This window comes from Anomaloglossus baeobatrachus, chromosome 12 (genome assembly GCF_048569485.1).
Source record: "Anomaloglossus baeobatrachus isolate aAnoBae1 chromosome 12, aAnoBae1.hap1, whole genome shotgun sequence".
In the NCBI taxonomy this organism is placed as follows: domain Eukaryota; kingdom Metazoa; phylum Chordata; class Amphibia; order Anura; family Aromobatidae; genus Anomaloglossus; species Anomaloglossus baeobatrachus.
Window position 1 is genome coordinate 28,593,142 of NC_134364.1, and position 288,358 is coordinate 28,881,499.

The 288,358-nt window shown below is 45.8% G+C and overlaps 1 protein-coding gene across 1 annotated transcript; it reads right to left on the reverse strand.

The window, feature by feature from the left end:
* Positions 1-18,456: 18,456 nt before the first annotated feature.
* Positions 18,457-218,778, reverse strand: GALNT16 (polypeptide N-acetylgalactosaminyltransferase 16). Its single transcript, XM_075330467.1, has 15 exons — positions 218,376-218,778; positions 116,334-116,509; positions 114,769-114,867; positions 102,739-102,806; positions 88,655-88,720; positions 77,305-77,426; positions 72,992-73,079; positions 68,447-68,531; positions 67,082-67,185; positions 54,394-54,520; positions 49,314-49,406; positions 33,364-33,447; positions 30,884-31,025; positions 26,692-26,808; positions 18,457-18,803 (listed from the first exon to the last, which is right to left on the reverse strand). The coding sequence occupies exons 1-15, from the start codon at positions 218,553-218,555 to the stop codon at positions 18,666-18,668; spliced, it is 1,689 nt and encodes a 562-aa protein (XP_075186582.1). The 5' UTR covers positions 218,556-218,778; the 3' UTR covers positions 18,457-18,665.
* Between the last annotated feature and the right edge of the window lie 69,580 nt (positions 218,779-288,358).

Sequence of the window (288,358 nt, forward strand, 5' to 3'; positions counted from 1 at the left end):
GTACTTCCAAGGAGCCCAGCTCCTGACCTCCTCTCTACTTCACTTCCAACACTACTCTGGCCTACTGCTGACCTCCCCTTAACCAACCCCCCACGTGGGCGACCCTATTCCACTCAGGCCATCCACTGGTGTGTCTGGAGGGTGTGGTGCAGAGTGTTCCTAGGATTTTGATTAGCTGGTTTGGGGACCCGTAACCAAGGAGGAGGTGGATATTGCACAGAAGGGCAGATTGCACAATACCCTGTGACGACCTGATAGGCCAGGGCGTCACAAATCCATAGGGCAGGCAACATTCAGGCATTGGTGAACTGCTAATGGCAGCACACCACCCAGCGATATAGGGCTCATGAGTCTGGGGACCCGGCTGATGCCGGCACTGGGTTCCATGCCTGTTGGCAGCACATGTTTTATGGTGTTTGCGTTGTGGGTGCAGATACCATTGAATACAGTGACGGAATTGCGTTTTTACATGCATTTTTTCCAGGCTCCCGGCACCGTTCAATATCATCTTTAAGTGAACATAAGTTTTCATTCAATCACATCCATTTTCCTTGGACAGATGTTTTGCATGAAAAAAAGGTAAAAAAATGCAGTATTTCTGCAATATGGAAACACAGACTAAGAAAAATATCTCGGGATAAATAAATTGTCTCTCCAGGAAAGGAGACAAACTCTAGCGCCACCTAATGGAAGTAGCGATCCTAAAAGTCAAAAGTGGCCTTTTAACAAGCCTTTTCATGACCTAGGATATATATATGCCAGATCAGAATCCCAATTTGCAGACACGGTGTTTTGGGGTGATTGCCCCTCGTCAGTGCAAAGTGTGGGTAACTGAAAAGACTGGCGTTTCCTGAAGGAGTTTCTGCTGGAGAAAGTTTGTACATCTAGACCAACAAAAAAAATAAACACACAGTGTGAACGTACCCTTATGTGTCTTCACAGTGACTTTTTTAACATAGATATTTCTGGCACTGTAAGCTGAAAATGTAAAAAAAACCACGCTTTTTCATACATTGTTGTGTGCGTGTGTTTGGGGTAGTTGCTTCAGTGGGCAAATTTGGTGTATTTTAGTGAAAATCCTCAAGAATTGACATGGAGTGATTTTTTTTTTTCTTTTTACACCTTGAAAAAAAATGCATGTTTGAAAAATATTTCTGTTTCACTACAAATTTATTTTTTCATTGGAATCAATATGGAGCCTGATTAATGCACATTTTTGGTGGAATGTTCTCCAAAATCCATGCAATCATTGTCTTTTAAAACACTTTTAGGCCCCCTTCACACGTCCGTGAAAAACACGCACGTGTGTTACGGGCCGTGTGCCGGACATGGAGGGCTTTTTCGGGCTGATTAAAGTGGTGAACCAGGGTATATGTGTGTGTTTTTTATTTCTAATAAAGGATTTTTTCTGGTGTGTGTGTTTATTTACTGTAATTTACAGATTAATCATGGAAGGTATCTCGGTGAGACGCCTGACATGATTAATCTAGGATTTAGTGGCAGCTATGGGCTGCTGCCATTAACTCCTTATTACCCCAATTTGCCAAAGCACCAGGGCAAATCGGGAAGAGCCGGGTACAGCCCCAGAACTGTCGCATATAATGTATGCGGCAATTCTGGGCGGCTGCTGACTGATATTGTTAGGGTGGGGGGCTCCCCATAACGTGGAGCTCCCCATCCTGAGAATACCAGCCTTCAGCCGTATGGCTTTATCTGGCTGGCATTAAAATTGAGGGGGACCGCACGCCGTTTTTTTAAATTATTTATTTATTTATTTTACTGCACAGTATAGACACGCCCACCGGCTGCTGTGATTGGGTGCAGTGAGGCACCTGTCACTCAGTGTGGGGGCGTGTCTCACTGCAACCAATCATAGGCGCTGGTGGGCGGGGAAAGCAGGGAATAGGAGATTGTTTAATGAGCGGCCGGCTTTTTCAAAATAGTAAAAGCCGCCGCAGCAGTGTGACTGCCGTGCAGCGCCGCGCCGGGGATCGAGGAACGGTGAGTATGAGAGAGGGGGGGAAACTTCAGTCACTCGGGGGATTAGCGGTCACCGGTGAATCCTTCACAGGTGACCGCTAATCAGTACTCGACACAGACAGAGCCGCGGTATGAGGATAAAGTCGGGTGAAGTTCACCCGAGTTCATTCTCATCGCGCAACTCTGTCTGCTGTCAGCCGACATTTATAAACGACATTGTGCATCACACACACGGACATTCCACACGGACATTCCACGTACACATACACGTTAATTCCACACGCACACACGGACGTTCTACACACAAACACGGCTAGCATACGCAATTCACACAGGTGCCACACGGACCATAAAAACGGACACAAAAACGGGACACGGACCCGAAAAACGGCCCGTAACACACGTGCGTGTTTTTCACGAACGTGTGAAGGGGGCCTTAGGCTGTGTGTCCACGTTGCGTTTTTACATGCTTTTCTGCAGCGTTTTCAACTGCACCTTTTTAATGCCAAAATGAATGCGTTGTGATTTCCCAGCAAAGAGAAATAGGGATTTCTTGTGCCCACCACGCAGTGCAAAACTCTGCGTTTAATTTGCATAATTTTGGGCAAAAACTCAGCGTTTAAACAAGCAGCATGTAATTGTTTTTGCCATTTGAGTTGCGTTTTGATAACATGGAAGTCAATGAGAAGTTGCAAAAAGGAACAAACATCAAAATTCTTGCTTTTTACCTGCTTTTTAGGTGCAGAAAACATGCTTTTTGGACTAACAAAACGCATGATTTTTGGACATCAAAATAAAGATTTGATATGTCCCTTTACACACACACATAGTCCGACAATTAAATTAATGAAAAATATCAATTTATTGCTATTTTACCGCTAAATAGTATATAACCGCTAGAATTATATGAAATATAACTATTTTCTTTTTTTTTTAATAAATTATATATGTGTTCCTTTTTTTTCTCTTTTTTTCATTATGTTTGACTGTGTAATCTTTATTTAGCAGTGTCTTGATGTTCAAAACACATCTGTCAAAACGCTATTGAAAAGCATGTAAAAAACGCACCTAAAACGCGGTAAATACGCATGCGTTTTTATCGCTATTTTATGGTAAAAAGCAACTTTGGCAAAATCAATTACTGCCAGAGGGTGCGTTTAGAACTGCACCTAGCTCCACACATCGTGGACACATAGCCTATAGCATGTCTATCAATTTGCATTTGTGGATATTTGTGTCTTTCTGCTAACCAGTGCAGCACATTGCTTGAACTGTAATCTAATTGTCTGTGCAGTATGGTGCAGTATTACTATCCCACATTTGCCTTAGTTCTGCCCTTATTTTGGGAAGAATAGATTTGGGGTGTGTTATTTATTTATTTTTTTGTGTATTATACTAGAATAAAGTTTGTCATTTATAGATCATTTTCAGTGGCGTAACTAGAGTTTGATAGGCCCTGGTGCAAAGTTTGGACCTAGCCCCCCCCCAACCATACATTGACAGTCTGGGTACAGGATAATGACGCTGACACTCGGGATAATGACGCTGACACTTGGGTACTGAGGGAAAGAGCTAAGTATCAGCCACACTATCCCGTACCCCATGTTTCCCATGATCTGAAATCCCTCTTTCTATCAGCACCCAGCTTTTCGATGTTCTAATATCCATCTTGTCCTCAGCACCCACCTTCCCCCTGCTCTGCTGTACATCTTTCCTTCAGCACCCAGCTTTCCCGTGATAGCAGAGGATGAGAAAGCTGGATGCTGTGGGAAAGATGTATAGCGAGCGGAGCATGGGAAAGCTGGGTGCTAAGGGAAAGATGTATAACAGAGCATGGGGAAGATGTATAGAAGAGCATTGGAAAGCTGGGTGCTGAGGGAAAGGAGCCTCTTTTCCTCAGCACAAACCTTTCCCATCCCATGCTTGAATCTTTGTCCCTCTTTGTATATAGCTCTCCAAATACTATAATAGCCCCACATATCATTCCATATAGTATAATGGGTCCCACACAACCCTTCATATGATAGAATGCAACCCCCATAGTCCTCCATGTATTATATTGCACCTCCCATACTCTTCCATGTATTGTAATTCACCCCATAGTCCTCCATATATTATAATGCAGCCCCCATAGTCCTTCATATTTTATAATGCAACTCATGGTCCTTCATATTGTATTATGCAGCCCACATACCATTTAATGTACACCCATAGTCCTCTATATATTATAATGCAGCCCCATATTCCTCCATGTTTTATAATACAGCCCCATAGACCTTCATATTATATTATGCAGCCCCCATACCATTCAATGCACCCCTTAGGCCTCCCGCCCTGAACCTGTCTTTGCACATTTGCAAACACCATCGACAACCACGTCCACTTCCTTGTCCCAGAGCAGCGTCCAGCTGTCTCTACCCCAGGCTTTGGAACACAAGTGGAAATATGCAGCCACCCACAGGCCCAAAGACTAAAAGCCACATTGCCAGACTGCTTTCTCTGGAAATGTTGCAGTTTAGGATTGTGGAGACTGATGCTTTCCGCAACCTAAAGGCAGCGGCTTTCCGTCAGTACTCTGTTCCCAACCATAACTATTTCTCCTGATGTGCCTTCTCTGCCTTACACAAGCACATGTCCCATAACATCAGCTGTGCCCTCACCAACGCAGTTACTGGGAAGGTCCACTTAACCACCAACACATGGTCAAGCGCTTGTGGCCAGGGAACCTACATTTTCCTGATGGTACACTGAGTTAAGCGTGTGGAGGCGGGAACAGCACACGTGGTACTGACATCTAGAATTGCTGGCCCTAGTTCTGTGGCGCCCCTGAGGCTTCAGTCGCCAAAGTGTATTGCACCTGATTTAAGGTATAATGCTGAATCCAGATCCTGAAGAGGTCGGTACCGGTTTCATCACTTACACACTCAAATACATAACCAGGTTGCCCTCCCCAATGGGGACCAGGATAGGGTAGGGTCTTAAGGTTGCTTTCAAAGATGGGGGGCACCACCCACTAGTGACAAGGACCCGGGGAGAGGCGGACACTTGGGGGGAGTTAGTTAGGAGCCAACACAACAGTTAGGAGTTCTCTGGCAAGAGAGGACGGGAGCAGACGTGTCTTACAGGTGCTCTGGTGGAACGCAGGAGTTCATTCGGTTGCCGAGGGGAGAGCGTTATTGCTCCCTTGGAATCGGTGCCACGTAGGGTGCAGGACCCTAGGGTAGATCAGTCTTTGTTGGTTTTCTAGATTCTGCCAGGACAGGGAGGTTTCAAGCTTCCCTGGCCACAAAGAGCCCGAAAGCACTGTGCCAAGATAGGATCTGGGGCCTTGGACAGCACCAGGCCCTGCACATAGGGACAAGAGTACTACTCGAGACGAACTGGGGTCCCCAAGTAGCTTTAAGCCACGGGGATCCAACACACACGGCTCTAGGAGGAAGGAACTCACCGAGCACCACACCGGACTCACCTTTGAAAGGATCCGGGTTCGACGGAGCAGGTGACCGGTATTACCCGGGCAAGCGGCACTAAAGACTGAGTAAATCACCTGGAACCACAGCAACTGGTTTGGACTCTTTGTTACCGATGCCGGCACCCTGCGTCTCGGCGCTGAAGGCCATAACTACTCCCCTCATCATCCTCCCCGGGGCCTGCTCCACCTGTGCGAAGCGATTTCATCTCTGACTGCTACTACCATGAGCCCCGGAGGACAGCGACAGCATTGGCGGCTAATCCCTGGCCACATACCGCAGGTGGCGTCACGACATTCACCTACTACTACCCCCATCATCTTCCCTCCTTATTGGTGTACACCTCGGGGCATGAAACCGGGCAGGCCACCGCGACATACCAAATCATTACACCAGCTCGGTGACGAGTAACGCAGGTACGAGATTCCCCGTGCCTGCTCACCCCTGCCCTCTGGGTGCTACAGTTCCATCAAGGGTTCCCCCACCTCCTACGCCAGTTCCTGCATCCCTCTTCGTCCTCCTCATCATCCATCTCCGCATTGTTGTTCCTATCGCCAGCTGGAAGCACTGCAGCACTGTCTAGGTGAAGCGAAAACAGGCTGTGCTGAAACTAATATCTTTAGGGGACAAATAGCACACCACTGAGCACACTACCGCATGGTTGTTGACAGGTCTAACAGACCATATAGATCTATAGCTTTCTCCGCTGACCCTACACCCAGGAATGGTCATGTCTGATAATGTCCGTATACTGGTTGCGACTCTGAAGCTTGGGAAGCTGATACACATATCATGTTTGGCCCATGTGTGCAACTTAGTTATTCAGCGCTTTCGTAAAACGTACCCAGATTTACCTGAGCTACTTATGAAGCTGTGCCACATCTGTGCCCATTTCCACAAATCAGCTACAGCTGCTACAGTGCTTGCTAGTGCCATCTCACTGACTGATTTGCAACTTGCCCATGCACAAACTCAACATTACAGATGTTGGAAAGGCTTTGTGAGCAGCAGAGGTCCATAGTTGAATACCTAAGAGTGAAGATATTTTTAAACACACAAATGCCCCATCCCACACCTCTTTCGAGTTTATTGCTTACACTGATTAACTTCAGTAAACTGGATTTGAGACTAAAAAGCTGTTTTACACCTCCCAAGAACAGTCCGCCTGTAGAAAGCTTTATTTCCTTTAAGAGAGGGAAAAGTGTCATATTTCCATAGAGACTTCACATCAGGTAAATAAGGGGGTGAGCAGTTGTCATTATGGACCACACGGTCTACAATGATGAGATCATATCACAACTCTGTAAATTGGGAGATTTATTTTCTATTACCACATAATCCTGTATCCAATGTATAGCAAAAAATACAATCTGTACTTCACCATGCACGAACATCATTGATGACAAAACCTCCACGTTCCTTTCCTCATCACACCGGTCTTTCATGTTCTTCTGAAGATTCATAAAAGACTGGATAGACCAACGGGCAGCCCGATTGTAGCATCTACAGAATCCATTCTCTTTTCCCTGTCTATTGTGTTTGAAAAATATCTTACCCCTTTGATCAAAGATACCCCATCTTTCATTTTGGACACAGGAGCATTAATTAATCTCATTAAGAATTTTAGCCAGTTACCCAAAATCATCATACTGGTGACTCCAGATGTCAATAATTAATATACTTCCATACAACACCATAAAGGTATGAGAGCAGCAAAGCAGTAACTAGATATGTCTGACATGGAACCACCAGCTGCCAATTTTTTTTACGGAACTCCTCAAACTAGTACTGACTGAGAATTATTTTTTATACAAAGATACATTTTATTTACAGATTCAAGGAACAGCCAGAGGGTCTAATGTAGCACCACCATACGCGAACTGCTACATGTCCTGGTTTGAGGAGATGTAAGTTTATACTAACACTTTGTATCTGTTACACGGTCTGTTCTGGTGTCGATACGTAGACGACATTTTCTGTCTATGGAATGGCACTAACGTACAAGTCAGCTGTTTTTTTTGACCAACTTAACTCTGTATGGCCGAAATTGTAATTTACAATAAATACAGTGATCCACAACAGATCAATTTCTTAGATTTGTCAAAAGTACTGACAGAAACAATCTTTTACACTATGAAAGTTGTCATCCAACAGCAGTGAAAAAAGCAATTCCTAACTCACAATTTAATCATCAACAGAATAGTTAACCAGTCAGATGTTCGCAACAAATGACTGGATGAAATGGAAATCAAGTTCACATAAAGGGGTTACCCATTATCTGCACCTAGACAATGCAGACAACACACAATCATGCCAACCTCAAGACACTGCTTATGGGATCTCATCTGTTCACACGTCTTATCAGTTTTTATACAAGTTACATCAACAAATCTGTAAACACTGGCCATTACTACAAAAAAGTACAGTTCCTCCATACACAAAAAAAGGGGACTACAGTGTGCAAAGTGCACAAACGTCCAAAAATGAGACGAGAATTTTTATTCATTAACAGGGATTGGCATTCCGATTCAGGGATTTTTCAACTGCAAATCAAAATTCGTAGTGTGTATATATGTGCTATTAAATGTCGTTGTGGTAAAAGTATACAGAGGGGAGACGACAAACTGTGAAGGATTGCATATCCCAACATAACAACCGATTCAAAGAAAATAGCCAAAGACAATATATAATAAAATTAACATTTCTTTATTAACAATATATTAAAATTGTACAAATAAATAAGCAAGGAAATGGTGAGAAAAACAAGGCTGGCAATACAGTACTGAGTACCAAAATGGTAGAATGTAATCTCAATAACGTGCAAAGGTGCAGTTACATTTACAAGGCCACCAGATGGCAGAGTGGGGAAGACTGTGAATGGGCACAAGCAGACACCAAATCACCATGAATGGTAATGTGAATAATACAATTAAATAATGCATATGGTAGACCAATAATTATCAAAGCTTAAAGTGCTATCAAGATGGTCAACAATAGAATGCATAATAATAATAAGCCACTATGATGATAAGTATCAGCAAGCGCCCACCCACAAATCACACCAACAGTGCCACTGGAGATAAAATCCATCAATTAAATTAACAACATAATGTTTTAGATAACATAGACCCAAAGTGTAACAGCAGGGATAAACAACAAAGGTTAAATATAGATGGATATACCTGAGGCCATCAGCAATTCTGTGTGTAGGCAGCCTCCACCCTACACGTGTTTCGGCGTACCTTTGTCACTACCCCTGATGAAGGTACGCCGAAACACGTGTAGGGTGGAGGCTGCCTACACACAGAATTGCTGATGGCCTCAGGTATATCCATCGATATTTAACCTTTGTTGTTTATCCCTACTGTTATACTTTGGGTCTATGTTATCTAAAACATTATGTTGTTAATTTAATTGATGGATTTTATCTCCAGTGGCACTGTTGGTGTGATTTGTGGGTGGGCGCTTGCTGATACTTATCATCATGGTGGCTTATTATTATTATGCATTCTATTGTTGACCATCTTGATAGCACTTTAAGCTTTGATAATTATTGGTCTACCATATGCATTATTTAATTATATTATTCACATTACCATTCACGGTGATTTGGTCTCTGCTTGTGCCCATTCACAGTCTTCCCCACTCTGCCATCTGGTGGCCTTGTATATGTAACTGCACCTTTGCACTTTATTGAGATTACATTCTACCATTTGGGTACTCAGTACTGTGTTGCCAGCCTTCTTTTTCTCACCATTTCCTTGCTTATTTATTTGTACAATTTTAATATATTGTTAATAAAGAAATGTTAATTTTATTATATATTGTCTTTGGCTATTTTCTTTGAATCGGTTGTTGTATCTACATGATAGCCTTTTTGTAATTTTGTGGAGTATTCTAATATTTAGTGGTGATAGTTATTTTAACACACCACTTCACTCCCATATTTGGCATTAATCGGTGTAACATATCCCAACATAAATCTGACATTAGGTGCGAAAGGGACAATCTACCTATCACCCACCACTTCCACACAGCTGGCCACATCATCGCACAATTAACGCCCCTTTAGACACAGACTTTCTAGCGTTCCCACCAGCAATCTTCTAGCTACGAAACAAAGTCTCTAAAGGCCCCTTTATACACAGACTATCTAGCGTTCCCACCAGCGATCTCGACCTGGCTGGGATCGCTGGAAAGTCTCTAACAGTCGCTGATGAGCTGTCAAACAGGCAGATCTGGCCAATGACGCAGCGGCGATACAGACCTGCAGAACGACCTCTCTGGAAAGGAAACGCTAGCACGCCTACGGGCTGGGTCGCTAACGATGTTGTTGTAACGGTGTCACACACACCGATACATGCTGTGCAGCGGGAAACAAAGGACCAAAGAATGGTCCTGAACGATTTGTAGCGATCAGCGACCTCACAGCGGGGGCCAGGTCGCTGATGCGGGTCACACACTGCAATGTTGCTGGGGAGGTCGCTATTACGTCACAAAACCGGTGACGTTACAGCGATAATCGCTAGCCATGTTGCAGTGTGTAAAGGGGCCTTTACTCTATGAGGTCCTTGAGCAATCAGATCAAACTACTTAAATACAGGGAGGCTTTTTGGATTCACAATTTACAAAGCTTTGACCTATGAATTTGAACTGAGATTATGACATGATGAGTTTCTGTTAAATTATAACAATTTTACACATTTCCTTTCTCCACAGCACCAAAATTATACCCACACATCAGAGGGGTATTTATGACTAGGCTCTTCCATTCTTTTTTTTTCTATGCTCATTTCATTTACTTATGCTTACTTCTAAATCTGCCTTAAAAATATTATTTGTGCAATTTTTGTCTTACTGACACATTGGCCTGTTGTCATTCTCTACTTCTCGTGGGACCCTTATTACTTACTTTTATTTACATTTTTTAATTTATTTTCGTTTTTATTTCTTATTCTCATATTCCTTTCCACTCTTAATTTCTTACTTTACCTTCATTTAGGTTTCATTTAGTTTTATCTTTTCATCCCTTCTTTGTATCCCTCCAATTATGTCCACACTATTTTATTAACCATATCTTGTTCCACAGATTCGCTAACACTGTGATGATTTCTTTTTTCCTGATGAAGGAGACGGAGATGTCTCTGAAACGCGTAGACTTGTAAAAATAAAAAAGGAATTCTTTTTATCTACTGCATCTGTGGTTTTTAGCGCGCTGCAAAACTTATTTTCTCCATTTATTTTATACAGATTTGCTAAGGAAGACCACAGCCACATCCTCCAGCACATCCCCACTGTGTTCCACCAGACGAGACCGCACTCTTCATAATGAGCCGTGCATTCCACCATTGTGTTTCAACGGAAGCAACCTCCCTTCCGGGCAGATCATCCTTATGTGTTCCAGCGAGCATCATGTCACTCCTGGTATCGGCCAGCGTCACAGCCATCGCTCTAGCCTGTCTCTTGCACATCTTTCATATAAAAACACACACTGATGAACCTCATGTGGCGCAATATCACTGGGCATCACACCTGGCAGTCTGGTAAGAACACTTGGTTTTAACTTACCTGTGCATTCCTCTACTGTTCTATCTCCTTTATTCTCTCCTTTTCATCCTATCATGTCTAATCTTTTCATTTCTTCTTTTTTCTTTCTCTCTATTCTTCCTTTTTCATTTTACTGTTTCTTCATTGTTTTCTCTGCTTTTTCTTTATTGTTCTTGCTCCATCAGACAAACTTTAAGCCCATTACACTGCATTACTCCCTTCTAGTGGTTATTTGTTGCATGGCAGTTAGTATCCAAAATATAACTATTACATTATGACCCATTTAGCATAACTCATTTGTGACTGATCCTTTGGACTTTAGTCTAACAACTTGGAGATGATTGCCCAACAGGGAACTTTGTTCTGAGCACAACAGTGCATTACTTGTTTTATCTGTTATTTTAGTTTATTTTTCATTTTCATATCAGAATATCTACTTTATCGGTATTTTAGTCTGAAGAAGGGCTATATTGCAGACCGAAACGTTACTTTATTGATTGCCATCACCAATAAATGAAGTAAACTTATTTATTATGTTGCACACTGTGGACATAGGAAATCAATATCTATGGAGATGGACTTGTAACCTTGATATTATTCATCAATTTTTGTTCTCGGGTCCTCAAACAGAACTCTTCTTTCTGTTCTTCATGCTTAGTGTGGCACACAGACACACAGTGCAATCAATGAGTCAACTTCTCCCATTTTTATCTGGTTTCAGCTGTGATTTTCATATTGCCCACACCTGTTACTTGCCATGAATGAGCATTACATGCTGGAAATGCTGGAAACAAAGTTGGTTACCCACAATTTTGGAAAGGTGGCAACAATTTTGTCCAATTTACCTTTCTTTCTCAATTTTCTAGTGTTGTCTCAAAGATGTAATTGCAATTATTTTCTGTAAGAAATACTTAATTTTGTGTAACAATTTCAGGGGTGCATGACAGTGTGTATGTGTGTATATACAGTATACTGCTCAAAAAAATAAAGGGAATACTTAAGAAACAGAATGGTATTTTAGTGTTCCCATTTTATTTTGAGCAGTGTGTATATATATATATATATACATATATATATATATATATATATATATATATATATATATATATATAATATACAATATACTATTTAGGGCTGGAATGTAAAGTCTCCGAAAAGGAAATGTATATTAAGCGATGGCACAGTATCTCCTACATATTTTGAAACATGGCAGCCCATGAATTTTAGTTTAAAGACTGTCTTAACATTACTTGTTTTATCTGTTATTTTAGTTTTATTTTTAATTTTCATATCAGAATATCTACTTTATCGGTATTTCTAGTCTGAAGAAGGGCTATATTGCAGACTGAAGCGTTACTTTGTTGATTGCCATCACCAATAAATTAAGTTTCTATCACAATTTCCCAAGGAGTGCTAGATTTATAGTTTACTTTACAAATAAGGAGTGATATCCTATCTCCAGAACCCAATGTTAGATGGAGTGACGTCTACCCTATCACATCATTGAATACAGCTCCAATATGCCTGTTGGTATTCCAGTCAACCTCTGCACATAAGAACCGATAAGTGGCTATGTATGTCTGACATCTGTGTGGTTCTCCAAAACTTTGAGGAATCAACCAAGATGGTGAGCGGCGATGTGATTGTGACCTGATGAAGGTGATGGTAGCTCTGAAACTCATAGTCTAATAAATCACCTTAAAGACACATCATACTTGACTTGTCTATCTCTCCATGGCATTGCGGCATTAACCCTTCTGTCACCGCTTTACAGTCAACATCCTCGTGGAGCTGCAGCAGACGTTGGCTATTTACGCTTTCAAGTGGTTGTGACTCACAACCCTACAAGGTGAGCTCCTGCAATATTTCACCCATTGTCTCCCACCCTGATAAGACCCTATTTGTGATTCCTGGTCATCCAGTTATTGTTAGCTTAATCTACTGTAGTCATAGGAGACGTGGAAATACAGTGAGCGATTGCCCAACTATCAAGGCTACGAGACGTTGCATTTTTGCAGCATTTTTTTGGTAGACTTTTTAATGAGTTTGATGCAAACTAAAAGCTGATTTTACAGTCCCGGCAAAAGTGATGAGATTTAATAATCTAATGCACATGTCATAGTTTATTTTTCCTGACTGAAATGCATTTTCGTAAGAACGCTAAGTGTGATCATAGCCTAAGCGGTGGAGGAGGCAGTTCATATTTCTCTTTTATGAATTTTCCTTAGATAAATTGTATTATACATGAAAGAATGTTTCCTAACATTTATCTTTTAAAATCAATTTTATCTTGGATTTTGTAGGTTTTATTATCAGTCCATAAAAGTGGGGTAATACTATGACATTGTTTTCAGCCGTGACCTGGGAGTCTGAGGTATCCAGGTGTCTTCATCATGATGTTCCCTTTCTATTTCAGCGGTACTCCGATCCATTTCAGTGATTTTCAGGCACCCCTTCCATTTTAGCATTGTTCCCATCCATTTCAGTGATTTTTCAGGCACTCGCTCCATTTCCTCGGTGTTCCCATCCATTTCAGTCATTTTCAGGCACCCCTTCCACTTCAGCGGTGTTCCCATCCATTTCAGTCATTTTCAGGCACCCCCTCCATTTCAGCAGTGTTCCCATCCATTTCAGTGATTTTCAGGCACTCCCTCCATTTCAGCGGTGTTCCCATCCATTTCAGTGATTTTCAGTCACCCCCTCCATTTCAGTGATTTTCAGACACTCCCTCCATGTCAGCGGTGTTCACATCCATTTCAGTGATTTTCAGACACTCCCTCCATTTCAGCGGTGTTCCCATCCATTTCAGTGATTTTCAGGCACTCCCTCCATTTCAGCGGTGTTCCCATCCATTTCAGTGATTTTCAGGCACCCCTTCCATTTCAGCATTGTTCCCATCCATTTCAGTGATTTTCAGGCACCCCTTCCACTTCAGCGGTGTTCCCATCCATTTCAGTGATTTTCAGGCACTCCCTCCATTTCAGCGGTGTTCCCATCCATTTCAGTGATTTTCAGACACTCCCTCCATTTCAGCATTGTTCCCATCCATTTCAGTGATTTTCTGGCACCCCTTCCATTTCAGCGGTGTTCCCATCCATTTCAGTGATTTTCTGGCACCCCTTCCATTTCAGCGGTGTTCCCATCCATTTCAGTAATTTTCAGGTACCCCTTCCATTTCAGCATTGTTCCCATCCATTTCAGTGATTTTCAGGCACCCCTTCCATTTCAGCGGTGTTCCCATCCATTTCAGTGATTTTCAGGCACCCCTTCCATTTCAGCATTGTTCCCATCCATTTCAGTGATTTTCAGGCACCCCTTCCATTTCAGCATTGTTCCCATCCATTTCAGTGATTTTCAGGCACCCCTTCCATTTCAGCGGTGTTCCCATCCATTTCAGTGATTTTCAGGCACTCCCTCCATTTCAGCGATGTTCCCATCCATTTCAGTGATTTTTCAGGCCCTCGCTCCATTTCCTCGGTGTTCCCATCCATTTCAGTGATTTTCAGGTACCCCTTCCACTTCAGCGGTGTTCCCATCCATTCCAGTGATTTTCAGGTACCCCCTCCATTTCAGTAATTTTCAGACACTCCCTCCATTTCAGCAGTGTTCCCATCCATTTCAGTGATTTTCAGGCACTCCCTCCATTTCAGCGGTGTTCCCATCCATTTCAGTGATTTTCTGGCACCCCTTCCATTTCAGCAGTGTTCCCATCCATTTCAGTAATTTTCAGGTACCCCTTCCATTTCAGCATTGTTCCCATCCATTTCAGTGATTTTCAGGCACTCCCTCCATTTCAGCGGTGTTCCCATCCATTTCAGTGATTTTCAGGCACTCCCTCCATTTCAGCGGTGTTCCCATCCATTTCAGTGATTTTCTGGCACCCCTTCCATTTCAGCGGTGTTCCCATCCATTTCAGTGATTTTCAGGCACCCCTTCCATTTCAGCATTGTTCCCATCCATTTCAGTGATTTTCAGGCACTCCCTCCATTTCAGCTGTGTTCCCATCCATTTCAGTGATTTTCAGGCACTCCCTCCATTTCAGCGTTGTTCCCATCCATTTCAGTGATTTTCAGGCACTCCCTCCATTTCAGCAGTGTTCCCATCCATTCCAGTGATTTTCAGGCACCCCTTCCATTTCAGCGGTGTTCCCATCCATTCCAATGATTTTCAGGCACCCCTTCCATTTCAGCGATGTTCCCATCGATTTCAGTGATTTTCAGGCACCCCTCCATTTCAGCAGTGTTCCCATCCATTTTAGTGATTTTCAGGCACCCCCTCTGTTTCAGTGATTTTCAGGCACTCCCTCCATTTCAGCGGTGTTCAGACACTCCCTCCATGTCAGCGGTGTTAACATCCATTTCAGTGATTTTCAGACACTCCCTCCATTTCGGCGGTGTTCCCATCCATTTCAGTGATTTTCTGGCACCCCTTCCATTTCAGCGGTGTTCCCATTCATTTCAGTAATTTTCAGGTACCCCTTCTATTTCAGCATTGTTCCCATCCATTTCAGTGATTTTCAGGCACTCCCTCCATTTCAGCGGTGTTCCCATCCATTTCAGTGATTTTCAGGCACTCCCTCCATTTCAGCGGTGTTCCCATCCATTTCAGTGATTTTTCTGGCACCCCTTCCATTTCAGCGGTGTTCCCATCCCTTTCAGTGATTTTCAGGCACCCCTTCCATTTCAGCATTGTTCCCATCCATTTCAGTGATTTTCAGGCACCCCTTCCATTTCAGCGGTGTTCCCATCCATTTCAGTGATTTTCAGGCACCCCTTCCATTTCAGCGGTGTTCCCATCCATTTCAGTGATTTTCAGGCACCCCTTCCATTTCAGCGGTGTTCCCATCCATTTCAGTGATTTTCAGGCACCCCTCCATTTCAGCGGTGTTCCCATCCATTCCAGTGATTTTCAGGCACCCCTTCCATTTCAGCGATGTTCCCATCGATTTCAATGATTTTCAGGCACCCCTCCATTTCAGCAGTGTTCCCATACATTTCAGTGATTTTCAGTCACCCCCTCTATTTCAGTGATTTTCAGGCACTCCCTCCATTTCCATTTCAACGGTATTCCCATCCATTCCAGTGATTTTCAGGCACCCCCTCCAGAGATCCTGGGGGGGTCTGCCGGAAAAATGCTTGCTTTTCCCATTGACTCATTACTTGAGACGAGCACCTGAGCATTTTAGTGCTCGCTGATCACTACTTATCACGTAGACTTGTCCATCTAACCTATAATAAGTAGCTCCGCTTTTCTTTTCGTATATTTTGTCCCATGAGGTTAGAAGTATAGATCATAAATACAGACGACAGACTATATAGCCAGATTCTCAGTGCGCTGGTATTGAATGGTCTGTGTGTAGACTAGCAGATTACATCTTTTGCTGAAGGCATGATTATAATAACACATTATTCAATTGTTAATTAAAAAGTTTGATTTTTCTTGTAAACTCATATTGAATAGTAGAAATATGAGCCACATAATTCAGAATATCTAACATATAAAGCTGAGTGTATATGTATGTGTGTGTGTGTGTGTGTGTGTGTGTGTGTGTGTGCATGTGTGTGTGTGTGTGTGTGTGTGTGTGTGTGTGTGTGTGTCCGCTAAAGGAATCTGCACCGTCGCATTTACAATCACGAAATTTTGCACAGACACCCCATGTGACTCAGGGAACGTCATAGACTATGTTTGGAAGGGAAAATGTAACCCCGCGCTTTACAATTAGTCTCAAATCCTGCCTCCATTAATCTGAATGGAGGTGGGAGATACGGGCTATTAATAGCAACTGTCAGTGGTTGCTATAGGAACAAAATAAACTGTTAGTATAAGAAGCTTATGTGTGAGGTAATAAGATGTCGGTCGGTGGGGAGACGGGTAGAGAGAGACACAGAAAGACAGACAGAAACAGACGGGAAAAGAGACAGAGAGATAGAGACAGAGACAGCCGGGCAAAGAACCGGACCTGGAAAGAGACGGACCTGGAAAGAGACGGACCTGGAAAGAGACGGACCTGGAAAGAGACGGACCTGGGAAGAGACGGACCTGGAAAGAGACGGACCTGGAAAGAGACGGACCTGGAAAGAGACGGACCTGGGAAGAGACGGACCTGGGAAGAGACGGACCTGGGAAGAGACGGACCTGGGAAGAGACGGACCTGGGAAGAGACGGACCTGGGAAGAGACGGACGGGCACAGAGACGGACGGGCACAGAGACGGACGGACGGACGGGCACAGAGACGGACGGGCAGAGAGAAAGAGAGAGCTACTGAGATAGAGACACAGAGATAGACAGAGAGACTGATACAGAGACAAGCAGAGAAACTGATACAGACAGAGACAGACACACAGAGACAGACAGAAACTCGAAGAGAGATAGTTACTATCCCGGGCAACGCGCGGGTACTACAGCTAGTAAATTATAATCTGTAAACCATCTTTAACAAACACAATGACATTTCAAAATTTTAGCTAAAATTATATATATTTCAATATTTTTTTTTATTTTTTTGTGAGCACTGCTATTCCCATGCACCCTTGACTTCATGGATAATGAGCTCAATGATTCCAGCCATAAAGTCAATATTGCAGAGGAATCGCTTACAATAAGTTAACATTAGCTTAGTACAAAATACTGTTGTCTTTCAGGTACAGTTTCCATCGAAAAGGAACGCAAATGAAATATATTTAACTTCTCAGACAATCAGCTCGGTCGTATACACAGTAACACAAAACTATTAAAGCTAGAGCTACAACTCCCCCATGTTTTATTGACATGCAGAGCCAAGTATCAGTGGGTTGGATGTGTGAGCCTCTAAAATTCAGAATTACATGTATGATGAACCCCAGCAGAGCTTGGACATACGGAAAGGCCATTTGTTTCACATCGTCAAAAGACAACTTCTATGCAGCTTTAGAGTTTAGATCTAGAGTTGAGCGAGTACCTAACTATTCATTCTGGCTACACTCCTAACGATACTGTCTAATAGTTGCGTATTCATTCCGAATAGCATGCGCAATGCAAGTCAATGGGGAAAAATTTGAAAAGTAACGAGGGTTACTCATTACATTGCGAGTTTTTCCCCATTGACTTGCATTGCGCTCACTATTCGGAATGAATATTAGACGGTACTCGTTATGAGTATAGAGAGTACGAATAGTTAGGTATTCGCTCAACTCTATTTAGATCCATTCACATGGCCTCTAACACACAAAATATTAAGTATCACCTCCCGGGCTATTTCAAAGTATTAAAAAAGTTAGATGGTCGGTAACACATATCACTTACTACACGTCAAGAAGTAACATGGTTATATCCCGGTAGCCTTAAATAACAAAATTGGTTTTAAGAACATCACATCTGAACTTACTGTGCAAAGAATAAGTAAACTTGCTGAAAACATAAAAGTAAAGAACCAAAATACCAAATATGATACTAGGTAAATTTCAAAATGTATGGTGTCTGCCACATCCAAAAGCAAATGGTCACTTTTAAAAAAAAAACCAAAAAAAAAACAAAAACATGACGATATCATGTATTGCCACCCATTGTCTGGCAGTGTCCAGCCACGTACAAAGAGTTTGTATTTGATGTTTAGAACTGGGTGGTCCATACAATGTTCCAGTGTCCCCTCCTCATGGATCATGTCCATGCAAGATTGTGATTATAAGCACTCAGGTTGCCTGAAGTAACTCCCACTGCTGACTTGTTAGATCGGACTGGCAAGGGTTAATCAGGACCCTGGACGAATGAGTATCCAAACACATTGCGCTGCTCAGATGCTGCAAGAAGTGTCCTTTCAACTTCCATTTCTGAAAAAAAAAAAAAATTAAGAATCAAAGTCAACACCATATACCAGTAAGACTACCATAGTTTAAAAGAAATCTTAATAGCAGCAAATTGGACAAGTTAGATTATAAAAGGATCATAAAGTTTGCGATGTTACGGGTGCGTCACGCATGACAGATAGTCCTGTAGCTTCTGGCTGTAGAAGGTCGCAGCGCTTGGCTAGGCAAGCTGCTGTCTGACTGTCTTTTTTTCCCTGCTTTGAGTTTATCCCTTTCTCTTTAGGACCCTGCAAATTTCCTCACCTTTTCTGCTGTTAATCATCAGCACTTCCCTTTGTGTCTTTAACACCTTAAAGGTGCATGCCCACGATCAGTTTTTTTGCAGCGTTTTGGATGCAGCGTGTTTGCACTGCGTCCAAAAGCCTGTGTTTGTACAGTACAAGCACAGCAAATGGGATTTCTAAAAATACCGTGTTCACTGTGCTTGTTTTTCCCGCAGCAAAAACTGACCTGCGGTGCGGCTTCCCGAGCTGCAGCATTTCAATTGTTTGCTGTGGAGTTGCAAGCGTCCTCCGCAGGGAGAACAGAAGAGAGACCGCAGCTGCCCGAGCCTGGATTGTGGACACGAGCAGCTGTGGTCTCTTGCGGAGGAGACTTGCAGACCCGCAGGTCAGGATCCACCGCCTCCAGGACGCAGCAGTTACTGATAGTGAACATGTACCCTTAAGGCCACTTTACACGCAGCGACATCGCTAGCGATGACGCTGCCGATCGCACCCACCCCCGTCGGTTGTGTGTCACGGGCAAATCGCTGCCCGTGACGCACAATATTGTTAGTCCCCGTCACACATAATTACCTGCCTAGCGACGTCGCTGTGCCCGGCAAACTGCCTCCTTTCTAAGGGAGCGGTTCGTGCAGCATCACAGCGACTTCACACGACAGCTGTCCAATAGAAGCGGAGGGTTGGAGAGCAGCCGAAAGAAAAACACGCCCACCTCGTTGCCGGAGGACGCAGGTACGGTGTTGTTTCTCGTTCCTGGGGTGTCACACGTAGCGATGTGTGCTGCCTCAGGAACGATGAACAACCTGCGTCCTGCAACAGCAACGATATTTGGGATTAGAACGACGTGTCAACGATTAGGTGAATAATTTTGATCGTTAGCGGTCGCTCGTAAGTTTCACATGCGACGACGTCGCTAACAAGGCCGGAAGAACGGCGCAAATTCCATGACCCCCACGACATCTCGTTAGCGATGTCGTTGCGTGTAAAGCCCCCTTTACTCTGTACTGGTGATAGGTCTATACCCTTAACAAGTCCTCAGTGCAAGCAGTTGGCTTGTATTTGTCTGGAGAAACTTTGTTGTTGCAGTTTCTCTCCCTGGGTCATCTGGAGATAACTTATTTGTTTACTTTCCCCCTGTTTGTGATCCCTGTGTATTCTTAAGAGCTTAGTGAGGTTGAATTTACGCTCATCTCATCCGTTCCCTACCTATTTGTCTTAGGATTCCTTGTTCACTTGGTCTTTCTGCTTTTGCATTTAATTTTTATAGATTATTTACTCTTTCCTCTTGCTATATAAAATTTTTGGAATACAATGAAACCTCTTTGCAAAAATAGAAAATATTTTTATTTATTATTTTATTTTTCTGATCATGGCCCTCGTTACATTTTCCCCTGTTCTCTCTTTGGTTGCTATTTCAGATATCCGGCTCGAACCTATCTAGGGTGGTGAAGAGAACCAGGGATCAGCAGTAAGTTTGGTTGGGGTCATCATCTCCCCCTTCCCTAGACACAGGGTTTATTTTCCCTTTCACTTGATACTTTCCTGTACCTAGTTTAACAAGAGATGCAAAAAGAAAGGAATTCATAGTGGGGGTCCCTAGAGAAGACATACCAGGGGGACGTCATCCTGGGATGAAGAGATCTAGAAAAAATGATGTTTGTGTACAGGATTCAAAACAATCTAGACAATAGACATTTGATAAGATTCTACTTCATAGTGTGATCTCAAAACGCAACACATTTCGGGGAACAGAAGCCCTTTTTTCAAGTGACAGATACATAAACACGAGGCATCATAAGGTTGGTTAAATATAAGATATACCGTATTTTTCGGACTATAAGACACACCGGACTATAAGGCTATGTGCGCACTTACCGGATTTTTCGCGGATTTTGCCGCGGATTTGCTGCATGTTTCGCTGCAGAAAATGTTCATAACATCTCTGCAGTGAATCACCAGCAAATCCTATGGAGAAAAAAAATCCTGTGCGCACTGGGCGGAATTTGACAGCTGCATGTTTTGCTGCGGGAATCCCGCAGCAAAAACAAGTGCATGTCACTTCTTTTCCGCACATCGCTGCGGGATTTCACTCCATTGACTCAATGTTAATCATGAAATCCCGCAGGGAATAACGCAGGCAGCAAATTCTGTGCGGTTCACTGCGTTTTCCTGCGTTATTCCCTGCGGTATTTTGCGGTTTACTTCCGGTAATGTGCATCACTTGCTTGCGGTTTTGCAGGGAAGTGATGTCATTACAGGAAGAGGAAGTCGTGCAGAGTAAACACACACACATCACAGACATAGAACACATCACAGACACATAGAACACATAGACACAGACACATAGACACACATAGAAAGAAAACGGAAATATAGGGAAAAAAGAACGTGGGCTCCGCTGCATATTTACCTTCCAGCCGAGGTAAGCACACAGCGGCGGCCCGGTATTCTCAGGCTGGGGAGGGAGAGGGGCAGGGGTAATGTCCCCCGCCTCACTCCCCCTCCGGCAGCCGAGAATATCAGCCGCAGCTGCCCCGGCACTGTCGCATGCATTATGCGGCACTACCGGCGTGTCCTCGGCTCTTCTTGCCACCGTGTAGCAGTGGTGGCAAGGTAATACAAGGGGTTAATGATGGTGGGGGACCACCGCCATTAACCCCAGGCTTGATCATGGCAGCGTCTATGTGACAGCTGACATGATCAACCCGTAAGTAAAGTGAAAAAAACACAGACACCAAAAATCCTTTATTTTAAATAAAACCAACAAGCCTCGTTCACCATTTTATTAACCCCTCCCAAACAAAGCTCCGGCGTAATCCACACAGCTCCGGCTCCTGCGTCCTGCGCTGCTTCCATCCAGCCGCGACTGTCACAGACACAGCGCTGAATGAAAGCAGCAGACAGCAGAGGTAATTACCGGTCATTTCCCACGACCGGTAATGTGAACTCACTGCCGACCGTGGGAAATGCAGCGATCTGTCTATCCCTCTATCTATCTATCCCTCTGTCTGTCTATCTATCTATCCCTCTGTCTGTCTATCTATCCCTCTATCTATCCCTCTACCTACTATCAGAATTAAATGTATTTTTTTTTTTTTTTTTTTCTTCAATGTGCTTTATTGCATTGAATGCAATAAAGCACATCCCAACCCGCACGCGGCAAAACCGCGGCAATACCGCGAACAATACCGCGGTAAAGCCGCGGCAAACCGCGGCAAACCGCATGCGGTTTTCGGGTGCGGTTTCCTGCGGTTTTTTACCGCGGGTGCGGTAATCTTTGAGAGGATGCGGAATTTTCTCAAGAAAATTCCATTTCCCAGTGCGCACAGAGCCTAAGACGCACCCTGGTTTTAGAGGAGGAAAATAGGAAAAATAAAACTTTAAGCAAAAAAATGTGGTCATGACACACTGTTATGGGGCGAGGATCTGCTGCTGACACTGTTATGGGGGTAATGTCCCCAAATTCTCTACTAAGGTACCCCATCCTGGTAATGATCCTCCTGCCTTGTATATGATCCTGCTATAAACCCCCATCCTGCTTATATACCAGCATCCTGCTCATATTCCCCCATCCTATTCATATACCCCATCCTGTTCATATACCCCCATCCTGTTCATATACCCCCATCTTGTTCATATACCCCCATCTTGTTCATATACCCCCATCCTGTTCATATAGCCCCCATCCATCCTGTTCATATAGCCCCCATCCTGTTCATATACCCCCATCCTGTTCATATACCCCCCATCCTGTTCATATACCCCCCATCCTGTTCATATACCCCCCATCCGGTTCATATACCCCCCATCCTGTTCATATACCCCCCATCCTGTTCATATACCCCCCATCCGTCCTGCTCATATACTCCCATCCTGTTCATATACCCCCATCCTGTTCATATACCCCCATCCTGTTCATATACCCCCCATCCATCCTGCTCATATACTCCCATCCTGTTCTTATACCCCCATCCTGTTCATATACCCCCATCCTGTTCATATACCCCCATCCTGCTCATATACCCCCATCCTGTTCTTATACCCCCATCCTGTTCATATACCCCCATCCTGTTCATATACCCCCCATCCATCCTGTTCATATACTTCCATCCTGTTCATATACCCCCTATCCATCCTGTTCATATACCCCCATCCTGTTCATATACTTCCATCCTGTTCATATACCCCCCATCCCTCCTGCTCATATACTCCCATCCTGCTATATGCCCCCATCGTGCTCATATACCATCCTGGTATATGGCCTGTATCCTATAGCACAGAGAAAAAAAACAAACGTTTATACTCACCTTTTCCTCACTCCCTCCAGCACCGATCATCTTCCTCTCTGCGCCGCTGACCTGCGTGTGTGGAGCCGTTCCCCTGCAGCACGCGATGTCTTCCTGTCTGTGCCGATCAGCTGATCAGCACAGATCAGCTGACCGGCACAGACAGGAAGACATCTCGTGCTGCGGGGGAACGGCTCCACACACGGGGACGGGTGAGTGTACTGATTCACTGCACCCCGCGCTGATAATGGGCCGGCTTCTGCGCTGAGAAATGAGCGGGAGGATGGGCGTGCATATGTAATGAGCGGGCACACGTGATCACGGCAGGCTGCTATAGTAGCCTGCTCGTGCCCCCGATGACCCGCTCCACCGCAGCACCCTCATTCCCCGCAGCCACAGTCAGACCATAAGACGCACCCCCAACTTTCCCCCAACATTTGGGGGAAAAAAAGTGCGTCTTATGGTCCGAAAAATACGGTAAGTGGCATAAAAAAAACCATCAAAAACAGATTATAAAGTCCTGTTGTTACATCAGATCATTCTCATTTGAATTCTTTACCTGTTTGAATAACATTCATTTTCTAAGTAAAAAAAACACCAAAAAACTGAGCTGTAACAAAAAAACCCAGTAAACATGCAACGTTCTAAGCATCTAAATGGTAGCCTCTAGACAAGAAAAAAAACAAAGAGAAAAATTGTATGAAAAAATACCCTGAATAATAATGAATAAAATGCAAGTGCTTAATAACAGGGTACTTAGTATATACATTTTTGCAAAAAGGTAAGAAGCCATCCCACCTCGTCAAGGTGTACCCATCTGGGACGGTCCCTAACCAACCAAAGTTAAAACCATTATATATACCTGACTTGTGTCTATCAAAACTCCAATGTGAATGGTATAAGTAAAAAAAAATAATTTCTCTTTGTTTTTATTCTTGTCTAGAGGCTGCCATTTACATGCTTAGAACGTTGCATGTTTACTGGGGTTTTTTGTTACAGCTCAGTTTTTTGGTGTTTTTTGTCTGCTATCTTGCTTTATTGCAAGTTGAGGGGCGCAGCCCTCCTTATACTGAGGCTGAACTGTGACGCCCTGGACAAGCGAGGTAGTCACAGGTAGGCCCTTGCACAAACACCCGTCCCCTAAAAAGGTGTCACCAGCCAACCTTTAAAACCCTAGTCACCTCCCTCAGGCTTTGATCTTCACACCAGGGGGCATAGCCAGGCGGTTGGACACGCCCACCAAGGAGTTCACAGGTCCTGAGGCAGGAAAAACCAGTTAGTCTTAGGGGTACTTTTCACACGACGACATCGCAAGCCGATGCTATCGATGCCGAGCACGATAGTCCCTGCCCCCGTCGCACATACGATATTGTGTTATAGCTGCCGTAGGGAACATTATCGCTACGGCAGCTTCACATGCACTTACCTGCCCTGCGACGTCGCTCTGGCCGCCGAACCGCCTCCTTCGTAAGGGGGCGGGTCGTGCAGCATCACAGCAATGTCACACGGCAGGCGGCCAATAGAAGCAGAGGGGCGGAGATGAGCGGGACGTAAACATCCCGCCCACCTCCTTCCTTCTCATTGCAGGTGGGACGCAGGTTAGGAGATGTTCCTCGCTCCTGCGGCTTCACACACAGCGATGTGTGCTGCCGCAGGAACGAGGAACAATATCGTACCTGTCTTCAATGGAGACTCACCAAAAGGTGAGCCCCCCCACCAATACATTTATTTTACTTTTGTCGTTGCTTATTTACCCCATGTGCACCTTCTGTTTTTGTTTTGTTTTTTTTAGCTACCTCCTATCTATTTCTCTTTGGACCAAAGAGAGCCATTCCGAGAGAACTATACTATGATATGACATCTTAGATTTTTACGAGGGAACTGGACCATTTTTCTGCAGAAACTGACTGGAGACACACACCCGATTTGTATGAAGGTTTCCTTTCGAATAACTATGTCATTATTGAAATAACTAAGCTTAACAGTAAGCTGTCATCATAATCATGGTAATTATGGCTATTTCCTGATGAAGAGGCAAGTGTGCCTTGAAGCACTTAGACAGAAAGCATACAGTGTGTCTACCCATATCTTGTCCACCGCCATTAACTTGAGAACGGCGGCAGCTATAGGCATAGAAGTGGTGTCTAGGTATAGTAAAGTAGCCATGAACTACGCAATGAAACCACCTATAGCGCCACCTGGTGGAAAACAACAGAGTTAGCATTTTTATCTCGAAAACGAAACGGAATAGAGAAAAAAAGTGAATTACAAAGTTGTAGGGCATCATCAATTCAATACGAATCGACACCTTGCTTACAGAAATGCTATGATTAGAACGTGTAAAACTCACAAGGCTGCGGACGTGAAGCGATACCTCATGGAGACCTTCCTACAAGTCATTGGGTATGGTGGCTGTGTGGAGTGGCCTCCACGCTCACCTGACCCCATTCGACTTCTTTCTGTGAGGTCACATCAAACAGCAGGTGTATGCGACCCCTCCACCAACATTGCAGGACCTACGACGACGTATCACAGATGCTTGTGCAAACGTGTCCCCTACCATATTGCACAACGTGCAGCAAGATACAGTATGCTGTGCAGAGCCCAGATGTGCATTGCAGCTGACGGGGGACACTTTGAGCATCAAAGTTAAATGAGTGCCATATGCGTGACCAGCATTCAATGTTTTGGGGGGGGGTCATGGGTTTCATATCATAGCATTTCTGTATGCAAGGTGTCGATTCGTATTGAATTTTGATGCCCTACAATTTTTTAATTCACTTTCTTATCTATCTCGTTCCGTTTTCGAGATAAAAATGCTAACTCCGTTGTTTTCCACCAGGTGGCGCTATAGGTGGTTTCATTGCGTAGAGCATGGCTACTTTACTATACCTAGACACCACCTCTATGCCTATAGCTGCTGCCGTTCTCAAGTTAATGGTGGTGGACAGGATATGGGTGGGCACACTGTATATTCTTTCAAGACCTTTTGGACTCCATTATCTGGTTATTTGCAGGAGCACAGAGGAAATTCTCATCACTCCATTCATCTCTATTTGGTGGCTTCACCCGTGGGTCTGCAGCACCCTTTTCATGCTCGTCAGTAGTTGTCACACACAACTATCTTAGGTGAGGAGTTACCCTCATCTCCTTCAACCCGGTTAACCAGTTGAAACCCTGTTGCGCTTTTTATTTTTTCTGCACTAGTTTCTCCCCTTTTACCCTCATGCTGAACAACACAGTACTAAGACCACCAGGGATGGTATGAACTATGCTTCTATTTTCTGCTGTGTAAACTTTGGGTATGCTGTGCAACATGGTTAATACTAGCAGTATAGTCACCTGTCTGCTGTCTTTCTGGTTACATGGTTCAAGCATGACCAAGGCGCCTGTTGAAAACGAGGTGATGGACAGACATTTATCTTGCTGTCGGATCAAGGTGTCACTGAGCGCCCACTCCTGGAATATAAACAGATCAAAAATTAAAGGTAGAACGTCTGTATATATGGCACCAACTTCCTTGGCATCTAAAATGTTCCCATGTTCAAAGTCACTCATCACATTTCTTTTCCTTTCCAGTATTTTGACTTGAACAAAAACTAAAATTTCGGACCACGTCTTTGTGCGCGGAATTGATGCAACATAATTGGTTGATATATTTCTTTAACAAGGAGTATAGCTGTACCTAAGGCCTCCTTCACACGTCCGTGCCTCCGGTGCGTGTATGGTCAGTTTTCTCACGTACCGGAGACACGGGCACACGTAGACCCATTAAAATCAATGGGTCTGCGTTCACATGCGTATTCTGCCATGGACCGTGTGTACGTGTGGAGCATACGTGTGCCCGTGTGCGCCACACGTAGACATGTCCCCGTTTTCTCCGGCATCACGGGTGCCACACGCAACGCAAACGGGTCACACGTAACACAAACAGACCACACGGATGTGTTTTCCGTGTGACACGCACCGGAGAAAACACATGTACCTGAGAGAAAAAAAAACAACTTTACTCACCTTCTCCAGCCCTGCAGTCTCTGCCGCTGCTGTCACTTGCTTCCGACCGCCGCTCATTATGCTCATAGAATATTCACTTCACTGCGGCCGGAAGCAGCAGCAGCTGGGAGTCGGCAGTACCGGAGACCGAAGATCAGCCCCACGGACAGTGAAGCCAGGGACAGGTGAGTAGAAAGTTCCCGTTCTCCGTGTGTTATCACGGATAACACACGGAGAACACACGTAGCCCATAAACATGGCTCACGGAGGGCAAAACGCACCTTTGACAGGTCCGTGAAAAACGTGCGTGGTTTTTCAAGGACGTGTGAAAGAGGCCTAACATAGCAGCCAAGGAGGGCACTTTAAAGTGAACTGACCCATCTGGCTTTGTCAGGAAATCATGGATAAAATCCAGCAGCTTGATCCAAGAATTTTAAAAAATATTATTTTTATTGAAATATAATTAAAAAGTCCAGAAGTCACATGGAGTGAATAAATCAGACAGAGACTGAGACTGAATAAGAACTAGACGTTCGAAACGCGTCCTCTGTCTGATTTATTCACTCCATGTGACTTCTGGACTTTTTAATTATATTTCAATAAAAATAATATTTTTTAAAATTCTTGGATCAAGCTGCTGGATTTTTTCCATGATTTCCTGATCTAGGTTTGCCGACTTTTCATCCCTGCACGGTCCAATGTTGGTGTCTCCTAAACAGGTAAACTGGAACATACTTTTGTTTTTGTCCATCTGGCTTTGTGTATGTCCCTTATAGACATTGCTGCAGCCTATTAATGATTGCAGAAGAATATCATATTCCGTAACCATCATGTCAATGTGTGTGTGAAAAATTCAAAAAGGTTTCCAGCCATGAAAATATTTAGAAAAAAAAGAATCCAGAATGCTGTAAATCAAACAAGGCTTACCTTACCAATCCTCCAGTTCCAATTTTGCCCAGGTCTACCCCTTGCTTGTCTTTGGTTCAGGCAGATCTGTGACTGCCAAAGAAACTTGGGGGACCCAAGAAATGTTGGAACAGGAAAAACAGATGTCGATAAGGCGAGTATTTTTTTTTATTATTATATATATTTTATTTATTATACAGGTCTGGCATAAATTAAGAGACTACTGCAAAATTGTCAGTTTTTCTCATTTTTCTCTTTATATTCTCCGAATTTCCAAGCAATAAATTTTGTATTTATTTTCTGAAAATGAGAAATGGTCAATATAACAAAACAAAATGCATTGCTTTCAGACCTCCAATAATGCAAAGAAAACAAGTTCATAATCATTTAGAAACAATAATACTAATGTCTTATCGCAGGAAGATTTAGAAATCAATAATTTTGTGGAATAACCAAGATTTCTCCCGTGCATCCCCCATACTCTGGAACGCTCTACCTCAGCACATCAGACTCTCCCCTACCGTGGAAAGCTTCAAGAGGAAACTCAAGACCCACCTCTTCCTACAAGCCTACAACCTACAATAGCCCTCAGTCCAGTACACCACTGCGCAACCAGCTATGTCCATACCTATTGTACCATCACCCATTCCCTGTAGACTGTGAGCCCTCGCGGGCAGGGTCCTCTCTCCTCCTATACCAGTCTGTTTTGTACTGTTAATGATTGTTGTACGTATACCCTCTTTCACTTGTAAAGCGCCATGGAATAAATGGCGCTATAATAATAAATAATAATAACTATGATTTCTAATCCCAGCTTTCCTGCGTCTTGGCTGCTTTCCACCAGTCTTTTACACTGCTATTGGGTGACCCTATGCCACTCCTGGTGCAAAAATTTAAGAAGTTCTTCTTTGTTTGATGGCTTGTGACTATCCATCTTCCTCTTGATTACATTCCAGAGGTTTTCAATGAGGTTCAGGTCTGGAGATTGTGCTGGCCATGACAGGGTTTTGATGTGGTGGTCCTTCATCCACACATTGATTGACCTAGCTGTGTGGCATGGCACATTGTCCTGCTGGAAAAAAACAGACCTTAGAGTTGGGGAACATTGCCTGAGCAGAAAGAAGCAACTGTTTTTCCAGGATAACCTTGTATGCGGCTTGATTCATACGTCTTTCGCAAAGTTTAATCTGCCCACTTTCTAGAGTAAAGTAATCTTCTCTGATGAGTCTAATTTTCAGCTTTGCCCAACATCTGGTCGTCTAATGGTTAGATGGAGACCTGGAGAAGCATACAAGCCACAGTGTCTTTCATCCACTGTGAAATTTGATGGAGTATTGGTGGTGATATGCAGATGCTTCAGCAAGGCTTGAATTGGGCAGATTAAACTTTGCAAAGGACGTATGAATCAAGCCGCATACAAGGTTATCCTGGATAAAAAGTTGATTCCTTCTACTCAGGTAATGTTCCCCAACTCTTCAGGACTGTTTTTTGCAGCAGGACAATGCACCATGCCACACAGCTAGGTCAATCAATGTGTTGATGAAGGACCACCACATCAAACCCCGTCAAGGCCAGCCCAATCTCCAGACCTGAACCTCATTGAAAACCTCTGAAATGTAATCAAGAGGAAGATGGATAGTCACTCACAAGCCATTAAAGAAGAACTGCTTACATTTTTGCACCAATCAAAAAGCTGTGGCGAGAAAAGCGCACATAGGGTCTTATCTGATAAACACTGCAGGTATAGAGAATAGGACAGGTGCTCACCTGTGGAAGTTGTGACAGGCACAACTCCTATGAAGGCAAAAATAGAATGTAGAAATTGGTCAAGCAGCAGCCCCGATAAAGCAATGGAGAAATATAGAGGTAGATAGAGAAGTCGGGTTCAATACTGCGCTAAAACCATGAAGCCAGACGATATGATGGATTCTTTTCTTTATTTAGGACAGGTCAACGTGTTTCAAAAGCATGTCCGCCTTCTTCATCAGGACAAGATTATGCTGTTTTTTTCTTGTCCTGATGAAAAAGGCGGACATGCTTTTGAAACGCGTTGACCTGTCCTAAATAAAGAAAAGAATCCATCATATCGTCTGGCTTCATGGTTTTAGCGCAGTATTGAACCCGACTTCTCTATCTACCTCTATATTTCTACATTTTTGCACCAGGAGTGGCATAAGGTCACCCAAAAGCAGTGTGAAAGACTGGTGGAAAGCAGCCAAGACGCCTGAAAGCTGGGATTAAAAATCATGGTTATTCCACAAAATATTGATTTCTGAACTCTTCCTGAGTCAAAACATTATTAGTATTGTTGTTTCTAAATGATTATGAGCTTGTTTTCTTTGCATTGTTTGAGGTCTGAAAGCAATGCATTTTTTGTTGTTATTTTGACCATTTCTCATTTTCAGAAAATAAATACAAAATGTATTGCTTGGAAATTTGGAGACATGTTGCCAGTAGTTTATAGAATAAAAAACATTTTACATTTTACTCAAAAATCTAAAGAGAAAAATCAGAAAAACTGACAATTTTTTCAGTTTTTTTAAATTTTTGCCAGAGCTGTATATAATATAGTAAACCATTTCAGGATCAGGACATCCCCTTTAAATCTCTGCACTTGGATCACTTTCTTCATTACCTGTGTGGCCGGTGCAGTGCTCGCAGTTCCCTTGCAGCTTCCAACCCCGGCCAACGTATTTCCCGCTGTGTCTGGTCCCTGGGATTCCAAACAGTTTCCTCCCTGCTTTATAATCCCTGTGATCACTTCCTTCTCGGGGATCCTATTTTACATAACAAATATATAAAAATGTGTGTGACACCGTTTATGGTCTATTTTATGTTACTTCTACATATGATGGCTACAATAGAAACAAAAATACAATAAAGAAAAATTATACCAAGGTCCGATTTTGTATAAGAAAGCGGAGACTATCACTACATAAAGTCTACTTAAAGGGGTATTCCAGCATCACTTGCTTCCTCAATGGGTGGTGTCAGGTGTTGATGACATTGCATCCCCACTTCATAACTACAAAACACAGCTGCACACTAAAATGTTAACAATGAATAAGGGAACTCTGGTATTGCATTACTTGTATAGGAATGTTTGAAAACAAGAGATAATTACCTTATGTATTGGCCAATGAATATGAGCCCGGTTACCACGGCAAGGTAATCTCTGTATACCGGGAACCTAAATATATCTCTTTTTTTTCCATATTTCATAAATATTTCTCTTTTTGTATATTTATAGTGCATCTCTTTCTGATTGAGCACTCCGCCCTATAGCCAGGCTGTGTTCACTCCCCTTTATAGCTGGAATCTAGCTGACCAAATATAGAGGTTTTTAACACAGAGGCTTCAGGTTAGGTACCCGGTATATAAAGATTATCTTGCCACGCTTACTGGGCTTACATGCATTGCCCAATACATATGCTAAATATCTCTCTTTTTTTTTTTCTTCAAATATTCCTATAGCAGTAATGCAATGTCAGAGTTCCCTTATTAATTGTTAGCATTTTAGAGTGCAGCTGTATGTATTTTTGTAGTTATGTGTTTTCAGCTACCAGCTGTTCACACCTGTTGGATGTGCGGGTCAGTCTTTTTGTATATTTATATTGCATCCCCACATGTCAGTATGCTTGTACACTGCCCCCACGTCAGCAGCCGGGCTGCTCGGATCCTTGTCCGCTGTGCCTCAAGGGGCGTCCGGAGCCGGGGGGTCGTGCGGCCACTCAAATAAAGGGGGTACTTACAGGGGATTGTAAATTTAAAGTTCATGACGGCACCCGCGGTGTGTGGTAAGGTGGATTACCACCGCTGCAGCTGGGAGTACCCGGGGGCGAAGAAGTGGGCAGCTAGGTGTTTTAACCCCTCCACGTGTAGGGGGGATGCCCCGGGACTCGGTGATGGTGTTGGGGAGTGCCGTTGGGGGAGAAAGGGTCACTTGTGTACTCACTCTGTCCATAAAGCTGACACCGACAACTTTGTAAACCAAAGTTCTGGACACCGCTGCCGCTGAGGGGAGCTAGTTTGGGTCCTGTCCCCACTGGTGTTGCCTGGTGATCCGTGACCTTCCTCCTGGCACTAAGTTCACTTGTCAGTTGGTCCCGGTAGTATGGAACTAGTCGGGTCCCGCTCCCCAGTGTGGCTAACTAAGGGAACTTGCTCTCATTGTTCACTCTTGGGATTTCTTGGACCGTTTTTGTGGAAAGTCATATCCCCCTCATTGCGCTAGTACCCCGATTTTGGAGAGGGTGGAGAGCGGATCTTGAAGGCTCTGTTCTTGTCGTGTCAATTGTCAGGTTGCCTGAAGCTACTCCCTGACCTAGGGTCCACGTACCCCGTCGTGCCCTGGTCCCAACCCAGTGATGGTAAAAAGCCGCCGTCTGTCCTCCTCGACAGTTCCGTGCCCCTTGTCACGATCCCCTGTGACCGGGGGTCCAGCTCCTACTAGGCCCAGACCACCATCTGCTACCTAGTTGCTTCCAAGAAGCCAGACTCCTGACCTCCTCTCTCCTTCTCTGACTCTCACTGACTCCTGACACTCCTGACCTCCCCCTACCAATCCCCCAAGTGGGCGAGCCTATTCCACTCAGGCCGTCCACTGGTGTGTCTGATGGGTGTGGTGCAGCGTGTACCTAGGATTTTGATTGGCTGATGTTGGCTACACCATTAGTTGGGGACCCATAACCAAGGAGGAGGTGGATATTGCACAGAAGGGCAGATTGCACAATACCCTGTGACGACCTGATAGTCCAGGGCGTCACAGTTGCACAATTGGCCGCCATCGTTCACATCCTGTTCCAATGGATAGGTCAGGTGCATAATACCTGCTGTGCATGCCCAAGTGGTCTAGGGGGATAAAACATTGGCCCAATAGCCTCCCAATACAAAATGAGCAGCACCAAAATACCCCTTTAAGTAAACTTTGTGTGTACTTGGCTATAAGAAAGCATTGCGTGATATTTGTCTTTTGCCTGACTCACAAAGATGCACCAGAAAAAAAAAAAAGAAAACTAAATATGAAGGAGGCCTAATGCGCCTCTATGACAAAGCAGAGCAGTAATAGAGCCGAGTGTATGGACCCCACACAGCGACCCCTGGTCTGGTACTCACTTCAGTTCTGGGTAGACGTTCTGGAGGTACCACTGGAATGTCTTACAGCTCATCTTCTTCCTCAGCTCCAGTCTGTCAGACACACTGCACACAGAGACAAATATTGTTGGTTAATGAAGAATGTTAGATTTCTCTAGAAAAAAACTGAAAAAAAAAATCCAAGGTAGAGATTTCTGCCATTGTATCAACAATGAAGAGAGAAATTGTGTAGTGAGATTAACTTAAAGTTCATTATTTAAAATTCAAACATTTAAACATGTGTGGCATGTTCATAGAATGGTAGAGTTGGAAGGGACCTCAAGTTCCATCGGGTCCAACCCCCTGCGATTGCAGGCTTTCCTAAGTCATTCCAGCTATATTTTTATCCAGCTTCCACTTGAAGATTTCCATTGATGGAGAGCTAAGTACCTCCCGTGGTCGCCTATTCCACTCTCTGACTACCCTCACTATTTCCCTTGGTAGCCTATTCCTTTCTCTGACTGCCCTCACTACCTCCTGTGGTCGCCTATTCCACTCTCTGACTGCCCTCACTACCTCTTATGGTCACCTATTTCACTCTCTGACTGCCCTCACTACCTCCCCTGGTAGCCTGTTTCACTCTCTGACTGCCCTCACCCCCTCCCGTGGTCGGCTGTTCCACTCTCTGACTGCTCTCACTACCTCCCGTAGTCACCTGTTCCACTCTGATTCCCTCACTACCTCCTGTGGTCACCTGTTCCACTTTCTGACTGCCCTCACTACCTCCCATGGCTGCCTGTTCCACTCTCTGACTGCCCTCACTACCTCCTGTGGTCGCCTATTCCACTCTCTGACTGCCCTCACTACCTCTTATGGTCACCTATTTCACTCTCTGACTGCCCTCACTACCTCCCCTGGTAGCCTGTTTCACTCTCTGACTGCCCTCACCACCTCCCGTGGTCGGCTGTTCCACTCTCTGACTGCTCTCACTACCTCCCGTAGTCACCTGTTCCACTCTGATTCCCTCACTACCTCCTGTGGTCACCTGTTCCACTTTCTGACTGCCCTCACTACCTCCCATGGCTGCCTGTTCCACTCTCTGACTGCCCTCACTACCTCCCATGGCTGCCTGTTCCACTCTCTGACTGCCCTCACTACCTCCCATGGCTGCCTGTTCCACTCTCTGACTGCCCTCACTACCTCCCATGGCTGCCTGTTCAACTCTCTGAATCCCTCACTACCTCCTATGGTAGCCTGTTCCTCTCTCTGACTGCCCTCACTACCTCCCATGGTCGCCTGTTCCACTCTCTGACTGCCCTCACTACCTCCCGTGGTTGCCTGTTCCACTCTCTGACTGCCCTCACTACCTCCCGTGGTTGCCTGTTCCACTCTCTGACTGCCCTCACTACCTCCCATGGTCGCCTGTTCCACTCTCTGACTGCCCTCACTACCTCCTGTGGTCACCTGTTCCACTTTCTGACTGCCCTCACTACCTCCCATGGTCGCCTGTTCCACTCTCTGACTGCCCTCACTACCTCCTGTGGTCACCTGTTCCACTTTCTGACTGCCCTCACTACCTCCCATGGTCGCCTGTTCCACTCTCTGACTGCCCTCACTGTCAGAAAGTTTTTCCTAATGTCTAAACTGAATTTCCTTCCTTTTAGCTTCCTCCCATTGCTTCTTGTACTGCCTTGTACCAATGAAAATAGGGTGGTTCCCTCTAGACTGTGACTACCTTTCCGATATTTGTAGACCGCTATTAAGTCTCCTCTCACATGGGTTCCATTTATTGTGGATAATTTGTGCTGCAATCTAAATAATCTGCAGAGGAATCCACATAAAACTGTGCAGATTCTGTTGTGGATATAAGTCCACATTTCGTTTGTGAACTGTGTCGAGGACATACGCTCAAAAGGTGTACACTCAACGATGGCTACTGTCAGGCCGGATGCTAACAAAACACACTTTTAGCTTATTTTGGCTATGGTGCAGCACTGTTACTTTGCATCGCTGGAGTCCTGGGTTCAAATCCCATGAAAGACAACATTTGCAAGGAGTTTGAATGTTCTCCTCATGTTTGTGTGGGTTTTCTCCCACACTACAAAAGACCTACTGATAGGAAATTTAGATTTAGGGAGAAAAAAAGAAGAAAAAAAAAAAACGGCTGCAGTAAGGGTCCTCAGATGTACCCTTTAATTCTACTAAAGCACTATTACAGATAATGTCTACGTCTACACTTCAGGCCATCAAAAAAAGGATATGCCCCCTCAAAAACTGCACCGCGACATGTTCCCCAATAGACCATGCAGTCTCTAGACCTCCGGAATAACTCAAGACACATGCCACCAATGTCACTCCAGGCTCCTACTGACAAGTATTGCCCGATGTAGGAATTCACTTTGCTGTAAGGTGCTGCCACCTGCTGGCCACATTGGTTATGTTCATTTTACACACTAAAGCTTGTTGAGTTGAATATTTGCAGTCGAAGCAATATTGTGATTGTGGTGGCTGATAACATCAGACTCCCAAGACAATGGCATGAATAATGTAAGTCATTTTTCTGACAATCAAACTGATACATAACGACTGCACTTTCAATACTAGATTCTTATCCTTCTCATGCCATACAAACACATTGTAGAGTTCATATAAAAAACATAACGAGTGTATTATGTACAAAGAGATAACAGGCTGGTGATATATAACTGTATCTCTTCAGAAGATGAGAAGGAGGGGGAGGGAGGTGAGCAAATAACTGCTGTATAGAAATCAATGGGCTGCAGAGAGCTGACTGGGATGTCAAGAGTCAACTCCTGTCCTGGAAAGTAATTACTGTGCACTCTGGTCAGGATCTTGAGGCCGAGCTCTATGAAAAACAAACTGCATACTATAAAAAAAACAACTGACATTTGATGCAGAAGGACAGCAGAGAGAAAAAGCAAGTCAATTGCAAACTTGCTTATTTTCATCCGGTCTAACTAAGTAACAAAACAGATTCCCTTTAATTAATCTGAGTAAAATAATATAAGGCGCAAGACCCTGATTCAAGGGATGTGTCACCACTTGGGCTGTGTTTTGTACTTTTAATACAAATCAGTATTTTATCAGTACAAGATCATCACTGAGACAAGATCTCACACCGGGCATGACCGTAAGTGATACATAGGTGGAATCAGACTTTCTTGCCAGATGTTATGTGTTTCTCAGATTACAGAAGAACAACCCTCTAACAGATTCCCTTTAAAGCAATTTAAGAACTTGAGAACACCCCATAAATAGTTTTATATTAACATCAAGTTGTCATTTACCTGAATGACAAACATTTCCAAACGACAATTCACCCATGTGAGTCACAATTGCACCATCTCAGGTCACCAATTGCAGTGGAGGCTATGACCCAAAGCAAGGTCAATCTTTGGGACCATCTGATTCACAGGTCGAAATCTAAATTATTCCAATCATCACTCAATACAACAGACAGGTAATTTCAATAAGGTAATCCATCCATAAATTTTGGCCTGTCCTGAAATGGCCCCGGATTGGAGAATTATTATTATTATTATTATTATTATAGCGCCATCAATTCATTCGCTTTACATGTGAAAGGGGTATACATAATAGGGACAAGTACAATAATCATAAACAATACAAGGCACAGACGGGTACAGGAGGAGAGCGGTCCCTGCCCGTGAGGGCTCACAGTCTACAAGGGATGGATGAGGATACAGGAGGATAGAGGTCCCTGCCCGCGAGGGCTCACGGTCTACAAGGGATGGATGAGGATACAGGAGGATAGAGGTCCCTGCCCGCGAGGGCTCACAGTCTACAAGGGATAGGTGAGGATACAGGAGGAGAGAGGTCCCTGCCCGCGAGGGCTCACGGTCTACAAGGGATAGGTGAGGATACAGTAGGTGAGGGTAGAGCTGGTTGTGCGGCGCTATATCAGACTGAGGGTTACGGCAGGTTGTAGGCTTGTCAGAAGAGGTGGGTCTTCAGGTTCCTTTTGAAGCTTGTCAAGGTAGGCGAGAGTCTGATGTGTTGTGGCAGATCATTCCAGAGTATGGGGGTGGTGCGGGAGATATCTTGGATGTGATGGTGGGAAGAGGAGATGAGAGGGGAGTAGAGAAGGAGATCTTGTGAGGATCGAAGGTTGCGTGCAGGTAGGTACCAGGAGACTAGGTTACAGATGTAGGGAGGAGACAGGTTGTGGATGGCTTTGTAAGTCATGGTTAGGGTTTTGAACTGGAGTCGTTGGGCAATGGGAAGCCAGTGAAGGAATTGGCAGAGGAGAGAGGTCGGGGAGTAGCGGGGGGACAGGTGGATGAGCCGGGCAGTGTAGTTTAGAATAGATTGTAGGGGTGCGAGACTGTTAGAAGGGAGGCCACAGAGCAGGAGGTTGCAATAATCCAGGCGGGAAATAATAAGGGCATGTACTAGGGTTTTTGAAGCTTCTTGGGAGAGGAATGTACGGATCCGGGAAATATTTTTGAGTTGGAGGCGGCAGGAGGTGAAGAGGGCTTGGATGTGTGGCTTGAAAGAGAGATCAGAGTCTAGGATTACTCCCAGGCAGCGAGCACGTGGCACTGGGGAAAGTGAGCAGCCATTGACATTGATGGATAGGTCAGGTGGGGGGGTTGAGTGAGGAGGAATGAAAGTTGTGTTCCGTGAAGCCCCCATAAAAAGCTACTTTACAGCACCTACAGTTAAAATATCATTGTGGATGCTAGTCTGAAAAGTCCATAAAACTAGAAATAATAGAAATATATACAATTTGCATAGGAATTATATGGCCATGTGGAGGATGTTACAGGTGCAAAAACAGTGCTGATAATTAAAAATCTCTTAATATATTTTTTCCTTCTGAGGGAATAAATTGTTTTGCCAACAAGCATTTTATCACTTGCAACACCAAAGACGTTATTTATGCTATAAAATGCTTATGTAATAAAATCTACATTGGTCACACAAAAGGAACCTTTGTCCAAGCATGAAAGGGAGTATTTTCGTAAATTATAAAGCCTTTTAAAGTTACCACTAGTGATGGGCGGAATAACCGGATTTTAAAAAAAATCTGGTTCCGGCCCGGGATTGATCCCGGATATCTGGGATAAGTCTTTGGAAACCAGAATCCGGTGATAAAAAATGGTGGTAAAATGGATAGGGGGATAGGAGCAAGCGCGCAGTACTTACCAAGTCTGCGATGCGGCTGTAACTGCTCCCGCAGCAGCCCATTCACTTCTGGGGCCGCTCATTACCTTCATTGCATAGGCACTGCTTTCACCATCCACCGGCATCTGTGATTGGTTGCAGTCAGATGCTCCCCCACCCTGTGTGTCAGCATGTCGGCTGACTGCTTCCAATCACAGACGCTGTGTGTGCCTCTAATGTGTTAAAAAAATAATTAAATAAAATATTTGGCGTATTGTCCCCCCATATTTTGATACCTAGCACAGATAAAGCATACGGCTACAGGCTGCATCCCCCAGTTGTGTGCTTATCTTGGCTGTGTATCAAAATAAGAGGAACTGCATACGTTGTGTTTTTTGTTTTTTTAAAAAATGTAAATAAATAATAAAAAAAACGGCATGCAATCCCCCCCTCCCCAATTTTTTTGATACCCAGCCATAACAAAGCCCCACAGCTGGGGGCTGATATTCTCATGCTGGGGAGATCCGTGGTTATTGGGCTCCCCAGCCTAAACATAGCAGCCACCCAGAATTCTCACATCCATCAGATGCGACAATCCCAGCACTTTACTCGTCTCTTTCCGATTGCCCTGGTGCGGTGGCAGTCTGGGTAATGAGGGTTTCATGGCAGCTCACTGCTGTCACTAAGCCCTAGATTAGTAATGGGAGGAGTCTGACCCCCCATTACTAATCTGTTAATGAAAGTAACTAAACACACAAACTTTTTTTTTTTAAATAAAATACAAAAAAACGCACCCTCTTTCACCACTTTATGAACCCCAAAAAAAACCTTGCAGGTCTGACGTAATCCACACGAGGTCCCATGACTATTCCAGCTCTGCTACATCTGAAGCGCACAGTGAGCGCCATAGAACATGACCGCCCACTGTGAGTTTCAGGCAGGGAATGTCTAAGCCGCACGATCAGTGGCGACGTCACTCGGATAAATTGCAGTCACAGCTGGAGGTTTCTACAGCCCTCCACCTGTGACCGCAGGTAACCTTTTTTTTTTTGTTGGAAACAAACAATCACGGGAAACTATCCAGATTGTTCTTAGATGTATCTGATTGCATAGAACCTGGTTAGTATATCAATGATAGAAAAAAAAATCTCATACAGACGACCCCTCAAGGTAAATAATAACAGTACATGTCAAATATTGCTCAATTATAATTCAAAAACACATACACATAAGGTGCGAAGTACTCAATATATTTTGCCTCTCTGTGCTTACAGATATTTACCCTCAATGGGCCAGAGTGAAAACTTTGTTCCTTATTTTTAAAATAAATTATAAAATAAATTATTTGTACTCATGAGCCATGTGTGGATAGAGAGAAAAGGCTGGTTGTTCTCTAATGAAGCCATGCAAGAGCTTAATATTGTCCGGTCAAGCAATGCAAAACATAGTCATTTGACAATAATAAAGTGCCTGTGCTGATATCTATATATATAATTGCCTTATTCTGTCTGTCTGTCTGTCTGTCTGTCTGTCTGTCTGTCTGTCTGTCTGTCTGTCTGTCTGTCTGTCTGTCATGCTCCGAAATTGTGTCCTTACGGTGACACAAAGCTGATTGGCCGCTGGGCTCGCCATGGCCCCGCCCCCCCACACGGATTGGCCTCTCGCCCCGGCTCTCTGCAGGCCCCGCCCCCCTCACGCAATGCACGCTCGCTCTAGCCCAACTGACACGGGGCTCCGATTCCCAGGTGAGTACACACACATCAGATCACACTCACTCTCACACACACCTCACACACACCTCACACATCACAACATGCTGGGATATCGCTTGCTTCTACACCGGCTCCGTCAGGATCCCAGCAGCGCCAGACATAACCTTGCGATGCTGGGATCTTAACGGAGGCCGTGAAAGCTGGTAACCATTATACACATCGGGTAACTAAGGTCCCTTAGTTACCCGATGTGTATCATAGTTACCAGTGTACAGCGGCTCACACTCACACACACATCACACACACATCACATCGCATCCACACATCAAGGTCCTGCAGCTGCGGAACATACATAACATAACAGCACACACACACACACGTACACACACAAATCAGATCACACTCACACACACCTCACACATCACATCGCATCCAAATACTCACAACATCCTGGGATATCGCTTGCTTCTCGGCGGCGATATTGTGCTGTGAGCTTCCAGGACCTGACGGAGGATCACATGGCCAGAAGCATGTGATATCCCCGGATGTTGTGAGTATCAGCACGTATGTGCAATATCGTCAGTGTCTGTGTGTGTGAGTGTATGCGATCGGGTGTGTGTGAGTGTATGCGATCGGGTGTGTGTGAGTGGATGCGATCGGTTGTGTGTGTGAGTGGATGCGATCGGGTGTGTGTGAGTGGATGCGATCGGGTGTGTGTGAGTGGATGCGATCGGGTGTGTGCGTGAGTGGATGCGATCGGTTGTGTGGGTGAGTGGATGCGATCGGGTGTGGGTGAGTGTCGGCAGAGGAGCACGGCGTGCTGGAAGAGGCTGGGAGCAGAGAGGCTGATCTTGGGGAAGGCTGGGAGGGGGAGGCTGATGCTGAGGGAGGCTGGAAGGAGAGAGGCTGAGCAAACGTGCTCCATCCGCCATACTGCGCACTCCCCATCGTGCTGCATCCCCCATGCTGCGCACTCCCAAACGTGCTCCATCCGCCATGCTGCGCACTCCCCATCGTGCTCTATCCGCCATGCTGCACACTCCCAAACGTGCTCCATCCCCCATGCTGCGCACTCCCAAACGTGCTCCATCCGCCATGCTGCGCACTCCCCATCGTGCTCTATCCGCCATGCTGCACACTCCCAAAAGTGCTCCGTCCGCCATACTGCGCACTCCCAAACGTGCTCCATCCGCCATGCTGCGCACCCCCCATCATGCTCCATCCGCCATGCTGCGCACTCCCAAACGTGCTCCATCCGCCATGCTGCGCACTCCCAAACGTGCTCCATCCGCCATGCTGCGCACTCCCAAACGTGGTCCATCCGCCATGCTGCGCACTCCCAAACGTGATCCATCCGCCATGCTGCGCACTCCCAAACGTGGTCCATCCGCCATGCTGCGCACTCCCAAACGTGCTCCATCCGCCATACTGCGCACTCCCAAACGTGCTCCATCCGCCATACTGCGCACTCCCCATCGTGCACCATCCGGCATGCTGCGCACTCCCAAGCGGATGGAGCATGATGGGGGGTGCGCAGCATGGCGGATGGAGCACGTTTGGGAGTGCGCAGCATGGCGGATGGAGCACGTTTGGGAGTGCGCAGCATGACGGATGGAGCACGTTTGGGAGTGCGCAGCATGACGGATGGAGCACGTTTGGGAGTGCGCAGCATGCCGGATGGTGCACGATGGGGAGTGCGCAGTATGGCGGATGGAGCACGTTTGGGAGTGCGCAGTATGGCGGATGGAGCACGTTTGGGAGTGCGCAGCATGGCGGATGGAGCACGTTTGGGAGTGCGCAGCATGGCGGATGGACCACGTTTGGGAGTGCGCAGCATGGCGGATGGAGCACGTTTGGGAGTGCGCAGCATGGCGGATGGAGCACGTTTGGGAGTGCGCAGCATGGCGGATGGAGCACGTTTGGGAGTGCGCAGCATGGCGGATGGAGCACGTTTGGGAGTGCGCAGCATGCCGGATGGTGCACGATGGGGAGTGCGCAGTATGGCGGATGGAGCACGTTTGGGAGTGCGCAGCATGGCGGATGGAGCACGTTTGGGAGTGCGCAGCATGGCGGATGGACCATGTTTGGGAGTGCGCAGCATGGCGGATGGAGCACGTTTGGGAGTGCGCAGCATGGCGGATGGAGCACGTTTGGGAGTGCGCAGCATGGCGGGTGGAGCACGTTTGGGAGTGCGCAGCATGGCGGATGGAGCATGATAGGGGGTGCGCAGCATGGCGGATGGAGCACGTTTGGGAGTGCGCAGCATGGCGGATGGAGCACGTTTGGGAGTGTGCAGCATGGCGGATAGAGCACGATGGGGAGTGCGCAGCATGGCGGATGGAGCACGTTTGGGAGTGCGCAGCATGGGGGATGCAGCACGATGGGGAGTGCGCAGTATGGCGGATGGAGCACGTTTGGGAGTGCGCAGCATGACGGATGGACCACGTTTGGGAGTGCGCAGCATGGCGGATGGAGCACGTTTGGGAGTGCGCAGCATGGGGGATGCAGCACGATGGGGGGTGCGCAGCATGGGGGATAGAGCACGATGGGAGGTGCACACCTCCCCCCAACACACACACGCACGCGCACTGCACAACACACACACACTAGGAATCACAAACAACGCCCTACACAGACACCCACACACACAGACAACGCTGCACACACAAATATACGCACATACTGCACAACACACACATTGCTCAAAACATACCTCCCCCCAAAACACACCACACACACACAAACTGCACAACACACACACACACACAACGCTACAGACACACAGCGCTCCACAAACAACGCAACACACGCAACACACATACAACACCGCTCTCACCCCCCACGACACTCAGAACATGTACAGCGCCCTACACAAACACTTGGTAACTACACACAACAACATCTATATATATATATATATATATATATATATATATAACAAAAATCATACATGAACTACACAATACGTAAATTCTAGAATACCCGATGCGTAGAATCGGGCCACCTTCTAGTAGTATAATAAAGGTCTAGTGCTCAATGTCAGAAGCAACCACTAGATGGCAACCTTAGCTGGATAAGGCTAATTTCACATGTCCAGTAATCATCTGTTAGAGCGGATCCTGTAGAGATCTATTGAAAAATAAGTTCTGCAAACACAACTTTTTTGTCTTTTGTTAAAAAAAAACCAAAAAACTGATCCGGCAGACATCAGTAGTTTAAAGGGAACCTGTCACCACTTTTTTTGGCGTATAAGCTGCGGCCACCACCACCAGGCTCTTATATGCAGCATTCTAACATGCTGTATATAAGAGCCCAGGCCGGGGGTATAACATAAAAAACACTGTATAATACTTACCTAACGGTTGCTCTGCGGTGGATGAGGGCCTAATGGGTGTCTGCGTTGTCTAGTGCTGGCGCCTCCCCTTTCGGCCATCTTCGTCCTCTTTCTGAAGCCTGGGTGCATGATGCGGCTACGTCATACACACTCGCCGGTCCTGCGCAGGCGCACTACAATACATTAATCTGCCCTGCTCAGGACCTGAATGCGGCGAGTGTGGATGACGTCGGACCCGTCATGCACCGCGGCTTTAGAAGAAGGAGAACAAAGATGGCTGAAAAAGGCGGCTCCGGCACCGGACAACGGAGACGCCCATTAGACCCTCATCCACCGTAGCGCGACCGTTAGGTAAGTGTTATAAAGTGTTTTTTATGTTGTCACAGCGGCCTGGGCTTTTATATACAGCATGTTAGAATGCTGTATATAAGAGCCCGGTGGTGGCGGCCACAGCTTGTACTTCAGTGTTAAAAAAAAATGGATCCGACAGAAAGTACTTTGCTGAGGGATCTCTGCAGGATCCGTTCTAACGGATGATTACAGGACACGTGAACGCTGCCTTACAGGAAACCTATGCTCCTGGATCACTACATCCCATGGGATCTGGCTGATCTGAATAGCACCGTGCTTAATCACACTCACAAATATTAGACTCGTTAAGTAGACACTCTAATACATCTAAGAACAATATGGATATTTTTTCGAGGAGTGTTTGTTTCTTCAGTTGCACCTTTTAAAAGCGGTGTAATGTGTTTGATTACTAAAGAAATATGGTTTTTCATAACACTTGTTAAAAGTCTGTGTTTCCCTATTGGATTTGCTGCTTGTATAACGTGTTGCCCCGGCGCAGACCGGGGTGCTCGGATCCGGGATGGTCGTGGCTCGAGGGGTCCGGACCCGGGCTCGGCAGACACTCTGATCCTTGAAAGGGGATTATTTACAGGGGAGAAGTTTGTGACGCCACCTGCGGGTTGCTGTAATGGGAGTACCGCCGCTGCTGGAAGGAGTACCGGGGCAGATGGAGTGGAGCAGCAAGGTGTCAGTCCCTCCGCAGGTAGGGAAGGCCCCGGCCTCTGGGGTTTTGATGGGGTATTTGGGAGCGCAGGGTGCAGGGGACCAGGGTACTCACTGTGGTAGTCGTGGTGCAGGATGAGGATTATAAAGCAGACACTCACACTGAAGATAAACCAAAGTCTCTGTGCCTCACAGTCTCTACGGGGGAGCCCGTCCAGGTGTCCGCTCCCACCGGTGTCACTTGGTAATCCGGATCCGCCTCCATGCACAATTTAGTTGTCTGTTTGTGGCCCCTTGGCTTGAAGCTGTTGAGGCCTCGCTCACTATATTTCTAGTGTAGCTGTGCTCTTGATGGCTGGCACTTGGGATTTTAATGGGCCACTTTACTGGAAAGCCCTATCCCCCGCGGCGTGCTGTCGGCTTCAATCTCTAAGCTCCTAGGGAAGTTCATGAAGATACTCTCCCTCCCAGGTTAATTATCAGGACGTTGAATCGGCTCCTGACCTAGGGTCCAGTACCCAGTCGTGCTTGGTACCGGTCAGTTCTTTTGGGTTTCTGATGCCGACAGTCCTCCTAGACTATGTCCGTTGCACCCTTCCAATGTCTCTGTCAACGGTCCCCGACTCCTCTGGTCCCGGACCACCGTCTGCGGACCAACCTTGGTCTAGCTCCCCGCGAGCTACTACTCCAGCTCCTCACTCTTTCAGGGCTCTTTCTCAACTCTCTTACTTCCCTCCCACCAGACTGCCTGACCCCTAGGTGGGTGGCCTTATTCAGCTTAACCAACCCACTGGTGTCTCTGACAGGTCATGATGTGAGGTGTGAATTTGGAATTTGTGGTGCTAATGGTAGTGACACCAGTTTCTTAGGAACCTGGAACCATGGGGGGGGTAGGCCCTGCACCCTGGATGAGGATTGCAGTACCCTGTGGCACCCTGATATACTCAGGGGCGCCACAATAAGACTGTTCAATATAGATAATTTTTTGATTTTAACATTTAACAGCAGAAGATTATGACTAGCAGAGTAGCAATCCATCTGCCATGACTGATTGGCAGCTTACACTGTGCATAGGCAGAAAGCTGCCAATCGGTACTGTGGGAACTGGTAAATGTGTAGCAGAGAAAACCGTTTTAATCAAAACTGCAGCAAGCAGCCCAGTAAGTGATACATCAGGGTCTCTGCCCCTACATCATTCTGCTCTCAGATCGGGTAGGAAAAACCTGGTTCCTTTTAAAACCGTTCTTTTTTATCTAATATATCGATCATTTTGTTAACACTTGTTTTACATAAAGCAGCCATAGACCGTTACATAAGTAGAAAAAAGCCCCTGGTCCATCTAGTTCAACCTTTCTCCACCAATTATACATTTTGTCATTTATAACCAACAATGTTGTGTGTACTGAGGAAATCATCCAGCCCTGATATAAAAGCTGTTATAGTATCTGCCATTACTACCTCTTGTGGTCGGCATTCCACAGTCTGACTGCTCTAACTGTAAAGAACCCTTCCTATTTAGCTGCCGGAATCGCTTTCCTTCCACTCGTAGTCGAAGACCATGTAGGGACATATAGGACTTCTAGTCAAGTTCCAAGCGGGTATCTAATATTGGTAAATCAGCCTGGTTGGATGTATTTCCTTCTGTAAAGCCTGCTTTACACGTTACGATTCTGCATATGATATCGTATGCGATTTGCAACACCCCCACGTTCAATTTGTTGAAGATGCCACACAAACGATTAACCCCCCCGTCACACGTACTTACCCGTCCATACGACCTCGATGTGGGCGGCGAACGTCCACTTCCTGGAGTGGGAGGGACGTTTGGCGTCACATCAAAGTCACTCGGCAGCCGGCCAATAGAAGCGGAGGGGTGGAGCTGAGCGGGATGTAAACATCCCGCCCACCTCCTTCCTTCAGCATTGCTGGCCGGGAGCCGCAGGAGGCAGGTGAGATCTGTTCATCGTTCCCGTGGTGTCACACACAGCAATGTGTGCTACCCCGGGTACGATGAACAACCCGACGTGCAATTCGTCAGGAATGAAAGACGTGCATGCGATGAACGGTTTTTCGTTCAATCGCAATTGCACGTCGCTGTCACATGCTACAACATACCTTACAATGCCGGATGTGCGTCACTTACGACGTGACCCCGCCGACACATCGTAAGATATCTTGTAGCGTGTAAAGCGGGCTTTAGAAACAGAGATTTTCCAGAAACACGAGGATATTGGACCTTACAAGGAACCAACGTGAAAGTGGTGTGACGACATTCCCAGAATTTATACATGTGGTAAATAGGGACACTACTGGCCAATGTCCTGTAGAGAAACTTACATTCAGCCGTCCTCAAGGAACCTGAAACATTGCTTATTTTTTGACTTGCGTTGGGATTACTACCTTTTGAATTAAACCTCATTTTGCCAAACTTATCAGGACAGAATCTCACATTATATAAAAATGACTAATTGAAACTAGCACCTTCAGCAGCTCCTGTGCTGCATTGTATAAGGGTGCATGTTCTCCCCTGACTCCACCTGCAGACCCCACAAATACCTTTATAAAATCTCCCACCATGTATGTTAATCGTTGGGTCCGGTCCGATGGGCGGTCTATTTTGCGGCTCTTGTCTTTCCTTTCAGCGCTGATCACCATTCTCCTTTGATGATTGACGTGGATGACGCCTTCGGCACCATCCATGTAGCCAGCAAAATCTCGCACCTGCGCAGAGATATTGCTGGCTTGCGTAGGCACATCAATGTTTTCAGAATAGGTCAGAGCAAAGTGCACCTGCGCAAGCCAGCAATGCCTCTACGCAGGTGCAAGATTTTGCCCTGCGCCATCCAAGTGAATGATCAAATGAGGATGGCGATAAGCGCCGAACAGTTGGACAAGAGCCGCAAAATGGGATGCCCATTGGACCGGCCCCAATGATTAGCATACATTGTGGGAGATTTTATAAAAGGTACTTGTGGGGTGTACGGGGGGATTCAGGCGAGAACATGCACCTTTTACAGAATGCAGCACATGTGCTGCTTAAGGTCCTACCATAGTTATGGTTTAGAACTCAAAAAATCTGGTGACGATTCCCTTTAACACAACTATTCTAAACTGTTTATTTGCTAATAAGGTTATGCCGGCGTCACACGGTACGATATGTCGGGCAATATGTCATCGGGGTCACGTCATTAGTGACGTACATCCGGCATCGTTTGACTATCGTAGCGTGTGACAGCTACGAGCGACGGTGAACGAGCAAAAATACTCACCTTATCGTTGCTCATTGACACGTCGTTCATTTTCAAAATATCGGTCCTCCTTCTGTGCTCTGGTTGTTCATCGTTCCCGAGGCAGCACACATCGCTCCGTGTGACACCCCGGGAGCGATGAAGAAAGATTACTTGCATCCCGCCGGCAATGCGGAAGGAAGGAGGTGGGCGGGATGTTACCTCCTACTCATCTCCGCCCCTCCGCTTCTATTGGCCGGCCGCTGTGTGACGTCGCTGTGACGCCGAACGTTCCTCCCCCTTCAGGAAGAGGATGTTCGCCGCCCACAGCGAGGTCGTCCGGGAGGTAAGTACATGTGACAGGGGTTAAACGACTTTGTGCGCCATGGGCAACTAATTGCCCGTGACGCACAAACGACAGGGGTGGGTATGATCGCACGATAGCTTGTCCCGTGTGACGCCGGCCTTACTTCTAATACTGAGAGAGAGGGGAGCCAGCACGATCTGAAAATGGCATGCATCATATAGAAAGTGCAAATTCAAAGATTTATTCCAACTGTGCTATAATATAAATTGACATTTTTAACAAATAATTGATCAATTCTTTGAGCCACCCCTGCCAACGTCACGGCAAATCTCAATAGGGGGGTCCTACACTATATTCTGTATTTCATGTGCCATGCGGCCTCCTAGATAAAGTTAGAAGCAGAACCATAATGGAGCACACATACCTGTAACCTGTATATAGCCGCTTCCATGTTGCAAAAGAGGCAATTGTGGATAGAGGCCAGCCCAGGTCCCAGCATGTGGAGAAAGCTCTACACATACCAGGACTAATTGATCAATTCTTTGAGCCACCCCTGCCAATGTCACGGCAAATCTCAATAGGGGGGTCCTACTCTATATTCTGTATTTCATGTGCCATGAGGCCTCCTAGATAAAGTTAAAAGCAGAACCATAATGGAGCACACATACCTGTAACCTGTATATAGCCGCTTCCATGTTGCAAAAGAGGCAATTGTGGATAGAGACCAGCCCAGGTCCCAGCATGTGGAGGAAGCTCTACACATACCAGGACTAATTGATCAATTATTTGCTAAAAATCTCATTTTTTTTATTATAGTACAGTTGGAATAAATCTGTGAATTTGCACTTTTTATATGATGCATGCCACTCTCAGATCGTGCTGGCTCCTTTTTCTCTTTTACTTCTAATACTGCAGTCAGCATTGCCCACATCCATGCTTTTGGTTGTTCGGTGAAAAAGGTATGGGAGCCTGGGTACAACAGAAGGAAGCCGCCCGCTGTCTCCATGCCAGTCTACGGGAGCAGGCCTTCTAGATATCAGACACCATTGCCAGGTAAACGGGACCAAAATTATGTAATCCAACTATATGCAAGGCAAATCAGGTTTAAGAAAGCGAAAAAACTAAAAATGAGCATTATTGGTCTTTCCGGAAAGGACACCCAAGATCTGCTAAGTAGCATGTAAAGTAAACAGACAGTTCCCGCATTTCTTAAATTACAAAGACCATTGTGTCTAAAACAATCTACTCACCTTCCAAAGGATTTTCCTATGGCAGAAGGTCTGGCCTGGTAATAATACTGTTTATATTCATCCATCCAAACCTCCGCTGTACGTTTAGTGTTTCTGAAGGAGAAACAAAATGCAATTTTAGGCTTAAAACACGTATCCTGTACACACGGAAGTACTCAAAATTGATCAGTAGTCCCTTCTCTTGAAGGAAATGTGCTATCAGAAAATTAAAGGGAACCGGTCACCACTTTTTCGGCCTATCAGCTGCGGCCACCACCACCGGGCTCTTATATTCAGCATTCTAACATGCTGTATATAAGAGCCCAGGCCGGGGGTATAACATAAAAAACACTTTATAATACTTACCTAACGGTCGCGCGGTTGGCCTTATGGGCGTCTCCGTTGTCTGGTGCCGACGCCTCCTCTTTCGGCCATCTTTGTCCTCTTTCTGAAGCCGCAGTGCATGATGCGTCTACGTCATACACACTCGCCGGTCCTGCGCAGGCGCACTACAATACTTTGATCTGCCCTGCTCAGGACCTGAATGCCGGCGAGTGTGGATGACGTCGGACCCGTCATGCACCGCGGCTAGAGAAGGAGGAGAACAAAGATGGCCAAAAGAGGCGGCACCGGACAATGGAGACGCCCATTAGGCCCTCATCCACTGCAGAGCGACCGTTAGGTAAGTATTATAAAGTGTTTTTTATGTTATACCCCCAGCCTGGGCTCTTATATACAGCATTCTAACATGCTGTATATAAGAGCCCGGTGGTGGTGGCCGCAGCTTATAGGCCAAAAAAGTGGCGACAGGTTCCCTTTAACTTTTCATTAAAAGGTTTTATGCTAATTTTTTTTAAAAATTGAATTGGATTTTTTTCCCATGCCACCATCTATACTACTGTAATACTAAATACTTTCAATTCTCATTCTAGCTTCTACGCCTAATATTTCCAGTTATGTAAAGATCACTGATCAGCAGTCTTACCACTTCAAGAGGACATCAATGACAGATTCCACATCTATATGCTAGATAACAAGGTCTCTACCTTTCACAATAGGCAATGTCACAGCGTCCCTCCTTCCCCTTCCTGCACAAATACCTCTTCATATGTCTAAAAACATGCCTAGAAAGCTCACCTATGCAAGCTAATGAGTCTGAGTCAGCTCAGCACACTGCCTCTTCCTTCCTTGCAGTACAACATTATGGGAATTGATAGGTTTTTGTAGCAACTGAAGTCCAAAAGTTTGGACACACCTCATTCAAAGAGTATTCTTTATTTTCATGACTTTGAAAATTGTAGATTCACATTGAAGGCATCAAAACTATGAATTAACACATGTGGAATGAAATACTGAACAAAAAAGTGTGAAACAACTGAAAATATGTCTTATATTCTAGGTTCTTCAAAGTAGCCACCTTTTGCTTTGATTACTACTTTGCACACTCTTGGCATTCTCTTGATGAGCTTCAAGAGGTAGTCACCGGAAATGGTTTTCCAACAGTCTTGAAGGAGTTCCCAGAGATGCTTAGAACTAGTTGGCCCTTTTACCTTCACTCTGCGGTCCAGCTCACCCCAAACCATCTCGATTGGGTTCAGGTCTGGTGACTGTTGTTTCACACTTTTTTTGTTAAGTATTTCATTCCACGTGTGTTGATTCAAAGTTTTGATGCCTTCAGAGTCATGAAAATAAAGAAAACTCTTTGAATGAGAAGGTGTGTCCAAACTTTTGGTCTGTACTGTATATCCCAAAATGCTCCCAATAAAAACTACATTTCTTTATCAAAAAAAAAAAAAAACAAGTCCTTGCAAACTCTGTAAACAGAAAAAGGAAAAAGTTATGTCTCTCTATGAAGACCAAAATATACTTTTTAAAAAGTGATTTTCTTATCCAAAAGTAGTAAAACATAAAAAAGATACATTTGGTAAAATTGCAGACATCACATCTATGGTGTTTTTTTTTTATGGTTTCTCGTCATTCCTCCTGCACAACAAAAAAAGTAATAAAAAATAGTAGTAGTTAAAAACTTGCATGTGCCCAAAAGTGAAAAACTACAGATTGTTCTGTTTACAAAAAAAAAAAAAGTTGTGGGTCTCATAATATGCCAACTCCAAAAAATTACTGCAAAAGAAGTAAAACACAAAAGGAAAACACATGTAATTGCGTTAACAACTGTCTCAGTGATAGAAAATAGAAAGTGGTCACAAACTGATTGGGTCACAGTTAACCGTGGGGTACCACAGGGGTCAGTATTGGGCCATCTTCTTTTTAAATTATATTAATGACCTTGTACAGAGCATACAGAGAAGAATTTCAAAATTTGCAGATGATACTAAATTCTACAAGGTAATCAACACAGAAAAGGATTATTCATTATTACAGAAGGATTTATGTAAGCTGCAGGCTTGGGCTGAGAAATGGCAATTGAATTTTAATGTGAATAAATGTCAGGTCATGGACTTCGGCTGAGAAAATAAAAATATAATTATGCAGTAACTGGTAAAATATTGGATAAAACTTTCACTGAAAAAGACTTTGGTGTATGGGTGGACTCCGTTTTAATGACCAATGCCAGGCAGCTGCTGCCAAGGCAAATACAATCATAACATGAATTAGAAGAGACATAGATGCTCATGACAAGAACATAGTTTTATACAAGTCACAGTGCGTTCTGCTGCCAGACACCTCTTCTTTCTCCCCTGCCCATTGAAAGAAAAGAGGTGCACATGACTGATCCAAAAGATCTTATAGATAAGGCCTGATGAAAAAAACAACCCATAAATTAAATGGTTAAATAGTATATGAGGTTGTAATTTTCAGCTTGTAAAGGAGTGTTGCCATTTCTTGGTACAGACTCATTACAGAGCAGATTTTACAGGCTACATTAAAGCATTTATTATAAAGGCATAAGTCAGATTTAATTGATCAGCAAATGTTTTTCAGATTTTGGCATCTGCTAATGCCCTCGCTTCTATCAGCGTAGCCATTAATAACATTTGATTACACGGTTTATGGATTTCCCTTCTAGTTTTCTTAAAACAGATATCTGTTTAACTGACAGCATTTATTTCATGTTTGTACCAACTGTTAAGGCCACTTTACACGCAACGACATCGTTAACGAGATATCGCTGGGGTCACGGAATTCGTGACGCACATCCGGCCTCGTTAGCGACGTCGTTGCGTGTGACACGTACGAGGCGCGACCACTAACGATCTCACTTCAATATCGTTGATCGTTGACACGTCGTTCATTTTCCAAATGTCGTTGAACTTCTGGGACGCAGGTTGTTCGTCGTTCCTGAGGCAGCACATATCTCTATGTGTGACACCCTGGGAACGACGACCAACAGCGTTCCTGCGTCCTCCGGCAACGAGGTGGGCATGTCGATAATGCGGCTGCTCTTCTCCCCTCCGCTTCTATTGGTGGGCCACTGCGTGACGTCGCTGTGACGCCACACGAACTTCCCCCTTAGAAAAGAGGTTGTTCGCTGGCCACAGCGACGTCGTTAGTAAGGTATGTCCGTGTGACGCGCAGTACCGATATTGTCCATCACGGGGGCAGGCGCTATCGCTAGCGATGTCGCTGCATGTAAAGCGGCCTTTACTCTACCAATACCATGTCCCAATACTAATTTTATATGAATTCTCAGACAAAATGAAAGCTACCTTATGCCGGCTTCCTCTTCTGTATTTTACGGTCTGTGCCTAGAAGTAATTTCTGGACCTAGTGTGGTTTTCATAACTCAGAACTAACAGCCTGTAACCATTTATTCTGTGCAATGCCGGTCTGGGATGTCCAGAAAAGCAGTACATACTCTGCTGATGGATGTCCTGGAAACCAATGCACACAATCCTGTTGTGTCTAGAACATATAGGACGCTAGGAGAATCTAGCTTTAACTCCAAATGATTCTTAGAATATATATCCCTTACATTAAGACCAAACAGAACTTCTTTAAAAAGTCTCAGAACCCCACAAAACCCAACACTTTTCAAATGCTATTTTTTGTATCACCTCCCCAAGTCTCAGCATAATGTGGTCCACTCACGACTAGAGATGAGCAGACCCAAAATTTCAAGTTCAGTGTTCGTACCAAACACAGACTTTTCAAAAAAAGTGACTTCCAATGAGGTTCAGGTCAAGTCTGGGTCCAGAACAGAACTTTATCTAAAGCCGGCTCAATCAGCAGAACCCAAATTTCCACAAGTCTGTTCATCTCTACTCACGAGACCTAAACCAACTCCGAGGCATCAACTCAAGGCCAAGGGGCATCACCGGCTGTCCTACAATAGACAAAAAGGGTGATGATCTGCGTTACTTAGGACATTGCTTTCATTGGGAACCACTGTTATAGACCAATAGTACAGAAGACAACGCAACAGGATCTTTAAGTATTGTCATTCTGTAACCCTTTAAAAGGTTACATAAATCCCTCTGTAATAGTACATTATCCTTTTCTGTGTTGGTTACCTTGCAGAGTTTAATATTATCTACTAATCTAATATTGAAATTTTTCTCTGTATGCTCTGTACAGGGTCATTAATATCATTAAAAAGAAGATGGCCCAATACTGACCCCTGTGTTATCCCTTGGTTAACTGTGACCCAATTCATTTGTGTTAAATTAATGACCACTTTCTATCACTGAGACAGTTGTTAACGCAATTACATGTTGTTGTCTACTGGTCATGGCCTAGGTTAAAAGACAGTTCTAAGCAAGGATCCCAAAGGTTCTAAGTGCTTTGTTATAGAGCTTGTAAGCACAGCTCTGAAGCTGGCCAGATCCATGCAACTGCACTCTTCTGATGCTGCCATTGCTTGCAGAATCGGGAGAGCACAATTCAGGTCATCAGCACAACCATGCTGCCGGTTCCAAGCTGTCAATCAGAAGTAATGCTCCCCTTATCAAGCATGAAAGTCCAAGGCAGAGGAGCAGTGAGCTCCTGATCTGCAATATTGAGACATTAATTAAGTCAATATAGCAATGGTAAAACATTAAAAATACAGTATATCATTTACACTAGAACGTTTTCCCCTCTACCTGATTGGCATTAATATATGAACTAAATACTCAAATATAAATCATGTGTTACCACATACTTGATATAGGTCAGAGCATTGCCGTCAGGAAATTCATAGGGGTGGCGCTTCCGAAAGACATGGCCAACGCGGCTGCAGGGAACAATTTCTAGGCTACCGCCACACATCCAGACCCGGAAAGACAGTTCTGCAATACAACAGGTCATGACATCTCAAAAGATGAACAGAATTGTTTAGACAGTAAGTACATTAGGTTTTGACTTTCATCCAATCCATTAAGAGGTTGTCAAAGAGGACAAGAAAAGAACGAGGTTTTTGAACAGAACTAATACAGAAATCAGATTTGAACAAAAGGAATTTCTCATTTTGTGAATTTTTAGCAAGTACAAGTGCATCTCAATAAATTAGAATATCATCAAAAACTTAATTTATTTCAGTAATTCAATACAAAAAGGGAAAGACATATTATATAGAGTCATTACACAAAGAGGGATCTATTCCTATATATTATATAGAGTCATTACACAAAGAGGGATCTATTTTACGTGTATATTATATAGATTCATTACACACAGAGGGATCTATTCCTATATAATATAAAACCCAGAAAGAAGAGTCTTTAAATTTGCCAGATATAAGAGACACTCAGACAAGCCGTAATTATAAATGTATAAAACATTTTATTTAAGTAATGCTGTGGATGTGTCAATAATTTAATCAAAGTGATATAGAAAGGGACCAAAGAGAATGGGTGCTGAAAGGGAGAACACCCCACGTGTCCCGGAAGAAAATAGGGGAGAAAAGTCTCCAAAGGATCCAAACACCCTCCCAGGGTAGTAGGTAACCACACAGAAGGTGACAGCCCAAAGGTCTAGTATAACCTAATGAATCAAGTGAATCTAAGTAAAGCCCAAAGGGCAATGCACCTACCACAGTGATGGATCACAAAGAACCGGGGTAGCACGTGGGGACCGACGTCCCAACACGTGTTTCGCTTAATATACTTCGTCGGGGGCTTTACTTAGATTCACTTGATTCATTAGGTTATACTAGACCTTTGGGCTGTCACCTTCTGTGTAGTTACCTACTACCCTGGGAGGGTGTTTGGATCCTTTGGAGACTTTTCTCCCCTATTTTCTTCCGGGACACGTGGGGTGTTCTCCCTTTCAGCACCCATTCTCTTTGGTCCCTTTCTATATCACTTTGATTAAATTATTGACACATCCACAGCATTACTTAAATAAAATGTTTTATACATTTATAATTACGGCTTGTCTGAGTGTCTCTTATATCTGGCAAATTTAAAGACTCTTCTTTCTGGGTTTTATTATTATTGAGTTGATGCCAATAATATTTTTATGTGGCTCTTTTTTGTTCATATTCCTATATATTATATAGAGTCATTACACACAGAGGGATCTATTCCTATATATTATATAGAGTCATTACACACAGAGGGATCTATTCCTATATATTATATAGAGTCATTACACACAGAGGGATCTATTCCTTTATATTATATAGAGTCATTACACACAGAGGGATCTATTCCTATATATTATATAGAGTCATTACACACAGAGGGATCTATTCCTATATATTATATAGAGTCATTACACACAAACTGATCTATTCCTTTATATTATATAGAGTCATTACACACAGAGGGATCTATTCCTATATATTATATAGAGTCATTACACACAGAGGGATCTATTCCTTTATATTATATAGAGTCATTACACACAGAGGGATCTATTCCTATATATTATATAGAGTCATTACACACAGAGGGATCTATTCCTATATATTATATAGAGTCATTACACACAAACTGATCTATTCCTTTATATTATATAGAGTCATTACACACAGAGGGATCTATTCCTATATATTATATAGAGTCATTACACACAGAGGGATCTATTCCTATATATTATATAGAGTCATTACACAGAGAGGGATCTATTTCTATATATTATATAGAGTCATTACACACAGAGGGATCTATTTTACGTGTATATTATATAGAGTCATTACACACAGAGGGATCTATTTCAAGTGTTTATTTCTGCTAATGTTGATGATTATGGCTTACAGCCAATGAAAACCCAAAAGTCATTATCTCAGAAAATTAGATTATATAAGACTAACTGATAAAATTATTTTACACTCAGAAATATTGTCGCCTACTGAAACATCTGTACAGTAAATGCCTCAATACTTGGTCGGGCTCCTTTTGCATGGATTACTACTGCATCAATGCGGCAATGTAGCATGGAGGCGATCAGCCTGTGGCACTGCTGAGGTGTTATGGAAGCCCAGCTTGCTTTGATAGCCGCCTTCAGCTTGTCTGCATTGTTGGGTCTGGTGTCTCTCATAGATTCTCTATGGGGTTTAGGTCAGGCGAGTTTGCTGGACAATCAAGCACAGTGATACTGTGGTTAGTAAACCTGGTATTGGCACTTTTGGCAGTGTGGACAGGGGCCAAGTCCTGCTGGAAAATGACATTTCCATCTCCAATAAGCTTGTCATCAGAGGGAAGCATGAAGGGCTGTAAAATTTCCTGGTAGACGGCTGCGCTGACTTTGGCCTTGATAAAACACAGTGTTTCTACACCAGCAGATGACATGGCTCCCCAAACCATCACTGATTGTGGAGTCTTCACACTAGACCTCAGCAGCTTGGATTGTGGCCTCTCCACTCTTCCTCCAGACTCTGGGACCGCGATTTCCAAATGAAATGCAAAATTTACTTTCATCTGAAAACAAAACCTTGGACACTGAGAACAGTCCAGGTCTTTTTCTCCTTGGTCCAGGTAAGACGCTTCTGGTGTTGTCTATTGGTCATGAGTGGCCTGACACAAGGAATGTGACACTTGTAGCCCATGTCCTGGATACGTCTGTGTGTGGTGGCTCTTGAAGCACTGACTCCAGCAGCAGTACACTGCTTGTGAATCTCCCCCAAATTTTTGAGTGGCCTTTTCTTAACAATCCTATCAAGGCTGCAGTTATCCCGGTTGCTTGTGCACCATTTTCTACCACACTTTTTCTTTCCACTCAACCTGCCATTAATATACTTGGATACAGCACTGTGTGAACAGCCAGCTTCTTTAGCAATGACCTTTTGTGGCTTACCCTCCTTGTGGAGTGTGTTAATGACTGCCTTTGGGACATCTGTCAAGTCAGCAGTCTTCCCCATGATTGTGTAACCTACTGAACCAGACTAAGGGACCATTTTAAATGCTTAGGAAACATTTTCAGGTGTATTGTGGTAATTCATGTTTTCTGAGATAATGATGTTTGGGTTTTCATTGGCTGTAAGCCATAATCAGCAACATTAATAGAAATAAATACTTGAACTAGATCCCTCTGTGTGTAATGACTCTATATAATATATAGGAATAGATCCCTATGTGTGTAATGACTCTATATAATATATAGGAATTTGTGTAATGACTCTATATAATATATAGGAATAGATCACTCTGTGTGTAATGACTATATAATATGTAGGAATAGATCGCTCTGTGTGTAATGACTCTATATAATATATAGGAATAGATCCCTCTGTGTGTAATGACTCTATATAATATATAGGAATAGATCCCTCTGTGTGTAATGACTCTATATAATATATAGGAATAGATCACTCTGTGTGTAATGACTCTATATAATATATATGAATTTGTGTAATGACTCTATATAATATATAGGAATAGATCACTCTGTGTGTAATGACTATATAATATGTAGGAATAGATCGCTCTGTGAGTAATGACTCTATATAATATATAGGAATAGATCCCTCTGTGTGTAATGACTCTATATAATATATAGGAATAGATCACTCTGTGTGTAATGACTCTATATAATATATAGGAATAGATCACTCTGTGTGTAATGACTATATAATATATAGGAATAGATCCCTCTGTGTGTAATGACTCTATATAATATATAGGAATAGATCCCTCTGTGTGTAATGACTCTATATAATACGGTATATGCTTTTGCTTTTTTGTTTTGAATTACTGAAACAAATTAATTTTTTGATGATATTCTAATTTATTCAGGTGCACTTGTAGATACGAATCCCAAAAATGGGATGTACACTGATAGAGAGGACAGGAATCCTGCAACCACCATTGACTAATTCACTGAAGTTTGGAGCAACTGTTGTCTTTCGTTGCAATCAAAGTGGAGCATCAAACAGTTTGAACACCTTCTTTAATGGGAATCTTGCAGCAGACTTTTGCTATGCAATCTGAGAGCAGCGTGATGTAGGGGCTGAGACCCTGATTCCAGTGATGTATCACTTATTAGGCTATGAGTTAATGTTTCAATAAAATCACAGTTTTAGGAGATTATCACCTTATGACTAGGTGTTGCATGCTTACTAGTCAACTGATCTATTTAACCACACCCTCATCAATTGTTGGCAGCTTTCTGCCTATGCACAGTGTATACAGAAAGTTGCCAATCAGTGGTGTGGGTGGATTATACAGGGCTCCATATTCCAAGCTCTGCTAGATCTGCAGCAGAGAAAACTATAATTTTAGCACATGTGTTGCACCCAGTAAACTAAGTGACCCAGCTGGAATCATTGGAAAATTACTATTATCAAAAACAGCCGCTGTAGTGAGGGGTTTGGACTATTGTGTAGGCACGGCGCTCTAATATTAAGGCAGACATCTCGTTCAAAGCCACACTAAACAGAATCGCAGCAAGGTATTTTTAGAGAGACTAATAACATTTATTAGATAGTGAGGATGTAGACGGATCGGCTCAATAGAAAAAGAATTAGGAATAGTAGCTTGTGGTTAATGCGTACTTTATGGGCTTGTAAATTAAGACTCCTAGTGATTGCTAGAATCGAGGGAGAGATTCCTGAGCAGACCGCTAACAGCGATCCTATAGACATAGGGTGCATTTACTCGATTATTGAGTATGAGCACTCATAGGAGCAATCATCCATAAGCTGCCGATCACCCGACAAATGAAAATTAATGTTCTCGGCAGCACATTCACCTATTATTATTCTTATTATTTATTATTATAGCGCCATTTATTCCATGGCGCTTTACAAGTGAAAGCGGGTATACGTACAACAATCATTAACAGTACAAAACAAACTGGTATAGGAGGAGAGAGGACCCTGCCCGCGAGGGCTCACAGTCTACAGGAGGAGAGAGGACCCTGCCCGCGAGGGCTCACAGTCTACAGGAGGAGAGAGGACCCTGCCCGCGAGGGCTCACAGTCTACAGGGAATGGGTGATGGTACAGGAGGAGAGAGGACCCTGCCCGCGAGGGCTCACAGTCTACAGGGAATGGGTGATGGTACAGGAGAAGAGAGGACCCTGCCCGCGAGTGCTCACAGTCTACAGGGAATGGGTGATGGTACAGGAGGAGAGGGGACCCTGCCCGCGAGGGCTCACAGTCTACAGGGAATGGGTGATGGTACAGGAGGAGAGAGGACCCTGCCCGCGAGTGCTCACAGTCTACAGGGAATGGGTGATGGTACAGGAAGAGAGAGGACCCTGCCCGCGAGTGCTCACAGTCTACAGGGAATGGGTGATGGTACAGGAGGAGAGGGGACCCTGCCCGCGAGGGCTCACAGTCTACAGGGAATGGGTGATGGTACAGGAGGAGAGGGGACCCTGCCCGCGAGGGCTCACAGTCTACAGGGAATGGGTGATGGTACAGGAGGAGAGAGGACCCTGCCCGCGAGTGCTCACAGTCTACAGGGAATGGGTGATGGTACAGGAGGAGAGGGGACCCTGCCCGTGAGGGCTCACAGTCTACAGGGAATGGGTGATGGTACAGGAGGAGAGGGGACCCTGCCCGCGAGTGCTCACAGTCTACAGGGGATGGGTGATGGTACAATAGGTGAGGACAGAGCTGGTTGCGCAGTGGTGTACTGGACTGAGGGCTATTGTAGGTTGTAGGCTTGTTGGAAGAGGTGGGTCTTGAGGTTCCTCTTGAAGCTTTCCACGGTAGGGGAGAGTCTGATGTGCTGAGGTAGAGCGTTCCAGAGTATGGGGGAGGCGCGGGAGAAATCTTGTACACGATTCTGGGAAGAGGAGTTAAGAGAGGAGCAGAGAAGGAGATCTTGTGAGGATCTGAGGTTGCGTGCAGGTAGGTACCGGGAGACTAGGTCACAGATGTAGGGAGGAGACAGGTTGTGGATGGCTTTGTATGTCATGGTTAATGTTTTGAACTGGAGTTGTTGGGTGATGGGAAGCCAGTGAAAGGATTGGCAGAGTGGCGAGGCTGGGGAGTAGCGAGGGGAGAGGTGGATTAAGCGGGCCGCAGAGTTTAGGATAGATTGGAGGGGTGCAAGAGTGTTGGAAGGGAGGCCAGAGAGCAGGAGGTTGCAGTAGTCAAGGCGGGAGATGATGAGGGCATGCACTAATGTTTTTGCTGATTCTTGGTTAAGGAATGTACGGATCCGGGAGATATTTTTGAGTTGTAGTCGGCATGAGGTGAAGAGGGCTTGGATGTGTGGCTTGAAGGATAGATCAGAGTCGGGGGTTACTCCAAGGCAACGAGCTTGTGAGACTGGGGAGAGTGAGCAACCATCGAGTTTGATGGAAAGACTTGTTGGATGAGATGTGCTGCCAAGAACAATGATACTCTATGGACACAGAACAATCAAATTACCGAAAGTGTGGTCGGACTGTTAAATGACCAATCAGCTTGTATCTAGCCAATTGGCGGTCGCTAAACAGTCGCATTCTTAAATGAGGCTGCAGTACACCGTGCCCTTGATATCAATGCATTATTCTTGTAATATAGGACGCATACAGTCACTAGCGGACACAGACAGAAGAGGGCCCTGTGCAAGAACAGTATATGGGCCAAGAGATCATCAAAATGCACAACTCCACCTGCTTTGGGGGTAGAAATGGGCCCCCAATCTCTTGGGCCCCAGTGCAGCTGCACAGACTGCACCAATGATGTGTCTACAAATATTTAAAAAAAACTGACCCGCACATCCTACAAATGTGAATAGGTGCCAGCTAAAAAAACATAGTAAATATAAGATGCATACAGCTGCACACTAAAATGCCAACAATGTATAAGGGAACTCTGGTACTGCATTACTGCTATATGAAAAAATGAGATTTTTAGTTTATGAATTGGCCAATGCATGTAAGCCCAGACACCAACGGCAAGGTAATCTCAACAATCCGGGTACCTAACTAAAATGCCACTATCGAGGTTAAAAACATCCGTGTCTGGACAGCTAGACTTAAAAAAAAACCTGACCCCCCCTTATATATTAATAGCATTTTAGTGTGCAGCTGTATGCATTTTGTATTTACCCCAGCATACAGTCCCACAGCCCATGAACAAATAAAGCATTCCCAACAAATGGCATACTTCCACTTATTTCCGCAGTAAGCTTTGATGATGTAACTACTTTCCATATACCCTATTAAGGGGTTATATGCAATAAACCAAATAAAAAAAAAGGGGAAGCTCACCACACTGTATATAGCAGTTTCAGTCCATGAGATGGGAGATGGGAAATGGGTGTCAGCTCCTCTGGTAAGGCATTGACCAGAATAAGAGAAATGAAGTGGAAGAACAACATCTTTCAAGGAGCGATGAGTAAAATCAAAAAACCTCTTTAAAGTTTTTTTTTTTAATTTTACTTATCGCTCCGTGGAAGATGCTGTTTCTTCACTCCTTCATTTCTATTAAGGGATGTGAAAGAAAGCCAGGCTATGGCTCCAATGAGGTTGCCCACTACTAGGGCAAGTCCTTGTACTCACCTCCTGTGCCGCAGCTCTCACTTCCTGTTGATTAACTCAGATGTCCAAAGGCAGAGAGAGAAGCCGGCGGCAATTGTGCATGGGTCTTGTGTCACACCACAAGCTCATGTGACCCTGGGAATGCAAGCTCTGAAACCGCTGGACCAGGGAGGGGAGGGGGAGTATATGCCTTTCCCCCAAATAAAATAAAAAGGCATGTGACGCCCTGGACTATAAGGTCGTCACAGGGTATTGTGCAATCTGCCCCTCTGTGCAATATCCACCTCCTCCTTGGTTATGGGTCCCCAACTACATGGTGTTGCCGACAACAACTAATAAAATCCTTGGAAGCAACTAGGTAGCAGACGGTGGTCTGGGCCTAGTAGGAGCTGGACCCCCGGTCGCAGGGGATCATGACAAGGGGTACGGAACTGTCGAGGAGGACAGCCAGTGGCCTTGTACCACCACCGGGCTGGGACCAGGGTAAGACGGAGTAGCTTCAGGCAACCTGACAATTTCCCAACGAGAATGGAGCCTTCAAGATCCGCTCTCCACCTGCTCCAGATTCGGGGTACTAGTGCAACGAGGGGGATAGGACTTTCCACTAAAATGGTCCAGAAAATCGCAAGCATGAAGCCTGAGAGCAAGCTCCCACAGTTAGCCATACTGGGGAGCGGGACCCGACTAGTTCTATACTACCGGGACCAACTGACAAGTGAACTTAGTGCCAGGAGGAAGGTCACGGATCACCAGGCAGCACCATTGGGGACGGGACTCGAACTAGCTCCCCTCAGCGGCAGCGGTGTCCAGAACTTTGGTTTATCCAGTTGTCGGTGTCAGCTTTATGGACTGAGTGAGTACGCAATTGACCCCTTCACTCCCAACAGCACTCCCCAAACACCATCACCGAGTCCTGGGGCATCCCCCCTACCCGTGGAGGGTCCCAACACCTGGCTGTCCCACTCCATCGCCCCCGGGTACTCCCAACTACAGTGGTGGTACGCCACCTTACCACACACCCCCGGTGGTGTCACAAACTCTAAACACAATCCCCTGTAAATACCCCCTTTATTTGAGTGGCCGCACGACCCCTGGGTCTGGACACCCATCGAGCCACTGCGGATCCGGATCCGAGCAGCCCGGCTGCTGACACGGGGGTGGCACACATACACTCCCCCTCCACACCCTGGTCCAGTAGTTTCGGAGCTCGCATTCCGAGGGTCACATTTGGTTGTGGTGTGACACAAGACCCATGCACAATTGCCGCCGGTTTCTCTCTCCGCCTTCGAACATATGAGCTATGAGGAAGTGAGAGCTGCGGCACGGGAGGTGAGTATAAGGACTTGCCCTAGTAGTGGACAACCTCTTTAAGCTGGAGCCATAACTTGGCTTTCTTTCACATGAGGAAATGGTTGAGTTTGCAGCCATAGCCATGCATCTACATACCCCGGATGGTACTGCTACTCTGTACCTGGCGCACACACTCCACATGCCCCTTCACTCCCTTCCCTAGCTACACTAATTTTGATCGGGTCAGCCCTATACCAATGCTACCCATTAAGAGTTCCACTCTGGGGCGGACAGATCATTGATGCAACCTGTACAGCCACCCAGGGGCCCAAGAGGTCCGGGGGCCCAATTCTACCTCCAAAGCAGGTAGAATGGTAGAATTGTGTATTATGATGAGCTCATTGGTCTGGTTCGGTTCATTACATTGGTCTGTATAGAGCCCATATACTGTTCTTGCACAGGGGCCTCTTCTGTGTCCACCAGTGGTTCCACTGAAATGCGAACGTGGCACTGTTGCTCATAAAACCAGTTTCATCTACAGCTTACATTTTCTAATGCAGGAAATACAATAAATACTCCGCTTGCTATAGGTATCCAGACTCCGGATACATTAATCTTTTATACATATAGGGTTAACTGTTTTATGGCCCATCATCTATATAAACAGCGCACATTTACTATTCTGCAGTATATGGAGCTTTAAATCCATCCTTTTTTTTCGCCAAGTTAATAAAGTCTAATAAAAATCACAGACGTACACAGGAGGCAGCAGCTTCACCCACACATTTGCTACAAATCATAAGATTTATGGGGAGACTCGGGCAGATAAATAGCTGGAAGAATGATTCATCCTTATTTTATGGTGCAAGAGATAAATGGGTCCAAAACTAGCAAATGTATACAGAGTTTACTTTTACATCAGTGCGGCTTTAGTGATTACTCATCAGTGCCCAATACAAGGGAATATGACAAATGCGTGAAAATGATCATTTACTCTCCATCTGTTATAGTCACGAGAACAACCAACACTTTCAGCCCAGAGAAAACAGGCGGCGAGAAAAACAGCGTTGTGCTCATTATATACAGAGGCTTCAAGATTCACTGCAGGAAAAAAAAAATGTTAGTGCGCACAGGTTGTAATAAATGTTTGTTCCCTTATAAATTTAATGGGAAAAAAAAAGTAAATCAAAATCTGATAATCAGGAGCTAAAATTCTGAATATTGTAAGAGGGTGCTAGGCCCGTGTGCCCCACCCTGAAGACACTGATCGTCGTTACAGAATAATAATGCGGTTATGTTTTACTATGTGAATGTGGCCAGGCCATCTAGTGGCGTCTTGGTAGGTGTTCAGGTGTTGCCTAAGGACAGGGACAGTGAGGAAGCAAACACTTAGAGGGGTTGTCCACTATTTTGACATTGGTGGCCTATTCTTAAGGCTGCTTTACACACAACGATCTCTTTAGCGATGTGACACGCCCAGATCATTGTTACGATTTGCCGAGATCGCACATAGGTCATTTAGTAGCGGTCACACGTACACATCTCACAAACGACGCTACATTGTTCAGCGATATATTGCTTGACCAAGGCGGTCGTGTGGATGTTGTTCGTCGTTGGCAGGGTGCCAAACGTAGCAATATGTCTGCTGCGTTCCAAACGACAAACAATATTTTGAAACTGAACGACGTGTCAACAATCAACGATTTTCACCCTATTTGCGATCGTTCGGAGTTGCTCGTAGGTGTCACACGCAACGACGTCGCTAACGATGATGGAAGTGCGTCACGAAAACCATGACCCCGACGACATATCGTCAGATAAATCGTAGCGTGTAAAGCGGCTTTTAGGATAGGTCATCAATATCTGATCGGCAGGGGTCCAACACGCCGCACCCCCACTGATCAACTGATCTCAATCCCGCAGCAGGCGGTCGTAAACGCTCAGTTCCAGCGCTGCTTCATCTTCAGATAGTGACTGTGGCCAGGTACTGCACATCCGCCTCCCATTCTAATCAATAGGAGGATGTGCAGAGCCCAGCTGCTATCAGAAGATGGAGCAGCGCTGGAACTAAGCATTTCCAGCCATCTGCTGCCGCTGCTAGGACCAAAAACAGTTGATCGGTGGGAGTATGGCATGTTGGACCCCGGCCAATCAGCCATTGATGACCTATCCTAAGGATAGGCCATCAATATCAAAGTAGTGGACAACCCCTTTCAAGTGCTATGGGAAGCCCACAGTGGCAGGAGCCAGTTGCAGGGTACCGCCGGGCCCGATCCAAGATTTAGTTAGGTTAGTGAAGTGAAAAGTACAAGTGAAGAAGTAGTGCAAGCTACAGGCATGCAAGCCAGCTAGATATCTGAGGCCAAGGAGAGTGGGTGACTGTGGCCAATGCACGTGGGAAGGACTCCATCGTAAGACTGGACAATGGATCATCCCTATTTTGCCGTAGTGAGTACCAGGTCTGAATCAGAGTTCCCTGATAGTGACTGACTCCAGTGGTACCAGTCCTAGAGCGGAGGTCTGGCATACACGTGGGTGAACAGGTCGACACAGAAACCCCAGTAAACTAACTGTGTCCAACAGTGGTCGAAACCATTAATAGTATTGGATCCCTGCGGGTGGGATGCGACTATGGCCGTGTGGGACTCTGTGGTGTTATTAATTGGAGCTGTGGAGTCATACAGTGAGAAGGAGGACTTTTATACAAGAGCAGGAGTACCAGGAACTATGGAGCAGTCTTCAGTAAAAGTGAGCCTTGAAGTCGAATGTACTGTACAAAAAATGTTCAAGTGTTGTGCCTACAGTAATGATGTGACTGAAATACTGTGCGTAATCATGAGTAAAAGCCTGTTAACAAAGAAACAAGAATCTGTGTGTGTAAATCCTCGATGGGAAAATCTTGGTCTGCACAAGGGCCTAAGTACAGGTATGGCTTGCACAGACAAAGTCCACACACCCCACCAGGAACACCACCAATAACCCCTTCCCTCTTGCTCTCTGGAGCGGGCCAAAGAGAGAGGACTGCTGAGCCGAAGCACTACAATGACGACGACAATGGCGCGCCCATGCCCTCCGCTAACCCTATATAGCATTACCAGCAAAATCATTTTACAATCTGATCAGGAACAGGCATAGAGAGAAGAGGCCCCGGTGCAATGTCCACCCCTTGATTGGACCCTTATCTGGTAAAGAAAAAAGCCATCTTTCTACAAAAAAATCTTATCAGAAGACCCAAAATGAATGACTATGGAACCAGGCGGACTGAGCTCTTGTGATGTGTAAGGGCCATACAAGCATCCAAAACATCTGTGGATTATCGGCCAGTGTAAATGGGGCCTTGTCTTTCGACTTTACTGAGGAACACAAAGTGATCTATTCTGCTTTGCCTTTATTTGATGTTATGCCCAGTTTGGGAATCTCATTAGTCTTCTGAAGATGAATTCCCCCTGAAGGGCTCCAAAAAAACAACATGGTCTGTTTGGTCTCTTTATGCAACAAAACATCTCCTGATAAATATAAATCACATATGACACTTTATTAAAAGGCTGTGATCAGCAGTGATACTTTTACGCCTACACGACTACCGTGGCTCTCTGTAATAAATACCCAGCTGCACAAATTCGCTTACGCTGCCAAGCGCCTTCACACCTACTGGAGAACATGTTCCCTGCAGAAGACATACAAGTAAAAGAAACTCACCAAAGTTTTCTCCTCCCCATATGTCCATCTGAGTATCGTACTTTCCTAACTGGTTGAACCATGACTTGTCAATCACAAATATACCTCCAGCAATTACAGGAGTCCTGAAAAATAAAAAGGCAAAAAATACAAGATAACTGTAATTGGCAAGGATCACTAGATACTTTCTACACTCGGGCCAGGATCCTGTTTCGGTCAGAAAATCCACTGCGTTTCAAAGTTCAAGTAAAATGTAAGCGACATCATGAAAACCTACACCGTCAGTTCAAAGAAGACGTAGATCCAAAGAAAAATCAGCACCATAGGTATAATGATCACAAAGATCGCAACCGCCCGACGGCCCAGCGCCTGTTTCAGCTGGATGTGCATAGGAGGGTGCGCATCCAGCTGAAATACATTGCAGCTCAGAGACCGGTCTGGTCCCTGCACTGCAATGTGCCGGCCGTCGACTAAGGCTTTGAATATTCACTGCTCCCTATGCCCATAATCCAGGGCATTGGGAACAGAGAATATGCCGGCACTCGGCAGCTGACTGTGCTGTAAGTGGGTGCGCCGTGAATGACAGTGACGTTGCGGCATGCCAATATCGGTGTAGGACACCAGGGGATTTGGGAGACGGTGAGTATAATCATTTATTTTGTTTACTGTGTGCGGCGCCCAGGGGTATAATATGTACCAGGATGCAGCCAGGAAAGGGACATAAAACTGGCTGGGACCATGTATACAAGGATGGGACCATTATGGGGACATATAAGGATGATGCCATTATGGGGACATATATACAAGGAAGGAGCCATTATTGGGACATATATACCAATATGAGGCCATTATGGGGACATATATGCCAAGATGGGGCCATTATGGGGACATATCTACCAGGATTGGGCCATATCTACCAGGATGGGGCTATTATGGGGACATATATACCAGGATGGGGCTATTATGGGGACATCTATACCAGGATGGGGATATTATGGGGACATCTATACCAGGATGGGGCCGGATGTGGACATACACCAGGATGGGCCATGATGAGGACATATATACCATGATATAGCCATGATGGTGTCATGCAGCAGGATGTGGTCATGATAGGGAAACATATACCATGATGAGGCTATATATATGTGTATATATATTATATATATATATATATATATATATAAAAAAAGGATGGGCTATGATGGGGACATATGTACCAGGATGGGGCCATGGTGGGGACATAAATACCAGCATGGGGCAATATATTCCAGGATACAGCCATGATGTGGTCATACACCAGGGTGGGTCATACACCAGTAAAGCATAGGAGTCCTAACACATTTAAAGGAGAATATTATTGTGCAGAAGAGAAGCAAGGCTCACCGTATTGAAGATGTTGGATCTGTGCGCGACATCTTTTGTTCTATAGGAATCTGTTCCCACTTGAAATGTAGACTCCAGTCAAAACCTAATAAATCAGGATAAACCGCAAAACCATGAGCTGTGTGCATTGTTTGTTGTCTTATGTTGCATATCAGTGTGCAAAATTAGTGATTAGGACCAGAACAAAAAAAATATAAAGAAACTTATGCTCATACTGCAAAGCACAGACAGTATCTCAGAAATAAATACAAGCCAGTGTCTTCTTATTGTAAGATAATGAGCAACATCATACATTAGACGTTTTAGCTGATGTAGACCTTTGGTTTATACAGTGCCTACAAGTAGTATTCAACCCCCTGCAGATTTAGCAGGTTTGATAAGATGCAAATAAGTTAGAGCCTGCAAACTTCAAACAAGAGCAGGATTTATTAACAGATGCATAAATCTTACAAACCAACAAGTTATGTTGCTCAGTTAAATTTTAATACATTTTCAACATAAAAGTGTGGGTCAATTATTATTCAACCCCTAGGTTTAATATTTTGTGGAATAACCCTTGTTTGCAATTACAGCTAATAATCGTCTTTTATAAGACCTGATCAGGCCGGCACAGGTCTCTGGAGTAATCTTGGCCCACTCCTCCATGCAGATCTTCTCCAAGTTATCTAGGTTCTTTGGGTGTCTCATGTGGACTTTAATCTTGAGCTCCTTCCACAAGTTTTCAATTGGGTTAAGGTCAGGAGACTAACTAGGCCACTGCAACACCTTGATTTTTTCCCTCTTGAACCAGGCCTTGGTTTTCTTGGCTGTGTGCTTTGGGTCGTTGTCTTGTTGGAAGATGAAATGATGACCCATCTTAAGATCCTTGATGGAGGAGCAGAGGTTCTTGGCCAAAATCTCCAGGTAGGCCGTGCTATCCATCTTCCCATGGATGCGGACCAGATGGCCAGGCCCCTTGGCTGAGAAACAGCCCCACAGCATGATGCTGCCATCACCATGCTTGACTGTAGGGATGGTATTCTTGGGGTCGTATGCAGTGCCATCCAGTCTCTAAACGTCACGTGTGTGGTTGGCACCAAAGATCTCAATCTTGGTCTCATCAGACCAGAGAACCTTGAACCAGTCTGTCTCAGAGTCCTCCAAGTGATCATTAGCAAACTGTAGACGAGCCTTGACATGACGCTTTGAAAGTAAAGGTACCTTACGGGCTCGTCTGGAACGGAGACCATTGCGGTGGAGTACGTTACTTATGGTATTGACTGAAACCAATGTCCCCACTGCCATGAGATCTTCCCGGAGCTCCTTCCTTGTTGTCCTTGGGTTAGCCTTGACTCTTCGGACAAGCCTGGCCTCGGCACGGGTGGAAACTTTCAAAGGCTGTCCAGGCCGTGGAAGGCTAACAGTAGTTCCATAAGCCTTCCACTTCCGGATGATGCTCCCAACAGTGGAGACAGGTAGGCCCAACTCCATGGAAAGGGTTTTGTACCCCTTGCCAGCCTTGTGACTCTCCACGATCTTGTCTCTGATGGCCTTGGAATGCTCCTTTCTCTTTCCCATGTTGACCAAGTATGAGTGCTGTTCACAAGTTTGGGGAGGGTCTAAATTAGTCATAAAAGGCTGGAAAAAGAGATAATTAATCCAAACATGTGAAGCTCATTGTTCTTTGTGCCTGAAATACTTCTTAATACTTTAGGGGAACCAAACAGAATTCTTGTGGTTTGAGGGGTTGAATAATAAATGACCCTCTGAATAAACTTTTAACAATTTAAAAAAAAAATTAAAAAGAAATAACATTCTTTTTTGCTGCAATGCATTTCACACTTCCAGGCTGATCTACAGTCCAAATGTCACAATGCCAAGTTAATTCCGAATGTGTAAACCTGCTAAATCTGCAGGGGGTTGAATACTACTTGTAGGCACTGTACATAGGTCCCTAGAAAACCAGCATAATCAAAAAGAGTGCCTTTTAGCCAAAAATTTGGCCAGGTTGCATCATTTAAAATTGTCATGTAGGAAAGCAAAGTCAATGGGTACACTGACAAGCAAAAGGGTAACAATGTTTTGAACGTTTGACTTCCAGACTCCATATCTCACCATCCACTACAGCTTTGAGCATGAGACTATCTTCATTTTATAGACAATCATCTTGGCTATCTCATACATAAATTTGGCTTGCCACTAATTACCGCTATCATCTTCCACAGCATTTTACAGACATGATCATCACTGTCCCCATTGGGGTGTGGGAGGAAATCAAAGAACCTGGAGGAAACCCACACAATCATGGGAAGAAAAGTTGCATCCATTGTCCTCCTGAAGGCCCCGTTACACGCAATGACATCGCTAACGAGATGTCGTTGGGGGTCACGGAATTTGTGACGCACATCCGGCCTAGTTAGTGACGTCGTTGTGTGTGACACGTACGAGCGACCGCTAACAATGCAAAATACTTACCAAATTGTTGATTGTTGATTGTTGACACAACAAATAGCACTTGCCCAAGATTTCACCAAACTTTCTAAATCTGACCATATGAAATGAATATGACGATATTTTTGAGGCCCAAGTTTTTTTTAGGTAGCTGTTTTTATTCATAGACACTAATCTGAACACTGTCAGCTGCACCTCCTCTAAAGGCCCATTTACACACTACGATATCGCTAGCAAGCGTACCCGCCTCCGTCGTTTGTGCGCCACGGGCAAATCGCTGCCCGTGGCGCACAATATCGCTATCACCCGTCACACATACTTACATTCCCTAGCAATGTTGTTGTGGGTGGCAAACAGCCTCTTTGTTAAGGGGGAGGTTCGTGCGCCGTCACAGTGATGTCACACAGCGGCAGCCCAATAGTAGCGGAGGGGCGGAGACCAGCCGTATTATAGACACTCCCACCTCGTTGCCGGAGGATGCAGGTAAGCTGTTGTTCGTTGTTCCCGGGGTGTCACACGTAGCGATGTGTGCTGCCTCAGGAACGACGAACAACCTACGTCCACAACGACCAACGAGATTTTGAAAATGAACGACGTGTCAACAATCAACGATTAGGTGAGTATTTTTGATCATTAACACTCGCTCAGAGCTGTTACACGCAACAACGTCGCTAACAAGGCCGGATGTGCGTCAAGAATTCCGTGACCCCGATGACATATCGTTAGCGATATCGTTGTGTGTAAATGGGCCTTAAGGCTAGGTTCACATTTCCGTTGTTTTGCATCAGTCACATGAGTTGCTTGACGCTTTTGACTGATGCGTTGTACAACGGATGACAAGAATTGGAATTCATTGTCATGAGAAAGCGGATTCCATTGTAAAACGTGAGAGAGAGAACGATCAGCTGATCGTTCACAATAGCCGGCAGCCGGCTTTTGAAAGCGATCAGCTGATCTCCCGGCCGCCGGCTTTTGAGAGCGATCAGCTGTTCTCCCGGCCGCCGGCTTTTGAGAGCGATCAGCTGATCTCCTGGCCACCGGCTTTTGAGAGTGATCAGATGATCTCCCAGCGGCCGGCTATTGTGAACGATCAGCTGATCGCTATCATTAGCTGGCGGTGGGGAGATCAGCTGATCGCTCTCATTAGCCGGCGTCCGGGAGATCAGCTGATCGCTCACAGAAGCCGGTGGCCGGGAGATCAGCTGATCGCTCACAGCAGCCGGCCGCCGGGAGATCAGCTGATCGCTCTCAAAAGCCGGCGGTCGGGAAATCAGCTGATCGCTCTCAAAATCCGTCAGCCAGGAGATCAGCTGATCACTCTCAGAAGCCGGCTGCCGGGTGATCAGTTGATCGCTCACAGAAGCCAGCGGCCGGGAGATCAGCTGATCGCTCTCAAAAGCCGGCGGCCGGGAGAACAGCTGATCGCTCTCAAAATCCGTCAGCCGGGTGATCAGCTGATCACTCTCAGAAGCCGGCTGCCGGGTGATCAGATAATCACTCACAGAAGGCGGCTGCCGGGCGATTAGCTGATCGTTCGGCCGCCAAGAGAGAGCATGTGCAGCGAAATCAAAATGATTCAGCTGTTCAAAAAACGTTACACTCTGCATTCCTGCCACCCGACGGTCAGTCGTTCCACGATTGATCAGTCGGGCAGCGGATGCAACGCAGTATCATCAGTCACAATCCGCAGCTCATACAAGTCTATGGGAAACAACGGAATCCGCCAAACGGATTGCGTTGTTTATCAGAGCGGCGGATTATGACTGATCATAAACAATGGAAATGTGAACCGTCCTAGCCTAGTGTTAGTGTTGCAGAGATCAGACACAAATTTGATAAACCCACTCCTCACATGTGAGTTCAACATGAGGTCAAAAAGTTTCTCCCAGAGTCAGCATGTTTTGTGATTTGGTGAGAGGCAGTAGGTGCAGACCTTGTAGGATTACAGGCAATAATATTACTACAACCTCTGCAGTATCAGTAACAGCAAAGAAATAACCAAATTCAGCAAGTTATAGCAAAAGTAAAAGGTTAGAGGCAAAACTAAAAATCACAAAGTAATTAAAATTCAGACATCATGGCATAAAGTATTACAGAAATGGAAATCTTACTCACCGCCCCTGAGATCTGCGGACGCTGCCAGATAAGCGAAGTTGTCCAGACTGATGACATCAATAATTGGACTAACAACACGGGTGTGATCCTATGTAAAACATGAAATAGAAAAACAAATACAGTTTAGTCTACGAAACGTCTGCTAGTAAAACACATTAAGTAGTGGAAAACCCCTTGAAATTCCTAAAGGAAATCTGTCAGGAGGTTTTTGCTACCTCATCTGAGAGCAGCATGATGTAGGCAAAGAGATGCTGAATCCAACAATGTATCACTTCCTGGGGGGGCCCCAATATCCATGGGTACTCCCCAGCCTGAGAATACTATCCCCCAGCTGTCGGGCTTTATCGTGGCTGGGTATCAAAATTGAGGGAGACCACACACTGTTTTTTAAAATTATGTAATTTATTTATTTATTTTTAAAAACCCACATGCGGTTTTTCTTATGTTGATACACAGCCAAGGTAAGCGCAGGACTAGGGGCTGCAGCCTGTATCCGTAGGCTTTATCTGTGCTGGGTATGATAATATGGGGTACCGTATGCCAAATATTTCATTTATTTTTTTACCACGATAGACACAGTCAGATTGGAAGAAGTCAAACACACTGTCACTCAGGGTGGGGTCGCATCTGACTGCAACCAATCACAGATACTGGTGGATGGGGAATGCAGTGCATATGCGATAGTGGTAATGAGCGGCCCCAGAAGTGGATGTGTGCCGCCCCCGTGCCAGCAGCCGCCGCTGCTTGCATCCGGACCCACTGTGTGTGTACGTGGCTCAAGGGAATCTTCCGGACCCAGGGGTCACGCGGACACGCCGAATAAAAGGGAGGACGTAGATGTACGGGCTTGGCCGTATTAAGTTCGTGACGCCACCCACGGTGTGTGGTGAAGTGGGACACCACCGCTGCTGTTGTGGGACACCCGGCGGAGATGTAGTGGCAGCTGGATGTTAACCCCTCCGTGGGCAGGGATGGTTGCCCCGGGGCCCAGTGTCTCTGTGCAAGGTATGGCGTTGGCAGAGGCAGGTGCGCCCGGACGTGCGGGGAAATGTTCTGTTACTCACAGTCAATGAATCACATGAGTCTTTTGGTAAACCAAGTTGCTGGTGGCCGGCCGCCGCGGCCGGCCGGTTGCATGCAGGTCCCCCACCCGGGCTGGTGGTCGCTGTCCTTTTTCCTCTGCACTGACTTTGTAGATTGTGGACTGCCTGGTCTGGAACTCAGGTGTCCGCTCCCGGCTGGATGTGGGCCTAAGGAGCCATGCCCGTCTGACGCTGACCTGTTGGATCTATGGGCCCTGGCGGTGGCCTTATCCCTCTCTGTGGGTGGTTGTCTACTTTTCGGGACTTAGGTTGGGACAGCACCTGTAATCCTGCCCTCAATCGGTTAATTAGCTAGGCCGTTGATTCCGGTCCTGGCTTCAGGGTCCGAGTACCCCCTCTGTGCTACGGTTTCCGGGTCAGTTCTCCGTGTCGGTACCAGCGGGCTACAACCCTGTCCTGGTCCACCTCGGATCTGCCGAGCCATCGTCCCGTCTCTTGCTGACGGAGACCACCGTCTGCCACCTAGCCAAAGGCACCAGGGCTCCAACCCTGGCACCGTTCAATTTGAGCTTCTCCTGCTGGGACTACACCTAGCGCCAGCTCACTCCTCTCAACTTGAACTCAGAACTTTAACTAACTGTTTTCCCGCCCCGGGCTGTCTAGACCCCTAGGTGGGCGTTTCCTACCACCTGGTCCCGCCCACTGGTGTGCCTATCTTTCCCTAAGGTGGGGTAACTAGGGTTTCAGGTCGGCTGTATGTTACCTAGGCGAGGGATGGTGTTATGCGGGGGCCTATGTGTGACTACCTGGTTTTGCCAGGGTGTCACAGATGAGCATCCTGAAAGCAGTGTACAGCTGCGCTAGAGCCTTGCTGATCACAGCACGCCTGCTCCTATCATCCTATCTCTTCTACCATCATTTTCACTTGCCGGATTCTGGCCCCCATAGACTTATATGGGCACCAATGTCCGACCAGATATCTGGAATCAATGCCAGGCTGGAACAGTTGATTTTTTTTTTAACCCGGTTAGGCCCGCCGGTCCCGGTTATCTGAGAGTCCACCCATCGCTATTCAAGAACAATCTCTTACACAGCTTTCAGTGCATCTGCGTGCGGTCAACCAGGGTAAACAGGCTACTTATCAGCTAACATGATTGCAGATCAGCAATCGTTTATCACTCCACATTTTTTGTGGATATTTTTAGAGTGATGACTTATACTAAGGTCACCAACATCAGACAGGTGGTGTTGTAGCGCCCCTGAAGCCATCAGGGAGCTACAAAGTTCTGCATCCCCACCAGGATGCATGGCCTACCCCCTAGGGCCCCGGAAGACTAGTGGCGGTAACACACAAACACTCCAGGTAATCCCAGTTTTCCCCAACAATCCCCCATACAATGGTGCAAAGCTAGGGTCGGACCAATGGATGGCTGCCTAGAGGTGGAGCCAGTCCAGTCCACTAGGTGACTAGGTGGGAGGAGTAAGCTGTGGACAGTAGTCAGACAGAGTAAGAGGAGAGTGAAGGTGGACGTGAGGAGACGCACTAACAAGGAGTGGACAGTAACCTGGTGCCCAGGAGGGTAGTTGCCGGTGGAGTACGGTGGACTACTCCCGGAACAACACACCAACGGGGTACAGGACCCTAGGTCAGGCATAAAGCTCCAGGCAGGCCTGATAACACCTGCACAGCGAGGGGACCATCAAGGACCTCACTGACCCTAAAAGTCCGAGACTCAGTAGCAAAGAGAGAGCCGGGGACAGGACCAGAGACTCCAACCCCATAGGGTTCACGCTACCGTCATACGGACAGTAGTGGAAAATCCACTGGACCGGGACCCCAAGTTGCTCTACGCCATGGGGACCCACTATCCACTATCCAGAGACAGGTTCAGGGGAAGAAGGTACCAGATTACTACACTGGCACTGGAACAAAGGGGACCTGGAGGTGAAACCAGACGGCTTCGGGTGACCAGTTATCACCAGAAAGTGAGTAAAGAACCAGTTGCACTGAACCCCTTGTGTGGACTACCTTCTTCCGACACCCGTCATTACACCTACCATTTGGGGCCCGGCCCTACTTGCGGAGGGTCTAACATCCAAGCTGCCATTAACACCAGCCTCAGTAGTGGACATTGTGCAGCGGCGGCTCCATCTACATAGCCGCAACACCGCAAGTGGCGTCACGTGTGAACACTAACCTAATCCCCTGTAAATATATCCCCTTTACAAAAAGGGCCCAGGGCACGGAACCGGGCAACGGCCACCAAAGTGACATTCCCCAGTTATACACCGCCCGGGAACGAGTACCCCATAACCCAGTGTCCAGCTCACAGCTTCCCCACAATCAGCTGGCATCAACCCTGCTACTGCATGGATGGTACAGAGCTCCAGCTACTAAAACAACAAAAAAGTAGTGCCAGCTGACATTTCACGATACATATGTACAGAAGTGGTGTTGGCCAGCGCTCCTTTTTTGTCTCTTCTGTAGCTTGGATGCTGATCACGGCGTCCGTCTGCAGGGTGTCTGGTCTGGAACTGCAGGCCGACCCAACGCACTAGAAGCTCCATTATGTGAGTAGTTTTGTGCCACTCTCAGAATGTAAACTCTCCTGCTTCTTTTTTTGGTTGTTTTATGCCACTCACAGAATGTAAGCTCTCCTGCTTCTTTTTTTGGTTGTTTTATGCCACTCTCAGAATGTAAACTCTCCTGCTTCTTTTTTTGGTTGTTTTATGCCACTCTCAGAATGTAAACTCTCCTGCTTCTTTTTTTGGTTGTTTTATGCCACTCTCAGAACGTAAACTCTCCTGCTTTTTTTTTTTTGGTTGCGTTTTTTTTTCTCATATAACTGTTTTTTTCATGTCTGATTGATAACACTGGGATACAGCCCTTGTTTTTCTGTTGTTTCTTTTTCTGCATGGCCCATACTAGAACACCACATCTCCGTCATGCTGTCAGTGGCATCGTGGGGACACTGTAAAATAGCTCAAATTCTCATTAATCGAATTTGAGCTGTAGCACCCCCCAGAGCCCACAAAACATTGTACAGAGATGTGGTGTTCTGCTCTATGCAAAGTTTACACCCGGCCAACAAAAAATACCAAATGTGGGTGACGGAAAAACAAAAAGGCAAAAAAGTGAAGGTAGCAACATTTTTAACAAATGAAAAGTTTTTGTTTTTTTTTTAGAAGATCCGTCTTTTTTAATAGGACTTTTGAGGACAAACCCTTGATAATTTAGCAGCGAGAGATAACACCCAAGTGGAAACTAACCTCCTTGACTCTCTGAAGCAGAGGCTGAAGCCACTCATTGTTGACCTCACAATGACTGTCCAAAAAAGTCAGAATTCCAGCGACTGCCGCCTCAGCTCCTCGAACACGAGAACGGATAAGACCTAAAAACAAATAAAAACAAAAAAATAAATAAATTAAGATTTTAACCATTTTTACCGTGACCTTGTCCTAATAAAGGTAGTATGCAAGTTGGAACTTTAGTTCTGGCAAATTATTAGCGAAAGGTCAAACCTTTGGCGTAGAGCCCACCATAAACATGTCAACATGGCCTCATGTTTACATGCTCCATCAGATGCTGTATTTATGGAGGAAAGGTCCCTGAGAAGCCATACTTCTATGTGAGAAGTGCGGTTTCATGCAGTTTCTGCGCTATACACCAGCAGTTTTGAACGCATAATTAGCCAATAAGGGAAGAAGTGGTCATTTACCGTTTCTCCATCCACTATTTTAGAAGAGTCCATATTTTTTGTTGCGTATAATATATATACTATTCCTTCATTCTAATCACATGGGTACTATCTCTTCACTGTGTCCATGCACTGAGCGGCAGGACCACTGCATATATAGACACCTGGGTATCTACCGCAAGTGCCGGGACTGGAAATTACTCCAATTCGAGCATTTTAAGTCTTTCAGTGATTAAGTAAATCACAGCCATGGTATCTGAGGTGTTCCAACAGAGAGGATATACTGCTCTAATCAATATATTTTTCAGTCACAGTTGTATTGCATAGCTGACACCATACAGCATCAGCCCCGACCAGTGTTAGAACAGATTGTGGCCAATTAACTCCTAAAACTGCTGTCAATCGCAACAGTGACATCCAAGTGGTTAAAAGGGGGTTAAAAGATCCTCTTTGACAGCATCAACCTCCCCCAGATTGTAATTGCGGATGACACTGGTTGCCATGGCACCCCAAAGTCATCTGATGACCCCAGGATATGGTGGCCTGTTAGATACTGCTATAGGCCTCTTTCACACGTTCGACGTTTTTCATGGACGTGTTAGAGGTGTGTTTAGCCCTCCGTGAGCCGTGTTTATGGCCTACGTGTGTTCTCCGTGTGTTATCCGTGAAAACACACGGAGAACGGGAACTTTATGCTCACCTGTCCCTGGCATCGCTGTCCGTGGTGCTGATCTTCGGTCTCCGGTCCTGTCGACTCTCCGATGCTGCAGCTTCCGGCCGCAGTAAAGTGAATAGTCAATGAGCATAATGAGCGGTGGTCAGAAGCAAGTGACAGCAGCGGCAGAGACAGGAGGGCTGGAGAAGGACCCGTAGAAGCACACAAGGTGCGAAACGGCCGTCGTCATTGGGGGGCCTGCACCCGTCTCTCTCTTCCCCGCTATTTTATCTGCACGCTAGATGGAATAAAAGCACTTTCTGGATCTTGGATGATGTATGCCATGGTTTTCTACTTTATGGACTTCTGTTCTGGATATCTCCTCTCCTCGTCCACGTGCACCCATTACCATTTCTTCTAAAAGGAGGACTGAGGCTGTTCTAAGGTCTTCGGTGTAAGGTATTGCACGGTTTAGTGCGGAACCATTTCTGTTTATTACATTCACATTTATTACATTCACATATAACCTTCAATGACCTCACTGCTTCACCACCGTGCGGAGCTGCAGCCCAACCTACACCCCACCTACTGTCTCCTCCCCAAAATCCTTTAGAATGTAAGCCCGCAAGGGCAGGGCCCTCTTCCCTCTTTACTAGTCTGTCTACTGTAACTTGTATATGTATTCTGTATGTAACCCCTTCTCATGTACAGCACCATGGAATCAATGGTGCTCTATAAATAAATAAATAATAATAATAAAAAAAAAAAAAATTGTCCTGTGCTTCCGCTCAGTGTTTAAGTTGAGGTTTCCGTTTAAACTCCAAAAACCTTGCTTCATACAAAACCCATGATGGAATCACTAACTATAATGAGGCAGATGGAGATACTTTGGACTCCATCTGGTCTCTGTTCTGCCAATGTTCCATCATTTTAGGCGTCTTTTTAGCGCATAAATGTAGACCACAGCTCTGTTCATGCGTAAAAAGATGGACAACAGCAAAACATTCACCAAATGGAATCCAAAGTGTGTCAGTAGCGGGAAGGATTCCATCGAGGGTTTAGTCTGAATAACAATTTTGTGGGATTTTCGGAGAAAGTCCTGTTACGTCACCATTGGAGTCCGCTCCAGCGACTTCTACTCCGATCGCCAGGTGATGCCATGTTCCTGCCGTGGATGGTGCTGGTGATGGGAGAGGAGTCGATGCCAGCGGCACTGGTGGGCGCAGGCTCCGATCATCCACTGGGCTGGGTTATCTTGGGATCTGCAGTTCCACTGGCTGACTATAGGTGGCATGTGTCTTCCAGCTGAAGTTACCCTCATTCAGCTATAGGCAATGGGAAGACACCACACCCTTCTTAATTCCCCTCCTGTCTGCTGACCTCTGCCAGAGATAGTTCTGATATTCTGGTTCCTGTTTTGTTTTGTGATTCTGGTGTTGTGACTTTTGCTTGTGTTCTGACTACCCTCCTGCCTGCTGTTTATGTACCGCACTGCCCGATCCGGATTTGACCTCTGCTTAGTTTGCTGATTACGTCCTTGCCTGCAGATTCTGTCCCTGTTCCGCAATTCCTGTTTTGACCCTGCCTGACGACTACTCTCTCAGACTGCAGCCTTCCACAGGTAGTGATCTCCAGGGCCCTGTGTAATTCCAAATCCCTGTATAGGTGTTAAAGGGTTTCAGGGTTCTGGGGGTCCTGCTTGGTGAGTGGCTTCCCTCGATCCTGTCCATTACAGCCCGTCTGAGTCTGTGGATCCAGGCAGGCGTCACAAGTCCTCAGTGTAGAAGACAAAAATGTGATCCCAGCTTTTTACTGAAAGCAATGAAAAATGTCATGTACCCCATCTCTTTTGCAAAGAGATGCATATTTGGTGCTGATATTTATACACCATATTTTTGCACCCAGCAGCAGCAGCCGAAAATGCCAGTTCCGGAGCTGCTCCGTCTTCTGATAGTGGCTACGGCGGGGCTACTGGACGGCCGCCTCCTATTGATTAGAATGGGAGGCAGATGTGCAGTACCTGGCCACGGCCCGTATCAAAAGCTGCAGAACTGAGCATTTCTGGCTGCTGGGTCCGAAAACAGCTGATCGGCGGGAGTGATGGGTGTCGGACCCCAGCCGATTAGACATTGATGACCTATCCTAAGGATAGGCCATCATGTGAAAGTAGTGGACAACTCTTTAAGGATTAGTGATAGCTGAGCACTAAAATGCGAGAATATTGTTTTATTCCTCGGGCTAGCAATTGAGAGACCGCAAATGGCTCTTACTGGGGTGCCTGCTCCCATCATGCAGTGAATCAAGCCTATGCGCTGTGGTCATTGTTTCATGGGTGACACATCTAAGCACCCGCGATACTCAGCCGAGCTCCGCGAGTACCCGAGCACCCCGATGCTTCGTCGAGTACTTAGCAGTGCCAAGCACGCTCGCTCAACACCATTAAGGATATAAAAATTAAAAATTAAAAGTTTGATTATTTCTAAATTTTTGCCCAAATGCTGATATTTTTAGCAATAAACTCAAAAAAACATAGACCTAAGTTTACCACTAACATAAAATACAATGTGTTATGAAAACAACAATCTCAAAACCACTGGGATACGTTGAAACGTTCCAGAGTTGTTACCACAAAGTGACTCTGGTCAGATTTAAAAAATTTAGCTTGGTCATTAAGATCAAAATTGCCTCGGTCACTAAGTGGTTAAAGGGAATCTGTCACCAGGTTTTTGCTCCCCGATCTGAGAGCAGCATAATTTAGAGACAGAGACCCTAATTCCAGTGATGTGTCACTTACTGAGCTGTCTGCTGTCACTTAGATAAAACAATGTTTTCTCTGCTGCAGATCTAGCAGTTATATAGAGCTCATGAATATGCGGGACTACCTGCAGCATGCCAAGTAGTCCTGTAATGATAATGTACTGTTGATTCATCAATGATTTTATCAAAACTACACTAAGAGCCCAGTAAGCGGCACATCGCAGGAATCAGGGTCTCTGTCTCTACAATATGCTGCTCTTTGATTACACATCAAATAACTGGGAACAGATTCACTTTAATCTTAACCCTTTCATAGTAAAACCACTAAGAAACCATAACAACAAAAAGAGGACCAACCACCAGGATTTTCCTATATAAACTAAATCCAGTGCTATACCGGCGCTATCATGCGGATTCTATACATACTTTTAGTTGTGAGATCGGATGTATAGTTTCTGAAATACAGGCAAGTAAAGTTTGTGACATTCACTGTTATTTGATTGATAGATGCTACAGAATATCTAATAGGTGGGTTGGGTTTTGCTGATTATTCCCGCTCCTGTCTGCTGCCTGTCCTTCCTCCTCCGTCCTTCCTCCCTCCTTCCTCCCCCTGTAATAACAGAGACAGGGCGAGGAAGGACAGGCAACAGACAGGGGCGGGATTAACTAGTTAAACTTACAAACCTATTAGATATTCTGTAGCACCTATCAATCAAATAACAGTGCATTTAACAAACTTTACTTGCCTATATTTCAGGCCTCTTTCACACGTATGTGCCTCCGGTACGTGTCTGGTGCGTACACACGTAGACCTATGTTTTCAAATGGAGTTGGACACACGTATGCATTTACGCACGGACCGTGTGTCCGTTCCGTACATACGTGTGTTTCTCACGGCAACATGTCTGTCTTTCTCCGGCATCACGGGTGTCACATGGAATGCAAACGGACCACATGGAGATGTTCCGTGTGACACGCGCCGGAGAAAACACATGTGTTTGAGAAAAAAAAAACTACTCCCCTTCTCCAGCCCTCCTGTCTCTGCCGCTGCTGTCACTTGCTGCTGACTGCCGCTCATTATGCTAATTGAATATCCACTTCACTGCAGCCAGAAGCAGCAGCAGCGGGGAGGCGGCAGGACCGGAGACCGAAGATCAGCACCACGGACGGCGACGCCAGGGACAGGTGAGCAGAAAGTTCCCGTTCTCCGTGTGTTATCACGGCTAACACACGGAGAACACACATAGGCCATAAACAGGTTTTAACGGAGGGCAAAACGTACCTCTGACACGTTCGTGAAAAATGTGCGTGGTTTTTCACGAACGTGTGAAAGAGGTCTCAGAAAGTATACATCCGATCTCACAACTACAGGTATGTATAGAATCAGCATGATAGCACCAGTATAGCACTGGCTTTAGTTTATATAAGAAAATCCGGGTGGTTGGTCCTCTTAAACCCCTTCACAACCCATGACGAATATATCCGTCATGGATCATGTGAGGTTAATCCCCGCCCCCTGCCGTGGACAGGTCGCGGCGATCCGCGCACATATCAGCTGTTTTTAACAGCTGTCATGTGCGCCTGCAAGTTACAAGTGGAATCGATTCCACCTGCAACTTTTAACCCCTTACATTTCTCTGCCAAAGTCTGGCAGCGAGATGTATAGGCGCGGCCATTACTTTCACTTACCGCCGCACCCACCGGAAGTCACGTGCGTGATCACGTGACTTTCGGTAGTTGCCATGGTACCACAGGGTAATGTGATGACTCCTGTAGCTGGCATGAATTACTTTCGGTTTCACTTGGCCCGGAGCTGAGTGAAGCAGAAAGTGAGCGTGTCTGCTGTTTACAGCTGTGTAGCTGTGATCAGCAGATAGGGCAGAGCGATCGGATTGTTGATCCATATAGCCCCCTAGGGGGACTAGTAAAATAAAAAAAAAGTTTAAAAAAAAAAACAACCTAAAAGTTCAAATCACCCCCCTTTCACCCCAATAATAATTAAAGGGTTAAAAAAATAAAAAATATTCACATATTTGGTATCGCCGCGTTCAGAAATACCCAATCTATCAAAATATAAAATCAATTAATCTGGATTAGTAAATGGCGTAGTGGCAAAAAAATTCCAAACGCCAAAATTACATTTTTTGGTCGCCGCAAGTTTTGCGCAAAATGCAATAACAGGCGATCAAAACGTAGCATCGGCACAAAAATGGTACCATTAAAAATGTCAGCTCGAGATGCAAAAAATAAGCCATCACTGAGCCATAGATACTGAAAAATGAAAATGCTACGGGTTCGGAAAATGGCGCACAACGTACACCACTTTTATTGGACATGCTTGTGAAATTTTTTTAACCCGTTAGATACAAGTAAACCTATACATGTTTGGTGTCTACAAACTCGCACCGACCTGAGGCATCACACCGACACATCAGTGTGACCATATAGTAAACATGGTGAATAAAATATCCCAAAAACTATTGCGCGATCACACTTTTTTTTTGCAGTTTTTCCACACTTGGAATTTTTTTGCTGTTTTCCAGTACACTATATGGTAAAACTTATGGTTTCATTTAAAAGTACAGCTCGTCCCGCAAAAAACAAGCCCTCACATGGCAAGATTGATGGAAAAATAAAAAAAACTTACGGCTCTCGGAAGAAGGGGAGCAAAAAAGAAAACCGGAAAGCGCCCGGGGGCTGAAGGGGTTAAGAGCTTTAAGATTTTGCTAATCGTTAAGACATTAAGATAAGAAAAATCCTGGAAAGGGTTCCATTGAGAATCAGACCCAACACAACATCACGTGTCACGCTATTAACCTGTTCATTGATGGTATCCGTGCGTCATGCATACTTTATGATGCACGCAGCTTCTATAGTCTATGCTTCATCACGTTTTTCTACATGCAAAGTATATCGGGATGTATTTTCACAGAACATTGAGTCTGCGCTAATGGAACACAAAATTCGATCAAAATGCAATCACCTGGAGAAATTGGAACAATTACAAGCACGATTCAGCCAGAAGCCCAGGACAGGTCTATAGGTGGCTCAACTTTTTGTGAATTTCTTGTTCCTTAATGCACAATTGTGGAGAGAGACGTTTTTATGTCTATTTGAGGACAAACAACCCTTTTCTGTACGAAAAACCCTGCGAGGAGCCGAACACGGGAACTTCATCAGTACACGGCTCTTGGCACTAGAGGATTAGCTTGTGAAGAGATTACATTACAGGTCCATTTCTATTTCTTTCTATGGCTTGTAATACTTTCTCTCCTTATTCAGAGAAAACAACCATACACATCATGGTAATGTAACTGCAGTCAGCTCCCGGGGGAAATACCAGCCATCAACGGAGAACTGATGGCCCATTAATATAGAGAGGATATTAAACCTAAACTCTCATTTTCACTTGCTGTGAAGTTTAATGCAACCTGTACCATTCCTACTGCTATGTAAAGGCCCCATACACGAGGCCTACATCGGCTGAAGCGGCAGAGGACGGGTTAGGCCAACAATCTAATGTGTATAGTGGCCCCAACTACTATTGGGGGGGGGTGAAAGATCTGGTGTGTCCGATTTAGGACCACCAATCATTTTGTTCTCCATGATATACAGTACAGACCAAACGTTTGGACACATCTTCTCATCTCTAGAACAACTGTTAAGAGGAGACTTTGTGCAGCAGCCTTCATGGTAAAGTAGCTGCTAGGAAACCACTGCTAAGGACAGGCAACAAGCAGAAGAGACTTGTGTGGGCTAAAGAACACAAGGAATGGACATTAGACCAGTGGAAATCTGTGCGTCTGATGAGTCCAAATTTGAGATCTTTGGATCCAACCACCATGTCTTTGTAGAAAAGGTGAACAGATGGACTTTACATGCCTGGTTCCCACCGTGAAGCATGGAGGAGGAGGTGTGATGGTGTGGGGGTGCTTTACTGGTGATACTGTTGGGGATTTATTCAATATTGAAGGCATACAGAACCAGCATGGCTACCACAGCATCTTGCAGCGGCGTGCTATTCCATCCGGTTTGCGTTTAGTTGGACCATCATTTATTTTTCAACCCCAAACACACCTCCAGGCTGTGTAAGGGCTATTTGACTAAGAAGGAGAGTGATGGAGTGCTACGCCAGGTGACCTGGCCTCTACAGTCACCAGACCTGAACCCAATCGAGATGGTTTGGGGTGAGCTGGACCGCAAAGTGAAGGCAAAAGGGCCAACAAGTGTTAAGCATCTCTGGGAACTCCTTCAAGACTGTTGGAAGACCATTTCCAGTGACCACCTCTTGAAGCTCATCAAGAGAATGCCAAGAGTATGCAAAGCAGTAATCAAAGCAAAAGGTGGCTACTTTGAAGAACCTAGAATATAAGACATATTTTTAGTTGTTTCACAATTTTTTAAGTATTTTATTCCACATGTGTTAATTCATAGTTTTGATGCCTTCAATGTGAATCTACAATTTTCAGAGTCATGAAAATAAAGAAAACTCATTGAATGAGAACGTGTGTCCAAACTTTTGGTCTGTACTGTAATCCACCACCAGGGATGCCTGACATCAACAGAGAACGCAGGAGAGCTGGGCTGAGTGCGCATTACTGTGTAAGGGCTCATTCAGACTCAATGGTTATCTCATACGAGGAAATTGGCCAGCGTTTCATCAGTGTTTTTATCAAAGTTTCATCAGTTTTTCTGACTCAAGAAAAACGGACGTCTAAATGAACCCTAAGGGAGATGAATCACGTTCAGATGGCAGCCATCTAATGTGGATAGGAGGCTTAAAGGGGTACTCCCATCTCCATGATCCTATCCCAATATGTCGTAGGTGTAATAATAATATTAGCAAATATCTCCAGTTAGAAATGTAGTATAGTTTTCCTGATATAGCCACGTCTCTTACCTCATGTGCAGGGCATTGCAGCTTAGGTGTCCATGGTTACGTCCACTCGTATAGTGACAATTAGTGAGTCAGTTAGTTGCTCGTAGTCATAACCATAGATACCTAAACTGAAATGCCCTGCCTGTGAGGCTAGAGACATGGCTATATCAGGAGAACTTGTCACAGTTGACAGACAAAGCTGTGGTGCCCGGCTGCAGAAGGTCGCTGTGTTTTGCTGCATACACTGCTTGTTGATATTCCATTCTTTGTTTCTTGGTGTGAATGGAGTTCTATGTATCTTCCCTGTTAAGGTTAACTAATTTCCCTTTTTTGACTCTTAACAGTTTAGCTGCAAATCCTTATCCCCACTCCCTGTTTCTATATATACCTGCATCTCTCCTTGGTTTGTCGCCGGTGATAGAGTTTAATCCTATGCTGTCCAGAAGCAAGCAGTCGACTTGAAATCTCCTGTTGAAACATGTTGTTGTATGATGCTGTCATTCTCCCAAAGTCATCTTGCAGATAACGTGTTCATTTGCATTCCCCTGTGTGTTCTTTAGGTCTTAGTGGGGTTGACTAGTGCTCATCCCATCCGATCACTACCTAGGGCCTATTTCAGGGTCAGCCAGGGCCTAGGTACCCTGGTCGGCGTATAGGCACGGAACCTATCTAGGGACATCAGGGGAGCCAGAGGTAGATTTTAGTAAGGGTCACCATCTTCCCCCTTCCCTAGAGACAGGGTTTCCATGCCCCCCTTTTGCTGTTCGTCTGGTATTCTCCCTTACCAAGTGTGACAGAGCTATGCTACATGTCGAATTGGAGGTATTTGATAATATTATTACACCTACTACATAATGGTATACCAACTTGGAGATGGGAATACCCCTTTAAGGCTTTAAAGAAGTTGACTGTAGTGGTTTAATATAGGATTACTGAGTGATCGTGCTGAACATTACCTGACCTGATCACTACTTTATCCACCACCACTACCATAGAAGAGCCTCGACTGGAGAGCTAGTGCAAAATCTGGACCATGGTGCTGAGCTGCTCCTCGCCAAGAGAAACTGTTGAGATGGGACAGTCTTTATAAGGTCCATTTAGCTCAAAGATTTTGGAAACCTATTTTATGGAGGCTACGGTTAAGGGTACCTTCACACTTTAGCGACGCAGCAGCGATCCCACCAGCGATCTGACCTGGTCAGGATCGCTGCTGCATTGCTACATGGTCGCTGGTGAGCTGTCAAACAGGCAGATCTCACCAGCGACCAGTGACCAGCCCCCAGCCAGCAGCGACGTGCAAGCGGCGCTGCGCTTGCACGGAGCCGGCGTCTGGAAGCTGCAGACACTGGTAACTAAGGTAAACATCGGGTATGGTTACCCGATGTTTACCTTAGTTACCAGCTCACACCGCTTAGCTTAGCGTGTGCAGGGAGCAGGAGTCGGCACTGGCAGCGTGAGAGCTGCGGAGGCTGGTAACGAAGGTAAATATCGGGTAACCACCTTGGTTACCCGATGTTTACCTTGGTTACAGCTTACCGCAGGCTGTCAGATGCCGGCTCCTGCTCCCTGCACAGTCAGGATTGTTGCTCTCTCGCTGTCACACACAGCGATGTGTGCTTATCAGCGGGAGAGCAACAATAAAAAAACGAACCAGGGCTGTGTGTAACGAGCAGCGATCTCACAGCAGGGGCCAGATCACTGCTCAGTGTCACACACAGCGAGATCGCTAATGAGGTCACAAAAAACGTGACTCAGCAGCGATCTCAGTAGCGATCTCGCTGTGTGTGAAGTACCCCTAACCGCAATCTGCTATCAGTGTGCAAAGTGCCGGAGAACGTTTGATTTCTAATAAACACCATTAAGAAGAACTGGACCACAAGACAGACAAGTAAAGGGGGATTTACACGCAACGACATCGCTAACGAGATGTCGTTGGGGGTCACGGAATTTGTGACACACATCCGGCCTCGTTAGCGACGTCATTGCATGTGAAACGCACGAGCGACCGCTAACGAACAAAATTACTCACCTAATCGTTGATTGTTGACACGTCGTTCTAATCCCAAATGTCGTTGCTGGTGCAGGACGCAGGTTGTTGGTCGTTCCTGAGGCAGCACACATCGCTACGTGTGACACCCCGGGAATGACAAACAACACCGTACCTGCGTCCTCTGGCAACGAGGTGGGCGTCACTTTCCTGCGGCTGCTCTCCGCCCCTCCGCTTCTATTGGATGGCTGCCGTGTGACGTCGCTGTGACGCCGCACGATCCGCCCCCTTAGAAAGGAGGCGGTTCACCGGCCAAAGCGACGTCGCTAGGCAGGTAAGTATAGTGTGATGGGGCCTAGTGATGTTGTGCGCCATGGGCAGCGATTTGCTTGTGACGCACAAACAACGGGGGCGGGTGCTTTCACCAACGACATCGCTATGTCGCTGTGTGTAAAGAGGCCTTTAGGGCTAATTTCAATTGTGCCACATGGCACCTAGCTCTTCTGCCCGGCAGCAATGCAGAGGAGCAAAATCAGCTACATACGGACACAACCATGTCTGCAATTTGCCGGCGAATTTCCACTATTGACTGTGATACAAATTTCAATAATAATTATGCATCATAAATACTTTTTATTTCGCACCTTCTCTCCGGCTGTTTCTCAAGCATTTAACCTTGGGTATCTTTGTGAGGAGCTGGCAGTCATCGGCTGTGAAAAGAAGAGAAGAAACAAACAATTGGCACGTTGTAATTATGACTCGCCGAAAAAAAAATAAAAGAGAACTCCCCAGAGTGTTTCCATAGGAAGAATCTGCTTTCACTTATTATCGTATTAATCAGACTGACAGCCCTAATCCTCTCAGCTAAAGTGCACTCATGCTCATCTGCTCAGATAGAAACCTCTTCACATGGTGAACGCCTTCATCTCTCCTCATCAGGCCATTCACGCAGAAACCACACTCAATTACAGATACATCTAATGCACAACTTGTCTGCAAACAGATCTGGGCAGCAAGCAGCTACAAAGAGATGCCGTCCTGTAAGCGCGAAACATTAATAATGGGAACTTGTCATTAGATCCATGCTGCTCAAACTGCGGGCAGCATGAATCAGAGCCTGGCTGCACGATTGCAGACAGCCATGCTCTTCACTGAAATGATAACGTTGTTCAGATTTGAACAGTTGGTACTGGGCACACTACTACAAGGATGTGCACAAAGGTACTGGGCACACTACTACAAGGATGGGCACAAAGGTACTGGGCACACTACTACAAGGATGGGCACAAAGGTACTGGGCACACTACTACAAGGATGGGCACAAAGGTACTGGGCACACTACTACAAGGATGGGCACAAAGGTACTGGGCACACTACTACAAGGATGGGCACAAAGGTACTGGGCACACTACTACAAGGATGGGCACAAAGGTACTGGGCACACTACTACAAGGATGGGCACAAACGTACTGGGTGCAATATTACAAGGAGGGCACAAAAGTACTGGTCACACTACTACAAGGATGGGCACAAAGGTACTGGGCATAATACTACAAGGATGGGCACAATATTAAAAGGATGGGCACAAAACTACTAGGCACAATACTACAAGGATGGACACAAAAGTACTGGGCACACTGCTACAAGGATGGGCACAAAGGTACTGGGCATAATACTACAAGGATGGGCACAATATTAAAAGGATGGGCACAAAACTACTAGGCACAATACTACAAGGATGGACACAAAAGTACTGGGCACACTGCTACAAGGATGGGCACAAAGGTACTGGGCACACTACTACAAGGATGGGCACAAAGGTACTGGGCACACTACTACAAGGATGGGCACAAAGGTACTGGGCACATTACTACAAGGATGGGCACAAAGGTACTGGGCACACTACTACAAGGATGGGCACAAAGGTACTGGGCACACTACTACAAGGATGGGCACAAAGGTACTGGGCACACTACTACAAGGATGGGCACAAAGGTACTAGGCACAAAATTATAAGAATGGGCACAAAGGTACTTGGCACACTACTACAAGGATGGGCACAAAGGTACTAGGCACAAAATTATAAGAATGGGCACAAAATACTGGGCACACTACTACAAGGAGGGCACAAAAGTACTGGGCACACTACTACAAGGAGGGCACAAACGTACTGGGTGCAATATTACAAGGATGGGCACAAAAGTACTGGGAACAATATTACAAGGAGGGCACAAAAGTACTGGGCACACTACTACAAGGATGGGCACCAAGGTACTGGGCACAATACTAGAAGGATGGGCACAAAACTGCTGGGCACACTACTACAATGATGGACACAATACTACAAGGATGGGCACAAAAGTACTGGTCACACTACTACAAGGAAGGGCACAAAGGTACTGGTCACACTACTACAAGGATGGGCACAAAGGTACTGGGCATAATACTACAAGGATGGGCACAATATTAAAAGGATGGGCACAAAACTACTAGGCACAATACTACAAGGATGAGCACAAAAGTACTGGGCCTACTACAAGGATGGGCACAAAAGTACTGGCACAATACCACAAGGATGAGCCCAATACTACTGGGCACATTACCACAAGGATGGGCACAATACTACAGGGCACACAGATGGGCACAATACTACTGGGCACAATACCACAAGGATGGGCACAATACTACAGTACACAAGGATGGCCACAATACTAAAGGGCACAATACCACAAGAATGAGCACAATACTACAGGGCACAAGGATGGGCACAATACTACTGGGCACAATATCACAAGGATGGGCACAATATTACAGGGCACACTGATGGGCACAATACCACTGGGCACAATATTACAAGGATGAGCACAATACTACTGGGCACAATAAAACAGGGCACGAGGATTGGCACAATACTACTGGGCTAAATACTACAGGTCGCAAGGATTGGCACAATACTACAGGGCACACGGATGGACACAATACCACAAGGATGGGCACAATACTGCTGGGCACAATACCACATGGATGAGCACCTTACTACAGGGCACACGGATGGGGGACATTACTACAGCATGGGGAGATTACTACAAGATGTTGGTCGAGATTACTATCTGATGCTGCTTATTGTAAAACAATATTACAAGGTGATAAAATGTAAAAAAAAAATTCAAAATAAAGCATGAAAATTATTTTTTTGCCAATTAAAAATGCTTTTTTTTATATATATATACAGTATATATAAACTTAACTAAACAAAACAAATGCAGGTTTGTTATAATAAAGAAGCAAAGAATTTTCAAAAAAGTAATCCAGAAGGTGTACAGAAAAAAAACATGGAATCAGTAAAAATGTCACATTGTCCTGCAAAGAATGCTGCCCCTCTCAATTTTTTTTTTCTATATGCGGCCCATTCAACACAACTGAGTTTGAGACCCTTGAGGTAGGGGATGGATGTAAACATCAGAGCTGCTGCTAGCAGACACCAAGTGATGTTGTCTGCATGATAAAAGGTTTACATTACTATTATAGCATGCATGCATTTAGTGGCATATAATAGTACGATAATGAATAAAAAATGAAATGAGTTAGGGTTGTGGATAACTTTATTAAGAGATCGCTCCCATGTGTGTACATCGCTAGAGAGTATGAACACGGCACTCCTGTGTTAGATTCCAAAAAAGGATCCTATCCCTTAAATAATTGTAAATAGCACTTTGCATCTATAAAGAATTTTGAGTGGCATTTATTAAGTGCAAGCAATCCAAAATATAAATGTAGACGTTTCGATCAACACAGCACCTTCATCAGTAGCACATGCTGCAGCAGGGAGTAGCACAACACAATCCACAGCATCTGATGAAGGTCATATGTTGACCGAAACATCTACATTTATATTTTGGATTGCTTACACTTAATAAATTGCATCTATGCAGACTTTTGAGTGCCAAGTTCTATGTGCATAGGTAGAGATGTATCAATTAACTGGAGCAGGATGGGGAAAACTTAGCTGGGGCCGCCCCAGACTAATCAGGTCTTTCCCTATAGTCACTGGACGGTTTTTCAAACTACGCTGCCGCGTTTCGGATCAACACCATGCCTGGCTGTAGTCACACCACCAGGATCTGATTGATGCTGCCAGTGGTTCAGGCATTATTAATCACAAGGTATAGATTATTATTATTTTTTTAACTCAAAGAATTCATAATTTTCCATCACTTTATACACCATCTTAGTTTTACTAAATAGCACTTGTTTGCTATACATTTAAAGAATAAATCAGATCCACTTAATCCATAGATTAATCACATGGTAGACTACTACGCCTTACAAGAACTGCTGTAAAGAAATGACTGTGCATTCATTAGCTTGCCACTGCCTACAAGAAAGAAAGCTTTGTATTCTTGCAATTGCCAGCCGTCTGTAGGGAACAACCGTCCCAATTCATGTCGCTTAATTTGCCCTTTTATGAACTCGCGTCTATAACGCCGAGCAGAAACTGACACGTTTCGATTGTTTACGGAATAATACGTTATTTCAGGTAGGCACGGGATGTGTGTGGCTGCAGCAATATTCCCTGGTTATTTGAAAGGGTTACAGAATTTAGACCCTCTGAAGTTTTCATTTTCAACAGCGGTTGTCCTAATGAAAAATCCCTTTAAGCCGTCTCTGACAGTGCTTGCACGTTCCTATTATTTCTCATTTGCTGATTTCTTTTTTCCCTATCAGCCGGTTCCACCATCTGATCTCATGCAGTTGGTCCAGGACAAAGCAAAGTTTTCAGCAACCATTAGCAATTAGTGTTCTGTAAAATACACATGTCCTGACCTCTCGATTTCAGCACTGACTGCAGTACCTGACCTTGGGCTGCCAGATCATCCTCCATTAGTTTCATATTTATTTATTTATAAAGCTGGGTAAAGCGACAGAATTGGCACATCTAATGTATGCGCCAATTCTGGGGTGGCTACGGGCTACTATTTTCAGGCTGGGAGGGGCCCATATCCATGGCTCTTCCCACAATGATAATAGCAATCCCCTGCGGTCAGCTTTACCTTGGATGGTTATAAAAAATAGGGAGCACACGCCGTTTTTTCAAATTATCAAAATAATAAAAAAACAAACAACCACTGTGGGATTCCCCTCTATTTTTGATAATTAGCCACGTACAGCGTAGGCTTGCAGCCCATAGCCATCTGTTTTACCTGAGCTGGTTATCACAGATAGGGCGAGAGCCCACGTTATTTTTTTTGAATTATGTTTTTCTTTTTACACTACCATACACCAAACTGATCTGCAATCAATCACGGATGCCGACACAGGGGGCATGTATAGCAGTCTTCAACCAATCACAAATGCTGGCACAGAGGGTGGGCGGGGGAAGCAGTGAATGTTCATGAAGTTTAATGAGCAGGACCAGAAAACAGTCTGACTACTTTTGTTATCTTCTGGGAAACACGGTATGTATAACTATCCTGCTCTTACCCCCATTTTGCTTCCTTTTGTAGCCCCCTACTCCATACTGCAACCATTTTACAGCACAAAACTTCTCGTCCTCATTGAAATGTATGGGGTTCAATGTCCGGGGTCAAGTTCAGGTCCCGAACCAACATTTTTTTCCAAGTCCATGCAAACCCAAATATGCAAGCATCTGCTCATCTCTAGTTATCTTTCCACCTGAATACTCAAATAACAGGATAATTGTGGCGCCCTGGACAAGCCAGGGGCCACAGGTAACAACACACACACCCCCACCCTCAGCAGTTCACAGCAGTCATCCCCAGTGAGACCTGATTTCTTCCTCGGGTTCAGACAGACACACCAGGTGGGCAGAGTCAGGCAGATGGGCACGCCCACCGAGGAGTTTAGATGGCCTGAGGCAGGAAACAAGCCCAGACAAGTCCAGGCAGAGGAAGAGAGAGGAAGTCTGCAGAGAGGCAGACGCAGACTGGGGCCTAGGTTGGAGCCTAGGGCCCTCGTGTAGCAGTCAGGCAGACGGTAGTGGCCGTCTGCGAGAGCCGGGAAGACAGTCTGGTGGAACCGTAGGTAGCCGGGGCTGGGCGGTGGCCCACCGGTACTGAACCGGGGAGCCAGCTGGAAACCGGAGCGCAGGAGGAGCGTACGGAAGGTGCAGGAAAGGACTTACATTACCAACCTGGGGTCAGGGGAAAAACACCGCAGCCGTCTGTGGGACCCGTCCATCCAGCCATGTGTTTCATCAGAGACTCCGTGTGTGTTACTGGCTGAGTGAGTACCACCGTGCCGTGCGGCACAGCAGTGCCCCCGCGACCCTGCACCTCACCAGGCCCCGTAACCCTCCTGCCATCCATCCCTACCCCATCACCGGGACAACCAACCCCCTACCCACGGAGGGGAGAATTAACATCCAGGCTGCTCCCTGTCATCGCACCCAGGATCCCCGTCCAGAGCAGCGGTGGTGTCACCAATCTCACCACGACCGTGGGTGGCGTCACGGACAATATCAAATCCCCACAATCAAACCCCCCTTTTCACACACGGGCGAGGAGCGCCGCTCGAGTCCCCGGGATCCGGCCCACCGCTCGAGCCACCACCGAGCAGCAGCAGCAGCAGCAGCCGGACCCGAGCAGTGGGAGAGCGCAGCGTTCCCTCCTCCGCCCGCGACATAATCATGAAGTGTATAAACTATCATGTATACTTCTAATCTGACATACTATGAAAGAACAAAACAAAAGTATTAAATATTACATTTTTGGCCAGCTCATCCAACACTACCCTTGAGCATTTAATCCACTACCCCCACTGTTTCCCAAATTTTGTTGTAGCACCCCTTTTTATATAGACCCGTTTTTCCATTAGAATGGTGCTGTTTAGACATCCTACTACCATTTCTATTGAAAGAGCATTATTTGCCAACCAATGCCTAGCTATAGTCTTTCTAGTTTGAAGTAAAATTTGGCCATTTCCAATTGTACAGGAGATGAAGCTCCAATCCCCCACATACCACAACACACACAGCGCGGAAACTAGTGAACTACGGATATTAAATACCTCTGAGATCAAATTGCCAACATCTTCCCATAGCCCAGATAGAGGAGTACAGGACCAATACATATGAAACAAATCAGCCCTTTCCTCCCCACACCGTGTACACCGATCATCTGACCTAATGCCCATTGTATATAATATTCTAGGAGTTCTATAGGCTCTGTGTATAAAAAATAGTTGAGATCTTCTTTGGGCCGTGTTTATAGATACTTTCTCTGGTGACTCCAGAATGTCCTCCCACTCCTCCTGAGTAACTAATCCAGTTGAGGAGAGCCATAAGATGAAATACTTAATTAACCTCTGGACATAGAGCACTGTGAGAAGTGTGTTCAATTAAATCAATTCTCTATACATAAGCCAGTCAGTCTTCAGAGGAACCCAAGATGGCCCCCGATGACATCACAGACCCTACCATCAGCATGGATCCACCAGATGACGTCCCTCCTGTCACCATCACCATGGATCCATTCAATGACGTCATAGACCCGCCTACGATGAAGCCCACTAACAAGCTCATGGATTAACACATTGTTCAACCCACTGACCAATGAACACATCCGGACATGCCCCTTTCCAAGGTTATATCAGGACATGCTTCAGTTGAAATAAAGCAGAGCCTGGGCCGACTTTTGTTGAGGAAAGATGAATATCCGACTGTATGTCTGATCTCATTTTTCAAGGATGCACTCGATCCACACCAATTAGGCCAGGAAGTAGGCAACAAGTGATCTCTGATTAAGAGTTCACCCTAACATTAATGGCGCCCAACGTGGGGCGCCATTAATGTTAAGGTGAACTCTTAACCAGAGATCACTAGTTGCCTACTGCCTGGCCTAATTGGTGTGGATCAAGTGCATGCGTAAAGAAATCACGCCAGACACAGTCGGATGTGAAATCTCTTCTTGATCACAGTAAAGATGGCACTGAACAGACCGAACAGAAGCCTGTGGCCTCTGATATAGGCTAGGGGCGTACACAAATTCGGATATGCCCATTTAGTGGGACAGTTAATTGGCTAGCCAATGGGGAGATCCGTGTTGCTGTTGATGGGCGGGTCTGACGTCAGTGGATGAATCCATGGTGTCATCTGATCTGTGGGTTGGTCCTCTAGCTTGGCCAGTGGATCATTTCCTTACAAGATGGTCTTCTTACATCTGGACATTCCTTGTATTCCAGGCAAGGTGTGGAGAACAGGAAATGGCAGCCATCCTTAAATCTGTGTCATGTGTATGATTTGAGAGCTGAATTATGTAAGGCAAATTGACATATTTCCCACAATCCCCTGTCAAGAGGTTGATTAAGTATTTAATTCAATGGCTCTCCTCAACAATCCCACATTCCTCTCCCATTCAGGATTTATCGTAGCCATAGGGTCTCCCAAGATGTTTTATAACAACAAATTGTACATCATAGAGATAAGAGCTTTAGTGCTCTTTGCAGTTATTACGGAGTCTAAAATTCCATTAAGTGACATGGTCAAATCTGAGATAGATTCCTCAGCTCTTACAACATGCCGCAATTGTAAAAATCTACAAAATTCAGGTTACCCAGATTAAAAGTTTGCTTATTAGTTCCTGATTTAGTTAATTTTAGTACCACCATGCTTGAGACCTTCCATAAAATTAAGATTCATGTATGATCAGACTTACATTGACAAGCAAAAGAGTAACAATGTTTTGAACTTTTGATTTTCAGGCTCCATATCTCACCATGCACTACAGCTTCAAACATGAGACTACCTTCATTTTATAGACAATCATCTTGGCTATCTCATACATAAATTTGACTTTCAACAATTTACTATATGATTAGTTATGCAAATTCTTGTAATGTGATGGCATTGTTACTGTTTTGCTCCTGGTGATGGAAAAGTCTTTTCTTTCTGTATTCCACAAATTACAACCTGTTCTCACATTCCCTAATAGCTTAGTGTGTTATTAGGTTGAATCCCAAGTGAAAGTCACTCTTTTGAACTGAGGAGCAGCCATGAAGAAGATTTCCCAAGAAAAGAGAAATATCATCATCCAGATCATCGACAACAGTGTTTCGGCCATGATAATTGCCAAACTGCATCATGTAAGGCCATGACAATTGGAAGAATACTAAATGAAGTCCATCCATCAAATCAAAAGCCAAGAGGTGGACGTTCAGGCAAAATATTGGAGTCAACAAGTCGGCTCATCACAAGGTCTATCAGTTGTGGCGCGACAAATACGGCAGTGGCAGTGACTCAAATGCTTCGTAATACTCAGATCACAGACGTTCATGCAAGCTCTTTGTGACGCACATTACATATGTCTGGAATGGTGGCCCGAAAAAGGTGAGGAAACCTTAACTTCAATATCGTCATAAGAAGCATTGGCTCAAGTTGGAAAAAAATACAACAAAATGGAGAGTAGTAGATTGGAAATTAAAGATTTGGAGCAATGAAACAAAAGTCAATAAACTAGGCACTGATGGGTGCAAATGGGTCTGGAAGAAACCAGGAAAAAGGGGCTATCAGATCAAAAAATTGAAGTAACTGTGAAATTTGGTGGAAGAAGCCTGATGATTTGGGGGTGTTTCACAGCCAAAGGTGTTGGGTATTGACCAGGATTGATGGTGATCTGAATGCTGAGCTATATGTGAGTATCCTACAAGATGAGTTACTTTGTACACTCGAGTACTGTGGGTATGAAAAGGACGACATAGTGTTCTAGCAGGACAACGACTCGAAGCATAAGTCAAGATTGGTGAAGAAATGGTTCAATGGCAATTTAGTAGAGGTGCTGGATTGGTTGCCAGACCTCAACCCAAACACTTGTGAGTAGAGTTGAGGAAAAAGCTGTATACATACCCAAGTGAGGGGAACAGTATACACCAACATTGGGAATGTGTAGAAGAGATCTGAGATCAGATTTCGATCGAGACATGCTTCAATCTTATAGAGAGCCCAGAAAGATTCAGGCAGTATTGAAAGCCAAAAGGTAGATTTTCAAAATACTAATAAAATAATACAAATTAAAATATACAATTTTAGTAGCAAAACAGTAACAATGCAGTGACATGACAACAATCTGCATAACTAATCATATGCTAAATAATTGCAAGTCAAATTTATATATGAGATAGCCAAGATGATGGTCTACAAAATGAAGGTAGTCGCATGTTCAAAGCTGTAGTGTACGATGAGATACCGAGCCTGAAAGTAAAAAAGTTAAAAGATTGTTACCCTTTTGCTCTCCAGTATATTTTAATGATTGGAAGAGAATAAGCCCATGCGTTCTGCCAGAAATCCATTCCTCGGATAATAAGTAGAATGTAGGATGTTATTTTTCACCGTGTACTAGGCATATCTAAGGTATGTTATTTCACTTTTCTGTCCAATTTCATAACTTGATGTCTGTCTAACTATTAAAGTACATTTTTGGCACAAAAAAATGAGTGGATTTACTAAGTGATACATTTATTTTCTGTCATCTAGTAAAGCAGTTTTTCCATTGTAGTAAATGTAGCACTCAAGTAAATTTACAAAAAGACATTAATTAATTCTGCTTCTTCGTGAGTTTATCATGAAATAGAACGAACTCTACATTTTGTGGCAACTTTGGTAACCAATGATAATATTTATCACGTTTAGGGGAATATTGGTAACGGGTGCAGGAGTTGTGCTTGCAACCGGGAGCGTATGTGAGGCCAAAATGTCTTTTTCGCACTTACAAAAAGACCGATACTATTAAAGACATATAATAGTTGGGGATTCTGTTTTGGATTTTGTATGGAACCCACTAGCTCCAAGAGGGAACCTGTCAGGCCCCTATGCACCCAGGACCACGAGCAGTTCTGGGTGTATATTGCTAATCCCTGCCTAACTGTCCCTGTATACACTAGCATAGATAAAGAGATCTTTAGAAAAAGTATTTGTAAAGATTCTTTATGATATGCTAATGAGCAAGGGGCCTAGTCACAAGGGCATTAGTTCCTGCGCTCATTCCACCCACTTAGCATGTTAGCACACCCACAGGGGTGTGCTAACATGCTATTCAATGCCCATTGCCCAGCATCATCGGGGGTGACGCGTGTACCTGTGTCCATTGTCACCACCTCTCAGACACTGGTCTTAGGGTCAGTGCACTTGATCAAAAGTCCCCGTCACTTTCCATCATGCGCACTAGACCTTTGAAGATGGGACACATACACCCGCCTTCATAGTGTGCGTGACCAGAAGTGCTGTGACTTCTGATCATGTGCACTGACCCTAAGCCCGGCATCCGAGAGGTGGTGACAATGGACACAGGTACGCGCATCACCAGCGATGACGCTGGGCAATGGGCATTGAGTAGCATGTGGGCGTGCCATAAGCTAAGAGGGTGGAATGAGCGCAGGAACTAACTCCCTTGTGACTAGTCCCTGGCCTCATTAGCATCTCATAAAGGATCTTTACAAATATTTTTTCTAAAGATCTCTTTATCTATGCTACTAGATACAGGGGCGGTTAGGCAGGGATTAGCAATATACACCCAGAACTGCTCGTGGTTCTAAGTGCATATTGCGCCTGACAGGTTCCCTTTAAACCTTTATATATGAAGTGAAAGCTGCACAGCAAATTCAGAGAAATATGAACAAGCATAACTGCTTTATAGTACATAAGGAATGAAAAACACAATTAGCCATATGAAAAATTGAAAAAATTGAAATGTGACATTGCATGACTGCTGAGGATTATTTGAAAAAAGAGATATTTAGCTAATGTATTGATCAATTAATTACTGCCCCATTACCAACATCACGGTAATCTCTTATTTATGGGGTCCCTAACCAAATGTTACCTCTATGTGCGGTTAAAACCAGCTTGTGTGTATGGGTACCTAACCAAATGTTACCTCTATATGCGGTTAAAACCTGCTTGTGAATGGGAAGCAAGGGACCTGGCTATATGGGAAATTGAATAAACATGGCTAAAGGGCGGGACTGGGTTCTCAGACAGAAAAAACTGCATAACAATCAAAAAGACTGCTGTAACACCATTGTAAATGTGAACGGGGTTCTAGCCAACATGTTTAAAGTCAGTGTTTGCCTATGGAGACCGCATGCTTGTGTGAATGATTTTCAAACCTGTCTGCATTGGTGTGACAAAAATAAACAGGTTAGCTCCATTCACTTCTGTACCTACCAGGAGGAGAGCAGGGCCGTGATGCAAAGTCTACAGATGTCCGCCAGCTCATCTAAGCAGCTGGCATTGCACTTCTGTCCAAGTCTCACATACAACGGCGCACCGGAAGGCGAGCAAAGACATCATTAGAATCAGACAGGTGCGCGGCACTTGCTGCTCACGTGACCCGGTATTCATTTGTAGATGTGATGTCATCTCCGATACGAAAGTGAGTGAAGTTGAATTACCCCTTTAAGTTGTTTCAGCCAAATATATTATATGCCTGTAATACATTGAAACTTGTCTAATAATTAGATCCCCAACATAAAGAAGTCGCCTTGCCGCTGGCTGTTGGGCTCACATAAAACTGGCCATTTTGTGTGCCAAGTATCTCAATTTTTGAATGTTTTTCATAGCAGTAATGCATGTCTATATTCCCATATTCATTGTCCCACATATCTTAGCACTTTCTCCTTTGTGTTACTATGTTTCATGTTCAGTTTGCACCTGTTCACATTAGAAAGGTAGGATGTGCCATCAGTCTTTTTCTTACTTTTGATCTTATGCATGAAATAGTACCCTGCATTATAGCAAGCTGTCGCTAACACTAGGAGAAATATACAGGCTAAAGAACATTGCATTGTTTAACTTGATAGCTGTTACATAGTTACTAAGGTTGAAAAAAGACCTAGGTCCATCTAGCTCCCCCTTCCTCCACCAGTTCTACACCTGGTCACCAAGTCATTTATAACCAACAATGTTGTGTGTAGTGAGGAAATCATCCAGCCCTTTTTTAAAAGCTGTTACAGTATCTGCCATTACTACCTCTTGTGGTCGGTATTCCACAGTCTGACTGCTCTAACTATAAAGAACCCTTTCCTATTTAGCTGCCGGAATCGCTTTTCTTCCACTCGCAGTGAGTGCCCCCTGGTCCTTAGTACTGTCTTTGGAAGGAATAAGTCATGAGCCAGTCCTTTATATTGACCACACATGTATTTATACATATAAATGAGATCTCCTCTGAGACGTCTTTTTTCTAGGCTAAACATATCTAACTTTTCCAACCTGTCATCATATGGGCGGCCTCCATTCCTCATCATATGGGCGGCCTCCATTCCTCATCATATGGGCGGCCTCAATTCCTTGTAGTAGTCTAGTTGCCGCCTTTGAACTGATTCTAACTTCTGAATGTCCTTTTTAAAATGTGGAGCCCAAAACTGGACCCCATATTCCAGATGTGGCCTTACAAGTGGTTTATAGAGGGGTAACAATACGTTGGGATCACGGGATCTAATCTCTCTTTTTATACACCCTAGAATCTTGTTTGCTTTTGCAGCTGCTGCCTGACATTGAGTGCTGCTGCTCAGCTTATTTGTAATGAGAATACCCAAGTCCTTCTCCTGTTCTGTAGTCCCGAGTTTACTTCCATTTAATGTGTACGCAGCTATAGGATTACTCCGTCCTAGGTGCATTACTTTACATTTATCAACATTAGATCTCATTTGACAAGTATCTGCCCATTCTGACATCTTATCCAGATCTTTCTGTAATATTTTACTATCAAGGTCAGTTTTTAATATCCTACATAGTTTGGTGTCCTCAGCAAAGACTGACACTTTACTATCAATCCCATCCACAAGATCATTAAGAAAGAGATTAAATAGAATCGGTCCTAGCACAGATCCCTGCGGCCCCCCCCCCACTGCTGATTCTTAAAGGAGTTTGGCCACGACAAAATTCAGTTTACTCAGTAGCTCTTGGAATAAATACAAGTTCTACAATTGGATGTGATTTAACATTTTTTTTCCTGTGCTGAGATAATCTTATAAATGTGCCCCTGCTATATTCTGTGTAATGGCCGTGTCTGACCGTACAGGGGCATGGTCTGATCATACCATATCTCCTGGGTCGGGGAGGAAACCCCCCCCCAGTATTTAAACATTACAGTATGGGATTAAAAATTATTCTTTCTTTGAGGTAAAACACTGCTTACAAAACAGGCAGGAAAATGTTTTACCTCACAATAAGAACCAGCTGTGATTCCATGCTGTAATGTCTGTATATTCTTTTGTATCCTCCCCTGCCCAGGAGCTGTGGTATGATCAGACCATGTCCCTGTGCGGTCAGACATGGCCATTACACAGCACATAGCCGGATCACATTGGATAGGAACAGGATTACAGGAGTACAAACTGGAAAAAAAAAACGACTAATGTAAAGTTTGCCGAGGATTCATCTCATCACTGCAGGGTCGGAGGATTTTAAAGTAGGCGCCTGATTTTTGTCAGAGGGCATTGCAGGAATGACAATTGGGGACAGGAATAGACTGTCATCATGGGATGCGCTCAGCCACACGACGGACAATGGATCCTGTCTCGCCATCTACGCAATCGGAATCTGTGTAGGATTCAAACTCTCAAAGTCTACAGGAGCCATAAATAGATCCCATCTGCCGTACAGAATAGCACCTTCTGTACTCACGGCAGAATTAGCTCCTCTCCCTCACGCTGCACCAGACATCACTGCAGAAAAGAGGATCAAAGCAGACATATTACAACTGAAAGAAGTACTCACCATCAGCGCTGTAGTCATCCACTAAAATAATCTCCTGTATTAAGTTTGGAGGGCTTCGGATTAAAACGCTGTCAGAGAAAGGAGATACAGAATCATGAGTGATACGCTGCGTCATAGAGGATGAACACAAAGTCTACCATGTACCCGATATCCACATGTAACACCCCGCACAGAATACCGGCCGAGACGTCCCACACCGGAAGAGATTCAGTGATTAAAATTGCAACCGAGATTTTGGGTTCCTTCTTTTTCAGTTTGACTGTAAAATCAGATTTCTTTCTTTATCCCCTGTACATTCCAATGGCAGAACAGTAACCTCTTAGAACCGTGACTTTCTTAAATGCCACTGTCAATTTTGACATCCACTGGCATCTTCTCGAGATAGAGAATGCCAATAGGTCAGCATGGCAGCCAGGGGCCTACCGAGGGCCCCCATGTCACTATATCTATATATATATATATAATATATATGGTAATGCCATATCTATATATATATATATATATAAAAAAAAAAAAAATATATATATATATATATATATATATATATATATATACAGTACAGACCAAAAGTTTGGAGACACCTTCTCATCTCTAGAACAACTGTTAATAGGAGGCTTTGTGCAGCAGGCCTTCATGGTAAAATAGCTGCTAGGAAACCACTGCTAATCGCAGGCAACAAGCAGAAAAGACTTGTTTGGGCTAAAGAACACAAGGAATGGACATTAGACCAGTGGAAATCTGTGCTTTGGTCTGATGAGTCCAAATTTGAGATCTTTGGATCCAACCACCGTGTCTTTGTAGAAAAGGTGAGCGGATGGACTCTACATGGCTGGTTCCCACCGTGAAGCATGGAGGAGGAGGTGTGATGGTGTGGGGGTGCTTTGCTGGTGACACTGTTGGGGATTTATTCAAAATTGAAGGCATACAGAACCAGCATGGCTACCACAGCATCTTGCAGCGGCGTGCTATTCCGTCCGGTTTGCGTTTAGTTGGACCATCATTTATTTTTCAACAGGACAATGACCCCAAACACACCTCCAGGCTGTGTAAGGGCTATTTGACTAAGAGGGAGAGTGATGGTGTGGCGCCCCTGACCTGGTCAGGCACCACTGAGTACTGCACCCATGCTGGGGACAGTACAACACAGGTAATCCAGAAGGCTGACTGGGGTGTGGTACACAGGAGCATAGTGACCAGGTCTCACACATGTACCTATGAGAGGACCCCTGGGGATCCCAGGAGGGGGAAAAGCCTTGACCTTCACTGGAATAGTGGAGGGGGCCAAAAGCCTCCATCTCCTCTCAAGGGGTGTGGTGGAGAGTCTGGTTGCTAGGTGGCGTAGACAAGAACAGGAGAGGAGGAGCAGTGAGTCAGTTAGAAGAGAACTCCAGAGGGCTCAGTGAGGAGCAGACCTGTGGGGTTGATGCTGTCTAACAGCGCCCGCGCAGTGGCTACTGACGGGGGAGAACGGTCAACTAGGAGTGCTACCTGAAAGCCAGCTTCAGCTAGAGAGAAAGCACGGAGTGGGAAGTAAGGGGACTGCTAGAGAGCACCAGGCCCAACCGGGCGGCAGATCCCGAAGCGAAGATAGATCCAGCTTTCTTCTGCTAAACCTGCCGGTGTGGGGCTCTCAAAGCCCACACCACAACACCACAAAAGCCGCAGCCACGTAACCGCAGTGAGGGCCCATAGGTCACAGGAGGCAAGCAGCTGGAGTGGCCTGGTCCGGGGAACAAGCAAACGGCAAACAAAAGGGGGAGAGAGGCTGCAGCATCTTCCCTGGGTGACCCCCTAGGGACTCAAAGTCGGGGTCACCCCAAACCACCAAGGGCTAAGGAAGGCGAGTCAGTAGTCACCCTCATAAAGTTAGCCTGAAGGATACCTGGTTCCCACCTGGTTCATCCCAGCTACGCCCGGGCTACTCACCCTGCCATCAAATGTGAGTAAAGCCCTTGAAAGACATTTCTGCCTGTTTGAGTTATTCTGCGACTTGTGGTACTACAAACCTACACAGGGCCCTGGGGCTTGCCTCACTCTCAGGAGGCTACTACATCCGACTGCACCCACCATCAGCCCCAGGCGTCCCCTAACCTGCAGTGGCGGTCCCCACTGACCGCAATACTGAGAGTGGCGTCACGATCAAAACCGAAGATTCCCTACCTGTGACCAGCACCAGCTACGTGGAGTCCCTGAAGGTATGCACCGATACAACACCTGTGGGGCTTCACATCTGGCGTCACGAACAGGATAAGGACTAGACCTGTTCAGACAGGTGACCATGTGCCTGGGCGGTCCGCTTGAAAAATTGGAAGCGCCGCCATATTGCCACCATGAAAAGCGCGCTGAAAAACAACAGCAGCCCGCGCTGGGAGAAGTTACCGCCCACGAAGAGGTGTGGCTACCCAGAGATCCCCTGGAGAGTTCTGAGCTTGCCAGCGAAGAGAGCGGAAGCGTCCGGAGACGGCGGAGCAGAAGAGAAGCCAGCAGCTTGCTAATGAAGATGGCGTCTGAGTGCAGAGACCCAGAGCCAGGCTCCGCTGCCTGGTGGTGTCGGGAGCTCGCCGAGTTCTGCGATCAACTGGAAGCCAGGGTCGGAAGGCTGATCCGAGAGGGACGCGAGGAGTTTCTATGGATGACCGCGGCGGTTCGGGCCTACGAGGAGAGAGCCGCGCACCGAGTGCCAGATCGGGCGGTGACAACTCAGACCCCGATGCTGCCAACGGAGGGTGAGTCGAGTGATGCCCCGGCTAGCGCCAGTGCCCCGACCCCTGCTGCCACGTCCGCGGTCCCTGAAGAGGCGCCCGGCGCGGCGACGCTGAGCCAGGCCGCAGCCACGCCAGGTGCGGCCCGCCAAGCCCAGGCCGCCGCAGCGATGCCCTGCCCGGCCCGCCAAGCCCCGGCCGCCGCAGCGATGCCCTGCCCGGCCCGCACAGAGCCCCCTGCGACAACGACACTGATCCAGGCCGCCGCCATGCCAGGCGCGGCCCGCCAAGACCAGGCCGCCGCCATGCCAGGCGCGGCCCGCCAAGACCAGGCCGCCGCCATGCCAGGCGCGGCCCGCCAAGACCAGGCCGCCGCCATGCCAGGCGCGGCCCGCCAAGACCAGGCCGCCGCCATGCCAGGCGCGGCCCGCCAAGACCAGGCCGCCGCCATGCCAGGCACGGCCCGCCAAGACCAGGCCGCCGCCATGCCAGGCGCGGCCCGCCAAGACAAGGCTGACGTACCATTTACCCCGGCCTGCAAGGCCAGAGCAGACAAGGCTCCCCAGGTTCAGGAAGTCCCTGCTAGGCAATCCCTGGTAGGTGAGGACTCCGCATACTGGCAGCTAAAAGCCGACCTGGAAGCTAAGTTCCCACGGGAGATGGTGGAGCGGTACATGCTCCCTCCGCACACCCCAAAGAGTATCCCGACAACTCCTGCAGCAACCACGGCAAAGAGTTCCCCACCTGGGCCGGCAAAACGAAGTCCATCCCCAGCACTGCTACCCAAGGAGTGCCAGGAAGAACTAAGGGGGGGAGGAGGCCAGGAGGTTGAGAGGCTGACTCCAGAGCCATACCCAGAGCCCGAGATGCTGCCTTATTCTCGCTGGGATGAGGAAGACCCGATACCCTCGGCTGAGGAAGAACTGCCCAAAAGCCTTACCTGGGAGTTTGTGAGCTGCACCCTACAGAATCCAGCTCGTAAGACACACCGCAACAGAACGCAACTATCCCCTGCACCGTCATCCCCAGAGCAGCGGGAAGTCACCGCCAGAGACCTGCAAGAAAAACGAGCCCTGAGAAGGTCCAAAGCCCAGGCCAGAGGACCCCTTTTCAGAGGAGTAGTGGAGGATTTTAATCTGAGAAGTGGATATGGATTCATCGTAGCACCTGGTATCAAGGATGGGATATTTGTCAACAGAAGAGATGTGAAAGCTCATCTGCCTAGAGGACACCCTGGCAGAAATCTAAAGATGGGAGATTCAGTCCAGTTTACTATGCATCAAGGCGAAAGAGGATTGTATGCTCTGGACGTAACACAAAGTCCTAAAGAAAGAGAAGGAAGACAAAGCAGAGAAAAAGAACCTACAGATGAAACGACCACAGACGACGACAAAGAGCAAGAAAGCAACAGGTGCCGCAGCCCAGCAGGCCCAAGCCCTGGTAAAGAGGAGTAGAGTAAAAGAAAAGTAAGAAGAGAAGTTACTGTTTTGACCAGTTTGTTTTGCAACGTTCTCAAGTTTAAGCATGTGCCCACAAAAACTATTGTGAGAAAACCATAAACCTTAAGGCTATGAACTGGCTATAGCCACAAACTCTCGCAGTGTAAATAGTTACACCAGAGGGCACCACCACCACCAGAGTCAGCCTGTTTAGGGGCTTGGCTCGTCTGCAACCAGGAGGAGCCCGTCCGTATATAGGGCCTTGGCTCGCCTGCAACCAGAGAGCACGCCTGTTTATGGGGCCTTGGCTCACCACCACAAAGAGGGTACCTGGTCAGCACCAACTGTGGAGGCCGCATCTGCATCCTGCCAGAAGAGGCTGAAGGCGCGGATCCACCAGGCCAGGTATACCCTGAAGACCACCAGCCCATGAAAGCCGCCTCTACATCCTGCCAGAAGTGGCTGAAGTCGCGGCCAACGTGAAAGGGTTTATGGGTGGGTTAACGGACTTGTGGGTGGAGGGGAGTGATGTATGGTACCTGGTGCTTTTAAATGTTTTACATGTTTTAATGTTTTATGCATTTTAAAAATGTTGTCTTGCAGCCCGAGGACGTGCTGGTGATAACTAAGGGGGAATGTGGCGCCCCTGACCTGGTCAGGCACCACTGAGTACTGCACCCATGCTGGGGACAGTACAACACAGGTAATCCAGAAGGCTGACTGGGGTGTGGTACACAGGCGCATAGTGACCAGGTCTCACACATGTACCTATGAGAGGACCCCTGGGGATCCCAGGAGGGGGAAAAGCCTTGACCTTCACTGGAATAGTGGAGGGGGCCAAAAGCCTCCATCTCCTCTCAAGGGGTGTGGTGGAGAGTCTGGTTGCTAGGTGGCGTAGACAAGAACAGGAGAGGAGGAGCAGTGAGTCAGTTAGAAGAGAACTCCAGAGGGCTCAGTGAGGAGCAGACCTGTGGGGTTGATGCTGTCTAACAGCGCCCGCGCAGTGGCTACTGACGGGGGAGAACGGTCAACTAGGAGTGCTACCTGAAAGCCAGCTTCAGCTAGAGAGAAAGCACGGAGTGGGAAGTAAGGGGACTGCTAGAGAGCACCAGGCCCAACCGGGCGGCAGATCCCGAAGCGAAGATAGATCCAGCTTTCTTCTGCTAAACCTGCCGGTGTGGGGCTCTCAAAGCCCACACCACAACACCACAAAAGCCGCAGCCACGTAACCGCAGTGAGGGCCCATAGGTCACAGGAGGCAAGCAGCTGGAGTGGCCTGGTCCGGGGAACAAGCAAACGGCAAACAAAAGGGGGAGAGAGGCTGCAGCATCTTCCCTGGGTGACCCCCTAGGGACTCAAAGTCGGGGTCACCCCAAACCACCAAGGGCTAAGGAAGGCGAGTCAGTAGTCACCCTCATAAAGTTAGCCTGAAGGATACCTGGTTCCCACCTGGTTCATCCCAGCTACGCCCGGGCTACTCACCCTGCCATCAAATGTGAGTAAAGCCCTTGAAAGACATTTCTGCCTGTTTGAGTTATTCTGCGACTTGTGGTACTACAAACCTACACAGGGCCCTGGGGCTTGCCTCACTCTCAGGAGGCTACTACATCCGACTGCACCCACCATCAGCCCCAGGCGTCCCCTAACCTGCAGTGGCGGTCCCCACTGACCGCAATACTGAGAGTGGCGTCACGATCAAAACCGAAGATTCCCTACCTGTGACCAGCACCAGCTACGTGGAGTCCCTGAAGGTATGCACCGATACAACACCTGTGGGGCTTCACATCGGGGTGCTACGCCAGATAACCTGGCCTCCACAGTCACCAGACCTGAACCCAATCGAGATGGTTTGGAGTGAGCTGGACCGCAGAGTGAAGGCAAAAGGGCCAACAAGTGCTAAGCATCTCTGGGAACTCCTTCAAGACTGTTGGAAGACCATTTCCGGTGACTACCTCTTGAAGCTCATCAAGATAATGCCAAGCGTGTGCAAAGCAGTAATCAAAGCAAAAGGTGGCTACTTTGAAGAACCTAGAATATAAGACATATTTTCAGTTGTTTCACACTTTTTTAAGTATTTCATTCCACATGTTTTACCGTATTTTGCGGTCCATAAGACACACTTTTTTTCCCCCAAATGTTGGTGGAAAGTGGGGGGTGCGTCTTATGGTCTGAATATAGGGCTGCGGGGAATGAGGGTGCTGCGGTGGAGCGGGTCATCAGTGGCACGAGCAGGCTGTAGCAGCCTGCCGTGACCATGTGGACCCGCTCATTTCATATGCACACCCATCCTCCCGCCCATGTCTCAGCACTGACAGGTGGGCGGGATGATGGGCGAGGGATAAACAGCCGGCCCGCATGACGACCCCTGGCAACTGCAGGGGTCGCAACCTGCTGCGAGTGATCATGTGCGGCTGTATTCACTGCCCCCCGAACATCATCATCAGTGCAGGGAGCAGTGAATCAGTGCACATTACTCACCGTTCCCCTGCAGCATCACGATCTCCTCCTAGTGGCGCGCACAGCGATGACATCATCGCTGTGCGCACGTGTCCACATGCAGCCGCCGGGACAGACAGGAGGACATCGCGATGCTGCAGGGGAACGGGGACGGCTCCACTCAGTGGCGCTGCCGCTGACAAAGACGGTAAAAGGAGCGGTGCTGCAGGGAGTGAGGTGAGGTAAGGTGAGTATGAATGTTTATTTTTTTTATGTGCCACAGGATGCGGCCATACACCAGCATGATGGGGGTATATGAGCAGGATAGGGGTTTATTATGAGCAGCATGGGGAGTATATGAGCAGCATGGGGAGTATATGAGCAGCATGGGGAGTATATGAGCAGCATGGGGAGTATATGAGCAGCATGGGGAGTATATGAGCAGGCTGGGGAGTATATGAGCAGCATGGGGAGTATATGAGCAGCATGGGGAGTATATGAGTAGGCTGGGGACTATATGAGTAGGCTGGGGAGTATATGAGCAGGCTGGGGAGTATATCAGCAGGCTGGGGAGTATATGAGCAGGCTGGGGAGTATATGAGCAGGACATTACCCCATAACAGTGTCAGCAGCAGATCCTCGCCCCATAAGTGTGTCATGACCACATTTTTTGCTTAAAATTTTATTTTCCTATTTTCCTCCTCTAAAACAAGGGTGAGTTTTATGGTCAGGTGCGTCTTATAGTCCGAAAAATACGGTAATTCATAGTTTTGATGCCTTCAATGGGAATCTCCAATTTTCAGAGTCCTGAAAATAAAGAAAACTCTTTGAATGAGAAGGTGTGTCCAAACTTTTGGTCTGTACTGTGTGTGTGTATATATATATATATATATATATATTATATCTATAATTATAATATTTTATACCCAGTACAGTACAGTATTTGTAGGTGATCAAGTGCTCAGAGGTGCAATTTCTCTAAAAAAAACTAATTAAAAATGCAAAAGCATTAAAGATATATTTTTAAAACTTAAAAAAATCACAAGTTTTAAATCGCCCCCTTTTCCCTCAAATGTAAAAGGAGAAATCTTAAGTAAAATAAATTAAAATATATATTTTATTTACATATTTAATATTCCTTAATTGTCCAAACTAAAATATAAATGGCAGATTCTGTAGGAGTTTTTCATTATTTTGTTTTCAAATTTTTGTCGATGAAAAGAGATCACAGATTCTTATGGACTCCAAAATGCTATTAATAAATACTACATTTTATTCCGCAGAAAAAAATAAAACAATATTATATCTCTCTGGTTAGATAGACGATAGACAAATAGATAGACAGATAGATATATGATAGAGGATAGATAGACGATAGATAGATAGATAGATAGATAGATAGATAGATAGATAATGGATAGATAGATAGAGGATAGACAGAGGATAGAGGATAGATAGAGGAAATATAGTTGATAGATTCATAGGTAGAGAATATATAGTAGATAGATAGATAGATAGATAGATCAATACATAGAAAGATAGAGTATAGACAGAGGATAGATAGATGATAGATAGAGGATAGATTGATAGATAGATAGATAGATATAGTTGATATAGTTGATAGATAAAGGCTATATAGTTAATAGATAGATAGATCAATACATAGATAGATAGAGTATAGACAGAGGATAGATACAGTAGATGATAGATAGATAGATAGATAGAGGATAGACAGAGGATAGAGGATAGATAGAGGATATATAGTTGATAGATAAATAGGTAGAGGATATATAGTTGATAGATAGATAGATGACAGAGATCAATAGATAGAGTATAAACAGAGGATAGATAGATGATAGATATGATAGATAGAGGATATATATATTGATAGATAGAGGATAGACAGAGGATAGATAGATAGATAGATAGATAGAGGATAGATAGTGGATACATAGTTGATAGTGGATGTATAGTTAATAGATAGATAGATCAATACATAGATAGGGTATAGACAGAGGATAGATAGAGATTAGACAGAGGATAGAGGATAGATAGATAAGATGTCAGAGAATAGATAAATAGATAGGAGAGAAAATGATCGGACATTTTTAATCAGTCATATGCACAGATGCTTCATTTACTGTGTTAGGTGTATAGCAAGTGTCCTGTAACAATATATAACGTCTTTATAGAGCTGAGAATGGTGCAGTAAGAAGCACAGACGTGGCGTATATACAGGGCGATTATTATTGATGCTGATAGTTTCCTAAACACAATGTAACTCCAATCCGGGAGTGAGAATAGTAACAGTGAATGGACGTGGAGCAATCGCCGGCACTAGGCTTTATGCTCAGATGTAGAAGCTGGAGCGATCTGTACATATTAGTAATGAGTTATTTCTATAAGGTAGAGTGCAATGTATGACAAACAAGCTGGTAATGGAGTGTAGGCTGTGGAGGTTAATCTGCCATATTGGTGGAACAAGGGCAACACTTCCCCGGAAGCGTCTGGCACGCACGCGTTTCCTTATCTTAACACCAATAAGGTGCAGATAGAGTCGGTATTTTTGCAGACATGAGCTAATCCACAGGAAAGGAATGTAAACTGAATTCCAAGGCAAACATTTTAGAGCGATTTCAGCTCATTTATACTGTAGTTGTCACATTTCCAACGTTCCAGGGAGCGCTCTGCAATTAAAGGGCATCAGCTGAGAAATATTAAATATAGAGATCAACGCTAATGCTTAAAACAACAAATTAAGCATTACTTCCCCATACAGTGCCCTCCGTCACATCCCTCCGGCACACCCCTCCGGCACACCCCTCCGGCACACCCCTCCGGCACACCCCTCCTGCACACCCCTCCGGCACACCCCTCCTGCACACCCCTCCTGCACACCCCTCCTGCACACCCCTCCGGCACACCCCTCCGGCACACCCCTCCTGCACACCCCTCCTGCACACCCCTCCGGCACACCCCTCCTGCACACCCCTCCGGCACACCCCTCCGGCACACCCCTCCGGCACACCCCTCCGCGGCTCCAGGCCATCCTTTGCTTACCGGGCTGCAGGGGGTGACAGTCCATTTACAGCACATGGCTGATGCAGGAATTCAGTGGGCTCAGAGGACTCGTGCCACCTACTTCGGAATCACCGGGTACAATGGTCATATGTTGTAGATGGGATGTCACGCCACAGTGACGGTGCCATGCTCCATTTCTCCTTTAGAGGTCTGGAGTAATTTGCCAAGGGTTTCTCTGTGACGGGTTTATGGTCATGTAACAGAGCGTGATCGTCCAAAGCAGACAACCCCTTTAATTTGCATATTTTTATAGTTTCCAGTCTTGCATTTTATTTATTTATTTATTTTTTTAAATAGTGGACATGTATGTTACTGTCATGTGGTTTCTGGGAATAGAAGGTCACGGCATCTGGCTGCGCAGAATGCTCCATGACTTTCCACTGTTCTTGCTGTTTGTATTCATTGGTTTAGGTAGTTTGCTGCTGGATTAATCATTCTCCCTTTTGGACCCAGCAGGAGCTCGACTTCCACCCAGCTGTTGATTGTCACTATACTGTTGGGGTTTAAATACCGCTTCCTTCCTTTGGACTGCTGCTGGTGATATTTTCAGTTCCTTCAAGCTGAGGTTGCAAGCAGGTGGCTTTTACTCATCTGTGGTATCGTTGCTGAAAGCTCTGCTGAACTTATACCGGAGTCATCTAATGATAAGTAGTTCATTCTTTTCCCCTGTGTGTCCCCCTTGTGTCATCTATAGTGTTTAGCGCAGTTGACGAAGAGCTCATCCCATCACTATTTAGGGCCCAGCACTAGGGATAACTAGGGTCAGGTATCCTGCTCGGCGCATAGGTGTGGAACCTATCTAGGGTGGTGAGGCACCCCAGGGACCAGCGGTAGGCTTGGTCAAGGATCACCATCTTCCCTCTCTGTAGACACAGGGTTTCCCTTGCCTTTCACTGTGTGCGTGGTACTTCCCCATACCTAGCATGATAGTTACATGGCTGATGAGGGCGAGTAGAAAACATATCCTAGTGATCATAGAGTATTTTGAAGTGGTGTGTGATTTATAGCATTTAGGGGAAGTTTCTTACCAAAACAGAGCATACCCAGAAATGACTCTTTTGTAAATTATGTGAGTTAACTCCTACAAAGAACCTCAGAAGTTTTGTTCCATCAATATGATATTAGATCGGAGTCAATGCTCCCTGTTTGTTAAATGTGATGGACACCAAAACGATGTAGATGTAGTCCCACCACTCCAATAACCCGCCATCATCACCTGAAAATATGGCTATTGTGTGCCGCCCTGGCAAAACCAGGGTGGCACAGAGGACTGCATCCACCAAAAGGGGTGCAGGACTCACTCCTCCATGGTAAATCTACCTGATCCCACACTGGTACAATCAAACAGCCAAGGACAGTAGGGATGCCCATTCAGGGGTTATGAAGTGTCTGGGGAGGGTACAAGGTTAGTTGGAGGAGGGAGGCAGAGCAGAGCAGACGGGTGTTGGAGCTCCTGGGCTGCTGTAGAAGTGTGAAGTGCAAGCCAAGTTCTGGGAGCTGAAGTGAGGCGTAAGCTCAGAGAACTGAAGTAAAAGTGGAAGTGGGCTCTGGGACCGCTGGAACAAGTTGAGCTGTAAGAAGGAACCCGAAGTGAACCGGGGCAGGGTAGTGGCCCCCCGGTATTGTAAGCGGGAATCTGGACTAGTGCAGGGAAGTGGACTTCCCCGTTCCAAGCAGAGGAGTTAAAGTGACTTTCAACTGTAAAGCAGGAGAGAGGGCACTGCTCCATTGTACCAGGTGTGGGATCCGACCACCACCCACCAAAGGCCCACGGACACTGGCAGTTTCTGGTTTACCACTGGACTTGTGTGAGATTACTGAACTGTGAGTACACCATTGACCCCTGGTCCAATCCGGCACGCCACCTCCAGCAGCCATTACTCCCGTGTACCGACCACGGGCCCCGGAACTACAACTCCTCTACCCGTGGAGGGGATCCCATCTTGCTGCCCCGCTACACCAGCCCCGGGCGCCCAATCACCAGGCAGAGGCGGTGCTACCATCCCTCACCGCAACCCACGGGTGGCGTCACCGACACAACACATCCCCTGTAAATATCCCCGGGTCCGGTCACCACTCGAGCCGCAGCAGCAACCTGGATCCAAGCGGCCCCAGAAGAGGCAGCGGCCCCCACCCGCAACAATAGCAGAACATGTATTCAATGCCTACGTAAGACATTGTCACAATGGCCTCCGTCATGAATACTTCCTGATTACCAGAAAAAACGAAATGATTTAATGACACCCAATCACCACTCTTTATACATTGCACAATAAGGCCGTCATTACTCAAACATTAGAAATGTAGGAGAAGACCATCATTCATCACATAGTCTATTAAACAAAGGTATATTATCCAGAATTGGCACCAACCTTTTAATGGTTCGCAGCAGAGTAGACCGCGCTTCATTATGGAAAGTAATGATAACACTGGTGGAGGGGAGGTCGTTGTCATAATGTACCGAGGTGCATCTGGGGAGAAAGAAACAAGGAGAAGTCATAACAGTCTGAAGGATCGCTAATGTCTACAAGTCACATGGCGTATAACGGCGTATTTTTGAAAATGTAGGTAATTGATCACCACCATTTATTAGGAGATTATTTGCAAATGGTGATTACTACAAAACTAATGTAATTTCTAGAGCAAATTTGCTCATTCTGAAAATATTTGAAATAAACATAAAAGATAATACACATCCTCCCCCTACACCGGTATTTCTCATCTCAAGTATGAGGGCACCTCCGACAGCCTTCACACATTGTGTATGCAAAAACAATACGGATGGAAAGAATGCTGCATTTTTTTTTAAAAAAATGTATGAACATAGTCTAAGGTCTTTTTCAGACAAGTGTAATACAAGTGCATTTCTGCGCCCATAATACAAGCCTAGGCCTAGCTTCAAGTCTAATATTCAGAACTTACACCGTCAAAGATCTACAATATTAATATTCAGAACTTACACCGTCAAAGATCTACAATATTTTTTGTTTTATAAGACGCGTCTTATAAAATAAAAAATCAGACGCATCCCAAATTTGGAGGAAAAAGGGAAAAAATAATTTTCACTGTAAAAATGAAAGTCAGTCCTAAAATCCTAGTGCCTCTTATATTAGCCCACCGGGGGAGGGAGTGGCTCAGGAAGGTCACAGGAGGCAGGGTAAGCGATGCTGCGGGCTTGGAGGAGGGGGTGTTACGGCTCAGGGGGGTCAGTGTGCGGAGGGTCGACGATACTGTGGGTTCGTGTTGTGTCACGGTGGCGGGCGTCATTGATCTGCTGATAGGCTCGAAGGAGGGGGTGTCGCAGCTTAAGAAGGTCAGTGATACTACAGGCTTGTGGGGTGTCGTGGCAGTGAGCGCCATTGAACTGCGGGTTCCATTGAATCGCCAGCCGTTGACGTAATGGACTTCAAGAAAATGGCCGCGGATGCAGCGCTTGCGTAGATTGGCCTCCGCGGCCATTTTCTTGAAGTCCATCACGTCAACCACCGGTGATTCAAAGCAGCCCACAAATCAATGGCGCCCATGGCCGCAACACCTCATGAGCCAGCAGTATTGCCTACCCTCAGCTGCTGCACACTGACTCTCTTAAGCCGCGACACCCCCCACTCCAAGCCCACCGGCAGATCAATAGCGCCCGCTACCGTGACATCCCACGAACCCGCAGTATCGTCGACCGTCCACTGCCGCACACTGACCCTCCCAAACTGCTCCACTGCAGTGACACCCCCTACGAGCACTCCGTATCACTAACCCTGCACCACCACTGCCACCCTGGTAAGCCATATGCGGTTTCTAAGACGCACCCCCATTTTTCACCTAGTTTTTGGGGAAGAAAAGTGCATCTTACAAACCAGAAAATACGGTATATACTGTAGATTAATGGCCATAAATGAATACAGAAACATCATAACATAAAATCTTATTGTACTCAATTTACCTGTAATGTCTTGTGTCCCGAATGGGCCGGTCACTGCTCAGCTTGTCACTCTCCAGCTGGTTGAAGGCATGTTGTCGGTAAGGATCCTCTCCGGCCTTTAGAAACTTTAAGGATAGATACAACTTCTCATCAAAGCCACTCAGCTTCCCCTTCTCCGTCTGTAAGGCTGACGTCACCTGGAACAAAACCCATCTCATGAAACGTGCGTTGACTGCATTGTAGCCGGCAAATCCCTATACAATTCTCCACACTCGGATATTTCTGGCAGATGTAGAAAGGTGAAGTTTGAGCAGCGCAGATACAGACTGTCTGTGACATTCTGTGCTAAGTCAGATTCGGAAAGCATCTGCTATTGTACAATTTCTTACTTTTCATCCAAATACTCAACAATTCCACATTTATGACAAAGAAAACGCAGAAGAAAAAGTTGCGAAATCTCAAAAATTCAACATAATCACTTTGCCCATCTCTAGTAATAACAGGTCTTGCAAGAATTGTAAATCAACTAGTTTCTACGCATATAATTTGTATGAATCGAAAGAACATCATTCTGCCAATAGACGAGATCAATCAATATAACATTTCCAACAAGTACTGGTTGCATTTAGGATTCTCCCTGTAATGAGAGGTGCAGTGAATTTCACAGCGCAATATTGTAGATTGTAGATCTCCTCCGATATTTGCTCCCATCATGACCATTACAGATTGGTGGTCACATTTGTATTTAGTAGCATATGTACCGTATACTTGCAAAAGAACAGAAAATCACAAATACCCTGTGTGCAGATCAGAGGTCATGGGATGTATTAATCACCTAGGCAGGTTAATGATGCAACAATTTTTATTTACAATAGTCCCAATGCTCCTTCAGATGACGGATATCAACAATAGTCCTTAGGATAGTCCCTCAAATCCCAACGACAGATATCATTACGGTAGCAAGTGTATCCAGCTCCAATCTCTATAGTCCATTCATGGGCTCCAGGACTTGGCCACAGCAACAGGTCCGCACCCCTCCACGTCACAGCACCAACTCATTAACCAAAGATGTCACTTTTTTCTCTCCCCCTTATGAGATCAGCCCCCTGGATGGGCAAAAGTGCTCATCACACCCACCCCCTTCGACATTTTTTTTCATGAAACTTCAAGTATGAAGGAGGGAAGTCGCAGACTTCTCTGCATTAGGGTGGCTTTACATGCTGCGATATCCGGCCCGATATCGCTAGCATGACACCCACCCGCCCCCATCGTTTGTGCGTGACGGGCATATCGCTGCCTGTCGCGCACAAAATCGCGCACCCCCGTCACACATACTTACCTGTCCTTCGACGTCGCTGTGACCGGCGAACCGCCTCCTTTCTAAGGGGGCGGTCCGTTTGGCGTCACAGTGACGTCACTAAGCGGGCGCCCAATGTAAGCGGAGGGGCGGAGATGAGCGGGACGTAACATCCCGCCCACCTCCTTCCTTCCGCATTGTGGCCGGAGGCAGGTAAGGAGATGATCCTCGTTCTTGCGGCGTCACACGGAGCGATGCGTGCTGCCGCAGGGACGAGGATCAGCTTTGCCCCAGCGACAGCAGCGATAACTGGCAGCGGACCCCCATGCAACGATCCAAAATCGCTCCTAGGAGTCACACGCTACGACATCGCTACAGCGGCCGGATGTGCGTCACAAAATCCGTGACCCCAACGAGATCGCTGTAGCGAAATCGTAGCGTGTAAAGCCCGCTTTAATGTGTATCAGGGGCCCACAAAGAGGGGAGCAATAGACACCAGATGCAGGATAATTAGTTCTATTGCAGGCCTGATTACATTAGAGACCATGGAGGCCGACTAGACTACACACATTTAAAACCCCTTCCCCCTTCAAATTGTGTACCTGAAACTAACGAGCAAGCAACCTCAAATATATAACACAACAATAACATAACTGGCACTCTGTGTCATAAATAGTTAAAATCCCTTAGAGCTGTCGGATCCGCTCTTTATCCATTGATCCAATAGTCTTTAGTCCACAGCCAGATCCTCACACCCAGATGTCTGTGTCTCACTGTCGCACATACAAGAGGCATGGGGTAAAGTTAAACTGTTTGCGGACTTTATAAAAAAAACAAAGAAAAAGTGAACAACTCCTTTAGGCCTGCAACACACATCCGTGCCGCCGGTACATGTTTGGGACTTTTTGACACGTACCGGCGGCACGAACACATGGGCACCAATGTTACCCTATTGTAACAGGCACACACATGTAAAGCCACATGGAACGTGTGTCTGTGTGGTTTGTACGTGTGTGCGTTATTAAACACGGCTTACATGTCCGCGTTTCTCCGGCCTCACGCAGACACGGACCCGCTAAAGTCAATGGGTCCTTGTCTGCACGTACGTGACACGGACACGGACTACGTACGTGTGCTTTCCGTACGGTCTGTGTGTGTTTTTTGTTTTTTTTAATGGTGAAACGGCTCAAGACACACAGACTGCACACGGACTGCACACGGACATGACACGTACGTATCTCACGCATACACGGACATTCAACACGCACGCATGGCAAGCTTACGCCATCACACTGATGTCACACGTACTGGAGAAACGGACATCCAAAACAGAACACGGACCCGTAAAACGGACCGCGAAACACGCACATGTTTTTTGCGGACGTGTGTTTCAGGCCTTAAATTGTGTATCCTGAAATAACACTCCCCATCTAGCAATGTGAATATAGGGGGAAAGAGTTGGCTGAGATCTGGTCTGCTAGGAAAGCGCAGACTCCATACAAAGGAAACTGTGTTGAGTTCTATATGTAATTGTCTGAGCAATGGCACAAAAAACAGAGATTTTCATTAGGGCACAAAATAAACTAATAATTTAATATACTCTCTGCTATTGACAGTGCTGTCAAGGTATATTTTGCAGTAAGTACCTTAAATAGACAGAGCAGTGATTTTGCAGGCGCAGGAGCTGGGCCTGCACCATCTCTAGTGGGTTTCAGCTATATATTACAGAGAGTTCAGTTACATCAGTGAGTCCCTTAGACTTTGAAATGAGAGGCAAAGGGCACAGGAAAAACTTGGTGTCACATTTACAAGGTAGATATTATTACTGCTTATAGAAATCTAGGAAAAATTGAGATATTTAGCATACAAAAATGGCCATTTTTAATCTGCTCAGTAGCCACATCAAGGCATATCTTGTATACTGCGTACCTACTCTAACGGCTCTCTCTGGGTTAAAAACCTCCATGTGTATGGGCACGTAGGAACCTGCCACTAGAGAATAAAATCACCTGTGGCTAATGGGGGAGGGGTCAGAAGGCATAACCCTATAATCTAGATAAAAAGACTGACGACACTCCCAAAATGCAGCCTGAACATGTGCAAAACTGAACATGACATAGAATAACAAAGCATGCATGTTGGGAGTGCCGGCAGTTTTTTTGTGTAGACTATGGGGCCCTCTGACACCCCTATTATCCACAGGTTATTTTATTCTCTAGTAGCAGGTTCTTAAGGAGGCTTTACATGCTAGCGATATCGGTACCGATATCGCTAGCGTGTGTACCCGCCCCCATCGTTTGTGCGACACAGGCATATCGCTGCCGTTGCGCACAAAATCGTGCTCCCCCGTCACACGGCTTAGCTGCCCTGTGATGTCACTCTGGCCGGTGATCCGCCTCCTTCCTAAGGGGGAGGGTCGTTCGGCGTCACAGCAACGTCACACGGCAGGCGTCCAATAGAAGCGGAGGGGCGGAGATGAGCAGGACGTAACATCCCGCCCACCTCCTTCCTTCTGCATTGGCGGTGGAGGCAGGTAAGGAGATGTTCCTCGCTCCTGCGGTGTCACACACAGCGATGTGTGCTGCCGCAGGAACGAGGAACAACATCGCTAATGAGAGGTAAACGATTTTTTGTTTTAGGACGACCTCTCCGCGGCAAACAATTTTTGCCGCTTTTGCGATCGTTATAGGTCGCACATAAGTGTCACACGCTGCGATATCGTTAATGACGCCGGATGTGTGTCACTAATGACGTGACCCCGACGATAAAACATTAACGATATCGTAGCGTGTAAAGCCCCCTTTACTCCCTCATACACAGGTTTTATACCCAGAGAGAGGCGTTAGAGTAGGTACCCAGTATACAAGATATGCTTTGACACGGCTACTGGGCACATATAAAAATGGCCATTTTTGTATGCTAAATATCTCAATTTTTTCTTAGATTTCCTTAGCAGTAATGCAAATCTATATTCTTACATTCATGGTTTGCATGCTTTAGCATTTCAGAGTGCAACTGTCTCTTTTTATATGTCATGTTCAGGTTTACACCTGTTTAAACTGCATCTTGGGAGTACGGTCAGTTTTTTGTCTAGATTATGGGGTCATGCCCTCTTACTGTGCACTTATCCCCCATTAGCCACAGGTGATTTTATTCTCTAGTATCAGGTTCCTACTTACCCATACACATGGCGGTTTTTAAAAACAGAGAGAGGCATTAGAGTAGATACCCAGTTTACGAGAGATGCTTCGACGCGGCTATTGGGCAAAGGTAGACATTATGTAGTTTGCACCAAGTGCCATAAATGTACAGCACTAAAGACGTGTGTCCTTCCCATCTGCAGCAAGTGTCGGCTTTATGGGATACCCGGTATACAGCATTTCGCTATCTCCATCATGCACTAAGATTTTTAATAAAGCAGCATAATAGATCCGAGACCCCACACTCTAAGGCCCGTTTCACACGTCAGTGAAAAACACAGACGTTCTTCACTGACGTGTAAAACACGCACATGTCCCTGCGTGTGCCGTGATTCACGGCACACATTGGTTGTCTATGTGCAATCCGGGCTCCGTTCTCTGTGGCCCGTCATTGCACATAGAGATCAACTCACCTGTGCGCGCTCCCGCTCTCCATGGGGCTGATCGCTCCCGTGGTGCAGCATCCGGCCGGCGCTGACCCCCGCAGGAGCTGCTTCTGGGTCGGCTGTGTCGTGCATCATGAATATGCGCGACAGTAATGAGCCGGCTCAGAAGCAGCAGACAGCAGAACAGGCTGCAGAGAGCGTCGCTGGACGCCGGGTGAGTAAAAATGATTTTTATTTTAGAAACACGTTTTTTTCTGGCACGTGTTTCATGGATCACACCACTGCGTGGTCCGTGGAACATCAGTTATGCCAGAAAAAAACGGACATGTCTCCGTGCGGCAATCCCGGATACGCATGTACGCCGCACGGAGACACGTTCAGTGAAAAATCCCTGATGTGTGCACACACCCATTGATTATAATGGGTCTGCGTATGTCAGTGATTCTGGTACGTAGAAAAAAAAGCACAAACGTACCAGAATCACTGACGTGTGAAAGGGGCCTAAACAGAGGAAAGAACCCTGCTGTCATAATTGGAGGGGGGTCCAGCGATGGGATCCTCATTGATGGGCAACTTAGAACCTATCCACATGGAAACATAGTGCCATTCCAATCCCATAGATACAATCTATAATTCTTACCCTATGCTAGTTGGCTCAGTTATATTTACTGTTTTTTTTAAGCTCCTTAATTCTACAAGACCAATGCTTTCTTAAAAAAAGAAAAAAAAGAAAGAAAAAAGTGTTTAGAAACTACATTTTACTATAAAAAGCTGCAGTTTTGAGATTTGGAAATTGACTAAGAATTGGCAAAAACGACCATGTACAATATAACCCGTTGAACCCATATATCATGGGGCAAGCTCATGAAAGGGAGATGGGGTTGGGAATTGTACCATTATATGATAGCCAGATGAATGGTGGCATATGTGTCTTATATATATATAGAGCTTTCCTCGTGCATATGCCAAATACAGGCCGCTAGCATAAATGCACCCAAACTGTCATATGATGCGTGGATACTTTTGACATAGACATATGCCCAAGGCGAGTTACAACACAAACTTTTTGGCAGGTGTCATCAGGGTCTGCCAACAGTCTAATATTAGTGGCAGCCCGAAGTCTGCTGTTGGAAGAACTGAGGTTAATGGTATAGCTCGTTTTAGCCTGACATACTTGATCTGTTGCTTAAAGGGTTATTCCTAAAAATCATGTTATTGCCTTTTTCATAATTTTGCAGCCCTGTCCGGAGTGAGGTGCGCATGTACTGAGGACGAGCATGTGCAGAAGATGAGCATGTGCAGAGGATGAGCACGTGCAGAGTGTGCAGAAGACGAGCATGTACAGAGGATGAGCACGTGCAGAGTGTGCAGAAGACGAGCATGTGCAGAGGATGAGCACGTGCAGAGGACAAGCATGTGCTGAGGACGAGCATGTGCAGAAAATGAGCATGTGCAGAAGACGAGCATGTGCAGAGGACGAGCATGTGCAGAGGACGAGCATGTGCAGAGGACGAGCATGTGCAGAGGACGAGCATGTGCAGAGGACGAGCATGTGCAGAGGTCGAGCATGTGCAGAGGACGAGCATGTGCAGAGGAAAACGGATCCATTAACTGATTGCTTTTCAGCCATCCATTATTTTTGAATTTGTAAAGGATCCATATTTTTTTTTTTCTGGATCAGTTTCAAATTGAAGATAAATAGTAATCCATTAACAGATGTTTTTCATAGACTCCCATGCTAAAAAAACGGATCCTGCAAAAATGTTTGTTTTTATTTTTTTTTAAAACGGACAAGAATGTTGTAGTAATAGCCATATTGGCATCCACACGCTGTCCTGCACCCCTCCCCCAGCATGGACACCGGCTCTCTCACCTTTCCGGCTGTCCAGCGGTGGCTGCCCCGTCCCCAGTCCATGCTGCTGTTCCCCAGGGCCTCTGTACAGAGACTCTGCACAGGCCTAATGGGTATGACCGTTCGGTGTGCATCTGGCCACTCCACTTTTCTTAAACAGTCAGTACTCCCTGACCCGGAAGTGACCTCTCAGTTTGCGTTTGCTGAGAGGCTGTAGGTATTTAAGGCACCTTCCCCTTAAGGAAAGTACCTAGGCAACGAGTTCCTAATGTTGCTAGTTCTCAGGTTCCATTGTGCTGCTGCTATCACTGTGATGTATTCTGCTGCTGATTTATGTCTGTGTTTCAGTGTATTATCAGACCACTGCTGCTGCAATCATCCACACTGGCCACCTACCACGATACCCGCTGCCGCAAGTATCCTCATCGGCTGCTGCTACTGCAGCCATCTATCCATACAGGCCGAATCCACGACACTAGCTGCTGCTGTTACTACAACTAGAGACTACATTGAAATTATGGCGCTAGCTGTCAAGGTACCGCAGATCCCGTGGGGTGGCTCTCTGCCGGCCGCTTACCAGCGTGAGTGCCTCTCACGACCTCCGGTGGCAGTAGTGATGATTCGGCGGTAGGGCAACTTTGTTCCTCCAGGGCAATGAACGGTGCTTTCGGTCCAGTGGACCCAGTGAAGGTGTGCTCGTCCGAGCATAACAGTTGTGTATGCAGAACTTTTTTGACAATGGATTGCTGCTGGATTCGTTCTACTGGACTTGTGAACTTAGCCTAATAAATATATTAGCGCTTAATCTCTGCCACAGATCTAATGCATGGTAAAGGTCAGCAGTGGCCTGATATCTGAGTGACATTAGGGGGGTGGTTTGTTACATATTTGACACTAAAACCTCTGAAGACTTATTTCCAGCCAGCGTTAGCCCCAGACCTCATGGATTATGGAAGAACACATTTCCATATAAAGTAAGGATGTTCTTCATTCTCTGTAGACTAATAATATATTTTACAAAAAATAAATACGGTAAAACACAGAAGGAAAGTCATTCAACACATGGAAAAAATATACCATATTAGATGTAGTTTCCATGAAGTTTCAAGTCCTCTTTAATCTGTTCTACAAATCAGAGGTTTTAAGGCCACCAGACACGGTAGATGTTGACTGACAGTTATCTACGCTGGCTTTCCATAAACCGGAGCACATGTTCGGCCGAGCGCTCCAGTATCCTTTATGACAAAGCAGTCACCAGACACATCCTTGTTGTTCCCCAGAAATAAGGCACAAGTTGGCAGTTCTAAATCAGACATGTCGGATCGATAATTCCATCAAAAAACATTTGTCAAGGCTCCCATACACTGTAGATTGTTGGCTGAACGTGTCGATATCGGCTTACATTATCAGATGTGTACGGGGGGACTAAAGGCCACTTACACGGTACGATTTATCTGACGATATGTCGTCGGGGTCATGGTTTCCGTGACGCACGTCCGTCATCGTTAGCGACGTCGTTGCGTGTGACACCTACGTGCGACTCCGAACAATCGCTAATAGGTTGAAAATCGTTGATCGTTGACACGTCGTTCAGTTTCAAAATATTGTTCATCGTTTGGAACGCAGCAGACATATTGGTACGTCTGACACCCTGCCAACGATGAACAACATCCACACGACCGCCTTGTCAAACAATATATCGCTGAACGATGTTACGTCGTTTGTGAGAGGTGTACGTGTGACCGCTAATAAACGACCTATGAGCGATCTCGGCAAATCCTAACAATGATCCGGCCGTGTCACATCGGTACTGAGATCGTCAGATAAATCGTAGCGTGTAACGGGGCCTTTAAGCTGTTCAATTGGTGACTTTCAGATCACTAGATCTTGAGGACATAGAAACTGTTTCTTACACGCCTGATAATGGCACAATCTAACAACTGGAATGTAGATTATATTTGACATTGTAATGAATCTCTACTCTGAATCCATTGGGGTGCTGTCCTCTTCTGTTTCACCATCGTCTACATACCTATTAATATTAAAGAGGCTGACTAATACTTTAACATTGATGGCCTATCTAGGATAGGTCATCAATGTCTGATCGGCTGGGGTCCAAAACCCCACACCCTCTGATCAGCTGCTCTCTGTTCCAGAGCTGCCGGGTGATGTTACGCTCGCCGGGTGTAGCAAGCATGGCAAGGTTTGTTCAGACCTATATGCGTCTGAAACACAAGGAAAACACAAGAAAAGGGGGCACTGGGGGACACAAAGTACAGGAGGCCCCGGAACTAGTGAGAGGGGTAGGTGGGCACCTCCTAACCTCACCTGCAACTGTCCCTTTTCTAATCACCAGTTCCTGTACAGTTTCTGCAACTGTCACCGAACAGGAACCTGGGATCCTAAAAAAGGCCCTATAGTAACCCTGACTAGTGAGGGGCAGGTGTGATTCACTAGACCACCGCTGCACTAACAACACGCCAGGGAAGTAAAGACAAACAGGGAAAACAACAACCGAAAGGATGTTGCCTGAGCACAGGAACTAAACTAGCAGAATCTTCTTCACAGGTGGCCAGGACACAAATGAGTTTGTATATCAAAAAGTTACCCCGGCATAGAGTAAAGAAAGATGAACAGTCCAGGTATGCTTGTGTTATTTTATTACTTCATATATAGACGGTTCAATATATGAAATAATAAAATAACACAAGCATACCACTATACCTGGACTGTTCATCTTTCTTTACTGTGGGCCGGGGTAACTTTTTGATAGTTGGACTGTTTTCTCCCGAGCACCAGGACCATAGCGGTTGAGCACAACTTATCCTTCATTTTTTACAAATGAGTTTGTATCTTCAGCAGGGAATGCTGGGATACACAACTATGTGAAGCTGAAAGGAGTGAGAACTTAGTAAGTGCAGCTGATCACTCAGCAAGGAACTGCAAAAGCTCCAGTCCAAAGGCTGTCACAGGTCTCAACATTCAGGGAGATGATCGTGACATGAGAACTGATAGCGGTCATGATCGGGTACTGCACATCCGTCCTTTGATTTGAATAGGAGGTGGATGTGCAGTACCCGGCTGCGGCCACTATCAGAAGATGAAGCAGATCCGGAACTGAGCGTTTTCAGCTGCCTGCACAGAGAACAGCTGGCCGGTGGGGGGGTTTGGGGTGTTGGACCTCGGTCGATCAGACATTGATGACCTATCCCAAGGTTAGATCATAAATGTAAAAGTAGTGGACAACCTCTTTAATCTACTTCAGGGATATGGGTTGCTTCAGTAGCTTTGTTCTCTCTCCTTATGAATTATTGTATTCATTACTATAAACTTATAGTGCATCGCTGCGGAAAATGTTGGCTCTTTACAGTACAATTCTCTCCCCAAGAACGCTCAGTACATTATGAAGAATCTTTCCTGAATGTTAATCACATAGAATTGCACAACATGAAAACGTCATGGCTGTACAGTCACAGGCTAATTAAAACGCATCGCTTATTTTTCTTCTGGCCAAATAGTTTCTTGGTTATATCACGGTGGACGGAGCTATTATTCTTACAAGCAGATGTTCTTTTGTGGGGTATCGGAGCTCACAGCAGTGCGAAAGCCCGTCTACTCCAAAAGCCGACAAAGAACATATTGCAGTTTTCTGTAACACCCACATCACTGGCCAAAGAGATGACCAAACTGATAACTGCTGCCAATAAAATAGTGGGGGGGTTCAAGATTTTGCACAGGCAATCAAGTTGTGAGTAACTGAAGAAAGTACAGTGGGACGTAAGATGCACTTTTTTAACAATTCATCTCTTAGCAGACAAAGCCACGTTTACAAGTAAAATATAAGTGGTCTGTAATCTGAAAGCAGCTGTGCCCATTACTATGAAATTATTATAAAATAATTATTACAAAAATAACCTGAAAAGACACATTTACACCAATCACCCATAACATTGAAGCCAGCTGCCCAACATGGTGCACATTACTCTCATGCCGCCAAAACAGCTCTGATCCATAGAGGCACAGACTTCTCAAGACCTATGAAGGCATCTTGTTGTGTGATCTGGCACCAGGTTGTCCTGTAAGTCGAAAGTTGCGGCCTCAAGGAATAGGACGCACGTCCTCTGACCTGAATTCAGCAGCCTAGAAATATATGGGGCTGTCGATTTCGGACTGCAAAACGGCTGCAATGTGTGAATCTGGCCCATCATCCACACATATGCCAAGACCCAAGATTTGACATTTGAATGTTATCCAGATCACTTCCCTGGCTGGCTTTCCTTTTTTTTCAATGTATCCTGCAGCCACCTCTTACTCAAGAAATTGATGTACACATACCTGGTTGCAAACATAATGTAAAAGAAAACAAGAAGATCATTCAGAGAAAACAAGAAGATCCATCAGAGAAAACAAGAAGATCCATCAGAGAAAACAAGAAGATCCATCAGAGAAAACAAGAAGATCCATCAGAGAAAAATGAAGATCCATCAGAGAAAAAAAGAAGATCCATCAGAGAGAAAACAAGAAGATCCATTAGACCTGGCTTTCTTCCACTGCTCCATGGTCATGTTCTGGTGTTCACAAACTGCCTATTCAGAGAGTAGAGTTTGTACTGTCCTATGGTATCAGACCAGATAAGCTAATCTTCACTCAGTACACATTAATCAGTCTTGGGTAGGTAGCTAAGGGCTCTGCTCCCGATTCACAAATTGTCCTTCATTGGCTCATATTTAGGTAGATACTATCTACTGAAACACAGGAACACTCAAGATCAGCTAGTGTAGAAATGTTCTGACCAATTAATCACAATCTGATCCATGTAAAAAATCATTCAAAACCATTATAGACTTTTTTCTTACTTTTATTACATCAGCTAAAATACTCACTGGTCACCTCCTACTTAATATACACCGACGAGCAAAAGGGTGAAATGTTTTGAATTTTTGACTTTCAGGTTCCATATCTCACCATCCACTACAGCTTCGAACGTGAGCGCATCATCATTTTATATACCATCATCTTGGCTATCTTATACATACATTTGACTTGCAATTATTTAGCATATGTTTAGTTATGCAGATAATTGTCATGTTACTGCATTGTTACTGTTTTGCTCCTAAAATTCTAAATTTCAATTTTTATCATTTTCTTAGTATTTTGGATTCAACACTGCCTGAATCGTTCTGAGCATAGTGTGGATGAGATTCAAGCTTGTCTGAACTGAAATCTGATATCTGGTCTCTTCTACATGTTCCCAATGTTGGTGTACAAGTATATTGGTCGGCTCACTTGGGTATGTATACAGCTTTTTCATCAACGCTATCCACAAGTGTTTAATTAGGTTGAGGTCTGGGGACTGTGGGGATAATCCAGAATCCAGCACCTCTACTTCATTGTCACTGGACCATTTCTTTGCCAATCGCAGCGTATGCTTCATGTCGTTGTCCTGCTTGAACACTATGTCGTCCTTTTCATACCCATAGTACTCAAGTATATGGAGTAACTCGTCTTATAGGATACTCACCTACAGCTCAGCATTGAGACCACCATCTATCCTGGTCACGTATCCAACACCTTTGGCTGGAAAACAACATATCAATAGGCTTCCTCCACCAAACTCGACAGTTCCTTCAATTTCTTGATCTGTTAGCCCCTTTGTCCCTTGTTTCTTCCAGACCTATTTGCACCCATCATGGAATAATTTATTGTCTTTCATCTCATCGCTCCATGTCACCAGTTTCCCATATTCTTCTGTTCACTTTTCATACTTTTTTTTCAAACTCGAGCCAACACTTATGACAATATGAAAGTCGAATCTTCCTCACCTTTTTTTGGGCCACCATTTCATACTTATGTAACGTGCATCGCCCAATGCTTGCATAGACGTCTGTGATCTCACTATTATGAAGTATACGAGTCATCTCCACTGTCGTGTTTGTCGTACCAGAACTGATAGATCTTGTGATGAGCCAACTTGTTGACTCTGATATTTCTGGACATCACCTCTTGGCTTTTAAATGGATGGACAGACTTCATTTTGTCTTCTCCCAACTGTCATGGCCTCACATGATGCAGTTTGGCAATTCTCTTGGCCAAGAGACCGCAACCGATGAGCTGGATGAATCAGTTTCTCGTTTTTTGGGAAATCTTCATGTCTGCTCCTTGATTCAAACCATTGACCTTTCACTTGGGAATCAACCAAATAACCCACTGAGCAATTAGGGAATGTGAGAACAGGTTGTAATTTGTAGTATACAGTAAAAAAAAGATTTTTCTATCACCAGGGGCAAAACAGTAACAATGCAGTGACATGACAATAATCTGCATAACTAATCATCTATTGCATAGTTGCAAGTCAAATTTACATAGGAGATAGCCAAAATTATTGTTTATAAAATTAGGCTTAAAGCTGTAGGGGATGGTGAGATATGGAGCCTGAAAGTCAAAAGTTCAAAACATTGTTACCCTTTTGCTTGTGAGTGTATACAAGCAGATAATTAAAATAAATTAATGCATAACAGATCCTAGGGAGAGACCCATTTATAAACCATAAAACTGCAAGATTTCAAGATTTTTTTTTATCATTATCAACATAAATAATATGGAAAATTAGGAAAAAACACCCCCACAAATGTATAGCTAAGACTAGTTTAACCAATAGATAATTTTCGGAAGATATAATCCCTTTAACCCGAATTCTGACAGTTGAGATTGAATATGAGTTCACAAGCATATTTAGGAAGTAATGAAAAAATATTTTTCTTTACAACATTATTTATGTTTTATTGCAATGATTTTTTGTGCATTTGTTACAGAAACGCCATCAGTTTCCTTTCAATTTAAGATACAATACTCTACCCTCAGTATCTGTACAGATTGTAGGATTGTAGTGGGTCCTTCAGTAATCAGGATCCAGCACAATCAAGGAATATATCAAGTATAAAAAAAGATGCATTTCTTCCTCAACTTCAGAAAATAATGGCAAAAATACAGATCGATTGCATAATGTGAGCATATACTTAAAGGGGTTGTCCAGGGTTGGCACGAATGCAGACTTGGGAATTCTTACAATGTGCGATGCCAGGATTGTCCAGTGCCGGTGGTAAAAACGAGCGGTGATGTGATCGGAAGTATGTGATATGCATATTTCCAACCACATTCCAACTAAACGTGTGCCACATCGCTGAATAGGAGTTAACTGAGCGAGGAAATGCAAGTCTAGTCGGAATGTGGTCAGAAGTTTGAATATCACATACTTGTGATGACATAACTTCCTGCTATTCATGCCGACATCGAAGAATCCTGACTGCACACTGCGAAGATTCAAAAATCAGCAGTAATATAGAGTAACTGCAGACCTTTTTGCCGAACCTGGATAACCTCTTGAAGTTTTAGGCTTCAGGCCGCTTTACACTCAACGACATCGCTAACGAAATGTCGTTGAGGTCACAGAATTCGTGACGCACATCCGGCCTCGTTAGCGACGTCGTTGCGTGTGACACGTACAAGTGACCACTAACGATCCAAAATACTCACCTACATCGTTGATCTTTGACACGTCGTTCATTTTCAAAATGTCGTTGATCTTCTGGGATGCAGGTTGTTCGCTACGTGTGACACCCTGGGAACGACGAACAACAGCGTACCTGCATCCTCCGGCAACGAGGTAGGAGTGACCTTCATCCGGCTGCTCTCCGCTTTTATTGGATGCCTGCCGTGTAACGTCGCTGTGACACCGCACGAACCGCCCCCTTAGAAAAGAGGTTGTTCGCCGGCGACAGCGACGTCGTTAGGAAGGTATGTGTGACGCGTACCTCCGGTATTGTTCACCACGGGCAGTGATTTGCCCGTGACGCACAAACGACGGGGGCGGGTGCGATCGCTAGCAATGTCGCAGCGTGTAAAGCGCCCTTTAGTTACAATAGAGAGAATCTATAGAGTAATGTCTATTTACTCCATTAGGCATGTATCAGCCACTGACTGTATGAAATTAGCCAGGTATGTTTGACTCTGAAACGCAGCCTACGTAAGCGTATAGGCAAAGGATAGTCAATTTAGGTTAGTAGATGGGAAGAAGCTACCGGTGACCCACCTGTCCCTACTAGTCTCCACTGCAGCTCAGTACACATCAAAAATTATGTTTTTCTCTGCAACAGCATTTCAAAGTTGAACATGCAGCCAATTGGTTGATACATGTTGCCCAAGGATTGGGCAGCATGTATCTACTATCAGGTTCACTTTAAAGAGAACCTGTCACTTGCTAAAAAAAAAATTGAGTATACACCATGTAAAAATTCCCAATTTTCTCTGGTCCTGCTTCTCTTTTCTGTTTTGTTCAGCAACACTCAATTGCAAAGATATTTACATTTGTTGCTTTTGGAGCTCAGTAGGTGAAATCTCTATTTTGCACTCCAACAGGGTTTTTCTGCAAAGTCTTACCTGGGGGTGTGCACTTTTACCCCTCTTCACCATACTCTGCCAATCACAGCTCAGCAGAGTCTGAGGCTGATAGACTGCTAGATCTGTGATTGGCAGCATCGAAGATGGGTGAAAGTGCAAGTCCCCATAAAAGACTCAAAGAAAAATCCTGTTGAACTACTAGCAACGATTTCACACACACACACACACACACACACACGTATATATATATACCTACGCCACACTGATGAGGGGCAAATACCCCGAAACGGCTGTCTGTGGATGGATACCATGTTTGGCATAGGTGGTCTCCTTGACTGGAGACTGCCCTTCCCGTGGTTGTTCCTTCCCGGTGAAAGACCTGGCTAGTTTCCTGCCAGGGTTGAGAAACATGTGATGGTTTCTCCGCGGCATTCTTGCTTTGAATATTTCCCAGGGGGCATTGCTCTAGAATCACTGCGTTGAGAAACACGTGATGGTGTCTCCGCAGTGGTGGATGTTGATCTTCCTAAGGTCAACCATCCTTACTCACATAGTCTTTTACTAGGCAATGCTCCCACTAGCCAGATTCCTACTCCACACTGATGAGGGGCAAATACCCCGAAATGGCTGTCTGTGGATGGATACCATGTTTGGCATAGGTGGTCTCCTTGACTGGAGACTGCCCTTCCCGTGGTTGTTCCTTCCCGGTGAAAGACATGGCTAGTTTCCTGCCAGCATTGAGAAACATGTGATGGTGTCTCCGCAGGCCTTCTTGCTTTATATATATATATATATATATATATATATATACAGTGTCAGACTGGCTACCGGAGGAATCTCCAGTAATGCCAGGCCTGGATTCAGGTACCTGCATTGGACTCCAGAGCTTTCACCTGAGCTCCGGAGTGCAGCCGAGACTGTACCGCGAGCGCCGAGTGATTGATTACCTGGCACTTGTAGTTCAGTTCATGACAGCTGCAAACATCCCGGGTTGATCTCCGGAGTTCAGGTGAGAGCACCAGAGATCACCCTGGCCTGTCTGCAGCTGTCATGAACTGAACCGCAAGCGTCGGGGAATCAATCACTCGGCGCTCACGGTACAGTCTCGGCTGCACTCCGGAGCTCAGGTGAAAGCTCCGGAGTGCAATGCAGGTACCTGAATCCAGGCCTGGCATTACTCGAGATTCCTCCAGTAGCCAGTCCGATGCTGTATATATATATATATATATATATATATATATATATATATATATAGCGCAAGTGAAAGGTCCTCCAAGTCTTACAAAATGTAAAGTCACTGGTAATTCACTTTTTGCAACTATATTGGGTATGTAAGAGACTGCCTATAGTGAAGACCTCCAGACATATAGGTACGCAAGTGAATATTAGCTTTTTTTTACATGTTACCATATTAACAGGGTATAGAAACTGCTATTTAGTGGTTTAGGGAACCCAAAAAATGTCTAGCCTACCATCATATGTGCTACATGGTGGGGGCACAGTTCTCCACTCCTGCTTAATACAGCCTTCAGTTTGCATTGAATAGATCATTGTTCATCATGGTTGCATGGTTTACGGAAAGTAAGACACACCTGTAATTTTCCTCACATTAATGGTGGTCTTGTAGGCTCCTTTCCTGTTACGTGCCATAGATCGGGAGAGGTTCAGAGTCTAAAATCCTAATGCAGATGCCATTGTGCCGCACCTCCCAATGTATGAATTATGTATGTTATACCGGGTGATGAGGTCAGACATACTAAGCAGTTTGCCCAGAAAAGGTTTACATTAAACGGCATCTCTGGGACTAGTTAGAGAAGATTTAACAGTGCACAGAATTCCTCCACGCTCCGTAAAACAGTCTGCAATTTGATTTGTTTTCTTTTCATTGAAGGGGATGATCCAGCAGGATATTACATAAAGATTATCATTAACGTGCACTTATTTACTGTGTTGATGCAATGTCTGTTCACGGCTACTAGAGTCAATAGGCCCATGTAGGTTGTGTACTAAGTACATGCATAATGACCTTTAAAATTCATGTTGCGATTGTTTTGTGCACAAGTAGGCCTTATAGGGAACAATAATGATGGTTAGTAATTAGGGATGATCGAATACTTTGATTATTTGGCTTCGCGAATATTTTCCGAATACTTCGCCGCTATTCGAATATTCGCAATGTGCAATGTAAGTCTATGGGAAACTCGAATAACAACTATTCGGGCTTCCCATAGACTTACATTGCGCATCGAATACTCGAATAGCGGCGAGGTATTCGGAAAATATTCGCGAAGCCGAATATTTGAGGTGTTCTATCATCCCTATTAGTAATGTATGCGGACACAGAGGCTCCGGTAGGGTTATATTATTTAAAGAGTTAAAGTGGTCACCGGTCAACAGGAGAAGGTAACAGGTTGTACACCACAATCCATAAGATATCACCAATCCTATCCATGAATAATCACCTTAAATATTGGGAATAATCCTTTGAGATTGGAGTGTCATATGGAGACAGACAGGGTAAGGGTATGTGATGGAGTAAATGGAAGAAGGGTATGTGATGGAGTTAATCCGCGCTGCCAGAAGGAGGTCATTGAATATTGATGGAGGTTATAACATCTGATTTTATTGTTCTACACATTTCAGAGTCATAAGACTCCTTCAGGATAAAAAACAATAATGTACATTATTGATTTTGATCCTGAAGAAGGAGTCGTACGACTCCGAAACACGTGGTCCTATCCAGTATTGTACAGCACAGCATTTTGGACGCCTCGGATACACGATGTGTCCAAATCGCTGCTATTACTGATCATGGGCACATACCCTTCATACCCTTAGAATAGAAATAAATCTAAAGGTTTATAAATCCAGCTGACCCCAATCCACAGGAAGCCATGATATTCAGACAGTGCAAGGACGACAGAGTAGCAGTCAATTCATAAGGTTTAAGGAGAAGGGAGGTCGAGCAACAACATTTAAAAAAAAAAATCCTTAAAAATTTAAGTTTATTTCAATCCATTAAAATAAAAAAATCAATAAAAACTGTTGACAGGAAGCGTTTGAGAACTATCTCCTTATTCACAGATTGTGAATATGGACATAGTTCTGAAACGCGTCCTTTCTTGATTGTTTTAATGGATTGAAACAAACATATTTTTAAGGATTTCTTTTTGGGATGTTGTTGCTCGACCTCCCTTCTCCTTAATCCTTTATGGCCTTAGTCTGTTTGAGAAGGCGTGAAGCAAGGACCTTTCTTTCGGCCTGCCAGCATACGCTTGTATCCAGCCTGATTGTTTTCTGAACACTTCCAGCATTCTCCTGAAAAATCCAGGCCCAGTGGTTGAAAATGAACTCTCAGCACAGTCTATAGTATATTGTGTGAGTTAATGCACAGGTCCTTGAATGCAGTTGTATTCATAGTGGGTAGAAGACCTGTCTGCAAATGCAAACAGAGACAGATCCCAGACCATAGTATGCCCATTGTAATTTAAGTAATTGGGTATCCGCCAATAAACTAAAGAAAAAATGGTTTGGTACAGTGTCAGCCAGTTGAAAGAAGTGTTTTTGCTCTCAGTAAGGCTAGATTCACACTTCCGAAACTCACATTCCTAGTGTGAACCAATATGACCATGGATCTTCTGACTCTAAGGCGGGCTTTGCACACTACGACATCGCAGGTGCGATGTCGGTGGGGTCAAATTGAAAATGACGTACTTCTGGCATCGCATCCGACATCGTAGTGTGTAAAGGTTCTATGATACGATTAACGAGCGCAAAAGCGTCGTAATCGTATCATCGGTGCAGCATCGGCGTAATCCATAATTACGCTGACGCGACGGTCCGATGTTGTTCCTCGCTCCTGCGGCAACACACATCGCTGTGTGTGAAGTCGCAGGAGCGAGGAACATCTCCTACCGGCGTCACCGCGGCTTCCGTAGGATATGCGGAAGGAAGGAGGTGGGCGGGATGTTTACATCCCGCTCATCTCCGCCCCTCCGCTCCTATTGGCCGCCTGCCGTGTGACGTCGCTGTGACGCCGCACGACCCGCCCCCTTAATAAGGAGGCGGGTCGCCGGCCAGAGCGACATCCCAGGACAGGTGAGTCCATGTGAAGCTGCCGTAGCGATAATGTTCGCTACGGCAGCTATCACAAGATATCGCTGCTGCGACGGGGGCGGGTACTATCGCGCTCGGCATCGCAGCATCGGCTTGCGATGTCGCAGCGTGCAAAGTACCCCTAAGGCCAAACACACTGATATCTATGGGTTTGCCAATCTGTCCCATGTCTATGGGTGCCTCGGACAATATTTTGATCCGAAAGGTCTGATTAAGGACTGCTGATCACATTGTCTCCAGGAGATAAGCTGCTGTCAAACACTTCTAGCAGCAGCTCTTTCATAGAGAACACAGGAGCGTTCAACCGTATACACTCCTTTGTATGGCAGAGCCGCCCGAACCATGGTTTCGTTGACGGCCATGAAATGTGTATTGCAACCCTAACTCAACAGCAACTGATATGCCTATATGGCTATGGAGCCTGGGTCAGTAGACCACTGACGTTCTGGATACTGGGGTCTTCAATTAAATAGTGAATGTCAGAAGTGTGAAACTAGTCCTATAAAAACAAATTATACAATGCCTGATGAAGAGACCCAAGTAGTCCAGAAAGCTTGCTTTGTAACATATAATATTACTTTTCTTAGTTATTGTAATCTACAAAATTATTTTCTCTCGCTTACGGTGAACGCCATAAGACTGTAATGGCCAATCCTTTCTGCTATATACAGTAGCCAAGCCTAAAATCATTGCTTGAAACCGGTATGCTCTGTTCCCCAGCCATGGTAAAGTTGTGTTTTGTGTTATTTTTGCACACATTTCATGTATTTGCTCTAAAGGGGTTGTCCATTACTTTTACATTGATGGCCTATGCTTAAGATAGGCCATCATGTCTGATCGGCCGTCCGACACACCGCACCCTGCCAATCAGCTGTTTTCGGTGCCGATAGCAGGCAGTCAGAAATGCTCAGTACTGGAGCTGCCCAGTCAACTGATAGTGGCTGTGGAGGGGCACTGTACATCCGCCTCCTATTGATTTGAAGGAGAGGAAGATGTGCACTACCCGGCCTCAGCCACAATCAGCTGACGGACCAGTTTTGGGACTGAACATTTTTGGATGCCTGCTGCTACCACCAGCAGCTGATCAGTAGGGGTGCGGGGTGTTGGACCCTGGTCAATCAGACAGTGATGACCTATCCTAAGGATAGTGTCATAGGAAATGAAGTAACTGGACTGGGACACCTAAGCTGAGCTTCAGACTGGGGACCTTGCCCTGTTCCTTAGCTCAGAGCTACCCTAGATGGTTGTGAGGTCTGAGTCACCAGCGTGTCCTTAACTACTGTACAAGCCCTGATGTAACTCCCCTCCCCCACCTCCATCCAAGAGGTGATCCGGGACTGCAGTTACAAACCCCACAACTAGAGATGATAGGGGAAAAACAAAAACACAAAGAAGCGACTAAATGTGCACGTGGGAAAACATCAAAGGGAGGAAGTAAACTAACTACCGGGAAACTTCCACACTGTACAATAAGCACACCACGGACTGCTGCATTTTTGACGCCCTGGTAAAACCAGGTAGTCACAGATGAGTGTACCCCCACCAAGGGTACAGGAATCACTTCCTCCTTGGGATTACACCCCCACACCTCCACATGGTGCATATGAGAAGCCGCCCCTCCCCCCCCCAGTGTAGGAGCTGAAAAGAGCAGCAGGGGAGGAGTTGAGTCAGTCGGAGGAGAGAAGCAGAACAGTCAGGAGTGTGTCTCCTGGGCTGCAGAGAAAGGAGCAGAGCGGTCAGGGGTTGGAGCCTCTGAACTGCGGGAACAAGTCAGGCACTAGGAGGGGACCCAAAGTGGACCGGGGCAGGGTAGTGGTCCGCCGGCATCGTGAACGGGAACCCGGAATAGTGAAGGAAGTGGACTTCCCCGTTCCAACCAGAGGAGCCAAGCAGACTACAAGGTGCAGTGCAACAAAAGAGGGCTCCTGCCCATTGCACCGTGTGTGGGACCAGCACACCCCTCCAAAAGGCTCCCGGTCACCGGCAAGTTGGTTTACAAAGGACTCTGTGTTTTATGACCACACACATCAGCCTAGCTTCATCCAACACCAGGACAAACGAACTGTGAGTTTCCTGCAATCCCTGTCACCACCACAACTCCCAATTGGGCCACAGGACTACACCTCCCCTACCCGTGAAGGGGATTCCACCTTGCTGCCCTACTCCATCAGTCCCGGGCATGGTCCCCAGAGGCAGCGGCGGTGCCACCATCTCATCACTGCAACCCACGGGTGGTGTCACAGACAATCTCCCTTACCTAATCCCCTTTTTGTTGTGGAACCTGGGATCACAGACCGGGTCACGCCACCGTGATACCTACAGAAGTGACCCCTTGGCCCGTTTCTGAGTAACCCCTATCCTTGGGCGACACACATTTAGCACCAAGATTGCATCCAACACAGCAACTCGCTGAGAGGGCTCCACCACTAGCGCCCTACACCTTCAGGCCAAGCATTCAAATGAATGAGATCAGAGAATAATCAGCACCCTCTAGTGGGTGCAGAGGGTATATATAGGGACTGGGAGTGGTCCAAACCGGAAACACCTGAGAAGGTGCTAAGAATGCTTGCTGGCAGTGAATACAGACGTTAACCTTCTCTTCCCCAAAGGAAAGGTAATACATTAAAATTGCAGGGTCTCAAAGCAAAGACACTCTGGCCGAGAACCTGTCATTAGTCTCTACAATGCAGAGGCCACAATGTAAACGTAGTGGATAACCTCCAAGTCTGTCAATTTTATTTGGAAGTTGTTTCCTAGCATTTTCCAGGTTTTAGCCTTATGTAGCGCTTGTAACTTTTTTTTTTTAAGTCACAAACTCATTCTTGTAAGGGATTGTCGTAAAAAAGGTGAACTAACATTTACAGATAGAAGTGTAATATCTTAAAGGCAACCTATCACCAGATTTGGCGACTATAAGCTGCAGCCACCACCAGTGGGCTCTTATATACAATATTCTAACATGCTGTATATAAGAGAACATAAAAATCACTTTATAATACTCTCCTAAGGGGTGGGGCGGTGCAGACTGGTCAGATGGGCGTCTCCGGTACTGGGGCCTCCTCTTTCGGCCATCTTTGTCCTTCTTCTGACACCTGTGTGCATGACGCGTCCTACGTAATCCACACTTGCTGGCATTGAGGTTCTGCGTAGGTACACTATGATCTGCCGTGAGCAGGGCAGCTCAAAGTATTGTAGTATGCATGCGCAAGACCTCAATTCCGGCAAGTGTGGATGACGTAGGATGTGTGAGGCACCCAGGCTTCAGAAAAAGGACAAAGATGGCCGAAAGAGGAGGCACCAGTACCGGAGAACGGAGACACCCATCCGACCAGTCTGCACTGAACCGCTCTTTAGGTGAGTATTATAAAATGATTTTTACGTTCTACACAATGGCCTGGGCTCTTATATACAGCATGTTAAGGGGGCTTTACATGCAGCGACATTGCTAACGATGTCGCTCGTGAAAGCACCCGTCCCCGTCGTTTCTGCGTCACGGGCAAATCACTGCCCATGCGTACATAATCGATAGTACCCGTCAAACATACTTACCTTCCTAGCTACGTCGATATGGCCGGCGAACAACATGTTTTATAAGGGGGCGGTTCGTGCGGCGTCATAACGACGTCACATGGCAGGCGTCCAATGGAAGCGGAGGGGCGGAGAGCAGCCGCATGAAAGTCACGCCCACCTCGTTGCCGGAGGACGCAGGTACGGTGTTGTTCGTCGTTCCTGGGGTGTCACACATAGCAATGTGTGCTGCCTCAGGAACGACGAACAACCTGCGTCCAGCACCAGCAACGATATTTTGGAAATGGACGACGTGTCAACAATCAACGATTTGGTAAGTATTTTGCATTGTTAGCTGTCGTTTGTACGTGTCACACGCAACGACGTCGCTAACGAGGCCGGATGTGCGTCACGAATTCCGTGACCCCGAACGACATCTCGTTAGCGATGTCGTTGCGTGTAACCTTTCGAATGCTGTGTATAAGAGCCCGCTGATGGTGGCAGCAACTTATAGTCGCTAAATCTGGTGACAGGTTCCCTTTAAGATCCGCAAAATTTATCAAACATCACGCGACCCTTCGATAAATTTATAAATTTGGCAAATAATGGCAACGCAGCCAAAAGCAAAACACTTAAAAAAATTCCTCTGGTAATAGATTCCCCGCTAGTACGGATCTGAGCCTAAACTGAGTGAAAGAAACATATTACATGAGAAGAAACTTGACCCTCAGAGGAGCATCCCTGGGGGCATTGTGCAGTCTGGCAAGAGGTCAGAATCCCACAATCCTGCGCTAATGCAACTTTCAGATGTACTTGTCTTGGTCCATGGAGAACAGATATGAGGTTGGTCACATAGCAAAGGTGGAAAAAATATACATGGATTTTTTTTCCTATGTTTAAATCGAAGAGGAAGAGGGAGAGGAAACCCTAGTAGAGAACGCCTGCTGCTTTTATAAATTCACATATGATTTGTGAGTGTAAAACATAATTGTTTAAATGAATCCAGACGTGTGACTGGCAGCTCCAGCACCACGATCCTCCGGGACATCAGCCCCGCACATTGCAGATCATTATCCCAGCGCTGCTTTCCATCTCTGCCGCACATATGAAATCATATCTATCCCACTTGATTTGTCTCTGTAGTGCTGCCGATAACATTTAATCCCTTCGAGATGCTGCCAACTTTCATTTTTGGGTTTTCATTTTTTCCTCCTCTTCTTATCAGAGCCATAACTTAAGCGGGCTTTACACGCTACGATATATCTAACGAGATGTCGGCGGGGTCATGTCGTAAGTGACGCACATCCGGCATCGTTAGTGATATCGTAGCGTGTGACAGCTATGAACGAGCAGAAATACTCACCTTCTCGTTCATCGTTGACACGTCGCTTATTTTCTAAAAATCGAACGTCCTGTTGTTCATTGTTCCCGAGGCAGCACACATCGCTTCGTGTAACACCCCGGGAACGATGAACTGCAGCTTACCTGCGGCCGCCGGCAATGCTGAAGGAAGGAGGTGGGCGGGATGTTTACATCCCGCTCATCTCCGCCCCTCCGCTTCTATTGGCCGGCCGCTGTGTGACATCGCTGTGACGCCAAATGTCCCTCCCCCTTCAGGAAGTGAATGTTCACCGCCCACAGCGAGGTCGTTTGGAAGGTAAGTACGTGTGACGGGGGGGTTACAACATTGTGCGACACGGGCAACAAATTGCCCGTGCCGCACAAACGATGGGGGCGGGTGCGATTGCAAATGCGATCGCACGATAAATTGTAACGTGTAAAGCAGGCTTTACAGTGGGTACGGAAAGTATTCAAACCCCTTTAAATTTTTCACTCTTTGCTTCATTGCAGCCATTTGGTAAATTCAAAAAAGTTCATTTTTTCCCCATTAATGTACACTCTGCACCCCATCCCCCATCTTGTCAGAAAAAAAAACCAGAAATGTGGAAATTTTTGCACATTTTTTAAACAAGAAAAACTAAAATATCACATGGTCATAAATATTCAAACCCTTTGCTCAGACACTCATATTTAAGTCACATGCTGTCCATTTCCTTGTGATCCTCCTTGAGATGGTTCTGCTCCTTAATGGGAGTCCAGCTGTGTTTAATTAAACTGATAGGACTTGATTTGGAAAGGCGCACACCTGTCTATATAAGACCTCACAGCTCACACTGCATGTCAGATAAAATGAGAATCATGAGGTCAAAGGACCTACCCAAGGAGCTCAGAGACAGAATTGTGTAAAGGCACAGATCTGGCCAAGATTACAAAAGAATTTCTGCAGTATTTAAGGTTCCTAAGAGCACAGCGGCTTCCATAATCCTTAAATGGAAGAAGTTTGGGACCACCAGAACTCTTCCTAGAAATGGCCGCCCAGCCAAACTGAGTAATCATGGGAGAAGAGCCTTGATGAGAGAGGTAAAGAAGAACCCCAAGATCACATGGCTGAACTCCAGAGATGCAGTAGGGAGATGGGAGAAAGTTCCACAAAGTCAACTATCACTGCAGCCCTCCACCAGTCAAGCCTTTATGGCAGAGTGGCCTGACGGAAGCCTCTTCTTAGTGTAAGACATATGAAAGCACTCATAGAGTTTGCAAAAAAAACACATGAAGGACTCCCAGACTGTGAGAAATAAGATTCTCTAATCTGATGAGATGAAGATAGAACTTTTTGATGATAATTCTAAGCGGTATGTGTGGAGAAAACCAGGCAATGCTCATCACCTGTCCAATACAATCCCAACAGTGAAACATGGTGGTGGCAGCATCAAGTTATGGGGTGTTTTTCAGCTGCAGGGACAGGACGACTGGTTGCACTTGAAGGAAAGATGAATGTGGCCAAGTACAGAGATATCCTGGAAGAAAACCTCTTCCAGAGTGCTCTGGACCTCAGACTTGGCTGAAGGTTCACCTTCTAACAAGACAATGGCCCTAAGCACACACCTAAACTAACAAAGGAGTGGCTTCAGAACAACTCTGTGACCATTCTTGACTGGCCCAGCCAAAGCCCTGACCTAAACCCAATTGAGCATCTCTGGAGAGACCTGAAAATGGCTGTCCTCCAACATTCACCATCCAACCTGATGGAACTGGAGAGGATCTGCAAGGAAGAATAGTAGAAGATCCCCAAATCCAGGTGTGAAAAACTTGTTGCATCATTTCCAAGAAGACTCATGGCTGTACTAGCTCAAAAGGAGGGTGCACTCAATACTGAGCAAAGGGTCTGAATACCTATGACCATGTGATATTTCAGTTTTTCTTTTTTAATAAACTTGCAAAAATGTTTACATTTCAGTTTTTTTCCTGTGAAGATGGGGTGCAGAGTGTACACTAATGAGAAAAAAACTGAACTTTTTTGAATTTACCAAATTCCCTGGAAAACAGGGAAAAAAATCCAAATGGGGAAAAATTGTGAAAAAATGAATATTGGGAATTATTTTTACGGTGTACATTTTGTGGTAAAAACCTCGCAATAAGATTCTCCTCATCAGTACGATTACGGCGATGCCAAACACGTCCAGCTTTGTTTTTATGATTTTAGTTATTGACAAAAAAAATCAGACGTTTGCAAGAAAAATTTGGGGGGTTGTGTCACCATTTTCTAAGATCCGTAATGTTTTTATTTTTCGGTCGTTGGACCTATGTAATGGCTTATTTTTTGCATAGTGAGACGATGTTTTTATTGATACCATTTAGGGATAGATATGACGTTTTGAACGCTTGTTACAGCATTTTTTGTGGTATTGCAGTGACCCAAAAAAATTTGAATGTTATCGTTTTTTAATTTTTGTTTACTGATTGTGTTAATTATTTTTATATCTTGATAGATTTGAATTTCCTAAACTTGATGATACCGAATATGTGCATATTTTTTATTACTTTTTTTAATTGGGGAAAAGGAGGGTGATTTCAATTTAAGTTTTTTATAAATTGTCAGGAGGGATGAATCGGGTGTTAAGCAGCGCTATCACCAAACAAAGTGATGTTGATTGACTATTCCATGTATTTTATTCTTTGTACAGGTCAACGCATTTCGGAGATCATAGTCTCCTTCCTCAGGACATCAAAGACAGAAAATCAATCAAGAGATTGTTGATTATCTGTCTTTGATGTCCTGAGGAAGGAGACTGCAATCTCTGAAACGTGTTGACCTGTACAAAGAATAAAATACCGTACATGGTATAATCAATCAACATCGATTCTTTTGGTGATAGCACGACTTATCCCCCGAATCATCCCTCCCGACGATTTATTGATTCTCTTCGGGGCTGCAGCTTTTCGCCTTTATACTACGTGATTGCAGGAGTTGTGACTATCACAACCCCTCTAGGTAGAGGTATCCACGTACACTTGCCCTTTGCCCCACCTGATAAGACCCTATTGCGCTTTTAGTCTACAGCCTTATCCGTGGAACTTAGGTTTTTTAAAAGTTTTAAAACTTTTTTTTTTCATTTTCACTGTTTTAATTAGTCCACTTAGGGCACTATAAGCTGCAATCATCTGATCGTTTGTCTATATTCAGCAGTGCCACAGCATATTGTGATAATCACTGTCTCCTTTGAAGCCACAGCCAGGCAGGAGCGCTGCTATGACAAGCATGGAGTTCTTCAGCAGACCTCTGATGTTAAGCAACCCATCGGCGACCCACGATTATGTCACAAGTGCACCGATGAAAAAGTTTGGGTACCGTGTTAGCCAGTTGAAAAATGATTGATTGTTCTCAGTGAGAGAAACAAAATTATAATTTTGTAGTTGTAATACCTTTTAATGGCTATCAAAAATAAAATAAAATGGTGTTACAAAGCAAGCTTTCAAGACATCTCAGGTCCCTTCATCAGGCATGGTATGACAAAATATCTGAAGAAACAAAAATATATACACAAACAGAGCAGAGGGATGGCATAATAAAAGACATTTAAATAAACACTGAGCTTAGAGAGTGAATCCTTAATTAGCTTTGATTAGTGGTGTGAAAGGTTTATTGTCCCAATATCCATGTAGGATCAGAGGCATGGTGCCCTAGCAGTTTCTGGAACAGACTCCTCAGATTTTGTAGTGGGTCATAAATCCTCCTGACAGGGTGAGTCCTGTGTCCACAGAGTTAAACATTTTAATGAATTTGTATTCCCAGACCCTTCAATGATTTTGTGATCTGAAGTTGCCTTTTAATATGATGACTTTCATGTGGTTTATGTTGTGTCCTGAAGTACAGAAATGTTTGGCCACAGGTAAATTGTTTTTTTGTCTGTTATTGTGTGCCGGTGAGATCTCATTCTTGCTCTCAGTCTCTGTCCTGTTTCTCCAAAATAGAGGCCCCCAATAGGACATATAGTGCACAGGATTAAGTACACCACGTTAGATGAGTAACATGTGAATGTCGTAGGAATCTTATAGTCCTTCTGTGTGTTAGGGATTTGTATCCAGTCTTTGGTCTCTACATGACTGCAGGTTTTGCAGCTCTTTACATTGCAGGGATACGTTCCACTTGGTGTGTCTGAGGGCATAGAAACATTTCTGTATTTCAGGACACAACATAAACCACATGAAAGTCGTCATATTAAAAGGCAACTTCAGCTCACAAAATCATTGAAGGGTCTGGGATCAATCAATCAAGTGCGCCGATGGCATCATAAAATGGCGTGCCCCCATGCCACCATGTGTTAAATGCCTCTGTAAAAGTTTGACAGCGGCATTTAACAGGTTAACGATTGTGGTCGAACCTTTTCTCCACCCGCAATTGTTAGAGGCAGGTCCCCGCGGTAATACATAGCCATTACCTGCTGAGTATAGGGTGAGCTCACCCAGTGAGTCCGCTCCACACACCCGCTTCCGACTTGTGCCATACATGTACGTCAGTTGTCATTACTGGGTTAAACTGCGTATGTTTCTCAATCGCATTTTCTCTATTTGTTTTTGGAGCATCATCATAAAAATACAATCTTATGTCTGGATCATCACATATGTGGCAACTAGTAGCAACCCTGCTCTTTATAATATTTTGTCCAGATGCAATATATAGGAGTCATGGGCAGCGATTTCCAAAGTCTTATCTACAGGGGAAACGCTTCAAAATGATCCCTATCCTTGGGGACTGAGATCTCACGAAACCCTGTGAGCATTAATGTCCCCTACACACTAGATGGTTATTGGCCAATTATTCGAACGGCCAACTCGTTTGTTTTTCTCAAACATAGAAGTGCTCATTCAACTCAGAGCTTCTGTGTTCTTTATGAAAACTCCTCTCAGAGACGTCTCTGCAGGCAGCGCATCTCCAGATGAACAATGTGATCAACAATCGTAAATCAAACATCTCTCCCAACAATTGGAGATCTGGTGCCCTCATACACAATAGAGTGTTGGCCGAACTGGTCGATATTGGCAGGTAGAGACAACATTAGTCTAATGTACATTGGGGGGGGGCTCTACACAAGATATTCAGCCAAGGAGTGATGACATATTTTAGGAGGCCAATGTCAACTAGCCAATGCCATTCATACTGGTAAAGTGACATTTTTAGCCATAGCTATAATTTAGTAAACAGGTTTTCAGCTTCAAAATATCTTTTATATAATAGTGTTAAAATAGTGTTTATTGACTATATATATATAATAATAAATTGAGGAAGACAAAAAACGCACATAGGGTCTTACCTGAGTAGAGCAGTGGATATGAAGGGATCAACAAGACTCACTACCGGTAGTAGTAGCAGCTGTGAAAGACATAACCACTGTATAAACATGTACCAACGGCTAGTGCATCTACCCAGTGGAAAATGATAGGTGCAGATCAAGGAAAGGGTTAAACACCACTCTGTCGTTGAAGAAAATCCAAGACCAAATAGATAGGAATTGTGATCTTTGTTCGTCTACGCATTCCAGGGATTATTCTCCTTCTTCAGGACCAAAAATCATATTGGGATCCCAATGTCATTTTTGTCCTGAAGTAGGAGAATAATCTCTGAAATGTGTAGATGAATAAAAATTACAAGTCCTAACTATTTGGTCTTGGATTTTCCTCAACGGCAGTGTGGCGATTAACCTTTTCCCTGATATGCACCTATCATAATTGACTAAAATATATATATATATATATATATATATATATATATATATATATATATATATATATATATATATATATACGAAATTGTCGCTTGTTTAATGACCCTTCTCTCATGGGCCGACACTGTATGGTAACTAAACAAAAATGAATACGATCATTCTGTCTACATAGAGGTTGCATGTTGTGAGTTGCACATCCCTCTGTTTACATGGGACAATGCGCTGCCAACAACGAGGATTTTTTATTCCGACATAAGCAACCCAATTAGCCAACAGATGAGTGTTTTGCTTGTTTCTTGGCTGATCGGCAACGTTCACAAGATTTTTTATAAACACTCATTTACCGTTTTTTTTTTTTTTTTTAAATAAATAGACCCCAATGCTCAACTGCTCCCATCCCAAAGCTTTTCTAGTCCCCCACTTGTTTCTGTATTTATCAACCTTAAGCAACGTTGTGTCATCACAACATGTGACTTCTGCAGTCAATCACTGGTTGCAGCGGTGTCAACAAACCATAAGATTAGTAGAGCTCGGTAAACAGATGCCAGATTAGGTCCAAGAAACAGTCAGAGTGGGAACTATAGAGGGATTAAAGTAAAACTAATTTGGTACAATTTACCCCTATAAATTGTTTGGCCTACAATGGTGTAATCCCTTTAAATCCCTGTCAAGATTACATGGATCTGTACGTAATAAACACCAAACAACTGCACCTACATATATACTTTATTAAAATAGATTGTTCATTGATTTGGCAATGATAGATTTCCCAACCTAGAATGAGGGTGATCTACCAAAATACAGGGAAAAAGAAGCTAGATCCAATAAAGAACAATCAAGCCATATGGCTTCTGACAAAAAGAGAACTATATACAACGCCTCAATTTTTACATAATAAAAATTCTGATATTGGCAAAATTATTATTTCCTAAACCACCGCCTAGATCAGAGGAGAACCACAACAATTTAAACTGTAAAACATAGTTCTAATCCTTTGTATACAACTAGTAGAAAAGCGAGAGCCGATCCTCCAGACTCGCCACCAGCGGACATGAAAAGGCAAAGCGTAAATTCATCAAAGTCCTCCGACATATATTTGGCTTCAAACACTTCAGCAACTTCTTTAATGAGCTAGGTGTTCCTTCCTTCAAGTGAGAAAACTAACTTTCTGCAGAACATAAGAAAAAAAAAGGAATGAAGTTTGAGTAACTGACAACAGTCACTTCACATATAAAACACCTGGATATCACTATATACAGTTAACACTGAGCTCATATGTATGGACTAAGAAATTCACCTTTCTTTTCGGCGGTTGCTCTAACCCCTTCAACCCAGAGCCTCACCCCAGAGCCTGTTTTCACAGTCTTGGAAAGGCCAAATTTTACAATTCTGACCAATGTCACTTTATGAAGTAATAACTCTGGAACGCTTAAAGGGAACCTGTCAGGTGTAATAACACCCACGACCACGAGCAGTTCTGGGTACATACCTCTAATACCTGCCTAACTATCCCCCGAAGAAGTGGCGAAACATGTGTTGGGGTTGCAGGATGTGGATACCAGGTCTCCAGTAAGTAACATGCTAGCGGTTTATCTTTTGTGGTAGACATGTGGACTTATGATTACCTAAGCAACTATTTTGCTATACTAAATGAACAAATGTAGAAATGTTCTGCCACATGTCTATAATACAATAGATATAACTGAGGAACCACAAGTCCCATATCAGCACATAGCTTATAATATATAGTACTCTAAAGGGGGCTTTAAACGCAACGACATCGCTAACGAGATGTCGTTGGGCTCACAGAATTCGTGACGCACATCCGGCCTTGTTAGCGACGTTGTTGCGCAGGAACGACCGCTAACCATCAGAATTACTCATCATATCGTTGATCGTTGACACGTCGTTCTAATCTCAAATATCATTGCTGTTGCAGGACGCAGGTTGTTCGTCGTTCCTGCGGTAGCACACATCGCTATGTGTGACACCGCAGGAACGAGGAACAACATCGTACCTGCGGCCGCCAGCAATGAGGTGGGAAGGAGGTGGGCGGGATATTACAGCCGCTCATCTCCGCCCCTCCGCTTCTATTGGGCGGCCGCTTAGTGACGCCGCTGTGACGCAGAACGAACCTCCCCCTTATAAAGGAGGCGGTTCGCCGGCCACAGCGACATCACTCAGCAGGTAAGTCCGTGTGACGGGTCCGAGCGATGTTGTGCGCCACGGGCAGCGATTTGCCCGTGACGCACAACCGACGGGGGCGGGTACTTTCACCAGCGATATTGCTAGCGATATCGCTGCGTGTAAAGCCCCTTTACTCTTTCCAGATGCCGACCAGTTGGGGCTATGGATACGGCCAAGCTTCGCTACGCCATATGTGCAACTCTCAAATATTAATGGGTGTTATGAAAACAGCATAGAACAATGAGAGTTAGGCTATAGCTGGGCATACGCAGTAGAGGTTGCCCCCAATGTAAATTTGCCCCTTCAAGGGAACCAACCAGTAGGATTTTCTCATATAAATTAAAGGCAGTGCCATATTGGCGCTAAGATGGTGACTCAAATCATACCTTCAGTTTCCAGATTGCATGTTTAAGTGCCAAAAAAAAATGTTCCTAAAGGTCCAGAAATGAGCACATTACTTGATTGGCGTATGCGGCGGGGTAGGCCTTTGTGGGTTGGGTCCTCTGTACATATTCCTCCTCCTGTGTCCTCCTGGCTTTTACCCTTTTATTTAATTTATAGTTTGCGCCGCCATTGCTGGTGTTGGCGGCGCATGCACATTGCTATTGTGTTGTTGTCTTCATTAAAATGATGCCGGAGTCAGCGCATGCTTGTACCGCGATCTCCGGTGCCATTTTATTGAAGACACTAGAGACGAATATGAGCAGCACACGCAGATTAAATGATTTTGTTTTATTTTTTAATTGCGCATGCGCTCTTGCCACTCAGTCGTCTCCCTTTACACATGTACCGAAATAAAAGGGGGGTATTTACAAGGGGTTTTGTCATTAGAGTTTGTGACGCCACCCACGGTGTGTGGTAAGGTGTAATACCACCGCTGCTGTGGAGACCGCCGGTGGCAATGGTATGGCAGCTAGGTGTTTAACCCCTCCATGGGTAGGGGGAGAATGCCCCGGGACTTGGTGGTGGTGACAGGGGAGCACCGTTGGGGAGGCAAGGGTCACTGCGTACTCAGTCCAATAACGCTGACACCGACAACTTGTAAACCAGAATTCTGAGTACCGCTGTAGCAGGGAGGGAGTACGCTGGGATCCCGTGCCCGATGGTGTTGCTTGTTAGCCTGTGACCTTTTCCTTGGCTCTTCCTTTACTGGTTGGCCCCTGTAGTGTAAAACTAGTCAGGTCCCGTTCACCCATATGGCTAACGGAGTGAGCTTGCTCTCAGGGTTCATGCTTGGGATTTTCTGGACTATGTATTGGGAAAGTCCTACCCCCCTCGTTGCGCTAGTACCCCGATTTTGGAGCGGGTGGAGGACGAATCATGAAGTCTTCGCCCTTGCCGGGTAAATTACCAGGACGCTTGAAGCTACTTCTCGGCCTAGGGTCCACGTACCCCGCCGTGAACTGGCCCCTGCCCGGAGATGGCTCAAGGCCGCCAGCTGCCCTGCTCGGCAATTCCGTGCCCCTTGACACGATCCCCTGCGACCGGGGTTCCAGCTCCTACCAGGCCCAGACCAACGTCTGCCACCTAGTAACTGAGAAGCCCAGCTCCTAACCTCCTCCAACTACTTGTGACCTCTCCTCTCGAGAGTCACCACTCGACTGACTACTCCTAACACTCCTGACCCTCCCTAACCAACCCCCCAAGTAGGCAGCCCTATTCCCTTCAGGCTACCCATTGGTGTGTTGGTGGGTGTGGTGCAGAGTGTTTCTAGGATTTCGATTGGCTTGCTCTTTGTTCTTAGCAACACCAAAGGCCAGGGACCTGTAACCAAGGAGGAGATGGACACCATGCAGAAGGGCAGATTGCACAATGTCCTGTGACGACCTGATAGGCCAGGGCGTCACACACACATTCCAAGAAACCCATAATGATGGAAATACTTTTCCACTCCTGCAAATATTCTTCAGACTTCATATACAGTGGCCCGGATATAGCGGGTTATTGCTCAGCAGCAGGCAATGCTAAGTAACATCTCTACACATCACAACGCTAATTTGAAAACATTAGCAACATTTACATAGGATTGTAAATTGAAGATAGTTACATAGCCACAATACCAGGGTCAAGTCAGCTCAGCCCGCATTTCTATCAATAGTGCTTAAAAGAAGGATAAAATGTCTACAAAAGCATTTTACGGCCAAGTGAAGTTTTATTTGCCGCTATTAATCTGCAAGAGGTCGCTGGAGTCAAGATCACTTTAAATACACTAATGTAGCCACTGTTACCATGGAAACAGAACTCTGCAATGGTTTGTTAAGCAAAATAAAAGTCCAAACATAGCAAATCTAACATTCTGTGTGATCATTTAGCATATAGATATGATTCCAAGTCTTCAGCACCTATAGGTCTAAGGAAATGTCCCCAGGAGTTTTTATTCTCAAAAGAGAAATATACCATTAATCCACCTCTCCCCTCGCTATTCCCCAGCCTCGCCACTCTGCCAATCCCTTCACTGGCTTCCCATCACCCAACGACTCCACTTCAAAACATTAACCATGACCTACAAAGCCATACACAACCTGTCTCCTCCTTACATCTGTGACCTAGTCTCCCGGTACCTACCCGCACGCAACCTCAGATCCTCACAAGATCTCCTTCTCTGCTCCTCTCTTATCTCCTCTTCCCACAATCGCGTACAAGATTTCTCCCGTGCGTCCCCCATACTCTGGAATCCTCTACCTCAGCATATCAGACTCTCCCCTACCGTGGAAAGCTTCAAGCGGAACCTCAAGACCCACCTCTTCCAACAAGCCTACAACCTACAATAACCCTCAGTCCAGTACACCACTGTGCAACCAGCTCTGTCCTCACCTATTGTACCATCACCCATTCCCTGTAGACTGTGAGCCCTCGTGGGCAGGGTCCTGTCTCCTCCTGTACCCTCACCCAGCCCCTGTAGACTGTGAGCCCTCGTGGGCAGGGTCCTGTCTCCTCCTATACCAGTCTGTTTTGTACTGTTAATGATTGTTGTACATATACCCTCTTTCACTTGTAAAGCGCCATGGAATAAATGGCGCTATAATAATAAATAATAATAATAATCCTTTGCATACATTATCTATAGCGCCACCTGCTCTTCTCATTTCTATTAACGAAAATCTATTGGAAATGATGAGTTTCGATGCTACAATGGGGTATGTATCCTCGGTTCTGAGAAGGGAGCGCCATTGGTACCACCTGCAAAAAGGGAGCACCATTGGTACCAGCTGCAAAGAGGGAGCACCATTGGTACCAGCTGCAAAGGTTTTCAGCATAATGGGCATACATTCCAACAGCGGACTCACTTGCTGGGGGAAATCAAGGGCACACTATGGCAGCAGTACCTGGAAAGGTAGACCAAAGATTAGGGATGAGCGAACCAGAACTGTAAAGTTCAACAGGTGTCCGGGTTCCGGACCCGAACACAGACTTTTACGTGTATGTCCAGTTCCTGTTGAGGTTTGTCATCCGAATAAAGCTTGTTGAAAGATTACAGAGCAGCAAATCAGCAAGCTTTTCCGGTGTGGGCACTTCTGGACCCATCACAGCCATGTCAAGAATTGGCATGGCTGTGATTGGCTGGAGAAATCTCTGTAAAAAAATTATGACATGAGATCCCGGCCTATTTTGATAGCTATCGAGGGTAAAACAACAGCTACAGCTGTATCCCCCACCTTTGAGCTTTACCGTGCCTGGATATCAAAATAGAGGGGATGCTAATAATAATTTTATTCATTTATATAGCGCTATTAATTCCACAGCGCTTTACATACATTGGCAACACTGTCCCCATTGGGGCTCACAATCTACAGTCCCTATCTGCATGTCTTTGGCGTGTGGGAGGAAACCGAAGTACCCGGAGGAAACCCACGCAAACACAGGGAGAACATACAAACCTAAATAAATAATTTAAAAAAGGCATAGTTTACCCCCCATTTTTGATAACCATCCACGGTAAAGCAGACAACTGAGAACTAGTATTATCATGATGGGATGACACATGGATATTGGCCCCCCCCAGCCTAAAAATACCAGCCTGCAGCAGCACAGAATTGTTGCATCCATTAGATGCGACAATTTACCTGGTTCATCCAAATTACCTTCGTGCGGTGGCAATCAGGGTAATATAAGGGATTAATGACAGTAGTGGTTTGTCAGCTGTCATCACGCCCTGGATTAGTAATGGGGAGGAGTCTATGAGACACCCCTATTACTAATCCTGTAGGTGAAAAGAAAGAAAAACAAAAACACTGAAAATCCTTTTATTTTAAATAAAATACCGATCCTCTTTCACCCCTTTACTAACCCCCAAAACACCCTTGCAGATCTGACATAATCCATACGAAGCCCCAGAAGGGCAGTGCACTGTGCAGAAGCTAGGACTGTGGTGATCGACTCATGTCTGAGCTTTCAAAACGCAGCCTGATGTCAGACATGAAGGAAGGGGATTAATTTACATAATATGAGCTCCAGGGGCAGATTCCTGGGAAGATCTGTCTCACCCAGAAATCTTAGCATCTAATTTACATATTAAGAAAAACACGTATTTCTCTGTAATAAGACATCGGATTGCAGATATCAAGGTATCTATATATCAAAATTACTATGACCTGCATGCACATATAGAAGGCTTAGGAAGGTTGATCCTTCCTTCTAAAGGGGGCTTTACATGCTGCGACATCGCTAGCGTTCACACCCGCCCCCGTCGTTTGTGCGTCACGGGCAAATCGCTGCCCGTGGCGGACAAAATCACTAACACCCGTCACACATACTTACCTTCCTAGCGACGTCGCTGTGGCCGGCGAACAGCCTCTTTTCTAAGGGGGCGGTTCGTGCGGCGTTACAGCGACGTCACACGGCAGGCGTCCAATAGAAGCGGAGGGGCGGAGAGCAGCTGAATGAAAGTCACGCCCACCTCGTTGCCGGAGGACGCAGGTACGGTGTTGTTCGTCGTTCCTGCGGTGTCACACGTAGCGATGTGTGCTGCCTCAGGAACGACCAACAACCTGCGTCCTGCAACAGCAACGATATTTGGGAAATGAACGACGTGTCAACGATCAACGATTTGGTGAGTATTTTGCATCGTTAGCGGTCGCTCGTACGTGTCACACGCAACAATGTCGCTAACAAGGTCGGATGTGCGTCATGAATTCCGTGACCCCAACGACATCTCGTTAGCGATGTCGTTGCGTGCAAAGCGGCCTTTATGAAAGTTGATCCTTCCTTCTAACAGACTCCTTTTTACTGGGATTTTGGCCATTATAAATAAACAAAAATAATCTTTACTACCAATTTTGCAATTTTCCAAAAAAGGATCACGGCTCACTCAGCGGCATTTGAGGTAGACACAGGAGGCAATTTAAACAAAGCATCCACCATACTGCACGCCAGGGTGGGGACGTATGAGCAGCCAGTCCCACCGATCTCTGTGACTGCTCTTAAACCCGGCCATTACCACGCCTTATTAACACTCTCAGTACTATATGTACTGGAGCTTTCTTCTGGACTTACATCACTGAGGATAACCACCTCTGTGATACATATCTCCCCTCCATGAAGTGTGATGGTAATCTTACAGTACATATATACAGTCTGGCATATTTATACAATTTGTAGGTCACATATTCTCCTCCGTGTTGGCCCATCTGGTCTAAATCTAATAAAAATGTGTGCCTTTTTAGAAAATTTAGCAAAATGCTTGGAATTGCTTCAATTTGCCAGTGCAATGTACTTTTTTTTTTCTAAAATCCCAGCTCATAAACCAATGCTATTCAGACTTCATAAACATAGTGTAATTCTTTGCACCATATTAAATATAACAGATTTACAGAACCTAATGCCCCTGTAACACACAGAGATAAATCTGCGGCAGATCTGTGGTTGCAGTGAAATTGTAGACAATCAGTGCCAGGTTTATGGCCGTGTACAAATTGAACAATATGTCCATGATTTCACTGCAACCACAGATCTGCCAAAGATTTATCTCTATGTGTGATGGGGCCTTAAGACAACCAATGTCCATAAATGCTGCAGACATTCCTCACTGTACATGTCGCATCGCTTCTGGGAGAATGGTTTAATTACGTTAAATTCTTCATGCTCTACAGAGTGATATTTGTGCAAATCAAAGTGAAAATAGTTTATGGGAATGCCGCCTGCAAGAAGTGCTACAAGTGCGAAACGTGCGTTGGAGAGGGTGTGGAACACCATTTACTGTTGTCTACTATTCCCCTGTAGGTATATTGTTGCGATTATGTTTTCTCATGGTTAATTATAGCCATTATAATCTTATAACTGCACACTTGTGTCACCATTTTGTACTCTTAATCTATACATATATATTATTCTTTTTTCTCTACGGGGTGATTTTTTGCATGATTCTTTGACTTGGTGTTCCCAACATAAATTTTTTTTATACATATTTACCCTTTGAGGGGTCCGTTTTCTTGAGACATCTTGTCTATGTTGGCATTTTTAATGTTTTATATTCAATAAAAATTGGTTTTATATGCATTAATCGCCTAATTTGTCGGTGATTTATATTTACGTGAATTTATTCCCAAATATTGGTTGTATTTTTGGTGTCAATGTCCATAAATGCTGCAGACATTCCTCACTGTACATGTCGCATCGCTTCTGGGAGAATGGTTTAATTACATTAAATTCTTCATGCTCTATAGAGCGATATTTGTGCAAATCAAAGTGAAAATAGTTTATGTGAATGCCGCCTGCAAATGCTTTAATATAATGGAGTTGTCTGCACTTAAATGAGAATCGGAGTGATTAAAAAGGAATGCAGCAAAAAAGAAAAAAATCATCAATTCTTATTATAAAGTCATGAGGTTGTGTCTCCTGAATGTGCAGTTAAAATTGAGTTTCATCAGGAAAAGGATTAGAATGCAAATGATGAGTCCAGGATCTTCCATCATCGCCTGTAACAACCTGCATGGAGCTATAGTCCATTTACCGTATATTTTATAATGGATAAAAAGTTAGTTTTAAGGTTTTTACACAACAGAAATTGATGGCGGAGCAATGTAGCCATACAGCTCCATACAAAACAGTTATAGGCACTCCAAACAGACCAAATCTCTGTATTTAACAAAGCATGTAATAGTAGTTCGGCTGTTACGCTAGGTACCCCCGTACCCCCGTCTCGGACTCACCCACTGGGGAACTGGTGGATCCTCCAGTAGGCCACTGAGCTAGAAGTAGAGGAACAGCAAAAGGCACAATGAACTGATAGGCAGGTCAGAGTTAGCATTTGGGGGAAGGAAACTCATAGGTCCCTTGTTAGTGCCACAGGCTCCCAGTGTGAAGGTAGCCTGGGCTATAGGTTGTTTGTTCAAATGTAATAAGATTATCTGTGTATGTTAATAATCAAAATATAGATGTTGTTGCATAATTATCTGTGTGTCTATATGACAATTAAACAGACGCCATAATATGATTCTAAGCTGTATGTTCAAGAAAGAGTTAACCAAGGACCAGTGAACAGATGTATAAACAATGAACAGTGAAGCCTTTTTTAGTGAAAGTCTTATCAGTGATTTCACACAAAGAAGGAATGTGGTAACTAGATAATCAAGCCAGAATGAATAATGAACAGAGAGGTATTTCATAATATGCTGAGAGAATTTTATAATTATGATTTTGTCATAGCTGAAATAAGGGATGTTATATGTGGGATGATCACTCCCTGTTCTTGCTTCAAGGTCGAAGTCAAATGTTGTATGGTATAATTACGAGTCTTTTTAATACACGAGTCAGTCGCCAACACTGGCTCAAACGGTGAACACAGTTTCTGTGGTCATTGCTTCTGAGTTATTTATAATATCTGTGCAGATAGCTAATTTGGACCCATCCTTTGGATTTTCCCTGAACAAAGACTCCATTAGCAGTCTTACCTAAATTTCTCCCTTGGCACCAGTAGTAGACCAGGACCCTATTACAGGGCCATGAGAGCCTTACCATTGCAGCAGCTATCTGCTATGTGCAAGTTTTTCATTCAAGATGTCAGCTTCAGGGTTTCCAGCTGGTGCGGCCTTCTGGCTTCCTTGTAATATAACAAACATGGATGGGACAGAGGTGGTGGGGGATGATGTCTGCGGCCATTGTGCAGACCTCTTTTTCTTCTCCACCCAAGTACACTGAACAACAATATGAATTCAACATTTGTTTTTACTCACATTTTTTATGAGCTAAACTCAAACATCTAAGATTTTTTCTATGGACACAAAAGGCCTTTTCCTCTCAAAATTTGTTCACAAATTTGCCCAAATCTGTGTTAGTGAGCGCTTCTCCTTTGCCGAGATCATCCATCCATCTCACAGGTGTGACATATCAAGATGCTGCTTAGACAACATGATTATTGGACTGGTGTGCCTTAGGCTGGCCACAATAAAAGGTCGCTCTAAAATGTGCAGTTTTATCACACAGCACAATGTCACAGATCTCACCAGTTTTGCGGGATCGTGCAATTGTCATGCTGACTGCAGGAATGTCCACCAGAGCTGTTGCTGATGAATTGAATGTAATTATGGCATAGGAAATTACTAGTGTTTTTGCTCAGCATTTTGGTGCACTGTGCAACACAGCCGATGCATTAATAGGGGCAAATGGGGCATCAACAAGCAGTAAATTGGAGCGTCAAGAGGATATGTAAAGGTTGGGAATAAGTACAGAGGGTAATGGAGATATGGAGTGAGCCATCTCCAAAGACCTTGGTACTGCAGTTTCAACAGTGCGCAATGTTATTAAGAAGTTTGTCAAGCATGGAACAGTCAAAAACCTCCTGGACGTGGGGGAATGAGAAAAATTGATGAGAAGTCTTCCAAGGTTGTTGTGAATGGTATAAAAAACATCAGGTCAAACATCCAAAGATCTGAAGACCAACCTGGAACAGTCTGAAGTCATGATTTCAACAAGTACCATACACTGCACACTAAACCAAGCAGAGCTTTATGGGCAAAGACCAAGCAAGAAACCATTACTGAAGAAAGGACATAAAAAGGAACAACTGGTCTTTGCCAAAGAGTACCTTGACAAACCACAATTCTTTTGGGAAAATGTTCTGTGGACAGATGAATCAAAAATAGATTTGTTTTGCCAATGCAAAGTAGCAGTTTGTTTAGAGATGGCGTAATGAAGCTTATAAGGAAAAGAACACCCTACCAACAGTTAAGCATGGTGGAGGATCCATAATGCTGTTGGGTTGTTTTACTGCATCTGGTACTTGAGGACTTGTCTGTATCACAGGAATCATGAAATCAGAGACTTATTAAGAGATTTTAGAGTGAAATGTATTACCCAGTGTAAGAAAATGGTTTGTGTCAAAGATCATGGGTCTTCCAACAAGACAATGACCCAAAGCACACATCCAAAAGTACAAAAAAATGGTTGAAAATTAAAAAAATTACTATTTAAAATGGGCGGCATTGAGTCCTGACCTCAGTCCCATCGAAAATCTTTAGGGTGAGCTGAAATCTGCCATTGGGAAAAAGAACATTGTTAGGACAGATTACATCCGAAAACATTGTTTTAGCCCCCAGTGAGATCCATCTCCTATCATTCAGTGAAGCAAGCCTGTACTTTGTGATCATTGAATGACACGTCCAAGCCGATACTCAGCCGACCACCAAGCGTACCCGAGCACCCCGATGCACGATCGAGTATTGAGCAGTGGCGGGCATGTTCGCCCATCATTATATACCGTATTTTTCAGACTATAAGACGCACCGGACCATAAGACGCACCCTGGTTTTAGAGGAGGAAAATAGGAAAATAAAATTTTAAGTAAAAAATGTGCTCATGACACATTGTTATGGGGCAAGGATCTGCTGTTGACACTGTTATGGGGGTAATGTCCACAAATTCTCTACTAAGGTACCCCATCCTGGTAATGATCCTCCTGCCTTGTATATGATCCCCATCCTTATGTATATACAGTACAGACCAAAATTTTGGACACACCTCCTCATTCAAAGAGTTTTCTTTATTTTCATGACTCTAAAAACTGTAGATTCACATTAAAGGCATCAAAACAATGAATTAAAACATGTGAAATGAAATACTTAAAAAAGTGTGAAACAACTGAAAATATATCTTATATTCTAGGTTATTCACAGGAGCCACCTTTTGCTTTGATTGCTACTTTGCACACTCTTGGCATTCTCTTGATGAGCTTCAAGAGGTAGTCACCGGAAATGGTCTTCCAACAGTCTTGAAGGAGCTCTCAGAGATGCTTAGCACTTGTTGGCCCTTTTGCCTTCACTCTGCGGTCCAGCTCACCCCACACCATCTCAATTGGGTTCAGGTCTGGTGACTGTGGAGGCCAGGTAATCTGGCGTAGCACCCCATCACTCTCCTTCTTAGTCAAATAGCCCTTACACAGCCTGGAGGTGTGTTTCGGGTCAATGTCCTGTTGAAAAATAAATGATGGTCCAAGTAAACGCAAACCGGATGGAATAGCATGCCGCTGCAAGATGCTGTGGTAGCCATGCTGGTTCAGTATGCCTTGAATTTTGAATAAATCCCCAAAAGTGTCAGCAGCAAAGCACCCCCACACCATCACACCTCCTCCTCCATGCTGCACGGTGGGAACCAGCCATGTAGAGTCCATCTGTTCACCTTTTCTACAAAGAGACAGTGGCTGGATCCAAAGATCTCAAATGTGGACTCATCAGACCAAAGCACGGATTTCCACTGGTCTAATGTCCATTCCTTGTGTTCTTTAGCCCAAACAAGTCTCTTCTGCTTGTTGCCTGTCCTTAGCAGTGGTTTCCTAGCAGCTATTTTACCATGAAGGCCTGCTGCACAAAGTCTCCTCTTAATAGTTGTTCTAGAGATGAGAAGGTGTGTCCAAACTTTTGGTCTGTACTGTATATATGTCCCTCATCCTGCTATATACCCCCATCCTGATAAATACCCCTATCCTGGTATATGGCCCGCATCCTGTGGCACACATAAAAATATAAATGTTTATACTCACCTTTCTTCGCTCCACGCAGCATCACTCGTCTTCCTGTCTGTGCCAGCAGTAGCGCCGCTGACCTGTGTGAAGCCGTGCGCACAGCAATGACATCATCACTGTGCTCACCGTTCTCCACACACATCAGCGGGCCAGCAGACAGGACGAGCGATGCTGCAGGGATCGTGGCCGGTGAGTATACTTATTCACTGCCCCCCTTGGCAGTGAATATAGCCACACATGATCACTCCAGGTTGTAGTTGCCAGGGATGATCACGCGGGCCGGCTGTTATTTATGCGTGCAGCCCCCGCCCATTATCCCGCCCACCTGTCAGCGCCGGCTTCAGCGCTGAGAGATGATCGGCGGGAGGATGCATGCATATGAAATGAGTGGGTCCACGTTGTCACGGCAGGCGTTGCTACAGCCTGCTAATGCCCCTGATGACCCGCTCCACCGCAGCATCCTCATTCACCACATATGGACTATGAGCCCTACATTCCGACTATAAGACGCACCCCCCACTTTCCCTCAACATTTGGGGGGGAAAAGTGCGTCTTATAGTCCAAAAATACAGTACTAGGTTATTACTTAAGATTAGAAATGATCAATCAGACTTGTGGAAGTTTAGGTTCAGCTGGACTTAAATAAAGTTCTGTTGTGGACCCGAACCTCATTGGAAGTCACCGATTGGCAGTTCAGCTCTCCAGCCACATGCAGATCACTTCCGGGAGGGGGAGGGCAGAGTTTTTCCATATTATTATTGGGTTCTTTTTTTAAAAAAAATTGCGTACACTCCATCTGATAACGCTGATTTTTACCTGCAGTGAGGGCCAGTTGAACACTGCAAGCGGCTCGCACTGGGCTGAGCAGCGAGCGTACCCCAACACTTTAAAGTTCGGGTCCACTCATCTCTACTTAGGATTTTTATATTTGCACTTTCCAATTGGACCTTTTGTGATTGTGGAAGGGTGGAAGTAAAGCTCATGTTTCACCAATGAATTCTGACATATGTATAGCCAATCTGTCTGACAGATGCCACCCGGACACAAGATCTGCCCTGCAGGCACCAATGCTGATGCTACGGTTGGTTTTTCTTCTACAGTGCTCCTCTGTTGAAGAAACAAGGTCCGTGATACAAACATCCTGCAATTTTATTTCATTTAGGCTGCTTTCACACTACGTTTTTTTAACATGCGTCCTGAACGTTTTTTTGCTGCAAAAGCGGATCCAGTACAAGTACGTTTTCATTTCAATGCATTTGCAATGGATTTGCGTCAGCAACATGCGTTTGGGTGCAGTTTTGTCAGAATCCAGCGACTTGCAGTTTTTTAACATTGTTTAAAAACGCTACTTGTAGCGTTTTTGAGCTGCGTCCAAATACTGCAAGTCACTGGATCCTGACAAAACTGCACGCAAACGCATGTGAACAGTGGTATACTGATAAACAGGATCTTGTTTGGTGTACTGAGCATGCCCAGAAACCACAGAGAGTGAGTTTGTTTCTTTCTCTTTCTCTCTCTCTAAGGCTGCTTTCACACATCCGGATTTTTGCTCTGCGGCACAATACGGCGTTCTGCAGAAAAACCGCAACCGGCTTTTGTAACGCCGGTTGCGGTTTTTTTTGCATAGACTTACATCAGTGCCGTATTGTGCCGCAGGGGCTTGCGTTCGGTCCGGTTTTTGCCGCATGCGGCAGATTTAGCCGATGCCGCGGCCGGATCGAACGTTCCCTGCAACGTTTTTTGCTCCGGCAAAAAACACCGCATCGCGCCGCATCCGGCCGCTGCGGCGCATTTTTCAATGCATACCTATGGAGGCCGGATGCGGCGCGATGCGGAAAAACCGCATCCGGTCGCCGCATGCGGTTTTTTCCACTGCGCATGCTCAGTAGCATGCCGCAACCGGAAAAAAACGGACGGGCCGCATGTAAAAACTTATGCAAAGGATGCAGTGTTTTCGCCGCATCCGTTGCATAGTTTTCACAGCCGGATTGAGCCGCAGAGCTCAAACCGGATGTGTGAAAGTAGCCTAAAGGCCCTGTCACACACACAGATAAATCTTTGGCAGATCTGTGGTTGCAGTGAAATCATGTACATATTGTTCCATTTGTACACAGCCACAAACCTGGCACTGATTGTCCACAATTTCACTGCAACCACAGATCTGCCAAAGATTTATCTCTGCGTGTGACAGGGCCTTTACTCTCTCTCTCTCTCTCTTTATCTCTGTTTCTCTCTCTCTCTCTTTATCTATTTCTCTCTCTGTCTCTCTTCCTCTGTCTCTCTCTCTTTCTCTATATATCTCTCTCTCTCTATCTCTCTATCTCTTTCTCTCTCTCTGTCTTCTCTCTCTTCCTCTCTCACGCTTCCTCTCTATTTCTCCCTCTGTCTCTCTCTCTTTTTCTCTCTCTCTCTCTTTCTCTCTCTTCTTCTCTCTCTGTCTCTCTCTCTTTCTCTCTCTTTCTCTCTCTCTTCCTCTCTATTTCTCCCTCTGTCTCTCTCTCTTTTTCTCTCTCTGTCTTTCTCTCTCTTCTTTCTCTCTCTCTTTCTTTCTCTCTCTCTTTCGCTCTCTTTCTCTCTCTCTTCCTCTCTATTTCTCCCTCTGTCTCTCTCTTTTTCTCTCTCTGTCTCTTTCTCTCTCTTTCTCTCTCTCTCTCTTTCTTTCTCTCTCTCTTTCTCTCTCTCTTTCTCTCTCTGTCTTCTCTCTCTTTCTCTCTCTCTTCCTCTCTATTTCTCGCTCTCTTTCTCTCTCTCTCTCTTTTCTCTCTCTCTTTTCTCTCTCTTTCTCTCTCTCTCTCTTTTCTCTCTCTCTTTCGCTCTCTTTTTCTCTCTCTTCCTCTCTATTTCTCCCTCTGTCTCTCTCTTTTTCTCTCTCTGTCTCTTTCTCTCTCTTTCTCTCTCTCTCTCTTTCTTTCTCTCTCTCTTTCTCTCTCTCTTTCTCTCTCTGTCTTCTCTCTCTTTCTCTCTCTCTTCCTCTCTATTTCTCGCTCTCTTTCTCTCTCTCTTTTCTCTCTCTTTCTCTCTCTCTCTTTCTCTCTCTCTTTCTCTCTCTCCTCTTTTTTTCCCCAGCTGCATCTGAATTTCCAGTCTGTCACGTTCAGTTCCCCTCACTCCCGATCACATGACTCCAATGCCCGCCCATAAACTTCAAGTCAAGTGGCAGGATCCTGCAAAATAACACTTGTGTTTGTGTGGCGCCCCTGAGGCTTCCGTCGCCACAGAGATATTGCACCTCAGCCAGAGGTGTGATGTCCCATCCTAGGTAAGGACGAGGGTATTTACCGGTTCACAGGCAAATCTACACAAACACTCATTGTTAGGCACATACAGGGACCAGAGATAGTGACAGCTACCCCCATGCTGTAGTCAGGGGGCCGTAAGACCAATCTCTCCTCCCATAGGGTGGGGGCCTAGTAACAAGGAAAGTGTGAGGAGCCAAGTAGAAAGGGAGAGTAGAAACAGGAAGTTCAAGTGGAGTCTAGTCAGGAGTGAGAGGGAGAAGGAGAGGGAGGTAGTTACCTCAGGAGAGTGAAGGAGAAAAGTCTGAGGAGAAAGTGACAGAAGGAGGTTCCTGGTGGAGATCCTGGGGTCTAGTTAGGCCCAGGTGACACCGAGAAAGAAAGGATCCCAGTGCCACGGAAGGGCATATTGGCTCATGGCCTGTTCCACTGAAAGATCGGGTGGAGGAATCTGGCTGCATTCAGGGACGGTCCCCAGACAGAGGGAAGAAAGACAATTCCTCAAAAGTAACACCGAAGGCCTGGCGTGGTTGCAAGCGCCCAGGGCCACAACCTGCCACAGATCCCCTGTGAAGGGAGCAAGATATAACTGCGGTTAGCTTCCTTTGTTCAGGCCCTGTGGTGGAGGCCGAGACCAGCACAGCTACAACGGTCAAGGCTAGGAAGTCAGTCAGGAAAGAGACACAGGAGGGGTGCACTGGTATTGACCTCTGAACTACCTGGGATCGGCGGAGGCACCTGACAGTGGATCCCAGCATACTGTGGGCAACCGGTTTACTGCAGCAACTGAACCAGTGAGTAAAAGACCTAAACTGCAAGCCCTGTGTTGTCTGATTCATTCTGCACCTCGTCCACAAACACCATAGAACCTACAAAGTACCAAAGGTTGCCTCAGGGTACCCGCTCTACCTGTGGAGAGCAAGCAACATCTCAGCTGCTATAACATCAGCCCCGGAGGTCCCTTCCAGCACCTGCGGCCCTAAAGAGCTGCAATTTACCACAGGTGGCGTCACGAATCTTATATAAACTTTAACATTATCATCACCCCAATATCGCCACATCATTAATTGACTCCACCAGGGTCACGGAATCGGGCCCTGCCACCGCTGACTACCCCGGACTAGTCCGGCCCGACACCGAGTCACCCAAGGCCCTGGGGTGGGCGAGTCATTTGCATGCGTTTTTTTTTTTTAATTTTATTTTTTAGAAAAACAGAATCCGCTTTTACAGCAAAAAAAACGTTCAGGATGCATGTTAAAAAAAACGTAGTGTGAAAGCAGCCTTAATTACATGATCCAGGCTTTTTTTTTCTTTTCATTTCACAACCGTTTTTTATAAATGGCAACCTATTCTAATGGATATCGGAACCTTTTGTAAGAACACATCAAGGGGTGTAACCGCGACATTCAGTGACATTCTCCTTACATTCCGAAATTGTCGGCTGCGTGGAAAGTAGACACTAAATTTTACAATACAAACATTTTGTGCAGAGATAAAAAAAATTACGTTCTGCTGAAACAATATAAATAAATAAAATAGAAGCGCAGTAAATGGTTTGATGGAGATTGGTAATGTACAACAACACGTTCATTACCTTGGAAGTGAAAACTACTTAATATTATCGTGAGTCTATTGTTATATTTTTAAGCACACGGTAAAAGGATCTATGACTAATTTATGGACGTCCATTTACATAAGAGATTTCTCGCTGCACAGCCATTACGCCAGCTGTATTATATTGTCATAATATATTATATATGGGGATGGATAGAAATAACATTGCTTTGTTTGAGATTATTTAGATCCTATCCTAAGACATTCACATAATGCAACAACACATGAATCCGTTTTTCTAAACATCAGAGTTTGATGTCAATCTGCCACGCTGCTTTTCTCTTCTCTGCTGTCAGCCATGTGCTTGTCCAATATTTGAAGATTAACATTTATATCTGACACCTTAATAGACCACTCTAGTTTATTGTTTTCACCGCTAGAGTGGCACTTTAAATTTAAGCCTCTTGCCCCCAGTCTTATACTCACCCTCCAGCGTTTTCAACCGCTACGCTCCCTCGGTGCCATCTTGTGATTGTAACTTTTGACTACCCAAAAGTCCGAAGTTACATCACAATCTCTCAATGCAAGTCTATGAGAGCCAAGACGAGGCTCTCATAGACTTGTATTGATTTGTGACCTCCATGTAACAATGGAGCAGTTCGTAGGTCATAAATCATAGGAGACTGATGGCGTAATGAATCTAAATAATAGAATAAATAATACAAAGATAAAAGATGAAGCTGCCGGAGGGTGAGTATCACAACACAATGTATAGGGGAATAATGAAAAGCAGAACTGCTATGGGAATACTAGACTGAAAAATACAATGGACTATCTGAGAAAAAGTGAAAAACATGAAAATGTGCATAACTGCTATGAATAATAGGAGTGAGAGATGTTTAGCCATTGTATTGATCAATGCAAAGGAGCCACAAAACCAAACACCAAGGTAATCTCTATTTTTGGGGTCCATAACCTACGTGTAACCTCATTTGCAGTTAAACTTGCTCTGTATGGGAAGCAAAGGTCCAAGCTATATATGTAAAATAAGAGACATGGCTATGGGTGGTGCAGGGTTCTCAGACAGAAAATGCATACTAAGTAAAGAATGTACATCTGGAACACCATGGTGTGAACAAGGTGCAAGACTCAAAAATATACAACTAAACAATAGGATAAAGATTTGCACACCAGTCAGATAGTCCATTGTATTTTTCAGTCTAGCATTCCCATAGCAGTTCTGCTTGTCGTTATTCCCCTATACATTGTGACTTGTGTGCAACTCTTTATCCTATTGTTTAGTTGTAAATTTTTGAGTCTTGCACCTTGTTCACAGCATGGTGTTCCAGACGCACATTCTTTAAGGAGGGTGAGTATCAGACAGGAGGAAGGGGACTTTGATTTAAAGCACCACTCCAGTGGTAATGTCAAGGGGGGAATTTGGGTGAAGACTGCTAATGGAGTCCTCGTTTGGGATATCCAGAGATGGTGCCGTATTAGCTGTATACCAGTGCCGATATATCAATGTACCAGACAATGAATACATAAGACATGTTCTCCTTGAGCCAGCATCACCAACTGAACTCGTGTATTGGAAGACACCCAATTATATAGAAAAGCTACTTTGGCCTTGAAGCTAAACAGGGAGTTCTCCACTCCTTAATTTCTCACAGCATCTTGTAAAACACATCTTTGTTCCTTGCACATTCTTTTTGTGTGAACATTACTGATAAGACTTTTGCTCATTATTTGAAAACTTCCATTATTTGTACATCTGTTCACTTATCCTTGGTAACCCCTTCATGACTATACAACTTTGAACAGGGAGTATTATAGATCTGTGCAATTGCTACTTAGACAGACAGATTATTATACAACTACATCTACATTTTGATTATTTACATACACAGACATTCTTATTACGTTTAAACAAACATACTACAGCTCAGACCACCTTCACAGTAAAATGAAAAGAAAAAAAACTATATGCTGAAGTGGTGCTGTAAGGATATGTTCACATGACCATATTTTTCTACCATCCATACACTAACCCCACATGGACACCTCTCAGACCAATGTTATTTAATTCCTCACGGACCAAATGATAGCTTACAGAGAAAAAAAAGTGAAACATTCACTCGCTATTTCCATATTAGTCCTTGGTTCCACTTGCGCATAACTTCCAATGCAAGAAGATTGGGATATGCTAATGACCCTCGGCTCCCACTCTGCTGAGAACGTGAGCCAAGGGTCATGCAACTGTGATCCGTTTTTGCAATCGGATCACAACTGTAGAGGAGAGGGAGGGAGCATATTCTCCCTCTTCTCAGTGGCCTGTCTGTGCATACATTGAATTGCACTCGGAAGACATCCGAGTGCAGTTCGATGTTTCACACGCACCCATAGATATATATGGGTGCGTGTAAGCTAAGACTCACAGACAACTGCACATGCTGGGAATCATTCCGCATACCGCTATGGCATGAGAAATGAATCGCAGATAGACACTGCCCCATAGTTTTGCAATGGTGCAATGGTACGAGTACAATCCGATGTTTTATCGGATTACACTCGTCCATGCAAAACGAAGGTGGAACCGAGGCCTTAGAATGAGGCTCGCTTAGTCAAGTATATTAGTGCACAAAAAAAATGAAACAAAAATCGGATCACGAATGGGTCATCCGTATAGCATCCGATATTTATGTATACATTGCAATTACATTACCATAACTGAATTTGGTCTTGAATATTTTATTAAAAGTTGATGGATAACAATGGATGTCAAAAGGAAGATAATACAGATGGAAATTGGAAAAAATGTATGCGCACCTGTGAACTTAGACCGAGGCTACATCCACACATCCGTAGGACACGTCATGTTGCTGTCCATTTTTTTCTTGTGTGGATGAGGTGTCCTATGTCATCCACACAAAATTGCGGTCCTGTGCAGTCGCACTTGAATCTGCCCTGCTGAGGATAGATCAAAGTACTGTTATGCGCAGGTGCTGGGAAAGGTGAAAGACCGCCCGCACATGCGCACTACAATACTCTGATTTGCCCTGCGTAGGGCAGATCAAAGTGCGTCTGCGCAGGACCTCAATGCTGCCTAGTGTGCATGACATAGGATGCGTGGGCCTCGGAAGAAGGACAACCGCAGAGGACGGTCACAGAGAGGAGGCGCCAGACTGGAAAAAGGAGGCACTAGACCGGAGAGCAGCGACACCCATAGGACTGGACTGCCCCTTAGGTGAGTATTATAAAAGTGTTGTTTATGTTATACACAGCATCCTGGGATCTTATATATACTGTATTCTAGAATGCTGTATATAAGAGCTCAGTGGTGGTGGCCGCAGGTCATAGTTGCCAAATCTGGTGCCAGGTTCCCTTTAAGCATTGCCACAGAATGTATATGACAATTTACTAGTTTACAGAATGATTGCAGTATATTGTACCAGCGATCAAGTAAAGGGGGCTTTACACGCTGCGACATCGCTAATGCGGAGTCGTTGGGGTCACGGAATTTGTGACGCACATCCGGCCGCATTAGCGATGTTGCTGCGTGTGACACCGATGAGCGATTTTGCATCGTTGCAAAAACGTGCAAAATCGCTCATCGGTGACATGGGGGTCCATTCTCGATTATCGTTACTGCAGCAGTAACGATGTAGTTCGTCGCTCCTGCGGCAGCACACATCGCTATGTGTGACACCGCAGGAACGAGGTAGCTCTCCTTACCTGCCTCCCGGCCGCTATGAGGAAGGAAGGAGGTGGGTGGGATGTTACGTCCCGCTCAGCTCCGCCCCTCCGCTGCTATTGGGCGGCCGCTCAGTGACGTCGCTGTGACGCCGCACGGACCGCCCCCTTAGAAAGGAGGCGGTTCGCCGGTCACAGCGACGTCGCCGGGCAGGTAAGTATGTGTGAGGGGTCCGGGCGATGTTGTGCGGCACGGGCAGCGATTTGCCCGTGTCGCGCAACAGATGGGGGCGGGTACCCACACTAGCGATATCGGGACCGATATCGCAGTGTGTAAAGTAGCCTTAATGCTAGGTGCACGCTTCATGGGGGGTGAGGGTCCGATGCAATACAACAAACATTGGATCGCACCTGGACCAATGTTTTATAATGGGACCATACATGTCCTATTTTTTTCTTTGGATCAAGTGATCCAAGGGTAAATAAAAAATGTAAAAAAAAAAATATCACAGCATACACGATTTGCCTCCAAAAATCGGATGACGCTCTGCTATTCAAGTCTATGGGCCGTGAAGAATAAATCTGACCTCACTCAGATGACATCTGAGTGCAGTCTGATTTTCATGGAGAGACCGAAGGGAGAAACTTTTCTTTTTTCATTCTCCACGTCCGAGAAAAAAACGTCTCCCCCTCTGATTAAACTCCGATTAGCATAATTGGACAGTTTTCGCAGAAGGTGAAAATACGATTGTGTGTCCATACCCAGAAAACGAACAAATCTGATATTGACGCACTTGTAAAAGTTTGAATTTCTAAAACTTCTCATTAGTCATCCTGCACAGTGAACACTGTAAATAAATAAAGGCAAAAAAAACAGAAATGCTGCTGTTCGCTCACCTCATCTCCTGGAAAAAATAAAAAATAAAAAAACAAAAAAGAGTCGTATATAGCCCCCGAATTGTAACAATGAAAACTACAGCTCACCCTCCCCAAAAAAAGAAAAAAATAAATCCTCATGTTGACAGAAAAATGAAAAAAATTTAAAAGTTCTGGCTTTTGTGATTAAAAAAACCAATGGAGGCGGAATTTTTTTATTGCCTCGGAAGTGTATGAAGCATATCATATTCATATTCAAAAAGAGAATTGAAAAATACTCCTATAATGAGAATGTTCCTTTACAGATTCATAATCTGCATTTCTGAGATATTTTCTGGAAGACTGCGCATAGATAATGTACTTTCTGTTGTGCCAAACCATGTAGACCATTTCATACCTTTTCCTCATATGCAACGGCTGGTGTCATTGTAATAATTCGGTTCTTGGAACATAAAACCTTTGTTCTTCATCTAATTATTTTGCTTATATCAGCAGGATGGTCCTAAAGGACATATTTCTTACTATAAGTAATACCGCAAACAAGTCCAGTGTTCACCTGAGCTTTAGCGTTGCATTGATCCAGGGTTGCCAATAGGACTTACTTTTTCTATGGACTATTTCCAGAATCGCATGGTGTCGCGCTTCCACTGTAAATGAATGTACTGTACTGCATGCGTGCTGGATCCGGCATCCGGCGAATTGCCGATGTGTGAAATGGGCCTAAGCGCTCATCCCATCCATTCTTTATCTAGGGCCAGTTCAGGGTCAGCCAGGGACAGGTATCCTGTGAAACTTATCTAGGGTGGTCAGGAGAGCCAGGGACCAGCAGAAGGCTTGGTCTCGATCTCCCCCTTCCCTAGATACAGGGTCTCCCTTCCCTGTTGCCGTATGCGTGGTACTTTATGTGCCGCCCTGGCAAAACCAGGGTGTCACAGAGGTCTGCATACATCTTTATGGTGCAGAGCTCACTCTGCCTTGGGGAGTTTCCCACACCAATACACACCAGCCAATCAGGCCCCACTCGCCCCCTCCTCAGGAAAACGGGAGGGGGAGAGAGGAGCTTGGAGAGAGCAGAGTTTAGTTTCAGTCAGTCTGCAGGAGGAGAGAGGTCTGGAAGCAGCCCCTGTGTGGGGCTAGGAAAAGTGGCAGTGAGGGCCTCAGGAATAGGCCAGCCGCTTGCTGTGTACGGAGCAGACACAGACACCAGGCAGGAGAAAAACACCCGAATTACACACACGGGTGTGGACCCGTCCTCTCAGCAGCCGTGGGCACCAGTTACCAGCAACTTGGTTAATTCTTGGACTTGTGTCAGTTATTGCCTTATACTGTGAGTACTCCTGCACCACCCGGTCCAAGCCATGGACTGCACCCGTTACTCCCCAATCCATCACACTGGGGTCCCAGGACATCAACACCCTTCCCGTGGAGGGAAAATCACCACCTTGCTGCCCATTACCATCCCTGGGATCCTGTGACCGGCAGCGGCGGTGCTCCATTACCTCACCGCACACCACGAGTGGTGTCACGGAACATAGATTACCAAATCTCCCCTGTATATAATGCCCCTTTTGTTGTGGTGCCTGGGATCACAGACCGGGTCACGCCACCGTGATACCTTCAGAAGCGACCCCTTGGCCCAAATCTGAGTACCCCCTATCTCTGGGCGACACATTTCCATAATTAGCATGAAAGGGACACAGCCAATGACACGTCAACCTAGTCACTTGCAGTTGTGTGCTTCATGCACAGCCGCATTTGTCCGCATGGTGTTGCGCTTCCACTGTAAATGAATGTACCGTACTGCATGCGTGGTGCTGGATCCGACATCCGGCGAAATGCTGGATGTGTGAAACGGGCCTGAGGCCATCCCACTAAGCTCTAAAGAAGACACAGGGAACACAAACAGGGGTAAATTAACAAATAACTTATCTTCAAGAAGTCTCACGGAGAGGAACAGCAACAAACATTTCTTCAGATGAATATAAGGCAACTGCTTGCATCCAATGCCTGTATAGGAACATAACTATCAACAGTAAACACCAAGGGGATCTAATGGATGCAGTAATTCCTGGGGCTGTAGGCTGATATTTTTAGGCATGGGTATCCCCAGCCCGAGAATACCAGCCCCCAGCTGTCGGGCTTTATCTGTGCTGGTATTATAATATGGATGGATCCTAAACCAATTTCTTTTATTTATTTATTTATTTTACCGTACGATATCGACCCGCCCACCGGCGTTGGTGATTGGTAGACTCAGACACGCTGTCATTCAGTGTGGAGGCTCGTCTGACTGCAACCAATCACAGACACCGGTGGGCGGGGAAAGCAGTGAATATGTATGAGCCAAATGAGCAGTCTGTGAAGATGAATGAGAGGCTGCAGGAGCAATGTGACAGCCGCGCCGGTGATCGGTGAGTATGAAGCGCTTGCTCCTACCCTTTTGTGCCAGATTCTGTCCCCCAAAGATTATATGGGGACTGGATCCAGCCAGATACTAGCGTTCAATCCCCTGCCGACTACGAGTCAGCGGGGGATTGATCTGCCAGTTCTCCGAAACACAGGGACAAAAACGCAAAAAGAATTGACATGCTGCATCTTTGTGGTCACCACAAAGGTGCAGCCAAAAAACCCAGCACAAATGAAATTTCATAGACTATGCAGTTTTGGGACCACAACCGCATCTGAAAAACACGGCAAAAAAATGCAGCAGGTGCACAAGCCCTATTTCCTAAACCCTTCCTCTGATTAAGATGTGAATACCCTCAAATTAAAGTTGTGTCTGCACTAGTGTTGAGCGGACCCGAACTGTAAAAATCCGGATCCGCGCGGTTTCAGCGTCCGATCCGGGTCCGACCCGGACGCGGGAATCTGGCTCCACGATCCGGATTTATTTATTTTTCTCTCTCTCTCTCTCTTGCTCTCTCTCTCTCGCTCTCGTCCCACCCGGCTCCGCTCCCCCATTGACATACATGGGTCTGGATTCCAGATCGGATCCGGACTTCTTTGACAAACCGTGACGGATCCGCCAGACCCGGATTATTGGAAGTCCGCTCAACTCTAGTCTGCACTTTAAGCTATATTGATTCACTGGTCTACAAAAAAAAAAAATTCTTGCATGGACTTTAAGAACAGTTTTAGACTAATTTGAGGGTGCTGAATTCAAATCTGATCTTATAATTTCTCTATCACATCACGTTTTTGCGCTATAGGTATATATCCCATTTTCATGAATTCCATGAAAAATATAAGTAGTGTATCAAAATTGCCGGTTTATACGGTTCACTAAGGTAAATTTAGTTTTCATTTAGTCTCCCAATAAATGTGAGAATATCTTTGTTTTCTTTGAACATGCTTAATTCCTATTTGTTATGATAAGTAAACAAACAATTTTCAACGTACACAACAGTCGTGTGCAGGTTCTGTTTTATTTATTGACATTTTCAATGAATTTTAATATTTATTGTTTTTATCCTGCTGTTTTTTGTTTGTGAATCAATACCTAAGGTGTGGGGGGGGGACAGAAATTCAATGAACAACTCAGGTAGCTAACAACTTTTATCTTGTATTTCTCTGCAGGATATTTTGCCGATCTAACAATGGCCTCTACATCTAAAATCTACATTTAAAATATGTTTTAAAACCTTTTGCCAGAAAAAAATGCGTTGACCAGTGTTATATAACAGTATCTTGAATATGCTTTGGTACATAGCTAAAATACCAAAACTCGTGTCACTGTCCAAATATTTCTGAACCTTAACTATACATAGGTTTAGACAATAAAAAGTTTTGTGGTCCTGCTTCTTTTAGCTTGCAGTTGAATGAGGCCAAAAGTTAGCTGTCCAGTTTGTCAAACAGAATTATTGCAGGTATATACATTCACTGGAGATTCTCCAAATAATACTTCAACCGGCATCAATTACTGCTGATAACTTCCTTTCTTACTGTTGAGTAATAGGGCCATATACCGATTATAAATCCACCCACAAAAAACTACTGACGTCCTAGTGTAATGGAAGGAGAGATCTTACCAGTAATGCTGCAATTTTAAAGTGCCATTATTAACTGTATGGAAGCGTTATATAGCGGAATAAATTTTTTAGCCGTAATCAATCCCTGTAATAGTATTGCGCTGGAACAATATAGATTTATGATAGTATTCTGCAATATAATATATTCTAGAGTTTCTTTATAGAGGAATAATCCAAGTAGTTGGTTATTTTGGCATGACTTTCAGGTTGTCATTGAGCTCCATGTACCCATCGGCAGAGCACACAGGAGCAGTAGTAGCTGCCTACTATTTATTTGGAACATTTATGGCCAACTAAAATGTCCTAAAAAAATCCCTTGCAGAGCCGTTGTAGTCTTCTGTCTTCAGGAGAGCACCACTCTCTTGACTACCAGCTTCCTGCTTTCAGGGAGGTGGTGTGCTCCTGGATATTGGCATTTGACACCGGCGATCTGGTCAGGTCACTTGTCCAAACTGTGCTCTCCCCCAGGCTGAAAGCACAGACAGCTTTGGCTCTGAAACATCAGTGAAGTGCGGGGTTGAAGTTGACTACATCAAGTGATCCAGCCCATTTCAGATCAGCGCTTATGTGACGCCCTGGCATATCAGGTCGTCACAGGATATTGTGCAATCTGCCCTTCTGCATGATATCCACCTCCTCCTTGGTTAAGGGTCCTTGACCTTTGGTGTTGCCAAGAACAGGCTAATCAAAACCCTAGGAACACTCTGCACCACACTCACCAGACCCACCAGTGGACTGAAGGGAATAGGGCTGGCCACTAGGGGGGTTGGTTAGGGGAGGTCAGGAGTGTTAAGAGACAGTAGTTGAGTGTTGACTCGCAAGTGGAGAGGTCAAGAGCTGGGCTCCACGTGTACTAGGTTGCAGACGTTGGTCTGGGCCTGGTAGGAGCTGGACCCCGGTCGCAGGGGATCGTGACAAGGGGCACAGACTGTCAAGGAGGACAGCCGGCGGCCTTGTGACATCACCGGGCAGGGGCCAGGGCACGGCAGGGTACGTGGGCCCTAGGCCAGGAAGTAGCTTCAGGCGTCCTGGTAATTCACCCGACGAGCCTTCAAGATTCGTTCTCCACCCGCTCCAAAATCGGGGTTCTAGCGCAATGAGGGGGATAGGACTTTCCCACTGCCTAGTCCAGAAAATCCCAAGCGTGAACCCTGAGAGCAAGCTCACTCCGTTAGCCATACGGGTGAGAGGGACCCATTTCAGTTTCAAGCTGAACGGGACCAACTGTAGAAAAAGGTGCCAAGGTCAAGGTCACAGGCTAACAAGCAACACCAACGGACACGGGATCCAGGCGTGCTCCATCCCTGCTGCAGAGGCATCAAGAATTTTGGTTTACCACGGTTGTTAGCGTCAGCGTTATTGGACTGAGTGAGTATGCAATTAACCCTTACCGGCCCGACGGCACCTCCCCGACACCATCACCGAGTCCTGGGGCATTCCCCCTACCCGTGGAGGGGTTAAACATCTGGCTGCCCACACCATCGCCACCGGGTACTCCCAACCGCAGCGGTGGTACTTTACCCTTACCACACACCACGGGTGGCGTCACGAACGTTCCACACCATTCCCTGTACATAGCCCCCTTCAACACCGCGGATCCAGTTCCGAGCAGCCCGGCTGCTGACGCGGGGTCGGCACACTTACCTTAGAAACCGTTCACCTCTGGATAGACTGTAGAGGTGGCAAGTAATCTAGGCATGTAAGCAGTAATATATAGGATTGTTTTTGAGAACAAAGGATTTTTAATAGGAGATAAATTGTAAAGTTGCTTGTTTTTAAAATCATTTTTTCAATTTGACTCATTTAACAAGATTAGAAAAAACCTCTGTAAACTGAGGTCGTAGGGAGAACATTAACAGATGACGGGATTTGTTCAAAAGTTGTATATTTGCTATGGATTTTCTTGCAGGAAATTCTGAGACTATCCTTTTCATCTGAAACAACCTTATTCAGCTGAATGGAACCAATTTTCAGGCTCAGATATTTGTGCAACAAAATCTGCAGGGTGTGAATTCACCCTAAAGACCCTCAGTAACGTTAGACTAATGTTGGCCGAACCTACTGATATCGGCCTGCAGGCTAAGGTGTATGGAGGCCTCACGACTCTCCCCCAACAGTTGATACAGAAAGGAGAAGGGTCTGTTCAGATTGACAAGATAGGTGATTACATATAGATCAGTAGTGTTCTGACTGCTAGGACCCATCCCCCAACGACCAAAGTGGGTCCCTTTTATCCCTATTAGTACTCATAACTAGAGACTACCATGCTCAGGTGCTTTGTACTCGTAACTAGTGATGAGCGGGCACTACCATGCTCGGGTGCTCAGTACTCGTAACTAGTGATGAGCGGGCACTACCATGCTCAGCTGCTCAATACTTGTAACTAGTGATGAGCGGGCACTACCATGCTCAGCTGCTCAATACTTGTAACTAGTGATGAGCAGGCACTACCATGCTCGGGTGCTCAGTACTCGTAACTAGTGATGAGCGGGCACTACCATGCTCAGCTGCTCAATACTTGTAACTAGTGATGAGCGGGCACTACCATGCTCAGCTGCTCAATACTTGTAACTAGTGATGAGCAGGCACTACCATGCTCGGGTGCTCAGTACTGGTAACTAGTGATGAGCGGGCACTACCATGCTCGGGTGCTCAGTACTCGTAACTAGTGATGAGCGGGCTCTACCATGCTCGGGTGTTCAGTACTGGTAACTAGTGATGAGCAGGCACTACCATGCTCAGGTGCTTTGTACTCGTAACTAGTGATGAGCGGGCACTACCATGCTTGGGTGCTCAGTACTCGTAACTAGTGATGAGCGGGCACTACCATGCTTGGGTGCTCAGTACTCGTAACTAGTGATGAGCGGGCACTACCATGCTCAGGTGCTCAATACTTGTAACTAGTGATGAGCGGGCACTACCATGCTCGGGTGCTCAGTACTTGTAACTAGTGATGAGTGGGCACTACCATGCTCAGGTGCTCTGTACTCATAACTAGTGATGAGCAAGCACTACCATGCTCGGGTGCTCAGTACTCGTAACTAGTGATGAGCGGGCACTACCATGCTCAGGTGCTCTGTACTCGTAACTAGTGATGAGCGGGCACTACCATGCGCGGGTGCTTGATACTCGTAACTAGTGATGAGCGGGCACTACCATGCTCAGGGGCTCTGTACTCGTAACTAGTGATGAGTGAGCACTACCATGCTCGGGTGCTCGGTACTTGTAGCTAGTGATGAGCGGGCACTACCATGCTCGGGGTCTCGTAACTAGTGATGAGTGGGCACTACCATGCTCGGGTGCTCAGTACTCGTAACTAGTGATGAGCGGGCACTACCATGCTCGGGTGCTCAGTACTTGTAACTAGTGATGAGTGGGCACTACCATGCTCAGGTGCTCTGTACTCATAACTAGTGATGAGCAAGCCATACCATGCTCTCGGGTGCTCAGTACTCGTAACTAGTGATGAGCGGGCACTACCATGCTCAGGTGCTCTGTACTCGTAACTAGTGATGAGCGGGCACTACCATGCGCGGGTGCTTGATACTCGTAACTAGTGATGAGCGGGCACTACCATGCTCAGGGGCTCTGTACTCGTAACTAGTGATGAGTGAGCACTACCATGCTCGGGTGCTCGGTACTTGTACCTAGTGATGAGCGGGCACTACCATGCTCGGGGTCTCGTAACTAGTGATGAGTGGGCACTACCATGCTCGGGTGCTCGGTACTTGTAGCTAGTGATGAGCGGGCACTACCATGCTCGGGTGCTCGGTACTTGTAGCTAGTGATGAGCGGGCACTACCACGCTCAGGTGCTCAGTACTTGTAACTAGTGATGAGTGGGCACTACCATGCTCAGGTGCTCTGTACTCATAACTAGTGATGAGCAAGCACTACCATGCTCGGGTGCTCAGTACTCGTAACTAGTGATGAGCGGGCACTACCATGCTCAGCTGCTCAATACTTGTAACTAGTGATGAGCGGGCACTACCATGCTCAGCTGCTCAATACTTGTAACTAGTGATGAGCAGGCACTACCATGCTCGGGTGCTCAGTACTCGTAACTAGTGATGAGCGGGCACTACCATGCTCAGCTGCTCAATACTTGTAACTAGTGATGAGCGGGCACTACCATGCTCAGCTGCTCAATACTTGTAACTAGTGATGAGCAGGCACTACCATGCTCGGGTGCTCAGTACTCGTAACTAGTGATGAGCGGGCTCTACCATGCTCGGGTGTTCAGTACTGGTAACTAGTGATGAGCAGGCACTACCATGCTCAGGTGCTTTGTACTCGTAACTAGTGATGAGCGGGCACTACCATGCTTGGGTGCTCAGTACTCGTAACTAGTGATGAGCGGGCACTACCATGCTTGGGTGCTCAGTACTCGTAACTAGTGATGAGCGGGCACTACCATGCTCAGGTGCTCAATACTTGTAACTAGTGATGAGCGGGCACTACCATGCTCGGGTGCTCAGTACTTGTAACTAGTGATGAGTGGGCACTACCATGCTCAGGTGCTCTGTACTCATAACTAGTGATGAGCAAGCACTACCATGCTCGGGTGCTCAGTACTCGTAACTAGTGATGAGCGGGCACTACCATGCTCAGGTGCTCTGTACTCGTAACTAGTGATGAGCGGGCACTACCATGCGCGGGTGCTTGATACTCGTAACTAGTGATGAGCGGGCACTACCATGCTCAGGGGCTCTGTACTCGTAACTAGTGATGAGTGAGCACTACCATGCTCGGGTGCTCGGTACTTGTAGCTAGTGATGAGCGGGCACTACCATGCTCGGGGTCTCGTAACTAGTGATGAGTGGGCACTACCATGCTCGGGTGCTCAGTACTCGTAACTAGTGATGAGCGGGCACTACCATGCTCGGGTGCTCAGTACTTGTAACTAGTGATGAGTGGGCACTACCATGCTCAGGTGCTCTGTACTCATAACTAGTGATGAGCGGGCACTACCATGCTCAGGTGCTCTGTACTCGTAACTAGTGATGAGCGGGCACTACCATGCGCGGGTGCTTGATACTCGTAACTAGTGATGAGCGGGCACTACCATGCTCAGGGGCTCTGTACTCGTAACTAGTGATGAGTGAGCACTACCATGCTCGGGTGCTCGGAACTTGTACCTAGTGATGAGCGGGCACTACCATGCTCGGGGTCTCGTAACTAGTGATGAGTGGGCACTACCATGCTTGGGTGCTCCATACTTGTTAAGAGAAGTTGGATGCTCGGATGGGCACGACTCAAGTACCTGAGTATAATCAAAGTCAATGGGGAACTCCAGTATTTTTCTGGAAGATTTTCCGGAAAAATGTGTGAGTGACTCATTCACTTTCATTATACTCGGGTACTCGAGTCGTGCCCATCTGAGCAGCAACTGCTCGTTATGAGTAGTGCTCACTTAACACTAATCTTCACCAATATGGTGGATAGACGATGATTTCTTTTCACTGGATAACCTCTTAAAAAGGTCTTTAAACTGTCATCATGTGAATCAGAGTCTGGCTATACAATTGCAGCAAGTATGTTATTCTCTGAAACGCGGCATCGACGTCTCCCAGTCCAGCCCCACTTGAGTGACAAATCACTTCATATGTGTCTACATAAGCAGAAACCTGTAATTCAAGGGATGTGCAGTGGGTGAAATAAGCATCTTGGCGGGTTTGCCTGAGTTTAAAAGATGTGGTGTGCATATAGACATATGTCAGATGGGTATACGAGGGGCTGCTGATAAGTCTTTGGCTTTGTGATTTTTTTTGTTTCTATGGTAACGAATGTTACATCACATGAAAGCCTTATCTATCTAGTATATTTTCAAAATGTTGTGTTTGTTGCTTATGGCAACAGTGTTCTACGCACGCGGGAAAACAAAATGTCAGGGTCTAATGTGATATTCACAGCAACTGAGAGCAGAGGAGGGATAAAATTCTTGTTTCTGCAAGGAAAGTCCGCAAAGGATATTCATGTTGATCTGTCACAGACATTGGGGGATCAATGCCCTTCATATTCCACAGTTAAGAACTGGGTTGCCAAATTTAAAACGGCCACTTCAGCACCAATGATGAGGAACGTCCTGGACGACTGAGAGTGGTTGCTGTTCCGGAGATAGTCGATGCTGCGCACAACCTCATACTGGAGAATCGAAGAATTTCAGCTAAAGCAATAGCAGAAATCATGGGGATTTCCCGTGAACATGTTTACATCATTATCCATGAACATTTGGACATGAGGAAGCTTCTGCAAAGTTGGTCCCCAAATGACAACATATCAGAATAGTATGCGAGTAAAAATTTTGCGGTCCATTTGTCACATTATCAGACTGATAAAAACTTTCTGGAATGACTGGTCACTATGGATGATACCTGGATTTATTTGTATGATCCTAAAAACAAGGAGCAGTCAAAAGAGTGGAGGCACAGTTGTTCTCCTCATCCAAAGAAGTTCAGAGTGCAAAAATTAGCCACTAAGGTAATGGCGTCTGTGTTCTGGGATAAGTAGGGCATGTTGCTAGTGAACTACCTTCAAAAGGGTTCCACCATCAATGCAAGATATTACATTGAACTTTTGGACGAATTGAAGGCAGTTCTGAAGGCCAAAAGGTGCGGCAAGCTGTCCAAAGGAATCTTGTTCCTGCAAGACAACGCCTCCGCTCACACTGCACAAGCAACTAGGGCAAAACTGGCAGAGCTGGGCTTCCAGCTGGTTGACCTCCCACCGTATTCACCAGATCTAGCTCCCTCCGACTATCATCTGTTTCCAAACCTGAAGAAACACCTCAAGGGTACCAAATTTCACACCATTTCTGATGCAATGGCTGCTACAGATGCCTGGTTTGAGGCAAAACCGAAACCCTTCTTTTTGCTAGGCTTACAGAACTTGCAATACCGATGTAAGAAGTGTGTGACATCAGTGGAGAGTATGAGGAATAAATGTAAAGTTTCATCATCCTATCTCATTTCTTTCTGGGTAAAGCCAAAGACTTATCAGCAGCCCCTTGTAGTATGATTCGAAAAAAAGACAGAACAGGTGGGAAGTAAAACCTTTTACATGTAGAAGCCTAATTTTATCTCTACAAGAAGGTCATGAGGGAAAGAACATTTTCTATGAAAATATTTGATCACCCACAGAAATTAGTCAACATATTGGAAAGTTTGCATATGGTGATGAATATGTTCCTTTATGATCCCCTTGGCGTCATCAGTGATGGTGAGATGGACAATATGTCCATCTAATATCACCAATAGCGATTACAGTATATGGGCATTTATAGAGAACGATGGGCAGCAGGGGTATTGATTGCCTTTGCTTTGCAGTGTTTGAACCTATAGTTACCGGATTCTACGGGAACCAAACATTTTCTTTTGTCGCAATCTTACCACTTTTGGCAATTGCTGAAAACTAGATATTCTGTAACAAAGCAACAAAGCTTTAGAATGGTTTAGTTTTGTCTGTGTTAATATATTCAATGCGCAGTCTATAGTATATTGTGCGAGTTTTTTAATTATATAGTTAATCATTAGTTTTTTAATTATACTGAAAGTCATAAGAAAAACAACCTCATCTGCACGTGCACTAATAAAAAATGAAATATCTACAGTATGCGTTAGCTTAAAACTTACATGGAAAACAATTCCCAGATTATACATTTCAGAAGTGTAGTCAGAAGCGGGGCTGTTCCTGCCCACAAGCCAGCTGTACACATCTACCCACACTGCCCATAGAAAGACGAGGCTTGGCAAAAAGAAAGATGTACTGTTACTAGAGAGGTACTCCGTGTTTGTATGAAGCTCATTAATCAACGCACATGATGAGCAGAAGACATCTTCAGCAATCATATGGTCCTTAAGAACGGATCTCAAGGACCAGGGCTCCAATAAATCAGTAAATGGGTTTGTCTTACAGTGGGCCAGAGAAAAAAAAAATTACAGCATGCTCCGAGCTATGCCGCCTCATGGAGCAGAATACTGATGTGCCACACACAGCAATAAGGATTTGTATCGTCACATGCAGAGATCAGTAGAAAACAAACAAACCACCAGCAGTTACTTTATGTTCTGTGCATTATATAAGGATTTGTATCATCACATGCACATATCAGTAGAAAACAAACAAACCACCAGCAGTTATTACCTTATACAGTATAAGGATTTGTATCATCACATGCACATATCAGTAGAAAACAAACAAACCACCAGCAGTTACCTTATACAGTATACGGATTTGTATCATCACATGCACATATCAGTAGAAAACAAACCACCAGCTGTTACCTTAGGGTAAGTTCACACAGTGCGTTTTTCGCGGCGTTTTTGCGCAGTTTTCGGGTGCGTTTTTGCTCAGAAAACTGCATGACTTTGCTTCCCCAGCAAAGTCTATGAGTTTTCATTTTTGCTGTCTGCACACAGCGGTTTTTTTCAGCTGCGTTTTTGTGGTGCCACAAAAACGCAGCATGTCAATTATTCCCGCGTTTTTCACTGCGCTTTTCATCCATTGAGTGCAATGGGATGTTGAAAGACGCAATGAGAAACGCAAATAGCTGCGTTTTGGTGCGTTTTGGTGCGTTTCTAAGACCAAAAACGCAGCTATAAACGCAGGAGGTGGGTAGTAAAGTGACGTGTACAGGAAGAGGATTCCTTCTGTCAGTAAACACAGAAGCGTGAATCCTCCCGGTACCGTCACCGCCACTTCCACCTCCTGTCCTGTGCATGTATGCTGCCGTGCGGCGCCATGTCTGGGCGGGAGGTGGAAGCGGCTGCGAAATCAAAAGTGAACAGTAGAAAAAAAAAAAAAGTTATACTCACCTGTCTGCAGCCTCCCGGTGCCATGCCCGCTCCCAGCTCCTCTCACGGTATCGCCGCTCCGGGTGTGTGCAGTCTCCCCGGGCAGTACGATAGATGCAGGACCTGGCGATGGATCACCTGATGCAGTCACCTGACGCATCAGGTGATCGTAAGTATCGCGGTGACGCGGGCGCCCGGCCGGTTTAAGCTATCAGCAGATGCGTCAGGAGACTTCATCCCTGATTACCGGCAGCTGCTGCAGCGATCGGACGGGATCAGACTCCGCTGCAGGAGCTGCCGGTAATCAGCACATAAGTGAGTATTTTTTTTTTTTTTTTTTGCACCGATGCATCATCTGATTGTATAAACGGCTTTTATACAATCAGCTGATGTGTGATGTGCTTCAGCCCCTAGAACCTGACACATCATCTGATCGCTTTGCCTTCCAGCAAATCCATCAGATGATATTGGATCCGGATTGGACGGCGCGGGACCCTTGACCCAGGATTACTGCGGAGGGGGGTTCTTTATTTCAATAAAGATGGAGTCACTAATTATGTTGTGTTTTATTTCTAATAAAAATATTTTTCTGTGTGTTGTGTTTTTTTTTATCTTTACTATAAATTCATGGTGGCCATGTCTAATATTGGCGTGACACCATGAATTTCGGGCTTAGGGCCAGCTGATACACAGCAGAATATACAGCTAGCCCTAACCCCATTATTACCCAGTGAGCCACCCGGCATCAGGGCAGCTGGAAGAGTTGGATACAGCGCCAGAAGATGGCGCCTCTATGAAAGCGCCATTTTCTGGGGTGGCTGCGGGACTGCAATTCACAGCGGGGGTGCCCAGAAAGCATGGGCACCCTGCACTGTGGATTCCAATCCCCAGCTGCCTAGTTGTACCCGGCTGGACTCAAAAATTAGGCGAAGCTCACATCATTTTTTTTTTTTAATTATTTCATGAAATTCATGAAATAATTAAAAAAAAAAGGGCTTCCCTATATTTTTAGTTACCAGCCGGGTACAAATAGGCAGCTGGGGGTTGGGGGCAGCCCGTACCTGCCTGCTGTACCCGGCTAGCATACAAAAATATGGCGAAGCCCACGTCATTTTTTTTGTTTGGGGGGGCAAAGAAATCCTGCATACAGTCCTGGAAGGAGGATGCTGAGCCTTGTAGTTCAACAGCTGCTGTCTGCTCTCCTGCATACACTATTGGATGGAGGATGCTGAGCCTTGTAGGTCTGCTCCCCCTGACTCTCCCTCAAGCATACAGTCCTGGATGGAGCATGCTGAGCCTTGTAGTTCTGCAGCTGCTGTCTGCTCTCCTGCATACACTATTGGATGGAGCATGCTGAGCCTTGTAGTTCTGCAGCTGTCTGCTCTTCTGCATACACTAGTGGAGAATGAAGAACACATTGAAGAAGGAAATGACATCAGACCTTTTTTTTTGTTCACTGATAAAAAACGCATAAAGACGCAGTGAGCAAAAACGCAGCAAAACACAGCAAAAAAACGCACCAAATCGCGTCAAAACGCGTGCGTTTATTGCCGCGTTCTTTTGACGCGGGTGCGTTATTATGCGGTTTTTGCCGCAAAAAACGCACAAAAACGCAGCGTCAAAAAAAAAGCAGTGTGTGAATTTGTATCATCACATGCACATATCAGCAGAAAACAACCAGCAGTTACTTTATGTTATATACATTATATAAGGATTTGTATCGTCACACGCACATATCAGCAGAAAACGAACAAACAACCAGCAGTTACTTTATGTTATATACATTATATAAGGATTTGTATCGTCACATGCACATATCAGCAGAAAACGAACAAACAACCAGCAGTTACTTTATCTTATGCACATTATACAGTATACGGATTTGTATCATCACATGCACATGTCAGCAGAAAACAAACAAACAACCAGCAGTTACTTTATCTTATGCACATTATACAGTATATGGATTTGTATCATCACATGCACATATCAGCAGAAAACGAACAAACAACCAGCAGTTACTTTATGTTATATACAGTACAGACCAAAAGTTTGGACACACCTTCTCATTCAAAGAGTTTTCTTCATTTTCATGACTCTGAAAATTGTAGATTCACATTTAAGGCATCAAAACTATGAATTAACACATGTGGAATGAAATACTTAACAAAAAAGTGTGAAACAACTGAAAATATGTCTTATATTCTAGGTTCTTCAAAGTAGCCACCTTTTGCTTTGATTACTGCTTTGAAAACTCTTGGCATTCTCTTGATGAGCTTCAAGAGGTAGTCACCGGAAATGGTCTTCACTTCACAGGTGTGCCCTGTCAGTTTTAATAAGTGGGATTTCTTGCCTTATAAATGGGGTTGGGACAAGCAGTTGTGTTGTGCAGACGTCTGGTGGATACAAAGCTGATAGTCCTACTGAATAGACTGTTAGAATTTGACTTATGGCAAGAAAAAAGCAGCTAAGTAAAGAAAAACGAGTGGCCATCATTACTTTAAGAAATGAAGGTCAGTCAGTCCGAAAAATTGGGAAAACTTTTAAAGTGTTCCAAGTGCAGTGGCAAAAAACATCAAACACTACAAAGAAACTGGCTCACATGAGGACAGCCCCAGGAAAGGAAGACCAAGAGTCACCTCTGCTGCGGAGGATAAGTTTATCCGAGTCACCAGCCTCAGAAATTGCAGGTTAACAGCAGCTCAGATTAGAGACCAGGTCAATGTCACACAGCGTTCTAGCAGCAGACACATCTCTAGAACAACTGTTAAGAGGAGACTTTGTGCAGCAGGCCTTCATGGTAAAATAGCTGCTAGGAAACCACTGCTAAGGACAGGCAACAAGCAGAAGAGACTTGTTTGGGCTAAAGAACACAAGGAATGGATATTAGACCAGTGGAAATCTGTGCTTTGGTCTGATGAGTCCAAATTTGAGATCTTTGGATCCAACCACTGTTTCTTTGTGCAATGCAGAAAAGGTGAACGGATGGACTCTACATGGCTGGTTCCCACCGTGAAGCATGGAGGAGGAGGTGTGATGGTGTGGAGGTGCTTTGCTGGTGATACTCTTGGGGATTTATTCAAAATTGAAGGCATACTGAACCAGCATGGCTACCACAGCCTCTTGCAGCGGCATGCTATTCCATCCGGTTTGCGTTTAGTTGGACCATCATTTATTTTTCAACAGGACAATGACCCCAAACACACCTCCAGGCTGTATAAGGGCTATTTGACTAAGAAGGAGAGTGATGGGGTGCTACGCTAGATGACCTGGCCTCCACAGTCACCAGACCTGAACCTAATCGAGATGGTGTGGGGTGAGCTGGACCGCAGAGTGAAGGCAAAAGGGCCAACAAGTGCTAAGCATCTCTGGGAACTCCTTCAACACTGTTGGAAAACCATTTCCGGTGACTACCTCTTGAAGCTCATCAAGAGAATGCCAAGAGTGTGCAAAGCAGTAATCAAAGCAAAAGGTGGCTACTTTGAAGAACCTAGAATATAAGACCTATTTTCAGTTGTTTCACACTTTTTTGTGAAGTATTTCATTCCACATGTGTTAATTCATAGTTTTGATGCCTTCAATGTGAATCTACAATTTTTAGAGTCATGAAAATAAAGAAAACTCTTTGAATGAGAAGGTGTGTCCAAACTTTTGGTCTGTACTGTACATTATATAAGGATTTGTATCGTGACATGCACATAGCAGAAAATGAACAAACAACCAGCAGTTACTTTATGTTCTGTATATATGGAAATTAACTATTTTTTTAAATTAAAAAGATGACTCTTCCACTAAATAGCAAAAAAAATAAACATGAACCCCTTTACCACCCGGCGATTTTCCATTTTTCATGTTTTCCACCCCTTCTTTCAAGAGCCATAACTTTTTATGTTTCCGTCAATATAGTCATATGATGTTTTATTTTTTTTGCGGAACGAGTTGTACTTTTGAAAGACACCATTCATTTTTTTTTATTTACCATGTTTACTATATGGTAAAATTGACCTGGTAATATGATTCTCCAGGTTAGGACAAGTTTGTAGATACCAAACATGAATAGTTTTACTTTTATCTAAAGTGATTAAAAAAATTCAGGTATTTGTAAATTTAAAAGAAATAAATAAAAGAAATAAAAATGTTGTCGCCATTTTCCGAGACCCATAATGTTCTCATTTTTCCAGATCTGGGGCTCAGTGACTGCTTATTTTTTGCATCTTGAGCTGATGTTTTAATTGTACAAATTTTGGTTAGATACGATGTTTTGATTGCCTGTGATTGCATTCTAATGCGATGTTGCGGCGACATGTGCAGAAAAGATGTGGGCTTACTAAGTGGGAGGCAAGAAGGTGACCTAGGACATATATGTACACTACAGTTCAAAAGTTTAGAGTCACTTAGATATTTCCTTATTTTTGCAAGGAGAGCACATTTTTTTTCAATGAAGCTAACATTAAATTAAACAGAAATACACTCTATACATTATTAATGTGGTAAATGACTATTCTAGCTGCAAACGTATGGTTTTTAATGCAATAGCTACATAGGTGTATAGAGGCCCATTTCCAACAATCATCACTCAATCATGTTCTAATGGTACATTGTGTTTGCTATGTTAGAAAGCTAATGCATGTTTAGAAATCCCTTGAAAACCCTTGTGCAAGTATGTTAGCACAGCTGAAAACAGTTTTGCTGATTAGAGAAGCTATAAAACTGACCTTCCTTTGAGCTAGTTGAGAATCTGGAGCATTACATTTGATGGTTCCATTAAACTCTCAAAATGGCCAGAAAAAGAGAACTTTCATGTGAAACTCGACAGTCTATTCTTGTTCTTAGAAATGAAGGATATTCCATGCAAGAAATTGCCAAGAAACTGAAGATTTCCTACAACGGTGTGTAATACTCCCTTCAGAGGAAAGCACAAACAGGCTCTAACCAGAGTAAAAAGAGAAGTGGGAGGCCGCGCTGCACAACTGAGCAACAAGACAAGGACATTAGAGTCTCTAGTTTGAGAAATCGACGTCTCACAGGTCCTCATCTGTCAGCTTCATAAAATAGTACCTGCAAAACGCCAGTGTCAACATCTACAGTGAAGAGGCAACTCCGGGATGCTCGCCTCCAGGGCAGAGTGGCAAAGAAAAAGCCATGTCTGAGACTGGCTAATAAAAGGAAAAAAATAATATGGGCAAAAGAACACAGACATGGGACAGAGGAAGATTGGAAAAAAGTGTTATGGACAGACGAATCGAAGTTTGAGGTGTTTGGATCACACAGAAGAACATTTGTGAGACGCAGAACAAATGAAAAGATGCTGGAATAGTGCCTGACGCCATCTGTCAAGCATGGTGGAGGTAATGTGATGATCTGGGGTTGCTTTGGTCCTGGTAAAGTGGGAGATTTGTACAAGGTAAAAAGAGATTTTGAATAAGGAAGGCTATCACTCCATTTTGCAATGCCATGCCATACCCTGTGGACAGCGCTTGATTGGAGCCAAATTCATCCTACAACAGGACAATGACCCAAAGCACACCTCCAAATTATGCATGAACTATTTAGGGAAGAAGCAGGCAGCTGGTATTCTATCTGTAATGGAGTGGCCAGCCCAGTCACCAGACCTCAACCCTATTGAGCTGTTGTGGGAGCAGCTTGACCGTATGGTTCCAAAAAGTGCCCATCAAGCCAATCCAACTTGTGGAAGGGGGGAGCATGGGGTGAAATATCTCCAGATTACCTCTGCAAATTAACAGCTAGAATGCCAAAGGTCTGCAAAGCTGGAATTGCTGCAAAGTAGCATTCTGTGACGAAAGCAAAGCTTGAAGGAGAAAATTATTATTTCAAGTAAAAATCAGTATTTCTAACCTCGTCAACGTCTGGACTATATTTTCTATTCATTATGCAACTCATTTGATAAATAAAAGTATGATTTTTCATGGAAAAGACAAAATTGTCTGGGTGACCCCAAACTTTTGAACTGTAGTTTACTGTACGTCCTAGGTCGTTAAGGGGTTAACTTAACAGACTTACAAATTAAACCAATGGTTACGCTTTATTTCATAAATCAACAGTACACATGAAAAGAAGCATCTTTGTAATATATCTTATCAGACAAATTTGCTTCTTTCTCTGAGAATTGATCAGTCATCAAAATTCTCAATTCTGGGGTAAAATCTGTATTCCGTGAAGACTTTCCCATTACTGAGATAGGAGATGGCAGTTGGTGCAGATGAGATTCTATGTAGATATAAGAATGAGGGGGCGGAGCTCTGCCTCCAGCACCTCCATCTGCCTCTAGCTCCTCCTTCTGCCTCCAGCGCCTCCTTCTGCCTCCAGCGCTTCCATCTGCCTCTAACTCTTCCTTCTGCCTCCAGCGCCTTCCTCTGCCTCTAGTTCCTCCTTCTGCCTCCAGCGCCTTCATCTGCCTCTAGCTCCTCCTGCCTCCAGCGCCTCCATCTGCCTCTAGTTCCTCCTTCTGCCTCCAGCACCTTCATCTGTCTCTAGCTCCTCCTTCTGCCTCCAGTGCCTTCATCTGCCTCTAGCTCCTCCTTCTGCCTCCAGCACCTCCATCTGCCTTTAGTGGCTCCTTCTGCCTCCAGCGCCTCCATCTGCCTCTAGCTCCTCATTCTGTCTCCAGCTCCACCATCTGCCTCTAACTCCTCCTTCTGCCTGCAGCACAGCCATTTTCCTCTAGCTCCTCCTTCTGCCTCCAGCGCCTCCATCTGCCTCTAGCACCTCCATCTTCCTCCAGCGCCTCCATCTGCCTCTAGCTCCTCCATCTTCCTCTAGCTCCTCCTTCTGCCTCCAGCGCCTTCATCTGCCTTTAGCTCCTCCTTCTGCCTCCAGCGCCTCCATCTGCCTCTAGTTCCTCCTTCTGCCTCCAGCGTCTTCATCTGTCTCTAGCTCCTCCTTCTGCCTCCAGCGCCTTCATCTGCCTCTAGCTCCTCCTTCTGCCCCCAGCTCCACCATCTGCCTCCAGCACCTCCTTCTTCCTCCAGTGCCTCCATCTTCCTCTAGCTCCTCCTTCTGCCTCCAGCGCCTTCATCTGCCTTTAGCTCCTCCTTCTGCCTCCAGCGCCTCCATCTGCCTCTAGTTCCTCCTTCTGCCTCCAGCGTCTTCATCTGTCTCTAGCTCCTCCTTCTGCCTCCAGCGCCTTCATCTGCCTCTAGCTCCTCCTTCTGCCCCCAGCTCCACCATCTGCCTCCAGCACCTCCTTCTTCCTCCAGTGCCTCCATCTGCCTCTAGCTCCTCCTTCTGCCTCCATCTGCCTTTAGCGGCTCCTTCTGCCTCTAGCACCGCCATCTGCCTCTAGCTCCTCCTTCTGCCTCCAGCGCCTCCATCTGCCTCTAGCACCTCCTTCTTCCTCCAGCGCCTCCATCTGCCTCTAGCTCCTCTTTCTGCCTCCAGCGCCTCCATCTGCCTCTAGCTCCTCCTTCTGCCTCCAGCATTTCCATTTCCCTTTACCGCCTCTAGCAGCTCCATCTGCCTCTAGCTCCTCCTTCTGCCTCCAGCGCCTCCATCTGCCTCTAGCTCCTCCATCTGCCTCTAGCTCCTCCTCCTTCCATCATCATAGAATGTCACTGATCAATTCTGAAACAGAATTAAAGATGTCTGATAAGATCTATCACAAAGTTGCTTATTTTCATGTGTACAATTCATGTATTAAATAAATATTCAAACAACAGTTACGCTTTAAGGTATGTGCACACGACACTGTGTAAACCCGGCTGAAAAATGAAGGCATTTCCCTTAAGCATCTTCTGCTGAAAGAACTAAAAGACATCATGTGCACAAACCCTTGTGATCTGGTTTGAAAACACTGCAAGCAATCAATATGCGGCCCCAACTTCATCTTTAAGATGGTTGACACTTGCATATCTAAACAGTAACCTTAGGCCCCGTGCACACTGAGTATTTGGTGAGGTTTTTACGTCAGAATTTGTAAACCAAAACCAGGAGTGGAACAATCAGAAGAAAAGTATAATAGAAACACGTCACCACTGCTGTATTTATCACCCACTCCTGGTTTTGGCTACAAATACTAAGCTAAAACTTCTCACAAAATACTGAACGTGTGCACGAAGCCTAAAGGTTTGTTCACATGGAACTTTAAATTTTCTTACAACAAGTTTCCTATTCATTTGAAAGAGAAATCTCCCCTATAGTGCACATGTTGAAACTTTTTTTCTCATCTTTTTTTCTGGCCCATTTCTACTGCAAAAACCTTGTAAAAAAAACCCACATAAAAACTATGGAAAAATCAAGTGTTTTGCCACAACTTATGTGTAGAAAATATCTCAAAGAATCATCGGGAGTCAAAATTTACACCGAAAAAAACGGCACCAAACTTTATAGTCGCATTGTCTCCTTCAAATGAATAAGAGGTTTGTTGCGAGCAGATTCGAGGAGTTTTTTTTATCTGGATTTTGACATGAATTTGTGCCAAAAGCTCTGTCAACATAGAAGTTTTTTGACACATTCAAAACCAACGCACGTTTCAGATGAAAACGGTTTCAGGAAAAACTTCTTTTAAGGGAGTTTTTCCTTCTACAGGAGCTGATGGAGGCCACCATGTATTCCAAGGATAAGTTGCTTCAGGAAGACGTGTGTTTCCCTGAAGCATCTTTGTTGGTGCTTCCTCTAATCTTTGTAGTGGTTCTGCCACTGGCATTTTTTTTCTTTTACATTTAATCTTTAAGTAGTGACTGCATTCCAGGTGGTAGCCGCCCCAAAAATTAATCTGCTACTTCTTTTAACTGCTCCACAGCTTTTGACGTGGTTAAAGGGAACTTGTCACCAGTGGGCTCTTATATACAGCATTCCAGAATACTTTATATAAGAGTCCAGGCCGCTGTGTATAAGGTAAAAATCATTTTACAATACTCACCTAAACGGTTGCTGCGGTGCAGATGGGTGTCTCCGTTCTCCGGGTGCTGTGCCTCCTCTTTTGGCCATCTTTGTCCTCCTTCTTTTGACTCGTTCCACGTCATGCACACAAGCCGGCATTGAGGTCCTGCGCAGGTGCACTACAATACTTTGATCTCCCCTGCTCAGGGCAAATTAAAGTGCGCCTGCACAGGACCTCAATGCCAGCTACAATAGGATGACGTAGGACGCGTCAGCACCCCGGCTTCAGAAGAAGGAGGACAAAGATGGCCGAAAGAGGACGCGCCGCACCCGGACAACGGAGACACCGATCTGACCTGTCTGCACCGTATCGACCGTTTAGGTGAGTATTATAAAGTCATTTTTACGTTCTACACAGCGGCCTGGGCTCTTATATACAGTATTATGGAATGCTATATATAAGAACCCACTGGTGGTGGCCGTAGCTTATTGTCACCAAATCTGGTGACAGGTTCCCTTTAAAAGAAGTGACAAAAGATAGAACATGGAAGAAGGGAGAAAAAGATAGAACATGTTCACATCAAGTCCTTTTTTTTTTTTACATTGCTCTGGATTATGTTCATTCTGTGTAGGGTATTTTTACATTTTTACCCCAGGGTACGTGCACACAGCGTTGGACTGGCTACCGGAGGAATCTCCAGTAATGCCAGGCCTGGATTCAGGTACCTGCATTGCACTCCGGAGCTCTCACCTGAGCTCCGGCGTGCAGCCGAGACTGTACCGCGAGCGTCGAGTGATTGATTCAGTTCATGTCAGCTGCAGACAGGTCGGGGTGATCTCCGGTGCTCTCACCTGAACTCCAGAGATCAGCCCGGCCTGTCTGCAGCTGTCATGAACTGAACCGCAAGCGCCGGAGAATCAATCACTTGGCGCTCGCGGCTCAGTCTCGGCTGCACTCCGGAGCTCAGGTGAGAGCTCCGGAGTGCCATGCAGGTAGCTGAATCCAGGCCTGGCATTACTGGAGATTCCTCCGGTAGCCAGTCTGACGCTGCGTGCACAATGTCTTTTTTAGGCGGACTACGCCTAGAACCTGATTGAGAACTCACAGAGGATTTCAAGCATTTTGGAAGAGGTTTTTTATTTTTTTTTAGATGCGTTCCTTTTCAGCCTTTTGATTTGGGAGTAACCAGTTTGAATCTAGTTCCATAAGAATCTGATCCAAAGAAGTGGTGACATGCACTTTTTTCTTGCACCAAATGTTTTTCTTCTCTTCAGAAAAAAAACAACAAAAACATGGTAAAAAAAAAAAAATCAAACAAAAAATCAAATGAACTGCAAAGTAGATTTTCCACATAAATAAAAAGTTTTCCAAGAGTTTTTTTTATAAAGATTTAGGACAGATTCGCAAAAATACAAACACCATCTCAACATAGTTTTAGGATATGCTCAGATGGACTATTTCAACATGGATTTTGCAAATTTTGCTCCAAAGTTCACATCAGAAACTGCTTCAAACATCATTTAATTAATCTTCCTACTCATTCCAATAGGAAAAAGCAACATGTCAATAGTTGAAGTATATCTACTTGGGATAAAAAAGAAGCTCCAGTATTGACCACTTAACCAAGAGGAGCAGAAAATTACGATCCAAAAAAAAGGATTTTTTTTATCTATTTAATTTTTTTTTTTTAGAGGTGGTCTTTGAATCTGGATTTTAGAGGAGAAACTTTTCTGTGTGAACTAATAAATGAAATGAAAAATAATAAAATTTCAGAGTCCTCGGTGGTTTGATAACTTTTAATGGCTAACTGGAAAGATGGTAAGAATTAGCAGTTTTCGAGACTACTCAAGTCTCTTCATCAGGCATGGTAGAACACAAAATCTGAAGAGTCACATATTTATACACAACAGGAGACAGGATTTAGGAGACCAGAATTGTATAGTATAATACAGTACTTATAAAATTTAAAGGGGTTGTCCACTACTTTTACATTGATTGCCTGTCCCTAGGATAGGTAATCAATGTCTGATCGGCCAGGGTACGACACTGATCAGCTGGTTTTGGTGCCGGCGGCAGCAGGTGGCCGGGGATGCTCAGTTTCAGAGCTGCCTGTCTCCCGATAGCGGCCGTGGCCAGGTACTGCACATCTGCCTCCCATTCAAATCAATTGGAGGTGGATATGCAGTACCCGGCCACAGCCACTATCGGTTGGCTAGGCAGTTCAAAAACTGAGCATTTCCGTCTGTATACTGCCACCGCCGGCACCGGGAATGGCTAGTCAAGGGGGGTGCCAGATGTTGAACCCTGGCCAATCAGACATTGATGACCTACCCTAAGGATAATCTATAAATTTAAGAGTAGTGGACAACCTCATTAATATATTTACTGCACTATTCTATGTCCTGTTGTGTTTATATACAGATTTTGTGCTACACTACGTCTGATGAAGAGACTCAAGTAGTCTCGAAGCTTATTTCTTAATATCTGCTCAGTTTGCCATTAACAGGTATCAACCACTGAGGACCCTCAATTTTGAAACCCCAGCGATCAGTTGCGATACCCAGGTTATTTCCATAGGCTGAACATCGCAGCAGTGGTCCCCATATTGTGCACCATTCTCATCTTGATATGGTGTCTACCACGAGCACTACTGACAGTGTATTTTTAGAGAGGTCGGTGAGACCAAAATGTCATTTTTGTTTGTACACTACTCATGGTGCAAACAATTAAAGGGATCTTTGTTTCATTTTAATACTGCTTAGTGCCAAATTCTTTAATTTAAAATTTCAAACCCCATTATGGAATTCAAGACATCATGTATAGAAATGCATGTGACACGCCCACGGGGTCGGGGGCTTCTTGTCGCCGGGCCACGGTGCTTCTCCTGGGACGCCGTGGTGGCCTCGCCAGGTTCCGTGACCCTGGGTGTCAATAAAAGCCTGGGGATGTGGATGATGGATGGGGGTAGTTGTTCGTGACGCCACCTGTGGTGTGCAGCCAATATCAGCCACCGCTGCGAGGACTTCTCTGCTGGGGCGGATGACAACGCAGCTCAGATGGTTCAGCTCTCCACAGGCAGAGCTGTGGCCCCAGGGAGGATGATGGTGCTGGTAGTCTCTCAGACACTGATTGCGCCGGGGGCGCGATGGCGTGGGCGCCGCCAATAACGGGTCGACACAAGCGGTGCAGTTCAAGGTCTCTTTACTCACTGCTCACACATGCAGCTGTCAGAAAGTGCTTATCCCCGCTGTGATGGGCTCCAGTTGATCCTGGATACTTCGGAGGTCATGACCGGCGATCCCTTCTGTTAAGTCTCCTTTCAATGGTCTCCCTCCACCCCAGCTCCTGGGCCATGGAACTCCCCACGAACCCTGGGATTCCCCTTCTTTTCCTAAGACCCGGGTCGAGCCTCCAGCTCCAGACCATGGGCCCCGAACTGTTCGTTGTCTGCCAGTGCTGACTGCCTATTGTGTGTGTGATGGTTTCTAACTTCCCCTTGTGGAAGCGCCGTCTCCCGGGTTTCTGACTAGTGGGCATGAGGTCCCATACCTCGTGATGGCTACCCCAGCTCCTACCCTAGCCCCGTCCCAGTGACAGAACCCCCGTTATGTGTTGGTTGTGGTTGTGCTTGTTACCGGGGACGACCTCCTCCGCATCCGAGATGAAAACTGAACCTTCAGTGAGGTGCAGTACCCTATGGCGCCTGAAGCCTCAGGGGTGCCACACATGCATATGTAAGGGGTGGGCAGACCCCTTACAAGGAGGTGGTTTACCCTGAAAGTTGTTTATATTGGTGTTATGTAATAAAAATGTTTTACTGTTTTAGTGGGTTCCCCTAGTGGCCGGGTGGGACGGCTGTCCCCATAGGAACAGGGTAGAGGAAAGGAGATGCCGGCAGAGAAAGGGGAGGGAGGAAAAGAGTTGTTAAGAGAAAAGTGAGAACCAGGAGGCAGTTGAGTCCGGGACGGGAGAGAAGAAGCAGAAGGGGCAGAGTGTGGGAGCTGGGTGAACAGGAAAGCGAGAGAAAAGAAGAGAAGAAGTGTCCTCAAGTGTGAAGCAGTATTGGTGTGGGTCCAGTCTGTGTTAGCCGGAGTGGGAGCCAGGTGAAGTGGAGTAGCCGGGCACATCCCCACTAGAGGAGACGTCCAGAACAGGTTTTCCCCTAGCAAACGTGTGAAGTCATCTGATGTGTTTTGCCTCTGTGATGAAGAAGTGTTCAATAAACATGCCTGCTGGTTCAATCGACCTACGTCTGCAAAGTGTTTGTACTTCTGACGGCGTTATCTGCACCACCACACTCTGCCCCACCAAGTCATCTCCTGTCCCAAAAGTGACGGCGGAGCCAGGGGTAAGCCTGCTAGAAAAAGGGGCCACGACTACAATCCCCGAGGCACCCCTGGCACCCCGTTACATGTGGCGTAGTCGGCAGGATCCGGATTATATGCAAGGGGTCCCGATCCAAGAAGATGGAGTCCAAGTGGTGCCTAGGGCACAGGATCCGGATTATTGGCGAAGGGTCCCGATTCCATGGTGGGAAGAACAAGTGGTGCCTAAGGCGTTGGACCGGGCACAAGATGGCGGCAAGATGGCCGCCGTCTTCATGGACACAGTGGGCGCGCGAAGAATTGGCGCCAAAAGAAGAGCCTGGGGCTGGCCGGTGAAGAAAAAGAAGTGCGGAGTGAGCCGCTCAAAGAGGGGAGGTGCTGGCCCCAGGATGCTGATGAAGATATGTGAAGTAGGCGGCGTTACAGGAAAAAAGAAGAGCCGCCTTGGCTGGGTCGATGTGATGTGCGAGACTGGGGGTGGAGTATACCCAAGAGCGGGAAAAGAAGGCCCGCCTCCACCTTCTCCAGCATCTCCACTGTCCCCGGCGCCATTGCAAGAAACGCCAACGCAGAGACTGACTCCGAGCAAAATGGAGACTCCAAGAAAACAGCATGCTGCAGTGGGCGCGCTGGTAGCAACCAGCCTGGGCAGAGGACGCCCGAAGCAGACTGCGGACGCGGAAGGACTTGCCCTTGCTTTACCGGCTGTGCCAGAAGGACCGGAGCGGTCTACAAAAGTTACCTGGGTCACTACCTGGGATGCCGCGACCGGTGAGACCTCGACTGAAGTCCGGGCCACCTACAAGGCACAGCTACATCCGGGAAACAAAGTCCTGGGATCTCCAACCCACACAACAGTTCCGGCCCCGGAAGAGCGACATGCCCGGGAGCTAGAAGAAGACGAGTGGGGATTCTTTTGGGAGCCGGTGAAGCCGACGCCCTTGACGCAGCGAAAGTCCCCATCGCCTGAACCCGATCCGGTGCAGGAGAAATTACTGGCTGAGACCGTAGCCCGCGAAATGATGACTGGTCCCCTCAGCGACGAGTTTGAACGGCAGTGCACCGTCGGAACCGTAGTTAAATTCAACCAGAAGGAGGGCTATGGATTCATTGAGGATGAAGAGACCGGTGACCATTTCTTCTACAACCGGGTAAACCTGGACACTGAGGGCTTACCACAACGCCTTCATACCTTGTACCCAGGAGAAAAAGTGAGGTTCCGGAGGGAAGTGGGATGCCGGGGCCTGTTTGCCGTGGGAGTGACCCGGATGCCCACTACACAAGAGGCCGCACAATGGCAGCAGGAAATCGAATGGGAAGAGTGCCAATACCGGAGGCGTTCCCAACAGCGACCGGTACTGGCTGAGATTTCCCGACCGAGAAGCACACTAGCGGTATCACCCGAAGTCGTGACAGGACTGAGTGCTGATCCGGAGAAGGGGACCCCGGCGGTGTTGGCAATTCACCAGAGCCTGGTCACACACCCGGTGATCGTCGTGGGCAGCCCACAGCCGTCCCGGTCAGCGACCCCGTTACCCCCGTCGGGGGTTGAAGAGGAAAAACCGGAGACGGAGGCACCAGAACCTCCAGTCAACTACGAACCGTTCCGGAGATTGCGCCGCTTGCCAGGTCAGTCCCTTTCCGACTACGTGAGGGCTCAGCGGGCCGAATGGCAGCGCGCTTACCATCCCGAGTGACCCGTAATGACCGGAGGTAATGGACATGTTCGCGTTAAATACCGGCATTGTTGAAGAGCCGGAAAAGTTCTATCGTTTGCAACCCTGTTCAAGCTACTGAGCCCGGGAGGAGCCTGACGCTGGACTGAGCCAGGGGCTCCCTCCGTGTTGTTAAAGAAGACTTTGCTATTTTGTGTTCCTGCCTTCCAAGACCGGGAGTGCTGCAAAAGCCTCCGGGCAGAAGACCTGCAAAGACCGGGAGTGCCTGCTGAAGGCCTCCGGGCACACTATCTACTAAGACCGGGAGCTCCCAGGAGGGACTCCGGGCGCCGGACTTGTGCGCCCCTTGCGTGTGCCTTGATGTGGACATGTTTGTAGTTTTATAAAAATGTTCTTGCTGCTAACTTGTTTTTTTAGGGTCGTGCCTTGCCGGGAGGCTTAGGCAGAAAGAGGGGAGGAATGTAAGGGGTGGGCAGACCCCTTACAAGGAGGTGGTTTACCCTGAAAGTTGTTTATATTGGTGTTATGTAATAAAAATGTTTTACTGTTTTAGTGGGTTCCCCTAGTGGCCGGGTGGGACGGCTGTCCCCATAGGAACAGGGTAGAGGAAAGGAGGAGCCGGCAGAGAAAGGGGAGGGAGGAAAAGAGTTGTTAAGAGAAAAGTGAGAACCAGGAGGCAGTTGAGTCCGGGACGGGAGAGAAGAAGCAGAAGGGGCAGAGTGTGGGAGCTGGGTGAACAGGAAAGCGAGAGAAAAGAAGAGAAGAAGTGTCCTCAAGTGTGAAGCAGTATTGGTGTGGGTCCAGTCTGTGTTAGCCGGAGTGGGAGCCAGGTGAAGTGGAGTAGCCGGGCACATCCCCACTAGAGGAGACGTCCAGAACAGGTTTTCCCCTAGCAAACGTGTGAAGTCATCTGATGTGTTTTGCCTCTGTGATGAAGAAGTGTTCAATAAACATGCCTGCTGGTTCAATCGACCTACGTCTGCAAAGTGTTTGTACTTCTGACGGCGTTATCTGCACCACCACACTCTGCCCCACCAAGTCATCTCCTGTCCCAAAAGTGACGGCGGAGCCAGGGGTAAGCCTGCTAGAAAAAGGGGCCACGACTACAATCCCCGAGGCACCCCTGGCACCCCGTTACATGTGGTGTAGTCGGCAGGATCCGGATTATATGCAAGGGGTCCCGATCCAAGAAGATGGAGTCCAAGTGGTGCCTAGGGCACAGGATCCGGATTATTGGCGAAGGGTCCCGATTCCATGGTGGGAAGAACAAGTGGTGCCTAAGGCGTTGGACCGGGCACAAGATGGCGGCAAGATGGCCGCCGTCTTCATGGACACAGTGGGCGCGCGAAGAATTGGCGCCAAAAGAAGAGCCTGGGGCTGGCCGGTGAAGAAAAAGAAGTGCGGAGTGAGCCGCTCAAAGAGGGGAGGTGCTGGCCCCAGGATGCTGATGAAGATATGTGAAGTAGGCGGCGTTACAGGAAAAAAGAAGAGCCGCCTTGGCTGGGTCGATGTGATGTGCGAGACTGGGGGTGGAGTATACCCAAGAGCGGGAAAAGAAGGCCCGCCTCCACCTTCTCCAGCATCTCCACTGTCCCCGGCGCCATTGCAAGAAACGCCAACGCAGAGACTGACTCCGAGCAAAATGGAGACTCCAAGAAAACAGCATGCTGCAGTGGGCGCGCTGGTAGCAACCAGCCTGGGCAGAGGACGCCCGAAGCAGACTGCGGACGCGGAAGGACTTGCCCTTGCTTTACCGGCTGTGCCAGAAGGACCGGAGCGGTCTACAAAAGTTACCTGGGTCACTACCTGGGATGCCGCGACCGGTGAGACCTCGACTGAAGTCCGGGCCACCTACAAGGCACAGCTACATCCGGGAAACAAAGTCCTGGGATCTCCAACCCACACAACAGTTCCGGCCCCGGAAGAGCGACATGCCCGGGAGCTAGAAGAAGACGAGTGGGGATTCTTTTGGGAGCCGGTGAAGCCGACGCCCTTGACGCAGCGAAAGTCCCCATCGCCTGAACCCGATCCGGTGCAGGAGAAATTACTGGCTGAGACCGTAGCCCGCGAAATGATGACTGGTCCCCTCAGCGACGAGTTTGAACGGCAGTGCACCGTCGGAACCGTAGTTAAATTCAACCAGAAGGAGGGCTATGGATTCATTGAGGATGAAGAGACCGGTGACCATTTCTTCTACAACCGGGTAAACCTGGACACTGAGGGCTTACCACAACGCCTTCATACCTTGTACCCAGGAGAAAAAGTGAGGTTCCGGAGGGAAGTGGGATGCCGGGGCCTGTTTGCCGTGGGAGTGACCCGGATGCCCACTACACAAGAGGCCGCACAATGGCAGCAGGAAATCGAATGGGAAGAGTGCCAATACCGGAGGCGTTCCCAACAGCGACCGGTACTGGCTGAGATTTCCCGACCGAGAAGCACACTAGCGGTATCACCCGAAGTCGTGACAGGACTGAGTGCTGATCCGGAGAAGGGGACCCCGGCGGTGTTGGCAATTCACCAGAGCCTGGTCACACACCCGGTGATCGTCGTGGGCAGCCCACAGCCGTCCCGGTCAGCGACCCCGTTACCCCCGTCGGGGGTTGAAGAGGAAAAACCGGAGACGGAGGCACCAGAACCTCCAGTCAACTACGAACCGTTCCGGAGATTGCGCCGCTTGCCAGGTCAGTCCCTTTCCGACTACGTGAGGGCTCAGCGGGCCGAATGGCAGCGCGCTTACCATCCCGAGTGACCCGTAATGACCGGAGGTAATGGACATGTTCGCGTTAAATACCGGCATTGTTGAAGAGCCGGAAAAGTTCTATCGTTTGCAACCCTGTTCAAGCTACTGAGCCCGGGAGGAGCCTGACGCTGGACTGAGCCAGGGGCTCCCTCCGTGTTGTTAAAGAAGACTTTGCTATTTTGTGTTCCTGCCTTCCAAGACCGGGAGTGCTGCAAAAGCCTCCGGGCAGAAGACCTGCAAAGACCGGGAGTGCCTGCTGAAGGCCTCCGGGCACACTATCTACTAAGACCGGGAGCTCCCAGGAGGGACTCCGGGCGCCGGACTTGTGCGCCCCTTGCGTGTGCCTTGATGTGGACATGTTTGTAGTTTTATAAAAATGTTCTTGCTGCTAACTTGTTTTTTTAGGGTCGTGCCTTGCCGGGAGGCTTAGGCAGAAAGAGGGGAGGAATGTAAGGGGTGGGCAGACCCCTTACAAGGAGGTGGTTTACCCTGAAAGTTGTTTATATTGGTGTTATGTAATAAAAATGTTTTACTGTTTTAGTGGGTTCCCCTAGTGGCCGGGTGGGACGGCTGTCCCCATAGGAACAGGGTAGAGGAAAGGAGGAGCCGGCAGAGAAAGGGGAGGGAGGAAAAGAGTTGTTAAGAGAAAAGTGAGAACCAGGAGGCAGTTGAGTCCGGGACGGGAGAGAAGAAGCAGAAGGGGCAGAGTGTGGGAGCTGGGTGAACAGGAAAGCGAGAGAAAAGAAGAGAAGAATTGTCCTCAAGTGTGAAGCAGTATTGGTGTGGGTCCAGTCTGTGTTAGCCGGAGTGGGAGCCAGGTGAAGTGGAGTAGCCGGGCACATCCCCACTAGAGGAGACGTCCAGAACAGGTTTTCCCCTAGCAAAAGTGTGAAGTCATCTGATGTGTTTTGCCTCTGTGATGAAGAAGTGTTCAATAAACATGCCTGCTGGTTCAATCGACCTACGTCTGCAAAGTGTTTGTACTTCTGACGGCGTTATCTGCACCACCACACTCTGCCCCACCAAGTCATCTCCTGTCCCAAAAGTGACGGCGGAGCCAGGGGTAAGCCTGCTAGAAAAAGGGGCCACGACTACAATCCCCGTGGCACCCCTGGCACCCCGTTACACATACACCAACAAATATACTGTACATACCGCTGTGTTCTCTGAAATTTACAGCATATAAAATTTATGAGATCAAGCACTTTCAATGATGGTTTGCACAATTAATTAAAACAAATCAAGTTCCTCTAAATTATATTCTGCACATTTAACAGAGAATCAATGTCATTCCCGAAATTTTCTCTTTTCATCTTGACATACCCTCCGGGCATAATGACGACATAGTGCATCAATAAATCAATCAAATCTTAAGGCCTTTTCTAACATCGATATAAGAGTGGTATACTTTCTGCTCAGTGCACACGTAGGTCACCGGATCCATTGTGCCAAACACAGACAAAAGCCTCTGAACATTTTAGATTTCAAGGTTTTACCAGAATTGTAAGCAACAAGGCAACACAGTATAAGCTGCGGCCGATGTATCAATGCAGAGATCTCAAGCTTTTGTACAGAAATGTGTGTCACATATCTTTTCCCACAAGATTTGGAAGCCGAGAACACATTCATAGCATTTCAGAGGTCATCCATGAAGACAAAAAAAGCCTTAGCGATTCAGGTTGGCCGTAATTCAGGTTCCCAAGTGTAAAGTCTGGATTCAGCTGCAAAGTCCGCACCAGATTTCATAAAAAACCAGCAGACATACAATCACATTTCTCGAACATTGGCTGCCATGGATACCAGAACACATAATATCAGCATGTACACACGGAGATTAAAAACTATCCACCCCCACACATCTTCACTATGACCCAAGCCTACAACCTGTATGAATAGGGAGTGGATACAATGGCCAAGTATCTGGATTTTTCTTCCCTATTGTGTAAAATGTAGATTTATTATGTGATAGAGATACAAAGTTAAAAAGGAGCAAAAAAAAAAAAAGCAAAAAGAGGGACTCAGATGTACTATCCCCTTAAAAGGGAACCGATCAGAAACTTTCATGCCCCCAGAACCATTTATATGACTGTGTAGCCCATTAAAGGATAAGCAAATTGATCTATTATGAGTTCAAAGAATGGGCGGACATATCATGGGCCCAAGAGGTAAGGGGGCCCATTTCCACCTCATAAGCAGATGGAATTGTGCATGATGGGCTGTTAGACTGAAAAGGGCCCATATACTGCTCTGGCACAGGGGCCCTCTTTTGACTGTGTCCACCAGTGGCCCAAAGTGATGCTTCAGCAGCGAGAAATCGCATTTTGAAATTGTCATAGTTCATGCATGGGTCTCCCGCCGCTGAGGCGGTGCATGCATCCTCTCCCCGGGGGTTTTAGGTCTCATGGGAGGGGCTTGTTCCATCCTGACTCATTCCGGAAGTCGTGCCGCCATATCTTGGTGCTTTTAATTTTGCGACGCCGCCAGTAATAGTTACCGCTCTGCAGCATGTTACTGGTTCCCGTGAGTCTGACTCTCATCCATCCTGTCTCCCAGTTACCTCTTCCTGACCTGTGTCCTTCCTTTACCACTTGTCCTTCCTGTCCTCCTGACCCTGGTTCCGTCTTTTGTCTCCATAGTCCTGTCTGTCTGACCCCCAGTCTCGTCCCATGTCTCCACCTCCTCTGTACGTACTTTGATCTTCCGGCTACTGACCTTGGTTACGATCCTCGACTTTGGCTTTGTTTTGCCCTTCTACCTCCGATGGTACTTCTAGGCTTTTGATGCCCTGCTTTCTTCCCGGTACTGACGAGACATCCTGGTATTAGACTTTGGTTAGCTGACTATTCTTTCATGTGCACTATTACCCTCTTGTGAGTTTTTTGCTAACTGCATTTTGGAGCTGCCTCTCCAACTTGCTTCTGTGCCCCCCACAAGTGGAGTGTGACAGAAATTCTGTGTATATGTGTTTGGAAGTGCTTTGAGTTGCCATGATAAGATGATACACTTACAGCTTCTCAGCTTGATGCTGTAATTCCTACCTAGCTCCACTCCCCTCTGACTGATGGACAGGTCATTGGTAGTGATGGGCGAATAGACCAGTGCTGCAAAGTGATGCTATAACAGCGAGAAATCGCATTTTGAAATTCTGTGTATGTGTTTTAAGAAGTGCTTTGAAGCTCGGCGATACACTTACAGCTTCTCAGCCTGATGCTGTATTTCCTACCTACATCCATTCTCTGCTGACTGATGGACAGGTCATTGATAGTGATGGGTGAATAGTAAGGCTACATTCACACTTCCGTTTTTTGCATCAGTCACAATCAGTTGTGTGACTGATGCAACGGATGCGTTGCAGATAGTGGCACAACTGATGTGACTGATGCTGCAAAAAAATGATCCATTGGGGTTTTTTTTACTGTTTGAAAGGGTAACAGCTGATCTTTCACAAAAGCCGGCCGCCGGCCGATCAGCTGATCGTTCACAAAAGCCGACCACTGGCCGATCAGCTGATCGTTCACAAAAGCCGGCTGATCAGATGATTGTTCACAAAACCTGGCCGATCAGCTGATCGTTCACAAAAGCCAGCTGCCAGACGATCAGCTGATCATTCTCAAAAGCTGCCCGCCGGCCTATCAGCTGATCGTTCCGGCAGCTGGAACTGAATTTACAGTCGATCATGGTTTTTTACTGTGCACATGATCACAGTAAAAAAACGATCTGAAGCACACAAAAAACGTTGCATTGTGCGTTGCTCCCGCCCGAAGATCAGTCACTGCACGACGTATCTATCGTGGGACGAATGCATCGCAATACCATCAGTCGCAATCCCTCAGTAATAAAAGTCTATGGGGAAAAAATTGATTCCTGCAAAATATATTGCAGGATACTGTATTTCCTCAAGGTGACGGATTGCAACTGATGCAAAAAGACGGAAGTGTGAATGTAGCCTAACTATTCGTGTTCCGATTATTGGTAACAAATCCCAAATTTGCATTTTTCTTGTTGTGACAAATACTGGAATAGTACTCGGTATGTGTTATTCGAACACGAATAGTTACTATTCGCCCATCAATAGTCATCGGCCCTGATTGAAGGCAGGGAATATAGCTTCTTTGCCAAACCCTGTGTGCCCTGCCTAGTGCCATTCTCCTCTGGTTGATTGAAAGGTCGTTGGCTCCAATACTAGGTGAAAAACACACCTCGAGGGTGAGAAGCTGTAAGTGCATCCAATGCACTTCCAGACACAAATACACAGAACTAGAAAAAGCAATTTCTTGCTGATGGAAAACCACTAAGGAGTTAAAAAAGGATCAATTTGTTTATCTTTTAAAAGGGTAAAACAGTCAAATAAATGAATGGGGACATAGATGTTTCTGAGATGTTCCCTTTATAGAGAATCTAATCAAAATAATCTTAGACATTGAGCGCTCACCGACCATATGATCAATCATTTCCAATCATCTATATAAATAGTCAAACTGCACAAAAATACATCTGAGATCAAGAGTCAGAAAAATTCTGCCATTAATCCTGCGTATGCCCAACCCAATTCTGATGTACGGTATTTCCAGCTTGTAAGGCTACTTTCACACATCAGTTTTTTTCCATCAGGCACAATCCGGAAAAAAACGCGCCGGATCCATTTTATCCCCATTGATTTGTATTAGCGCCGGATTGTGCCTGAGGGCCTTGCGTTGCATCCAGCTTTTGCCGGATCCGTCGTAATTGGCTAATGCGGCGACCGGATGGAACGTCTCTTGTAACGTTTTTTTGTCTCTGACAAAAAAAACGCATTGCGCCGGATGCGGCGCGATACGGCGGGGTTTACGGCGTAATGCGGCAACAATTGGATGCGGCCGCCGGATCCATTTTTTAAACTGAGCACGCTCCAATTTATTGTAAAAAAACGGATCCAGCAAAAAAACAGACGAAACCAATGTAAAAACGGATGCGCCGGATCCGTTTTTTGACGGATTAGGTATACCGGATCCGTAAAAAAAAAAAAGGATCCGGCGAATCCGTTTTTGCATAATCTGCGCCGCATCTTTTGCATCAGCCACACGCCGGATTGTGCCTGATGCCAAAAAACTGATGTGTGAAAGTAGCCTAAGCGAGATCCAATACGCCTGTTATCCAGACTCTAACGAGCAAAGAAAGTGGAGTAAAATGTAATTGCCCGTCGGCTGACGATTTCCTGGTTGTAGATGATAGGCGTTCATAATCTATGGATTATGGGTGGACAAAGTGCCTGTGCAGCGCTCCAGCCGGCAGTGCTAGCGCATGCTTAACATAATTCAATACAGCACAGTCCGCCTAAACAAAAAGAAGTCACTCGAGTCTAAGGAATAGTCCCTGATCCAGGATACTACAGTATCTATAACGCATTTCAAAAGTAAGCGACCTTCTTCACGAACGCCTCACCTACAGCTAAGAAATGGAGGAAATGGACAGCCGACGGGCAATTACATTTTACTCTCCTTTCTTTGCGCCCTTGAATCTGGATTACAGGCATATTGCAGCATGCAGTTGTTTATCCACTATATATGCAGGATTAATGGTAGGAGCTTTGTGACAATTGATTTTAGGTGCATTTTAGAGTGGTTTGCCTATTTATTTTCTCTGGATTTAGCAAGTTGTCGCAGGTAGCTTGTTGCTGACGGCAGCTTTATGTACCTTGGGGTGGGAGCGCCAGTATACTTGCCTATAAATTTCCAATGATCGCCCATTGATCAAACAGCAAAATGCACACTGGTCATTGATCACGTTTTATGTGGGCATAAGAATATCCATTGGGTCAGCAACACATTACCTTGTGTAGATATGGGATGTAAAATGCATGACAGCAGGCGTAAAGAATGATCGGATGAGTGAAGGTTCACATTTCGCATCATTGATACATGCAAAATTAAAGTAAAATTAAAGTAAACAATGGCCAATCCACCTGCTATATTGTAAAGTAGCACACTTTATGGGCAGTTTATCTGGCCATGTGGAAAGATAGGTTATAAGAAACATTGGGGGAAGTTTATGTCTCGCTTGCAGGGTGTAGCAAGCATGGCGAGGTATGTTCAGACCTACGTGCATCTGATGCACAATAAAAAACACTAAAAGGGGGCACTGGCGACACAAACAATGGGAGGCCCTGGAACCAGTGAGAGGGGTTGGTGGGCACCTCCTAATCTCACCTGCAGCTGTCCCTTCTCTCCTAATCAGTCCCTATACAGTCTCCGCAACTGTCGCCGAACAGGAACACGTCACCCTCGGAAGACCCTATAGTTACACTGACTAGTGAGGGGCAGGTGAGGTTCACTAGACCTCACCACTGCATGAACAACACACCAGGGAAGTAATGACAAACAGTGGGGAAAAACAACGAAAAGGATATAGCCTGAGCACAGGAAAGAGACTAGCAGAACCTTCCTCCAAGGCGGCCAGAGACCAAATGACTTTGTATCTTCAGCAGGAACTGCTGGGATACACCACTATTTAAAGCTAAAGGGCATGACTACTTAGTAAGTGCAGTTGATCACTTGGCAAGGAACTGCTTGGAAAAGCTGTAAGAGGAAAAACTGACACTTAACCACTTCACTGCCAAGAGAAACGAATCCCATTTCAATGTAGAGAGCCAGATGAGAGGCTCCAGTCCAATGGCTGTCACTGGTCTCAACATGCAAGGAGACGATCGTAACAGTCTATGAGATCAGACTGCCAGACTGACTGCCAAAATCAAGTGGCATGCAAATATGCCACCCAGTGCGGGTTAGAGATTTCCAGTTTTTTTAATAGACTAGAACTGATTGGAAAGTAGTGCCACCTTGAAGACTACTGAAGCTGTCTACGAGCAAAAGTCCTAGAACAGTGACAAACGGTTACAAGCTGTCTAGAGTTTGATGTGATTTTGACCTGATGAAGGAGATGAATATCTCCGAAACGCGTTGTTATTAATATCATCAAATCTCTCTTGGACTTTCCTCTCATTCATGGCACCGCAGCTATAACTTTTTGGCACCAGCAGAGAAGGTTATTGACACTTTTTAAAAAGAGAAATAAATAAAACAATAAATCGTATGGGTCAAAATAATTTTACACAATTGGGATCTTCAGTCTCATTCACATCACGGTTCATGCTTACATATAGCATTTACACGGGAAAAGCCAACAATGTGTGTGCTAAATGTATATATAAGGGACCATCAGTCAGATGAAGGTCAAAAGACTTTTTTTGGTGCTTATCTGGCCATGTTAGGATAAGAAAGTAGTAAGAAATAATATAGAAAACTACTATTCTATAGTCCAATACAAAAAACCCATTTAGTACAGTATACATTTTTTTAACATGGGATCCAGTGCATGTATTCCTTAGAAAAACTTTCCAATACTTTTTTTTTATGATGTTTATGGTAAATGGACGTCATTCTAGCTTAAGGGTAACCAACACTTTGACAAAGGCCCAACAGTGGCATTTAATGTAGATGTATAGAATACAGGGAAAACTTTTGGACACATCTGTTCATTCAATGTTTTCATTGCTTTTATTGGAATGTGCACATTGTAGATTCAGATTGAAGGCAGCAAAACCGCAAATGGACACATATGGAGATAAGGCGTAAAGAAGCATGTCTGAAACAAATTAAAATAAGTGTTAAACTTTGGGTTCTTCAAAGTCCACCCCCTTCCTTTTATTTTGATGATGCTTTATACCCTACTTAGCATTCTCTCTCTCAAGCAGCTTCATCAGGTAGACACCTTAAATGGCTTCCAGTTAACAAGTATGACTTGTCAAGGGGTCATTTGCAGAATCACTGGCCTTCAAAATGTGTTTGCAACCATCAGGTGTGTTTTGAAGAGTCAGTGATGGTACAATGGTCCATAGACTGCTTAGCCCTATTCAACAACTGTTCTAAGACAAAATATGGTAAGAAGCATACAAGTAAAGAGAAATTACAGTCCATCATTATTTTAAAGACATAAAGCTTGTTCAACACGGAAAGTTTTTATAACCTGGAAGGTAGTACAGTTACAAAAAAACCCATCAAATACTATGATGAAACAGGTTCTCATGATGACTATTATAACAAAGGAAGACAAAGAATTATCCATGCTGCAGAGGATAAGTTCATCAGAGTTACCAGCCTCAGAAAAAGAAAACTGAAAAGCATCTCAGATAACAGCCATCATAAATGATGCACAAACATCAAGTAGCAGACGGATCTCAATATTAAAGGGAACCTGTCAGCTGCAATATGCACTCAGAAGCACGAGCAGTTCTAGATGCATATTGCTAATCCCTGCCCCTGTCCCTGCATCTAGTAGCATAGATAAAAAGATCTTTCGAAAAAAATTTCTTAAGATCTTTTACATTATGCTAATGAACGAGGGCACAAGTCCCCTGGGCATAAGTCGCCCCCATTATCATGTTAGTAAGCCCCTGTGTGCTATCATGCTAATGAATACGCAGCATCACAGGATGATCTCACTCACCTCTCCGCCGCCATCGCTGGATTTCAGCTCAGTGCACATGACCCCGGAGTTTGGGTCATGCGCACTACTTCAGTTTGAAGCCAGGACGCGTACACCCGACTTCATAGAGCGCATGACCCAAACTCCAGGGTCATGCGCACTGAGCCGAAATCCAGCGTCGGGCGGCGGAGAGGTGAGTGAGATCATTGTATGACGCTGCGTATTCATTAGTATGATAGCACACCCACTCGGGCGTACTAACATGCTAATGAGGGGCGACTGGCCGGGGAACTAACGCCCAGGGGGCTACTGCCCTTGCTCATTAGCATATGGTAAAAGATCTTTAGAAATACTTTTCTAAAGATCTCTTTATCTATGATAGTGTATACAGGGACGGTTAGGCAGGAATTAGCAATACGCACCCAGAACTGCTCGTGGTTCTGAGTGTATATTGCACCTGACAGGTTCCCTTTAACAGTTCAGGGAAAACTTCAAAATGCATGCAGGTCTTTATGGTCAAGTTGCTGTAAAGAAGCCACCAAAATGGACTGCAACCAAGAAGAAGAGACTTATTTGGGGCAAATAAACACAAGGACTGGACATTAGAACAGGGGAAATCTGTATTGTGGTCTGATTAGTCAGAATGTGATTTTTTTTTAGTACTAACTGCCATGTCTGCGTGAGACACAGGAAAAGTGAGCGGATCATTTTACATGTGTGGTGCACATCGTGAAGCATGGGGGGATGATGTGATGGTGTGCGGGTGCTTTGCCCGTGACTCGGTTGGTGATTTTTTCCAATGTTGAGGCACTCTTAAGCCCGCTTTACACGCTGCAATATATCTTACAATGTGTCGGCGGGGTCACGTCGGCACATCCAGCATCGTAAGGTACATTGCAGTGTGTGACAGGTACGTGCGATTGCGATTGAACAGTAAAACGTTCATCGCATACACATCGTTCATTTCTCTAGAATTGAACGTCAGATTGTTCAACATTCCCGGGGTAGCACACATCGCAGTGTGTGACACCCCGGGAACGATGAACAGATCTTACCTCCGTCCGCGGCTCCCGCCGGCAATGCGGAAGGAAAGAGGTGGGCAGGATGTTTACGTCCCGCTCATCTCCGCCCCTCCGCTTCTATTGGCCGGCTGCCGCGTGACGTCGATGTGACGCCGAACGTCCCTCCCACTCCAGGAAGTGGACGTTCGCCGCGCACATCGAGGTCGTATGGACGGGTAAGTAAGTGTGACGGGGGTTAATCGTTTCTGCGGCACGTTCAACAAATTGTCGTATGCGAAATTGCAACGTGTAAAGCAGGCTTTAGCCAACATGGCTACCACAACATTCTGCATGAATATGCCATCCCATCTGTTTTACAATTAGTGGAATCATCATTTGTGATGCAACAGGACAATAACCCAAAATTGCTCCATGCTATGTAAGGACTATGTGACCAAGAAGAAGAGGGATGGAGACCTGTGTCAGATAACATGGTCTCCTATCACCTAACCTCAACCCAACTGAGATGGTTTGGAATTAGTTGCAGGCAGAGAGAAGGTAAAGCAACCAACAAAAGCTCAGAGGAATGCTAGAGGAACTCCTTCAAGACTGTTGAGAGCCATTCCAGGTGATTACCTGATAAATTTGCTTGAGAGAAAGGCAAGGGTCTATAAAGCTGCCATGAGACTAAAAAAGGGGCACTTTTAGGAATCTAAGGTTTAAACATATATTGTGGTTTGTTTCATACATTTTGTTACTCCTCGTTTCCATATATGTTCCTTGCCTTGTGTTTTTTTTTGCATTAAAGGGAACCTGTCAGACGATTTGGACTCTATAAGCTGCGGCCACCACCAGTGGGCTCTTATATACAGCATTCTAGAATACTGTATATAAGAGCCCAGGCCACTGTGTAGAACATAAAAATCACTTTACAATACTCACCTAGGGGGGTCGGTGTGGTGCAGACTGGTCAGATGGGAGGCATTGTTCTCCGGGACCGGTGCCTCCTCTTTCGGCCATCTTAGTCCTCCTTCTTCTGAAGCCTGGGTGCTTGACTCGTCCTACGTCATGCACACAGGCTGGTATTGAGGTCCTGCGCAGGCGCACTACAATACTTTGATCTGCCCTGCTCAGGGCAGATCAAAGTGCGCCTGCCTGGGATTTCAATGCCGGCTAGTGGGCATGACGAAGGACGCGTCATGTACCCCGGCTTCAAAAGAAGGAGAACAAAGATGGCCGAAAGAGGAGGCTCCGGTCCCGGAGAACAATGCCACCCATCTGACCAGTTTGCATCGCACTGACCCCCTAGGTGAGTATTGTAAAGTAATTCTTATGTTCAGCATAAGTTGCCTGGTTCCTTATATACAGTATTCTAGAAAGCTGTATATAAGAGCCCACTGGTGGTGGCCTCAGCTTATAGGCCCCAAATCTGGTGACAGGTTCCCTTTAAGTCTGTGCACATTGTTGAATCATTCATCACTAAGAACAAGGACAACCAATACATGTGTGATCAAACATTTAACTGGTATTGTACATACATCATTTCCCAGAATATATCCCATAATAAACAAAAAAGTAAGTGCAAATGGGGACTGAAGTTATAAGGATGTGAAATCCCTTTAGGGGGATAATACTCAGGGAGGTTCAAGGTGCGGATTGGAATTGGAAATTCTGGGATGTAGTACAGTAGAATCAGTGTCAAATTTCACAAAATATCATTAAAGCAAGAAAATTCATTAACAATCCAGACTGCAAATATGAAATCAGCCGCATCTCAGACTATGCTGTAAATGATCCCATTTGTAAAGAAAAAGGATGAAATATTTGGGAATGCAGTAGCATTTCCGCAATAAATTCTGCAGTGGTTTACGCTGCTGGCGGTGATCACAGTTGTAGTATTAACGCATGTTTAGTATCTATTTGGTTGTGAAAGTATATTGGAGTCATGTAAATATGGGATGATAGGTGAATATGTGCCAGCAGCCGATGCTGCTCAGATCCGGATCTACGGTACGGCTCGAGGGGTTCTCCGGACCTGGGGGTCACGCGGACACTCCGAATAAAAGGGGGACGTTTTTATACGGGATTGGTTGCAAAATGTCTGTGACGCCACCCACAGTGTGTGGTGAGATGTAGCACCACCGCTGCCGTTGCGGGGCTCCCGGGGACATTGGGCTGGCAGCTGGATGTTAACCACTCCGTGGGTAGGGATAGATGTCCCAGGGCCCAGTGTCTCTATGCTGAGGTGGGTGGTTGCAGGGGCCGGCGCACCCAGCCAGGCCGGGGATGTTACTCACGGTCAAATAAAGCACACAAGTCTCGTGGTAAACCAAGGTGATGGTGGCCGGCTGCCGCACACGGCTGTATCTGATCCCACACCTGGGCTGGTAGTCAAAGTCTCTCTCCTCTGCACTCAGTGTGTTGTAGGTTGGACTTCCCGGTTTGAAACACGGGAGATCGCTCCTGGTCCTCTGGTTGGGAGCCGTGCCCGTCTGATGCTGACCCTTGGGATCTACGGGCCCTGGCGGTTGCCCTATCCCTCTCGGTGGGTGGTTGTCTACTTTTCGGGACTTAGGTTGGGACAGGACCTGTAATCCTCCCCTCAATTGGTTAATTAGCTAGGCCGTCGGTGCCAGTCCTGGCTTCAGGGTCCAAGTACCCCCTCTATGCACACGGTTTCCGGGTCGGATCTCCGGTGTCGGTACCGGCGGGCTCAAACCCTGCCCCGGTCCACCTCGGATATTCGGCAGCCATCTTCCCGTCTCCTGCAGATGACTCGCCCACCCCAGGGCTATGGGACACCCGGTGCCGGGCCGGACTAGTCCGGAGGTAGTCAGTGGTGGCGGGGCCCGACTCCGTGGCCCTGGTGGGTGTCAGTTAAATATGGCTGGTGACTTGGGGTTTGTGTTCGTGACGCCACCTGTGGTATGCGGCTATTAAGCCGCCGCTGCTGTGTGAGGCCTCCGGGGTGACGATATGGCAGCAATGGTGGTACTGCTCCCCACAGGTGGAGCGGTGCCCCGGGGACACTGTTGGTGCTCGTGAGAGTCTATGGTGTTGTGTGGATAACACGGTGCAGGGCCGACAGGCAATGAAAGAAACAGGCACAAACAACAGTCTCTTTACCTTCTCCTCTTTTACTTCACAAACAGTTAGTCCTGGGAGACCGTTACAGGTGGTAGAGGGCTCCGGCCGGCCTGGAAGTAACTGAGATGTCGTTTTGGCCAGCTGAGTATGAGGCCTACTCCTGTTCCTTTTCTTACTGTGATAGGACCCTGCTCTCTGGATTTAGCAATGGCCCTCTTTCTGGTGGGACCGGTGGTACGTCCCTTTCCCTCTGTGGCAGGCTGCACAGACCCTCTCTGGTGCTTCTCTGCTGGAGTCCACACCGGGCCCTGATGATGCAGCTGTACCTTCGGGCTGTTTATGGGCCAGGTGCTTGCAGCTCTCCTGCCCTTCGGATTCGGCTACCAGGGAGTATTTTAGGCCCTGGTGGCCACAGACTCCGATGTCCGAGTCTCTTCTGTGCCTCTCTGCTCCTCCTGTTTCACTGGGCCAAGCTGCTCCAGCTCTAGGCCCCAGTTCCACAGGACAGCACTACTCGGCGTCTGCTTGCTCTGACTTCTCTCTACAGACTGAACACTAACCCCTCCCTCAGGTCAGACTTAAGGAATGCTCCCTGGAATTGCAGGTTCAGAGCTCCCCCTGCTGGCCTGAGGGAGGAACTGCGTTGGATGTTAAACTTACTGGCCAATAGACCTCCCAATTACCTCCAGGCTCAGCATTAACCCTTTGGATGGGCAATGCTGTTGTGGCGACCAGGTCCTGGGGCGCCACACAGACTCTAGCTACCGTCTGCCACCTAGCTAGTATCCCAGGGCTCTGACCCTGGCACCTGTCAGCTTCACCTCCACTCCAGACTCCAACTCAAACTGAACTCATCTTCTGACTGTTTTCCCGCCCCGGGCTCTCTAGACCCCTAGGTGGGCGTTTCTTAACCGCCCACTGGTGTGTCTGTCCTTCCCTGAGGGGGGTGACTAGGGTTTCAGGTCGGCTGAATTAACCGTTTGTGGGATGGGTGTTATGCGGGTCCTACGTGTACATCTACCTGGTTTTCCAGGACGCTACAAATATAGTAAAGTTCAGCGTAATGTGTCCTGCAATCTGAAAAACATCACTCTCACTATAGACCGGTAGATTAGATCTACGTTGAGTTTTTTTGGAAGTGTGAAAAATCTGATAATTTTTTAAGAACGCAGTCTTTTTTTGTTCTTGTAGTTTGATTGGCTATATGCCCATCACGTCCTTTAACTTAGCAGAAACCGCCAAATTTTTCAAGAGGCTTCTGAAAACTCTTTATTTCCTGAAGGGTCTTGTGTGTTATTTACTAGGACTAGGTCATTGACTGACGGATTTGGACACTTTTTTTGTTGTTTTCTTTACTCTATTCAATAATGGTGAAACTGATAGCATTTATTTAAGCAAAAATGAAGACAAAATGTTCCAAAAGACATCCAAGTATCTTCCGGGGGTTGCTTGAGCTTTTCCATGAACTTGTATTGTGACATGCAGCGCGTCAGAGTGTAAAAAGCCTGAAGAATGACCGTGTCATTTATTTTGAACAGTTTGACAATTTTTTAAAACTGAAGCAGTTAAAGGGAATCTGTCACCAGGTTTTTGCTCCCCCATCTGACGGATGCATTTTATAGAGACAGAAACCCTGATTCCAGTGATGTGTCACTTATTGGTCTGCTTGCTGTCATTTTGATACAATAGTTTTTTTCTGCTGAATATGTAGCAAATTGTTGGATGTGGAGCTCTATAACCTTGCCCCCATTACTGATTGATAGCTTTCTGCCCATATACAGTGTACACAGAAAGCAAAGCCGTCATTCAGAGGCCATGAATATGCTGGACTACCAGGCAGCACGCAAAGTAGTTCTCTAATCATAATCTACTGCTGATTAAAGGGGTTGTCCACTACTTTTACATTGATGGCCTATCCTTAGGATAAGTCATCAATGTTTGATTGGCCGAGGTCCGACTACCAGCACCCCCACCGATCAGCTGATCTTGGTGCCGCTGCTCAGTTCCGAAGCTGCCCTGTCTTCTGATAGTGGTACTGCACATCTGCCTCCCATTCAGATCAATAGGACGTAGATATGCAGTACCTGGCCGTGGCTACGTGACGGAGCAGCTTCGGAACTGAGCATTTCCAGCTCACTGCTGCCACTGTCGGGACCGGGAACAGCTAATTGATGGGGTGCTGGGTGTCGGACCCGGGCCACTCAGACATAGATGACCCATCCTAAGGATAGGCCATCAATGTAAAAGTAGTGGACAACCCCTTTAATCAGTGATTTTATCAAAATTATACTAAGCAGCCCAGTAAGTGACACATCACTGGAGTCAGGGTCTCTGTCGCTACATTATGCTGCTCTCAGATTAGGTGGCAAAAACCTGCAGACAGATCCCTTTAAGGGCGCTCTCACACATCCGGCTTTTCACCGGTTTGATGGATGCGGCGCACGCCAGTACAGTGTATACAGTACAGACCGGAGCATGTGACCCACAAGTTGCGGTGCTGCGACTGTACTGTATATACTGTACTGGCGTGCGCCGCATCCGCCAAACCGGCGAAAAGCCGGATCTATGAGAGCGCCCTAAATAACATTCAAAAGCATGAACATTCTGTGGCGGAATCCACCTGAAAAAGCCGTCGTGTGCACACAGACGCTGTTTTTTTTATTGGGAAGCGTTTTCTTCCTGAAGCACTGACTAAAGTCTTTGTCCCCCGATTCTGTTTTGCGGTCTTTTGACATTGTGACGTTTGGAGCGGTTTCCAAGCGGAATTAACTGCAAAGTTTTCACAAACTCGTCAGAAATAAACTTTGATAATCCTCTCCGTGTGAACTACAAAGTGCATAAAAATCATAATCATTTTATTTATATAGCACCAGAATAGTGCGCAGCACTGTACAACTTCAAAAGCCTCCTACAAAAACAAGCTAGCCTCACAATCTGCAATATGGCTTTCATAGCACGGTCATTAACTGTGATCTGACGCTTCCGACAGCACATCACACGTGTGGACTATTACAGTGCCTTGCGAAAGTATTCGGCCCCCTTGAATTTTTCAACCTTTTCCCACATTTCAGGCTTCAAATTAATTTAGAAGGAAAGCGCTTGACCAAAAAAATGGCACTCACTCAAATATTTCATGAAAATATATACATTTCAGGCTTCAAACATAAAGATAAAAATGTTAATGTTCTGGTGAAGAATCAACAACAAGTGGGCACAATTGTGAAGGTGAACGAAATTTATTGCTTATTTTAAACTTTTTAAAAAATAACTGAAAATTGGGGCGTGCAATATTATTCATCCCCTTTACTTTCATTGCAGCAAACTCACTCCAGAAGTTGATTGAGGATCTCTGAATGATCCAATGTTGTCCTAAATGTCTGATGATGACAAATATAAGCCACTTGTGTGGTATCAAGTCTCCGTATAAATGCCCCTGCTCTGTGATAGTCTCAGGGTTCTGTATAAAGCACAGATATCATCATGAAGACCAAGGAACACAACAGGCAGGTCCGTGATACTGTTGTGGAGAAGTTTAAAGCCGGATTTGGTTACAAAAAGATTTCCACAACTTTAAACATCACAAGGAGCACTGTGCAAGCAATCATATTGAAATGGAAGGAGAATCATACCTCTGTAAATCTACCAAGACCCGGCCGTCCATCCAAACTTTCATCTCAAACCAGGAGAAAACTGATCAGAGATGCAGCCAAGAGACCCATGATCCCTCTGGATGAACTGCAGAGATCTACAGCTGAGGTGGGAGAGTCTGTCCATTGGACAACAATCAGTCATAAACTGCACAAATCTGGCCTTTATGGAAGAGTGGCAAGAAGAAAGCCATTTCTCATAGATATTCATAAAAAGTGTTGTTTAAAGTTTGCCACAAGCCACCTGGGATACACCAAACATGTGGAAGAAGGTGCTCTGCTCAGATGAAACCAAAATCGAACTATTTGGGCACAATGCCAAACGATATGTTTGCCATAAAAGCAACACAGCTCATCACCCTCAACACACCATCCCCACTGTCAAACATGGTGGTGGCAGCATCATGGTTTGGGCCTGCTTTTCTTCAGCAAGGACAGGGAAGATGGTTAAAATTAATGGGAAGATGGATGGAGCCAAATACAGGACCATTCTTGAAGAAAACCTGCTGGAGTCTGCAAAAGACCTGAGACTGGGACGGAGATTTGTCTTCCAACAAGACAATGATCCCAAACATAAAGCAAAATTTACAATGGAATGGTTCACAATTAAACGTATCCAGGTGTTAGAATGGCCAAGTCACAGTCCAGACCTGAATCCAATCGAGAATCTGTGGAAAGAGCTGAAAACTGCTGTTCACAAACGCTCTCCATCCAACCTCACTCAGCTCCAGCTGTTTACAAAGGAAGAATGGGCGAGAATTTCAGTCTCTCGATGTGCAAAACTGATAGACACATACCCCAAGAGACTGCAGCTGTAATCGCAGCAACAGGTGGCGCTACAAAGTATTAACTTAAAGGGGATGAATAATATTGCACGCCCCAATTTTCAGTTATTTATTTTTTAAAAAAGTTTAAATAAGCAATAAATTTCATTCAACTTCAGAATTGTGTCCACTTGTTGTGGATTCTTCACCAGAACATTAACATTTTTATCTTTATGTTTGAAGCCTGAAATGTGGGAAAAGGTTGAAAAATTTAAGGGGGCCGAATACTTTTGCAAGGCACTGTAAGTAGGCAACAATATAAAAGCCAAAAAAAGACTGTACAGCACACAATGGCCGTTAAAGCAACGGTAACGGCAATATTAGTGACCACTTCGGGAATTATATTAAAATTCTAAATGGTACATCAATGACTGTTGGGGGGGCACTACAACTCCCAGCATGTTAAGACAGCCTTGGGGTTGTAAGGGCTTTTTTAGTTGTAGACTGGATCCCAAATAAAAATAACTCTGCCAACAGAAAGTAATGCAAGAATCAATACAAATTATTCAATAAATGTAATGTACATTCACGATACAAGGGTCCATTATTGGCGGAAACCGATTATTGGTCTTAGATGTTCACAATACAAGGGCTCATTATTGGTGGAAACCGATTAGAGGTTTAGATGGTCACGATACAAGGGCTCATTATTGGCGGAAACTGATTAGAGGTCTTAGATGTTCACAATACAAGGGTTCATTATTGGAGGAAACCGATTAGAGGACTTAGATGTTCACGATACATGGGCTTATAATTGGGAGAAACCGATTAGAGGTCTTAGATGTTCACAATACAAGGGCTCATTATTGGCAGAAACCGATTATAGGTTTTAGATATTCATGATACAAGGGCTCATTATTGGCGGAAACCGAGTACAGGTCTTAGATGTTCACGATACAAGGGCTCATTATTGGCGGAAACCGATTAGAGGTCTTAGATGTTCACGATACAAGGGCTCATTATTGGCAGAAACCGATTAGAGGTCTTAGATGGTCACGATACAAGGGCTCATTATTGGCAGAAACCGATTAGAGGTCTTAGATGTTCACGATACAAGGGCTCATTATTGGCAGAAACCGATTAGAGGTCTTAGATGTTCACGATACAAGGGCTCATTATTGGCGGAAACCGATTAGAGGTCTTAGATGTTCACGATACAAGGGCTCATTATTGGCGGAAACCGATTAGAGGTCTTAGATGTTCACGATACAAGGGCTCATTATTGGCAGAAACCGATTAGAGGTTTAGATGTTCACGATACAAGGGCTCATTATTGGCGGAAACCGATTAGAGGTCTTAGATGGTCACGATACAAGGGCTCATTATTGGCAGAAACCGATTAGAGGTCTTAGATGTTCACGATACAAGGGCTCATTATTGGCGGAAACCGAATAGAGGTCTTAGATGTTCACGATACAAGGGCTCATTATTGGCAGAAACCGATTAGAGGTTTAGATGTTCACGATACAAGGGCTCATTATTGGTGGAAACCGATTAGAGGTTTAGATGTTCACGATACAAGGGCTCATTATTGGCGGAAACCGAGTAGAGGTCTTAGATGTTCACGATACAAGGGCTCATTATTGGCGGAAACCGATTAGAGGTCTTAGATGTTCACGATACAAGGGCTCATTATTGGCGGAAACCGATTAGAGGTTTAGATGTTCACGATACAAGGGCTCATTATTGGCGGAAACCGAGTAGAGGTCTTAGATGTTCACGATACAAGAGCTCATTATTGGCGGAAACCGATTAGAGGTTTAGATATTCATGATACAAGAGCTCATTATTGGTGGAAACCGATTAGAGGTCTTAGATGTTCACGATACAAGGGCTCATTATTGGCGGAAACCGATTAGAGGTTTAGATGGTCACGATACAAGGGCTCATTATTGGTGGAAACCGATTAGAGGTTTAGATATTCATGATAAAAGGGCTCATTATTGGTGGAAACCGAGTAGAGGTCTTAGATGTTCACGATACAAGGGTTCATTAGTGGAGGAAGCCGATATGAGGTCTTAGATCAGTAATCGGTGGCTCGGCTATGACAATAAGTTTCTGAGACAGGTAGCTGTAACTGCCAGGTACCGGGAATGCAAAGTTATTCTGGGAAGGAGACTTTACGGAGCAGATATGAAGCTATAGAACCAGAATTCACCTCCGGGGATGAGCCACCAGAGGAGATGTTTTGGTTTTACAAGTCTCGCAGCAATGAATTAGGGGGATCTGAGCTAAACGGTAAAGGAGTCCTTGTGTAGACACCAAGGGACCAGTCCTCAATCCCCTCCCCCCTGATGGGGATACATGACAAGGTGCTGATACTTACAGCCCCAGGGCTGGTCCTGTCCTCCCTGTGCCCCTCCTGCCTCACTGCTGGCCGGCTTTTGCTTGGAGATCTGCTGGCGGTTGCAGGATGAGGTTTGTTGTCTTGCCATAGGTAGTAGAAGGTGCCCAGGATCCAGGCTACAGTCAGGATGGCGATGGCATTAGCCCTGATCCTTCTCATGCTTACTGCAGGCAGGATGAGAGAGATTTGTATGAATGGGGGAGGTGAGAGGCAGCCAGCTCCTTCACATTCTCCCCCCAGCCTGTGGTGGATGCACCCCTGTGATGTCCTCCTGCTGCTGCCTCCTTCCAGCCTCCAGTCTCCCCCTCTCCCCTGTATCCCTGCCTCTCTGTATCTCCCTCCCTTCCCTCTGCTCTCACTCAGCTGTTTGTTTTAGCTCAGTCCTGCAGAGAGAGTACATCCTCCTCAGGGTCCTAAGGTCCACCCTGCCGCTCACATGGAACTGAGCCTTTCCCCATCACATTGCTCCTTCATCCATAGACATACGGCAGAGGAGGAGAACCATCCCCGCCTCATCACCATGGTCATGGATTTCTGCAATGTGATTGGATTCTATGGTGGAAATCTTGGCTTTATAAATGTTATACCACATATCAAGAAAGATTCACGCATCATATTAACAATCCGCACAGCCGCCGTATAGGAATGGGTTTTCGGATTTCCTAAAATCATCTGTATCCAAAGCTATTCGTTAGGCCTACAACACTCTTCCGTGCCGCCGGTACGTGTTTGGGACGTTTTGAAACGTACCGGCGGCACGAGCACACGTGCACCAATGTTACCCTATGGTAACAGGCACACACACGTAAAGCCACACGGAACATGTGTCCGTGTGGATTGTTCGTGTAAGCATTTTTTCACACGGCTGACATGTCCGTGTTTCTCCGGCATCACGCAGACCCGCTAAAGTCAATGAGTCCATGCCTACACTCACGTGACACGTAGCATGTACGTGTGCTATCCGTACCGTCCGTGTGCGTTTTTAGTAGTTAAGGCTAAGTTCACACTTCCGTTGTTTTGCATCAGTCACAATCCGTAGCCTTGAGGAATTACGGTATCCTGCAAAATATTTTGCAGGAATCCTGTTTTTCCCCATAGGCTTCTATTAGTGACGGATTGTGACTGATGATGCTGCGTTGCATCCGCTGCGTCGCGGTCAGTCGTTTTTTAACTGACCGCCGTGCGGGAGCAAGGCAGCCTGTAACGTTTTTTGAGCAGCGTGATCCGTAGGATTTCGCTGCGCATGCGCTCTCTGGCTCCCCGCCCCCGTAACCAGGATAAACATCTGGTAACCAAGCAATGCGCTTTGGTTAGTTACCCGATATTTACAGTGGTTACGGGTGCAGGGAGCCCGCACTAAGCTGGTATCCAAGATAAATATCGGGTAACCAAGCAAAAAGTGCTTTGCTTTTAGTTACCCGATATTTACCCTGGATACAGTGTGCAAGGAGGCCGACACTTCACCACTCGGTTCCGCCCCCTCCCGCACTCCGCATGTGTACACACACACACACACACTCACTTACTTGTCCCCAGCCCTGCAGTCCCCGCGGCACTGACGTCCTCAGCTCCACGACCCCGCTCGGCTCCACCCCCTCGCGCTCCGCCCCCTCCCGCACTCCGCATGTACACACGCATGTAGACACACACACACACAGACACACTCACTCACCTGTCCCCAGCCATGCAGACCGCGGCACTGACATCCTCAGCTCCGCCCCCCGAACTCCACCCCCGAACTCCGCCCCCCGCACACAACAGAGTCCGACAAAGAAATTCTTTTCTTTGTCACCGTTGTCATCCGTTGTACAACGCATCAGTCACATGCGTCAAGCAACGCATGTGACTGATGCAAAACAGCGGAAGTGTGAACTTAGCCTAATAGTTTAGAGTTATTTTACAGGTCCCGTCACACACAACGAGATCGCTAACCAGATCGTTGCTGAGTCACCGTTTCTGTGACACAGCAACAATCTCATCAGCGACCTCCCAGCGACTTACCAGCGATCCTTATTGTGTCGTTTTTGGGATCGCTGGTAAGTCATTGTGTGTGACTGGGCCTTAACCCTCTTAAATTAGTTTAAACAAAGGTTACCAATTAGTGATTATGGCAGCTGATAGGTCAATTAGACACACCAGAATCTCATGAATAGGCATTTTCATCGTCAATTTCCATCAGAAACGGATCAAGACAAACGGACTGAACACGGACATGACACGTACGTATCTCACGCATACACGGACATTCAACACGCACGCACGGCGAGCATACGCCATCACACGGATGTCACACGTACTGGCGAAATGGACATAAAAAACGGAACACGGACCCGTAAAACGGAACGCGAGACACGCACGTCTTTTTTGCGGAAGTGTGTTTCAGGCCTTAGGTAGTTGGACGGACCAAAAACCATAGCCTGGATAACTGTTTTTCCTATCCAAAAAATAACTACCAAACAAATCTTTCATCTTTTTTTCACCATCCGGCCATATTCCATTTTTCATTTTTTCTTCCAAGAGCCATAACTTTTTATTTTTCCATCAATTTTTTTTATATTATTATTTTTTATTATTTTTTTATTTATTTATTTTTCCTCATTTTTTGCAGGATGAGTTACACTTTTCAACATCACCATTCATTCTGCCCCATATTGTACCGGAAAAAGGGGAAAAAAATCCAAGTGCGGTGAAACTGCAAAAAAAAAAAGTGCAATTGCGTGTTTTTTTGTTTTTTTTTTATATACCATGATCACTATATGGTAAACCAGACCTGACAGTAAGATTCCTCAGGTCAGTACGAGTTCATAGATACCAAACATGTGTAGTTTTTTTTCTTAAGTGGTGAAACCCCCCCCCCCCCCAAAACAATTTGTACAAAAAAAAAAACAATTGCGCTTTTGTCACCATTTTCCAAGACCCGTCGCATTCTCATTTTTCAGGATCTGGGGGCTCAGTGATGGCTTATTTTTTGCGTCTTGAGCTGATATTTTTAATTAGACCATTTTTGGGTAGATGCGCTGTTTTGATCGCCTGTTATTGCATTTTATTGCAGGGTTGCAGTAGCGAAATAAAAACATGATTTTTATTTTTTTCTTGTTACATCCTTTACCGATCAGATTACTTTATTTTATGTTTTGAGAGATCGGGCAATTGGAGATTCTGAATAATAATAATAATTTTATTCATTTATATAGCGCTATTAATTCCCCAGTGCTTTACACACATTGGCAACACTGTCCCCATTGGGGCTCACAATCTAGAGTCCCTATCTGTATGTCTTTGGAGTGTGGGAGGAAACTGGAGGAAACCCATGCAAACACGGGGAGAACATACAAACTCCTTGCAGATGGTGTCCTTGGTGGGATATGGACCCAGGACCCCAGTGCTGCAAGGCTGCAGTGCTAACCACTGAGCCACCGTGCCACCCCACATTCGGCAATACCGAATATGTGTATTTATTTTATTATTATTTTTGTTTTATTTTCAAAGGGGCAAAATGGGGTTGATTTGAACTTTTATTTTTTTTTATTTTTTCATATTTTTTTTTAAAAAAAAATTTATACTTTGTATTGATTTTACTAACCCCCTTAAGGAACTTGAAGCTGATTGACTCCGATCGCTTCTGCTGTTCAGAGCTATGCTTCAGCATCAGGATCACTATTACTCTGTACAGTAGAAATGAGTAAGCCCTCATTAAAGGTGTGGCGCCCTGGACTAGTCAGGTCGTCACAGGTACTACAGCACACACCCCCACCTTGAGACAGGCACATCAGCCAGACACAAAATCCTTGTTGCCTCCCTCCAGAGGCTGATGTCCACACCAGGTGGGGTGGAGCCAGGTGGTTGGCCCCACCCACTGAGGAGTTCACAGTCCTGGAGGCGGGAGAAGGAAGTCAGTCAGAGGAGAGTGCAGTTAGGGAAGTGAAAGTGAGAGGAGTGAAGAAGTGGAGGAGCGAACTGACCGTGTCCGGGTGTGTGGCCCGGGCACTAAGAGCAAGGTTGGCAGACGGTGGTGGCCGTCTGCAGGAGAGGCAGATCAACGCGGAACCGTAGGACCGGGGACGAGCGGTGGCCCGCCGGTACCGAACCGGGGAGCAAAGTGAAGCCAGCACACACAGGCAGGGCCTGCGGACCCTGACCAGGCTTGGAGTCGCCATTAGAGGTCAAATCCGTCAGTGACCGGAACCCCAGGGGTTTCCTAACAGCCAAGACCCGATTGAAGGCAACCGTCCGACCAGCAACAGCTACCGCCACAGCTAGAGTTCCAAGGGCCAGAGCCTGCGGGCAAAAGGGCTCCTCCGGCATATATATACGCTGGGGAGCAGGTTACCGGTGGGAAGCCATCGGGACCGAACATACACAAAGGTGCAGGGAAAGACAGCCACCACCAACCGTCCGGGAGAAACCACAGCAGCCGGCTGCGGGACCCATCCATCCAGCCGTTTGGTTTACCAGAGACTTTGCGTACCTTTGTGGCTGAGTGAGTACTACCGTGCCGTCCGGCACCGCGCTGCGCGGTCCAGGCGACCCTTCACCCATCCAACCCTGCCTCCCTGTCATCTCACCGTGCCCTGGGACCACCAACCCCTACCCACGGAGGGTGAAAACAACATCCCAGCTGCTCCCTGCCATTGCTCCCGGGATCCCCGTCACCAGCAGCGGTGGTGCCCAACCTCACCACAACCCGTGGGTGGCGTCACGGACCAAATCCCCAAACCAAACTACCCCCTTTCACTCATGGGCGAGGAGCGCCGCTCGAGTCCCCGGATCCGGCCCACTGCTTGAGCCACCGAGCAGCCATCGCAGCAGCGCCGGACCCGAGCGTTAGTGAGCGCAGCGCAGCGGCGTCCTTCCCCGCCCGCGACAAAGGGACACACACGATCTTGGAGGTACCATTAAGTCCAAGGTCGTGAAGGGGTTAAAAGCAACCTGTCAGGTGCAATATGCACCCGGAACCACAAGCAATTCTGGGTGCATATTACTAATCCCGGCATAACTGTCCCTGTATCTAGTAGCATAGATAAAGAGATCTTTAGAAAAGGTATTTCTAAAGATCCTTTATTATATGCTAATGAAGCCAGGGACTAGTTGCAAGGGCGTTATTTCCCTTGGCTAGTCGGCCCCCTTAGCATGTAAGCTCCTGTGGACGTACAAACATGTTAATGAATGCGCAGTGTCAGAGGATGGTCGCACTCATCTCTCTGCTGCCATCGCGTCTGACGTTGGACTTCGGCTCAGTGCGCAAGATCCCGGACTTTTGGTCATGCGCACTACACCAGTTTGAAGCCAGGACGCGTACACCCGGTTTCATAGTGCGCATAACCGGAATTCCAGAATAATGCGCAGTGAGCCAAAATATACCATCGGATGTGATGACGGTAGAGAGGTGAGTGCGACCATCCTCTGTTGCTGTGCATTCATTAGCATGTTAGTACTCCAATAGGGGCGTGCTAATATGGTAAGGGGGCCGACTAGCCAAGGGAACTAACGCCCTTGCGACTAGTCTCTGCGCTCATTAGCATACAATGAAGGATCTTTAGAAATACTTTTTCTATAGATCTCTTTATCTATGCTAGTGTATACAGGGATGGATAGGCAGGGATTAGTAATATGTACCCAGAACTGCTCCCGGTGCTGGGTGCATAGTGCACCTGACAGGTTCCCTTTAAAGAGTTAAGCTGGCGTAGCACGGTACGATATATCGGGCGATATGTCGTCGGGGTCACTGATTCCGTGACGCACATCCGGCATCGTTAGAGATGTCGTACCGTGTGACACCTACGAACGACTGTGAAATACTCACCTTATCGTTGCTCGTTGACACGTCGTTCATTTTCAAAAAGTCGTTCCTCCTTCTTCTGTGCTCCGGTTGTTCATCATTCCCGAGGCAGCACACATCGCTATGTGTGACACCCCGGGAACGACGAACAACAGCTTATCTGCATCCCACCGGCAATGCGGAACGAAGGAGGTGGGCGGGATGTTATGTCCCGCTCATCTCCACCCCTCTGCTTCTATTGGGCGGCCGCTGTGTGACTTTGTTGTGACGCCGAACGTTCCTCCCCCTTCAGGAAGTGGATGTTCGCCGCCCACAGCGACGTCGTCCGGGAGGTAAGTACGTGTGACGGGGGTTAATGACTTTGTGCGCCACGGGCAACTAATTGCCCGTGACGCACAAACGACAGGGGCGGGTACGATTGCTCGTGCGATCGCGCCATAGATCGTCCCGTGTGACGCCGGCATAACTGTTTTATTTTTTTCACAAATCAATAGTGCACATGAAATTAAGAAACTTTGTAATAAATGTTATTAACCAAATCCATTTTTTATTTTCCTGGATGGGTCTTTTATTCTCAAAATTCTCAATTCACGCGTAAAATCTGTATTCTGTGAAGACTTTCCCATTACTGAGATAGGAGATGGCAGTTGGTGCTTATAAAGTTCTATGAAGAACATTAAGGGCTCCTTCACGAGTCAGTGATTTTTCATCAATGTCATAAGAGTTTGATCAGTTTGTGAGTTATTACCATCAGAGTGCGACCAGAGTTTTTATTGGATGAAAGACAAAAAAAAACAAAAAACTTTTGGAGGTTTCTAAAGATTCTCCTCTCAAACAGTCTGTGATGAATGGGCAGCACATGGACGGTGTCCTAGTGCCGTCAGATTTTCGAACATGTGAAGCACTGGTACAAAAAAACTGAGGTCTGAAGGAGCCCTGTTACTTCTAGAGAACTTGCAACCGAATGTCTGTCTGCCTCTATCTCCTCCCTCACCTCTCCATAAAACCTTACAAGCACCAACAGTGATCATCTCCTATTTCAGTAATGGGAAAATCTGCCTTATTTTAATACAGATTTTACCCATGAACTTGAAGAGAAAGATCATAAGAGGAGAAAAAAGCGGATTTCTCTGATAATATATATTACAAAGTTGCTTATGTTGATCTGTACTATTGATTCTTGAAATAAAAATTAAAATAACGGTTACGCTAGCATTACAGTCTATAGAAATCAGATCATAGCGGATGGTCATCTCTTATGTCATCCATGTAACGGATCCATATTTGCACTGCACATACTGTGAACACCTTTCCCCAGAATAGATCCGTACACAGCAGAGCAAATACAGATGCAAACAGATACAAATGGGGAACTTTGGTTTTAGTTTAATATTCATTTGCATCCGTTTTTTTCACCAACAGATCTTAAAGAGGACCAACCACCAGGATTTTCCTATATAAACTAAAGCCAGTGCTATACTGTCCATATCATGCTGATTCTATACATACCTTTAGTTGTGAGATCGGATGTATACTTTCTGAAATACAGGCAAGTAAAGTCTGTGAAATGCACTGTTATTTGATGGATAGCAGCTACAGAATATTTAATAGGCATGTTGGGTTTTGCTAGTTATTCCCGCCCCTGTTTGCTTCCTGTCCTTCCTCCCCTTGTCTCTGTTATTACAGGGGGAGGAAGGACAGGGAGGAAGGACAGGGGGAGGAAGGACAGGCAGGCAGACAAGGGCGGGAATAACTAGCAAAACCCGACATACTTATTAGATATTCTGTAGCTGCTATCAATCAAATAATAATGCATGTCACAAACTTTACTTGCCGGTATTTCAGAAAGTATACATCCGATCTCACAACTAAAGGTATGTATAGAACCAGCATGATAGCCCCAGTATAGCACTGGCTTTAGTTTATATAGGAAAATCCTGGTGGTTGGTCCTCTTTAAACTGACATGTCCCCAGATGCATATTTTACAGCTTTTACTCCTGGTATAACCAAGATTGAGACTTTTGAACAGTAAATACACTTTCTGAAGATAAAGCAACTGTGGTAGGATTCTGCCTGTACTGATCTCTGTGCAGAATATGGAAGATAGATTCACATATTGCATTCAATTGCAATTCTGCAAAAGCAGTTTTCCATAATAGCCTGTGTACCCTAAAAAAGCATAAAAGCAGAAGTTGTCATGGGGGGAGCCACCTTTCTGACAATCAAGTATTTTTTTCCCCTTCAGCATTTTGTTTTGCACAAGCCACAATTGAACCCGGCAGATTTCCTACTGCGAATTGTGCTTCACATCCATGGCGAATACTCATCAAAATCTGCAAAACAATTTGTTTGTGTTAAGGGCGCTTTACACACTGCGACATCACTAGCGATCGCACCCGCCCCTGTCGTGCGTGTGTCACGGGCAAATCGCTGCCCTTGGCGAACAATATCGCTAATGCGCGTTACACGTACTTACCTGCCTAACGACGTCGCTGTGGGCGGCGAACAACCTCTTTTTTAAGGGGGCGGTTCGTGCAGCGTCACAGCGATGTCACACAGCAGGCCTCCAATAGAAGCGGAGGGGCGGAGAGCAGCTGCATGAACATCACTCCCACCTCGTTGCCATAGGACGCAGGTAAGCTGTCGTTCGTCGTTCCCGGGGTGTCACACGTAGCGATGTGTGCTGCCTCAGGAACGACGAACAACCTGCGTCCCTAACGAGCAACGATATTTTGAAAATGAACGACGTGTCAACAATCAACAATTTGGTGAGTATTTGGGATCGTTAGCGGTCGCTCGTAAGTGTCACACGCAACGACGTCACTAACGAGGCTGGATGTGCGTCACGGATTCCGTGACCGCAACGACATCTCATTAGCGATGTAGTTGCGTGTAAAGCGGCCTTTAGGCAATGAGTGTTTGGTGAGTTTTTGATGTTGCAGATTTTCGGAAACCTTTCTGTACCTGTTAGGTAAATTAGGTGTCACGGGCATGTACAGATGGAACAGGGTCTCCTAGGCCAACCCTAAGACTGGGACTGTCCCTATCTTGAAGGTAGACTTGATGGTAGTCAGGTTCGAGCCTCCAACGTGGCCCTGTCCAAGCCCTGATACTACTTCCCAGCACCTGGGGATGGGCTGGAAACCCAATAATCAAAACCCCACAAATAATAACAGACAAGGGTAAAGGAAAACTCATGCACACTGCACTCAAACATAAAGGAGGGACAATATATGAACTGGGGAGTAACGCAAAAGGGGTAGGAAATAACTACACAACTGGAGGACTCACACACCATGCAGAACTGCAACTTGTAGATCACCATACAACTGGATAACCGCAGGAAGTAGAGAGCTATATCCGGCAAACAGCCCCAGAATCCAGTACCTTATAAAGGCTGGAGATGATGATCAGCAGCCTGAGCTCCCAGCAGCTGATCACAGGCCAGCAGAAATTAACTCCCGCTGTTCCGGAGAGCAGTGAAGCCAGAAGCACCCGACGCCCATGACAACTAAGGAATCCCAGGCAGTATGTTGGGCTGCAGTGTGAACAAAGTCCGTGCCACCATGACACCCAGCGAGTGCAACGCAGAGCACCGCATGACATTAGGTAACTTGTATTTTTTTTCATTGAGTTTTTTTTATATGCATTTTTATTGTGTTTTTGATGCAACCATTTTTGTCTCCTGTTGGTATGTCATGTTTTAAATAAAGCTGCTTTGTTTTTGATACTTCTCGGTTTTTAACATGTTGCAGATTCAAAAACGCCCCGCGGGTCAGTTTACACAGAGTAAAAAAAAAAAGTGGGTGGGAAATTTCTATAAATCCCATCAATTTGCTGTAACTGGAAGGTCTAGTGTTTAACTGTACAAGCAGATGTGCGTGGATTTTGTAGCGGATTTTGCCCTATTCGATACAATCCACACCGGAGATATACTGTATTTTTGAAAAATGTGGATGAAATGTGATAGGCTTTTAGATGCCGATGTACCTGCTGAATTTTGCAAGAGGAAGACGCTTCATAAAAACTGGGCGGTGGTGTTCCTAAAACGACTTTTATGGTCTCTATGTGCATGTTCTCTTTTTGCGGTAGCTTTGCCACTTTCATTGTTAGATTTTTTTTTCATTATGTACACAATTGTGAGTGGATACCAAATGGAAGAATGATCAAGTGTCTTCTTTTAACCATTTTGTGGCTTTTTAAGCCGGCCAGTGATGCAGATTATTGGATGAGTTCCCTCTGAAAAATTTTCCTTCATGTATATGGACATCGCTTCAGTCTCCGGAAGAAATACAGAATAAACTCTTCCTCTGGGTGGACCAACCCTTACACAATAAGAGTAACAGAACAGTCAAATTGCTGATGAGGATGTAAATTTTCGGCCCTTTCTTTGGAAAAGACGTCTACAAAGTCCTTGTAAGGAAATGGCAGATTGGAGAGGCATGAAGGAAAAGATTGTAAAGATTGAAGCAAAGTTTTTGAGCTAGAGCAGTGATGGCGAACCTATGGCACGCATGCCAGCCGGGGCACGCAAAGCCCTATCTGCCGGCACGCGCGCTGTCGCATCATCCTGCCGCTTTAAACTGCTGGCGCGATTGCGCCAGCAGTTCAGAGCTGTGCTGGAGCGGGGGGACATTTCTCCTCGCTCTGACACTCCTCCTCTCCTAGGCCGCAGGTCTGTTGCCTAGGAGATGGAGGAGCGTCAGTAAGCGGCGCCGGCGTAATTACGTCTTCTGGTCGCGCGGCAAATGAGGACCCAGCGGCGTGCAGCGGTGGAGTGGTGCTGGAAGGTGAGTTGTGTTTTTTTTTTTTTAAACTTGTGTGCGGCTGTGCCAGCATGGGGGAAACACATGCCAGCAGGGGGGAAACATACATGACAGGATGGGGGAAACATACATGCCAGCATGGGGAAACACATGCCAGCATGGGGGAAACATACATGACAGGATGGGGAAAACATACATGCCAGGATGGGGAAAACATACATGCCAGGATGGGGAAAACATACATGCCAGGATGGGGAAACATACATGCCAGGATGGGGAAACATACATGACAGGATGGGGAAACATGCCAGGATGGGGTATATTTACTAGGAAGGGGAACATTTTGGGATGGGGAAACATGTTGGGATGGGGTATATTTACCAGGATGGAGGAACATGCCAGGATGGGGAATATTTACTAGGATGGGGGAATATGCCAGGATGGGGAATATTTACTAGGATGGGGGAATGTGTTGGGATGAGGAACATTTACCAGGAAGAGGGACATTTACCTGGATGGGGGAACATTTACCAGGATGTGGGAACATTTACCAGGAATGGGGTACATTTACCAGGATGAGATACATGCCGAGATGTGGGACATTTACCAAAATGAGGAACATTTACCAGGATGGGGAATATGCTGGGATGGGGTACATTTACCAGGATGGGGCCATGATGGGGCCAAATTTACCAGAATGTAGGTAATATATATCAGGATGGGGGACATGTTTACCAGGAAGTAGCCTAGGAAGGGGGACATAACTACACAATGAAAGGGGAGGATAGCAACTCGTACATCTTTATGGGATTTCAAGATGTTCAGACTTTGAAATGTAGATGTGGATTAGAGGGTGGCATCTGGTTGCATTCCAGGCTAAAATCTCTATCTCTGTCTAATATGCTGCAATTATTTCCAGAATGATCAATCCAACTGCTGTGTCTGGAAAGGACAGTGGCTCAGCTTCAATGTGTGGTAAGCATGCATGAGCATGATGCCCCCTGCTGAAGAGAAAAGAAAACTGCAAAGGTAAGATTAAAATCAATTATTTACATAATAGGATTGGTTGGCACTTCGGAAAAAAAATTGGGTTTAGGGCTACAGTTTGGGCACTCGGCCTGTGAAAGGTTCGCCATGACTGAGCTAGAGCATCAACCATTTTGAGCATTAACTAGTGCACCCTGCACTTCGAACTTTTGGCCCACCAGTTTTCTTCTGACCAGGCCAAAGTGGCTTTTCTAATGTTGCACCTCAGTGGGGAGGTTCTTTCCTGGGTCAATCCCCTGTGGAAAGAGGTGATCCAAGCTGACATAACACAAAAACACATGCTGAGCTGACAGATTCGCTAAGCACTAACATCGGGAGCCGACACCTTTGCTAGTGAAGTGCTGCAATCTGCATTTCAATAGAAAAGGGATTAAATAATCCAATCACTGACATGGACAGCTGAAAAGTTCTGAAATTTGCATAACAAACACAGTGGCAGGGCTGTACTGGCCACCTGGTAATTACCCTGTGCCACTCTGACACTTGGTATCTCTCAATATTTTATGCATGGCAAGGTGAAGAATGGAGGGGGCATGCTAAGTGTTGGCTCACAGGCCACTGCAAAGCATGATGGAAATTGTAGTAATAGCACACAGTAAGCCTGGGGAGAGGAGGTGATCGATGTAAACAACAGAGCTGCAGCTGGAGACACCAAGTCATGCTATGTGCATGATAAATGGTTTATATTACTATAAGAGTATGGATGCATTTAGTGACACATAATAGCACGATTGATGAATAAAAAATGAAATAAGCTAGGGTAGTGGATAACTAGACACTTTTCCTACATGTGTGTTGTGAATACATTTTTCCAGTTTGGGGCTTCCTCTTGTGGTCAGTGCTGGTGGTGCAGTTGACTTGTGGAATGAGAGCCACACACCTGTGGAGGACTGTCAATCAGGTCTTTCAGATTGGGACTATATAACTGAGTAGTTTTCTCCTGTTACTTGCCAGTGCTCAATTGATTTCCTGTGTGTTAAGGACATTTTGAAACCAGCCCTGCTCTCTACCAGAACTCCTCTCAAGATAAGTTGGTCTTTATACCTCTATACCTATACCTCTATACCTATGCTTATTGTTTCCACTTTCTTGTTGTTTTTTTTCTGTTTTGATACTATTGCTTGATTCCTATTTTGCCTGTGTGGAGTTCCTGGTGGAATTGGATCATTCCCTGATTGGAGTGTCTGTATAGTTAGCTCCATGATTCTGCAATGTATTGTGTTTTGTCATGCTTGGTATTAAATTCAGTCCCTCATCTATATTAGTGTTTTTGGATCCCAGTAACATCAGAGTACTTGTTAGGGCCAGATGGACGGGTAGACCCTGGAGGTGGATCCACTGGGCCGAACTCCCGGATGAGGGAAAGGAGTCCAGTGGCCGGAGCACTTTAGGTAGCAGGACAGTCCGTGCACTGGGAGAAAATGGAGAAGTCCCTGGGACCACGAGGTCACTGATGGTGGTCCGGGTGACGGAGCTCAGGTTCGGAAGCCGTGATGGTGTCAGGCGGGGTCCGGAACCGTTGGAGCGAGATGACGGGTCACCGCAGGGATCCGAGATGGTACGGACTGTCAGGATGGCAGATGGGCAGCGTTCGGGGTTCGAGGTACAGCAGGACCGGATGGCAATGCAGGATCAGCTCTAGAAGACAGAGAGGTAAGTATCTCACAAAACACAAGGAGACCTGACTCCTAGCTTGGGAAAACACGAAGAACAGGCCCCGCTCCCTTGGACATTAACCCCCTATATACCCTGTACCTGTGTGCATCATTTCCTGTTAGTTGACACTGGCCCTTTAAGAAAGGGTCAGTGACCGCGCGCGCGCCCTAATGCGCATGCGCGCGGCCCGGGTGCCAGAAGCCAGGGCAGGAAACTGAGAGGAGGACGCAGGGGAGCCGGCCAGGGACTGGGAAGCCGTCGGGCGCCGGGAGCGGAGACCAGGGGGCCTGGGAAGTACGGGCACCGGAGGCTGGAGAGCGGGGAGCGTGGCAGGTGAGCCGGGGAGCGGAGCAGAGGACCCGGGGAACGGAGCAGGGGACCCAGGGAGCGGAGCAGAGGACCCAGGGAGCGTGACAGTACCCCCCCCCACAACCGGGACAGGAAGGCACGGATCAGAGGAGTGCCCACGTTCTCCCTGGGCTCCCAGGACCTATCCTCAGGACCATACCCTTCCCAGTCCACCAGGAAGAATTGTCGACCTCGTACGGTCTTCATGGCCACGATATCCCTTACCGCATAGATGTCGTCCTCAGCAATAGGAGGGGGAGCCGGACTGGCAGCAGCGGAGAAGGGACCAAGGACAACCGGCTTGAGCAGAGACACGTGGAAGGAGTTGGGTATCCTCATCGTGGCCGGGAGCTGTAGTTTGTAGGAGACCTCATTGATCTTGCCGAGGACTTTAAACGGTCCGATGTAGCGAGGTCCCAGCTTGTAGGATGGTATCTTCAGTCGGATGTATTTGGAAGCAAGCCAGACGAGATCTCCCGGAGAGAAACACGGAGGATCCAGACGTCTCTTGTCCGCGTGTCTCTTCATCCGCAGGGATGAACGTGCAAGGGAGGCCTTAACTGAGTCCCAAATGGTTGTAAAGTCACGGGCTACAGCATCAGCAGCAGGGACATCCGAGGAAGAGGATACAGGCAATGGGACGGTAGGCTGAAGTCCGTAAACGACATGGAAGGGAGAGCTGGAGGGGGACTCACTGACGTGGTGGTTATGGGAGAATTCAGCCCAAGGAAGAAGCGTGGACCAGTCGTCATGATGGGCGTTGACGTAGTGACGTAAGAAGGAGGTCAAGATCTGATTGACCCGTTCCACTTGGCCGTTCGACTGAGGATGGTAGGCCGAAGAAAAGTCCAGAGTCACTCCCAGTTGTTTACAGAGAGCCCTCCAGAAGCGGGAGGTGAACTGAGTTCCTCTGTCGGACACTATGTGTGATGGAAAGCCATGCAAGCGGAAGATGTGATGTATATAGGCGTCCGCGAGTTCCTGGGCAGAGGGCAGTCCAGCCATAGGAACGAAATGGGCCATTTTAGAGAACCGATCCACCACGACCCATATGACTGTGTGCCCGGAGGACAATGGCAAGTCCGTAATAAAGTCCATCGCTATGTGTTGCCAGGGAACTGAGGGTATGGGCAGAGGCAGAAGACGGCCATATGGCAGGTGTTTGCGAGTCTTGTTCCTGGCACAGGAGGAGCAGGCAGAGACAAAAGAGGCGACGTCCGTGCGAAGGGATGGCCACCAGTAATGACGTACAATAGCACTCCATGTTTTCTTCTGACCTGCATGACCGGCTGTTTTCGAGGCATGGCCCCAGTGTAACACTTTTTGCCTGTCAGTCTCAGAGACATAGGTCTTCCCGGGCGGTATCTGGGCCAGGGTGACAGGAGCCACCGGAATAATCTTACTAGGACAGATGATGGGTTGAGATGTCTCTTCCTCCTGTTCCACGGGCACGAAAGACCTAGACAAGGCATCAGCGCGTACATTCTTGTTCGCGGGTCGGAAATGAGGCTGGAAGTCGAACCGGGCAAAGAACAAGGACCACCTGGCTTGCCGTGGGTTCAGTCGCTGAGCAGTCCGCAGGTATTCCAGGTTTTTGTGGTCCGTGTAAACAATGACAGGATACACTGCTCCTTCCAGAAGATAGCGCCATTCCTCCAGAGCCAGTTTGACCGCCAATAGCTCTCGGTCACCGATGGTGTAATTGCGTTCAGGCGCGGAGAAGCTCTTGGAGAAGAAACCGCACGTCACCATCTTCCCGGAGGAGGACTTCTGCATGAGCACTGCTCCGGCTCCCGAGGAGGAGGCATCCACCTCCAAGGTGAACTGGCGGTTTAACTCTGGACGGTGGAGTACAGGAGAGGAGGCAAAGGCTCGCTTTAGAGAGCCAAACGCGGCGTCGGCCGCAGGTGACCAGTCCTTTGGATTAGCCCCCTTCTTGGTCAAGGCGGAGAGAGGAGCAGTCAGAGCCGAGAAGTGAGGAATGAACTGGCGGTAATAGTTGGCGAATCCCAGAAAGCGTTGGATTGCCTTCAGTCCAGAAGGAGGAGGCCAGTTGAGAATGGAGGAGACCTTCTTTGGATCCATCTGCAGTCCGGTATCGGTGATGAGGTACCCCAGGAAGGGGAGAGAAGACTGTTCGAAGACGCACTTCTCGTACTTGGCGTACAGACGATTCTCTCTCAGTCTTTGTAGAACCAGTTGCACGTTCTCTCGGTGGGTCTGGAGGTCCGGAGAAAAGACAAGGATGTCATCCAGATACACCACCACACAGACGTAGAGAAGGTCCCAAAACACATCGTTCACTAATTCTTGGAAGACTGCTGGTGCGTTACACAGGCCGAAGGGCATCACGCAGTATTCATAGTGCCCATCGCGAGTGTTGAACGCGGTCTTCCATTCATCTCCCTGGAGAGCGGGGAGCGTGGCAGGTGAGCCGGGGAGCGGAGCAGAGGACCCGGGGAACGGAGCAGGGGACCCAGGGAGCGGAGCAGAGGACCCGGGGAGCGTGACAGTACTGATATAGTGGGGCAGAAGCCGTGTGGTCTTAGGGTTTTTCCATGTCAGGCGTGCTGAGATTTTTTAGGGTTTTTACAGCTGCAGACAGTGCTCTTTCCTATCCTTTCCTATAAAGATAGTTTGGGCCTCATCTTTGCTGAATCTGTTTTCTAGCTTTGTTTTGTGTTTTCCTATATCACCGTAGTCTTTATATGTGGGGGGCTATCTATATCTTCGGGGATTGCTCTGAGGCAGATTAGCTTTTCTTATATTTCTATCTGTAAGAATATTTAGTTCTCCGGCTGTGTGAAGACGACTAGGTCATCGTAGGCTCGTCCCACGGCTACTTCTAGTTGTGTGTCAGGATTAGGTCTGCAGTCCGTTAAGGTTACAACCACTCTAGTTACTTTTTGGGTTTCCGCATTTTTTGATCCTCCTCGGTCCCTGAATCATAACACATGTGAGTGAAACATGCAGGGAGGTGGTTCAGTGCTTAACGCTATCACATGTTGATATTTCATGCTTAACGTATGTTGCATTATAAGTAAAAATTGGAAAATGTATAAGAGGATGTCATAAATGAAATAGTTTAGGTTGAACGGCTCTGGCTCAACTTCATTGTGCACAATAATCAGCGTGTAACATGATCTTCTCGTACGATGCTGTCTAATATGACTACACATTATAATTACATTTGCAATACCCTGTGCACAAATCCTTAATTAGCGCAGCTCAAATTAAAATGCTAATTTTTATTATAACTCTTGAAAGTGAAACTGGTGACTTCAAAGACAAGTAAATTTTATAAAATTATTTTGCTTTCACCTCCTGTGATCTGTCACGGAATACTAAAACTTGTGAAGAAGTGAAAGAAGAGCTCTGAATGTAATGTCGAATGGGCCTTATTGAAGTAGTAGCATTTTTTGCCATATAAAGTATTAAAAATAATTATCTGTCATTATAACAAGATGTTTTACTTAGAGAGGAGCCGTCACTTGCTCCAAAAAATAGAGTTTAATATATTTAAAAAAAAAAATCTGCGTTCCCCTGATTTTAACACTGTTTTCCATTTTGCACTGTGTCGCTTCTTTGCAGAGATATTGACATTTGTTGCTTTTGGAGCACAATATGTGAAATCTCTCTATTACAGTCCGACTGGGTGTTTCTTTAGAGCTTTCTCTGGCGGTTTGCGCTTTTACCCCTGCCAGATGCTGTCAATCACAGTTCAGTAGCAGCTGAGACTTTTAGGTCTCTTTCACACGTTGGTGTATATAGTTCCGATAGTTCACAATGTGTACAGACTGGCCGCGGCTCTATTAACCTGAGTGTGACAGTTTCATAGAATGGATGTGTGCAAGAGACCCAAGAACTGTTAGTGGCAGCATCTGGGAGGGCTCAATGTTATATTTTCTGCCATTTATACAGGCGGTTCTGATTATGAGACTACATAGGTAAGGATGGTTGACCTCAGGGAGATCAACACCCAACACCGCGGAGACACCATCACGTGTTTCTCAACGCAGTGACACTAGAACAAGGCCCCCTGGGAAAATATGCAAAACAAGAATGCCGCGGAGACACCATCACATGTTTCTCAACACTGGCAGGAAACTAGCCAGGTCTTTCACCGGGAAGGAACAACCACGGGAAGGGCAGTCTCCAGTCAAGGAAACCACCTATACCAAAACATGGTATCCATCAACAGACAGCTGTTTCGGGGTATTTGCCCCTCGTCAGTATGGAGTAGGAAACTGGCTAGTGGGGCAAATACCCTGAAACAGCTGTCTGTGGATGGATACCATGTTTGGCATAGGTGGTCTCCTTGACTGGAGACTGCCCTTCCCGTGGTTGTTGCTTCCCGGTGAAAGACCTGGCTAGTTTCCTGCCAGCGTTGAGAAACGTGATGGTGTCTCCACATTCTTGTTCTGATTATGAGACTGGCAGTGTGTACCACTGGCGTCCCTGTAGGACGCTGACTTATCGCGCCAGCTGGGTCAGGTCCTCTCTTGCACCCCCCCCGCCATCCAAGCGTGCTGCCTCTTTCCCCTTCCGGTGCCTGAGCACGCAGCCAAGGTCTCTTGAGAGTGTGCTTAGGGCATGTGCGCACACACCGGGCCTCCTTTTAAAGGGCTGGCTCACCATTTCCCGGAAATGCCTCTCAGCCTATAGCTGAGACGCACTATGTATTTAATTTAAGGCACCCTCCCATTAGGGGAGGTGCCTGAGCAACACCTTTAGTTAGTCAGTCAGTCTTCGGTCTGCTAGCTAGATGTCAGGTTCCATGCTCCTGTCCCGTTATCCCTGTGTCCGTCACCTATACCTGCCTTACCATATTTATCTGTCCATTTCATGACCACGATACCTGTCCGTACCCATCTGCCTGTCTGCCTCAGCCATCCTGACTGTACCTGAGTCTGTCACCTGCCCTGGGGGTCAGCTGCCACAGTGTCGGTCACTGCCCTGAAAGTGGTACCTGGCATCTGCCTCGTGATAGGCACTTAGTTAAGCCTCTCCCACTAAAGGGTAAGCCCGAGTCCCCCTCTGTGGTCCACTGGGTGCAATAATCCCGCTCACTGCCCCTACAGTGGCCGCGAACGTTACACAGTGCCAGGAGGGCTGTTTTCCCAAACATGCTTTTGTAGGAGCATCTACATAGGATGATTGTTCCTACTGTCATGTGTAAGAGAAACTACAGATAACAGGTAAATGCAGAGGAAAAAGCAGCGCTACATCCTCTCTGTTTCGATGGGCCCCAGCATCTTGCCAATAATGCAGTCAATGAGTGTTAAAAAAAATTTAAAAAACAAAACACGAATGGACAAGCCATGTTACATGATTTCGGTGTTTTATCTTTTACCAAGGACATGTATAAGGCTCACCTCACATCACCGCTATTTTGCCGCAAAACGGGATCCGTTACAAATGCGTTTCGGTTGCATTCATTTCCAATGGAATAGCGGCAAGATGCGGTCACATGCGGTTGTGTATGACGCACGCAACCGCATGTGACCGCATCTTGCCGCGATTCCATTGGCAATGAATGGAACCGAAACGCATTTGTAACGGATCTGGTTTTGCGGCAAAATACCGTTGATGAGGTGTGGTGAGCCTAAAACAGGAAAGCCGTTACAATGGGGTTCTGTAAAACATGGAACTCCATTCAGGTTAATTCCGTGTATTCTTACATAGTCCCCAGAAAACCTAGTATTGGATGACTAATTAGACTTTGTGTGTTGAATATAAAGTCATGTTCACACAAGGTTGTAGCAAGGCTGCCGTATGTTAATTCTAGGAGCATATTATCAAGATAGTGATCCTACGAATGTTCAGCTTGATTATCCTAAAGCTTTTGACATACTGTCACATGGGAATGTTCAGTATAAATTAGTAACATTGGCCTGTGGAAATTTGCTTGTACTGAAGGACAGAGCGAAGGGGATATTCTATAGCTTACATGTAGAGTGAATTACTTGAGGGCTTTGCTTAGCTCTGCTCTTGAATTTAGCTATTGTGTTCAGTTTGACATCTGAATGCTTAGTGATGTATCAAAATATGTAAAGCCGAAAACCAGCGAGGAATATTGTAATAATATCGTAATATTAGTACTGTAACTCTCTATTAATTGGTCTCCCCCTAACTAGACTCTCTCCTCTACAGTCCATCCTTAATGCAGCAGCCAGGGTCACCTATCTGGCCAACCGCTACTCGGATGCCTCTGCTCTGTGCCAGTCATTGCACTGGCTGCCCATATATCACAGGATGCAATTCAAACTGCTCGTTCTCACTCACAAAGCTCTCCACAGTGCAGCACCCCCCTACATCTCCACCCTCCTCTCTGTCTATCAGCACAAAGCTCTCCACAGTGCGGCACCCCCTACATCTCCACCCTCCTCTCTATCACCACAAAGCTCTCCACAGTGCGGCACCCCCTACATCTCCACCCTCCTCTCTATCACCACAAAGCTCTCCACAGTGCAGCACCCCCTACATCTCCACCCTCCTCTCTATCAACACAAAGCTCTCCACAGTGCGGCACCCCCCTACATCTCCACCCTCCTCTCTGTCACCCTCAAAGCTCTCCACAGTGCGGCACCCCCCCTACATCTCCACCCTCCTCTCTGTCACCCTCAAAGCTCTCCACAGTGCGGCACCCTCCTACATCTCCACCTTTATCTCTGTCACCACAAAGCTCTCCACAGTGCGGCACCCCCTACATCTCCACCCTCCTCTCTGTCACCCTCAAAGCTCTCCACAGTGCGGCACCCTCCTACATCTCCACCTTTATCTCTGTCACCACAAAGCTCTCCACAGTGCGGCACCCCCCTACATCTCCACCTTTATCTCTGTCACCACAAAGCTCTCCACAGTGCGGCACCCCCTACATCTCCACCTTTATCTCTGTCACCACAAAGCTCTCCACAGTGCGGCACCCCCTACATCTCCACCTTTATCTCTGTCACCACAAAGCTCTCCACAGTGCGGCACCCCCCTACATCTCCACCCTCCTCTCTGTCTATCAGCACAAAGCTCTCCACAGTGCGGCACCCCCCTACATCTCCACCCTCTTCTCTGTCTATCAGCGCAAAGCTCTCCACAGTGTGGCGCCCCCTACATCTCCACCCTCCTCTCTGTCCATCACCACAAAGCTCTCCACAGTGCGGCACCCCCTACATCTCCACCCTCCTCTCTGTCTATCACCACAAAGCTCTCCAAAGTGCGGCACCCCCTACATCTCCACCCTCCTCTCTGTCTATCACCACAAAGCTCTCCACAGTGCGGCACCCCCTACATCTCCACCCTCCTCTCTGTCTATCACCACAAAGCTCTCCACAGTGCGGCACCCCCTACATCTCCACCCTCCTCTCTGTCTATCAGCACAAAGCTCTCCACAGTGCGGCACCCCCCTACATCTCCACCCTCCTCTCTGTCTATCACCACAAAGCTCTCCACAGTGCGGCACCCCCCTACATCTCCACCCTCCTGTCTGTCTATCAGCACAAAGCTCTCCACAGTGCGGCACCCCCTACATCTCCACCCTCCTCTCTGTCTATCAGCACAAAGCTCTCCACAGTGCAGCACCCCCCTACATCTCCACCCTCCTCTCTGTCTATCACCACAAAGCTCTCCACAGTGCAGCACCCCCCTACATCTCCACCCTCCTCTCTGTCTATCACCACAAAGCTCTCCACAGTGTGGCCCCCCTACATCTCCACCCTCCTCTCTGTCTATCAGCACAAAGCTCTCCACAGTGCAGCACCCCCTACATCTCCACCCTCCTCTCTATCACCACAAAGCTCTCCACAGTGCGGCACCACCTACATCTCCACCCTCCTCTCTATCACCACAAAGCTCTCCACAGTGCGGCACCCCCCTACATCTCCACCCTCCTCTCTATCACCACAAAGCTCTCCACAGTGCGGCACCCCCCTACATCTCCACCCTCCTCTCTGACACCCACAAAGCTCTCCACAGTGCGGCGCCCCCATACATCTCCACCCTCCTCTCTGACACCCACAAAGCTCTCCACAGTGCGGCACCCCCTACATCTCCACCCCCCTCTCTGACACCCACAAAGCTCTCCACAGTGCGGCACCCCCCTACATCTCCACCCTCCTCTCTGACACCCACAAAGCTCTCCACAGTGCGGCGCACCCATACATCTCCACCCTCCTCTCTGACACCCACAAAGCTCTCCACAGTGCGGCACCCCCCTACATCTCCACCCTCCTCTCTGACACCCACAAAGCTCTCCACAGTGCGGCACCCCCCTACATCTCCACCCTCCTCTCTGACACCCACAAAGCTCTCCACAGTGCGGCACCCCCTACATCTCCACCCTCCTCTCTGACACCCACAAAGCTCTCCACAGTGCGGCACCCCCCTACATTTCCACCCTCCTCTCTGACACCCACAAAGCTCTCCACAGTGCGGCACCCCCTACATCTCCACCCTCCTCTCTGACACCCACAAAGCTCTCCACAGTGCGGCACCCCCCTACATTTCCACCCTCCTCTCTATCACCACAAAGCTCTCCACAGTGCGGCACCCCCTACATCTCCACCCTCCTCTCTATCACCATAAAGCTCTCCACAGTGCGGCACCCCCCTACATCTCCACGCTCCTCTCTGTCTATCACCACAAAGCTCTCCACAGTGCGGCACCCCCTACATCTCCACTCTCCTCTCTGTCTATAACCACAAAGCTCTCCACAGTGCGGCACCCCCTACATCTCCACTATCCTCTCTGTCTATAACCACAAAGCTCTCCATAGTGCAGCACCCCCCTACATCTCCACCCTCCTCTCTGTCTATCACCACAAAGCTCTCCACAGTGCGGCACCCCCCTACATCTCCACTCTCCTCTCTGTCTATAACCACAAAGCTCTCCACAGTGCGGCACCCCCTACATCTCCACTCTCCTCTCTGTCTATCACCACAAAGCTCTCCACAGTGCGGCACCCCCCTACATCTCCACCCTCCTCTCTGTCTATCACCACAAAGCTCTCCACAGTGCGGCACCCCCTACATCTCCACCCTCCTCTCTATCTATCACCACAAAGCTCTCCACAGTGCGGCACCCCCCCACATCTCCACCCTCCTCTCTATCACCACAAAGCTCTCCACAGTGCGGCCTCCCCTACATCTCCACCCTCCTCTCTATCACCACAAAGCTCTCCACAGTGCGGCACCCCCCTACATCTCCACCCTCCTCTCTGTCTATCACCACAAAGCTCTCCACAGTGCAGCACCCCCTACATCTCCACCCTCCTCTCTGTCTATCACCACAAAGCTCTCCACAGTGCAGCACCCCCTACATCTCCACCCTCCTCTCTGTCTATCACCACAAAGCTCTCCACAGTGCAGCACCCCCTACATCTCCACCCTCCTCTCTGTCTATCACCACAAAGCTCTCCACAGTGCAGCACCCCCTACATCTCCACCCTCCTCTCTGTCTATCACCACAAAGCTCTCCACAGTGCAGCACCCCCTACATCTCCACCCTCCTCTGTCTATCACCACAAAGCTCTCCACAGTGCAGCACCCCCTACATCTCCACCCTCCTCTCTGTCTATCACCACAAAGCTCTCCACAGTGCAGCACCCCCTACATCTCCACCCTCCTCTCTGTCTATCACCACAAAGCTCTCCACAGTGCGGCACCTCCCTACATCCCCACCCTCCTCTCTGTCTATCACCACAAAGCTCTCCACAGTGCGGCCCCCCTACATCTCCACCCTCCTCTCTGTCTATCACCACAAAGCTCTCCACAGTGCGGCACCCCCCCTACATCTCCACCCTCCTCTCTGTCTATCACCACAAAGCTCTCCACAGTGCGGCACCCCCCTACATCTCCACCCTCCTCTCTGTCTATCACCACAAAGCTCTCCACAGTGCAGCACCCCCTACATCTCCACCCTCCTCTCTGTCTATCAGCGCAAAGCTCTCCACAGTGTGGCCCCCCTACATCTCCACCCTCCTCTCTGTCTATCAGCACAAAGCTCTCCACAGTGCGGCACCCCCCTACATCTCCACCCTCCTCTCTGACACCCACAAAGCTCTCCACAGTGCGGCGCCCCCATACATCTCCACCCTCCTCTCTGACACCCACAAAGCTCTCCACAGTGCGGCACCCCCTACATCTCCACCCCCCTCTCTGACACCCACAAAGCTCTCCACAGTGCGGCACCCCCCTACATCTCCACCCTCCTGACACCCACAAAGCTCTCCACAGTGCGGCGCACCCATACATCTCCACCCTCCTCTCTGACACCCACAAAGCTCTCCACAGTGCGGCACCCCCCTACATCTCCACCCTCCTCTCTGACACCCACAAAGCTCTCCACAGTGCGGCACCCCCCTACATCTCCACCCTCCTCTCTGACACCCACAAAGCTCTCCACAGTGCGGCACCCCCTACATCTCCACCCTCCTCTCTGACACCCACAAAGCTCTCCACAGTGCGGCACCCCCCTACATTTCCACCCTCCTCTCTGACACCCACAAAGCTCTCCACAGTGCGGCACCCCCTACATCTCCACCCTCCTCTCTGGCACCCACAAAGCTCTCCACAGTGCGGCACCCCCCTACATTTCCACCCTCCTCTCTATCACCACAAAGCTCTCCACAGTGCGGCACCCCCTACATCTCCACCCTCCTCTCTATCACCACAAAGCTCTCCACAGTGCGGCACCCCCCTAAAAATGCATCTTTTTAGGGTGGCCTATCACAATCCCTAGCCAAACTAATTTCACCTAATCCCTACAACTTCTCAGAAACTTACCCCACGTCAAACTCCATGGCACCCACCAAATGCATCTCAAGGTTCTGGCCAATGGGTCCAGGAAGCCATAATCTATCCCCCATTTTCTTGATATGGCTGGATTGTCATTGTAAATAAGCACTTGTACCTTGTCCCCCCCCCATCTCATTGTAGATTGTAAGCTCTCACGAGCAGGGTTGTCTTTTTTCCCTTTAAATATTGTATTTTCTATAACTGTTACTTGTTTGTATATGATGATCCTGAATTGTAAAGCGCTGCGGACTATGTTGGCGCTATAGAAATAAAGATTATATTATTATTATTATTACTGTAAAACGGAGAACTTGAGAGCAAAAAATTCTGGTAATATAGTCAAAACCAAATATAAAATAGCAGTGATCAGACCAGATTTTTAACTGGAGACCCCTTATTTTGCCTACATCTTTTCATCCTAGGCTGACGGATAGTTTTCGAAAAAAAAACAAAAAACATTATGAAAGGTGCACAATACCTTTGTCACACGTTGTTCAGCTCTAAACTCACTTAATGTCATGGCGACTTCTGACCCTGTTCACACTGCAGAGTCTGACACGTCATATTATGGTTTTGAGTTGCACAGTCAGACTCGGGCGTCAACCAGTTGTGTGCTTATTAGTGATCAGTCTAGCAAGAATTAATTTTTTCCTAGTCTGTGGATTGTTGCTAGGGTCATAGGTTACATGAGATCTATCAGTCACCTCTGCCCTTTAAAAGATGGTGGAGCCTGTTCCCCTATGCCGATTACAGCTTCATTTGCAATATCGGTCCTTGTGCGGAGGTGATCTTGTTCTGGTGATCTCCTGTGTGTTATTTGGTGTGTTGTGGAAATATTCTCATAATCTGGTTATTTCCTCCCTGATTCTTTATTTCCTCCTGAGCACGTTTTGTTTAACCTCTGTGTGTGTGTAGTGAGTTTGAGTTTTGGTCTTTCCCTGTCTATTTGGGTGGGATAAACCACTCCCGTCCTGTCCTCCCTGGAGGTGGGGAAGAGGAGGTATAGACCAGGGCTATTAAGAGCTAGGGTTAGGAAGGTGGCCCAAACATCATCACCATTAGATGTATCTCTGGGAAAAGGGACAGCTGGGGCCAGTGTAGGTGACCCTGTTCCAAGTTACCTCGTCACACCCCGTGACAACCTTCTGTATGCAGATGCAAGCTGGATGATCTAAAGACATAGTGTAACCAGCCCCACTTCTCACCCAATGCTAAATTATACTGGTGGAGGATTACCCACTTAAATAAACCCTTAAAGGGAATCTATCAGGAAGTTTTTGCTATGTTATCTGAGAGCAGCAAGGCATAGGGTCAGAGACCCTGATTCCAGTGATGTGTCACTTACTGGGCTGCTTGGTGTAGTTTTGATACCTGTTTTCTCTACTGTAGTGTAGCAGAGCTGTATATAGCTCTGCCCACAGCACTGATTGACAGCTCTCTGTGTATACTGTTCGTTATTAGCAAGCTGCCAATCAGTGATGGGGATGGGGCTACATACATGAGCCTGACTGGTTTGCATGCAACATGTAGTCCAGTAGTGATAATCTCCTGCTGATAAAACACTGATTGTATTGAAACTACAGCATACATTCTAATATGTGACACATCGCTGGAATTAGGGTCTCTGCACCCCCGCCCCATTCTCAAATTAAGTAACAAAAACCTGCTGACAAATTCTTTTTAAAGACGCCTTAGGCCTATTGCGAAAATGATGAAAAAAAATATTGACAATGAAGAGTGCATATATTGTTAACACACTATCTTTTTATCCTCTAAATTTTCTTGTAAAACAATTCTCATCCCTATTTAATATGAACTTGGCCAAAAAGGCACAATTTATCTGACAGTTACAGACATGGTGTGTTCAGGTTAATGTGTATGGAACGGATTCACGAGCATTCTAAACCACTGAGACACTATTATGCATGATTTTTAATTTTGAATATTAAATGCTTCATTTTATCCTCTTCCATTATCCATAACAACATCACGGAGCTGGTGGATGTTAGAGACCTTGCGCTTCTCTACCTTCCGTTTGAGGAGGCCCCACAAATGCTCAATATGGTTTAGGTCTAGTACCTTTACCGTCAGGTTTTTTTTTTTTAGCAAAGCAGTTGTTGCCTTGGAGGTGTTTAGGGTCTTTATCATGTTGCAATACTGCCCTGTGACCCGGTTTCCAAAGGGAAGGGATCCCGCTTTGCTTCACTATGTAACAGCACATGTTGGCATTCATGGTTCTCTCAATGAACTGTAGCTACCCACAGCCGGCAGCACTCATGCAGCATCAAACCATGACCTTCCACCACCATGCTTAACTATAGGAAGGTCACATTGGTCTTTGTCCTCCTCACCTGGTTGCAGCCAGACACACTTGACACCATCTGAACCAAATAAGTTTATATTGGTCTCATCAAACCGCAGGACATGGTTCCAGCAATCTATGTTTTTAATATGCTTGTCTTGTGCATCATCTTTAGAAGAGGCTTCCTTCTGTGTTTACATCCATGTGAACTAATTTGATGCAGTGTGCGGCGTATGGTCGGAGTGCTGACAGGCTGATGCCCTCCTCCCTTTAACCTCTGCAGCAATGCTGGCAGCACTCATACACACAACCTCTGGATATCACACTGAGCACGTATACTCAACTTCTTTTTCCGACCATGGCGAGATCTGTTTTGAGTGGATCCTGTCTTGTTAAACTTCTGTTGGGCCTTGGCCACCATGCTGCAGCTCAGTGTCAGGGTGTTGACAATCTTCTTATTGACTAGTCCAGAGGTCTCAAACACGCGGTCCGCGTGATGCATGCGGCCCCCGAGGCTGCTTGTTGCGGCCCGGGGACCCCCTGACGATCGCGGGTCTATGCTGGAAGTCGGCAGCAGCAGGACTTTACTACAATTCAATCATTTGCAGTGCCGCGCAGAGGAGCTGTCTGCGTTATATCAATGGCTACTGCCCGCCAATCAGATGCAAGGAAGTGACGTCACTGTATGACCTCACCTCCTTGCATCTGATTGGCTGGCGGTAGCCATTGGTATAGTGCAGACAGCTCTTCTGCACGGCACCGCAAATGATTCAATTGTAGTAAAGTCCTGCCAGCGCCGGCCCCCGGCATAGAGCTGCTATCGTCACCGGCCACAACAAGCAGGTATGTGCTCACGATCAGGACCCGCTGCGTCCTGGACGCAGCGGGTTCTGACCTGCGGGGCCGCAAGTCTACTCTTTCTGTGTTCAGCCTAGGGAGGGCATGCGACTCCACAGTATAAATTCACATGGTGTGGCCTCTGCAAGCCGCACCGCACCGCAGGTCAGTTTTCACTGCTGGCCGCACAAGCACAGTGGGCATGGAATTTCTAAAAATCCCATCCACTGTACTTGTACTGCACCGCAGCGTTTTGGACGCAGCTGAAGCATGCTGCATCCAAAACGCTGCAAACCCTGATCATGTGCACGCACCCTAATAAGAGGGAACGGAGGAAAGGTGAGGAGATTTTTTTTTTGCGTATTACTAAAGGATGGCCACAATACCACAAGGATGAGCACAATACTACAGGGCACAAGGATGACCACAATACTAAAATACTACAAGGATGGGCACAATACTACAGGGCACAATACTGCAGGGCACAAGGATGAGCACAATACTAAAATACTACAAGGATGGGCACAATACTGCAGGGCACAATACTGCAGGGCACAAGGATGAGCACAATACTAAAATACTACAAGGATGGGCACAATACTGCAGGACACAATACTACAAGGATGGGCACAATACCACAAGAATGGGCACAATACTACAAGGATGGGCACAATACTACTGGGCACACTGCTACAAGGATGGACACAATACTAAAATACTACAAGGATGGGCACAATACTACAGGGCACACAGATGGAGACATTAATGCAAGATGTTGGCTAAGATTACTATATGATGCTGCTAATTTTAAAACAATATTACAAGAATGTGATAAAATTCAAAATAAAGCATGAATTTTATTTTATTTTTGGCCATTAAAAATGCAGTTTTATATATAAATTTAACTAAACAAAAAAGTGCAGGTTTGTTAGTATAAACAAGCAAACAAATGTTCAAAAAAGTGATCCAAAGATGTATAGAAAAAACATGAATTCATTAAAAATATAGAAAAGCAGGTTTAGGATGCACAGCCCGAAGGTTTAATAATAACTATTGGATGGGGGTGCACATGTCAAGCAAAACACATGTTCGAAAAAAAGAGAAAAAGACGCTTGACCATAAAAGGCACTCACTCCAGAAGTATATGCAAAAAGTTAAAAGCAATTTTATTTGTGTACAGCATATTAAAAACAGCAATAATAAAGTATAACAAAGTGCACAAAAGTGTAAAAAGACACCAAAAACAGCATATAATACCCAGTTTGTCTTCCTAGAGAGATATGTATAAAGAGGTTGCCATAAAGATTCACAGAAATGTCATATCTATAATGCCTAAGAGCCAAGCAGTTTAGCTCAAGTCAAATAAGCACTAAAGTCCAACATTAGGTATGTTAGATGACCTAGTGATCAAAATATTTCAGTACACCAATACCTATAGGTCCATCCTGAGAATAGCTAAGTCACCCCTTGCCGCTGATGAAGCTGTTCTAGCGACACGCGTCGGGCCAGGTCTTCCCCTTTATCATGAGTTAAGTATCTGCCATAAAAGGGATTGTGTGTATTTATAATAGTGGATCTATATATTCTGACCACTGAGCCATCATGCTCTTTTTTGCTCCTTCAAACTAAAGTTTAATCCTCTCTTAGCTATTGTCAGGATGGACCTATAGGTATTGGTGTACTGAAATATTTTGATCACTAGGTCATCTAACTCATACCTAATGTTGGACTTTAGTGCTTATTTGACTTGAGCTAAACTGCTTGGCTCTTAGGCATTATAGATATGACATTTCTGTGAATCTTTATGGCAACCTCTTTATACATACCTCTCTAGGAAGACAAACTGGGTATTATATGCTGTTTTTGGTGTCTTTTTACACTTTTGTGCACTTTGTTGTTCTTTATTATTGCTGTTTTTAATATGCTTTACACAAATAAAATTGTTTTTAACTTTTTGCATATACTTCTGGAGTGAGTGCCTTTTATGGTCAAGCGTCGTTTTCTCTTTTTTTCTAACGAATTCATTAAAAATGTCACTTTGTCATGCAAAGAATGCGGCCCCTCTCAAATTTTTATTTCTATATGTGGCCCATACACCCAGCTAAGTTTGAGACCCCTGGCCTAGTCCATCTTTATGTAAAGCAACACATTTTTTTTTTCAGATCCTCAGATAATTGTTTGCTATGAGGAGCCATGTTGAACTTCCAGTATGGAACAAAGTGTAAAGGGTACTTTACACGCTGCGATATCGGTACCGATATCGCTAGCGAGCGCACCCGCCCCCGTCGGTTGTGCGTCACGGGCAAATCGCTGCCCGTGGAGCACAACATCGCTAACACCCGTCACACGGACTAACCTTCGCTGCGACGTCGCTCTGGCCGGCGATCCGCCTCCTTTCTAAGGGGGAAGTTCGTGCGGCGTCACATGGCAGCCGTCCAATAGCAGAGGAGGGGCGGAGATGAGCAGCCGGAACATGCCACCTACCTTCTTCCTTCCTCATTTCCGGTGGACGCAGATAAGAAGATATTCGTCGCTCTTGCAGTGTCACACATAGCGATGTGTGATGCCACAGGAACGACGAACAACATTGTACCTGCAGCAACGATATTTAGAAAAGGAGCGACGTGTCAACGAGCAACGATTTTTCACGTTTTTGCGCTCGTTGATTGAGGCTCCTTGGTGTCACACGCTGCGATGTCGCTAACAGCCCCGGATGTGCGTCACTAACGACGTGACCCCGACGATATATCGTTAGCGATGTCGCAGCGTGTAAAGCACCCTTTAGAGATAAAACCAAATGTAACACACCTGCTCCACATTCACACCTGAGACCTTGTAACACTAATGAGTCACATGACACCGGGGAGGGAAAATGGCTAATTGTGCACAATTTGTCCATTTTCACTTAGGGTGTACTCACTTTTGTTGCCAACGATTTAGACACTAATGGCTGTGTGTTTATTTAAAGCGCACCAAATTTACACTGTTATACAAGCTGTACCATGCTTAGTGTACATTGTATCAAAGTGTCATATCGCCAGTGTTGTCCCTTTAAAAAGATATAATAAAATATTTACAAAAATGGGAGGGTGTACTTACTTTTCTGATATACTGTATGTGGAGGCCACCTAGTGGTCATACTATATTATTATTTACATCTTTTTTTAAACAGATTCTCTTTTGAACCCTTGTACTGCTACAACTTATATGAATATTTTTTTGACCATGTGTAGCTACATATATATCGCTACACTTGTCGAATATATACTGTATATACTTTTTTGTCATTGGTGCTGTCTTATTTTTGTGTCCTCACCATTTACTTACTACTAACACTGACATTACCTATATTTTACCCATTTCTTGATCTGTTCAAAAAATGTTTATATTTTTTATATAAATAGGTTTCCATTACAACTTTGACTGTGTTTTGGTGCTTTCTTACAGTAAGTACATAGGCTTTACTAGTCTAGGAGTGTCACTCCTTAATAATGTGAAAAAAACATTCTGAGGCCCTCCTCTACTTGTCTTCCAGGGTGAAATGTAGTACCTCCTTCTATTTTTTGGCAGCCCTTTTTACATACACTGTGTGCAGAATTATTAGGCAAGCTGTATTTTAGCTGATTTTTTTATTATTGATCATCAACTATGTTCTCAATCAACCCAAAAGACTCATAAATATCAAAGCTTAATATTTTTGGAAGTTGGAGTGGTTTTTTTTTTTAGATTTGGCTCTTAGGAGGATATCTGTTTTTGCAGGTAACTATTACTGCGCAGAAGTATTAGGCAAATTAATAAAAACCAAATATATTCCCATCTCACTTGTTTATTTTCACCAGGTAAACCAATATAATTGCACAAAATTTAGAAATAAACATTTCTGACATGCAAAAACAAAACCCCATAAAATTGCTGACCAATATAGCCACCTTTCTTTATGATGACACTCAACAGCCACCATCCATAGAGTTGCTTGATCTGTTTACGATCAACATTGCGTGCAGCAGCCACCACAGCCTCCAGACACTGTGCCGAGAGGTGGACTGTTTTTCCTCCCTGTAGATCTCACATTTTATGAGGGACCACAGGTTCTCTATGGGGTTTAGATCAGGTGAACAAGGGGGCCATGTCATTATTTTGTTATCTTTTAGACCTTTACTGTCCAGCCACACTGTGGAGTAGTTGGATGCATGTAATAGAGCATTGTCCTGCATGAAAATCATGTTTTTCTTGAACGATACCGACTTCTTCCTGTACCACTGCTTGAAGAAGTTGTCTTCCAGAAACTGGCAGTAGATCTGGGAGTTGAGCTTCACTCCATCCTTAACCCGAAAAGGTCCCACAATTTCATCTTTGATGATACCAGCTCATACCAGTCCCCACCTCCACCTTGCTGGCGTCTGAGTCGGAGTGGAGCTCTCTTCCCTTTACTGATCCAGCCTCTGGCCCATCAAGAGTCACTCTCATTTCATCAGTCCATAAAACCTTTGAAAAATCATTCTTAAGATATTTCTTGGCCCCGTCTTGACATTTTATCTTATGTTTCTTGTTCAGAGGTGGTGGTTTTTCAGCCTTCCTTACCTTGGCCATGTCCCTGAGTATGGCACACCTTGTGCTTTTTGATACTCCAGTAACGTTGCAGCTCTGAAATATGGCTAAACTGGTGGCAAATGGCATCTTGGCAGCTTCACGCTTGATTTTCCTCAATTTATGGGCAGTTATTTTGCGCCTTTTTTGCCCAACACGTTTCTTGCGACACTGTTGGCTATTTGCCATGAAACGCTTGATTGTTTGGTGATAATGCTTCAAACGTTTGGCAATTTCAAGACTGCTGCATCCCTCTGCAAGACATCTCACAATATGGACTTTTCAGAGCCCGTCAAATCTCTCTTCTGACCCATTTTGCGAAAGGAAAGGAAGTTGCCTAATAAGTATGCACCCCTTATATAGGGTGTTGATGTCATTACACCACACCCCTCCTCATTACAGAGATGCACATCACCTGATTTACTTAATTGGTAGTTGGCTCTCAAGCCTATACAGCTTGGAGTAGGACGACGTGTCTAAAAATTATCATGTGAGCAAAATACTCATTTGCCTAATATGTCTGCACACAGTGTAGTGCATAGGCTTTACTAGTCAGAGTCCCACTCTTTATAATGGGAAAAAATTTTACTCTGAGCCCCTCCTTTATGTGTCTTCTACAGTGTATTGCAGTCCCTCCTTCTAATAATGGGCGAAGCTCAGCACTGAAGAACTGGTGGTGAAACACCTGTGGTTCTCACACTGTACAAAGGGAGACGCTGAAGTTAAAAGCAGTGTAGCTTCAGAGTGTAGTTAGCAGGCAAACTACCCAAGGGCAGTAGACTAGTTAGTAAACCAAGTCAGTAGCAAGAGGTCTCAACAATAGTACAGAGATAGTCAAATTATGGTCAGGTGATAGCCGAGGGTCAGAAGCCGAGAAGTCACAGATATAACAGAAAGGAGAGACGGAGGCCGGAGTCAGGAACATAGGTATTGGTCAGATGCCGGGAAGTCCAAGTACAAACAAGGGAGGAAGACAAACAGGTCAGGACCGGGATAAGACAGACAGGGAAGGGTACACAGTAGATAGGAGGGGGTAGTCGGAGACCGGGATGTATGGACGAACAGAGGAGGATACAGGTCAGAACAAGGTAGCTGGGGGCAGGACAGATCAGGTAACTCACCAGAGCCAGTAACACACGCCGCAGAGGTGCAGCGCCAGGATATAGCATCCCAGAAACTGGAGCAAGGTAAGGAGTTAAACCCTGACATGACCAGGCCAGAGCTGGGTGAAATAATCAAACCACAGGCCTGGATCATGACAGTGCTGATGTCACAACCATGAGACCATAATGGAAGGAGCTCAGCATTTGGAAAACTGGTGATGAAGGACCAGTGGTGATGGCAATCAATTACACTGCGGGGACGTGACTAAGTTAGAAAAAAGAATGTGACTGAACTTGAGTTATAATGACTGAACCAAGCAAAAGCGGCCACCGCTAAGACTGAAAGCAATGGTATGTACTGCATTTACCTAAGCATATAAAGAGGTTTTTTTTAAGATAAATAATTGGATTTTTTTTTTTTAGAAAACTATCTTAGTGATGCACATTGGATCATTTAAAACACATTGGGGACAGTTAAATATCAAAAAATGACATTACAGGTTCCCTTTAAATTGGGGATTATACAGGCAAAGTCAGCAGCAAAATACACAATAGTAGTCCAGTCTGATTATCTCATTTTTGCTGTGAATTTTTTTTGCGTTTTCCCTTTTTTTGCGTTTTTGGTAGGATTTTTTTTAATACATTTTTTGTGCAGACATTATTAAGAACTTAAAGCGTAATTGAAGTTTTTACATTAATGTTTTTGGGGGTTCTTCATAAAAGTTTACAGAGGGGAAAAAACACCCAAAAACAGAAACACAGTGGGCAAGAAATGGCATGAAATCACATCCATTTTTCTTGAAATGTTATATGCAACAAAATTTCTGTATAAAAAAATGAGTAAAAAAGCGCAGATATTATGCAGATGGGACTGGGAACATAGTCTTAAGGGTGCTTTACACGCTGCGACATCGCTAAAGATATATCGTCGGGGTCACGGTGTTTGTGACGCACATCCGACGTCGTTAGCGACATCACAGTGTGTGACCGCTAGGAGCGACGATCAACGATCGCAAAAACGTCAAAAATCGTTGATCGTTGACACGTCGCTCCTTTTTATAATATCGTTGGTGGTGCATGCTGCTGGTTGTTCGTCATTCTTGCGGCATCACACATCGCTGTGTGTGACACCGCAAGAGCGACAAACATCTCCTTACCTGCGTCCACCGGCAATGAAGAAGGAAGGGGGTGGGCGTGATATTCCGCCCGCTCATCTCCGCTTCTATTGGACGGCTGCTGTGTGACGTTGCTGTGACGCCCCTCGAACCGCCCCCTTAGAAAGGAGGCAGTTAGCCGGCCACAGCGACGCCGCAGGGAAGGTAAGCCCGTATGACGGGTGTTAGCGATGTTGGGCGCCCTGGGCAGCGATTTGCCCATGACGCACAAACGACGGGGGCGGGTGCTTTCACGAGTGACATCGCTAGCGATGTCGCTGCGTGTAAAGCGCCCTTTAGAGATTAGTGAACTGCAGTTTTAATAGAGCACCTTATATTAGTATTGTCTGAAAATGTAAAAGTGGCCAAATAGTCTTTTGTGGAGCCAGTTAGCAATGATGTTTTATGGTAACTCTCATTACTGACTGACAAATCTGTTCCATCTGTTAGAAATTAATAAGACATTCTTTTCTGGTGATAACACTGGCCAACTCACATTCTGGGGCCTCAAATGTTTCGACCTGTCTCTGGGTATATTTGACCTCCTGATTCAAGAAATGTCACCGCTTTTCCTGCGTCAGATCTAGTTTTTGAGACATTGAACATAGATCCCTCAGTGCACATAGGCTGCCTTGGCGCTCGGCTGTGCAAGTCCTGTTTACACCACCGAGAACAATGATGTTTTATGAACCACAAAAGATCATTTCACCAAATGAAAGAGCGTTTTGCTCTTTGATCGACACAATGTTTATAAGGCAGTGTAAATGCCCCTTAAGCGGGCTTTACACGAGACGATAGATTGTGCGATATGTCGTTGGGGTCACGGTTTTCGTGACGCACATCCGGCGGACCACACGACGTGGTTTCGTGTGACACCTCCGAGCGACGCAGTATCGCTCACAAATCGTGAGTCGTGTACTCGTCGCTAGGTTTCATATAATTGTTTAATTAAAATGGCAGCGGTTGTTCATCGTTTCCGTGGCATCACACGTTGCTCCGTGTGACACCACGGGAACGATGAACAGCAGCTTTACCTGCCTCCCGCGGCACCCGATGGCTGAATGGAAGGAAGGAGGTGGGCGGTATGTTTACATCCCGCTCATCTCCGCCCCTCCACTTCTATTGGCCGCCTGTCGTGTGACGTTACTGTGACGCCGAACGTCCCGCCCACTCCAGGAAGTGGACGTTCGTCGCCCACACCGAGGTCGTCCGGAAGGTAAGTACGTGTGACGGGGGTTCAACGAGTTTGTGCGCCACGGGCAACTAATTGCCCGTGACGCAAAAACAACGGGGGCGGGTACGATCGATTGTGCTATCGCACAATCTATCGTCTTGTGTAAAGCAGGCTTTAAGCCTCTCTGGAAAGCAATCTAAATGAATGTGCAGATAATGGACATTACCACTCATGTTATAACCAAGTCTTTTGATATGAAATAGCGAATCCTCTACTAATTGCGTAGATGTCTGCCTTCTTCTTGCCAAGAAAAAACAGGCACATGATTCAGTTTAATTAAACCGAATCTGTCAACTATGTAATATGAAGACAGCATGCTGCAGGCGGTTAACATTGCTGGACCAGGTCGGCTAGTCTGGTACACCCCTTCTTGTGATTAGCAGTTCTCTCTCTATAGATATTGTACATAAAGAGCCTGGTGTTGGCGGGCACAACTTTCTCAGCTCTGCTGTATGGCTAAATATAACAACTCTGATTGTGCTAGAACGGCTGGACCCTGTAATCTAAGTGATACATCATTGGATTCAGGATCTCTTTGCCTACATCATGCTACTCTCAGATAAGTGTGACTTCTGCCCGGGACCACAGACACAGGATGGCTGTCATAGACAGACTAGAGGCTAACCACCCACTCAGCAGGATCCCGAGGACCCTGAAACCCTTTAACCCCTGTACAGGGATCTGGGATTACTGCAGGGCCCAGGAGGTCACTGTCTATTGAAGGCTGCAATCTGGAGAAGAGAAGGCGCCAGGCAGCGTCAAAACCGGGAGGTACAAAAGGGACAAAATCGGCAGGCAAGAGAGTAATCAGGTATTCAGGCTAAGGTCAAACCAGAGATGGCAGCGAGGTACAAAAACAGCAGGCCGGAGAGTAGTCAGAAAACAGGCAAAGGTCAAAATACAGGAATCAATAGCACAAAAGCAGGATGTGAACTAGAGGCACAGCAATATACTGCAAGACTATATCTGGCAGCAACCAGATGACTGTAGGAAGAATAAGAAGGGTGTGGTGCCTTCCCATTGGCTGTGGCTGAAAGGTGGTAACTGCAGCTGGAAGGCACTCCCCACCACAGTTAGCCAATGGTACTGCAGGTCCTAGTGAAACCCAGCTTGGTGGGTGGGCGGAGCCTGCACCCATCAGAGCCACAAACTCCTCCCTCCATCATTAGCACTGCACACGGCGGAAATAGAAGTTGCAGGAGCGGACTCTGGTGGAGACGTGACAATAAGGTAGCAAAAATCTGCTGACAGATTCCCTTTAATTGATTCTATGAAATGTGGATTAGTTATAAGTTGTCTGATCTCTGCACCATCAAAAAATTCCTGCTGCAAGTTTTTCCATGGTAAATCCATGTAACTTATGTGTTATGTATTCAATGCACAAATCGTCTTTTTCTAAAGCCTCTACAAATTGCTTCATCAGGCCTAGCTTTATATGCATTGGTGGCATTCAACCATATCTAAGAAACTAGAGGAGCTGATGGAGTCTAGCTAATGCAATTTTCTGAATCAGCAAGCCAAATAACCCCAGACTAAGGGTACCATCTCACTAAACGACGTACCAGCGATTCCGACCATGATTTGACCTGGTCAGGATTGCTGGTGCGTTGCTACAGGGTCGCTGGTGAGCTGTCAATCAGGCATATCTCACCAGCGACCAGCCATCAGCCACCAGTGACTCTACACTTGGTAACCAAGGTACACATCGGGTTACTAAGCAAAGCGCTTTGCTTAGTTACCCGATATTTACCCTGGTTACCAGCATACACCGCTTAGCGCTGGCTCCCTGCACACGTAGCCAGGGTAAACATAGGGTAACTAAGCAAAGCGCTTTGCTTAGTAATCCGATGTGTACCCTGGCTACGTGTGCAGGGAGCCAGCACTGGCAGCCTGTAAGCATGTACGCTGGTAACCAGGGTAAATATCGGGTAACCAAGCAAAGCGCTTTCCTTAGTTACCCGATATCTACCCTGGTTACCAGCGTACATTACTTAGCGCTGGCTCCCTGCACACGTAACCAGGGTAAATATCGGGTAACTAAACAAAGCACTTTGCTTGGTTACCCGATATTTACCCTGGTTACCAGCGTACACCGCTAAGCGCTGGCTCCCTGCACATGTAACCAGGGTAAATATCAGGTAACTAAGAAAAGCGCTTTGCTTAGTTACCCGATATTTACCCTGGTTACCAGCGTACGCTGCTTACACAGAGTCGGTGCTCGTTGGTCTCCCACAGTCAAACATGCCGATGCGTGTTGCACAGCGGGAGACCAACAAGCAAAAAATGAACCAAAACAGTGTGTTACGATCATCGATTTCACAGCAGGGGCCAGGTCGCTGCTTAGTGTCACACACAGTGAGATCGCTGATGAGGTCACTGGTACGTCACAAAACCTGTTACTCAGCAGCGATCTCGCTATGTGAGAAGTACCCCTAAGACTAAAGCCCCAGACATCAAGATGGTTTTTTTTTTGGTTGGCCTGTGTAAACAGTATTGATATGATTGTACCTTGGACCTTGAAGAAGGCGTGAGACAACGCTGAAACGCGTAGTCCTGTGTAACTGACGCCTCTTTATCTGCCCTAGACTATGGAACATTGGATTTTAAAATTTGTATAATAAAGACTATTTTTTAATTGATGAAAAACGTTTCCAATACATTTTTTTCTACTGGATTTTTCTATTTTATTTGTCTCGGAATCTAGCTGAGAGTCACAAGCTACCGATGTGCCTCCCCGAAAGTACATATGGCAGGGAAAGGGCCTCCTGACTTGTCTTAGTGATTAATCTTATTCTCCATAATATAACAATTTTGGAGAATATTTTTTATAACTCTGTATGGTATTATACCTCTATGATTCCTATAAGAAATAGCTCTTAAAGGGAATCTGTCAGCAGGTTTTTGCTACATCAACTGAGAACAGTATGATGGAGGCAAGGAGATTCTGAATCCAACAGTGCATCACTTAGATTACTGTCTGAGGCCATTCTGATCTAATCTGAATTTTTAGCTGTAGGGGTGCTTCACACATAGCGAGATCGCTACCGAAATCGCTGCTACGGCACGGTTTTGGTGACGCAACAGTGACCTCATTAGCGATCTCGCTGTGTGTGACACTGAGCAGCGATCTGGCCCCTGCTGCGAGATCGCTGCTCGTTACACACAGCCCTGGTTCGTTTTCTTCAAAGGCGCTCTCCCGCTGTGACACACAGATCGCTGTGTGTGACAGCGAGAGAGCGACGAAATGAAGCGAGCAGGGAGCAGAAGCCGGCGTCTGGCAGCTGTGGTAAGCTGTAACCAGGGTAAACATCGGGTAACCAAGGTGGTTACCCGATATTTACCTTAGTTACCAACCTCCGCAGCTCTCACGCTGCCTGTGCTGCCGGCTCCGGCTCTCTGCACATGTAGCTGCTGTACACATCGGGTTAATTAACCCGATGTGTACTGTAGCTAGGAGAGCAGGGAGCCAGCGCTAAGCAGTGTGCGCGGCTCCCTGCTCTCTGCACATGTAGCTGCAGTACACATCGGGTTAATTAACCCGATGTGTACTGTAGCTAGGAGAGCAAGGAGCCAGCGCTTAGCAGTGTGCGCGGCTCCCTGCTCTCGCGGTTATGATCGCTGCTTCGGCTGCTGTGTTTGACAGCTAAGCAGCGATCATAACAGCGACTTACAAGGTCGCTGTTACGTCACAGAAAATGGTGACGTAACAGCGACCTCGTTGTCGCTGTCGCTTAGTGTGAACCAGCCCTAAGTCACATAGCAGGGTCCACAGAGCTGTCCCGCCCACACCAGACGCTCTATAGAAATTGTACAATGACAGTGAGGTGTCATGCTGGACTCACTTGCAGGAGCCAGCTAGACCTAGCAATGTTAATCACAGGGTAATAAAGCCATTAGAGTAAGTAAACAACAGCAGGGAGCCTGATAAGAGTTCCATAGTTGATTTATGTTGTTTAACCCCTACAGTAGGTTGGCTTCAGCTTACATGGCAAAAACCTGCTGACAGATTCCCTTTAAGAGGAAATGTTTCTTCTAGATAGTGCCAAGCTGGAGTAAGGATACACGTGATCACGTGACTTCCAGTGGTGGTCATGGTAGCACAGGGTCATGTGATGACTCCTGTAGCTCACATGAATTACTTTCGGTTTCACTCGGCCTGGAGCTGAATGAAGCAGAAAATTAGCACATCTGCTGTTTACAGCTGTTTGGCTGTGATCAGCAGATATGGCAGAGCAATTGAATTGTTGATCCATATAGCCCCCTAGGGGGACTAGTAAAATTAAAAAAAAAAAAGTAAAGAAAAAAGTTTTAAAAAATTAAAAAACACCAAAAACCTAAAAGTTCAAATCACCCCCCTTTCGCACCATTGAAAATTAAAGGGTTAAAAAAATATACACACATTTGGTATCGCCGCGTTCAGAAACTCCCGATCTATCAAATTATAAAATCAATTAATCTGATCAGTAAACGGCGTAGCGGCAAAAAAATTCCAAATGCCAAAATTACATTTTTTCCTCTCCACAATTTTTGCACAAAATGCAATAACAGGCGATCAAAACGTAGCATCTGCGCAAAAATGGTACCATTAAAAATCTCAGCTCGAGATGCAAAAAATAAGCTATCACTCAGCCATAGATCCCAAAAAATGAGAACGCTATGGCTCACGGAATATGGCATAAAACGCGCGCCACGTTTTTCGGACAAACTTCAGATTTTTTTTAACCTTTATATAAAAGTAAACCTATACATGTTTGGTGTCTTTGAACTCGCACTGACCTGAGGCATCACACCCACACATCAGTTTTACCATAAAGTGAACACAGTGAAAAAAATATCTCAAAAACAATAGTGCTATCGCACTTTTTGTGCAATCTTTCTGCATTTGGAATTTTTTTGCCGTTTTCCAGTAAACTATATGGTAAAACTTATGGTTTAATTTAAAAGTACAGCTCGTTCCGCAAAAAATGAGCCCTCACATGACCATATTGACTGAAAAATAAAAAAGTTACGTCTCTCGGAACAATGGCGAAAAAAAAAATGGAAAGCGAAAAATCGGCCGGTTGTGAAGGGGTTAAGCTTGTGCTCCTCCATAGGTTGAACTAGAGTTAAAGTTCTCTTCCTCTCTGAAGAGAAATTATTCATTATACAACTGGCTGATACTTGTATGTTTCCTTATACATTTGTTCACAAATTTCCAAGAGGAAGCACGTTGTCAGGGCAGTAACGCGCACGTGTCTTCAGATCTATGCTGCACACTACCTTTGCCGCTCTGCTCCTTCCCATGTTAGGCCGCCACGCTGAACACTCATGCAGTTTCCCCACTCTGAAAGTGGAAATCTATTCTAGTGGCCAGGTCTATAGGGCATCCAGCAAGGATGGTAGACCTCTGCCAGCCATCTCATCCTTTATATGACCAGACAACTAGAATAGAACTGTGCCTCGTTGAGTGGGCCATGGAACAAGCTCCAGTGTCTCATCGTGCCCACAGACCACTCACACTGGCCCCGAACTTCCAGTTTTCCTTGATACCACAATCTACACCACATGCAGGTAGAGTGGGCTAAGCTGGAATGACAGCAGAGGTTCAAAGAGAACTTGTGTATGTACTGTAAAGGCAATGGACATTTTGTTCTCCAGTGCTCTGTAAGACCGTGAAATTCCAACACCTATGGTTTGCTGGAGAGATGACCCTAGGGGAGAATAATTTCTCTCCAAAGCTACTGGCGAAGTTACCCTGACCTGATCTTACATTGGTTGGTGTGGATAAACTGTTCCAGTGGCCGGGCTTACCCTGGAGGGGCATAACTAAGCGACTACATGGTTTTCAGTAAAGCCTAATGCCGGCGTCACACGGGACGATCTATCGTGCGATCGTACCCGCCCCCGTCGTTTGTGCGTCACGGGCAATTAGTTGCCCGTGGCGCACAAAGTCGTTTACCCCCATCACACGCACTTACCTGCTGAGCGACGTCGCTGTGGGCAGCGAACATCCTCTTCCTGAAGGGGGAGGGATGTTCGGCATCACAGCGACGTCACACAGCGGCTGGCCAATAGAAGCGGAGGGGCGGAGATGAGCGGGACGTAAACATCCCGCCCACCACTTCCTTACTCATTGCCGACGGGACGCAGGTAAGCTGTGTTCGTCGTTCCCGAGGTGTCACACGGAGCGATGTGTGCTGCCTCGGGAACGATGAACAACCGGAGCACAGAAGAAGGACCAACATTTTGAAAATGAACGACGTGTCAACGAGCAACAATAAGGTGAGTATTTTTGCTCATTCACAGTCGTTCAGTGGTGTCACACGGTACGATATGTCTAATGATGCCGGATGTGCATCACTACTGACATGACCCTGACGACATATCGCCCGATATATCATACCATGTGACGCCGGCATTAGATGATGAGGATAGGCAGATAGTCACCAGGTACCACTTGCAGGGTAGTCCCCATGTTTGCTCATCTTACCAACATGTCAAGACAGGCATTTGAGGTACAGAGGGCATAGGAGAGACTTAGACAGGCAAACCGATGTCAATGCAAGCAGCACAGGTTCAATAAATATATCTGAGGTCAGGAGCAGAGAGATCGGGATATTCGAGTAGGCAAGCCGGGTCAGAAAACAGGAGCGACTATCAGAAAGTTCCTTGTAGGGAGCCTTAGGCAGAGACGTAGGCAGAGACTTAACTAGAACCAAGATCAGGCGAGGTATAGTGAGAGGAGCAGCCTAATAAATTCCCTGCTGTTTGGGGATAGGCTAGGGAAGTTTAACTCTGAAGGACACAGCAGGCATAAGTTTCTACAAGAACTGGCCTCACCTCCCTATATCCAGGTGAAGACCGCAGTGGCGGCCTGACATAGGAAGGAGCAAAGCGGCGAATGCAGTGAGTTGCACGGCGCTGAGGACACTTAAGTGTTACCACCTATCATGAGTGTCTTCCGTCCTGGTGATATTTGTGATGGTTCTGTAATTTGAGCTCCACATTAACTTGTGTGGCTCTATATATTAAATGTATTTGCTTTCTGGTGTTGCAGCACGAGTTAATGTCATTCTCCCTGCTAACAGCTCCTAGTTAATTCATCTCACATGCAGACGATTTTTGACCACACAATCTCCTTTAAATAGTTACATGATCCATCAATTGATGCCGGAAATAGAAAAAAAAACTCATTCTCTTCTGACCATGTTTGCAGAAAAGAAATATTTTGGAGCTGCTGGAACTTTTGCTGCAGTAGTTCTGCTGTTTGGATCCATGTTGCCTGCAGTCTTGGTATCTGGCTGCAGCAGGTTAGTTTTGCTATATCATTTTGTCTATATTTCCCTGTCTGTCTACCTTCCCTTGTGCTTGATTATTACACTGGTGGGACTAGTGCTCTCGTCGGCCTTGTCACTAGCCATGGTGAGGTCAGGGCAAGCAAGGGCCTAGGCATGTGATCGGCGACGGGATGAAACAACCTGTATAAAGACGTTAGGGAGTGATCAGCCGCAGGTGTGTGCAAGAGGTGTGTCCTCTCCCCTTTCCCTAGCGGCAGGGCCCATTGTTGTATTGTGTTTCCAGTGTATCCTGTCTTTGGAAGTTCCCTTACATCTGGCATACCCCTGATAGTCACAACGTGACACCACCTTGACAAACAGAAAGAACGCATAACAGAGTATTTATTAAAAAAAAACAAAACCCACATTAGGATCCCGTTACCACTGCAATCCTCATAAATGTATCATGGAAAAATGGATTATCCTAAAATGTATTATTGTTTATGAATTAGAAATAAAAATGTCTGATGGATCTAACATGCTGTGAAACAACAATGGGTCATATCTGCCATAAAACAATTTTTTAAAATATATCTGTCATAATCTCTGAAGGGCTTACAAACTTCTGATGTTACAGCTAAACAGCTGTGTTGCCTGGAGCAAGTGGTCCAGATGCTTGACTCAATGCTATAATAATTTTGCAAAATGATATCTGGAATAGAAATTATAACAAAGAATTGTATATCTACAGTGCTGGCCAAAAGTATTAGCACCCCTGCAATTCTGTCAGATAATACTCAGATTCTTCTTGAAAATTATTCCAATCACAAATTCTTTGGTATTATTATCTTCATTTATTTTGCTTGCAATGAAAAAACACAAAAGAGAATGAAACAAAAATCAAATCATTGATCATTTCACACCAAACTCCAAAAATGGGACAGACAAAAGTATTGGCACCCTTAGCCTAATACTTGGTTGCACAACCTTTAGCTAAAATAACTGCGAACAACCGCTTCCGGTAACCATCAATGAGTTTCGTACAATGCTCTGCTGGAATTTTAGACCATTGTTCTTTGACAAACTGCTCCAGGTCCCTGAGATTTGAAGGGTGCCTTCTCCAAACTGCCATTTTGAGATCTCTCCACAGGTGTTCTATGGGATTCAGGTCTGGACTCATTGCAGGTAACTTTAGTAGTCTCCAGTGCTTTCTATGAAACCATTTTCTAATGCTTTTTGAAGTGTGTTTTGGGTCATTGTCCTGCTGGAAGACCCATGACCTCTGAGGGAGACCCAGCTTTCTCACACTGGGCCCTACATTATGCTGCAAAATTTGTTGGTAGTCTTCAGACTTCATAATGCCATGCACACGGTCAAGCGGTCCAGTGCCAGAGGCAGCAAAGCAACCCCAAAACATCAAGGAACCTCCGCCATGTTTGACTGTAGGAACTGTGTTCTTTTCTTTGAATGCCTCTTTTTTTTTCCTGTAAATAGTGATGAGCGAGTACCAAAAAGCTCGGGTGCTCGAGGCTCGGGCCGAGCCTCCCAAGATACTCGTGTACTCGGCCCGAGCACCGAGCCCAATGTTATCCTATGGGAGACCCGAGTATTTTTGTGAAATCACCCCCGGCAGCATGTAGAAACCAGAAAACTGTAAATTAAAAAAAAAAACGTGCGTGTGTGTGTAAGCGTGCATATATATATACACGCGGAGTGGAGTGCGGGAGGGGCCGTAGCCGAGCGGGGAAGTGTCGGGCTAAAGGCACGGTCACGCTGTGCGGGCCGGCCAATCACTGCAATTCCACAACAGGGCTGTGGCATTGCAGTGGTCTGCCAGCCAATCCCTGCATAAGGGATGGCTCTAAAAAGAGCGCCAACATGAAGACCACGAGTACAGCACGAGTATCGCGAGATTACTCGGTCCCCGCCGAGTAGCCCGAGTACAGTGATACTCGTGCGAATACCGAGTAGTAACAAGCATACTCGCTCATCACTACCTGTAAACTCTATGTTGATGGCTTTTCCCAAAAAGTTCTACTTTTGTCTCATCTGACCAGAGAACATTCTTCCAAAACATTTTAGGCTCTCTTAGGTAAGTTCTGGTAAACTCCAGCCTGGCTTTTTTATGTCTCTGGGTAAGAAGTGGGGTCTTCCTGGGTATCCTACCATACAGACCCTTTTCATTCAGACGCCGAAGGATAGTACAGGTTGACACTGTTGTACCCTCGGACTGCAGGGCAGCTTGAACTTGTTGTCATCACCAGCGTCATCCAAGTAGCCGCCCATAATCTCGTGCATGCGCAGTGGCACTATCGTGGGACAGCACTGTTTTCAAATCGCAAGCGCCGGTGATGTTATTGCGCAGGCGCGAGATTATGGGCGGCGCTGTGAATGTCATCACCAGCGTCATCTAAGTAGCTGCCCATAATCTCGCGCCTGTGCAATAACATCACCGGCGCTTACGATTTGAAAACAGTGCTGTCCCACGACAGTGCCACTGCGCATGCGTGAGATTATGGGCGGCTACTTGGATGACGCTGGTGATGACATTCACAGGGCGGCCCTTAATCTTGCGCCTGCACAATAATATCACAGGCGCTCGCGATTTAAAAACAGTGCTCAGTCCCGCGATCGTGCCACTGCGCATGCACGAGACTTCAGGAGCACTGCGGAACATGAGGGAGGCGGTCTCATCTATGTAAATGAACACAGGGGGACGGCGAACAACGGCAGGAGGGGGGATAACGGACGAAATACAGCCCGCCCACCGGGCAAGCAAACCTCATTACCATAGCAAAAGGTAAGATTTTATAAAGTTGTTATTTATGTCTGAAACGGGGGCCAGTAGCAAGATGAACCTTTATAGAATGCAGCCCAGGAGCTGCAGAAGGGGATTCTTTTAATTTAATAGCAAAAATTCTGGTGACCGGTTCCCTTTAAGAATATCCATGTATCATCTGCTGAAAAGTATGTGTGATAATGGGAGGACTGAATGAGATAACCGCTGGCTGAGCTAAATTCCAGCCAGTGGCTATGTGTACAGTCCGCAAATACGGTAAATTTATACACGAAGGCTTTATATAAGTTGTTTGCGGTAACTACATGTTCCTTGGAAATCTACTAGAAGGCAGTTACTAAGCAATATTCAACACATTCAATTAGAAAATAGAGAGGTCAATAAATTCTGAAAATGTTCAGCTAGGACATACTTGCCAAAACATAGTCTTTCTGCAAACCTAATTAGCAATTTAGCCTCGACTGTAACTCTACATAGCAGATTAGTACAAGAATGTTTTACATTTACCGTCTCTTTCTTTTTTTTTTTTTGCATATTTTTTAAGAAATAAAAAAAATTGTTTTACATATACCAAGAAAGTAAAATAATGTAACACTTAATACAAAAGGAAGGGAAGGGAATTAGCGAACTCCTGTGCTTATATATTCTCATTTGATGCCGTAATGTATTAGCATTCATATTTTCACTTTTACAGTATGCTTAATGAATAAAAATGATCAGTTTTTGCTTCTGATTGAGGTTTATTAACTTTAAAATCTATTCAAAAGAGCTGCTTAGCAGGGGTTTGTGAGCGGCTCCTCCAAGGTTTTTGAAATTTCTAAAGGATTTCCCAGGGGCTCCAGATTCTGTTATGTGTGTCTAATTTATTAATTCTCCTCCATCTGGTTTTCAAAATTGTTAATTGATTAAATTTTGTTAAACCATTCTTTGTAACTTGCATTGCACGAACCTTTTTAATATTTTGGTATAAAAAATATCTGAAATGACAGAACAGGGGCTCCTAGGCTGGTCCTCAGACTTGAGACCTTGCGCTGTCTCCTATCTCAGAGGTAGGCTTGATGGTAGCCAGGTTTGAGCCACCAGTGTGACCCTGACTCCTGTCTGAGCCCTGATCTTACTCCCTCTTTCCACCACCCTTGGGGCGGGCTGGAAACAGAGTAACAAAACGCCACAGAAATGACGCAGACAAGGGAGATTGAAAACTCATACACACTGCACTCAAACACAAAGGAGAGACTATACATGTACAGGGGAATAAAGAAAAGGGAAGAAAGTAAACACACGAAAGGGAAACTTCCATACCACTCAAAATAGCAACTATAGATCCCCACAAACTGGATCACCACAAAGACCGGAATTGCTGGAGCTCCGCTGAAGCTATAATCAGCGCTGAGTAGAAAGGTCCAGAATCTTATGTAGGAAAGAGATGGCTGTGATTGGTAATTAGCAACCTGAGCTCCTAGAAGAGTTCCCCAGGACAGCAAGAATTAACTCCTGCAGGACTGAGAAACACAGTGCATGAAACAGCCGATGCCCAGCTCTGGCTGAACAATTAGGAAACATCAGGTTGCCTTTCAGGCTTTGCAGTGTGAATAGAGCCTGATGCCGCCGTGACATCTTATGAGTCTGGACCTGAACACCACATGACAAAAAGTTTTCTCAGATTTAGAATGTTTCTTGAGAGGATTTTTCAGACTTTTGGTTTCTAAGTCCTAAAGATTAAAGAGACTCTCAGAGCAAGTTTTACCCCCGTAAAGTGTTAGGAGTGCAGTATCAGCCATCTAATAGCTATGTTTATTTTATAAATATGTGTTTTTGTATTTGCTGCAAAAGTTGAATTTCGACACTTCTGTTTTTGGATAAGTCCAGAAGGGCCATCACAAATCTCCGCACTAAGCTGGTATCAGGCCACCATGTGCAAGGCTCCCTTCACACATCCGTGATTCCAGTATGTAGTATTAAAATCAATGGGTCTGCGCACACATACTTGTTTTCTAACGAATGTGTGTCCATGTGCTCCACAAGGCAATATGTCCATTTTTCTCCGGCAGCATGGGTGTCACATGGACCGCACACTGATGTGATCCATGTGACACGTACCAGAGAAAGCACGTCTTTGAAATAAAATTAATTTTGATACCCACCTGTCTCCAGCGCTGCTCCGGGCCTACTCATTGAGCTCATGAATATTCACTGCACCACGGACCAAGAAGCAGCAGCCCAGAAGACAGCAGCGCCGGGGACAGGTGAGTATAGAAGTTCATGTTGCCATGTGCTATCACAGATAGCACACCTAAAGTACACTGACAGCACATGCTGAACACACACAGAACACGCACACATATGCACCAACACTGTGGACCATGAAAAACGTCCATTTTTACCACGGTTGTGTGAAGGGGGGCCCATAAGAGAACAGGGAAGACGAGCAGAGGGACAACTTGTTCTCCTCCTCCCTGTTCTCTCTGTATTCGTTGCTATATCCAGCACAATGCATTGGGTTTAATGCCAGCAAAGTGCGGAGATGAGTGATGGCGGTGCCAGACTACTCCGGGAACAGAAGTTGCAAGATTAAAGGCGTTATCAAGCGACTGTTCTTATTTTTTCTATGAAGCTAAAAATTTACAGGAAGGTAATTGCTAACTACCTTCCAAATCTGCTTGGTGCGGATCTCTGCCAGCTCAGAGTGGTCAGAGTCCACTCCTGCCCGCTATTCTGCGGCTTCATTTGGTCTCATGCCAACAGAAGAGATTTTCCTCTTCCAGTTTGATGTAAGGATGTATCAGTACGTCCTTGGTCGGCAAGGGGTTAAAGGGAATATGTCACCAGGTTCTTGCCACCTAAGCTGAGAGCAGCATAAGGTAAGGCAGAGATCCTGATTCCAGCAATGTGTCACTTACTCGGCTGCTTAGTATAGTTGTGTTAACATACAGTGCTGGCCAAAAGTATTGGCACCCCTGCAATTCTGTCAGATAATACTCAGTTTCATCTTGAAAACGATTGCAATCACAAATTCTTTGGTATTATTATCTTCAATTATTTTGCTTGCAATGAAAAAACACAAAAGAGAATGAAACAAAAATCAAATCATTGATCATTTCACACAAAACTCTAAAAATGGGCCAGACAAAAGTATTGGCACCCTTAGCCTAAGGGCGGCTTTGCACGTTGCAACATCGCACGTGCGATGTCGGTGGAGTCAAATCGAAAGTGATGCACATCCGGCGTCACTTTCGACATCGTAGTATGTAAATCCTAGATGATACGATTAATGAGCGCAAAAGCGTCGTTATCGTATCATCGGTGTAGGCTCCAACTTTTTCATAATTACGCTGCCGCGATAGGTACGATGTTGTTCCCCGTTCCTGCGGCAGCACACATCGCTGTGTGTGAAGCCGCAGGAGCGAGGAACATCGCCTTACCTGCCGCCGCCGGCTATACGGAAGGAAGAAGGTGGGCGGGATATTTACATCCTGCTCATCTCCGCCCCTCCGCTTTGATTGGCCGCCTGCCGTGTGACATCGCTGTGACGTTGTACGACCCACCCCCTTAGGAAGGAGGCGGGACGCCGGCCACAGCGACGTCGCAGGACAGGTGAGTGCATGTGAAGCTGGCGTAGCGATAATGTTCACTACGCCAGAAATCACAAGATATCGCTGCTGCGACGGGGGCGGGGACTATCGCGTGCGACATCGCAGCATCGGCTTGCGATGTCGCAACGTGCAAAGCCCGCCTAATACTTGGTTGCACAACCTTTAGCCAAAATAACTGTGCCAGAGGCAGCAAAGCAACCCCAAAACATCAGGGAACCTCCGCCATGTTTGACTGTAGGGACTGTGTTCTTTTCTTTGAATGCCTCTTTTTTTTCCTGTTAACTCTATGTTGATGGCTTTTCCCAAAAAGCTCTACTTTTGTCTCATCTGACCAGAGAACATTCTTCCAAAACATTTTAGTCTTTCTCAGGTAAGTTTTGGCAAACTCCAGCCTGACTTTTTTATGTCTCGGGGTAAGAAGTGGGGTCTTCCTGGGTATCCTACCATACAGTCCCTTTTCATTCAGACGCTGACGGATAGTACGGGTTGACACTGTTGTACCCTCGGACTGCAGGGCAGCTTGAACTTGTTTGGATGTTAATCGAGGTTCTTTATCCACCATCCGCACAATCTTGCGTTGAAATCTCTCGTCAGTTTTTCTTTTCCTTCCACATCTAGGGAGGTTAGCCACAGTGCCATGGGCTTTACACTTCTTGATGACACTGCGCACCGTAGACACAGGAACTTTCAGGTCTTTGGAGATGGACTTGTAGCCTTGAGATTGCTCATGCTTCCTCACAATTTGGATTCTCAAGTCCTCAGACAGTTCTTTGGTCTTCTTTCTTTTCTCCATGCTCAATGTGGTGCACACAAGGACACAGGACAGAGGTGGAGTCAACTTCAATCCATGTCACCTGCTGCATGTGTGATTTAGTTATTGCCAACACCTGTTAGGTGCCACAGGTAAGTTACAGGCACTGTTATTACACAAATTAGAGAAGCAGCACATGATTTTTCAAACAGTGCCAATACTTTTGTCCACCCCCTTTTTTATGTTTGGTGTGGAATTATATCCAATTTGGCTTTATGACAATTTTTTTTCTTTTTTTTCATTGAAGACAAATTAAATGAAGATAATACCAAAGAATTTGTGATTGCAATCATTTTCAGGAAGAAACTGACAGAACTGCAGGGATGCCAATACTTTTGGCCAGCACTGTAACAGCAGTAGATTATCATTACAGGACTACTTGTCGTGCTGCCGGTAGTCCAGCATATTCATGAGCGATGTATACTTGATAGATCTGAAGCAGAGAAAACATTGATTTTATAAAAATGACAGCAAACAGCTCAGCAAGTGACACATTGCTGTAATCAGGGTCTCTGTCTCTACATTATGCTGCTCTCAGATCAGGTAGCAAACACCTGGTGACAGATTCCCTTTAAATACTATAATCTGCCTCCCCAGTACAGAGATAGTGATGTCACAGCATGCAAATAATAGTCACATTACAGGGGTAATATACACAGTATTGTCATTGCACAGGGGTCATACACACAGTGATGTCACAGTACAGGGGTAATATACAGTGATGTCACAGTACAGAAGTAATACACACAGTGATGACACAGTACAGAAGTAATATACACAGTGATGTCACAGTACTGAGGTAATACACACAATGATGTCACAATACAGGGGTCATACACACAGTGATGTCACAGTACAGGGGTAATACACACAGTGATGTCACAATAAAGGGGTAATATACACAGTGATGTCACAGTAAAGGAATAATATACACAGTGATGTCACAGTACAGGGATAATACACACAGTGATGTCACAGTACAGGGGCAATACACACAGTGATGTCACAGTACAGGGGTAATACACACAGTGATGTCACAGTACAGGGATAATACACACAGTGATGTCACAGTACAGGGATAATACACACAGTGATGTCACAGTACAGGGATAATACACACAGTGATGTCACAGTACAGGGATAATACACACAGTGATGTCACAGTACAGGGATAATACACACAGCGATGTCACAGTACAGGGGTAATACACACAGTGATGTCACAGTACAGGGGTAATACACACAGTGATGTCACAGTACAGGGGTAATACACACAGTGATGTCACAGTACAGGGGTAATACACACAGTGATGTCACAGTACAGGGGCAATACACACAGTGATGTCACAGTACAGGGATAATACACACAGTGATGTCACAGTACAGGGGTAATACACACAGTGATGTCACAGTACAGGGGCAATACACACAGTGATGTCACAGTACAGGGGTAATACACACAGTGATGTCACAGTACAGGGATAATGCACACAGTGATGTCACAGTACAGGGATAATACACACAGTGATGTCACAGTACAGGGATAATACACACAGTGATGTCACAGTACAGGGGTAATACACACAGTGATGTCACAGTACAGGGGCAATACACACAGTGATGTCACAGTACAGGGATAATACACACAGTGATGTCACAGTACAGGGATAATACACACAGTGATGTCACAGTACAGGGGTATAAGAAAAAGACTGATGGCACATCCTACCTTTCTAATGTGAACATGTTCAGTTTGTAGCTGTTCACATTAGAAAGGCAGGATGTGCTATCAGTTGTTTTCTTAGATTACACGGTCACGTCTTCTGATTGAGCACTCCTGCTCTTCAGCCTCAGGCGATTTTAGTTCTTCATTTGCAGGTTCCTGTCCGTCCATAAATTCTAGGTTTTTAATCCAAAGAGAGGCATTAGTTTTATAGGGACCCAACAAAAAAGAGGCCGCCTTGCCGTTAGCTGTTGGGCTCACATAAAATTGGCCATTTTTGTGTGCTAAATATTTTATTTTTACATATTTTTCATAGCAGAAATGCATGTCTATATTCCTATATTCATTGTTACACATGTCTTAGCACTGCAGAGTGCAACTGTCGCCTTTCGGTTACAATAGAGGGGTAATATACACAATGATGTCACAGTACACGGATAATATACACAGTGATGTCTCATTACCTATACAACAGTTCCAGCCCCCAGCGGTCTTAATCAGCTGGTTGGCAAACAGCCTGGTAGGCATGTGCCACTTGTGCCACTCTGCCCCTAGCTGAAGCCATTGCGCCTGGTGCTGGCACTGGGCCCCCCTGACTCTCGGGCCCCATAATGGCCAGTCGTCTGCCACCATTGACGATATGCCACTGCTCACAGCTAAGGCATTACAAAGATATATTTTTACTGTACCCAGATTTTACAATCATTTACTTTTCTTATATCTAGTACCGAATAAGCTTGTTACCTGCGATTCTTTATATATTTTGCAATCAATTCTTCTACATGGGACAAAGCAAAATTAAATGTTTTCTGTGCCAGCATCAGAGAGAACAGTAAGATGTAGTATTTGCCTTAACAACTGTGTGACAACTGAGAAATCCTAATTACAATTGACCTCCAAAAGTTTCATCAATGTGTGGTACTAGCAGAAATGTGTACTGACACGGAAGTGTGAGATACGACCTTCACGTGGCTTGACAGAAACTGGGAAAACATTGGACCAGAGATACATTGTTTGTGCAGAACAGATCGTTCAATGTCTTTTCATGTCATAATTAAATAAAGCAGAGGTTTTGACAATAGACAGCAACATAAAAGCCGGTTTACACGCAGCGACATCGCTAATGCGATGTCATTGGGGTCACTGAATTTGTGACGCACATCCGGTCGAGTTAGCGACGTCGTTGCGTGTGAAACGTACGAGCGACCGCTAACGAGCAAAAATACTCACCTTATCGTTGCTCGTTGACACTGTGCTCCATTCCCAAATATCGTTGCAGCTGCAGGTACGAAGTTTTTCGTAGTTCCTGCGGCAGCATACATCACTCCGTGTGACACCGCAGGAACAAGGAACCTCACCTTACCTGCATCCACCGGCAATCAGGAAGAAAGGAGGTGGGCGGAATGTTTGTCCCGCTCATCTCCACCCCTCCGCTTCGATTGGGCGGCCGCTTAGTGACGTCGCTGTGATGCCAAACGAACCGCCCCCTTAGAAAGGAGGCGGTTCGCCGGTCACAGCGACGTCACTAGGCAGGTAAGAAGTGAGATGGGTCTGAGCGATTTTGTGCGCCACGGGCAGCAATTTGCCCAAGACGCACAACCGACGGGGGCGGGTACGCACGCTAGCGATATCGGTACCGATATCGCAGTGTGTAAAGCGGCCTTAAGTCTGACACCTGACTGTAATGTTCTTCAACAGTGACGAAAAATAAGAATAATGGTCAATACGTCACATTCTGTTCCAAGAAGCTTTAGGGATATTTCCTTGCAAATGATATGAGCAGCTCTTTTAAAAAGCTGCTTTCTGTTAGCTGTAGGTATAATACATTTACACAAGCTTGTCATGTCAATCCAATTACACTTTGTTCGGACTTTAACCCCTTGAGGCCCCGTTACACGCTACGATTTATCTGACGATACGTCGTCGGGGTCACGGTTTTCGTGACGCATTTCCATCATTGTTAGCGACGTCGTTGCGTGTGACACCTACGAACGATCTTAAAAATAGCGAAAATCGTTGATCGTTGACACGTCGTTCAGTCTCAAAATATTGTTCGCCGTTTCGAACGCAGCAGACATATTGCTATGTTTGACACCCTGCCAACGACGAACAACATCATTACTGCATCCGTCATGAGCGACGCAGGCGTATCATTACGAGCAATGCTCCACGCCTCCTCCGCTCTGATTGGTGGTCTCAACTGCATTCTGATTTGGCAGCCATGGTTGCTAAGGCGTTGATAAGGTTGATAAACCTTAACAAAAAAAAAATATATATATACCTTGGAGAAGACAGAAAGGCGAAAAGGATGCCACACACACACAAAACAGATCACGCGTGCGGCACCGGTGGTTGCGTCACACGGGGCAGCCGCAAATGCGGCCTTTTATTTCACAGACAACCAATCACGTAACAGCAGACCGGAGGAGATTCTGACAGTATGGAAGTTGGGGCGTGGAGAGGGCGAGGCAATCACACGCCAGGGTGTATACTATGGACAATTATACGCCTCTGTCGTTGCCGGAATCGTTGGGAGGAATGCTGTGTGACGGTGTCCACACGACCGCCTTGGTCAAACAATATATCGCTGAACGATGTAGCGTCGTTTGTGAGATGGGTACGCGTGACCGCTACAAAACGAAATATGAGCAATCTCGGCAAATCGTATCAACAATCTGGGCGTGTCACATCACTAACGAGATCGCTAGCGATATCGTTGTGTGTAAAGTGGCCTTTAGTGAGCAAGACCAATTTTTCAAATCTGACGTCACTTAATATAGTAATGATTCTGGAATACTTCCACAAGTTCTAGGGATTCCAAGAATGTTATTTCATGTCTCATTGTACTTTGTTAAGCGGGGTTTACACGGAACGACATCGCTAACGAGCTATCGCCGGGGTCACGGATTCCATGAAGCACATTCGGCCTCGTTAGCAACGTTGTTGCGAGTGACACCAATGAGTGACCGTTAACGATGGAAAATACTCACCTTATCGTCCATCGTTGACACGTCATTCATTTGCAAAAAATCGTTGATTGTTGCAGGACGCAGGTTGTTCGTCGTTCCCGAGGCAGCACACATCGCTATGTGTGACACCTCGGGAACAACGAACTACAGCATACCTGCGGCCGCCGGCAATGCGGAAGGAAGGAGGTGGGCGGAATGTTATGGCCGCTCATCTCCTCCCCTCCGCTTCTATTGGGCGGCCGCTTAGTGACGTCACTGTGACGTTGAACAAACCGCCCCCTTAGAAAGGAGGCGGTTCGCAGGCATCAGTGACGTCACTAGGCAGGTAAGTATGTGTGACGGGTGTAAGCAATGTTGTGCGCCACGGGCAGGGATGTCACCCGTGACGCACAACTGTCGGGGGCGGGTGCGATTGCTAGCGATATCGCAGCATGTAAAGTGCCCTTTAGTGGTAAAATTTGGGCAATATGATTTTTTTTTATGAAAGTAATTGAAGTTTACAAAAAAATAAATGTAAACATGTATCTTTACACCATTGTCACTCCATACAATAATGTTAATAACTAATATTTGCCATGTGTTATTTTACATCAGCATCATTTTTTGCCTGTCCTTTCAGGTTGTCAAGACGTTAAAGGGTTACAATTTTAGAATCTTTTTTTTTTTCCCAAAGAAATTTATAAAACTTATTTTTTAGGGACTTTAGTATTGAAGTGACTTTAAAGAGCCTAAATATTGGAAAACAAAGTATTCGAAACTGTTGCTTCCCTTTAATGCAAGGCGGAATGAAAAATTATTTTCTTCTTCTATAAGTTGCTAAATTCCTATAAGATAACACAACCATAGGTGGAAGACCCCCAAAGCCATTATTTGACATCAGGTTGACATTAAAAAATATTAAAGAGGGAGACCACTCTAGTTAAGTAGCTAGCTGCTGCTGTAGCGAACACCAATCATGGCCGATGCAAAAGGGTATCATCGATAGTAATCATCTGCTACATTTTTGCCTATCGAGGCACTGTTTTGTTATTCTACAGATCATGAAAAAATGTATCAGCGGTCATTATGGGATTAACATGAAAGTCAGCAGCCAATATGTCATGGTATTTGTTACAGTCACCGAAGGACGGCGACCATCCTAGGGTGGACCCACTGGACCGTGCACCGGACTCCCCTGTGCTAGCGAACCAGCAGCGAACCCCTATACAGGGACTGTACGGCGCTTCCAACAAGAGGCCTAAATGCACGGCAGCCAGGGATCGAAAGAGGCAGTCTCTTAGGACAGGTAAGGTTAGAATGTCCAGTACAGGAGTGTCCAGATATGGCGGTACAGTGGTGAAGGCTCTGACTTAATGGCACTGTGGTGTAGGTTCAGATGTGGCGGCACTCTGGAGATGGTTCAGACGTGTCGGCACACAGATGAGAGAAGGCTCTAGGACGAGACAGAGGTTAGGAACATGGACTGGGACTAGACACAAAGACATACGGGGACCTGAGAAGTAGCAATACTTTATTAGCAATGTTGCACAGGCACCTTCTGTCAGGGGAGGTGGACTTAAATACCTTTAGGGTAATGAGTGACCTCAGGAATAGCTCCCGGGTAATGAGATACCGACCCTTTAAGAAAGGGGATGTGGCTGTGCATGCATCCTAGGAACAGACATAGAGACAGAACGCACAGCCTGGGAGTATAAGGAGGCCGTGGTGCAGGGCCCAGGGCAGGTGAAGAGACTACAGAGCTGCGGGTCAAGTGAAAGGGAGGACACCCCCGCTGGAGACTGAGAGTGGGGGTGTGTGTGGGGAGCCACACTGGAACCAGGCAGTTAGGAGGAGTGGCACCCCCCGAGACCTTGGACCTAATATGGGTGCTACAGTATTATTCTAACACATCACCGCAGTAGTTTTTATGGTAAACAGTGTAAACAAGTGTGTGATTCAGCCAGTTGGGGGAACAGATTGTTAAAATCACCACTAGTTCCACTAAGCAGCAAGAAGCAATGACCCAGTCCATTTCTAAAGTACAAGGGCCAGTTCACATTTATCCTGTGCTCTATGCTGAGCACTTACATTGAGGTTTCCATCTACATCTCCAAATTATGTGATTCAGATAAAACCTCTGATGGATCCATTCATTAATGAGGCAGCAGAGTTACGCCAGACTCTGTTTGGCCTCTGTTCACCAGTGCCAGTTTTTTTCAAAGATGCACAAAACTATTGTTGACTACACTTTTGTACATGCCTAAAAAGAAATATAACAAGACAGACACTGCCAGATCATAGGCCAAATGGGAGTTCAAAGTGACTCCCTTTTCCTCGTTACAGGAATTTTCCGGTGGGAATTTTATCTGAATAACACTTTTCAAAGATTTACACGTAAACCCCAATGTAAGTGCTCAACATAGAGCACAGGATAAATAAGAGCCTTACAGAGAACTGTGGGAGGCAGAATGAACTTATCAAGAATAGTTCAATAATTAATTTTATTTTTTTTTTTTATATCATTCACCTTGTGTTATAAGTGATAAGGCAGCTTTATTCCTCAGGTCAGCGATATCAGATATATACAGTTAGGTCCAGAAATATTTGGACAGTGACACAATTTTCGCGAGTTGGGCTCTCCATGCCACCACATTGGATTTGAAATGAAATCTCTACAACAGAATTCAAGTGCAGATTGTAACGTTTAATTTGAAGGTTTGAACAAAAATATCTGATAGAAATTGTAGGAATTGTACACATTTCTTTACAAACACTCCACATTTTAGGAAGTCAAAAGTAATTGGACAAATAAACCAAACCCAAAAAAAAATTTTTAGTTTCAATATTTTGTTGCGAATCCTTTGGAGGCAATCACTGCCTTAAGTCTGGAACCCATGGACATCACCAAACGCTGGGTTTCCTCCTTCTTAATGCTTTGCCAGGCCTTTACAGCCACAGCCTTCAGGTCTTGCTTGTTTGTGGGTCTTTCCGTCTTAAGTCTGGATTTGAGCAAGTGAAATGCATGCTCAATTGGGTTAAGATCTGGTGATTGACTTGGCCATTGCAGAATGTTCCACTTTTTTGCACTCATGAACTCCTGGGTAGCTTTGGCTGTATGCTTGGGGTCATTGTCCATCTGTACTATGAAGCGCCGTCCGATCAACTTTGCGGCATTTGGCTGAATCTGGGCTGAAAGAATATCCCGGTACACTTCAGAATTCATCCGGCTACTCTTGTCTGCTGTTATGTCATCAATAAACACAAGTGACCCAGTGCCATTGAAAGCCATGCATGCCCATGCCATCACGTTGCCTCCACCATGTTTTACAGAGGATGTGGTGTGCCTTGGATCATGTGCCGTTCCCTTTCTTCTCCAAACTTTTTTCTTCCCATCATTCTGGTACAGGTTGATCTTTGTCTCATCTGTCCATAGAATACTTTTCCAGAACTGAGCTGGCTTCATGAGGTGTTTTTCAGCAAATTTAACTCTGGCCTGTCTATTTTTGGAATTGGTGAATGGTTTGCATCTAGATGTGAACCCTTTGTATTTACTTTCATGGAGTCTTCTCTTTACTGTTGACTTAGAGACAGATACACCTACTTCACTGAGAGTGTTCTGGACTTCAGTTGATGTTGTGAACGGGTTCTTCTTCACCAAAGAAAGTATGCGGCGATCATCCACCACTGTTGTCATCCGTGGACGCCCAGGCCTTTTTGAGTTCCCAAGCTCACCAGTCAATTCCTTTTTTCTCAGAATGTACCCGACTGTTGATTTTGCTACTCCAAGCATGTCTGCTATCTCTCTGATGGATTTTTTCTTTTTTTTCAGCCTCAGGATGTTCTGCTTCACCTCAATTGAGAGTTCCTTAGACCGCATGCTGTCTGGTCACAGCAACAGCTTCCAAATGCAAAACCACACACTTGTAATCAACCCCAGACCTTTTAACTACTTCATTAATTACAGGTTAACGAGGGAGACGCCTTCAGAGTTAATTGCAGCCCTTAGAGTCCCTTGTCCAATTACTTTTGGTCCCTTGAAAAAGAGGAGGCTATGCATTACAGAGCTATGATTCCTAAACCCTTTCTCCGATTTGGATGTGAAAACTCTCATATTGCAGCTGGGAGTGTGCACTTTCAGACCATATTATATATATATATAATTGTATTTCTGAACATGTTTTTGTAAACAGCTAAAATAACAAAACTTGTGTCACTGTCCAAATATTTCTGGACCTAACTATATATATATATATATATATATATATATATATATATATATATACACACGGTATATATATATATATATATATATATATATATACATATTTTTAGGTTTTGGTACTATCACACTAAAAAAAACAGGTTTATTTTACAAATTAAAAAAGTTTTTTTAAATCACCATATTTTGAAGGCTATAGTTTTCTTCCATTTCTGCTGACAGAGTCATTTGAGGTCTTGTTTTTTGCAGGATGAAGTTACAGTTTTGAATGGTACCATTCTTGGACAAAATTTTTTAATGGCTTTCTATTCCGCTGGGAGGGAGAATGAAGACGAAACGGCAATTAAGGAATATTGTTTTTCTTTTACACCATTCACTGTGTTGCAAAAGTGATAAAACATTGTTTTATTATGTTTTGCAGCTTTCACAGAATAAAAAAAATTTAGTAGAAAAAATGTTTTTGCACGTCCTTATTCTGACAGTTAAGCATTTTTATTTTTTCCCTCAATGAACTGTATGGAGGCTTACTTTTTTGTAGAACAAGATGACGTTTTCAGGGATACTATTTCTATTTACAAAAGACTTTTAATCGCACTTTATTCAACTTTTTTGTTGGCTGTATAATGAAATAGTTTTTGTTACATTTTTTATTTTTTTCTATGGTGTTCACTGTACGAATTAAATTGTGTCACAGTTTATAGACCAGCTTGTTCTGGACATGGCGATACCAAATTTGTGTACTTTTTTTTTGCTTAGTTTTAATTTTACAGAAATATATGTATTTAATTACGTAATATAATTGTAACAGGAAAGTATGGATGGAAGAGGGGCTCCTAGGCTTATTCTAAGACTGGGACCCCTGTTCTTTCCCTTATCTCGACTGTAGACTTGATGGTAGCTAGGTTTGAGCCTCCAACGTGGCCCTGTCTTCTGTCCAAGCCCTGATACTAATTCCCCCCACCCAGGGAGTAGTCCGGAAACCCAGTAACCAAAACCCCACAAATAGTCACAAGCAAGGGTGAACAGAAACTTGTACACACAGCACTCAAACACAAAGGAGGGATAGTATGTGAACTGGGGAGCAACGCAAAAGGGGTAGGAAATAAATACACAACTCTAGGACTCACACACCACGCAGAACCGCAACTTGAAAATCACCATACAACTGGATAACCACAGGAACCAGGAAGCAAAGAGCTATTTCCAGCAAACATACCCATAATCAAGAACCTTATAAAGGCTGGAGATGGTGATCAGCAACCTAAACTTCAAGCAGCTGATCACAGGCCAGCAGAAATTAACTCCTGCTGAACTGGAGAGCAGTGAAGGCAGAATCAGCTGATGCCCATGACAGACAGTGCAACTATGGAATCTCAGGCAGTATGATGGACTCTGCAGTATGAACTGAGTCCGATGCTGCCATGAAATCCAGCGAGTGCAACACAGAACACCGCACAACAATAATTTTTCAGGTTTTTTTTCATTCTTTACTTTGTTGTTGTTTTTTTTATATTTTTTACTTTTTTAACTTTTTATTTAGTCTCTCTATGGGACTTTAACTTTTATTTCTCTGCACACTGGTCTAATGCATTCCAGTGCACATGTGCCACCCCCGTGCCAGCAGCCGGCGCTGCTCGGATCCGGGGCCTACGGTACGGCTCAAGGGGTTCCCTGGACCCAGGGGTCTAGCGGTCACTCCGAATAAAAGGGGGACGTATTTGTACGGGGTTGATTGTAGAATGTCTGTGTCGCCACACACGGTGTGTGGTGAAGTGGGACACCACCGCAGCTCTTGTGGGATACCCGGGGGAGATGTAATGGCAGCCGAATGTTAACCCCTCCGTGGGTAGGGATGGTTGCCCCGGGGCCCAGTGTCTCTGTGCAGGGTATGGCGACGGCAGGGGCCTGCATGCCCAGATGGACCAGGGAATAGTTGGTTACTCACTATTGAATGAATCACACGAGTCTTTTGGTAAACCAAGGTGCTGGTGGCCGGCCGCCGCGGCCGGTTGTACTCCGGTCCCCCACCCGGGCTGGTGGTCGCTGTCCTTTCCTCTGAACTGTGTTTGTGTATTGTGGGCTGCCTGGTTTGAAACTCAGGTGTCCGCTCCCGGCTTGCTGTGTGCCTAAGGAGCCGTGCCCGCAGACACTGACCCGTGGGATCTATGGGCCCAGGCGGTTGCCCTATCCCTATCTGTGGGTGGTTGTCTTCTTTCGAGACTTTGGCTCAGGACCTATAATCCTGCCCTCAATTGGTTAATTAGCTAGGCCGCTGGTTTCGGTCCTGGCTTCAGGGTCCGAGTACCCCCTCTGTGCACGGTTTACGGTCAGGGTCTCCGGTGTCAGTACCGATGGGCTCCAACCCTTCTCCGGTCCTCCTCGGATCTGCTGAGCCGTCTTTCCGTCTCCTGCTGACGGAGACCACCGTCTGTCACCTAGCCAAGGTACCAGGGCTCTGACCCTGGCACCGTTCAACTTGAACTTCCTCTGCTGGAGCTACACCTAGCTCCAGCCCACACTCCTCTCCACTTGGACTACAAACTTGAACTGAAGCTTAACTGCTTGTTTTCCCGCCCCGGGCTGTCTAGACCCCTAGGTGGGCGTTTCCTAACCACCTGGTCCCACCCACTGGTGTGCCTGTCTTGCCCTAAGGGGGTGACTAGGGTTTCAGGTCGGCTGTATGTTACCTAGGTGAGGGAAGGTGTTGTGTGGGGGCCTATTTGTGACTACCTGGTTTTGCCAGGGCGTCACACACATATAATGCAATGTACCTGTAAGTGTTACACTGACAAAACACCTTTTAGACCATGCTTCTGGCATTGTCTAACAGGCCACCATAGCTGCATACCCAGAGGTTATTATTTAGCATTGGTTGCCAACGACGGTGCCATTTGTGTGAAAGAGTGTGCGCCCCCTCCCTCTACCAGCCTTCTAAATGCTGTGTTCGCTATTGATTGCAGCTTTTAGGGTACGGTTCCACTTGCGCACAGCTTCCCATGCGAGAGCATGGGAAGCGATATGCTAATGATCCTCTGCTGCGAGTGTCAGTCAACGGTCATGCGACTGTGATGCGATCTTGCGATCATATCACTGCTGCGGAGAAGGGGGGGACCACTTTTTCCTCATTTCCTCCCCTGCCTGTCTCTGCGTACATCGCACTGCACTCGGATTACATGCGAGTGCAGTGCAATGTCTCACACGCTCCCATAGACTTGTATGGGGGTGCATGAGCCGAGAATCGTTGCCAAATGCAGCATGCTGTGATTCATTCCGCTATGGCATAAGAAATCAATCACATACGGACACTGCCCCATAGTTTTGCACTAGAGTGAGAGCAATCCGATGTTTTATCAGATTGCACTTGTCCGTGCAAAACTCAAGTGGAACCAAGGCCTTAGAAGGTCAAGTAGTCATGGGGTAGTGCGGAACCTGCCCTGGCTATGACAGCCGGAGCTTGGCTTTCACTTAAGCCAAGGTCCCGGTGGTGATAGTGCGAGCACAGCTCCTGTGCCCGCACAATCGCCATGACATACTAATATGTCCACTTGCAGTACGTCATATGTTGGGAAAGGGTTAATATTAGGTTAATACATAGTAATAAGGCTACTTATCATTACACAGACGTACTTTTACAATACCACAGCTAATCATTTTTTTACATTAGAGGAATGGCTCTAAAAAATCTGCATTAATTGAGCCAGAATTTCAAACCTATGAGCCAAAAAGAACTTTTAATTGATTCCTCCAGGAACATGGAAAATGTTATGTTAACATTATAAAAGTGAAGAGATACAGTATATCACAAAAGTCAGTACACCCCTCACATTTTTGTAAATATTTTATTATATTTTTTCATAGGACAGCACTGAAGATTTGACACTTTGATATAATGTACAGCAGTCAGTGTACAGCTTGTATAACAGTGTAAATTTGGTGCCGTCTAAATAACTCACAGCCATTAATATCTAATCTGCTGGCAACAAAAGTGAGTACAACCCCCTAAGTGAAAATGGCCAAATTGTGCCCAATTAGCCAGTTTCCCTTCCCCGGTGTGATGTGACTCATTAGCGTTACAAGGTCTCAGGTGTGAATGTGGAGCAGGTGTTTTACATTCCATGTTATCGCTCACACATTCTCTCATATTGGTCACTGTAAGTTCAACATGGCTCCTCATGGCAAAGTATTCTCTGAGGATCTGAAGAAATAATTATTGCTCTACATAAAGATGGCCGAGGCTATAAGAACATTGCCAACACCCTGAAACAGAGCTGCAGCACAGTGGCCAAGACCATACAGCGGTATAACAAGACAGGTTCCACTCAGAACAGGCCTCGCCACGTTTGACTAAAGAAGATGAGTGTCTGTCATATCTAGTGGGTGTCTTTTCAAAATAGACATATGAGTGCTGCCAGCATTGCTGCAGAGGTTACAGGGGTGGGGAGTCGGCCTGTCAATGCTCAGACCATACGCCGCACACTGTATCACATTGGTCTGCATGGCTGTCATCTCAGGCCGTTTTCACACATCCGGCTTTTCGCCGGTTTGCCGGATCCAGCGCTCTCCCGTACAGACAATACAGTACAGTGACAGCGCTGTAACTTCCGGGTTACATGCGCCGGTCACATGACAGCATGTGACCGGCGCTTGTTGCGCTGTCACTGTACTGTAGTCACTGTATGGGAGAGCGCCGGATCCGGCAAACCGGCGAAAAGCCGGATGTGTGAAACCGGCCTCAGAAGGAAGCATCTTCTTAAGATGATGCACAAAAAAGGCCTCAAACAGTTTGCTGAAAACAAGCAGACTAAGGACATGGATTACTGGAGCCATGACCTGTGGTCTGATGAGAGCAATATAAACCTATTTAACCCTCTGTCACATACAATATCGGTTCTAATGAGTTCACATACAATGTGACTGTCAGGCGCAGGCTAGAAAAATACCTATAATATCTAATGTTTGCAATTTCAGTGCTCTAAAAGTGATCAGTGACCTTCATAGGGATGTAATAAAAGAGACTACACATAATCAGGTGCAAAAAAACCCCATTTATTTAACATAAAACTAATAACTCTGAAATACAAACATTTCAAAACTCCCGCCAAATAGTCCCCAGTTCGACTCTGTCAAAAGACTCTACAAACAAAATTTATGGAAACAAACTTAATTTTAAGGTACCTTAAGTACTATTAAACACATATTCAAACAGAATTAGATCCTGAAGTTTCCCCAGGAAAATCACACTTACAGAACATGTGATGAATAAAAACATAAATACCAACCTTATTGAGTGTGACGTGTTCACATACAATGAGCCTGAGAGCGCATGAGCGCAGTTATATCTGTCCTCCTGAAGCTCTGCAATCCAACTGTGGTATGAGGTTTCACAGAGCTGCTAGAGACAGGAGACTACCTGGAGGGAGGGGATTTCCTCACAATCTGGTGAGGAAGAAGAAATGAAAGTAAAAGAGATGTGCCTGTCAGGCCTATTGTATGTGACGGAGGGTTAAATTAGATGGTGTCAATTGTGTGACAGTAACCACTTGAGTAGTACAAAGACAAGTGTGTTCTACCTGCAGTTGGCATGGTAGTGGGAGTGTCACGGTTTGGGGCTGCATTAGTGCTGCCGGCTGTGGGAAGCCACAGTTCATTGAGAGAACCATGAATGCCAACATGTACTGTGACATACTGAAGCAGTCCATGATTCCCTCCCTTTAAAAACTGGGCCACAGGGCAAGATTCCAACATGATAACGACCCCAAACTCTTCCAAGATGACCACTGCCTTGCTAAAGAAACTGAGGGTAAAGGTGCTCGACTGGCCAAGTGTCTCCAGACCTAAACCCTATTGGGCATATGTGGTGCCTCCTCAAGTAGAAGGTGGAGGAGCACAAGGTCTCTAACATCCACCACCAACTCCGTGATGTCATCATGGAGGATGAAAGAGGATCCAGTGTCTCCTGTGAAGCTCTAGTGACCTCCATGCCCAAGAGAGTTAAGGCAGTACTTGTAAATAATGGTGGCCACACAAAATACTGACAGTTTAAGCACAATTTGGCTATTTTCACTTAGGGGTGTACTCATTTTTTTGCCAGCAGTCTTGACATTAATAGCTGTGTTGAGTTATTTAGAGGGCACTAAATGTACTCTGTTATACAAGCTGTACACTGTACATTGTATCACAGGGTCAGATCCTCAGTGTTGTCCCATGAAAAGATATCATAAAATATTTACAAAAATTGGAGGGGTGTACTCACTTTTGTGATATACTATATACAGTTAGGTCCAGAAATATTTGGACAGTGACACAATTTTCGCGAGTTGGGCTCTGTATGCCACCACATTGGATTTGAAATGAAACCTCTACAACAGAATTCAAGTGCAGATTGTAACGTTTAATTTGAAGGTTTGAACAAAAATATCTGATAGAAATTGTAGGAATTGTCACATTTCTTTACAAACACTCCACATTTTAGGAGGTCAAAAGTAATTGGACAAATAAACCAAACCCAAACAAAATATTTTTATTTTCAATATTTTGTTGCGAATCCTTTGGAGGCAATCACTACCTTAAGTCTGGAACCCATGGACATCACCAAACGCTGGGTTTCCTCCTTCTTAATGCTTTGCCAGGCCTTTACAGCCGCCGCAGCCTTCAGGTCTTGCTTATTTGTGGGTCTTTCCGTCTTAAGTCTGGATTTGAGCAAGTGAAATGCATGCTCAATTGGGTTAAGATCTGGTTATTGACTTGGCCATTGCAGAATGTTCCACTTTTTTGCACTCATGAACTCCTGGGTAGCTTTGGCTGTATGCTTGGGGTAATTGTCCATCTGTACTATGAAGCGCCGTCCGATCAACTTTGTGGCATTTGGCTGAATCTGGGCTGAAAGTATATCCCGGTACACTTCAGAATTCATCCGGCTACTCTTGTCTGCTGTTATGTCATCAATAAACACAAGTGACCCAGTGCCATTGAAAGCCATGCATGCCCATGCCATCACGTTGCCTCCACCATGTTTTACAGAGGATGTGGTGTGCCTTGGATCATGTGCCGTTCCCTTTCTTTTCCAAACTTTTTTCTTCCCATCATTCTGGTACAGGTTGATCTTTGTTTCATCTGTCCATAGAATACTTTTCCAGAACTGAGCTGGCTTCATGAGGTGTTTTTCAGCAAATTTAACTCTGGCCTGTCTATTTTTGGAATTGATGAATGGTTTGCATCTAGATGAGAACCCTTTGTATTTACTTTCATGGAGTCTTCTCTTTACTGTTGACTTAGAGACAGATACACCTACTTCACTGAGAGTGTTCTGGACTTCAGTTGATGTTGTGAACGGGTTCTTCTTCACCAAAGAAAGTATGCGGCGATCATCCACCACTGTTGTCATCCGTGGACGCCCAGGCCTTTTTGAGTTCCCAAGCTCACCAGTCAATTCCTTTTTCTCAGAATGTACCCGACTGTTGATTTTGCTACTCCAAGCATGTCTGCTATCTCTCTGATGGATTTTTTCTTTTTTTTCAGCCTCAGGATGTTCTGCTTCACCTCAATTGAGAGTTCCTTAGACCGCATGTTGTCTGGTCACAGCAACAGCTTCCAAATACAAAACCACACACCTGTAATCAACCCCAGACCTTTTAACTACTTCATTGATTACAGGTTAACGAGGGAGACGCCTTCAGAGTTAATTGTAGCCCTCTAGAGTCCCTTGTCCAATTACTTTTGGTCCCTTGAAAAAGAGGAGGCTATGCATTACAGAGCTATGATTCCTAAACCCTTTCTCCGATTTGGATGTGAAAACTCTCATATTGCAGCTGGGAGTGTGCACTTTCAGCCCATATTATATATATAATTGTATTTCTGAACATGTTTTTGTAAACAGCTAAAATAACAAAACTTGTGTCACTGTCCAAATATTTCTGGACCTAACTGTATGCTAGTACCAGACAAATTTATCATGGCTCATTTAAAGGGGTTTTCCAGCCAGACGGATTATTAAAGGGTTGTAAAGCCTATCAGAAATGAAGAAACTTGATAACTTTCTAGTAAAATTCTGCATCGTTCCTGGGCCTTTCACATGGGCTTAGCTCCTTATTTCCTGCTACAGTCAGAACAAAGCATACCGTACAGATTTCCTGTCTGTGCTTTAATCAGCTCAGCCTGCAATCTGCAGTGCGCTCAGAATAGTGATGTCATAAGGGGTTTGGCCTGTGATCATTGGCAAGCTGTGAAAGACCGGAGATGGGTAAAGAGAGGGATGAAGAGCAGGGACAGGGCACAAACATTGCAGGCACAACAAGTAGTCATATCAACTTGTGACTTTGGCCAAAGGAGCAGGGCCATATTTTCCACTAAGCACTGGAAATTGGTGGGTTGAGGGGGCAGCATTAGGTCATTGGGGGCAATTAAAAAAAAAACCCTGTGACCTGCCTCCTACTGTACTTACTGGCAAATCAAATATTTTTCAGGATGGGGGTTGTCAGTATACAGTGGGAGGGATATTATCAAGGCACAACATGAGAGGGGGAATGAAGGACAGTGTGAGAGCACAGTATGGGAAGAGGGATCATTACAGAAGGGATAGTGTGAGGTGACTGTCATGATCCAGGCCGGCTTTTCCCTGCTGTGGTTTAGCCCAGCTCTGGCCTGGTCATGTCAGGGGTTACCTTCCCGTGCCTCATTCTGGATCCCAGGATACTATATCTTACAGCTGCACCTTTGGTTAATATTTCTGCCTTGCAGTGTTTCCGATCTGTCCTGCCTCCCTGCTACTGTGTCCTTACTTGTACCCTCCCCCGTTGGTCTGCTCGTCCTGGTCCCTGACTACACGGTGTCTGTCTGCTGTTTTCCCCTTTTCTAGCCTATTTGTCCTCCTCCCTTATCTGTATTTGGACTTCCTGGCCTCTGACTTGTACCCTCGCTCTTGACTCTGGCATTAGTCCCTCCCTTTTGATTTGTACACTACTCTTTAGCTCCTGACACTTTGCTAGCTCCTGACCATGATTTATCTCTCCCTGTGTGTTACGGGGGGACCGGCAGATTAGGACCAGGGGTATATATCCCAATCGCCAGTCGGGGCCCACCATGCTCCAGATGGTAATGGAGCTGCTGGCACCCTGTGGGTTAGGCGGAGACTATAGAGCTGGATGGCTCTGAGATAACTCAAGGAACCGGTCACGTGTGTAGTGACACGTCAGACCGGACGACAACCCAGTTAGCGTTTCGGTGGAGCGGACGCTACTCCGACCACGTGTGTAACAACACGTCAGGTCGGATGGTAACCAGTTAGCGTTGAGCGAGAAGACCGCTGCGACAGCGCCCTGTCGGCCACGTGTGTAAGACACGTCAGGCCGAGCGGTCATCCGATTAGCGTTTCTGGCCACGTGTGTAAAGGACCAGGTAGTCACACCAGTAGCATTTGTCTGGGAAGCCGAGGAGGATAATAGGGTTCACACACCCAATCCGGGAACACCCTGTTAACTTCACAGGGGTTCTGGAGTGCGCTGTCCGTGCGCGTAGAGGGCACAACTGGACAGGTGGCGCAGCAAGTACACTGTCCATGTGCGTAGAGGGCACTCTCGGACAGGTGACGCAACAGGTATTCTGTCCGTGTGCGTAGGAGGCATAACTGAACAGGTGACGCAGCAGCTGCAGCCCAGTTAACGCCACTGGACTGCTCTAGCACAACAGGAACGGTAGCAAGGAAGCACGGCGCCTGACCCTCATGTGCTGAGCCACGAATCTTGGCGTGACAGGCACCGTTCGCCTAGCCCTACCTACCGCTTCCAACAAGGCTTATGCCACCAAGAACTCTAAATGAAGACTGCGCACCTCCATGTTGTCTCCAGTCCCTTTTATAACCTGGGTCTGCCCCAAATCCAGGGTGGAACCACCAAGGTCCAATAGCAGAGTGCCATGTCATCAGTGACGTCACATGCGACCTATCCGGAACCGCTACGTCATTGATGACCTCATGGCAGCCACGCCGCCAACATTTCACCAGTCATCGTCTGACGACCAATGGTGAGGTGCCAGATCATAGGGGCGGGCCTCTGCGAGCCAGTCCGGAGTTGCCATGTCATCAGGGCACCTGACACCCTCTGCCTTACCAGGGCCTGCCACCTCACGGACATGCTCAGTGAGGTCCTTACCGGACCTAGCCTCTGATGCACTAAGTGCCTGAGCATGCTCAGTAGCCTGAGCAACAGGCGCAGAAAGCAGACTATCAGTTTGAGCATGCTCAGTAGGCACATCCCAGAACTTATACACAGCACGAAGTCCAAGTACCTGTGCAAAGAGGCTGTTAGGGTTAATTGTGGGAGCATGCTCAGTAGCCTGAAGTGAGGACTTAGTCTCAGACATAACACAATCAGGCTGAGCATGCTCACTAGGCAAAACACCGGGCTTAGACTCTGGCTGGGGTAAATCGGCGCACGCATGTGCACTAGCCGCCTCTCCATACTTAGACGTGGTGGAAGGAGCAGCCAACTGGACGACCCGAGGCACGGCCAAGAACGGCAGCTGGTGCCTGGGCGCAACAGGAACCGCAGCAGGCTGCTTGCGGCTATGGCGGCGCCGGTTCGTCACACTGTGCTTCAGTCTTAAGCCTGCTTTACACGTTGCAATTTCGCATACGATATCGTATGCGATTTGCAACGCCCCCATCGTATGTGTGGCACGTTCAATTTGTTGAACGTGCCGCACAAACGATTAACCCCCGTCACACGTACTTATCTTCCATACGACCTCGATGTGGGCAGCGAACGTCCACTTCCTGGAGTGGGAGGGACTTCGGCGTCACATCGACGTCACGTGGCAGCCGGCCAATAGAAGCGGAGGGGTGGAGCTGAGCGGGACGTAAACATCCCGCCCACCTCCTTCCTTCCGCATTGCTGGCCGGGAGCCGCAGGACGCAGGTAAGATCTGTTCATCGTTCCCGGGGTGTCACACACTGCAATGTGTGCTACCCCGGGTACGATGAACAACCTGACGTGCAATTCTAGAGAAAGGTACGATGTAT

Excerpts from the sequence above, each read along its gene's own strand:
- GALNT16 (XM_075330467.1), bottom strand. The coding sequence starts at position 218,555 with ATGAGAAGGATCAGGGCTAATGCCATCGCCATCCTGACTGTAGCCTGG. Across the intron at positions 67,186-68,446 it reads GATCCAACATCTTCAATACG|GACTCCTGTAATTGCTGGAG; the intron begins GTGAGCCTTGCT and ends TTTATTTTTCAG. Across the intron at positions 26,809-30,883 it reads GCACTGCACCGGCCACACAG|GAGTGGGCGCTCAGTGACAC; the intron begins GTAATGAAGAAA and ends TTTATATTCCAG.